Below are 209,216 nucleotides of genomic sequence, written 5' to 3'. Positions count from 1 at the left end.
GGTCCTGCTTTTTTATCCAGTCTGAAACCCTGCGCCTTTTGATGGGGTCATTAAGCCCGTTCACGTTCAGAGTTACTATTGAAAGATATGAGTTTAGTGTCACCATGATATCTATTCAGTCCTTGTTTTTGTGGATTGTTCCATTGAACTTCTTCTTAAAGGGGAATTTTAAGAGTCCCCCTTAAAATTTCTTGCAGAGCTGGTTTGGAGGTCACATATTCTTTCAGTTCCTGCCTGTCTTGGAAGCTCTTTATCTCTCCTTCTATCCTGAATGAGAGCCTTGCTGGATAATGTATTCTTGGTTGCATGTTCTTCTCATTTAGGACCCTGAATATATCCTGCCAGCCCTTTCTGGCCTGCCAGGTCTCTGTGGAGAGGTCTGCTGTTACCCTAATACTCCTCCCCATAAAAGTCAGGGATTTCTTGTCTCTTGCTGCTTTAAGGATCTTCTCTTTATCTTTGGAATTTGCAAGCTTAACTATTAAATGTCGAGGTGTTGAACGGTTTTTATTGATTTTAGGGGGGGATCTCTCTATTTTCTGGATCTGAATGCCTGTTTCCCTTCCCAGATTAGGAAAGCTTTCAGCTATGATTTGTTCAAATACATATTCTGGCCCTCTGTCCCATTCGGCGCCCTCTGGAACCCCAATTAAACGTAGGTTTTGCTTCCTCAGGCTGTCGTTTATTTCCCTTAATCTATCTCCATGGTCTTTTAATTGTTTGTCTCTTTTTTCCTCAGTTTCCCTCTTTGTCATCAACTTGTCTTCTATGTCACTCACTCGTTCTTCCACCTCGTTAACCCTCGTCGTTAGGACTTCTAGTTTGGATTGCATCTCATTCAATTGATTTTTAATTTCTGCCTGATTGGATCTAAATTCTGCAGTCATGAAGTCTCTTGAGTCCTTTATGCTTTTTTCTAGAGCCACCAGTAGCTGTATAATAGTGCTTCTGAATTGGCTTTCAGACATTGAATTGTAATCCAGATTTTGTAACTCTGTGGGAGAGAGGACTGTTTCTGATTCTTTCTTTTGAGGTGAGGTTTTCCTTCTAGTCATTTTGCTCAGTGCAGAGTGGCTAAAAACAAGTTGTATTGGGAAAAGGAGACAGAGGAGAGAAAGAAGGAAAGAAAAGAGAAAAAGAAAAAAGAAATCAAAAAGAAAAAAAAAAAACCACAGGGGAGTATCTTCTGATTCTGTATACTTTAAGTCTCTTGACTTCCCCTGGAACTTGTCCGTCTAGCTGGTCTTCTGGGGGAGGGGCCTGTTGTGCTGATTTTCAGGTGTGAGCACTTGGGGGAGCTGCCCTGCCCCCTGCCTGGTGCAGGGCTCAGTGGGGGTTGTTTACCCCGTGAGGCTGCAGGAGGAACAACCCCAGTGGCGGGGCCAGCTCTGGAGCCCTGGAGTCAGCCCCTGCAGTAACCCCGGAGCTCTCTGTCCGCAGGGCCTGGAGGCTCCAGGGCGGGGCCGCTGATCTGCTCAGCTCGGGGCAGGAGCGTCCTTGCTGTCCTGGGCCCTCCCGGCCTCTGCCTGTCCCGGGGGAGGCCGGATCCTGGGCTGTGTCTTGGCGCCTTGTGCTCCGGGGCCTGCGCTATGGGATTCACGCTCCCTCCCCGCAGCCCCCTCCGCGGAGCCGCCCCGGAGCCCCTCCGAGCTGCTCCGGGTCCCGCCGTGCGCGCTGCAGCCCTTAGGGAGCTCGGCGCACTCTCCCGGGGCGCAAGTGCCTGTTAGTGTCCCCGGGAGCCCAAGGGCATCCCCGCCCTCCTGGGTCCTGCTCCAACTCCCTGCGGGCCCCTTTCCGCCCGGGAAGGTTGGTGCAGCTCCTGCTTCTCCGGGACGGGGCTCTCCTGTCCTGGGGACACTCGCCCCGGCCTCCCCAAATGGCAAGATTTCATTCTTCTATATAGTTGGGTAATATTCCTGTGTATAATATGCTGCATCTTCTTTATCCATTCATCTATTGATGGGCACTTGGACTGCTTCCATAATTTGGCTATTGTAAATAATGCTGCAATAAACATAGGGGTGCATATATCTTTTGGAATTCGCACTTTTGTATTCCTTGGGTAAACACCTAGCAGTGGAATTACTGGATCATATGGTACTTCTGATTTTAATTTTTAGAGAAATCCATGCCGTTTTCTATAGTGGCCTCACCAGTTTGCATTCCCACCAGCAGTACACAAGGGTTCCTTTTTATCTACCTCTTCGCCAACACTTGTTTCTTGTGTTTTGAATTCTAGCCATTCTGACAGGTGTGAGGAGATATCTCATTGTGGTTTTGATTTGCACTTCCCTGATGATTAGTGATGATGAGCATCTTTTCGTGTGTCTGTTGGCCGTCTGCATGTTTTCTTTGAAGAAACATCTGTTCATGTCTACTGCCCATTTTCTTTTTTTTTTTTTTAATTTTTTTTTAATTTTTATTTATTTATGCTAGTCACACACACAGAGAGAGAGAGAGGCAGAGACACAGGCAGAGGGAGAAGCAGGCTCCATGCACCGGGAGCCCGACGTGGGATTCGATCCCGGGTCTCCAGGATCGCGCCCTGGGCCAAAGGCAGGCGTGAAACCGCTGCGCCACCCAGGGATCCCTACTGCCCATTTTCAATCAGGTTATTTTTTTTATTTTTTTATTTTTTGGTGTTGAGTTGTATAAGTTCCTTATATATTTTGGATACTAACCCTTTATGGGATATGTCATGTGCAAATATCTTCTCCCATTCTGTTCGGTGTCTGACCACCAATATTGATTTACCAACTTAAATGTTATCTATTCATTTCTTGCTATGACTATTACAGATCTAGCTTTCTGGCACTGTTGCAACTCTCACAGCACATTTAACCTTTCATTTCTTGTTCCATGCAATAGAGTGGTCCCTCCACTCCCCAATTCATGTTATGAATATTAGCCACCCAGCTCTTTTCTCTCTGTCTCGACCTTCATCAGCTGAAATTTGGTATTTGTTTTAAAATATCAAAGTTGGTTACATTTATAGCTTGCTTTGCAACCATAATAAACTTTTCTGCTATTTTCTACAAGTTGATTCTAAATATTAAAAATAATTAACATATCCATTATTATGACTATAAATATTGTTTACTCAACAGTCAAATAGTGTCTATGAACACAGTGCTTTCTGACTAGTACATATAAGCACCCAAATGAGAATGGTCCTAACATAAAATTTAATCAGGCCACATTTCAGTTTGCCTTTTATTTGGAAAACCTCTTTCTTATACTTTGTTCTTATATAATTGAGTTTCTAATTACCCTTTCATTGTTGTAAGAAGGAACTCAAGGATTAACGGATGTCTTCTTGACCTTCTCCCTACTCTCTTCTAGATTCTTATTCATATTATCCATTGCTTGGAAACTATTCCATTTTTCTTTTTTAAGTTCCAGTGTTTTTCTTATTTAGATTGTGGTTTTTCATACCGAGTTTTGTTTTGCCTGGAGTTTCTGGTTGCCTTTTGGATCCAACACCTTTATTATATCTTCATTTAATTTTTCTGAGTGCACAATCATTCTATTTGACCTCAGTGAAAGGTCATACCATTTATCTCTCAGGAACCTCCCTTCCAGGACTCCCAGGCCCTGATCTGGACCTGGCCATATTCTGGAAGTGTCACTTTGCTGTCATCATGGCATGATCCTTCATGACTCTCCTGGCTCACACCCACGCGGTGCTAGATACTACTCTTCAGTTATGAGGAAACTTTCCTAAGGGTTTCTAGTAAGGGTATGCATACAAAGTAAATTTTGCATGGACTTGCCTGTCTTTGCCATCATTCTGGTGGAATAAGTGTCTTATAGATTTGTCCCTTCCTGTTTTGTTCTCATGAGGCTTTTAGAAATTTTTCTTTTTAAATCTCTGGGGTTGGGCAGCCCGGGTGGCTCAGCGGTTTAGCACCTGCCTTTGGCCCAGGGCGTGATACTGGAGACCCGGGATCGAGTCCCATGTCGGGCTCCCTGCATGGAGCCTGCTTCTCCCTCTGCCTATGTCTCTGCCTCTCTCTCTCTCTCTATGTCTCTCATGAATAAATAAATACATAAAATCTTTAAAATAAAAAAAGAAATCTCTGGGGTTCTCAAATTTCACAGTGAAATTTCTGGGTGTGGCTCTTTTCTTCACTTATCTTTCTGGACATCTTTGTATCTCTCTTGCTACAGCTTCTAGAACTTTTTTTTTTTTTTTAAATAAACTTATCCCTTCTGTTTTCTTTGTTCTCTGTTTTTGGAATTCTTATTAATTGTATATTGAACCTCCTAGATTAAGCTTCCATGTCTCTTGTTTTTTAGTTCAGTTTTCTGTATGTATGTCATTTTTGTCTACTTCTGAGAGATTTCTTTGATTTTATCTTCTTGACCTTCTATTGAATTTATTTCAGCCATATTTTTAAAATTTTATTTGCAAGAGCTCTTTCCAATTTTCCTACTATTTCTTTGTCACAGCATTCTATCCTTGTTTCATGGACATATTATTTTATTTCTGTGTGGTCCTAATTATATTATTTAAAATGCTATCTTCTGTTTCATTAATTTGTTCTGTCTCTTCTGGGGACAGTTTTTCTCTTTGTTGTTCTTTCCCTTCCATTTCGCAGGTTTGACTCAAACATCTGATAAACTGTGGGTGTGGGCTTATATTTGAAAATCAAGAAGTTCAAAGTCTAACTGGGAGTACAGGGGACAGTGGCGGGGTTTTCATCTGAACACATTTCGCTTTAGACTCGGCAGGTAGGCTGGGAGGAGGCACCATTCCACATGATGCTGAAAAAAGCGAGTTTTACTTGGAATACTGCTCTAACTGCTGTGGTTCTTCCTAGAGAGTTCTTTTGATGTCTTCCAAAGAAGACATGTTTGTTTGGGGGCTGAGCAGCTGGCTACGAGATACATAGGGAAGTGGGAGAGGAAGAGGGGGAAGGATATGTGTCTATAATCTTCAGCAGATCCCCTGTGTTCAGCCCCACTTCATTCCTGCCATGGATGTCCCAAGGCACTGTCGTATTGGTTCCCACTCACTCTCAATACCTGCAGTACAGTCCCTCTTAATAATCTAGGTTTCCTAGGGCCTACTTCATCGTGAGCCACTTCTGTGCATTTTTTGTTTTGCAGAAATTTGTTGAGCTCCATTGTTTGTTGATGGCACATGCTTCTATTTTCTTTATTGTCAGAGTTTTTAAGATGTTATTTATTAGCATTTTAATGCAGAGTGTATATGTTTATGTACTCAGCCTGCCATCTGAGACTGAAAATCTCCTATTTCCTTTAGTAATCAAGACATAACTTCATTATTTCTTCTCAGGAAGAAATGGGAAGGATGTTTCTGAATTGCAAGCAATTCTGATGGCTTAGAATGACAGGAGTTTAGGGGAAATTCATCAAAGATGAAAAAAAATGATTTTCTTCTGCCGCACCCCAACACAACCCACTAAAGCACCAGGGCAGGCAGAGCTACTGACTCCCCCCCAGACTGCTTTAGATGCATTTGGTTTCTTTTCTCCCACATATATGTAGACCTGAATTTGGAATTAATATTTTCTTTAACGAATGTTCACTATGTACAGTGTATAAGGCACATATCATTTTATTTAATCCTAGCCACCCTACAAATTAGAGATTTTTTTAAATTTACTTATTTATGAGAGACACACAGAGAAAGGCAGAGACACAGGCAGAGGGAGAAGCAGGCTCCTTGTGGGGATCCTGATGTGGGACTCATTCCTAACTCCAGGATCATGCCCTGAGCCGAAGGCAGACGCTCAACTATTGAGCCACCCAGGTGCCCCCTACCCTACAAATTAGATATTATCTTTATTTTATAGTTGACTAAATGGGGACTGAATGCATTTAAGTATTGTATCCAAGCTCACGAAGCTTCTAAGTGAAAGGACAAGACATTTAGCCAAAACTGTTTCCCGCCCTCTTTCACTGTCCGCTGTAATGGGAAAAAGCATATTCATGGATAAGTATTCACCTCCTCTTCTCGCCCCCCTCTACCCTACTCTCAAAGTCTGAGGTATAGTAGAAAATGTACCAATTTAGTAGTCAGAGAATTTAGATTTTAGTTTTGCCTCTACCACATTTGGTAACATTGCTTTGGCTCCATCACTAGCCTTCTCTGACCCTGTGTCTCCTCATCTATATGGAAAAGCATCAGAGTGCCTAGCTGGCCCAGGGGGTAGAGCGTGTGACTTGATCTTGAGGTGGTGAGTTTGAGCCTCACATTGCACACAGAGCTACTTAAAAAAGAAAAGAATAGAAAGCATAATAAAATCAGCTCTGGCTCCACTACAGATTGCAGGAGGATCACATAAGAGCATACATATTAAAAGTCCCTGCAGGCAGGGGTGCGTGGGTGGCGCAGTCAGTTAAGCATTAAACATTGGATTCTTGGTTCTGGCTCAGGTCCTGATCTCAAGGTCCTGAGATGGAGCGCTCTGTGGGGCCCTGCATTCAGCACAGAGTCTGCTTGAATTTCCTTCTCCCTATGCTCCTTCTCCCACCACCCCCACCCTTGCTCTATCTCTTAAAAAAAAAAAAAAAAAAAAAAAAAAGAACACAGGTAATCACAACAGCTCACACCTGTACAATACTTTATACTTTGCAAAGTACAATATTGCAAAATAAATCCTGTTTTACAGATCAAAATTGCAGCTGAGTGCTTTGATAAAATATAGTTCACACTTTGCAAAATCAGAATTGAAACCTCATTCTTATTATTCCAAATTCCATGATTTTTCCCCTTCATATTGCTACCATCTTATTTACAAGAGGGTTCTTTAATTATTAAGCAGTTAACAATAGAATTTCTTTGCAGAGCCCAGTAATTTAATAAAATTCTCTTCTTTCTACTCATAATTTTATTTACATGCTACTTTTCTGGAGCTCACCTATTGCATTAAGTAGAGTGCAGTTATATTAATTATTCATTATTCATTTATCACTTTAATATACTAAATTGTGTCATAATGGCTTCAAAGTATGAAGCAATTCTTTAAAGGCACTTAAGACCAGTAGCCTGATGGAACATGGCACGTACCATAATCCCTGGCAAAACTGAATACCATTTCTAATAGTTGGATGATATTTTCAATAAAATAAAGAGCTAGCCTGTATCTTAAGTAGCTTTAAAAAAAACATTCTAGCAAGTAATATAATGTTTACATGGTTCTTTGGCTTTAGAATACATCCCTGCCAAATGAGCATAAATCCTCCAACTTAATCTCTGGGAAATCTTGTTGGAGAAGACCACACAGACATTCCAATCAGAGAGTCTGTTTGTCTAGATTGTGTCTGGGCCTCAATGCCATCTCCTCATGGATTAATGAGAAAACAAGCCATTAAGCTTTAGGACAAAGGGTATAAAAGGAGGCACAACAGACCAGGGCCGAGAAAGAACAAGAGGAGAGGCAGAGGGAGAAAGAAAAGTTAGAAAACTAGGGGCAAACAAGAAAAAGAACTTTGTGTATTCTCAGCATTGGCATCGCCCTGAGATGGGTAGATATACAGGAAAGAAAAAAAGGGTGCTAATTAATATTCAGGTTACAGATGCCAAAAGGAACAGTTTCTAAGAATAGAGGTAATTCAATCTCTGCACATACTAAAGAGAAGCTAACAAGCACTTATTGGCCATCCACTTCGTTGGCCTGGTGAGCTTCATGCCTTTAAGATGACAAGTTCTCCATAGGCTCCATCCCTGCAAAGAAGTGGCCGATGCCTGGCCTGACTGTCCTACTTCTCTGGGCCAGGCCGCTCTGCCCACTGGCTGAGGCAGCAGTGATGCCATCGACCAGCTGGACCCACTAATTAGTTTCACAGCAGAAACCAATTTCAGCTTTAAGGTTCACAATTCCATTGCACCTCTATCTACAACAAATCCTAAATTCAGCAAAAATTCAAACTGAGAATGTAGTTGGGGAAATGGTGAGTTATGCAAGTACAACCTCATTGTACAGATTTTTTTATAAGATTTTATTTATTTATTCATGAGAGAGAGAGAGAGAGAGAAGCAGAGGCACAGGCAGAGGGAGAAGCAGGCTCCATGCAAGGAGCCTGATGTGGGACTGGATCCTCCAGACTCCAGGATCACACCATGAGCAGAAGGCAGGTGCTAAACCTCTGAGCCACCCAGGGATCCCTTCATTGTACAGATTTTGAAAAATTGTCCATACTCCCATAAACTCAGAGTAGTTGCATTCTTTGAAGAGTAATTTATGTATAAGTAGGCTCTAAATTTTCATAATAGTCATACGAAAGAGAACTGTCTGAACCTCCAAATGCTGCCAAGACTTTACCTTCTTAGGATAATGACTCCATTCTTAAATTTCAATGTATCTTTTTTTTTAAAGATTTTATTTTATTTTTTTAATTTATTTATTATAGTCAGAGAGAGAGAGAGAGAGAGGCAGAGACACAGGCAGAGGGAGAAGCAGGCTCCATGCACCACCGGGAGCCTGATGTGGGATTCGATCCTGGGTCTCCAGGATCGCGCCCTGGGCCAAAGGCAGGCGCTAAACCGCTGCGCCACCCAGGGATCCCTAAAGATTTTATTTTTTAGTCATCTCTACACCCAACATGGGGCTCGAACTTTACAACTCTGAGATCGAGTCTCATGCTCTTCTGACTGAGACAGCCAGGTGCCCATCTTTTTTTTTTTTTTTTTTTAATGTAATGCTTTTAATATTTAGACTCCAGAGTTCTGAACAACATTATGTAGAATAAAAAAATCATATACAAAATATTGCATGGGAAAAAAAGACTATGAATATTAAATATGCTATATTTAATTCCAGATTCACTTCTGACCTTTATGAAACGTACTCTGTCATTCTTATATGGCAGTTGCCTGCATCTGTGTACTATTTTGCATTCTGCTTTACTCACTGTATGTCATTTTATATATACATGCCCCTCATCTCTTTTGCTAAACTACCACTCCCCTCCCTCACTCTGATCTAAATTCATGCTGCCATCAGGGTTTTTTTGTTTTTTTTTAAAGATTTTATTTGTTTATTTATTTATTTGTTTGTTTATTTATTTATTTGAGAGAGAGAGAGAGAGAGAGGCAGACACACAGGCAGAGGGAGAAGCAGGCTCCATGCAGGGAGCCTGACGTGGGACTCGATCCTGGGTCTCCAGGATCAGGCCCTGGGCTGAAGGTGGCACTAAACCATTGAGCCACCCGGGCTTCCCTGCCATCAGTTTTGTCACTGGCCTTCTTAGGCTCTTCTTTTGAGCCTCCGTTATCTTTAGAATCAAAACCAAACTCATGACACAGAAAACTCTTCCAAGCTGTTATCTCTACATCATCCTGCTCCTCCTTTGCCGGATGCAGGGTATTAAAGCAGACTCTGATAAGCACTGTGAGAGTGCTCCCCAGGATAGACACACTAATAATGCACCTGTCCCAGAGCCCATAGCCCCACAGCCCACACTATCTAGCTTCTGATTTTGCCAGTCAAATTGGTGCAAAACGATTGTGGGTGAATGATACTTGGTGCTTTTGGTTTTCTCCTCTGGTGATGGCTTGTTCACAATGTTTCCTCATCATTTGTTTTCATACTGATTTGCCATAGGTCTTTGTCAGTTTTAGATCTCACAAAAATCTTCTCTTGGATCTGTCAAGATACATCAAGATAATGATAAATTATCAATTTTGACGTAAGTTAACTAATATTTTTTGCTTGCCTATACTTTGTGAGTTTTACTGCTCATTCTTCAAGACTGCTACTATAATTTCCTCTGTACAATTAGTCATCACCTCCTCTAGGATCTTGAAAGACTTTTTTCATACTTGCTTCATCTTACTCTCTTTAAATAATTTTTCTAGATGTCCTGTCTTGTTTTCTGAAGTCTGATCTCTTCCGGGACATGGACTGGGCATTATTCATCCTTGAATCCCTAGCAGTCTGACTCATGGTTAGTTCAGCGTTGGTGGACCACATGAGTGACCCCTCTTAGTGGCCATGTCATTGTTTGTGTCAAGTTGTAGTAAAGTCATTTCCTCCCACTTGTACAATGCCTCAGTAGAGAGCCTTCCATTCTCATGGTCTCTTTTGCCCATAGTTACTTGGAATTGGGGATAGAATGAGTCCTTTAACATCAGATGCTGGCCACAAGAGATCTGGAGGCAGAGGTCAGCCATTCAGGGGCATGTATACAGATCAGCAAGTAGTGGAAGGTGGTCTACAGAGAGAAGAGAGCAAGAATCCATGGGAATGACAGGAGAGAGACCAAGCTTTCATTTGTTCTGACAAGTTTTCTTCTTCTGATCCCTCATAAGACACCTGTACATTCCCTTACCAAGGGAAATATTTTTTAAGGTTTTATTTTATTTTAAAGATCTTATTTTATCTCTGTGTCTGTCTCTGTGTCTGTGTCTGTCTGTCTCTCTCTTTCTTTCTTGTGCACACACATGTGCCCACTTTTTATTCTTAAATGGGTACTACCATTTTTACTGTGGCTAAAATCATGAGGCCTCATTATGGTTGGAATTCATCTTTTTGAATTAACAATGTTGATTACGTGTATTGCCATGCAAGCTCTGTTACTAAGATGACAGTAATTGAACAAATATAATTAATGTAATTTATATTTACAGCTGTTGGCATCTGAAATCTTTTACATGAAAATGGAAAACTCAGATAACAATTGATGCATTGGGGGAAGGACCCAAGAAAAAGGTCGGATTCAAGATTACTTATTTACTTATGTACTAATTCTATTTAATGTGTTTTAAAAATATAATAAAACCTCTCTAAACCAGTCCTTTAGGATTTCACCTTTGTAGTAGGTTCATACAGTAACTGGGTTGAGTTGATTTTTTTATTAGAAATTTTTTTGTATGATAAAACACATGCACCAAAATCTACACAAGTATATAGCCCAATGAGTAATTGCAAGGCAGACACATCCTTATAATTACCACCCAGGCCAAGAAATAGAACTTTGCCATCCACACTGAAAGCCACTCCCTGTGCCCTATCACAATCACAACTCCCTCGAGATTAATTTTTAAATATATAAATGACAAAATGATTACATAACCAATAGTGCAAATAATTTCAAAGAGAATGTTTATCTGTATCAGACTAATTTTTTGTATTTAAAATAATTGTTAAATCCTACTCGTAAAAAATGTATGATAATATTGGCATACTCATGACTCTCTATGGTTTATTGTGTGTTCTCTATAGGTCATTGATAGCTAGGTAGGTAGATAGACATTAATATAGTTTAATATATTATTCTCACTATAGCTTGCAATGTGTTATTTTAACAGATGAAGAAGCCAAAGATCAAAGATAAAGAAATTTGCTCATGGGTCAAAGCTAGGATTGAAATCAAGTAGATCTAACATTCCTTTCCAGTATATCCTGATACAATAATTCCAAGCGGTTCCTATTTGTTCATTAAAACAGGTTTGCCTGTTCATTTATGCATGTAGTTCTGTTACTGTATGCTATTGAAAATAAGAAACCTCATTATTGGGATACCTGAGTGGCTCAGTGGTTGAGTGTCTGCCTTTGGCTCAGGTCGTGATCCCAGGGTCCTGGGATCAAGTCCCACGTCGGGCTCCCTGCAGGGAGCCTGCTTCTCCCTCTGCCTGTGTCTCAGCCTCTTTCTGTGTGTCTCTCATGAATAAATAAATAAAATCTTTAAAAAAAGAAACCTTATTATTTTTTAAATTATGTAATACAAATATTTTCTCCCAAGATGGTCTTTTCTTTTGGTTCATTCTCATAAATGCTTCACCTTATTTTTAGCCTAACTTATATAGCCTGGCTCAAAGTGGGTAAACAACAACAACAACAACTCTTACAGAATACATATTGTCAGACACCATGCTGAGCAGTTAACACTGGAAATTTCATTTAACCCTGAAAATGACTCTTTGAGATGGGAGTTATTATCTCCGCCTTAGAGATGAGGGCACAGGGTACTGCAGATAAGAAGAGCTAAAGGTAAACCTAGGTCTTTCATTGGCCACAGCTCACAGCACTGGCCATTCCAATGCATGCCCACTCTTCATTACACACCTCTTGCCTTCCGTGATCACCAGGTCTCTGTTGGCATCTGAACTATGGGTCTTTTTTTCTTTTTTTAACTTGAATATTTTTGAGTAACTCAATTGAACCTAGAGCAAATAAAAGAGATACTAGGTGAAGCAAATGAACCCAAAGTCCTATCTGTGCTCCTAAGACTGTCTCTTGGCTTTCTTTCCCTTATTTACAACATTTCTGGGTAAGTGCTTTGAAGGAGAAGATAGACTTCATCCAGCCATCAATAGAAAGCTCTGGTGGCTGCAGTTTCCATGACTTACAAAAAAGATACACAAGAGAAGAGGTACTGAAAACTTCCTTTCCTGCTTATTAATTGCCATGGATATTTTTAAAAACATTAGACTGTTATGGCAGAGTGGCAACGAAAGAATAACTTTTTCAATATGAACTGAAGTTATTTTGGATTTAGTTTGTGCAGCAACTTATATAAACCTGCCTATCACTGTAAAAGAGCTTGTCTTCTTTGTTTTCAAAGTCATAATTTAAATGACAACCAAATATGTTAAGTGGCTTTGTAAACTTGCTACAATCTTTGCATGCCCAGACTTGTCTGGTACAAAGTGTACAAAACAGACATGTGATTTATAAACTATGGGGTACTCAAATGAATACAAAGAAAAAGAAAACAATTCTCTATATTTGAGTGTTTGGAAGCGATACTTTAAAAAATATTGTAAGAAAAACTTATTTTCTGCCATTTATCTCAAACAGATTTGAATAAGGCGATAAATTAGGCATGCTAATTATTCCCTATCAATAATATCTGGAAATAATGCTTGAACCTTCAAACTGTTTTGTTTCTATTGTGAGGATCACAGAAACAGAGAGTGGAAAGGATCTCAAGAAAGAACAAAATTCTGGTTTTTGACATTGGGTTTCTCCCCTAACTTCTCTGCACCCATATTTCCTTCTGAAAAAATGGAGACATTATCATTACCTGAAGGATGACACAGAGACTAAAGGATGTAGTCAAAGTGAATGATAGCCTCGCTGCATGTTCAGAAATGACAATTTGGTTTAGATTACTTGACTTATGTACTTTATAAGTTTTCATTGGCTAACTGCCTTCCTGGTATTACACAGAAAGCTAAAGAATACAAACTCTATTGCATGCCTGGGTGGCTCAGTTGGTTGAGCCTCTGGCTCAGATCATCTTGGGATGGTGAGGTCTACCCCTCCACTGGGCTCAGGGTGGAGTCTGCTCAAGATTCCTCTCTCTCCTTCTCCTTTTGCCCCTCCCCCTGCTCATACCTGCACACGTATACTCTCTCTTTCTCAAATAAATAAATAAAATCTTAAAAAAAAAACCAACCATACTCTAGTGGCCTGGAGGCAATAGGAGTTCCATTCTTGTCTGATTTTGATCTTCAAACTTTTAAATATATAAAGTAGTTACACAGTAAAAGAATATTGAACAACGACAATGCCATGGATCATTACATTTCCTTCCAACGGGCTCAGGTATCATATCATTAAGATACGACCACCCCTGGGGTAAAGGCAGTCTTATTCCCGTTAAGAAACGAACAAATTGGGGCACTTGGGTGGCTCAGTTGGTTAAGCACCTGTCTTTGGCTTGGGTTGTGGTCCCAGTGTCCTGGGATCAAGCCACACATTAGGCTCCCTGCTCTGTGGGGGTACTGCTTCTCCCTCTCCCTCTGCCTGCTACTCCCCCTGCTTGTGTTCTCTCCCTCTGTCAAATAAAATATTTTTTTAAAAAATGAACAAATTGAGGCCTAGTAAGGTTAATGATATGCTCAAATTCAAATAAATACAGCCCAGAGCAAAACAAGGCTGGAACTCAGGTTTCAAATTCTGTATTTTATTAACTAAGCTGTTACGGAGTTCATTTTTTATCTCTACTGGTGTTTTTAAAGCTGTCTGGAAACAAAAAAATGTAGAATTGCCTTTGTATTAAGTGAGACTTTATACAAGCTAAATCAAATTCAAATTTTATTGTAACTTCTTGGGTGAAAGATGAACTGGATTCTTTTGATTGGTCCAAAATGACTAGTTATAATAGAGTTCAAAAGGAAAAAAGATTATTTGGACCACAAAGTGACTTCACTCCATTCAGAATTGTTTCAAACTAAATTTACACTCAGCTTGAAAAAGCCTATGTGAAGCTTCAGTTGGAACTGCTGGCTAGCAGAACAGTGTCTACATTTGTCATATGTTGGTTAACATACTCAACTGAAATTTCTCCACAGCTCCAACTATGGACTCCGGTTTCTAAAAACTGTTTAATCGTTTTAAAGCAGATGAGATTTGCCAGGGTCCTTTTTTGATAAACAAAGAAAGGGCATGTTTTATAAGCATTAAGTTAACATAAGAATTGTTATTAATTCTCTTTCACCATGGCAATGGACCACAAGCCATTAAGCAAGGCACCCTTAAGTGAGATTAGAATGCAAGTAAATAAGCAAATGTTGAGTAAATAAGTTTCCAACCAATTTTATTCATTTATAATTTATAGATAAATAAAAACTTGCCCTTGGAACTGGCGTTTCTAAAACCCAATCTCCAGTGTGTTGCAGAAAACATTACAGGTGTTGAAGCTGAAAAGAGAAGCCAAACTCTGATGATCAAAGTCTCAAGGAAGAAAGGGAGCAATTGTTTTTCCAAAAAGGTTTTTTGGTAAGAGCCTTGATAGCCCAAAAAGAGTGCTTAACATGTTTGTCTGCAATTAGAACCCCTCCTATGTTCTGGACTGTTGAGTCTATGCTCTGGATATTTCCTCCCTCATAATTGATTTCCAATCAATGATATTTTCTTTATTGATGTTTTGCTGATATATAAGACAGAAACCACATGTTTAGTTTTGCTTAAGAACTGGATGGAGGATGGTGACAATTAAATTCAAGATGTGCTGCTGCTGTAATTTGCTAGATCTGAATATAACAAGAGAAGAAATTAATTTGTAAAAACAATATCATACACCAGATCTACGCTTTCAAAAAAGAGAATTGATCCTCTCAAGAGTGTCTGAATACCAACTGGCAAATTTGTAGATTAGCTGTAACCTTGTCCCAGTCCCAGGCTAGTGCCTTTCCTTTGGAATTCAGATAGCTATGCACTTGCCGGTCATTATCATTAGGTATAATGAGTTTATGAGGTTGGAAACCAATTAAAGTACTGATACAGCAAAACTAATTTGGAAAGGCAAATGTATAACAAGCAAAAAAAAGTCAATATTTTTGAATTTTTTTTTAATTTTCCAGCTAATCACTTTCAACAGTGTAATGAATTGAGATTTAATTGCTGAAAAAAAATTTTTTAATAATTATTTATTTATTTGAGAGAGAGAGTGGGAGAGAGTGTGTGTGAGCAGCGAAGAGGCAGAGGAAGAGGGAGACAAGGAGACTCCCTATGCATGGGAAGTCCAACATGGAGCTCAATCCCAGGACCACTGAGGTCATGACGTGAGCCCAAGTCAAGATTCAGATGCCCACCTAACTGAGCCACGTAGGGACTCTTTGAAAAGTAATTATGTATTTTTAAGAAATTGTAATGCCTTAAGGATATAGGGTATATCATGTTCTGGAATATTGTAGAGAAAAAAATCCATCCTCCTTTTTCGCTTTATGGAGGGTATTAATATATACAGCTCACATGGCAGAGCACTGAGGTCTCCTGCCAATAGCCATGTGAGGGAGCCGTCTTAGGAACAGCGTCCACACCCTCAGCTGAATGCAGCCCCATCCTCATTGCAACTTCATGAGGGACCCACAGCCACCCAACTACACTACTCTTGATTTCTTCAGCTGTGGAATCATGTTGGTCGCTTTAAGCCACTAAAAGGAAAAAAAACTGATAAAATATGATGAGCTGTTGGGATTTAACCACTTTCACAAAGTATCCTGGACTTCTAGAAAGAGCTGCAAGAGTGGTAGAATCACTGTTGCTCTCTGTTACACTGGAAAATTTTTTTTAAACTTTCAAAACAGTGTTATTTCAAAGGTCTGAGTCCTTTCTGGAAAGCACAACACTGGGTTCAACCTCATCTAATTAAGCAAATATTTGTTAAACATCTCATATTTGTAAGGCACTTTAGGAGATTACCAAAAAAAAAAAAAAAAAAAAGTTGAAACCAAAGGAAAGGAAATCAGTCAGTGATTACTTGTATGTATGCTTTAAAAAAAAAAAAAAAGTCCTACATCTAAAAAGTATTAATAAACACAGTATGTTTGTCAGAAATTCCCTTGCCCTTTTACATACCTGCCTTCATACCTCTCCTGTTTGCCCCTGGAGGTATTCTTCCCACCTAAGCTTTACATCTCTCAAAATTGCAAGGGTCCAGGACGGGGAGAATCATTTGCATTGTTCATGTTTACTCCTTGTAAGACAGTACTCAAAAGATCATTATCTGTTATCTGTCTTGCTACCTCACAGAGGAGACAATAAAGCAGAGTTGACTATCCTTGTTTTGACAGATACAATTTTTGGGGAAGGAGTTCCAATGCATTTAATCATTTTGACGGGGAAAGGGTGACCTTCTGATTGCTAAACTAAGATGATGAAGGAGGGCAGAACTGGAAATAGTAGCCAAATGAATAGGGGGAGTTGAGCTAAGTGCTCACATGATATGATTTCAGTGGCCATAAAGCCTTTTAGCCCTAAAAATTACCACTGCTCTGTAATGTCTGAAATCTTCATCTCTCTCCAGTTGAAGGCTCTCTTAAAATGCAAAACAAATGCCCTGTGAGAAGTAACATTTTAATTGTGATCATTTATTCCTTTGTGAAAATGTGTATTAGATTGTTTCTTAGCAGTAGATTTTGATCGAGAACATTGAATGCTACTGTAGGATGAGGTAGAGAGTTCTAGGTATCTCAACTATTGGACTAGGAAATACCTTCTGGCAAAAACCCCATTTAAACACAAATCTCAACCAATGCAGTCTTTTTCTTTCAAGTGTCCTTTTCCTTCTGGTTTGTCTGCTTACAGTTACCTTCAAATAGTTGTTTTTTATGTTTGTTGTGAACTCATAATCATTATCTGTAACAGCCTTATACAGTTATTCTTCTATTACCAGAAGCAGAATACATTTTAAAAACCTAAAAATTAATACATCAATTCTACAAATTGTTACAAGTAAACTAATTAGATACCTGGGCGGCTTAGTGGTTGAACATCTGCCTTCGGCTCAGGGTGTGATCCCAGGTCTGGGGGTCGAGTCCCGCATCGGGCTCCCTGCGAGCAGCCTGTTTCTCCCTCTGCCTATGTCTCTGCTTCTCTCTCTGTGTCTCTCACGAATGAGTAGGTAAAATCTTAAAAAAAAAAAAAAAAAAAAAAAGATTGTAGTCCACTATAAATGGGCCTGGTTTTTAAAATATCAAAATAAAATGTTATCGAGATACATGCAATCACTTCCCCCCAAATGAATACACTAAATGTATATGTACTTGTTCTGTCATAGATACTTTACCCTTATAGGGTGCATTTAAAAAAAATCCTCAGAGGCCAGAAGCATTTGCAGTTAAGTTTAACAACACCAACAGCTGGTTGCAGTTAAAAACCTCCCCGTTTTCATCTTATTTTATTTTTCCTTCCCTTCCCCTATGTTCATCTGTTTCATTTCTTAAATTCTATACATGAGTGAAATCTTATGGTATTGTCTTTTTCTGACTGATTTCACCTAGCTCTATCCATGTCATTGCAAATGACAAGATTTCATTCTTTTTGATGACTAAAGTAATATTCCATTATAATATATATGTATATTATATATATATATGGAGAGATAAGTATTCCATTATATTATATATATATATATATATATATATATATATATATATATGGACAGTCATCTGGGCTCTTTCCATAGTTTGGCTATTGTGGACATTGCTGCTATAAACATTGGGATACAGGTGTCCCTTTGAATCCCTATCTGTATGCTTTGGATAAATACCCCAGTAGTGCAATTGCTGGGTCATAAGTAAGCTCTCTCTCTCTCTCTCTCTCTCTCTCTCTCTCTCTCTTTTTTTAAAGATTTTATTTATTTAGTCATGAGAGGCAGAGAGAGGCAGAGACACAGGCAGAGAGAGAATCAGGATCCCTGCAAGGAGCCCAATATAGGACTCGATCCCGGATCCAGGGATCATGCCCTGAGCTGAAGGCAGACGCTCAACCACTGAGCCACACAAGCATCCCAGGGAGGCTCTCTTTTTAACTTCTTGAGGAAGCTCCATGCTGTTTTCTGGAGTGGCTGCACCAGTTTGCATTCCCACCAGCAGTGTAAGAGGGTTTCCCTTTCTCCACATTCTCACCATCTGTTATTTCCTGACTTGTTCATTTTAGCCATTCAGACCATGTGAGGTGATATCTCATTGTGATTTTAATTTGTAGACAAACCATAAGAGACTCTTAACTCTAGGAAACAGAGAGTTGCTGGAGGTGAGGTAGGTGGGGGGGTGGGGATGGGGTAACTGGGTGATGGGCATTAAGGAGGGCACTTCATGGAATGAGCACCAGGTGTTATATGCAACTGATGTATCACCAAATTCTACCCCTTGAAGCTAGGAAACAAGACAAAACCCAACTTTCTTCAGCTAGTTTGAAATGCATCAAATGTTTTTTCATAAACATCCCTGCAATGGAGCCACTCCTTCCTCATGGTGAAACCCCTGTAGTTTCTCTATTTGGAAGAGAAGACACTGGGGAACTAGAAATATCCAAATAAAAGTGAACCACACAGTGGGCCCTCAGCATCAAACCAGGGTCTAAACTACTACCAATAAGTCTGGACAGTGAGCAGCCAGCCCCCTCTTGGATTTCTCTCCCCTTCCTATCTAGAATGGGGCATGTTCCTAATCTCCATAATTGGCTTTTGTTTTTTACTATATCTGAATAAAATAAAGGTGGATAATGCATCGGTATGAAATCCAGTGCTAAATGCCATTCATTTACTTTGGGGTGAGAGGTCAAGGACAGAAGAGAAGCTGGGTTTCCATATGTGCCTCAGGACTGAGTAGGGTTTAATCACCTTGGTTCTGGAGCCTCTGGCCTCATCCTTATTCTCACATCCTCATGTAAGACTGTGCCACGCACAGACTTACGGGGGGCTGAAGAGGGACAAGAAGAAGGGATGGAATTTTTTTTGCTTTGTATAGTTTTGTATAAGATTGGCTTTGGCTTTAGTGGGGGCTCCAGGGGGAAACTTTAAGCTCGAGTTCCTACTCTGTGATCCTCACAATTTTGCATACAGGTTGGAGGTGAGCCAAGTGTCCTTTCTATTTCCATTTAGTTTTTCAGCCCCTATTCCTGTTCTGATTCTGTTCGTAGACTAGAATAGCCTCTAGATCACATACAGCCAGCCTAGAGTCTATACTCCACAACTATTTGTTGAATGAAGTACTTGGCTCCATGTAATATACTTTTGTCCCTTCTTTCTTTAATTATATTTTCTAAGTTAAATTTATTCTTATCTTAATAACAGAAATTTTTTATTATGATGCTTTTACCTTTGATTTTTTTCTACTGCATACTTGAGATAGTTGACATTATAGCAATTCTATGATAAACTCTGTATTTCATTTATCAATCATAAATAACTCCACCTGAATAGGTCAAGAGCAAACATCTATACTCTCTGGAGGCGAACTTCTTCCTTTAGTGCAGCTGGCTGGCATTAGCTAAACATCCAATGATTTACCACAATGCAGCTGTGTACCAATAGAGGCTGCCCAGTGCTTACCACTGAAGATCTCATGCACTAAAAGATAGAAGAAATGAGGAAAAGAACACAAGTGCTGGTTAGCAGTTTATTAGTCATTTCACTTTTCTTCCAAAGAAAATAGTTCCACTGAATCCATGGATGGTGCTGGTGTGGTGGGCAGAAGCAGGATAATCAGCTGGCGTGGCTTTGAAGTGTGGTGGCAGGGCTTCCACCCCTTTCCCAGCTCAGCTGTTGAAGCAGAGAGAAACTTCAAAGGCAGACTTGCTGTTGTTACTGCTGGTGGGGGGTTGTGATTCCCTTCAATTGGCTTTAGAGAAAAAATGAGGAGGAATTCATCCTCTTCCTTTCCAAGGTTTAATGCTCACCAAACGATATACAGCTTTTAGTTATGACTATCTCTATCTAACGGATGCAAATAAAAAACAACCACAGTCAATTTCATTGTGATGTACATTTATTTAGGGACAATATTTTTATAAATCATCTGAGATAGCCAGTTTCTGTAATTCGCCCAGATTGTGCAACACGTCAGTGATGCAAGTAAACTCCTCCTAATTACATTTTCTGCTCACAGAAATATATGGTGGTTTTCCTAAGAGCAAAGCAAAGTGTAAGATCGGCCCCATGCTGTTATATACCCTGCCTGTAATTATGACTGTTTACAATCCTGTAGTCAGTTTTTCATTCTATTATCTGCAGTACATTCAAACTCTTCTGTGAGTCAAAAAAGAATTATTCCATTAGTCAGCAATTCACCTTGTACAAGAGAGACATTTTTGAATAATATAATTAAAATTTAAAAGCAAATGCAATTTCCCTCAATAATTTCATTTGGTCTAAACCTTTCCGTTTAAAATTTATGTTCTTTACTTCATAATTATAAAGGGAAAAGGAAACAATGCTTGAAATATTAACTCTAACTCTTAAAATTAGGAATGGCTTTGATTCAAAAACTTCTTGGACAGGGATGTGGACAGGGAAATTCCCTTGCCACTACCTCCCACCAACTTTTATCTAAAGAAATATGAAAAATTAGATAAAAACATTTCAGCGTAAGGTACAAGATATGAGAGTCTTCAGTGAAGCTTATTATGCTAAAAAAGTGTAAGTAACCAGACAGTTATATTAAACTTGAGAGTTACATGATCAAAAAAGCAAGTTGCCAACACCAATATAGACGTGTCCATTTATTCAGCAGCATGGCTCCAGTATGGTCCAAACAAGACTGTTCTGGTGGGAATAGAACTATGGGATTGAAAAAAAAAAAGAAAAAAGCAAACAAACTCTTGGGAACACAATGAAGGGAAAACATTCCAATCACAAAAAGCTTCCACAATTAGCAGATAGGAATGCTTCATGACAAGAGTAGAAAAGGCAGTCTCCTGTGCGAGTTCATTTGGAAGAAGCAAAGATCATTAATTCAATTAAAGTGTGGTAACAACAGCAGTAAGAACACAAATTCATCCATTATCCATATGACATTTATCACAGAATACAACTGAAAAGGATGATATTCTTCCAATGACTGGATTTTTACTTTGTAATTTTGCAAAAACGTTTAAATTAAAGTGGCATAAGCTCCTGATTCTCACTTCCAAAGATGTATTTTTATTTCTGATTGTATCCTGAAGAAATGAAAGGTCCTAAGTATGTGCAGATGGCCTGCGTCCAGGTCTTTTGACCCTCCCCCCCACCTTTTTGGTATAACAAATAACGTGGTGATGCAATTTTAAAAAGCAAAATAACATACAAGGGAAAAAATGACAAGTAAAATGGTTCTATGAAGATAGGGTTTTAAAAGAAATGCTGTTCATGACTTAGTATATTTAGGAGCTTACTACCAGACTGTTGAACAATTACTTAGGTTGTTTGTTCATTTTCTGTGATTTCATTCCAACGAGAGTTGCACACTGTCAGCTTGGTTTTGTGGCTGCTGATAGTCATACTTCCTTGCTATTAAAAAACAAAACACAACAACAAAAAATAAAATTAATAAAAATAGCAAATAATTATTAGCTAACATCATTAAGTCACAGTCAAGTCATGATTCTCAGTAAAGAATTAGCTTAGAATTAAGTAATGTTTTTCATTAAAGGAAATGTATTATACTTTGTGATCCTCTAATTTCTCAACACTGTTGATATCCATTTTTATATATTTACTATTATTATTTGTATATCAGGCTTATTCAGAGCTTTAAAATAGAAGGTAAACATTAAGCTATTAAAGTTAAGAATTTTTTTTAAAAGATTTTTATTTATTTATTTGAGAGAAGAGTGCATGTGCATAAGGGGAGGGGAGCAGAGAGAGAAGGACGAGCGGACTCTGCTCTGAGCACAGAGCCCATACAGGGCTCGACCTCATGACCCTGAGATCATGACCTGAGCTGAAATCAAGAGTCAGATGCTTAACCACCTGAGCCACCAAGTGCCCCAAGTTAAATTAACATTTTATCATTTCCTTCTTTCTTATTTCCCACTTCCACCTTAAGTAAATAGTAATGCTTTTGTTCATAGCATAAGGAATCTGTATTTCTACTTTTCAGTCTAAGAGACCTATTATTGAACGTTGTCTTTGATATAAACTAGAAGAAAAGACCAATATGCATTCTCTATTTTTTTTGTACTTCTCAGAAATGTTTATTGAAGAAGCATGGTTTTAACCTGCAACTAGAGAAAGTACATGGTTAAAATCTTTGTGAAAGTGATTCACTACCTAGAGTTAAAACTTTCACTCTCTTCCTTAAGTTTTCACTGGCCAAGAAAGAGATACTATTTATTTATGCTACTCAGGGTGCATCCACAAATTTTTGTGGACTAAAGTTTATACAATTTTGGGAGTCCTCTTTAAGAAAAAGAACTTTGTTTGCTATTTCCTCTTGAACCACCAGATTGTCAGGACTACCTAGGTCACAAAACACTAAGAGTGATCCAATGTGATGGGAGTCATTAAATGCGCAATTCCACACATATAGTATTTATAAGAAAAATGGCTTTTTAAAAAAGATTTTATTTATTTATTCATGAGAGACACAGACAGAGAGAGAGAGAGAGAGAGAGAGAGAGGCAGAGGGAGAAGCAGGATCCACACAGGGAGCCCAATGTGGGACTCGATCCCGGGTCTCCAGGATCCCGCCCCGGGCTGAAGGCAGCACTAAGTCGCTGAGCCACCCAGGCTGCCCAGAAAAACGGCTTCTAAAGATGTTTGCATCCTAACCCCCAAAATCTGTGACTACATTATTTCATAGGACAAACAGGACTTTGAGATGTGATTAAGGTAAAGACATTTCGAGTGGGAGATTAGCTTGTACTATCTAGCCCAACCTAATCACATGGGCCTTAAAAATTAGAGAACCTTTCCTGAGTTCAGAGAAAAGACTAAGAAATAAAAAAGGAAGAATGATCTGAAAGATTAAATGCTGCTGGCTCCCAAGATGCAGACCATAAACAGAGGAATGGGGGTGGCCTCTGGCAGCTGGAAAAGGCAAAGTCACAGGCTCTCTTCTAGAACCTCCAGAAAAGGAACGTCTGGATGGTTCAGTCAGTTAAGCATCTGCCTTCAGTTCAGATCATGATTTCGGGGTCCTGGAATCGAGTCCTGAGTAGGGCTCCCTGCTCAGCAGAGAGTCTGTACAGCTCCCTGCTCAGCAGAGGGTCTGCTTCTCCCTCTGCCTTTCCTCCCCGTCCCTTCGTGGTCACTCCCTCACATACTCTCCAGCTCTGTCTCCCTTAAATAGATAGATAGATAAAAATCTTAAAAAAAGAACAAACTTCCAGACCTTCAGAAAGAAAAAGTACGCTGCTGACACCTTGGTTTCAGCCCTGTAAGGCTGTTCTAGGACTTTTATGCTATGAAATTGTAAGATCATACATTTGTTTTAAGCCACAGGATTTGTAGTAATTTGTTATAGCAGCAGTAGAAAACTGACATGCCTTACAAACACAGGAATTCTGATAAATTATATTTTATGGCATTCCCATCAAAGAAAAAACCTGTGCACTTGGATTATATGTTTATATGATATGTTACTGAGTGTATTACTGATAGGAAATAGCTTTGTTTTGGCTAGGCATCAATGGAAACTTGATTCTTCATAATTTTCCATATAGAGCTTGTAGCTTTGCACTTTTGTTGTTTAGTATTTATATTTTTTAAAGAATTTTTTATTGTAGTAAAACCAAGTGCCCCAACTCCATACCCATTAAACAATAATTCCCCACTCCCTCCTCCTCAGGCCCCTGGCAACCACCATTCTATTTTCTATCTCTATGAATTTGCCTCCTATAAGTAAAATATTTGTTCTTTTGTGATTGGTGTATCTCCCTTCATAGTAAGAATAATTATGAGACATAAGGTCCTCGGGTTCATCTGTGCTGTATACCATGTGTCAGAATTTCCTTCCTCTTAAAGATTGACTAACATCCTATTGTATTTCTATACCACATTTTGTGTATCTGTCAGGGACACTAGGGTTGTTTCCGCCTTTTGGCTATTGTGAACAATGCTGCTGTGTTAAATTTTACTTCTTATTGGGAACTGGTAACATATGCAAAAGGTACAAGGAGGAAACAGTAAAAAGCGTATCTTCCTCCTACCTGATCAATCCTGCAGCTACCCAATTCCTTCTCCTAAAGGAAGAGGTTCTTAGGAGAAAACTTATGCTTAAGACTTTAGAGGTTCTTGTAAAAAAAAAAAAAAAAAAAAGACTTTAGAGGTTCTACTTGTGTTTATTCATGTATATATATGTGTGTGTGTGTATATACATAGGTGTATATACATACACATACATTTTTCTATTTTTAACCTGAAATTCTATTCTACCCAAGACATATACTAGTGATATCTTGCCAATCATTCTTTCTTGCTTTTTTCTATGCACGCACACATGTATACACACACTTAAGTTTTTACTGTAGGCATTCTTTAAAAAATGTCCAGTATTTTCCCCTTAAATCCCACACAGTCCCATCAATTTAAGGAATGTTAATAATCTGATGCATAACTTTCCAAGCCCTCCTCCATGCTTACATAATTACATAAAACATTATATTACACATAGATTAAACAAGGGATACTTCGGTCATTTGATTTTAAAAGAATAGCATCCTGGTATATATACTATTTTATCTTATTCTTCTCATTTAATAATACACCTTGGAAACCACAACTCATTCTTTTACATGACCAGTGCTCTAACCCCTGAGCAATGGAGCCAACCACTACTCACTCTTTTAAATGGTGGCATAAAAGGCTGTGACTTAGATGTACAATTCATTCTGGCTCCATACATTTTAAACTTTATTTCTTCTCCCTGACGTACATACTCATAGTGTTCGGTACTATATGACATATGAATATTGAGACATGACCTCTGGCTTGTACATTGATATCACATGCCATATTCCTGAAAGCCATTTTTTCTTTCTATTTTTTTTTTTTAAAGTAGGCTCCATGCCTAGTGTAGAGCTCAATGTGAGGCTTGAACTCACAATCCTGAGGTCAAGACCTGAACTGAGATCAAGAGTTGAATGCTTATCAGTCTGAGCCACCTAGGTGCCCCTGGAAGCCATTCTTTTTTTTTTTTTTTATGATAGTCACACAGAGAGAGAGAGAGGCAGAGACACAGGCAGAGGGAGAAGCAGGCTCCATGCACTGGGAGCCCGACGTGGGATTCGATCCTGGGTTTCCAGGATTGTGCCCTGGGCCAAAGGCAGGCGCCAAACCGCTGCACCACCCAGGGATCCCCCTGGAAGCCATTCTTATATTGTTTTTGCTTACAGTAATTTAATTATACTAGAAATGACTGCAAACCCCATAAATACAAGATTCAAACCCAAACTAAAGGCAGCTCCAACCCAGCTACCCCTCAGCCAGATCCCCAAATGCTTTTGGTCACTTCAATGCTACTCCACATGAGGGGATGTGTAGAGGAGGGCAAATTAGAGCAAAAAGAGATAGCAGTCTTAACTGATGGTTAAAATAGCTAATTTTTGCAAAATTTATAAAAGTATCATCATATGAACACTTTGCCAGGCTGTATAAGCAGAGAGGGTCTTGAAGCTTCAACTTCACGGCAGATCTACTTTTTGCTAATGCTGTGCTAAGTATCTAAAAAAGGCATTAAGTTTTCATTACCAATTATTTCTGATAACCTTTTGCTAATTGAACTCAATTCCAAAAAAATCTATTTTAAATATGACTATATTCAACACAAAACATACTTACAAATGGAGTACATTTCCAGTTGCTGTCTTAAACGAATTTTGCTTATTGTATCATAAAAGCTGCTCTCTGATAAAGTTTCTGCTGTTGGTGGCACACTGAATATTCTCATAATTTTCCTTTTATTCCTTAGACACAAAACCAATAGGGAAGAGAGATTTACATTAATATCTATAGGACTGTTAATGGACTTGTGACTATAGTAATCAGAAGCTACATTAAAAGGATGTAAGTAACAATGAGCTTATCTCTTTTGTCTCTGTGAGATGCTTTCTTGGCTCAAGTGTTCTTGCTTTCACTACAAAGTATGACGCTGTACATGTATGGCCACAGGGCTCAAAGAAAGAAAAGAAAGCTGAATACAGCCACTTAATACAACCACATGAAGTACCTCTGTCATGCTTTCACTCCTATCCCCCATCAAAAGCCAAGTATTATACAGAAAAATGCACAAACAAGAAAACATCTTATTTTTCTCCTCCCTCTGGTGTCATCCAAATAAAGCCAAATTACTGGGTTAGAGAATAAACAGAATGTGAGGAGATCTTAATTTTGGAAAATAATGAATCATCACATTTCTTAAATACAATAGCATGGCCTTAGTGGGCCCGTCTACTTAAAATTAACAACAGTGTGTCTCTGTTTTTAAAACAGGAGGGTGGAGAGGAGGTGGTGGCTATTTTTGGAGAAAAGCTGTTACCTGCAAGTGGATGGGGGATGATATATGGAGCCCTCTCTCAGCCACCCCTGAGTCCAGGCTGCCAGTGGGCCAGCTGTTCCAGGGGTCACACGGCCTGGAAGGGGAAACCTGCTTGTCTGATGGCAGGTGCTCCCCAAGCCAAACATCAGTTATTTTTCAATTACTAATTACTTTGAACTAATGCTTTTTTAACCTTGGTAGAGAATACCAAGAAGCACATGGCTATAAGGAGAAGCAGTTCAGTCCAACTAATACTGCTTTTCCCCTCTCTCTCTCTCTTTGGAAAAGAATAGTTAAACTATGCTACAACATTTGGAATTAAAGCAGGAAATACTTATTGAGGATTTACATGATGTGACACAGCAGGGACACAAAGGTTAAAGGTTAAAGTCCTTGTTCTGAAGGAACTAAGGTTTTTGTGGGATGGACAAATAGTCAGATAATACCATTATTATTCAATAAGGGCTATGATATGGTCGTGTATAAGAATCAGAAAGGAAAACTTAAATGTGTGAAGAGGGAATTGCTAAATACATAGGAATTGGTGTTTCTGCATTTCACAGACATGGGCCAAAAAAATATGTTCATCCAAGAGTGACAGTGAACTCAGGCTGGATGATAAAATTGAGCTATACTAGAAATGATAGGAAGGGGGTTACCTGGGTGACTCAGTGGCTTAAGTATCTGCCTTTGGCTCAGGTGGTAATCCCAGGGTCCTGGAATGGAGTCCCACATTGGGTTCCCCACTCAGTGGGGAGTCTGCTTCTCCTTGTATCCCTATGCCCTGCTTGTGATCTCTTGCTCTCTCTCTCTCAAATATATATAATCTTAGAAAAGAAAAGAAAAGAAAAGAAAAGAAAAGAAAAGAAAAGAAAAGAAAAGAAATAATAGAATGAAAAGGCAAAACCAGTCAGAGTGCCCAGAACTGCACTTAAATCTCCAACTTTTTTTTTTTTAAGATTTTATTTATTTATGATAGACATAGAGAGAGAGAGAGGCAGAAACACAGGCAGAGGGAGAAGCAGGCTCCATGCCGGGAGCCTGACATGGGACTCGATCCCAGGACTCCAGGATTGCGCCCTGGGCCAAAGGCAGGCGCTAAACCGGTGAGCCACCCAGGGATCCCCTAAATCTCCAACTCTTAAAACAACAGTCTCTTCAAAGCCAAATGGTGTCCAGAGCTCCAGAACAGACCCAAGTAGACAGTGCTTTCATAGCAGAAACAAAAATGCTGATGAAATTATTTTTGTGCATTTAATTCGGAACAAACAAAAATGTGACCTTTTTAAAAGCCCAGTTTCTTATCAATCCCAAAATACTAAAAACTTTACCTCTTGGCGTACATGAAGAGAACAAAGCTAACAAGAATCACTACCAAGTAAACATTGGTGGCTTCATTCCAGGCCTCATGAACACTGTAATCCATAGAGCCATCGTCACCCATCACCCCGTAACCTCCAGGCATGGGGCTGGAAGAAAGAAAAGAGAGCAGGGGTTTTCTTAGTTAGGGGTGGTACCACTGTCTGAAGAGAAGGGCTGGCAAACATATGGCCTTCTGGCCAACTCTAGCATGCTACCTGTTTTTGGATGGCCCAGGAGCTAGGAATGGTTTTACATTTATAAACAGATACATTTTGAGTGATTTTAAGACCTGTATAATATCCTTGATTTTTGCTTCCAGCTCTCAAAGCCTAAAATATTTACAATCTGGCCCTTTAAGAAAAAGTTTGCCAACTCTGGCTTAGATAACTAGGGCGTGTAACATATTTCCCCTTACTTTTGATTTTGAAACATTTTACCTTCTCCATGAAGGTGAAAACTAGAGTTTAAAGATAATATTACAAAAGGGATATATGGTTGAAATGTTTTGTACAGTTTCTAAACTGTAACTATCACCCAGATGAAAGCACCCAAGTATTTTAAAACACATATCCAGACAACTGGCTATGATGTTAAAAAAATCATGTCGTGCTCACGACAGCAGCTTAGAAAAGATGAGACCGGCATCGCAATGTTTCTCCCACTGGCCTCCCATGCAAGTGGAAAATGTCTGGAGCTTTATCTAGTTTTGGCCTCCTAGCCAAATGTGGTTGAGAGAAGGTATGGGATAAAAAGTTACTTTTTGCTATTTACACAGCTGTGACTTCAAGGAAATGCATTCTTTGAACATTCCCACAGAAAATAAGAGTAGTAAGAGCAAGTGTTATCAAATAGCAAGTAAAAGAGTAATGGTGTCCTCTCTGTATTTGAGAGGTAGTTGAATTTCTCCTTAAAGAGAAAGTTACCTCTTGTGTTGGATATAAAAATTAAGTCTATGGGATCCCTGGGTGGCTCAGTGGTTTGGAGCCTGCCTTTGGCCCAGGGCACGATCCTGGAGTCCCGGGATCGAGTCCCACATCAGGCTCCAGGCATGGAGTCTGCTTCTCCCCCCTCCTGTGTTTCTGCCTCTCTCTCTCTCTCTGTCTATCATAAATAAATAAATAAATCTTTTTTAAAAAAAAGGTAAATCTAATAAGTCAAATGACCTAATATGAGAAAGAAAACCAAAAGCATTGTTTTAGACATTCTATAAGAGGGAGAAAAACTGAACAAGTGATAGGTGATAAATGTACTGTAGTTTCTAGGAATAAGGCAGTCATTTTTTAACTCCAAGAAAAAGAGTATCTGAAATTGTCCAAGAAATTATTTTGCAATTTTTCTCTAGACATCCTAGAACAATGAAGGCCTAAGAGATATTCTTGCACTAAAATATCTTCCAACCTCCTGTGAGCCTCCAAAATATTCTGTAATGTAGATCTGGCTTAGTAATAAGTAAACTTATTAAACTTAAAATAAAAATAAGTTTAATAAAACTTACTAAATTTTATTTTACCTCTGCATGAAAATGAAATGTTCCCATAACTTTACTCCTAAGCCAGGTGGCATGTTTTCCCTGTTCTGACTCGGAAGTTTTTGTCAGATGTAGAGGACATGTCGTATTTCATTTACAACAAAGTGAGTATCATGAATGATCATGATACTTAACTTTAGACACTGAGGTCAAGAGTGAGCTCTTTAAAAAGATCTATTAGTATCTAAGGAATATAAAGACTGGTCTTGTAAAATTAGCCAACTAGTAATAAAAACAGAACTTACTTAAAATCATAAAAATTTATAGATGCAAGATCTAAATATTATTTAAACATTATACCATATCCAATTCCTTGATATTAAAGACTGGCTATGGATTTTTTTTTAAGTGAGTAGGAGACACAGGGAGATTTTTCATTGTTATTTAATTCTTATTTCTTAAAACTGAACTCCAGAGTTTCTCTGAAAGTAACATTATGATTCATAGTAAGTAATCAGCCTATTTTAGAAATGGAAACTTTTGAAAGACAACAGACTATAATTGTCTTTATGATTTATGGAATCTAGAATTTTGCTGGTGCTGAAAAAGTAACAACGAATGTGTTTTTGGCAAAAAGAGATGACTTCAGGTGTCTGATTTGAGATGCTGTAGAAGACCATGGACAATCATGCCACAGGGTGGTAGGTTTCAGGATTGGGAGCTATTAAGACTTTGAGAAGAAACAGGGAACATACAGCAATAGCCACTAGAACATTTTGCAGGTATCCTTTTCCTGACAAATTACAGAAGTGTTTCCTACCTGTTTTCTAATACCTGAATGGATCTGAGCCAGGTTAATTTCTTGCTTTGATTTCTCACAAAATTCATGGGCCACTTGATAAGTGGTATATTCCTACCAAGCTTGTCTTCATCCTGCCACAAATATGCCAGTCTTTAATTGTATCTAGAGAAGGATTTTGTCATTACTACTGACCCAGAGTGTTAAAATTTTAACGTGTATTAAATAACATGTATTATACAACATCATTGGTATGCAATGAGACTACCATTCCAGTTTCAGGGACACGCACTTGAGTTATTTTTAGTACTGTAGTTGTGAAAGATTTGCACCACGGGTAGGCCTTTCCTGCTCAGTTCTCCACCATGGCCAATGGTGTGACTTTGCAAGACTGCCAGGAATAAGAAATGGCCTTGTCCAGAGTCATAGCACAGACCCATGGCCCACATGTGGCATGAACTATGACCGTCACCTCCCAGCACGCTAGTCTAACCAAGCCTACACACATACCAGTTACTTCATACCACACTGCCGTCTACAGCGAAATGCCCAGGGGAGTTACAATGTTTCTTTTTCTTTTTTCTTTTTTTTTAAGATTTTATTTATTTATTCATAGACACAGAGAGAGAGGGGCAGAGACACAGGCAGAGGGAGAAGCAGGCTCCACGCAGGGAGCCCGATGTGGGACTCGATCCTGGGTCTTCAGGATCACACCCCAGGCTGCAGGCGGCGCCAAACCGCTGTGCCACCTGGCAAGTTAATATTTCAGCAAGATCACCAATGTAGCTGGCCACATGCTTGGATCCTCACTCAGGGCTCTTTTAAGAAAATTTTTTTTTTTTTTTTTTTTTTACATATTTCTCCTGGAGGCGAATGCTTAAACAATTTTGGTGAGGAGATTCTAGGATGAGCTTAATTAAGTCCCAAGTAAAACATTATTATCCAGAGACAGAGTTCCCAAAATATGGCAACTAGAGTTTGGTTTTAGTTTGATGAAGTTTTAAGTTGAGAACTAGGAGAGGTTTTCCAGGGATCAAGTGACTACATTATACGTTTCAAAATTAGTTTCCTGATTTTAGGTTCCTGATACCATGTCTAAAATTGAGTATCGCTTGTCATTATGCCTCCAAGGTTATCATATTTGTCTCTTAGAGCTTTGCTATCTTGACACAAATTCAGGGTAGAATCACCCACCAGGGACCCCTGGGGGGCTCAGTGATTGAGCATCTATGTGCCTTTGGCTCAGGTCATGATCCTGGGTTCCTGGGAGTCCTTCATCAGGCTCCCCGCAGGGAGCCTGCTTCTCCCTCTCCCTGTCTCTGCCTCTGTCTCTCATGAATAAATAAATAAAAATCTTTAAAAAAAATCACTCATACAGTTCCTTACAACACGATTCACAGCATTCTTGTGATTTCCTTTTTCTGTCCTCTGAAACACTGGAGGTTTGGGTTCCTAAAGCGGAAAGGTTCTAAGCAACAGGCCTTCCACCGAGAGGAAGGCAGTCTGAGGACTCATGATGGGCAGCGCACACGCTGCATTTCTGCACCCCGCCTGCTGGGAGGCACCGAAGTTCCATTTCACGGAAGGAACCGGGAAGGTGGTGGTAGTTACGTAACGCGGCCGAAGTAGCGCGGGCTCGGGAGGGGGCGGCCGCACCGCTGTCCGTGCACCTGACGCCCAAACCCGCGCCCCTCCCGTGGGGACGCCGGGGCCGTGACCCCGGCCCTCCGGTCGCGCGGGTATGAAGTACACCCCCCTCCCCGCCCCCCCCCGGCCCCGGGAGTGGCCACCGGCAGCCTCCCGACCGCCGGCACACCTGCCTCCCCGCCGCCCGCAGGCTGTGGCGTCTGGAACCCCTCGCCCCGCGCCGCCTCTCCCCTCCTGCGCCCGCGCGGCCCACACGGCGGCTCCGGGGCTCTATCCTCGTGACCCCGAAGGGCTCGAAGCGGCGCAGGCGTGCGGGAGCCGCGGGGGCCGGGGGCCGGGGGGCGGGGCGGCCCCTTCCCCTCTCTCCCCTCCCCGGAGGGGCCCGGCGGGGCGGGGCGGGGCGGGGCGGGGCGGGGCGGGGCGGCGCCCAGGCCGAGGGGGGCGGGGCCGGGTGACGCGGTCCCGCCCCGGGCCCGGGAGGCGCGGAGACGCGGGGCCACTCACGCTGCTGGCTCCCGAGGCGGCGCGCGGCCAGGCTGCTCCGCGCGGGGCGCTTTCCCCCCGAGTCGGGGCCGCACGCGAGGGACCCGGTCACCGAACGGACCTGCACGACCTCGGCCTTCGTCATTTCCTGCCGGCCCGCCGGTTTCCGGATGGAACGAGGAGCCAGGTCTTTCCCCCCGCCCCCGTCCCCCTTTCAGTCTGGGAACGCGAGCGACGCTGCGAAGGCCCCGGTGCCGCCCCCGGCGCGTGAGTGCAGCCGGGCTCCCTCCCCCCGCGCCCGCCCGCCGCCCGCCGCCCGCCGCCCTCCGCGCGCCCCCGGCCCCGGCCCCGCGGGAGGGTCCCGCCGCCCCGCCGGCCCGTCCTCGCGGGCGTCGCCGCGGTGCGCCCGGACCGGCGGCAGCAGCGGGGACCGGTCGTTCCCGGAGCCGTGCTCGTCCCGCCCCGCGTCTGCGCGCCCGGCCGTGACTCAGAGCGCGGGAGGGGGTGCGCATAGTCCCACGCGCCGGGAGGGAGCTGGAGACACCAGCGTGTCTGCTGTCATGACGAGGACGTAGACCGACTTTAATAATTACTCTGGTAACTCCTTAGGAAGGCGTAGGCTCTCCGAATGGTCTTTCCAGTCCCACCGGCATCACGCAATCAAGTGATGCGTGGCCGGGGCTGTTGAGGTGTCCTAAAAACGGAATGTGCCCAGGATGCTGCAGAATTGTCCGTTGAAGTGATTTTTGTGTATCTTTAAAAAAACATCGTGTATAGGGACTTGAACAGTATCTTTTCTAGCAGGAGACAGATAATGAACTTATGCAGGGTTTCAGCATCAGTGTGGACGTCCTGAGATTTCACTGGTTGGTAGCAGCCTTGAGAATAAATGATCCCTTGTCCACGTGCTTGAGGTCTTAACTGTTTATGTCGAACTAGTTCCCTAGGGTCAGCTGGCTGTTCATTGTAATTCATACTAGACCTGGTAGAAGTTGTATTCTTTTTTTGTTTTTGTTTTTGTTTTTGCATCGGGCCGCTTTATTTAAGGGCTGGTGACTGACAGCTATCCCCGGCCCCGCCCCTTCCTCCTCTAAAAAGCAACTACACGTGAAAGGGGCTGTTCGCCAGGGCCCAAGGGGACTGTGGGATTATTCTTAATTAATAGGCAGAGGTAAGACCTACCGTTTAACCCAAAGCCCTTAGCAAGTTTTCCCTGCCTTTTTTCATGGCTCTGTTCTGTTACAATTAAGCTCACGTTTGTCTGAAGAGACTTACTTAGTACAATAAGGTACTAACTTTACTTACAGTATTAGTTTCTTACGTATTATAGATACATAATCACGACCATACTTTATAACCTTATAGTTTTGACTCTGAAGTTGGAAAATTAGAAACAATGATAAGGTTGATGTTGAGTACTGTTTGCCAGGCGTGTGCCCAGTGGTACCTGGTTTATTTCATTTAATCTCCTGGGATAGCTTTCACATAGGCATAGGTTGCTCAGAAATTTTTGAATAGATGGGTTTGATTTGAATGTCTTAAATGTGGAGTATGTACATTAATTACTTCTGTTTCTACTTTTGTGAAAAAGAGTGTTGGCAATATAAAATGACTCAGTAAATTAAAGTGTTTTTCAAGCCTGAAGATGTCTCTAAAATTGCATACAACAGCAATTGGTCCCTTTATTTGGGTGTTCAGTAGTTTCTAAAGCACTGTGTCTCATTTATCCAAGTTCCCATAACACGTCATCATCACCCGATGAGCAGGCTATTGGACCTTGAAAGAAGAGAAATGTTGGGGAAGTCGTAATGACCGTTCTGCAGGGCCCCCTCTTACCATATTTTTCTAAGTGACATTCCTGATTAGGTTGACAAATGACAGTGAAACAGGAAGAGTAATTTTTCAATACCGAACCAAGGAAATACAAATCAGTGGGTTGGTTATTACTTTGTTGATAAGTCTAACATTCATGGGTATATGAATGTTAAGAATGTTGGGTTATCTGTATTGTAGGGTCTCTACCTAATTTTTCAGTTTGCCTTTAAATATCGTAAGCACTTTGTGCTTTATGCATTAAGCACATAAATCTAGTACTTTGTGCATTAAGAAGTTAGCATTTTTGATTGAGTAGTACTCAATTAAACTGAGTAGCTTGACTTCCTTAGTCAAGAAGTTTCTTTTGACAGTGTTTCCAAAAATGCAATGTAGAGATTTGTAGAGACATAACAGTGATGAGATTGATAGTGAAGTCTAACAATTTGCATCTTGTGAGAGTAGAAGTAGTTGAAAAGGATGGGAGAGGACAGCAGAGGGGCTTGGAAATGTGTCTTAGTTTGTGATGAAAGTATATTGGACTTAACCTGTCTCCTGATCCTAGTGGTCCATCGTTGGAGAGACAGAGATTGGGATGGGGGAGATTGGGAGAGGAAGAGATTAGGGGCCGGGCCACTCCAGCTTTGACTTCTCCACAGAATCTGCAGCCCACAATAAGCCCTTTGAATGTTAGCTGCTTATGTGACACAATTTGGCATTTAATCCTTTATGGCCTTATACTGTTGCATAAGCATTTCTGTGTTTTGTCTTGGTTTGTGATGAAAGTATATTGGACTTAACCTGTCTCCTGATCCTAGTGGTCCATCGTTGGAGAGGAAGAGATTAGGAATGCTTTGCCAGTCAGTATTTATAAGAAGGTTCCTTTAACTCCAGGCCTTTTCTTTGGGGGAGGGGATGAGTGGAGAGTTGTCTTCAATGGAAGGATAGAAGAAAAAAATGCACACATTTTCTTTTGGAGTTAATACTTCCACCCATCATGACTAATTGATTCGTGTCATCTTGTTACCACATGCATCTTCAGGCATTTTCACGGTAGATATTTGATATTTGTGGGCAGCTGCTAGTAGATCGAGTAAAGAAAGGGAAAAGAGTGGATTGAGGTAGAGACAGAGCACAAGGGTATATGCAGCAAAACATTAATAGGCTTTTCATTTGGGGAAAATGGAAACTGGGGCTCTGGTGGCCTCTTATGAAAAATCATTCCAATAGTATTAACTTTGTGTGTTTAAAATCTCTTATATGTTATTTGTATCCAGAAATATGGAGAATATCCCTTTGATGTGTTTTATAAACAACAGAACATTTAGAACGCAGTACATGAGAGTTACTGAATTTTTCATGGCAGCCGTTTCTGTATGTTTGTCATCATTAGAAAGTCAGAGCAACTATGATGCCAGCATTGGCTCCTATGTGTAAGGCATTTAATCATTTTGGAAAACAAGTTCTTCTCATTCCTTACTTCAAAATGTGGCTCTCACATGGAGTGCCCTAAAGCTCCAGAGTGCAGAGATCTTTTCTATCACTCATTGCCATATTTCCAGAGCCTAGAACAGGACCTGGCATATGGAAGGTACTCAGTGACTATTTGTGGAATAAACAAAAATACATTGGAATCCTCTTTTCTTTCCACTGCTGAAGATCCTACTTAACTTTAGGGAAGTTTTAGCATTTTTTATTGGATTTAATTGAGTAGTTTTGACTTCCTTAATCAGGAAGTTTCTTATGACAGTGTTTCCAAAAATGCAATGTAGAGATTTGTAGAGACATAACAGTGATGAGATTGATAGTGAAGTCTAACAATTTGCATCTTGTGAGAGTAGAAGTAGTTGAAAAGGATGGGAGAGGACAGCAGAGGGGCTTGGAAATGTGTCTTAGTTTGTGATGAAAGTATATTGGACTTAACCTGTCTCCTGATCCTAGTGGTCCATCGTTGGAGAGACAGAGATTGGGATGGGGGAGATTGGGAGAGGAAGAGATTAGGGGCCGGGCCACTCCAGCTTTGACTTCTCCACAGAATCTGCAGCCCACAATAAGCCCTTTGAATGTTAGCTGCTTATGTGACACAATTTGGCATTTAATCCTTTATGGCCTTATACTATTACATAAGCATTTCCGTGTTTTGTTTCTCCACCTAAAATAGAGGCTGCTTGAGGGCAGAGAATATGTATTTATAAGGTACTATGTTTCCTTGTTTATCCAGTATGATAATAAATGCAGAGTAGGTTTATGTATATTTATTTGAGTTGATGTTAGATACCATAGGGGAAATGTCAGAGATACCGAAAATGTGGTTCCAATCTTCAAGTAGATAATATTTTAGTGGGGCAAATGTATACAGTAGGAGAATTTGTAGCTAAATAAAATAAAAATGATAGCTAACATTTATGTAGTGCTTAAAATGTGCAGATACACATGTGCAGATACACTCCTGTTCCAGGAGCCTTTGGCTGTTAATTTATTATGAATCTCTCATAACAGTCTTTTGAAGTAGTTGGTACGGTTAGAATCCCATTTTTAAGGTGAGGAAATTGAGGCACAGTAGGGTAATTAAGTCACTTGCCCCAGGAATGCCACAATGCAAATAGTGAGGGAGACTGGATATGAACTCAGGTAGTCTATCCCCCAAGTTAGGGTCAATTTCTGTGGGGAATTTACTTCAAAGAGGAGAGATCTAAAATTGACACTATTTTTTTCAAGTGTAAAAGGCTCTCTTTCTCAGATTTCAAAGTAGCATAAAAGATTGCAGTGATTGCGCTACAGAAACAGGGGTACTGTGTTTTGAAATGACCAAAGGCAAGGGGAGAGAAACTGAATTTTGAGTCTCAGAGCTGAATGAGGATTATAACTCTTTATAGGTATTGAATCCTAGTACAGTGATTCACTGGGACATAGGACAATAACTGTTTATTAATTTAGTGTCAAAAAACTTACAAAATATAATATTTTTTTTTTACAAAATATAATATTGAATGATACTTGATGTCTTACTGCTTTTCTTTTTTAAACAGTTACTAGATTTAATCCCTAATGATAACAATTTACCAGGAAGTGAGTGTTACTGGACATTTCCTGTGTACTTCTATCCATTTGCTTTGTCCTTACGTGGAACACTGTTGGGGCCAGGAGGAAACCAAGAAATACTTCTTTGGTGGAAAAAAATGTAAAATGGTGCTGTTGGTTGGGTGACAGACCTGCAGTGAAGTTGTTTTGAAACTGTGTGGAATTAGATGAGGGACTGCAAACAAAATCCAGCAAGATGAAGAAAAATGGGATTCTTCAAAAACCCACTCTTGTGTCCCTTTTGTCAGGAGCTGACACTATTATTTTGGGGGTGTTGGGCATCAACAGAGTCACTGAATCTAAACGACTGCAGAGATAGGCGAGTACATACATCAACATACCCACTGTCCAGGAATCAGAGGAGGAAGTGCCCTTGAATGAAGCATGGGCCACAAACCTGGTTAGCAGCCAGGGAGGACACACACGCTACAGGTATAGTATTCTGTGTTATAGATTGTTTCTGCTGGGCAGGTGGTCATGTCTGTCGTTTGTCTTGGGGGTAGCCGTATAATTTGAGTCAGTAGGTCATCGATGACCTACTAACGTCATTTTAATATCAGCACATACTTGGAGATGGCCTGTCAGAGAAGCAGCTTATAACTACAGATACTGGCATACCCTTGCATTCTTTTTAAACATCCCAGAAAATAATTGGAGTTAAAATAATCTATGTTGAAGTGTTTATACAATTGTCACATTAGCTTTAATCTTAATTTCAGGTTCTTCTCTGAATGGGAGGTTTTAGGGAAAGAGAAAATGAAGCACAGATTTATTTAGTTCTGTGCTTTTATTTTAGTTCTATCAGTATGGGATAATTTCATGAAATCTGTACTGACCCATTTAATGAATTTTAGGGTTGCACAGCTGAATCCTCAACGTGATCTAGTGTGATAGTTCTTTATGTAGGAGTGTTCATCAGAATGACCCAGGGTTTTTTAATGAAAGTAACAGCTTAGCCTAACCCTAGAGATTCAAATTCTTTAGACCTGGGCCTGGGCATCTGCATTTTAAACTATCCTCAAGTGCCCTCCTCCCCCTGTAAGTACCAGCTTTGTGCTTTATAGATAAGAAAATTAGGGCAAAGTTAGATGACTTGCCTAGAGCTGGTTCAGTGGTACCAAGATTGTATCATCAGATAACATGTAATTTCAGAATTTTATGGATGAAAGAAATTTTCCAAGTCAACTCAGTAGTTCATTTTACAGCTTAACGTAAACCATACTTGTTCATAGAATTTCCAAGTAATATATGAATGCAGAAAAATTATGTTTTCTCAGGGACTGTCTTTTATCCTGGCCATGGTAAAGATTAAAGTGTCAATCACCAGAATTCCTTTGCAATTTTAACAGATGTTTTTGTATTAATTTCAGGAGCTGCCCATTATTTGCAGTATTTTTATTGTGTACTTTGTGATACTGTTAAAGTTTTTTGAGAATAGAGTATGTATATTTAAAACTGAAGTGAAAGTTAATATTTTTTTATTTGAATTATTTTTCAATCTTAGATAAGATGTAGTATTGTGTGAGAATGTGTGCTGCTTTATTAGAGTTTTGTGTTTTTAAAACTTGGTTGATTTTTAACTTAAAAAAATTTTTTTTTTTAAGGCGTCTTGTTTTGGAAACAGCACAGTTTGGCTTCCATGTCATCTCTGAGTATGAGAGAGAATCGTAGTTTGAACATGTCCTCAAAAGAGATCAAAGAACCAGGTTTGTTCCTTCAAGAAGTCTCCTAAAGCCTGTGGAGCAGCATCTGTTTCCAGAAGTCGATAATGATGTGTTCGTGATGCCTGTGAATGGACTATATGGCCAAGCGACTCATTAAGATATTCATGGAAGAATGGTAAAAAAAAAAAAAAAAAGAGAGAGAGAGAGAGAGAGAGAAGAAAAGGCAAATTTCAAGAAGCAACCCAAATATCATTTAGGATTTTTGAGGAATTGAAAGAAGATAGTTCTGAAAATACGAGTGACAAGACTCTAACACATGTCTTTACATGTTTCTTACAAGACTTCTGTTCACCCAGCTTATTTTGTATATAATTTGAGTTATTTTCCTCTACTACAATAGCTGGTAGTCCCCTCACAATCAGAGTTTTATTTTGGTTGGATAGAGCTACAGTAGGAGAAATGGGAACGGTTCATTGGGATGTTGGCCCCAGAAACCAGCTCTGGCTAGATAATTACTAAAGTGATAGGACGTTGGTGAATTGCTTCTTCATAATGTACTACTGCTTGTTCACAGCGTTTGTGGCTTTAGATTCATCTTCTTTTATGTACTCTCAGCCTCTCTATGTGCCCCTTTTTTCTTGTACAATTTTTTAGCCTGAAGATATAATGACCATATTTTTTCCATTTAAAAAGTAAGAATTATTATCTTCATAAATAGACCTTTGGTATAGTTCTCTCCTACCCTAAGTTATTTTCTAAGATCAAGAATAGAATATTTCCATTCATTTTCACATTTGCTTTCCTTTATTACTTTTATATTCTTGCTCAGAGTTTCATTTCCCTCTATTCTTTTTGGGTGGAGATGAAGGATGATCTCTGTATTGTGCTTTTAATTATCTAGGAGACCAGAATAACATAGGTCATAGAAATTTATAGGAAATTTACAACATCCTTTAACCATTACTGTTTTCAACTTGTTTTAAACCTCCATCACACTTCTTTTAAGCAATGTTGATGGAGATGTGACCTTCTTACTCTGCTCTTTCCTTTTTGGGGGAAGCAGTGAGAAGCAGGGATTTCTCCAAATGCTGATAAGTGCAGAAAGAAAGAGAGAGAGAAAGCTTTTGTACCTAACAAATGAAGCATTTGGTCATTAATGTGTATATATACACATTGTCAGTATAAAAATTAGTTTGTGGCTTAGAACTAAGATTGTTAAGTAATAGTAAATTTTATTGTTTTCAACTCTTTTTACTTTGGTGACTGAGTCAGTTGACCTGATCCATAATTTTCTTCTTTGTACATTAAGGACAACTCTGTTCTTACGAATCAATTTGTACTCAACAAAGAGAAATATAAGCAAAAGAGCAGCTTTTAAATTTTAATTTAATAAAATGAAATTCCAGAAACCATTTTTTATAAGTATTTCCTTCCTTAGTAGGCTGTTTACTTCACCCTTTTATCTCCTTTTTACCCTGTCTTCTTATCACCTAGTGTCAGTTCTACATTTTTTTTCATCTCTCCAGAAGTTCTTGCTTAGTACCTGTGTTTTGCCTACTGTCTTTTCCGTGATTCAGCCTTCCATTAAAAGTGATTTCTGGGGCAGCCCGGGTGGCTCAGCGGTTTAGGGCCGCCTTCAGGCCAGGGCGTGATCCTGGAGACCCAGGATCGAGTCCCACATTGGGCTCCCTGCATGGAGCCTGCTTCTCCCTCTGCCTGTGTCTCTGCCTCTCTCTTTCTCTGTGTCTCTCATGGATAAATAAATAAAATCTTAAAAAAATAAATAAATAAAAGTAATTTCTGTTCTCCTTACCATCTATTTCCTTGGGTGAGCCTCCTTCCTAGTCACTGCCTCCAGTGTTCTGTTGTTATATCTCTTGTAATTCAACTCCTATGATCTCTAGCTCCTGCCTGTGTTACCCCTTATCTCGTCTATCTCACTTCCTGTCCACTTGCATCCCACTGTCATCTCCCAGCAGTGGTGATCTCGTCACTTCCACTGCCTCGGTCTGTCTATATGTAAGAAGCTTACTGATCTATTGTGTTTCGTGCAACTCTGATCCCTTCTCATCTCTTAATTGCTGATGTTTTCTTTCTGTTCTCTATGGTCATTGTGTATTTGCCCTGTGAGCTCTTTTTCTATTTTTTTTGTCACAGGGTGATAGGTACTACTAGATGGATTTGTTGTCAGTATTTGCATAGAACACAGATCTTTGCTGTGTATTTCCTGGGTAGCCAAGATGAATCAATTATTATTAACTTTTCTCGGAACATCGAGCTTCCTGTGTCTTCTGCCTCTCAGAATTAGATTGGTATTCTAGAAGACTAATATTACTTTAGAGAGAGTCAGGATAGTCATGTGATGCTATCACTTTAACTCTTTATTCCAGAGTTCATGACATTTGAAGTCACTCCCTTGTTTTGAAAGGTTAAAGAAGATATCTAAACCAGATTTGGAGTAGGAGTAGGTAGAAGGAGGGAAGAGAAAGATAAATACCAGAAAAGGATTCATAGTCAATTTCTAGAACTGGAAAGAAAACTGAAAACACCACATGCTTTAACATTTATTAAGTAAAAGATCCCCTAACAGACTGAAAAATATAAGTAATTCTGTCATCTGTATATTTACATTTCCATTTAAGTTCTAATACCTTTATTTAATGTTTAACAAAAACTTGATCTTGTAGATACTCATTTTATTTTGAGAGACTTGATGTCACCTTAAATATTAACCTGTGTCATTTTATAATTAGACTGTAACATTCTCAAAATGCCATTAACATCTGACTGTTAGTTTCTTGTGGGGGGAAAGCATATAAATTGGATGGTTTTCCACCTCTGGACTCTGTAGTCATGTTGTAATGAAAAGGTAGCTTATTGGCAAACTTTTATTTTATGCTGTTGATGATTTATGTTGTTTTATGTTTTCCTGTAATTCTTGTATATACTATGAATATGGAGTGATCCTGTAATTGAAGTTTTCTATGTGCACAAGCTACTGGAAGTAGACTAATAATGTAAGTGTAGATACAGCTTTATGAAACTTAAAAATGAAGAGCTTTCTACTGCATATAAGGTAGTGCTTCAGATTTTAAGAATAACCATACAAACTAGGGTTGATCACATTGAACATTCTTTCTGCCTGAGCCTTCTCTGATTGTGGCGGTGGTTGTTGGGCATCTTGAAGCCAAAGGAATGGCTAATGGTCCAATGTTTCTGTAATGTTCACCACCTGTGAGCAGCTAATAAAAATAACATCAGAACCCTAGATAAGCTACTAAGAAGAAATTTATGTAGATGTACTAAGTACAGGACTGTGTTCTGGGATGACAGAGATGAATATAGTCCGTTCTCTCTGGAAGCTCATAATTGAGTAGGGAAAATTGGTAAGTAAACAGTTGCATTACAGTGTGGCAAATGCTAAAGTACACATATGTAGCAGCTATTATAGGAACAGGCTAATTATGTAAGTCAAAAACCTAAAAAAGCTATAATACATATATAATTGTGTGTGTATATATATATCATATAAAAATTCTGACTGTGATGTAATTGCTGGTGTATTCCTTATTACCTGGGCAGTTTACTTAAATCACTCACACTCAGAATCTTCCCCTTAAAATGGTGATAATTATCTAGGATTGTTACATGGATTAAATGAGATAATATATAGGAGATACTAGTATGGTCCCTTATTTCAAGTATTTAGAATTTGGAGAACATGATCTAGGATTATACTCTCATTGCATAGATAGTATAGCTACTCACAATGCTTGGAATTCATATTTTAAAATTGCTTTCAATAGTTTTTAAGAAAACTAAACTTCTTTAAAACCTTGTAGTCAGTCTCCCTTTTCTTAAGCCAAAAGAGGTTTATTTTATCTGTCTGCCAGTTGTAGTTCTCAGTGATGGTTGTGTATTCCCATAAATCCAGTCTATTCTCAGAGAATTTAAAATTTGCTACAATTAAACCTATTTGATGAAAGTGTGCCACAGGCCTCTAAAGTATTTAGGAAGGTGACAATATCATTGGAATAGGTCTTTGTAATGACTGCTTTCGGGAAAGTTGGGATAAGACTTATTAGAGAGGGCAGCCCCAGTGGCGCAGCGGTTTAGCGCCGCCTGCAGCCCCGGGTGTGATCCTGGAGAACCAGGATCGAGTCCCATGTCGGGCTCCCTGCATGGAGCCTGCTTCTCTCTCTGCCTGTGTCTCTGCCTCTCTTTCGCTCTCTCTGAATAAATAAATAAATAAATAAATCTTAAAAAAAAAAAAAAGACTTATTAGAGAGAAAAGCTTTTGAATATGTTATAAAATCAGGCTTTGTAGCCCTACTGGATTATAATATATATAATATAATCCCACACTGGATTATATACACCAACCTGAATATATTTCCTGAATTGTATCTATGTTTTTGTTATTTAAAAAGGTGTTTAACTTCTTTTAACAGTACCAAACTGAACAATCTGCATTTTCTTATGTAGCAGAAGAAATTGGCACAGTAATTTGATATTATTTTGTTAGTGGTTGATTAATTTCCTCCTAAATTAACAGTTCTTTAAAGGTCTGTGTCCTAGACTGTATGATAAATCAGGTCGGGTAAACTTTTCACTTGATGAAACAAATTGATTCTTTGGTTCTGGGTCATTTGGCCTTGTTATAAAAGTCCCATTAGGTTATAGCATGATTAGACTTGTCTATCATTGTGATTTAAAGATGCCGGTATTGAGATAACACAACCAGCCAAGAATTTTGTTACAGATCAAAATATATGTCTTTGTTTAGAGCTTCTTTATTAAAGCTCATTATTTACAATCAAGAGATTTTTCTTTAAGATTTATTTAAATTTTTATTTATTTGAGAGAGTGAGCAAGGGAGCAAGAGAGAGTGAGAGTGAATGCATAAGCACAGAGGGAGAGGGAGAAGCAGACTCCCCACTGAGCAGGGAGTCCGACATGGGACTCGAGCCCAGGATCCTGGGATCATGACCTGAGCTGAAGGCAGACACTTTACCGACTGAGCCCCCCAGGGGCTCAATCAAGAGATTTAAATCAAGAGATTTAAATAAGTTTAGTTTGTATCTTACAGCTGGTATTTCTTTTTATTGACATTACAGTCATGGATAGGAAAACTGTTTCCATAGAAAGGGAAACTTGATGTATTAATATTTCAAAGCTTAGTTTAAGCTGGTTATGATTAGAAAAATGACTTTCACTTGTATTCTCTGGAAGATTCTCAGGTCTATGGGCATGTTACCAATGACATTTTTAACGCCCGTAATAAATATTTAGTTAGCAGAAATGTTTGGGGAATTGCTGCAGATGACATAGAATGAGCTAAGGTATGGTTTTGTCTTTTACTGTTTTGTCCCTGTTATGTTCTTAGAGAAACAAAATTTTTCTAATAGTATTTTATTTCTTTCTTGGCTTTTTATTTATCATTACCAATAAGAATAATGGCTGCCATTATGGATCCTCAGTAGGGCCAGACTCTTGACATACATTGAACTCTTTGCTACTATTAATGTAATTCTTTCTAATAAGATTTGATATCATGAAATACATTTTATATAAGAACTATATGTTCTTATATAGTATATAATTTGTGATTATATTGATAAGTAGATAAGCGTTAGGGCAGTTCTGCAGAAAGTAGGTTTATTAAAAAAAAAAAAAAGTAGGTTTATTGTGTTAACATATTTCCCACCGTAAAATGAGAACATTAAGAGTTATTGAACTGCCCAAGAGTGAAACCAGGAATATGAGTGAAGTCCAGTTAAATCTCATGCTTTCATTCTTCTACACTGACTTTTAAATTATTTCCCCTTGGGGCACCTGGGTGACTCAGTCACTTAAGGATAGACACTTGAGACTCTTTGTTTCGACTCAGATCATGATCTCAGGGTCCTGGGAAAGAGCCTCAAGTAGGCTCCATGGTCAGTGGGAAGTCAGCTTATCTTCCTCTCTCTCTCTTTCTCTCTCCCCACCTCCCCCTGCTCATGCGTATGCTCTATCTCTCTCAAATCTTTAAAAAATAAAATATTTCCCCTTGGAAAAGTAAAATTTATTCTTTTATAAGTGCATGTTATTTTGGACTAAGGAGCACTTAATTCTGTACTGTATGCCGAATTTTTTCCTAAAATCAAAGAACTTTGTTTATAGTTTATAAACAAGGAAGGCTCAATATTCAAAGTAATCAATGCTTAGTGGAAAGAACAAAGTGAGATAATACAGAAAAGTATAAAGGGGGTGGTGAAAGTCACTGCTGATTCTACCACCCAGAGGCGTTAACGTTTTGATGTATCATCATGCAGACATTTTGGTAATAAAATACATATATGTATATTTTTATTTTTTTTTAAGATTTTATTTATTTATTCATGAGAGACACAGAGAGAGGCAGAGACACAGGCAGAGGGAGAAGCAGGCTCCATGCAGGAAGCCCGATGTGGGACTCGATCCTAGGATTTCAGGATCACGCCCTGAGCCAAAGACAGAGCTTCAACCACTGAGCCACCCAGGGACCCCATATATGTATATTTTTAAAACAAAAATAGGTTAATAGCATGGATATTGTCTAGTAATATTTTTGTTTATTATATATCAACCATCCACATCATTGTAAGTTTGTATCTTACTAAATTTTTTTTCATTTTTTAAAGATAATCTTTTTATTTTAGCACAGTTTGGATCTATAGAGAAATTGCAAAGATGATAGAGTTCCCAAATTCCCTATTATGAACCTCTTGCATTAGTGTCGTGCATTTGTTTCAGTTAATGAACCAAACCTGATTCTGAAGTTCTTGCTTTATTGAGATTTCCCTAGTGTTTACCTCATGACTTTTTCTGTTTCAGGGTCTCATCCACAATTCTACACTACATTCAGTCGTCATATCTCCTTAGGTTCTCTGTGGCTGTAATAGTTTTTCAGACTTCCCTTGTTTTATATGCCTTGACAGTTTTGAGGACTGATCAGATATCGTAGAATGCCTCTTGGCTGGGTTTGTTTGATATTTTTTCTCATGGTTAGAATGGGGTTATGTGGGGTTAGACTGGAGGAGTCCACAGAGGCAAAATGCTATTTTTATCACATTGTTTCAAGGGTGCATCCTATCTGTGTGACTTTACTGTTGATACTGACCTTGGTGTCCTGGCCAAGGTAGTGTTTGTCAAGTGTCTCTGTTGTGAAGTTACTTTTTTTTCCCTACATTTTCCATCTTGTGCTCTCTGGGGGAAAGGCAGTCCACGCTTCAGGAGCGGGAGTTATGTTCCACCTTAGGAAGGGCAGAAGCAGAGTTTCTGCATATGTTCTTTGGAATACTTCTGCACAAGAGATTTATCTACCCTCTCCCATTTAACTGTTGAATCATTTATTTGTATCAGTGTGGACTAGTGGATATTGATACTTTGAGTTAAATCCAGTATAACTTTATTGCTCTAATTTTTCTAGCTGTGGCCACTGGGAGTCTTTCAGTTGGTTCCTGTACCCCTTTTCCGTACTCCTATCATTGTGGGGTAGTATCTTCATATTTTGCATAGCTGCATGGTATTCCATTTTAAGATGTACAATGATACATTTCACTAAAATCTGACTGATGGTAATCTGTGTATCAGATGTTTCACTGGTATCATCAATACTGGGATGAGAAGTCTTCAAAATCTATTTACAAAAGTAATATTTGATAATTACTCAGGAAAAATTGCTGTATTAAAGTGACTGCCACTTATAGCCTTATCTGAGGCAAATTTCTGAAGTATGAGCATTTTCACCTGGCCTATGGAGAACAGTGCTATACTTATTGTGATTGCCTCCCTGTTTTTTTTTTTTTTTAAGATTTTATTTATATCGAGAGAGAGAGAGAGAGGGAGAGCACAAATGGGGTGGGGGGTAGGCACACAGAGAGAAGCAGACTCCCCACTGAGCAGGGAATCTGATGTGGGGCTCGATCTCAGGACCCTGGGGTCATGCCCTGAGCTGAAGGCAGATGCATAACTAACTAAGCCTCTCAAGTGCCCTGATGGCAGGGGTGGCACCTCTGGTCCTAAAGAGCTGCTCTGAGATCACATCTTGTCTTCAGACACCTGTGCCTTCTCAGTGTAGAATCAGTTACTGCGACAATTAGCAAGATGAATCTAAACTCTGTTCAGAAGAACAGAACAACATTCTCAGAGAGTAAAAAACTTAAGAACTAGAAGCAACCTTAGAAATAATGTTCCATCTCTGCATTTTAGAAATTGGGAACTGTAGTAACATGGAGTGAGGTGGTTTGTCTGGGATTTTGCCATAACAGAAGAGTCCAAGAACCTGAATTTCTGGGGCGCCTGGGTGACTCAGGTGGTTAGGTGTCCAAGTCTCAGTTTCAGCTCAGGTCATGATCTCAGGGTTGTGAGATCTGTACTGGGCATGGAATCAGCTTAAGACTCTTTTCCTTTCCCCTGCACATCTTCTCCACCCCCCACCTGCATTCTCTCTCCCTCTCTCAAAAAATTAACAACAAAAGAACCTGAATTTCTGCTTAGAATTCCTTGTTACATGAGTGTATTTTATATCCTATTGCAAGGATATACACAGTTTTTATGTTGGAAAATTTCAAACATGTACCAAAGAAAAGATAGAATAATTCATCCCCATATCCCCATATCTCAGCTTTACTTGCCAGTTTGTGGCCAGTGTTGTTTAAACTCCCATCCACTGCCCCCACCTCCCTATTATTTTAAAGCATATCTCAGGGGCAGCCCTGGTGGTGCAGCAGTTTAGTGCTGCCTTCAGCCCAGGGCATTATCCTGGAGTCCCGGGATCGAGTCCCACGTCAGGCTCCCTGCCTAGAGCCTGCTTCTCCCTCTGCTTGTGTCTCTGCCTCTCTCTCTCTCTCTCTCTGTCTGTCTCTCATGAATGAATAAATAAAATCTTAAAAAAAAATAAAGCATATCTCAGATATTATTCATCTGTAAACATTTCAATATGTTCAAGAAATCTTTTTCAAAACACAATGGCAATACCATTATCATACCTTAAAAATGTTTCTATTGAAGGATATTTAGTTGTAAGAACTTAAAAATTTTATATTCACCATGGATTAGAATCTGGCATTACTGAAAATAGGTTTCCTTGGTATGATCCCCCAAAATTAAAGTGAGATTTTTTTTTAAAAAGATTTATTTATTTTAGAGAGAACACACAAGCATGTGCAAGCATGGGGAGAGGCAGAGGGAGAGGGAAAAGTGGGCTCCCCGTTGAGCATGAAGCCCAATGTGGGTCTCAGTCCCACAACCCCAAGATAATGACCTGAACCAAAATCAAGAGTGGGATGCTTAACTGGTGCCCCTAGAGAGATTTTAATGTATGTCTGTACACCCTACAAAATGGCCTAGGTTATGACTTTTATAAAAAACGTAGTAGGGTTTAACTGGAAAAAATAAGTTACTCTCTCATGAGATTTCTTTAGAGCCCAGAAATCCATAAAGAATGTATGATAGATATCCCCCAATTGTACACATTTGCTTTTTGGCCCTTCTTTACTCTTTATCTGTGCATGGGAAAGAAATGCCAAGGATAAAATCTTTTTCAGATTTTATCATATTAACTGAAGCCATGGATAAGAATATAGTGGTATGGCCATTCTGTTCCACATCTGCTGTAGAGAGATTTTTGAATGTCGAGTAAAATTCCTGTGTATTACTTCCTGAATTAGGAGTTTACAAAGCTTCTAAGAGAACCACCGTGTTGACATCATCACTGCACTTTCACTTGCTTTTAAGAAGGTAATTTAAGAGGAAAGAGAACCTTTTATATTAGAGATGATCCTACAGGCAGAACCAACTGCAATCATCTATTTACTTTGAGCAGCACACTAAGTGGAATTACTTGACTGTCTACAATTTAAAAAGATGGCTAATACTCCCAATATTTTATTTTTTATTTTTTTCCAATATTTTAAATACCATATTTTCTTGGGGTTTCACTGATTTTTAAAATTAAAATTGCAGTGTTATTTTCCTCTAGAAAGACAGCCCTGTCTCAGAGGCTTTACAACCGGAATAGGAAACTTCCTCTTAAATACCCATTTACTTGCATTGAATTTATCCTAGAATGGCTTCTGAATTTGATGTGCTGTGAAAATATGCAGTGTTCTAAATTGAAGATGGAATGAAAAAGAGGGCTGAAATTTTCCTTCTGCTTTTTCTAAGCCAGACTGAAACCAATCCTAACAGCATAATTTTATTTAAAACTATTTTATTGGTAATAAATACTCATGTTGCTAGCCCATATTGTTCATTATATGCAGATTCATATTTTATTCTAACCTAATTTAAACTTTTCTGCCTTGCATTTGACAGTGTTATAGCCTTTGCATTTTCTTTCGTGAACAGGCTTTGTTATAGTCAATCCGTTTAATTTTCTTTCCATTTTGAGTGCTCTATTTGTCTTACTTCTGAATTTTGGCCTACTTTATCTACTTGTTTTCATTCCGTGCACATTTTTAAAGAAGAGAAAGCATTGTTACTTTTCTTCTCATTTCTAAGCAAAAGTTGAAAGATTAATAAAAAATAACCAGTTTCAAATACATCTGGTCAAATGCATGATTCAGTTTTCCTAGGCTAATGTGTGTTACAGAATTTAAGTTCTTGGAGGACATAGTAGTCAGCATCCTGTGCTGTGGTTTACCATAGCATTTTATCTACTCTGTCTGTTTTAAGCTACTTAATAAATCTCTTCTTGATACATAAAGGATATTTTTTTCTTAAAATCCTCTTTGCTTTGAAATGGTCTTTTCTTGACATCTTTGCTACTTGTCAGCATGTGATCTTAAATGGATTTCTTATCTTCCGGTTTTCTCATCTGAGAAGTGAGGATATTAATCAGCAGTTACCTCATTGGATTGTTGAGTTAAATGAGATAAGCTGTGGTGCCTGGCACATAATAAATACTCCAAAGTTACTATTTAAGCCATCCTTTTCTTTCCAGCCATCCTTATTATATCTTTCTCCCTTATTTGTTTATGTCTTCACTTCGATTAGGGAAAATGGTGTACATATCTTAAATAAGTGACCACCTTTACATTTTCCTTGAACTTTTACTCTTTTCCTCAAACTTGTAAGAAAGCTTTTAGTTTCGAATGATTACAGATTGATAGGAAATTGCAAAAATACAGAGAGGTACCATTTTCCCCCAAAGGTAGCTCTAGTACAAGATCAAAACCAGAAAATTGACACTGGTGCCTCCAGGTCTTATATTTATTTAGGTTTCTGCAGTTTTACATGCACTCATTTTTGTGTGTGTGGTGTGTATAGTTTTGTGCAGTTCACATGTGTGTTAGTGTAACCACCATCATAATCAAGAAACAGGAGATTGTATCCCTGACCCATCAAACAACCCTTGGTTTCCTCTTGCTCTCCTTTAGAATTTCCTTAAACCCTTGGAGTCATGCTACATGTGATCTTTAGAGATTGGCTTGTTTTACTCAGCCAAATGCTTGTGAGAGCCATTCAAGTTATTGTGTTGTGTTTTATTGCTGAGTTCTGTTCCATGGTGAGGATGCACCACAGTTTAATGATTTGTCCAGTAGAAGGAAATTTGGGTTGTTTACAGTTCTGGGTTATTACGAATAAAGCTGCTGTGAACATTTGTCTACAGGTGTTCTGTATAGATGTAAGTTTTCATTTCACTGGGATAAATGGTTAGGAGTATAGTTCCTGGATCAGAACTTTTTCAATGGACCACTGTAAACTTCTTTGAAAATATATACTAATGTCACATGCAGATATAGAAAAGCAGTTATTTCGTATGCCAGCCATTATAAATAATATACAGTGTCCTTTGTTTTAAAATATGTTTCTGTAAAATTTGCAGCATCAGTCCAAAGTATTGAATCCTGTCTTTTTGTACTGTAATATATTTTTTAATTTTAATTTTTTAATTTAAACTCCTCAGTTAATTAACATACAGTGTATTATTAGTTTGGGGTCTTTTTGTACTGTAAAACAATATGTACTAAATAAATATTTCATTTTGTTAATGAATCCCCTTTCATATTGTATTGACATTTTTCTTTGGTATATTACTGTTTTCAGATACTAAGTTCGAGTGGGGGAGATACTTCAAGTAACATTTTTTCTCTTTATCAATTCTTTGCAATGCGGTAGATGTTGAAATTTTGAAATACTTGTAAAGGCGAGCATGAAATTTCAAGAAGTCCATTAATTAATATCCAGAAATATTTCAAATAGTAATGTTGGACTTTCATTTACCAACATAATGTTTAAAGTCTAAAGATGTTTTGTAAATTCATTGTCTCCAAGGTTAGTAATAAACGATGTCATTACTAAGGCGAAGAAGCTACAAATACTGTTGATATGTGAAGAGCTCCTAATGAGAATACATTATTGAAGTTGGGCATCAAAAGTCAGCAGAAGGACAATATAAATTATGTGTGGTGGATAGATATTAACTGGTTGATCAGTTTTGGCTTTCCCAAATAGATCTAATAGCCTTAAAATAACTGAGAAAGGGAAAGCTCTGTAAAACTTGATAGAAGGAAAGAAAATGAAATGTAGAAAACAGTGATTCTCAACTCTGCTCATTAGAATAATCTAGAAAACCTTTAAAGTGAAACAAGCACCTTTCCCTGAGCCAGTTAAATAGACTCTGGAAGTGGTGCCAGGCATTGGTATTTTTAAAATGTTTCCAGGTAGTTTTAATGTTTAGCCAATGTTGAGAACCACTAATCCAACAGGAATGGCTTCCGTGCTCATATTTCTTTACCTTAAAATTTGATAGTGTTTGTGCTGCAAGCATCCCTCTCTTATGTATTGGACTAATGTGGGTGCCACATACCTTTTTTATGGCTCTGTGGAGATACCAGTTTTCCTAAGGAGGGGGACCACACTTGTGAATTGTGGACACACTGAAACTGTAACACAACTTTAACATATGTAAGAGAAGGGTGCCTATGTTTGGAATGAAATACCCCAAACAGTGAGTCATTGAGAAGTTGAAAGGAAACTAGGTTTCATCTGGGGGCGTATTATGGGTGGGACACTTGTGGGGAAATTGGGCATTTAGAAAATCTGCATGGGATGTTGGGGTGAGAGGTCTGTTTTTATTGATAGATCCTATTGTCAAGCCTTATTTAGATTTTCTTTTTTTCTTTTAATCTTTACTTGGCAAAAGTAATATTTACTTGTAGAAAGTGAGAGTGTGCAAAGATGAATACAGGTAAGAAGAATCAATCCTCCACCAATGTTCACAGCCCAGTGTGAATTCTTCTATACCTTTCTCTATATTTGTAAAAGTATGTTTAACAACAGGTTTATGAGTTTTTTGCTTTTAAAACAGGGTCATACTCTATACATTATTATGAAGTATTTCTTCCTTAAAATATCACGGATGTTTCTTTAGCTCAATATAGATCTAACTCTTGTTTTCAAAAAAATGAATGACATTTTCAGCATGCCATAATTTATTGAGCAAATCCATTTGCCTGTGAATGGACATTCAGAATGTTCTCTCTCTCTCTTAATTTACCACAAACAAGGGTGTGTCTTTGCGTATATAAGCTTAGATACTGTTGTTTTTGTTTTTAAAGTATTCTTATAATCCATGGTTTGGTTTCGGTCAGATTTCTTAGTTTCTGGATACTTACTTTGATACTGAGAAATAGCTAATAATGTCAATTGGTTTCCAGTTAATTGGTTCCTGGGTATTAAGTTGGGCATTAGATAGGACAGTGGATCAGAAATTTTATTTTAGAAATGAATATTAGTAAACCTAGTGACCAGAAATGTTTTTCATAGGTCCTAGAATCCCTCAGGTAGAGCTCCGTAATGGGAGGTCAACAGATGGGCTTCACAGGGGTCCATGAACCATCTGATATTGATTGAAAAATTGTGTATAAACTGTACATTTTATAGTTATATCATATTTTCAAGGGTTCTTTATTGCCCCTCAGAATGTTAAAAATTGGTATTAACAGGTGTCAGAGAGTAGTACATAGTCTACAGAATCTGTAAAGTACTGAGTTGCCCTTGAGAGCTCATTTTTAATCACAGTGTCTTCTTAAAGATCTAGATTGAAATAAGTTTCTAATTTTCAGATGACATAAGCCTAGGAGAGATGGCTCATGCCATAGCTAGCGGGACTCCAGACTCAGAATAACACAAATAGTTCATAATAACCTTCTAAAATCAGCAAGATGAAAGATAATAAGGATAAACATCAGGAGCCAAGGAACGCTCAGGCATGGAGGGCAATCTCCGATGTACCTAAGATGAGAAAGAGCTGCTCGTTGATTTGCCTTCAGGCTGGTGTGAGCTGTCTCCGCCATGGGGCTCTTGCAAATATGAGCAAGTCAGACCACTTTTGATGCGTCCTGTTTGCATCTGAAAACGACATTTGAGGTGGGATGCAAACAAAGAAGGGAGACAAGTATAGTAGTGGATTGAGTCACGTGAGGAACCACTGCCAGAGGAGTTTGGTTGTTGGATCTGAAGGAAAAGGTATAAAAGAACAATGGTGGCAACCCTTGTAGGTTAAGGAACCGGAAGACAAGAGAATATGCCCAGTAAATGTTTGAATGAATGAATGGATGGATGAATGAATGAAAATTACAGGCAGAGGATTCTGACTTGACCTAAGCTCTGGTACAAGTTATCCAGTAGTGGTCTGGGCTACTTTAGAAAGCAGTGAGTTCCACGCGGAGCCCTTCAGTCCCAGTGGTGGTTGGCTGGGGTCGGGCCATAAAAGGTGTCCTGGTTCTTCATGACAGACTGTAGAACAGGACTTCAAAACTCTGTTAATTGGAATTTTATATTTCTCTTAGGTACTTTAATTCTAAAACAAGAGCCAATTTCCAGGTAATATTGTAGGCTCTTTAAAAGTACTTTTATAGAAGGAGTGTTTTTGACTCAGACTCCATGATTGTCCATATAGGTGCTGCCATGTTGAACTCTGATAGGTTTTTATCTGAAACCATGACATAGGAGTTACTCTGTTGTTAAGCCTGAAGCAGCTAGTCTAGAGTTGTAGAGGGAGTGTAGTTGAAGATTTTATTTTTGTGACTTTAAAGAGAAGAAAAACCACATTCTTTTCAAACTTCAAAAAGAGTAAAAAAATAAAAAGGAAATTTCACCACTTCCCGTGACCTCAGGAAACAGGCACAGTATCTCCATTAGACTAATTGTCTGAATTCTGACTCAGATAATAGTAACACACCAGAGAATTGGTGTCCTGCTATATCATTTACATAGGTTTGCTCCTCAGTGTGTATATTGCCCTGCGAAAATGGATCTCTATTATTTTGTTTAAGTGGATTAATACAGAGATATCTCTTATTACCCCTCAAATAGTCAATATAAAAGACGTTTAGGTTATAGAAATGGATAAATATCATCCACATTTTATTTTATTTTTTTAATTTTTTAAAAAGATTTTATTTATTCATGAGAAACACACAGACACAGGCAGAGGGAGAAGCAGGCTCCATGCAGGGAGCCTGATGTGGGACTCGATCCTGGGTCTCCAGGATCAGGCCCTGGGCCAAAGGCGGTGCTAAACCACTGAGCCACCTGGGCTGCCCCACATTTTTTTTCTACAAAGCTTTTTAAAATAAATAAACCCTGTGTATCCCACTAGCAATTTTAAAAGAGGTTGGAGGCTACTGCCATGTAGGACACCATGGTTTACACTTATTTTTATAGGCCCTAGAAATTTAGGTCAGGGGTTAAGGTGGGCTCCACCATTCAGTGGCTGTGGGGCCTCGACTTCCATGTCTGCTTCCCACTCGCAAAGGATAGATACTGATGGTGCTTAGAGCATCATGACAAGCATGGTTCTGGGTGCATCAGGAAAACTTCGTACCCGTTCTGTTCCTGTCTCTTCTGCTCTCACCTCGTGATCTCCTTTCTGTTTTTCCCAATTCAGCAGATACTGTCATCTGTATGTCTTGTACTGTCTTGACATAGCACATCTAAAATTTATTCTTTTGTATCCCTACTCCACCCCTTCCTCTTCTCAGGCTACAGGATAACGGACGGACTTGTGAGCATGACCCTTCAGGCCTCAGCCACCCTGTGCTCATCCGCCTTGCCAGCCTGGTCTTCTGCCTTCTGTCCTATTCGTAGCCCATCCTACTCTATCCTCCTGTCTCTCTTTCATCCATGGGTATCACTTACCAGAAGTAGCACTGAAGGAGGCTAACACCGCAAGCTCTGGAGTCCTATTGTCTTGGATTAAATTCCAGCTCTACCACTATTGCCATGTGGCGTTGGACAAGTACTTATTTCCTGTCTCTGAATCTGTTTCTTCAATTAGAAAATCAATACGGTAGCAATCTGCCTTAGAGAATAGGGAAAATTCCTTGAGATGCATACATGTTAGTACTCAGGATGATTGCTGATGGGTGAGTGCACAATATGCATTTCTTATTTATAACTCAGACTAGAAGTGGTGATGTCATCCTTAATTCTTCTTCTCTTCCCTCACCTAAGTGTCCGACCTCAGGAGTCTTTCCTCTTTCTCATCACTGGTTTTAGGTCAGGGTTTTTAATTTGAATTTAGCGTACTTAAAGAAGTTCATAATCCCTTGAAATTACATGTACATCTTTTGACATATGTGTGCTTTCCCCAAGGAGAGGGCCTTTAGCCTTTATCATTGACTTTCACATAGGTCAGTGACCCACAAAAATTACTAACTACTGACTTCAATTCTTATCTCTAGCTTGTATCCAGCAGCATATACACTGACATTCGTCCTCTAGTCTCTGTGCCTGTAATCTCTTCACACTGATGCCCAGTTAACTTTTTTTTTTTTTTAACGATTTTACATCACCATCCTGCTTACACGGTTGTGTTGACTCCCTGTTGCCCACAGCAGTGGTTCTCCCCACAGACCACATACAAGAATCACATGGGAAGCTTTTAAAAATTACCCAGAACCCATCCTAGATCAGTTCATTGAAACTGACAAATACCTGGCATCAATATTTTGTTTTAAAGCTTCCCAGGAGATTTTAATGTGCAGCCAGACTTAAGAGCTTCAGGCTACAGGATAATGGACGGACTTGTGAGCATGGCCCTTCAGGCCCCAGCCACCCCATGCTCATCCGCCTTGCCGGCCTGGTCTTCTGCCTTCTCTCCTGTTCGTAGCCCATCACTGGCTCTCTGGATATGTACTACTGCTTTTCCCAGAACAGCCTTTGTGGTTTCCTCCCCCTGGGCTTTTGCCTGTACTGCTCACTCTGCCTCAGATAACTTTCACCCTTGCTCTGCCGGGTCATTTTAATCATAAGACCTTCCCCCTACCCTCAAAGAGAATTGCAGTCCTACTTTCGTACAAACTTCTATTATAGGGCTTAAACTGTATTATAATTACTTGTCTATCCATCTTCCATGTTACACTGAATTCCTAGAAGGTAGGGTCCTTTTTTATTTCATTTCTCTAGTGTTGACATAGGTTTAAGAAACTCCCTGAAAGTCTAGTGAATGAGCAAATGAGTGAACAAACAGCAGCCTGCTTGGGAACCTGGAAATCCGTGCATTTGGGGAAAGGAAGTAAATATGGTATGCTAGCTGTGGTAAGGAATGCTCAGCAGAACTTTTATTCTCTACTGTTGCTCTTCCATGCCCTTTATAAGAATGAAAGATTCAAATCTTCCATTTGAAAGATTTCAATGAAATCTATATATGGTGTTTGTCATCTAGGACTTGGATAGTTGAGACCAGCTTTCAAAATATCTCCAAACACTATTGAACATTATCAAATGTAATAGCTTAAAGTTGTATCATGTTTGTCTCCTGAGACTCTCTAGGGATTTCTGAATGAGAGATGGAGAATCAACCATAATTATGATCATGGCAACTTTATTTTTCCCAGTGGATTATCCTAACTTAGTTACTGATTTAAAGATACCCTTATAAGGACACTTCTTCAGACATTATATGTTTCTAATTTTGATCTCACCCATGGCCTTTATGTTTATTGACTGCCTAGTCCTTCTGTTGGCTATTTTTAATACTTTTTTTCTCTGTGTGTCTCAGAATTGTCCAATACATTTTAAAGGACAGTAACTTAAACGTGATTTATTCTTCCTGTTTCTTCAGTGCCCAGGATTAATTTAATGGTGATTTCGGAAGAGATTACTTTAGTAAAAGATCAGAGACAGATTCTTTTGGATGTTTTTTGGAGAATGTCTTGGGTTGTTTATTTGCCTTTTATCTTAATTATTTTTCCTGAACACTGACCCACCACTACACTCATAGAAGAAGAGATGGCTTATTTAACACTTACACAAAGAACAGTGAGTACTAGTCTGATGTCATGAATTGGGTGTACATCGTTCTGATATGCTGTGTATAAACAACTAGAATACCCTTTGTCTAACTGGCTTCTTATTATTTTATAATCTTAACAGGCTTGAATAATAAGGACGAGATTGTTCTTATTCAAGATCAGAATGTCAGTTGGAATGAATTAAAATGCCCTTTTATGCTTCCATTCATCTTATTTAAAAAATATTTTCAAAAGCCTTAAAGAAATGTGGATCAAGAGCCCTTCTTTTAAATATGTTCACATAAAAGAATCTCAATCTGTGAAACTAAAAAGAGTAATTTTTAGTCATTTTTAAGAGCATTTTTAGGAAGAGATGTGAGTCAAAGAATTGGGAAATTCACCCTTTCCTGGCAACTGGAAAGACAGGAAAATATAATGTCAAGAAAAAGAAGAAGCCAACCCTTACAATGACCACATTAAGGTCTAAAATGGATAATTGTCTATTATTTTACAGTCTACAATCAACCACAGATATCCTGGTACTGTTTGCCCACTCTTTTTTTGGTGAGCCAGGGCCTACAGAGGGGAGCTAGTCTCTGGTGTTTCTGAGAATGGCTTCTTGGATTATTATAATTACTAGGCTATTATAATTCTTAGAGCTGAGTTGTTAATCCTCTGGTTTTTTGCTGCTTTGAAAAGTGAGCACTCATTGGAGCACTGTTTTAAATGAACTATTTAGTGCTTAAAAGATATAATTATGTATGTCTGTCATTAAGAGACTTCCCCTGCCAGGGAAGAAACTAGCCACCTACTGGGTTCTTACAGCCGAGTGAAATTAGAATCTCTTATGAATATATCAACAAACCATATCCATTGACAGCAGAGCTATCAAAAGTTAGAGAATATATTTTTGATTTCCCAAGTCTCTTGGTAAATTGGTACCAAGTGTTGTGTCCTACCACACACTTGAGCATTTTCCCTTCAAACAAACCTTACAAATGCTCAGATACCCATGAAAACATATTTGAAATTATTAATAATAAAACAGTGGCCTGGGACTGTTACTATGAGGATCCTTTCATTCTTATCCTGCAAGTTCCCTGTTCATCCGAAATAAAATAGAGAGGGAACTTCAAAATCCAGAACCTCAACATATAAGTGATTTAACCTGGAATTCCCCTTCATTGTTACTTTATATACCTAAAAAATATATATATATAAATTATATATAAACATATTTTACATATATAAATCTGTGCTGTGTACTATTCTGAGTGCTGTATGTGCATTAACTCATTTTCTCAACAATCCTTGGAAGTGGATTCTTGTCCTCATCTCACAGGTGGGTGGAGAGAATTCTGTTAGGTAACTTACCAATGGTCGCAAAGCTAGTAAACTTTGATTTGGATGATCTTAGCAATACAGCTCTGTGAAGTGGGTTCCTTACAAAGTCTTAAATCTCAAGTCAGAAAGTGGAGTAGCTCTTACTCTAAAACGATTCTTACATGCTTTTGAAGTCAGCTTGGTTGCCATGAAGCAGTATGAAATGGAATAACAAAAATTAATATTTTTTGCTAATGTTCCAATAGCTTTTGGAGGTCAGTAGCTTGTTGCCTGATTCTTAATAGTTTTCTTATAATTGGACTAAATAAATGGAGAAGTGGGTGTTTATGATCAAGTTCAGCACAGCGCATTAATTCACATGGTGGTCACCAACACTAGAGTGGCAACAAAGTGTGATTTCTGATGGGTGAAATTTGCCTGCAAATTATCTGTGAGAAAGAGGTTTCTAAACAAATAAGTAGTATGAGATTGCAGAACATTTTTACTTATTTTGACATAGACTATTCTCAAGTACTTTTAGCAGTAATTTTTTTAGTATGTTTAACTATCTTTAGTACTTTCACCTTAAAAATGAACTCAGTTTAACATTTTGTTAATAGATTCAAGGAGTAAGACTGTGTAAAGTATTTTCAATGTGGATATATGCCTACCTTGAAGCCAAATTAGAGTAGTATTAGTAAGATTTTGTTAAATCTTTTTAACAAAGATTTTGTTAAAATCTTTGAAATACCTGTAGCTTTAAATCTAATGTTGTTTTTCCTAAGATCTCAAATTACAGTACATTTGTTTGCTGTTTTAGGTTAGCCTGAATACTACAAATTTTACAAATTTTAGAAGTTCAGATTGTGCTTAATAAGCTTATGCTTATTTTTTTCATTTAAGGTGTATAAAGTAAGATTTGTTCAAATTTGGCAGCTGGGCTGTTTCTGTGTAGCACTTTCAAGCAGAGCATCTTCTATCAGCAAGCGCGGAAGTGCTGCCCCAAGAGAAAGGAGGAAACTCCTAGTTTCGAAGTAGAGGAGGGAGGGTCTCTGTTCTTTTAACTGAATGGAGGTTAATATTGGGGCACATGAAAACATGTCTGACCCTGTGCTCTGGAGTGATTCTTCATGTCCATACAAAGGGAAAACAAAAGTATATTTAGTGCCTACTACATACCAGGTTACTCTTGTTAATGGAACAGCTATATCTTATATTCATGCACATTTGTCTATCTTCCTTGCTGTGTATGCATAAATACGTGAACTTATTCAATAAAATATGAAGCTCCAGTGTTTTTATGTGCTTTACAAACATAAACTTGTTTAATCTTCATAATAACCATATGAAGTGTGTATTACTATCCCCATTTTAAATATGGTGAAACTAAGGCACTGTTGCCCAAGGTCAATGACTACTGATGATAAAGCCAGAATTTGCACCCAGACGTATAGAGATGAATTCTGAATCCAGTCTATTCCCCAGATACACATCGTAGCTTCCATTTTTCTTTATTTATTTAGGTCATTGTTTCTGTGTAGTGTTCTTTCAACTCCTTTTGCTCTTAAAAGCTCACCAGCGTGCAAAGGCTCAATTCAGATGTCACTTCCTCCAAGATGCCTTTTTCGATTAACCCAACTGGAAGCCTCTAATTAGATTCCTAATGGAATGAAATTTTACCCGAGACACTTACTGATTACTCTCTTCTGTGGTAGAAAAACTTATATTTATTGTCATGTCTTATACCAGATGATAAGACTCTTGAAGGCAGAATTGTCACTCACACTATTTTCTGGCTAGCAGAAATTTTCTGGCTAGCCAGAAAATAGTATGGGCATCCTGACATTCATATAAATGTTGCAGATGCTTGGGAGTTTCGTGATGGCAGGAACCAGCTGTTCAACAAATGTTTGTTAAATGAATGACCATTAAGAATGTATGCAGAGGGTAAAATTACCCTGTGTTATTCTAAGATACTTTAAAAAATCAACTATGTTAAAAATAAGTATTCAAATAACAGCAGTAATAATACTGCTTTTAAGTTCACAGTCCTGATGTAAATTATGTTACAAAATCATGCTGAATAGGGCTGTCTGGTTGGCTTAGTCTGTTCAGCATCTGACTCTTGATTTCGGCTTAGGTTATGATTTCAGGGTCTTGAGATTGAGCCCTGCTTCAGGCTCTGTGCTTGGTGGGGAGTCTACCTGAGGATTCCCTCCCTCTGCACCCCCACCTCGGCTTGTGCTTGCATGCTCTGTTTCTCAAATAAATAAATCTTAAAAAAAATAAAACCATGCTGAATTAACCACATACCAAGGTTTTAAAAAGAACTGTCTTTAAGAGTTTGCTACTATGTATGTCCTTTTTTGTTTGTTTGTTTAGCTTACAAAAAAATAAATACTGAAGAGAAAATTTTTTTTCTTTTGAAGTTAGATTTTTCTGTTCATGTGTGGGTAAATTGGTACTCTAATCCATTTCTGAAGTATTAAGACAGATTGAATAGCTATGAACTATGCCAATATAATCACTCATAAACTTAGGATGAAAGAATCATCTCTTTAGCATGTATGTGTAGTTGTAGCGTTGAAGCCCACATCTATTTGTTTCAAATTATAGGATGGAATAAATAGAGAACTTCGCATTTTAGCAGTTTTATAATCAGACCATATCACTGTTTGTTTTTAGTTCGATTAACATAATAGTTGCTATGACAAAGTAAATATAGTAATCAGAATTAGGAATTTTAAGAATAACACATCAATTAGTCTTAAAAGGTTTAATTTGGAGATATAGGGATGGAAGTTTACAGACTTTTTGAAGATATGTATATTAGTAAGATTTTGCTGTGTAACTAATCACCTAATACTAGTGACTTAGCAAAATGAGCATATTTATGTCTTACAATTCCATAGGTCACCTAGGTGGTTCTTTTGGTTTGGGCTGGCCTGGCTGGTCTCTGCAATCAGCTGGCAGCTTGGCTGGGGCCACATGGTCTAGCATGGCCTCCCTCACATATAGGTGGTTTTCATGCTGGCTGGTGTGGAGGCCTTGGCAGCAGATGGTGCATCGTTGTTCCATATGGTCTTCTTATCCTCAGTAGGCTAGCCAGGGCCTCTTCATGTAGTGTTCCAGGGGTTCCACGGTACAGCAAGAGAGGGCAAGCCCCAGTGGGTCAGCACTTTTCAAGTTTGCTCTTGTCCTGCTGGCCAAACCAGAGTCAGTGTGGAAAGGGACTACCCAAGGGTAGATACAGGGAAGCAAGAACAAATAGGGGGTCATTACTATAACAGGTTGCCAAGATGCAGAATTCATATGTACTTAGTATCCTTAAGCTCTGATGTGACTTTAGGCCAGCAGCATGAGGTGATCGGATAGAGAGCACACAAGCAGGCTGTCAAAGCTGCAGTTTTCAGAGAGAAAATTTATAGACTGTAGGTTCCCCTGAAATACTTAATAATCATTTGAGGCCCCTTTCAGCTTTTTATTCTTTGAAACTTTGAGCTATAAAAGTGGGGAGCGTCATCCTCCCTCAGTAAATATCTCAAACTGAGGTTCAGCAAGGGCCACACTGCTGGTAGAAGCAGTACGATTGTGATGGCTACAGTCCCATAGAGCTCCTGGGTGCTGGTGCGTGTGGCACCTCGCAGAGCTCTAAAACTGGCCCTTGAGGTAGGCCTTGTTTGTCACAGGTGAGGAAGCAGACCTGCAGAGGTCAGCTGCCTGAAGTCATACGACTGGTACATGGGAAGCTACATTTTGAACCTGGGTCTTTCTCACTCTGCAGCTACTTCTAAAGAATAATTGGATTATTAGTGGGTTGATCATGGGTTTTTCTTTTCCAGCCTGAAGGCTTTGAGTATTTTATGTCATTCCTGAAAAACTGGGAACTCTGGAGAAACAGGAGGGGTTCTTTTTCCCCCCTTTCTACTCTTTCTCTACTCTGCAACCTTCATTTGTTGGACCAAATACCCAGTTTAATTTGAAGATGATAAAAAGCTTAGAATGGAAATTTTACTGCTGGCTCCAAATGTAATTTTTAAATATTTCATGTCACCATGACTCTTCTAAGTTTCCAAAGTAAAATTCAGAATCCTGAGATATTCTAGAACATATATTTAAAATTTCATTAGAAAATAACCTTCATTTAAAAAACCAGCTGCCCCTCTCTCCTACCCTACCCCCATGTGTGCTCTCAGAACACCGTGCATACAACCATGTCTTCATACTTACCAGAATGTTGTTTGCGTAGGTGAGTCTGTTTTCCTCACCAGAATATGAGCTTCTTAAATGTAGAGCCCTGTCTGTCCTCTCTGTATCAGCAGCACCTAATCCTGAATGGGAGCATTCCAATATCTGCTGTGTGAATTTATAACTGAATTCCATGCCTGGGGAGGAATTATTTTCTTCTCCCTCCTTCAGGTTTGTTTGTCCTCCTTTGCTCCTGTCTTTCTTCTTTCTAGAGTTTTCCTTCTCTTTCAAGCTGCCTCTGTCTTCAGCTTTTCTCAGCTTCCTGTTTCTCCCACTAGCTCATTAGTCATTATTATATTCATTTCATGTTGAAATGATAGTATGTTGGGTATATTGAGTTCAATAAAACATTATTAAAATTAATTCCCCCTGTTATTTTTACTTTTTTAACCTTACTATGAGAAAGTTTAAAACCATAAATCTGGCTACTCTAGAGGGTTGATATAGCCAGGTGAATTCATTACAGCAAGTTCATAAAAACAGTTGTTTTGGGTTTTGTTTCAAGTGGATGGCTCTGTTGCACTAAAGATCCCATAGGTCACTGTCTTCCACTCACATAGTGCTGTTTCTGCTTCCTCCTCTACCACCAAAAATTCATGAGAACATATGGAGAGAATTTACCTTGCTTTTTACGATGCACACAGACTTTTCTCTACTGTCTTAAGTATGCCTGGAACAAAAGTACACTTGACTCTTAAATTATTTTCACTAATGAAAAGGAAGCAGCAGAGTGACTAATGTAAATTGGAGGATACACTATTTTCTTTGGAATGTTCTGGTTCTTCCATTTTAGAACAGGTGTGGCCACAGTTGAAAGACACAGTGGAGTCATGCTCAGCGTATTTGATACGTGAGGAACTGGAAAACTGCTCAGCGTTTGGTGCCTTCCATATAATTGATGTAGGATTCATCGTATTGTTCCTCTGTGGTGCAAACTCCAGTGCCTAAGTAAAGTTGGTATATTTGCTTTTTTCTTTCTGGTTTAAGGAAGAAATAATGGTCTAGCTTAGCAACTCTTCCTTGGATCTGTGACATAATTGGATAATTGTGTCAAAAATAGCCTTACAACATCCTCTTTGGGCATTAAGAATTCCAGAATTGCTGTGGGTCACTAAGAATTCATTATTTTGATCAGAGGTTAGTCATCTTTGATTAGTGGCAACTTCTTTCCTTTTGGCATGGAGTGGGCAATTACCAACCTCCTCCAGGGACTTTGGGTTGGGGTGGTGGTGAGTGCACCATCAGCTACCATCTTGTGAGGCTGAAGCAAGTGCTGCTTACAGTTGGGCAGTGGGGGTGGAATCCTGGTTTAGCAGCTTAGCAGTTTTTGTAAACAACCGGTGGAGGAGGTGGGGGGGGATTGTGCTGGTAGGTTACCAGCTCATGCCTGTGGGAATCAACCTGTTTACCTTTGGGTATTTGTGCCATTGTGGATAGTGCTTCATAAGATCCATATTGTAGGATGCCTGCCTATTATAGAGAGTCAAGGAGCCAGCCTCTAGAGCACAGCCTTGGGATTTGGGAGTTGAGTAGAAAAAAAAAAATCTCTTGAATTCTAAACTGACACATTTTAAAATCAGGGAAACAAACAGCTCTGAAAAGATCTATACAATAATAGGTAAATGGTCGATATGGAAGATGTGTCCTAGAGAGGTTAGGAGGGGGATGCGATAATCCAGCATTGATTTGGAGTGAAACTTTGGACAAGTTATTGAATTTCCCTGTTTTACCCATCTCTTTAAAAAAAGGCAGGGAGGGGGATAATATCTCCCAGAGGTGTTTGGAGATTTGATTGATGTGTATAATATGTTTTGATATCTTTTAGAAAATGACCAGTCAGACCAGAGTATGTCATCAGAACTCATATGTCTAAGACAAACTAATCTGAACCATCTTGAGTAGATGTTAAGCAGATAAAAGTTGTACGTATTAAGGAAGTGTTATCAAAGGAAAAGTTATCAAAGGAAAAGTTATCAAAGTGGCTTTGATAAAAGTTGTACGTATTAAGGAAGTGTGTATATATTGGAAAGAAAGTTCTGTGTTCCTTCGAATTTTCTTGTGAATATCAGGTGTGTGCTTGGGGTCTTTAGCTGTTAACTTGAGTTTCAACATGCTTTGTAGATGGCCAGCCACCTAGAGAGGACAACTTACCAGTTCCAGCCACCCAGGCAGTTAAATGCACTTCAAAGTGCCTCTCGCCAAGGACGATGCCTTTTGCAAATATTTGAGATGTTTGTTCTCATTTGTAATTTATTAATGAACCTGTACCCTCATGGCAACTCCTTGGGAGGTGGAAAAGACAAAGCCAGAAAGCAAGTAAATGATGTTAGTTCATTATATATCAAGAAAAAAGCTTTCATTGAAGGGAACTTGTTGGCAGACTTATTTGTATGTATATTTGATGCCTATTTAATTTAACATCGTACCACATCTAATCACACGATTGTAAAGAATCAGACAGAATGTCCTTTTACTTTGCCTTTTCTTGTGAGGAGTATACAGCACTGCCACCTTGTTGTCCAAGTTCTGTCTGATTTGAATGTGCTTAAATATCAAGAGAATGCCTGTTGTGAAAAAGAGCTTACTCTTCTCTTTGTCAGTACTTGCAAAAACAACTTAAAAGAAGTTAGTATTATTGGGCTGAATTCAGTAATTAGCATAATCATGATGCTATGTATTGTTCAGCAGAGCACGCCCCTTGGCCGAATTTCCCATTAAGAGGACACCAATGTTGTCCTAGTGAATAAATCCCGGCACACATGATGCAAATCAGCGAGTTCCTGCCTGCTGTGCCGGTGCGGTTAATTTTAGCCAGCGTTTGTTCTATGAGTTGTAAAACTGTTTACCCAAGTAGAAGTTAGTAAGCTGAAATGTGACTTCTCGGCCTAATGTGATAGGATATCTATTTTAGACTTCAGATTGTGTTTATGGTCCGGAGAGCGGTCTCCAGAAGAATTGCGGCTCAGATTTCCTTTGAAAGTGCTTGTAAGTAGTGGGTGGATTTTTAAGATTTCTCTTTGTTCTTTTCTCCTTAAATCTTCCTATAGTAATTTTTTAATCTCTTGGGGAAACTGGAAACTTTGAGGTGGGAGCTTCAGAGGATTCTAAGAATGGTGGCATAGGTTTTTCTTTACGTGTATCCTACTGCAAGGAACCTGTCTTACTTGGTTTTTCCAAGAGAGAGTGCTTGATTCTTACTGTTTTATCTTTGCAAAAGCAGTCTGTAGATTATCCCTTATTTTTATCTATTAGAATATTTGATTAATGGAATGGTTGTCTCATTGAGCTTTATTTCTTTTTTTATTTTTATTTTACTTATTTTTTTGAGCTTTATTTCTATGGTACCCTAACTCTTAGGGGAAAAAAAGTTGAAAGATTCCTGTTATACTTACTGTGTGACCTACAAGTTTATATAGAGAAATAATGGGAGTGTCATATAACTTTGTAAAATGTATAGATGGACAGTTTTAATTTTTTAGAGGATTATATGTTTAAAAATAGACCCATATACCCCTAAAGAGAAGCACTTAAAAAATTAATTTAGGAAGAAGGTTCTCCAAAGTAATTGAAAGCATCCTCTGGAAGATAGTTACCAAAAAAAACCAAAGGTCATGAAATTTTTAAAATCTTAACTGCTCTTAATTTAACAGGTCATTGTCAACTTAAATGTAGACTGAAGAAAACTAAAGATTAATTAAACTTGAAGCAACCTTCTTAGTTTGAGATGTGTTTTAATTCTGAGTACACTGACTTCATGCTAAACAACATGCTTATAACAGAACTAGACAGGACATTTTTTAAATCAGTTAACACATAAATCACATCCCCTGTAGGAATATTGGTTTTACTGAAACAATTCTAATAAGTTGGGTGGTAGCTGCTCCCCAGGCATCCACGTCCAGATCAACTCTGTGAGCAGAGGGAGGCATTCCCTCAAATACCACTTTCCCATTTTGCAGGCTTTATTCAAAGACTTCTTTGTTATTATGTATAGTCTGATTTTTAAATCCAAATGACCTAAGGTGTCAACAATGAAAGGAAATGTTTCAGTGGTACATTTAGTAGGAAAAGAATGTAAGAAGGGAAAACAGAACTGAGTACTTGAGCTATTTTTAGAAAGAAACTCCTATTAAAACAAGTTTTTTTGTTGAGCAGAAGAGAAATTTGCAGTCCAGATTCATTGTAATTATAACAGAAAAGTCTATAATAATCGTCCTTAGCAGTAAAAGGGACTTTGTTCCAGTACTGGCTTCATAATACATACTTTCCTCCAAAGAAAGAAAAGAACCCGGGTCTTATTCTTACTTTTGATTGTCAGTGAGGCGCCATCAGCATCTCAGTGGAGTGTTTGTAAAGGTACACCCTTGCTAGTACTAGATGGTTTGCAAGCTGTTCTTCATTCCCTCCCTTGGAGTTTAGTCCTGTGGAAAAGAAGGGCTGTTCAAAACATAACCATTTTTAAATTTTGACAGAAAGAAGTTTCCATAGGTATTTTTACTAGAGGAAGCGTGTGTTCTAGGAGGAGTTGCTAAAATGCCATAAACAATTTCTGAGTGTTGGTTTTCGTGATTTATGTGCTGTGAGAATGTGATATAGGTGAATGGAAGAGATCATTCTAATGATGTAAGCGCCAGTGTGGGAATTTCTTGTGTTTGCTGGGGCATTGATTCCCTTTACTCCTTATCTTGTGTGCCTGGTAAAGTGATACTGGTTATGGTTCCCTCATTAGTAGAGTCCCTGTGACTAGTTAGGACGTTGGTGTGACACATCACAGTGAGCTCAGCTCAGGGTCAAGAGGAGGTGTCCAGGTGCTGAGCAGCAGGGGCAGCTGTGGGGCTGCAGGAAGGGCCAAGCAGCCCATGGCCCCACACGTGTGCTGGGTACACCTGCAGTTGACTTTGTGTTTCTGTTCTTCAGTCCTGTTTAAGCTGTTTTCCCTGGGCCTGCCCTTGCCTCCTAGCCCTTTGCCTCTTAAAATAGAGACCCAGAGGCTCTGACAGATCCAGAGGGTCCTGATTGCAGCTGATTTATTTTACGGTTTCTCTGTTCTTAGAGAATTAGCCTTCTGCTCTGAAGCTTTAAGAGATTTTCAGGGAAGCAAAGAATCTTCTTTTTTGGGGGATCCCTTTCATTCACATGAAGTTTTTTTTTTTTTAAGATTTTATTTATTTATTCATGACAGACACGGTGTGTGTGGGGGGGGGCGGGGCGTTGGGCAGAGACACAGGCAGAGGGAGAAGCAGGCTCCATGCAGGGAACCCGATATGGGATTCGATCTCCGGTCTCCAGGATCACACCCCGGGCTGAAGGCGGCGCTAAACCACTGAGCCACCGGGGCTGCCCCACATGAAGTTTTTAATATGTAGCTGGACTGACTGGTTATATGGGAACTTACATTATCTGACAGGTTGCCTTTTGGTTTGGAGCTGAACACAAGTGCACCGTGAGTACATCCCTAGAATGTTCTCTTTCAAAAGGAAATTTTGTAGGCTTAGGCTTTGTTATATTGAATTTCAACTCTTTTATCTAAAGCGAAAGGGACAGTGTGCAGAGGGATGCCTTGAGTTCTGCCTGCCTTGGACACAAGTAGATGGTAATAGGATTGGACCCTCTGCTGGAATTGTGATTTCTCCTGGAAATACTGGCACTCCTGTTATTGTTTAGCCTGTGTTAAGCATCCCCAGAGCACGTACAATGCACAAAGACAGCATAGTTCCTACTCATGAGGGACTCAACATGCTGATATTAGGCAGTGCACAGAAACTGGGCCCCCGACATAACACACTAAGTAAACTGGCAGAAAACAGTATGATAGGGAAGAAAAGGAAAACAAAATGGAGTGTGGGGAGGATGGAGGGTAGTTCGTGGGGTAGCTTTCAGATTGCCTGGGCTTCTGCCAAACAGTATAGACTGCAGAGCTCCCAGGATGCTCCTTCCCTTTCTTTTCCAGCAGCCATGGAAGTGGTGGAGATGGATGAGAGTGACCCCAGCAAGCACCTCCCCAACACCAGTTCCCTCTTAGAAGTCCCCACAAAAGGGAGGAGATTCACTAGTTTCCCTGTTCCTGGAATGCTTTCTATATGGAGGAGGTAAACTTAGTGTCTTATAAAGTCCAATAAATATAAGAAGCATCTTTCCCAATGTCATATATTTGGCTAGAAATCTGAATTTGTATTCCATGTTTTTCTTCTGAACTTATATGCACTCAAACTAGTTCCTGAGCCCTGTGCTGGGTTAGGATGTTGAGTCACCTGTTGAATTAGAGGAGTGCTTTGAGCTTCTCCACAGAAAGACATTACGAAGGTCACCTAGGCATTATTGCAGCTCATAAAGGAGTCAGAAGGACATGAATCAGAAGGGAGCTAATAAGACAAGCTTCGGGTATTGAAGATTAATAAATAGGAATATACTGTGTGAATCTGTGAGTCATTTTTCCCTTTATACACAGCCTCAGCCAGTCTCTGATTAAGGTTCTGGGTCTTATTCATGGCTCTACAACCAAGAGTCTTGGAGAAGACTCCACAAAGAACCTCACAAAAAGATTAAAGGGTTGAAAAATGATATCTATAATAAGATGTTAGGAAACTTCTATTATTTAGCCTGGAGGGAAAAAATGACCAGGAGACTCTTGAGTTGTTAGGCAAGTAAGTATATGCCTCAGAACCAAGGAATGATGACCAACTGGTGTCTATTTCCATTGAACATACAAAGTTCAATCCAGCAAAGGTTAGGTCAGCACCGTGGTACTCACAGTGCAGTGCTGGCATCCTCAGCATCAGCACCACCTGGAAACTTGTGAGAAATGCACCTTCTTAGGCCTTGCCCCAGATCTGTCCATTTGGCAGTGGGGCCCAGCAGCCTGTGTTGACAAGCCCTGCAAGTGATTCTGATGCACACTAATGTTGGAGGATGAGATAGAATGCAGGGTTTTATAAAACGGAGAGGTTGAATACTGGAAAATGTAAACCTTTTTCTGGAAGTTATCTAAAAATGGGTTTATATTTGTTTATGATGTTTTTAGTATTCTCTGTGAAGTCTAGAGATAAATGACCTCTCAAAGTCCCCTCGAGCCCTGACTTTGCTCTGGATTTCCTCTGTCACTTAGAGAAGATTAATAATTAACCAGGAAAATTTTGCAATTACTTTTCTGAACTCAGTAGTTAAGACTGCCCATTTCAAATGAGAATCAAATGAGAAAATGTGATGGTAATGTTGTGTTTTCAGATAATATCACAGTGTTATTCAGTAGACTCCCTCCTTCCAGTGTGACTTTTTTACAGCCACCCAAAGGGAAATTTAGGCAGAGGTCAAAACAAGGGGCCTTAGCTGGTGATCATTTTGTGTCACAGCCTGCTGGCTAGATTGGTCACTTCATGAAGCCCATGTCAGAATATAGGTGACTGTACCCCAGTTTTCCAACTCTGGGACTTCTACAGGAGGAGAACTTTATTGGTGAGCTGCTGTATCACCTGCAGGAATGCCATTCCTCATCCCTGCCACAGGGAATTACATCTGTCAGCCTAGATGTAGGGGCGAGGTGAGAGGACCTAAAGACAATGCAAGCACAGGATAATGGTACCAGCTTGGAGGGGCTCTGCTAGAGGTGAAGGATGGTAACCTATTTGATCTTGATGTTTTTATAGCTCTTGCAGTCAATAGTACACATGCTGGGCACTTAATGCAATTAAATGATTACTTAGTTGAAATGTTCAAGGCCACAGGTGTTTTGCCCTCTCCTGTGTAATAAATTATCTAGAGTTAGGAAGGTAGCAGTCCTTACCCTTCCCAATCAAAATAGTTACTCCTCCTACCAGTCCCTCTACTCAACCCTGCCCCCACTGCTTTGTGCTTTTGCCTGGAATTGTCCTGGGTTGAAAACACAAACTACTGAGAATGTGTCTATTTGTTATAACTTGTATAACATTTCATACAGTAAAAGCTTTCTGTGGTCATAGCAAAGGGTACTCTGCAGACGTGTTTGGCCAGTGCTGCTTAAAAAGCGGCACACGAGTAGCACACTGCTGTCTCCAAAGAAGACACACTCTGTCTTGGCCAGGGTATGGTGCCTCTAATATTTTAGCACTTAAAAATGGGATAGGTAGAATGCTTGACTTTTATAGCTATAGTTAATTACACATTTGCAGAGTATTAAAAGTTCCTTGAAGTGAGGAAAGTGAGAGCAGTCTGGCTCAAACTCCAGTTTGCCTTGTAATGGGAGACAGAGGGGTAAAGGTGGCAAGTGTCTATACCAGTGTTGCACAATCTTCACACTGGGTTGTATTTGGAAAAACTGATCTCCCAGGCATTAAGCCGCATTCGCTGTTACCTTTATATCTCTATTTACAGAGTGTATGAAGTCCGGTGAATCCTGGTTGGGCACTGATAAGATAATTATATCTCACCAATCCATAGGGTAGACAGAGCTGATTTTTAACACCCTGAATTAGTCTGAATATAAAATGCTCTCTTTAAAACCAACAAACTCTCAATAACTATAAATCCAATAGAAAATTCAAATGTTTGGCCAGTTTGGTTCTTACTGATAGCAGGCAACAGGCTATTTTCATTTCTACACAAAAAGAAATGACTCATCATCCCCTTTGGTATTTCACCTTGGTAAAAATAATTTTGTTTTTAGAATCAAGCTTTTACCTAGTCCATATATGTTTCATTAAAAATGAGATTGGGGGGCAGCCTGGGTGGCTCAGCAATTTAGGCTCCCTGCATGGAGCCTGCTTCTCCCTCTGCCTGTGTCTCTGTCTCTCTCTCTCTCTCTCTCTTTCTCTCTCTCTCTCTGTGTCTCATGAATAAATAAATAAAATATTTTTTAAAAATGAGATTGGGTAAGTGGCTTGGGCTAAGCCTTTTTTCATTATAGTTATTCAGTCCAAAAAAATTAAACTTGAAGAGAAAGAAGGGGGGAAAGCTCCTTTGCTTATTATTATTAGACTACTGAAGAATTACTGACCTAATGATTCAATAAAACATCCCCAGAAACAACCTAATAAGGTACTAGTTAAATAATTGATGGTGCTGCCACATAATGCAACATTATGCGGCCATTTAAAATGATGCTCCATCTGTAGCCTTACAGATTACAGGTTACAAAATATATATTACAACCACTTTCTCAATGGAAGACATTTTTTTAATGGTTTAATGGCTTCATTTTCTTTTTCAAAAGGAAGGTACTTAAATATACATGAAAAAAGAATGCTGTGCACCAAATGTAAGCAGTGGTTATCTCAAGGAGGTGAGCTGATGTATGATGTTTTACCCTCTTTTTTGGCTATCTGTATGTTAGATTTTTTTCAGTGAGCTGTATTATGTAGTAATGAAAAACTTTCTTTTCAAAACATGCTATTATAATTCATTTTGATTTTGACTTTTATATTTTATTTAATTTGGCAGTGGCCTCGCAGTGGCTTACATAAGTATCATGTACTCCAATAGGTAAAACTAGTACACCAAAATTGACACAAAACAATTATTATTTTTCAGTGATGAGCTAGCAGCATTTTTCCTTGTTTTCCTTTCTTGTGTGTTTATCAGATTTTTTAATATGAATTTGTATTATCCTTATAATGAGAAAATTTGACTTATTTTTAAGACAGACTTGAGACCTTGGCTCTTGGGAAGAGGCCCATACAAATGGATGCGTGGCTGTTATTGACAAAGGGTAATTTTGTGAATTCTGCAGCGTAAAAGGTATTCAGCAAGAATCTGCTTTCACTACTTACAGCTGTGGATGTTCAAGGAACTCTAATATCCCAAATTGAATAAGCTCTCAGGTTCAATATTATATAAAGAAAGGGAGCTGGGGAATCCAGCATTTGTTAAGTCATTAAAATAATACTTTGTATTAGGATTATCCATTTAAACTTTGTAAGGGACCATCATTCTTGAGCTTAGATATAAAGTAGTGAATGGTGGAACCATATGTTACAGACCTCAGATGATATTTTTGAGTGACAGTGATGAGGGATGATGGAAAGAACAAGTCACCTAGCTAGTATTTCCAAAGCACTTCTCTTTGTAGTATCAGAGTGTATCTCACCAGTGTTTATTAAAAGTGATAGCACTTAAGAGAGTACTGGCTCCCTCAATTATTTCTGCCAAATGCTGCTAGGATGTTCTTGTGGCCTTACTCAGAAGGTTATTTGGGGTAACTATTTGGTACTGGTGGCAGTTGATTTAAGAAAATCATGAGCAAAAACAACAGGCCTCCCTTTCAATCCATTTTGTGTGGTAACCTGTGAGAGTAAGTACTTTTTCGCAGTTAAAGGGACTCTCTTTGAAGTGTCTTCCTATGTTTGGGCCTAAATGAGTAGAAATCTGTCACCAGGTTTACTAGGCTTAGATTGAAACTGAATGGAATCCACCATCAACAGGACTGATACCTTAAACTTAATTTAGAGCCAGGATGCCTTGAGAAGCCAAAAGAAATCTAGTAGCATATATGAACTCCCATGTTTTGGCATAGCCTTTTTGTTTCAGGACCTTTGTTACTCATAGAAGGGTATTTCCTGGAATACTTGGAACTAAGAAAGCTGGTTTTCAAGTTTCCTTCTTACCAGTTTTGATCCTTATAAGGAATGCTCTTCATTTCATCTTCTCCTTTGTTTCTTTATCATCTTCTCTCTCTCTCTCCTGTACTTACAAGATAAGGAATAATCGTGTAATTCCTCTCTGCACTGTTGCCTCTTTGGGGAAGTAAAGACACATCCTACATGGGTTTATCTTCATTTCTTCTGGTTGGAAGAGGGGAGAAAGAGATGTTGATGAACTGTTTAACCCCAATAGTTATAGTTAGATATGCAATGGATAGAGTACAATCGATCGCCGTATCAGTGTGTCCACACCGGCAGATGAGTACCAGCCCTCCCCACACAGCATCAGCACAACTGTGTGAAATGCCACATGCCCTATCAAGGTAGAATAAAATGGTTGGTTACGGTTTGATTGATCAAATGCTTTGCAGGTTGAGTGGCTCAAAGGAAAAATGAGAACATCTTTTTAAAAGCAATAGAACAGATAAAAATATATCTAGACTATATTCTGAGATTCTGAGACTATAAACTTAAGTTAGAAATGGCAGAAAATGGGGATCCCTGGGTGGCTCAGTGGTTTAGCGACTGGCCAAAGGCAGGGCATGATCCAAGGTCCCGGGATAGAGTCCTGCATCGGGCTCCCTGCATGGAGCCTGCTTCTCCCCCTGCCTGTGTCTCTGCCTCTGTCTCTCTCTCTCTGTGTGTCTCTCGTGAATAAATAAAATCTTTAAAAAAAAAAACAAAAAGAAAGTAATGGCAGAAAAACTCTGTAGTTGCTGTCAAGAGAAAGGGTGGCTTTTGGAAGAGCAAGAGGAGACTAGATCTTAGCTTAAAGATTTGGCCTGAGTTTTTATTTTCTTTTTATTTTTTCATTTGTTCATTTATTTCTTGGTTTTGTTGGGTTTTGCCTTTACCTTACAGATTAAAAGCAAAAGTAGGAGGATAGGAATGTGTTCAGCATACTGAGGTAGTTGGGAGTTACAGATGAGCTTATCTATTATTATAAAGGTTTTAAAAAGAGACTTGAGTCTTGAGACTCAAACTGCTTGAGACTTGACTTGAAATTAAAGTGGTGGCTGGAGCAAGAAGAAAGAACTGCTGGGATGTCCCTACTGTGCAGAGTTCAGTGCCCTTTGGGACCTGGAGGGTAGAGCATCCAGCCCAGAGCATCTTTCTGTCAAACCTGGTTTTTGCCATCTCTCTTTTTGTTTACATTTTTTGGTTTTTCCTTGATCTTTAAATCATGGTGTCTTCAGCCTCTGTCAGACTTGTCAGTAACAATTAAATAATCTAGAATTTTTATTTGAAGAAGAAATGACCTAAAGCTTAATCCAGAAGAAACTTCTTCTGATCAGGTATAAAAACTTGACATTGCTATACGAATTATTAAGTATTACAATGATAAGTCTTTTAAGTTTTAATTTTTATTTTTATTCTGTTCTAAGAGGAAATAACCCTCAATTGGCAATAATATAATGAGAAAGATTTTGTTTTCTATGTCCTCATTAAACATTAAGTAGTGAACTTCTAAGAACTCAAATGATCCAATTGGATCCAACTATGGAAGAGCAATATAGGTGAAGAAGTATCTTTTTCTAAAGGCAACTCATGGCCACCTCCAACAATAATTACATATCTTAAAATTCACTTTTTCTAGTGACACTGTGGTTCCATGAGTTTTTACACATAGGGTTTTGTGACCACCAGCACAGACACGATAAATAATAATTAAAACTTCCCAGAGGTTACCCTCGTGCTGATACCTTGCATTCAGACCTTCCCTCCATCCTTTACTCCCCAGACTATGAAAAGTAGTCTCTAAGTTCTGTATGCAGCCATGGTGAAGGGTGAAAATCTAATTAATTAAGGGGGCTTATGCACTACTTTGACCACTTAAGTGGCTTATGGGTGATTCTTAGGAAGCCAGACTAAAATGTAAAAATAGGGTGGGGGGGATGTGAGGAGAGACACCAACAGCTGTGCACTATGTGGAAAATTTACTTCACAGAATTAGATCAAATAAACAAATACCAACAACAAAACCTCTGGGGGCTAGGAATATCAGTAACCAGAGTTGCTGTGTTATGTAAAATGTCCAGTTTTCAACAAAAAATTATGGGACAAGTAAAAAAGTTGGAAATTGTGACACATACACAGGAGAAATAAACAATAGAGACTGCTTTTGAGGGGGCCTATAGATTGAACAAAGCAGACAAAGACTTTATTTTTTTATTTTTTAAAAAGATTTTATTTATTCATGAAAGAGATAGACAGAGACCTGGGCAGAGGGAGAAGCAGGCTCCCTGCGGGGAGCCTGATGTGGATCTTGATTCCGGGACCCTGGGACCACAACCTGAGCCAAAGGCAGATGCTCAACCACTGAGTCACTCAGGCACCCCCAGACAAAGACTTTAAAGCAGCTATTATAAATATGTTCAAAGATGAAAAGAAACCATTCCTAGGGCAACCCCGGTGGCGCAGCAGTTTGGCACCGCCTGCAGCCTGGGGTGTGATCCTGGAAACCCCGGGTTGAGTCCCACGTCGGGCTCCCTGCGTGGAGCCTGCTTCTCCCTCTGCCTGTGTCTCTGCCTCTCTCTCTCTGTGTCTATGAATAAATAAATAAAATCTTAAAAAAAAAAGAAAAGAAAGGAAAGAAACCATTCCTAAAGAATTAAAGGAAGGTGTAGTGGCAGTGAATCATCAAATAGAGACTATTTTTAAAGAGATGGAAAAGATAAAAAATAAAACAAAACACCCAAATGCAGATGTGGAACCAAAAGCACAAACAACAGAAGTAAAAATAGATAAATTGGAGTACATCAACATTAAAAGCTCTGCACAACAAAGGACACAATCAATAGAATGAAAAGACAACCTTTGGAAAGGGAGAATATGTTTATAAATCATTTATCTAGTAAGAGGTTAGTATCCAGAATATATAAAGAACTCCTACCACTCAACAGCCAAGAGCAACTCAATTTAAAAATGGATAGAGAACTTGAATAGACATTTATCCAAGGAAGACATACAAATGGCCAATAAGCCCATGGAAGGCTGTTCTATCACTAATCATTATGGAAATGCAAGTCAAAACCACTGTGAGATATCACCTGACACCCATTAGAATGGCTACTGTTAAAAAACAAAACAAAACAGAAAATAACAAGTGTTGGTGAGGATGCGGAGAAATTGGAACCTTTGTCCATTGTTGGTAGGAATATAAAATGGTGTGCATGCTGTGCAGGACAGTACAGTAGTTTCTCAAAAAATTAAAAACAAAATTACCACATGACCCAGCAATTCCACTTCTGCATATACACCCAAAAAAGAACTGAAAGCAGCAGAGACATGGACAGATATTTGGACACCCATTAAATTTAAATTAATCTATTTTTAGAGAGGGAGAGAAAGGGGGAAGGGGCGGAGGGAAAGGAAGAGAGAGAATCTTAAGCAGACTCCTCTCCCAGCATGGAGCCTGACGAGGGTCTTGGTCTCAAACCCTGAGATCATGATCTGAGTCTAAATGAAGAGTTGGATACTTAACTGACTGAGCAGCCAAGGTGCCCCTGTACACCCATTTTAATAACCTTATTCACAGTAGCCAAAAAGCAGAAGCAACCCAAGTGTGTATCAATGGATGAGTAAACAAAATGTGTTATATCTGTACAATGGAATATTATTCAGCCTGGAAAAGGCAGGAAATTCTGACACATGCTACAATGTGGATGAACTTTGAAGACATTTATGCCAAGTATAATAAGGCAGTCACAAAAACACCCTCATCTCACTCATATGGATGTACTTAAAGCAGTCAAACTCATAGGGACGGAGGGTAGAATGGTTGCCAGGGATTGGGGTGAAAAGGAATGGGAAATTACTTTTTAATGAGTACAGAGTTTCAGTTCTGTAAGGTGAAGTGTATTGCAGATGGATAGTGGTGATGTTTGCATAACAACACAAATGTACATAATGCCACTGTACACTTAAAAGTAGTTAAATGGTAATTTTATGTTTATTTTACCATAGTTAAAAAAATTGAACATGGAAATTCTGGAATTGAAAACTATAACAAAATAAAAAACTCATTAGAGGGATCAACAGTAGATTTGGATTATCAGAAGAAAGAATCCGGGATCCCTGGGTGGTGCAGTGGTTTAGCGCCTGCCTTTGGCCCAGGGCGTGATCCTGGAGACCCGGGATCAGATCCCACGTCGGGCTCCCGGTGCATGGAGCCTGCTTCTCCCTCTGCCTGTGTCTCTGCCTCTCTCTCTCTGTGTGTGACTATCATAAATAAATAAAAAATTAAAAAAAAAAATTTTTTTTAAAAAAAGAAGAAAGAATCCATAAACTTGAAGAGAGAGCAGAGCCATGGAGATAATGCAGTCTGAAGAACAGAAAGAATGACAAAGACATGTAGTCAAAATTTTGAAAGACAAAAAAAAAAGATGTGGAAAGAGGCAAGAGAGAACTGACTCAATTCTAGAGGAACTACAGTAAAATTAACACCTGACTTCTCATGAGGAACAGTGGGGGCCAGACTGCAGTGAGAGGCAATGTTCAAGTGCGGAGAGCATCTTCTGCCTTACAAAACAGTCTTTTTAAATGAAGGCAAAATAAAAACATTGTCAAGTAAATGAAAACAATCCATTGCTAGCAGATTTGCTTTACAAGAAATACTAAAAGAGGTTCACTAGGCTGAAAGCAAACACTAGACAGTAATTGAAATACACACACATACACACACATGAGCTCCAGTAGAGGTAGTTCAGTAGGTAATGACAAGACTGTATAATTACATATTTCTTCTTTCTTCTCATAACTGATTTCAAACATTACTAAAGAGCAGCTTCTATCTAGTTACTTTCTAGTGATTATAATAAAGCTCATTATGTTCACATCAAGGCATCCCCCCTACTTCCTAGTTTTCTAAAGGAAAAACAGCCAAAGGGAGCCAGCCAGTGGCTTGCCCAAGAAAGTTCATCTCAATCATTCATAAGGAATTAAGTACCAGGAGGAGCACTCTCAGAATCGGGAAATAATATTCAAAGAAATCTTAAAAACATGCCTCTCTGATATTTTTAAACTGCTATTTTCATCATTCTTTGAAGGTGATATCAAGTAAATGTTTATGGTTTCTTAATTTAGTAAACAGATTTCAATTTCAGTTGTCTCAGCAATAGGAAAAAGTGCTAAATTTTCACCTGACTTCCTGACCAGATGAACAGTTTTTTGGACTTATTGCCATGTTTAGACTGTTCATATCACTAATTTGGGTGGAATTGAATCATGTTTGCAGACTTCTGATGAAGCACTTCAGAGACTTGAACCAACTTTCCTCCACTGCATAGAGGAAAGGTCTCACTGAATCAATTTAGTAATTTGTTCCTTCTTGCTTTTTTCTACTGCCTAAGAACTATTATTACTTAAGAACCTTTGGAATGAGAATAAGAACTATGGAGCTGTAAGTTGAGCATGGAAAATAGTTAAGATAATGACCTCCACCTATCGACTCTTCTATTTATATTAAAGTCCTATTAATAGAAAGGATATGTAGTAATATCAGGAATCTGTGTTTTTATAAGTATCGTTCATATTTCTATTGAGCTTCTACTGGAATCAGAACAAAATCAGCAAATAAATATGTAAGAACCAAGGTATCTATTTACATACATAGTTCCATTTTAAACTGTGGCTGAAGAGAAAGCATTTCCCTAATATAGCTCTTGGAGCTTAGCCAAACAGTCCAGCGCTTCAAGGATGCAGAATCAGAACAAGTGCTTCTGGGTTTACCATGTGATGGAAGTGATGTTAAGTGATTTGCTCGTGAAAACGAATCTATTTTTGGTTATGACTGAGAAAAAAAATTATGTAGAATATTGGAGGGGATATCTGTAGTGTACACAGAAAGGGAAAAATGTTTAGAAGCTATTTCTGTTGTAGAGGGGGAATAAATGTATAAAGCCCATCTCTTCTTGTCCCATGCCTTCAAGCAGTGTTGTACCTACAACACTCTAGCAAGGTGGTCATAATCATGAAAAAAAATCTCTATGCAGGCTAATTCCACATTTTTTAAAAAGATTTTATTTATTTATTTATTTATTTATTTATTTATTTATTTATTTATTTATTTATTTATTTGAGACAAAGAGAGAGAGAGGCAGAGACACAGGCAGAAGGAGAAGCAGGCTCCATGCAGGGAGCCTGATGTGGGATCCCAGGTCTCCAGGATCACACCCCGGGCTGAAGGTGGTGCTAAACCGCTGAGCCACCTGGGGATTGCCCCTAATTCCACATTTCTAATGGGAGTGCATTGCAGTGTGCAGTAAGCCGTTCAGCTATAAATTTTTTCTTCCCTTCCAAGTGCAGTCTTAGTACAATGAAAGGCTATTTGCTACATCTCCAAAGTTGATGAAGAGTGGCCAACATGTATTTCCTTATAGTAATTTTTTCATGATATCATCAAAATATAAAATTGAAATAGAAGTGACAGGGGTACTTGTCTGGCTTAGTTGAAAGAGCAGTGACTCTTGATCTTGGGGTTGTAGGACAGCCCCACATTGGGTATAGAGATTACTTCAAAATAAAACCTTCAGGAGCACCTGGGTGGCTCAAGTGGTTAAGTGCCTGACTCTTGATTTCAGCTCAGGTCATGATCTCAGGATTGTGAGATCAAGGCCCACATTGAGTTCTGCGCTTAGTGCAGAGCCTGCTTGTCCCTCCCCCCAAATAAAATCTTTTTTAAAATACATAAAATCTTTTAAAAATAAGTAAATAAAATAAAAAGATAGAAACAACAAATTAAAGTTTCTGAAAATAATTGCTCATACAGTCATTTAGATTCCATTTGAACATCTCCAAGGAAATGGCATTTCCATATCCTGATGCAGTCTTTCAGTTTTTTTTTTTTTAAGATTGTATTTATTTATTCATGAGAGACACAAAGAGAGAGAGGCAGAGACATACGCAGAGGGAGAAGGAGGCTCCCTGCAGGGAGCCCGATGTAGGACTTGATCCCAGGACCCCTGGATCACACCTTGAGCCGAAAGTAGATGTTCAACTGCTGAGCCACCCAGGCATCCCAGTCTTTCAGTTTTTAAAAACTGGTTTTTTTTTGTTTTTTTTTGTTTTTTTTTTTTTAGAAAAAAAAACAAGCTATTTTTCACTTAGGTTCTGTAGGGCCTTCTTCATCTTCTCTCTTCAAATTGTCATGATTCCTTTAACTTTATCTCCTTTTCATTATTGTTGCTCTTTCTTTCTTTATCCTTTTAAAAACATATTTACTTAATAGATTCATACAATGCCTTCCCAAAAGCAAAAGGCTACTGGAAGACCTCTAAATAACACACATGCTTTATGAGCCAAAAAAGAAACTTAAATGTCAGAATGACAAAAATGCAGAAGAGAGAGTGAATACAACAGGAATGAGGCCTGGAAAAGAAATAGGGTCCAGAGGGGCTGAGCCCAGGGTCTGCAGTGGAAACTTTACATAGAGGACTAAAATGAGTTTGTGCAATGTTCCAAAATTCATGAAGATCGTTGACTGCATTGTTCTAGAAAGGATCAGGAATTTCCACCTCCTCTCCCCACAGCACAATCCTGTGGTTCACAGTTGTAGACTACACTGCTCCGTCTTAGTCCTGTGGTCTCTGGTTGATACAGAATAATTGAGCTGGACAGGACTGGAAGATATCTGATTCTGAACATTTCCAAGGACCGCAGCTCTGTGGCCTTTGAAACCCACTCTCTTTTTCACCCTTTCCTTTTTCCCTGTTCCCTGTTTCCTGTTTCCCTGTTGTCCCTGCCTCCCCATCCCCAACATAGGCCAGGACCCCAGAGAATCTCAGCTCCCCAAATAGGAGCTGGTATCATTAAGATGGCCTGGTGAATGCCAACCAGGAACACCACTCACATTGCTTCATTTGAGCATCTTCCGTACAGTAAGTTGATAACACTTGTAGGGAATAATCATCTCACCTCTACTTTCAGTTATGGCTGTCACATCTTCAAAATGATCAAAATTGGACCGGATGACTTCTTGGGTCTTTTCAAACCCTGATGTTGTCTGATTCTCTAATTCTGTGAACCAAAATAGGAATAAGAGACCAATCATAGGTTGTTTCTTGTAAGCATTAACCTCAAATACTGTTTCAGTAAAAAGGCTTGCAGGGTACTTGGTACCATCAGGACATTTTCTTGCTCTCTGGGTAACGTCTGGTTCTGATGGCCAGTCCTTAAGAAAAGCTTACAAAAGACAAAGAATTCTAAAGCAGGAACAGATGTGACTGAGGATGCACTTTAGAAACCTGTACATGGGAATATGATAGAAGGCTCCAAACCATGCAGCAACTTGTTCACCCAGTGCTCAGACACCAGACAAAGGGATGTTCTTGAAAGTGAAAAATAAAGATAAGATAAAAAGTATAGCAGATATATTTATATCTTAAATTGTGGGTCATAAGTAAGTTTGAAGGAAGAATTGTCTGAGAGGCCTGGGCTGAAAACAGACTCATGATAAATTCATTTTATCAGCAAAAGCGAAGATATTTTGGTGGTACATTCCTAACTTCTCAAAAAAGTGTACTTTCCTTGGTAGTGTTTGGAAAGGTTTTTCCGATGCTAAAAGTAGTAATTGCTTATGGTGGGAAGTTTTGGCTAATAGAAAAAAAAATGTCAAGAGCACCTAGAGACAGCCACTTTTAACTTTGGGTATATTTCTTTAAAGTCTCATTGCTGGTGCATTCTCAAACATAGTTGAGAACATATGGCACACACCATTTGCATGCTGATTTTTCCCTTTGCAGGTTATGTTCCAGTGCCATGAATAACTCAAATAACATCATTTTAAAATTTTATTTTATTTTATTTTATTTTATTTTTTATTTGAGAGAGCATGAGCATGTGTGTGCATGAGCAGAGGGAAAGGCAGAGGGAGAAGCAGGCTGCTCACTGAGCAGGGAGCCCAACACGGGGCTCTGTCCCAGGCCCCTGGGTTCATGACCTGAGCTGAAGGCAGATGCTTAGCTGACTGAGCCACCCAGGCGCCCTTCAAGTTATATCATTTTAGCGACTATATAATAATTCTCTTTAGATGTCACAAAATTTCCTTGGCCTTTCCTCCTGTCAGGGACAGTTAAACGGTTTCCCTTTTTTCATGATCATAATAAATGACATCTTTGTACATCTGTATTTGTTCACATTTCAAATTATTTCCTTATTTTCTTGAACTTGTGAGGTTAATGTCATAAAGACACCCATATCTTCCCTGAGTACTTCTTGTTCAAGACAGAGTACTGGGACTGCCATGCATCTGACCCAGCCTGGCACATTAACAAGCACCATTTCCCATAGGAAAAATAAATGCTCCTACTTAGAACTGTTTAAATCATTTCCAGCTGTACTTAGGAGAGAAAACATTTCAGAACTGATTTTAAAGTCAGTATTGGAGTAGTAGAACAAGGTGACACTTTTATTTATAGTTTGCTTATACTCTAACTTATTTTAATTGACCTCCTTGAAGCTTTTGGTATGTGAAGTGTCCACAAGTCCAAAGTTAAACTGTCTTTAATCTGTGGGCCTCCATAGGAGTGATATTCAGCTGAAGTGTTTATATTTGCCCTAAACCTGAAATCTAATGAATGGGTTTCCACCCTTTAGATCCTGGAAAAGCGAGGTTGAAGACTTGTCTCCACAGGAACGCCCTGCTTTTCTTTTTCTGTGGAAATAGTATGGGCCTGGTTGGAAGAAAGGTCACTAGCTTGTCCCCATAGGCCTTCCGCTTTCATCTCTGGCCTGGAGAAAGTTGTGTCTGAGTCCCTTTCTATGAACTTAGAATTGGCAGTTCTAAGCCACCCACCTCCTCTCATTGATCTGTGTTTGTTCTTTGCTTCTTGACGCCATTGTTTTAGACAAGGTGTGGCACTTTGTCCCCGAGGCCTCCCTCAAGTGGTCAGACTGGCTGCTTTTGCTGTGTCTGAGTGGAATGTGCCTTCTGTCATTGAATAAGGGAGCTACTCTTCCTTTCTTTCTTTTCTTTTTAACTAACTTTTATAACTTATCCTAGGGGGCTTGAGAGTGGGGGAAGGCAATGCTGGCAATATAGGACGGGAAAAACAGAAAGTGAATATTACCTTTTATAACCAGTATTGTACTGGTTTTTTACCTCAGCTTTACTGAGGTATAATTGACCAACAAAATTGTCAGATATCTGAAGTGCACACCGTGATGATTTTATATACATATATATTACAAAAGGTTTCCTCCCATCTAGTTAATGAATACATCCATCACTTCACATATTTATATATTCCAGTGTTATTTATAGTCAGTTTTATTGAGGTATAATTTATATAGAATAAAATTAACCAATTGCAAGTGTACAGTTTCATGAATTCTGACACACATGTCCAGTAGTATAGCCACCACCATACTCAGAATATAGAATAAAAAGTTCCCTGTGTAGACATATGTTTTCATTTCTCTTGGGTGAATATGCCTCAGAATGGGACTGCTGATTTATGTGATGAGCATGTTTTATAGGAAACCACCAACCTCTTGTCCACAATGGCTTTACCATTTTGCATAATATTTTATTCTTAGCACTTTTTAGAGATATCTTCATTTCCCTCTTCACCTCCCTCTGCCCCTCAAAACTGTTCTTGCGCTTCACACTGTACACTGATCTTTAATCAAAGACAAGGCCAGAGTCTGTTCATTGAGGAAGAAGAGCAGGATTAGAGGGAGGGGGGGCTATGGGAGGAGAAAGATCCTTCTAGAAGGATTCTGGAGCCTCAAGTGTTGTTCCTGTGTCGGTAGTGGTACTGATTGCTTCAGGTTGCTTGAGGCTAACTGCAAGTATAGAACACGCATACTTTAGGTTTGATGTCAAGTACATGTGGTACTACTATCCCCGTTTTACAGGTGAAACGGGACTCAGAAGGTGTACCTGCCTTACCCAAGGTCACACTGCTAGTTAATAACAGAGCCAGGATCGGGCCCTGGGTTCTACCTGCTAACAATGATAACAGTCATCATGCAGTGCTCCCTGGCCCTGAGCTAGGGCCTTTACACCAACACCACATGGTGTATCCTGATTCCCACTTCCTGGATGCGTCATTTAAATGACTTGCCCCCAAAAATAAATAAATGACTTGCCCAGTTGTGTAGCCAGTGGCCAATTGAACTGGAATGGACCTGGAACCCCTGATCACAGGTCCTGTGCTCTTTTCCTTTCTTCATGCAGAAGGAACCAATGTTCCTTTTTTAACAAGAGAAAAGGAGAAGGTGAAGAACATGCAGTGCCAGGAACAGGCCACAGGGTGTTAGTAAATGTCCTTGCCATTTATTTCCAGTTTACATCAGTTTTAAATCTACAGCTTGTTCACTTTGAATGTCTTTAATAAAGATTATCAGGCTTTACACTCATGCTCTTTGTCCCCATTGAGTAAACCTGCTACTTCTTGCTTCTGTTATCTATGTCCCCGTGTTCCGAGCTGGGTCTAGCATTTGGCTTGATTGTCTTGCCTTCCCTTTGCATGTTTTCCCCCTTCTCCCTCCCTCTTTCTCTCTCTCCCCTTTCCCTCTTCTCTACCCCTTCCTTTCTTGCTTCTGCTTCAGTCACAGTGTCATCTGCCTTTCTTCAGTTTCCTGTGCTCCCATAGACTGCTTTGCATATTTGTAAATATGCCATTTAAAAGTAGTTAAAGCAAGTTTCGGAGCCGTTCTTATCACTTTTCCATTTTTTATCATTAGTGTGAAAATAGGAAACTCAGTTGCTTTTTTTAATCATGAATATGATATTTTTAAAGTAATTTTAAGATTTGGGATCCCTGGGTGGCGCAGCGGTTTGGCGCCTGCCTTTGACCCAGGGTGCGATCCTGGAGACCCGGGATCGAATCCCATGTCGGGCTTCCGGTGCATGGAGCCTGCTTCTCCCTCTGCCTATGTCTCTGCCTCTCCTTCTCTCTCTCAGACTATCATAAATAAGTAAAAATTTTTTAAAAAGTAATTTTAAGATTTAAGAGTGTAAAGTAGATGTTTTCATGAGCTATTCAAAAATGATGGTGTTGATAAAAACTCCATATGAAAAAAAAAAAAGAAACTCCATATGACAAGACCTACATCCTGAGTGTTGAAAAGAAAAACTGCTTCTGCTGTTCTATTCTGTAAGTAAGATTTCAAAAAGGAATCTTCCATTTTATTTAAATATTATCAGGAAAAGCGAGTCGTTTTTATGGCTGAGTAGTCAAGTTTACCCACAAGTAGCAGAGAGTCATTAGATTTTGTCAACCATTGAAAAGATTATCTGTCTTCAAATTTCTACCTAAGTGTCAAAATTCAAGATTCAACCCCAGCTTCCAAGAATGTTTTATGTTTTTAGAGGGTGGGTATGAGGCACTTTGGGTCTTAGTGGAAGTGTTGGAAAATGACTTGAGAGTATCAGAGTCCTCTGCATGGGGGACCTGGCTCCTTCCCTTTACCTGTTGGAGGGAGAACTTGGCCTGGCTGCAGTCTGTGAAATCTCTGGGGAAAGCTCAGCATAGACCAGAAGCAAACACAAGGAAGGGAGACTGGCTGTGGGCCAGGCCTTTAAAACCACACGGTTCCAGGGAGGGAGTCATAAGTAAGCCACAGTCCACTACAGATCTGACTGTCTGGTATGGGCCATGCCAGCTGAGGAGCTGATGAGAGAGGAGGGCAGATGGAGGGCTAGAACAGGCATCCCCTCAGTGCATTTGCTTGGGAAGGCCTGGGGTCATCGTGGATGTTACCTTTAGCTACATTTCAGAACAGGGAGCCTACCACCCAAGCTTTTTTCCCCATTGATGTCTATTAAGTGCTATAGCACAGCCGCATTCCTATTTTTAAACAGTGTAAAGTTCATCTAGAAATATTCTGAGAATGTTTGTTTCCACTTTTCCTTCAACATACAGATTTCTAGTGTAGATAAGTGAGTATGAGGTAGAGCTGAAGCAGATGCTCACAGAGGAAATTCTAGAGAGAGAATCTATAAACACTTGGGAGTCCTGCCAGTTTGTTCACTGGACCTGGTGAAGGAAGCAGGGCTGGTTCAGAGGTTAAGGGACAGAAGTGATGGTGGGCGGGACTCAGAGTTGAGAAGCTTGCTCAGAAGACATGGAGGGCACCAAGAAAAGAGAGTAAGGATTTTGTTAACATCACAGGTTTGGGAGGTAGAACTTACGAAACCCCTCAGTACCTCCTCCAATGATTCAAAACATTCTAAGATACTCTGTTCCTCAAACGAAGGGGTCGGTGGCATTTGAAAATTGGACAATGTTTTGGAACGTTCAGTCCTGTAAATCACAGCCATATGGGGGCTTTCATACTAGGGGAAGGAAGAGAGCGTTAGGAAGCTTGTTCTGACCCTCCTTCACATTCCGACCCTTTTCAGAAAAGCCTTCACAGGAGAGAGAAGAGAACCAAGGCATTAGCTGGAAGTTCTAAATGCTGTTGCTGAGGAGGAGAGGGGGTATTGCCATGCGATGTCTCCCCACATCAGGCCTCTCCGTCTCCCAGCTACATGATTTCTATGAACGCAAATGAGCTGATGATTCTTCAGTATTAGGTCCAGGCTCCCCCATCCCAATATTAAGTATATATTCACCTGTGCTTTTCTTATTTTCTTCAGGTTTTAGTTTTTACATTTCTGTCTTCAATTTATTTTGGCTTGAGGGAGGGATGTAATGTTTTTCTTCCTTCCAGATAGTTCTCTCTCTCATAATTTTTTTTTTTTTATTAAAATAAAAGCTTCCCCAAGCCACATCGGGCTGAGGACATACCTGCTTTGATGCTCCTGTTCTTTACCTCTGTGCTCAGCCTGTTCCGGAGTGAACCTGAGGGCAAACCTCGCCCTAACGTATAAAAACAAAATGAGAGGGGCACACGGGTGGCTCAGTCGGTTAAGCGTCTGCCTTCGGCTGAGGTCATGATCCCAGGTCCCGGGGTCAATCCTTGCATTGGGCTCCCTGCTCAGTGGGTCTGCTTCTCCCTCTCTGCCTGCCATGTGCTCTCTCTCTCTCTTTCTTTCTTCCTGCCAAATAAATAAATAAAATAATAAAACTAGAAACTGTGCAAAAGAGAAAACATTAAAATCCTACTCGGCTGTTTTTCAGCCCAGTTCTGTGAGTCAGTGACCATCTGTGTCTTTCAGTCCCCGCACCCAGGACTTGAGCCACTGACGCCTCTGTAAGTGTCCTTTCTCCTCCATGGGTGCCAGGCCAGGCCTCGCTGGGGCCTCCATGGGTCATGCCCAAGCTCTGCGGCAGCCTGGCCTCTGTCACAGCGCACTCTGCTCATGTTCTGCCCATTCTGCATCTGGTGGCTGGGGGACCTGTCCAGGGTGGAGGTCTGATCGTGTGGGCATCCACCTGTCTGTGGCTAGGGGACTTGTCCAGGGTGGAGGTCTGATCGTGTGGGCACCCACCTGTCTGTGACTGGGGGACTTGTCCAGGGTGGAGATCTGATCATGTGGGCACCTTCCTGTCCATGGCCGGGGAACCTGTCCAGGATGGAGGTCTGACCGTGTGGGCACCCACCTGTCTACCTGCCCAGGGTAGAGGTCTGATCTTGTGGGCACCCGCCTGTCCACGGGGTGGCCACGACCTGCAGCAGGGACCACCTCAGCTCACGGACCTGTCTGTCCACCCATGCCACCCCTTCCCACATGGACACTGCCTCGATGTAACCCCCATCCCACAGGTGGCCCTGCCAGGCCCCACCTGGCCCTGTCCTGGCCCTGACACCTTCTGCCACAGCTGAGTCTTATCCATTTGTGAGTTTCTGTGATCAGCATCTGTTGTCCTTATGGAACAGCAGGCCCCACATCCATTTCCACTGTGGTCCTGTTCCCAGTGACTGACACAAGGGAGCTTCTCGGTAAATACTCGTTGAATGTCCTTGTTTGTCCTGTTGGCAGGCTTACCTCACAAACAAGATTTCATCAAGAAGTCTATTTTAGGATTAGATAATATAAATCCTAAATATTCCTAGTTTGTATTTTCACTTCTAGTTTTAATGTGTCCATGATGTTAATAAAATACTCTTTTTAGTCGAATATTCTCCTTTGGTTCTAGGATGGTCTTTTCATTTGTCTCAGATGGTATCTAAATCTCCAGAATTATATAGGCTTCAAATCTTAATACATGGTAAAATCTATCAGCATATGTTTACTGTTTCATTATATGCCTATAGCATTGCATGTATAGATGGCTCTCAGTATGTGCTTATGGATTTATTATATACTATTTTGATTTGAAAAGCAGGCAACCCAGTTTACAGTTTTTGGTAGAAAGAAAGTTTTTGGTAGAAAGGCATCGCATGGCAATGCCCCCTCTCCTCCTCAGCAACGGCATTTAGAACTTCCAGCTAATGCCTTGGTTCTCTTCTCTATCCTGTGAAGGCTTTTCTGAAAAGGGTCAGAATGTGAAGGAGGGTCAGAACAAGCTTCCTATCTCTAGAAAGATAGAAAGTATCTATAATACTACCACTCAAACTTAGCCATTTTTCTGATCTTAGTGTATTACTTGCCCCTCTTTTTATATGTAATTTAACATCACCATAATCACAAGGTACATAAAATTTGGTGTCCTGTTTTTCCCCCTGAATATTCTTAATGTCGATTGATCATTATATGGTCTCTGACATGGCTTATGAGCCTAATTTATCCAGTTTAAGTCACTAAACATCTATGAAGAACCACACTGTGTTGGCACCATTCTCTATGCCTAATACCATTCAAAGAAAATATAGACTTGGTACCTTGACTATATAATAATAGAATACCACAGTTCCAAAGCTTCTAGTGACATTTTTACTTCATGGATATATTAATTTTATGACATCACTTCTTTAGTTTGGCAGACTTTTCTACATGTTTAATAGCTTTTCTTCTCGTGTATTCATCAAATTGATTAGGGCTTCCCACATGCCAGGCACTATTCTATATCCTACAGATAGAGCAGTGAATCCAACAACGTCCCTGTGCCCTCCTGAAAGGAGACAGACAAGAATGAATGAATGAATGCAGTGACAAGTAGAACGGACATAAAGTAGCGTGAGAAGGATGGATAATGGCATAGGAGAAGGGGCTGCTCTTTCACGAGGTCAGGGAAGGCCTCTCTGATGGTGACATTTGAGCAGAGCCCTAAATAGCATAAGGAGTAGCTACACAGCTGTCGGGGAGATTTTCTCTGGCATAAGGATCAGCAGGTGCAAAGGCCCAGAGGTGAGAGCTCTTGGTGTTTTCAAGGAATAGCAGGAGCCTATGAAGGAAGGAGGAATAAGAGCTGAGGACAGTGGGCTGGGGCATAGCCCTCAGGGGACCTTGGAGGGTCTTCCCAGCCTGGTGAGCCTCTAGCCTTCCCTCTGAGTGAGGTATGGGTAGTCATGGAAGAGTGACATGATCCGAATTATGTTTCAATAGAATGTGGCAGCTTTCCGTGTTCCTTCTATGTGGGCCTTCAGTTTCCACCTTTGTCACCCTCTGGATAAGTCACTTTACACTAGAATCAATAAGCTTTCTTTCAGACACCTGCATGGTGTGCTCCTAAAGTGTACATTCTTTATCTGTAAATGTGCAGGTGGATCATTAGCCATACTCTATGGTGTCACAGAATCATATTTGGTCATCACTGGTCCAAGAAATTAAGGAACTTCCACATATTTGAAAAAAGTCTGTAACTGAATTTCTCATTTCTTTACTTTTGCCCATTTGAAGCATTTTTTTTTCTATCTGAAAATAATGGCCAAGTGTATTTTTCAGATTGCATAAAGTCATATCCTATTAAGGCTTGTTGTCAGCCTGTAATTATAAAGCCTACTTCAACTTCTGATATTCTAGAGACCAGCTTTTTTTGGTGGGGGTGGGGGTGGGTGGGAAGTTAACCTAATTATAATCTTCCTAGAGTTGCTTTATGGTTAGATCTGTCACATGCCAAAGTTAGATCCCATTAGTAGGCTTAAAACATTTATTTCTGAAAGAACAAACTGTTACAGGTTGCTTAGGATAATTGATTTCTTTTGTTTTCTTTTCTGTTATAGGAGGAGACATCACAGCTTTCCCAGATTGGGAGGAAAAATATGGAATGTGTTTTCCCGCTGACTGAACACAACCAAATGAACTGTACTGACAGTATGAAAACCAGCAGTTAGCAGTTTGTTCAGGCTCTAACATTGTCCAGCACTTTCCAGAGCAAACTCACTGTTTACAAGAACTCTCGGCCTTACGACGTTTATCACCTCAAGCTTTGTTTATTTAAACTATTTCTGCAAAAGAAAAGTACCCAGAGCCCACTTTCCAAAATGGCCATGGACGAGTATTTGTGGATGGTCATTTTGGGTTTTATCATAGCTTTTATCTTGGCGTTTTCTGTTGGTGCAAATGATGTTGCCAATTCATTCGGTACTGCTGTGGGCTCTGGCGTAGTGACCTTGAGGCAGGCCTGCATTTTGGCTTCAATATTTGAAACTACCGGTTCAGTGTTATTGGGAGCCAAAGTAGGAGAAACTATTCGAAAAGGTATCATTGATGTGAACCTATACAACGAGACAGTAGAAACACTCATGGCTGGGGAAGTTAGTGCAATGGTTGGTAAGTAACATTATTCTTTCCATCAATGGGAAATGTGTCCATTGGCCTACTTCCCTACAATACTTCTGTCATGTCCATAAGTGTGACTTTTGCTTTAACTTCAAACTGGCTTGATGTTTCATATTTACTACATTTTATTTTTGCTTTCTGCATTTTAATTTTATTTTTTTTCTAGCATCCAAATATCAAGCAAACACTTTCTCAAATTTTTGGCAAACTTTGGTGTTAAAATTGATTTGGCTAAGAGTACTTTTTATAAAGTACAGACAAAGGTACTTATATAATAACTGCCATTTTAAAGTGGTTTGAGAGTTATTAAAGAAATAACGGGTCTCAGTGAACGTGTTTGTAAGGTTGACTTATAAGATATCCTCGATAGTTGATTTCTATTTTTCTGTAGATTTTTCATCAGTTAGGATGCAATGTTTTGAAAATGTAGGTGCCAAAAACCAGTATTTATTGAAAAGTTTTATATTCTCAGTTTAAGTTTTTCAGCAGTTACCAAATGAATTTCAAGTGCTTGTGTTTCAGGAAATCTAGTCTTCTATGTTATTTGTAATCCTTTTGTTGGCTTTTGTTTTGATTTTCTGATTCTACCTCTGGGAGCCCCACTTGGGTTGTTTGTTTTGTTCTCTGGCCAGAAAACCATTTGTGTATCACTAACGTGTTTAGAGTATGACCTTATATTGGTAGTTTCAAGTTGTCTAGATGAGAGAGAAATGTTGAGAGCAGTGAAATTTGTTAATAAGCAGACTGTCCAGACAGTGTGATTTCTCCATTGGCCAAGGTGACCATCAACATGAAGGCACTTCCCTTACTGCCCTTGCTGCTGCTGGAAACAAGATCCGGGCAAGGACGCTTAAGTGCTGCTGACTGGACTCTTTCTCTGCTTGCCTCTAGGTAGACCTGATGTTCCAGCAGACAGCTGATCTCTATGGATAATGTGGTTAGGGAGAAGAGGGTTAGAGAGGAATCCTACCACCTTCTGCTCTCAATAGGACTTATCCTTTGTAGGAAGAGTCCTGCGTTGGGAGGTAAGATGCTGGTGTATCAGGAACACAGCCACATTCCAAGGCCCCTAGTTATTTACTATTACTGGTATTGCTGAAGCACCCAGAATGTGGACATTGTTTGCCAAGTGTAAGATGGTGACCGCAAGTTAGAGAAGTTGTTGAGGTGTTTGATGCATATCCAGTACCGATGTTCTAAGGTATTAAATACTGAGCCCAGTATGCTGGTGATACATGCTCAGGAGTTCCTGTTTCTCAACATTTTCTGTTTTAAAGATGTAAGGTTCACAATTGCTTTAATTTCAACAGCTCTTACAGTGATTGAATTTGACTTTGCTTCATGGGATACCTGTTTCTCATCATAGTCCAGTAAAAGTGAAATTTCCCTTAGAAAAATTACAATTATTTGTAAAAATCACCTTTGGTTGTCGTGATAGGTGTCTAAGATTTAATCATACTGAGCTGAAATTAAGATTTCTCCAGTCAGAACGATATGGGCAAAAAATATTGAGGTAGGGGAGAGATAAAGAAAAGCACTTAGAAAATTAAATCTTCATAGCAACTTCTCCTTTCATTGGATCAAACTTCTGAGGAATGGTTGTGGGTTTTTTTTTTAAATATGTGTGTGTGTGTGTGTGTGTGTGTATACACATATGTATATATATATACACACACATATATTTATATATTAATTAATTAGAGTGTGAGTGAGAAAGAGAGCACAAGCTGGGGGAGAGAGGCTGAGGGAGAAGCAGGCTCCCTGCTAAGCAGGGAACCTGATGTGTGTGGGACTCGATCCCAGGACCCTGAGATCCTGACTTGAGCTAAAGGCAGATGCTTAACCAGCTGAGCCACCCAGGCACCCCAGAATGGTTGTGTTTATCAAAGAGATTTGTTAGTGAGGCCACACAGAGGCCCCAGCTTAGGCAGAAAGCCTTGTGAGTTGAGAGCTTCATGTCACTCCTCACTTTTTGTGTGGGCAGTCTGACTTGTCCAGTTTTTCAGTTCTCCCACTCCTGGCCTTTGGCTCTTCACTGAAAGAATGAAAAATACTTACCTCAACTAGAATTTAGGTTAACCAAAGCAATTTGAGGTTTCACTTGAATAACTTGATTTTGTTTGCTTTGGTTTCTTTCTTTTAGTCTTTCTTTTTTTTCTTTCTTTCTCTTTTGATGTGTGGGTAGATGAATCTCAAAGCCAGTTTTGTTGGGAATTTGTGTACGTTACCTAGATTTTTAAAATTGGGATCCCTGGAGATGAGAGCTTTGTTAATTTAAGATTATGGTATAATTATTATTGGCCAGAACCAAAGCTGATTCTTTTCCGATGCCTGAGTGTCCCCTTCTCCCTCTTCTAAATTCAATATCCATTTCTTCTATTTTTCTCCGCCTGTCCCTTTATTCTATTCTGGTTTTTCTTTTCTTTAGAAATGTCTCCCCAAGCCCTTGGATCTCTGTGCTTTGATGGAGTTGTGGTAGCATTGGGTTGGTTGGGTGGAAGAAATTATTTATGCCAGCTAACCTTCCAGAACAAGTTCCCTTTTGAAAACTAAGCTCAGCCCTAAAGGAATAGCCAGTCCACTTAGTAAGAAACCACCAGTGATTCAAAAAATCTACTGAGAATTCAGAACTCACCATCTTCTCACAGCAATACCCACAATAGTGTGAACAAGCCATCTCCTTGAACCAAACTACAAAGCGCCCCTAACTGCCGAGCCTTCTCTGCACTGAGAGCCCACATACTGCCCCTCTGCTTCCAGGAGGCCCCTGCACCTGTGTCCTGCCAGGCTCCCATCTTCCCAGGATTATTGCCTCAGAGATGCCCACCTTCCCCCTATTTTCCCTAGGTTTTGTCTTACACCCTTATTCCATACTTAATCCCTTCCTCTTTATAAGATATCATTACCTTAAGTTAAAATATCTCTATCTTTTTTCTCACTGTTTTTCTTAACATTAACGTAATCCCATTGGCCTTCAGAAATTCCCAAGGCTTAGGAGGCCTCACCGCACTCTGACTTTGCCAGGCACCCTGCAAATACCTGCCTCCTCCTTCTCCTCCTTTCCTCTGCCCCTCCCCTTTTGCCCACTGGCCCCCTTCCTGGCCTGGCAGCCCTGTCCTCCCGACCTTTCCTTACAAACCCTGCTGCTCCAGGGCATATGTTATAAAGTCTGCCAGAGAAGGGATAGCAGCTTTCAGGAAGGAAAAGCTCATGGTCTGAATTCATGTGGGTGAATTTATACTATTCTGTTAACATCATTAGATTATTTTAATTTTGTAAGAATAGAAATCATAAAGCTTGTTTTTCAAGTTACAGTTCTGTGCCATGTAACATGCTCCAAACTCTGGCTCTATTTTTAAAACGAGCTAGTCAGTCACTCAGGAGCTCAGGGCTTAGATGTGAAGGCTTAAGGAATTGTCCAGGGGGAGGCCTGGCTGCTGCCACAAAGCCTGTCACCAGTTTGGCAGCAAGAGGCTGGCCCCTCCTCCCAGCACATACTTGCAGAGAGACACACACAGGGTCCGAGCCTCATTTGGCTCACGGGTGGGCATGCCCAGCTCTCACGGAGCAGTTGTCAGCATTCCTGTACAAACTAGGGCCTCTACAGCTAGTAATGATCCTCTGTAACTCAGATGTTTTTGAAGAAAATGCCAGGGATCTGCTTAAAAGTGCTGCTGCCAAGCAACGAGATTCCCAGAATTAACATTTGGGATTAATAACGTGCCCTGCTTATCAGCCAAGCCCTTTGTTCCCTTACAGTTCTATATAAGCTTGTCAACAACTGTTTCTGAAAGTGATCTCGCCCAGCTGATGCTTTTAATACGCCCTGCAAAATTTGATCTGCTTATGAAAATATCTGGAGTGAACTGTAGCCTAGAAAAACAGTAAGCCTGGAAAAGGAGGTGAAATTGAGGTAAAAGGACACAAAGCCAAAGCTAAGGATCTTCTTAACTGGTAAGAATTAGAAGACTCAAGGAAGCATACAAAGGAAATGCCTGGCATTCTGGCCAGGGCCTGAGAGCAGATGCCCACCTGTGGGTTCAGTTTCATTGTGATTTATCCTAGGAGAGGCAGAAATACAAAAAGCAATGTGGAATTACACACTCTCTCTTTCTATCAAGGTGTAGTTGGCATGTGACACTCTGTTAGTTTCAGGAGTACAATGTAATTATTCACTGCTTGTATATTGCAGTCTCTCTTATAGACTAATAGGACATGGCCAGTGTCTAGCCCTGCTCGTTCTGTGACTATAGGCATAACGACAGGGAAATCTCCAGTACACAGCCTTTCTTACTTCTTTGTGTTCACTAGAGTCTGTAATCTCTTGCTGGGCCTTGGCCACACTTCACATCAGAACAAGTTCATCGTCAAGCACCCATACTTAAATGTGACAAAGGCAGTTAATAACTGGCGTCAATAGACTTTTCTTTAAACACTTTCAAGAAGTCATCTTTATCCTTTCAGTGTTGAAGAATGTTCCTTTGACTAAAGTTAAGTGAGTGACTTTTTGTCAGGACTTTAGCACTCTGTAAAGAAATAATCCATAAAAAAATCAACCCTAGGTAGATATTGTTACGGAAAACAGAAATTTGAATTTCTTCCCTTTGTGGCTGTTTGACATACTGTATTCTATATCTGACCTTTTTTTTCCCCCCTAATCTTTCAACCTGTAGGTTCAGCTGTTTGGCAGCTGATTGCATCCTTCCTGAGACTTCCAATTTCAGGAACTCATTGCATTGTTGGTTCTACTATAGGATTCTCACTTGTTGCGATTGGTACACAAGGTGTGCAGTGGATGGAACTCGTCAAGATTGGTAATTGCCATTTTCTTTTACCTGTCAGAAGCAAAGTTTACATTCTCTAGAGTAAGTCTTATTAAAAAATCACCATTATAATGTATTTTTCCCTTCAGATGTTAAGGTTTAAAAAACAAGATCTATGTTGGTAACACATTTTCCCCTCAGATTTCTGCCAAAGGAGATTGTGAACTTCTGTGTGTTAGTTTCTTAACACTACTCTTTTCAGATGTCATCTGGCTTTGAAAAGTAGTATCTACCTGTTGTTCCCAGACAGAAAAGAAATTTATTGATTGAAATCAGTCCGTAGTCAGAAAAACTAGGTAGACTGTGGTGAAGAAGATACCTTCTGTGTCCAGGAAGCAGAGTTGGTGGTCATGGGGAAACCTTGGAGCATGCCCAGGCTTACTTACCTCATTGCATTCAAGAGGTCTCCTGAGTCTGCCCCCTCATAGGAGACACTCTAGCCCTAAGTTGTAGGTTGCACCCAAGGACTAGTCTGACTGGTCTAAACATCTGTCTCCTGGCTCTGGCTTTTAGCAAGAGGGAAATCCATTCAGCCCCCTATGTACAGACCCACCCATTCTGAATAGCATTCTCTCACCCCATCTCCATCCTCTGGGCTCCTCATCCATATAAGAATCACAATGACCTCAGGAGCTCTAGGTGAAACATGTCCCTGCATCCCTGACCTACCAAGCCAGGGACACAGATGGCCAGGAAAATCACTTTAGATCCCAGGAGGCTTCTAAAATAATGTCTCTCAATTCTGGAGCAGCAATTTAAAAATATCAATGCCCAAAACCAAACCTCTTAAATCAGAATTCTGGGGTTAGAACCAGAGCATAACTGGTGTTTGAAAACTCCCCCAGATATTTCCAGTATGCAGCCAGAGATGGGAACTGGGCCATAGGAGGGTAGTACCAGGCTGACCTAGGAAAATGAAATGGAAAGTGGCTCACCTTTTAAATAACCTTTACTGTTGGAGCAAGGACCAGCTCTCTATATGGATGGGTAAGAACGACAGACAGAATGGGCGCTATGGCATTCACAAGAGTCTGTCTTCTGAGACCAGGCCCAGGGATCCCTTACTTGACTGTGTGCTGGGAGTGTGCTCACTGGAAGTCTGTGTTTGTGTGTGAAGGTCAGCCCTGCCAGGGAAGTAGGGTTTATTAGGTTCTGAGTTAAGGTGAATAATTCCAGGAATATTTATTAATGTATGTACTGTATGTGGGCTATCATTATATTGTATAACTATGACTTGAGTTATTTAGAATTTTAACATTCATTAGATTTTTTTTTAATTATTCAGTTGCTTCTTGGTTTATATCTCCACTGTTGTCTGGTTTCATGTCTGGCGTGCTGTTTGTACTGATCAGAATTTTCATCTTAAAGAAGGTAAGTGAGGCTCTTAGGTTTTTATTAAGTTTTAAAACTGATTTTAGTTATATCCAATAGAAATTAGTAGGGAGTCAGAGGAATGATAGTATTTTTACATTAAGGCATGGCACCCTGCAGTCGAATTAGACTTTATTTTAAAGTAGGCAGAAAGGGGTGCTTGTCCAGCTCAGTCCATAGAACGTGTGATGCTTTATGTTGAGGTTATGGGTTTGAGCCCCACGTTTGGTGTAGAGATTACTTAAGAGTAAATTCTTATTTAAAAAAAATAATGAAGCAGGTCCAATGAGTTGAGGTAGAGTACCCAGGGGCTCCCTCAGGAAGCAGCATTGTAAATAGTATTTCATGCCCTGTGATCTCCTTAGTCAGCTCTCCCAGGCATTGCACACAGACCTGAAAAAAGGAAGAGTAATTATTTCCTGAATGTTCAACAGAACACAATGTGATAGTGTAAGGATTTTGAAGTAGACTTTCATGAAACACAACTGGAAAACTTCTTTTCCCAAATATAAAGTGTTTTCTATATTTGAATGGAGAAAGCAAACTTGAAATACTGACTTTCTCTCCTGAGGAAAGGATAAAAAGAAGAAAACATACCTATTGGGGGTACATTTTATCAAAAATGAAATGAGATTGAAATTAGAAATTACTGAAATCCCTATTCTAGGGAAAAAACCTGATTGTATTTTTCTGACCCTTAAGGGTTTGTCTCAGTATCTCCTGCACCCTAAAGCATGCCCTGATGGCTGTGTCCTGGCACACACTGAGCTTCTGGGGGACAGGCCTTCCTCCAACTGGATCCTCTTGTGGAGTTACCGCTGTTTACCCTTGGCACTGCCTCGCAGTCTGTTGGAGGGCTCCTTCTCTTGGATTTGTACAAAGCTACATTCCTTCTCTTGGGATTTCTCCATACTAATATTTATTTACATCTTGGAAGGTGCCACCCTCTCTTGCCTGCTTGACTTCACTTTCCTGACTTTTTTGCCTGGAACCCATCCTTGCACGGCAAACTCTTGCTCTACTCAGCCTTCACAGGCCACTTCCTTGAAAGCCTTTCTTTTTCCACACGATTCTGGTTGCTTTACTTCTCTCATGCTTCTGCAATGGTCAGTGCTTTCTCACCAGGGCACTGTTGTGCTGTGTGGCGTTTTATTTCTTGCATGGTGGCCTGGTTGCCATCCAACTATAAGATATGTAAGAGCAGAACCATGACTGTCCTGTGTACTTTGGTATTCCAGTGATCAGCATTGTGCTTGGGAAGACACTTGTGGAGCATCTAAGAGGGAATAATGGATGCTTAGATAGGTGGCAGATGACGGATGGAGGGAGGGTGGGAGGGAAGGAAGGAAGAAGGCAGATGATGGATGGATGGATCAATGGATGGAGGGAGGGAGGGAAGGGAGAGAGGGAAAGAAGGAGGTAGTAGAGGGAGACAGGAGGGAGGAGAGAAGTCAGGTCTTGAGACAATTGGCATTTGAGTTTTAAGAAGTTATTTGGGGGACACCTGGGTGGCTTAGTTGGTTAAGCATCTGCCTTTGGCTGAGGCTGTGATCCTGGGGTTCTGGAATCAAGCCCCACGTCAGGCTCCCTGCTCAGTAGGGAGTCTGCTTCTCCGTTTGCCTCTGCCCCTCCCCTACCCCTATTCATGCTCTCTCACTCATTCTCTCTCAAATAAAATATATTTTTAAAAGATTTTATTTATTTATTCATGAGAGACACAGAGAGAGAGGCAGAGACATAGGCAGAGGGAGAAGCAGGCTCCCTATGGGGAGCCTGATGCGAGACTCGATCCTGGGACCTTGGGATCACACCCTGAGCCAAAGGCAGATATTCAACCACTGAGCCACCCAGGTGCCCAATAAAATATATATATTTTTTTAAAAGAATAAGTTATTTGAGAAAACATAAGGTGATTCAATGAAAAAAACCCCATAAACTTAGCACTTGTACACCTTTAGAAGTTGCTGGGTGGGACTCTTTCTTTAGTAACTCTTGTCCTGAGAAAACATTTTGGAAACCAGGGGCCATAGACATTTGAGCACCTGTAAGTGTTTCATTTGTCTTGGGGCCTAGGTTCTTGTCATGTGGTATGTGACAGGTTAGAAGACCACTGTGTCTCATCCGCAGCTCCTGCCCTGGATCCTGGCTTCTTTGTGTTTCTTTGTCTTTCTGCTCTTCTTTCTGCTCTTCTTTCTGCTCTTCTTCTTCCCCACTGGTCTGGCTATGACTTTCCTGCAGTTGAATCACTTACTCACCTGCTCTTACTGGCCCTTATACCTCATTATGTTCTACACTGGCCCTTACATCTCATTACTTTCAACTAAAGCCTCTTAACAAGTGCCAAGTGCCAATGGCTACTTAAGACATTCTAGAATAGGTTCTTAATGGGTTGTATTGTTCTGCTAACACACTTGATTTCCATACGTGTTTGCATTTGACAGTAGGAATCTTTGACAGTCTCTGTTTATCCTTACTCCTTAGCCCAAGCAACCTTTAAATTTCATTCTCCCATGGGTAGGTGGCAGACTCATCTACATGTACCAGTGTCTTAACATGCTTATTAGAAATTAGTCCCTTTTTTTAATTATTCAAGTGACATCTTTGTGTTGGTGCTGTATTGAGGAATTCCCAGTCCATATTTTTCTTAAGAATCTTCTGTAGATCTGCCTAAAACTCTCAATTTCAAATATTCTCTCAGCTGTTAGTTAGTGTAAAACATATGTGGTACCATTCTTGTTGAAGTATTAGGTTTAGGGAATGTGCCAGAAGCCTAAAGTCGTAAATAAATGGTTTTCTTATTTAAAGATTTTATGTATTCATTTGACAGAGAGAGAGAGAAAGAGAGAGAGAGAGAGAGAGAGAGAGAGAAAGATAAAACAAGCAGGGGGAGGGGCAGAGGGAGAGGGAGAAGCAGGCTCCCTGCTGAACGGGGAGAGGGATGCTGGACGCTGGATGCTGGCTCTATCCCAGGACCCTGAGATCATGAGCTGAGCCACAGGCAGACACTTAACCGACTGAGTCACCTAGGCACCCCTAAATATTTTATTAGACAAAGGACCCACAGTTCTTTTAACTTTCAGTTGTTGAAGGTTAAATACTATGCCTTATGAAAAGATCTTAAAAATCAGCACATGGTAATATATTTGCTTTATACATTTTAATAGAGCTAAAATGTATTATGTAATAGAGCAAAGTAAAATCTCATAGTAATGCAGTGGTATTGAAGTAACTTGGCTGTCTTAAAGTGTTCTCTGTGGGCCAAGTTCCAAAATACTGGTTGCAAGTGGATTTTCAGGGCCAAGCCTGAACTTAGCAGGAGTAGCAAGCACCACCGGTTTTGAGGTAGATGCTGAGCTCTGGGCTCCAGTCCCCAGGGACTGGCCTAAACTCACATTTCTTCTCTTTCTACACTTGATCTTAGCCAAAAGGCCGAGAAGCGATTTCTTCTCTATTTCTAAATTTGACAGCAGCTCATGTGATTCTAGCATTTCAACGTGTCTGCCGGCCATAATAGTGCTCTTTGAAATAGTGTTTGTGTAGGAAACACGGCCTACACTGATGTGCAACAGATCACATGGCAGTGGCACGGCCCGCCCTTTGGTCCACACTGCTGTTTGAAAGGCTGTCTCTGACAGTGTTTTATAGCATTTTGCCTGTGTTGGCTCCAGATGCTTTCTGAATTCTGACCTTCCTCTTTATCTCATTACCATACAGGAGGACCCTGTTCCCAATGGCCTCCGGGCACTCCCAGTGTTCTATGCTGCTACAATAGCAATAAACGTGTTTTCCATCATGTACACAGGAGCGCCAGGTAAGAAGCCATTGGAAGCTTCAATCCAGCAGGCAAGGTGTATCCTCACAGCATTGGTTAGTGGTACCAGCACTGCAGTAGGCGGACAGTCAGAAGCCTTATCTATGTCCATTATGGAGTAGTACAAAGAGTAGTAATGCAGGGGGAGCACAAAGGCAACAAATAAACTTTCAAGTGAAAAAAAGAAATTTGAAATTCTCGTTCTGCTTTTTGCCTCACTGTGTAGCCGTAGCAGCCTTCTTGTGCTGAGTCTCAGAACAGGATCTAACACCGGGTGCCCCCCTGAGCTGCAGAGGAGTCTGGGGAGGGACATGGGGGCCCCCAGACCAGCAGCCTCCACACATCTGTGCCATGCAGGGGAGGCTCTCACGTGGCTGGTGGCACTAATGCCAAACTCTTTGGCATTTTCAGACCAAAAGGTCTAGTGAGTAGAAGCTACCCTCCACCTTTTTAAGATACTGAAACCAGTGGTGATTTTATTTTCAGAATTCTTCTTCCCATTCTGGTGGCTTTTGTTCTTTCTTATAAGGTTTTAGAGGCTTGGGGTTTTAGGGTTAAAAGTTGTTTTCTTTTGTATTTTGGATGGCTAAAGAAAAACAAATATGGTATTCCTGTTGCAAACATTTTGGTATTAGTGAGCATTCTCATTAAATACTTCTATACATGTTTGGGTAGAGAGGATTCCTCCTGTTTCTCCTTGTAGTGGCCTACAGTGAGATCCTGAATATACCCATTATTGTGCAGATATCTGCAGTCAGCAGATACGTTACATTGTATTCGTTTGTATTTTTCTTCTTGTTAATGTTCTTTATGGATTAAGATTCAGTTACAGGCCTGACAAAAATCTCCCTTTTTGTTCAAAAGAGAAATGGCATATCACGTGACCATTGAGACATGCCCTCTTCCCAAATGAGGAAATGGCCTTATTAATTCCTCAAACTAGGTGTCAAGGCCATGTCTCTCAGATTTTATTAGACTTATCTAATTGTGTTTGTGTACAGAGTACTGCAAATAAAAAAACCTACTTCTGAATGAATGGTAACATTATGTAACTTTCTGCTTTGGCATCTCTGCAGCTTTCAAAATGTTGATCTTCAGGGTTTAAATTCCCATGGTCAGGACTCCCAGGCTTTGGGTGGGAGCCCTGGGGTAGAGCATCTTGCTGCCTTCAGTTCCATGGAAAGCACAAAGCCAACAGTCACCTGATGGTCACATGGACAAGGAGAGCCAGAGAGGGATGGCAACGGTAGGCTCAGCAGCCTGGTAGCCCTGAAGGTTGTGTCATTCGTGGACTGGGGAGTGTTTGTCACAGGCTGTCTCCTCAATACATACGACAGTTGGAGGCAGGGAGCGCACAGCTCCACCCCACAAAGTTAACCCACTACCCTGAATGTCCCAAAGCATCCACCGAGTGCTGGGCAGGCCCCAGAGCTCCAGGATGGCAGAGAGCTGCTGTGGGGCCGCTGTGTGTCTCCTGTCTCCCTGCTCCTCCAAAGTCTTGTTCGTAATTACATGCTGGCTCCCAAAGCATAAGGTAATCGAACAAAAAGCTCAGCCAGTGTCAGCAGCCGCCTCTTGGCTTAGTAATTTCAGGGACTGGACAAGGAGGCTGGGGGTATCTTAGTCATACCAAGTCCTAGAAATAAGAATCAGTATAAATAAGGATGATTTATTTTTATTTCTCCATTTTGTTTTTTTCTACCCTCTATTCTTCTTGCTCTTAGTGGTCCTTCTGAATGTCAGAAGTCAGCTGTGGGATATTTATTAAAATTTGCCCTTTTCCTGCACTTGGCCTCATGTTTTCCATCTCTTCTTTATTGTTTCCACATCATTTGCTGCAGTTTTACTGCAGATTTGCCGAAAGAATCATCAGACTGGAGGAGCAAATATTCTAGAGAAAATTAAACTATACTTCATAGAGAGGTTGTAAGAAATAAATGATATAAATTAATGCTAAGTCATAGTGAGCTGAGTTACACATGAATTAATCCTTTTGGTTTCCTGAGCTCCTCTGAGAAAGTGGCCATGCTGAGTCTCCAAGGGCATTTTACCTAGGAAGGTGGAGAATCCTAGTCCAGCCCCACTGCAGGGTGCCAATAGTGACACATGACAGCACGGGTGAGACACACTTGGTATACAGTACCTGGCCCCTCATGTCACCATTAATGACAGTCCATGCTGCACATGGAGCCTACTTAAAAAAAGAAAATACACCAACCTTAATACATCCTTTCCCTTCTTTTCACTCTCTTTGCAAATGGGTTCTAATAGGGGCACCTGAGTGGCTCAGTTGGTTAAGCATCTGACTCTTGATTTCGACTCAGGTCATAATCTCAGTGCCATGAGATCAAGCTTCTCGGTGGCCTCTTTACTGGGCGTGGAGCCTGCTCAGAATTCTCTCCCTCCCCCAGCTCATACACATGAGCGTTCTCTCTCAATCTCTCAAAAAAAACCAAAAAAACAAAAAAAAAAAAACAAAAAAAAACCCCCACAAAAACAAAAAAAACAACTTCTAATACATTTAAAAACGTGGTTCTATGTTTTTTGTATACATTTAGTATGTAGGTAGTGTAAAGAGGGTAGCTACCTCTTTAATTAGGGATATTTAAAAATCTGTACAAGAATCTTGAAGATATCCCTCATTTGAACGCACAGACAGCATTTTTTTTTTGTATATTTTTGTATTGTAGTTTGATTTGCCAACATACAGTATAACACCCAGTGTTCATCCCGTCCAGTGCCCCCCTCAATGCCCGGCATCCAGTGACCCCATCAGACAGCATTCCCAGTGCTGGAGTTAATGTTAAGGACTTTGGTTGGGGAGCTGTGCTGTCAGGAATGTCACGTCTCACCTCTCTGAGCCTCTGTGCATCATGATAAAGTAAGGACAGGAGGAGGACTTCTGTGGAGGGGCCACCACATTATGTGAGATAGTGCTGAACACAGTGCCTGGCCCGCAGTAACTCCCAGTGCATCTTAGGGCCTCTTTTATTACCATCCATCTATCATAAGTAGTCTCATCTTTTCCGCCTTACGTTGCCAGCATGTCCTGAGTCATCCTATCTTTTTATTTTTTCCACACATGTTGGTTTGGAAAGCTTCTTACTTGAAGTTTTCCGGAGGGGGCAGGGGCTTGCCTACAGGAGAAGGAAAGAGAAGGTTGTTTTGTTTCCCCACTAGGTCAGAAAAGGACTTTACTAATATTTTGGTTCCTGGGGCACACTTCTAGAATATCCAGTAGGTGCGTCCAGGTCTTCTGTTTATTTAAACAAAAGTTAACTTTTGCCCTTCAAACCAGGATTGCATTGCCTACTCCCTCCCGTGGGGGCTCTTGGCCTGAGGGCGCTGCTGTCATGTTTGGTGAGACTGAGCTGAGGAGGGTCCCTTCAGCCTTGATTCCATTAACTTCCCCTCAAAGTACGTCTGCTTCCTGCTGGTCTGGAACTTACTCCTCCTGCATCCCTTTCCTCCTTTGAACATGTCCGTTCAGTAAATAGGTGCCTCAGAGGTAGAAGGAAGGAGTGAAATTCTCTAGCAGAAATGAGTGGCAGCATTAATCTTACCCTGTTTTCAGCTGTAAGAGCTTTTGATAAATAGCATTTTCTACACACGGTCTTCAGTGGGACTGGTTGGCTGTTGAGCTCCAGTGCTGTGTTTTGATTTCATCTGCTCCTCCTTTCTAAATTATTTTGAAGTTGTTTATGTCTTAGGCTGCATCTGATTTGTTTTACTTTGCATTGACTTGACTTTTCTCAAATAAAAGTCATTCTTCCACTTCAAAGACTGAGTACTTTTAAAAATTGTCTCTGTGTGTTTTACTTGTACTTAAAAAAATAATTTGCAAGAGGCAAAAAATAACTTTAGGAAATAAAGTGCTCACTTGGGTTGGATACAAGCCTGAGGTTTATTTGTAATGAAAAAGTCCTCAGTTGTGAGGGACTTGGTTTTGTTCAGTTTTGAAAGAATGAGTGCTGAAATTCATTGCCTGCTGCTTTGAGCTGCCAGGGCTCATAGCCTGAGCACGCCTCTGGTGGTTGGTCAGACTTCTGAGTCAAAGTGTGGTCCCAAGCCCAGCAGCACCAGCACCTGCAGATGAGCTAAAGGGGTGTGTGTGTGTCTGTGAAAAGATGTCCACAATATGATGTATGGGGAAAATGAAATCACAGGACAGTATATACAGTATGATTCTATGTCTGTTCTTTTTTTAAAAAAAAGATTTTATTTTATTTATTTTCGTGAGCCACAGAGAGAGAGTCAGAGACATAGGCTGAGGGAGAAGCAGGCTCCCTGCAGGGAGCCCAATGTGGGACTTGATCCCAGAACCCCAGGATACGCCACTGAGCCACCCAGGTGCCCCTGTTAATTTTTTTTTAAAGGAAGAAAAAGATTCTCACAAACATTCTACACTGTATGTTTATATTTAGAAAATACTTGGAAAGAAGCTCGAAATAATTAACAGTTTCTCTAGAAAGGTTCACTAGGGAAGAGTATGAGGAAGTTTCATATTTGTGCATCATATATACTGATATTTTCACAGTAAGCAGGTATTATTTATAAAATTAAAGCAGCAGCAGAAGAAAGGCTATAGAGAAAAGCTGAGGAGTGGGGGTATAAGGGAAGTAATATAGTTAATGTCCCATTGGTTTTATAGGAGCTGTATTTATTCTATAGATGCTTATAATGACTGTCAGGTGAAAAACGAGAGGCTGTTCTTTTGCTGCCCTGTTACATTACTAAATTGCTGGAATAATTTGTTCAGATCCAAATTCTGTCCTCATTCTATTCCACTTTGCTCTCATTATCAATGACTTTTCACCATTTTCCTGCATTCCTTTGTTTTTTTATTTTCCTTGATTTTTTACTCTCTCTTCTCTGCTTCCACCCTCAGTGATGTGTTTATCCTCTACTCTCCCTTCCAGTTTCTTGTGACTTAGGAGGGTGACTTCAGAGCTTTCTGGCCACTTCCCAGGCCAAACTGATGGCAGAGGAGGTTGTGATGATAGAGCTACAAGGGGCAGGTGGTATTGTGGCTTATTGTCTCTGCCAAAGATCAAGAGAGTCTTGTAACCAACCTCAGTTTTTCTCTTATGAATGTTGGTCCTGACACCTGCAGAATCCTATGGGACTTGAACAGAATGCATGGAGATGGACTTGGAAGGAATACATAAAGCAGCCCTTCTCTGCTTTTGTTGTAGGCTGTGCTCAGCATGGATGGGAAAAAATAGTACCTGAGAGCAAATGTGTTCACTCATTAAAAATAGATAGATGGATAGATTATAGATAGATATATATAAAATCTATGAAGATATCTATATAAATCTATATATCTATATATCTATATATATCTCCAAATTGTTTCTCTCTTGCCACAGTATCCAGAGCCTGCCTCTCTTAGATCAGATTAACACATGAAGCTAAAAGCAGCACAGTTAACAATTTTATCATCAGCTAAACCAGAAGGCATGAAGGAAACCTCTTCAGAAACTAAATACTTTTAAGCTATAAGAGTGATGGGTATTGATGTCACTTGATCAATTTGATGTTGCTAATTAACAGTCACTACTCAGTTTGGCAAGAAACAGCTTTGGTGTGATCTTTTATCACATGTATTAAGACACTGACGTGAAGTGGTAAAGTAGAAGCCAGGAAGCCTGGCCATAGGCACAGCCTAGTAAGGTGAGCCTGAGTGGTTTTACGAGTGTCAGATTGAGGGGCAGAAACAGAGCTGGAGCCGAGCTGTCAGCTAACGGGGCCCAGCCCCACCTGAGTCCACAGCTTTCTGATGTCAGAGCAAGTAGTGGGAATCGTCTGGCCCTAAGTGTCTGCACTCCCACTGGTGACACCTTAGCTATAATTAAGCTAGGGGATTCTGGTTTTTTGTTTTTCCTATTTACATATGCTAATACTGGCTCTCACTTATAGTACTACCTACCTATTCTACCTCTTAGAGTTACCAAAATGTTTAATAATACCTTAGTTGAGGGACGCCTGGGTGGCTTAGCGGTTGAGCATCTGCCTTCAGCCCAGGCGTGATCCTGGAGTCCGGGATGGAGTCCCACATCGGGCTCCCTGCATGGAGCCTGCTTCTCCCTCTGCCTGTGTCTCTGCCTCTCTCTCTGTGTCTCTCATGAATAAATAAATAAAATCTTTAAACAAAAAATAATAATACCTTAGTTGAATAACTTTGAGTGGGTTTGTATGTATAAAATCGTTAACAGGGTAACAAAGTCTGCATCATTAAAGATTTATTTAATCCAAGAGCAAAGGGCAGAGTTTTAAGTAGTTCATTCCTTTAAAACTTTTTTTTTTTTTTTTTTTTTTTTTTTTTTTTTTTTTATTTATTTATGATAGTCACAGAGAGACAGAGAAAGAGGCAGAGACACAGGCAGAGGGAGAAGCAGGCTCCATGCACCGCGAGCCCGATGTGGGATTCGATCCCAGGTCTCCAGGATCACGCCCTGGGCCAAAGGCAGGCGCCAAACCGCTGCGCCACCCAGGGATCCCCTTTAAAACTTTTAAAACATGTTTAACAATTTACAAAAGTCACATGCTTATTATGTGTTTTCCAAGTCAACAGTACAAAAATATATGTAGCGAGAAGTGAGAGCCCTTCCAATTTCCTGTCTCTCTACAGAGGTAGCCATTGTATCATTCCAGAGCTTTTTCATACATTTGTGTGTATGGTAGGAGTTTTATTTTTTATATGGGGTTTTATTTTTTAACATAAATTGGATTGTGGTACACATCCAGGCAGCCTTTCTTACTTACTAGATCGTGGGCCTCTTCCCTTATCTATAGATGTAGATCTGCCTCATTTTTATGACTCTGTCCTATAATTATTTCACATCTTCATCATGACGCACATACTCATCCTGCACATTCTCACTGTTACAAGTAATGCCATGGGAGTATTCTCGTACATGCCTGTTCCTTCCTGTGCAAGCATGCTTGTGTAAGCTGCGAACCTGTGAGTGCAGGTTAAGCGTTGCCTGTTGCCACCCATGACAACCCGTGATGTACAAAATGCAGAGTGATGAGTTCTGGAGACAGTACAGTGCCAGGAAAATGTGATGTTCCTAAGCCGCGTGCGCTTCTGTCCTATCGGCTAATGTAATTGCAACCTAGTGTGCATTATTGAATTTTAATGAAAAGGTCTCCTCTGTTGTGATACCACAAGTTAACACTTCAAAGAAGAGCGGAGTTTGAAGGTTACATGTCCTTTTAGAAGACTTTTGTTTCCATGCAGACTTTAAAAAGGAGCATGTGTGTGGTCAGAGTGTCACGGCCACTTAAAGCAGGGCTGCTGACCCCTGAGACGGCCAGACGGGCAGCAGGCAGCAGTGTGCGGTGAGGGCTGAGGGGCTGGCGGCAGGCAGCAGGTGGCAGAGTCCTCTCTGTGCGTCCACTCCTGCATCTTGATGTTGAGACGATGGGTGAATGGGTTTATTCCAACGTAATACGCTGTTGGTGCCACATTGGAGAAATGGGACTAGTTGGCTCACTATTCAGTTTAACCACATAGCGACAAGGTGTAGGAAGTCTTGAACACACAGCTTCCCACCCCCAAAAACTGTAGCACTTTTTTTGGTTGAGACTTTTATTAAATACAAAATCCAGGTGATTTTTTTGGATTTAGGAAATGTAAAGTATGTTGGCATGAGGCTTGACCTTTCAGAACATATCCACTGACACCACCGCTGTCCTTTCTCCCCAGTGCTTGGTCTGGTCCTTCCCATATGGGCAATAGCACTCATCTCGTTTGGTGTCGCGCTGCTGTTTGCCCTTTTTGTATGGCTCTTTGTGTGTCCATGGATGCGGAGGAAAATAGCAGGTAAGGGCTTTTTTATTCTCCTGATTTACAAAATCCCTCATTCCTGGGGGCTTCAGGTATAATCCACAGGTACCTTTACTAACACGGGAAACTGGAACATAGCACGGAGTTACTTGCCCCATCCTCCTCTCTCGGCTCCTGACTGCTTTCCAGCTCAGACTTTTCTTAGTAGCTTGTGACTTGGGTCAGCAATACAGTCCTGGTTGCCTCGGATAATTGGAACTTAACTATTCAGTCAGGTTCTACCAGCCCGATGAAAAACAGTAGTCTTCAGGGAAATGCAAATTCACACCAGAATGAGTGCCATTTCATACCCACACAAATGGCCGAAAGTATGGAGACTAGTATTTCAAAGCATTGATGAATAAGTGGAGTAACTAGAATTTTCATGCATTTATGGTGAAATGGAAAATGGTACAACCACTCCAGAAATGAGAAATTTCCTGTAAAGTTAAGCATATCTTTACCACATGACCCAGTAATTTCAAGAAAAATGAAAACACACATTCATAAAAAGAGTTGTATGCAGCCATTCTAACAACTAGAAACAATCCAAATGTTCCTAAATAGGCGAAAAGGTAACCAAATTGTGGTATATTCATACAGTAGAAGCCTGCTTAGCACTAAAGAGAATGAACTGCCCATAATATAAAGAATTTCACAGACATTATTTTGAGCAAAAGAAGCCAGATTACAAAAGAGTATGCACCAGGTCAGAAAGCTGCCAGAGTTGTTTTTCTGTCATTAACAACATAATTCCAGGGCTTGAGGCCACATGTTTTTAATAAGGGCTCTCAAAAGAAAAGAAGTATTTACTTTTGGCCTCAGCGTGTGCCTTACAGTGTGTTTAGTGTGGACATATCTGAATTTGAAAACCCACATTTCAAAGCAGAGCAAAACAAATGAGACCCCGTATAGTTATGATGCCAGTTCTTACCAGATTACTTTCTAGACTTAACACAATATAAATTAAAAATTCCAGCAAGATATTTTGTAGATTTAGACAAGCTGCTTTTAAAATCTGTATGGAGGGACGCCTGGGTGGCTCAGTGGTTGAGCATCTGCCTTTGGTTCAGGGCGTGATCCTGGGGTCCTGGGATCAAGTCCCACATCGGGCTCCCCACAGGGAGCCTGCTTCTCCCTCTGCCTGTGTGTCTCTGCCTCTTTCTTTGAGTTTCTCATGAATAAATAAATAAAATCTTTAAAAATAATAATAAATTTTAATTTAAAAAATAAAACCTATATGGAAAAGTAAAGGAACTAGGATAGCCAGAAACAATTCTGAAGAAGAGCAAGTGGGATGATTCATACTACTCAACTCAGGCTTAATATAAAGCCACCAGACTGTGTGGTATCAATGAAGAGATAGAAGCCCACGTTACTAGAACAGACGAGTCCAGAAACAGGCCCGCACAAATACGGCACACTGATTCTCACCAAAGTCAGAGGCACTGCAGTGGAGAAAGTTGTCTTTCAACAAATGGCATTAGAACATTTGGACATCTGGATACGAGAAAAAGAACCTTAACTTAAGCCTCACACCTGTAAAAAACAGTTAAAGCACATCATAGATTTAAATGAAAATAGATTTAAAAAATAGTAGTAAGAGTTTTAGGGAAAAAAAATAAAATGTATAATATTTGTCCATATTTTTTGAGCCACTCAAATTGGTGTATTTTGTTATCTCGTGATTTTATTTATTTTTTTAAATATTTTATTCATAGAGATGTAGAGAGAGAGAGAGAGAGAGAGAGGCAGAGACACAGGTAGAGGGAGAAGCAGGCTCCATGCAGGGAGCCCAATGTGGGACTCGGTCCAGGGTCTCCAGGATCACGCCCTGGGCTGCAGGCAGTGCTAAACCACTGCACCACTGGGGCTGCCCATATCTCATAATTTTAATGTACACTTCTGTGATGACCAGAGACATGGAGTACCTTTCCATGGACTTATTTGCCATTTGTATAGCTTACTGATGGAGTAGGTGTTCAGGTTTTTTGCTCATTTTATAACCACTCTTTTCAGAGATTTCTCTTTATGTTCTGAATACAAGTCCTTTGTCAGGGGATTTGCAAATACTTCCTCCCAATCTTAGCTTGTCTTTTCATTCCCTTTATAGTTTTTCTCACAGAGCAAAATGCTGTTAAGTTTTTAATCTTGATGAAGCACAGTCTATCAACTTCTTTTTTTGTAAATTGTATTTTGGGTATCACATCTAAAAACTCTTTGTTTCACTCACAAAAGTTTTTTCCCTTTTTAAAATTTTTATAAAAATTATAAATGTTATAGTTTCACTTATATGACATTCTGAACAAGACCACACTACAGGTACAGAGACCAGGTCTGTGGCTCCCAAGGAGCTGGGCAGGGGATCTCACTACATGGGCAGCTTTGGGAGGTGATAGAACCTCTTTGTATCCTGATCCAAGTAGGGGTTGCACAGGTATAAACATGTCTGAGGATCAGGACGGACAAGCATATGCACATAGTCAACTTACTATGTGTAAATTTAAAAGTTAATAGTAGGGCAGCCCAGGTGGCTCAGTGGTTTAGTGCCGCCTTCAGCCCAGGGTATGATCCTGGAGACCCCAGATCAAGTCCCGCGTCAGGCTCCCTGCACGGAGCCTGCTTCTCCCTCTGCCTGTGTCTCTGCCTCTCTCTCGCTCTCTCTCTCTCTCTCTCTCTGTGTATTCTCATGAATAAATAAAAAAAATCTTTTTTAAAAAAAGTTAATAGTAAAGAGATCCACATTAATGCATACTACTTCAGACTGGATAGTAAAGCCACATCAATAATGGATTGAAAACTAGCTGCGGGCTTCCCTCAAGTTAACCCCGCCCCCTGCTCTCTGCTGAGAATAAATATCACCTCCTCCATTCAGACAGAGTAACAGCCTAAGGCGAGCCCCTTAAAACATACGCTTGTCTGATTTAACCACATACTTAAATGCTTTGACTTTTAAAGGCTTTTCCTAATAACAGAACATTCCCATCAAAGACAAGATAAAAATCTTTGCATTCCAGCTTCAGGCTATACTGTGACAGGAAAACTAATATTGTTCCCCATTCTGGCTTCCCAAGAGTTTTTTAGTTTTTAGTTTTTTTCAATCAATGCCATATTTTGATATTTCAGTATATATTTCTTGTTTGGTTATTTCAAGTACACATTAGTGATTAAGGACACAGACCATAAGCTAACCTGCCTGCATTTTACCCCCTTGGTGACTCTGGGCAAATGACTTCATCTGTCTGTACCTCAATGTGCCCATTAATAAAAAGCAGAAAATAATGAAACCTGTCTCTTGTAAGTGTTAACATTTTTTGCTTATTTATTATTGTATCTTTATAAATATTATCTTCTCTCATTTTGATTATAAGCACCTTGTGGTCAGAGATCTGTGTGTACCTTTTTTTTTCCTGTAGTGCATAACAGAAATGTAGAGTTAGAAGGTCTGTATTTCTGAGAGAGAGAGAGAGAGAGAGAGAGAGAGGTGTGATAGAGATTCTGTGAATGTATCCAGCAGAAGAACTGAGAAGATAGTGCACTTTAGTTCTATACATGAGAGCTTAGAAATTTGCCCAGGAGAATTTACAAGCAGCGAGATCATTAAATTAGCCGTACCATATCTCAGATCTGATTTAAAAGAATACTGTAGATCTTTAAAGCAGCTTTAAAAAAAAAGTCTCTTCTCTTTGAAAGTAAAGGATTTTCAAAAGTGAGTAGAATCTCTCTGTTCCTTTTTGGAAAATGATTTACTTGTTTTCTAATATTTGGTGACCTGAAGAAGTCAGAGATCAATAATTTATTGAATGGAAGAAAACCAAAGATTATAACTAATATCTCTGAAGATAAAAAAGGATAAATATTTCAGTGATTTTGAGGTTAGTTTAAGAAAATAGAAGACCAGTCCAGATGGTTGTAGGATTACAGAATGTTAGCCCTGGAAGGGACCATGGGGACTGGATCTAGCTCTCTCTGTTGGTTTTGGAGGAGATAGCTGAGGCCTGAGCCCCACTCTTGTCCTCAGTAGCTGAATTTTCTGGCTTGCATTTCCCAGATAATTGAACTCTACAGTTTATTTTTTCTATCTAGCTATAACTATTTTTTTCATTTCCAAAGTAAGTACTAAAGATAAATATTCATTTTTATTTTAAAACTTGCAGTTATGACTATATTTTCTTTAGGCAAATTACAAAAAGAAGCTGCTTTATCACGAGTGTCTGATGAAAGCCTCAATAAAATTCAGGAAGTGGAGTCCCCAGTATTTAAAGAGCTACCAGGTGCCAAGGCCAATGATGACAGCACCGTCCCTCTCACAGGGCTGGCTGAGGAGCCGGCTGGGACCTCGGAAGGCACAACAGTGGGAAACCACCCCCGGGCCTCCTACGGTAAGATGTTTGCAGAGGACCTGGGTTTGCATGGTGGCAGAGAGCAGGTCCTAGGGGCTGCTGGCGGGGAGGAGCTGGCAGGGGGTGGGGTCCTGCCTCCAGATAGCTAGGTTTTAATGCACAAAAGCGTTCCCCAGTTTTGTTTTGGGAGAACCCAGGGCCTAAAGAAGTGTCAGGAGACCATGCAGTCAACAGAACAGGCTCACTCTGGTCCTGTGCTTTTCTTCCAAGACCTCTGTGTAGTCTCATCAGTGGCACCAGGGGCCTGTGCACCACCCTGCACACTGCCCCACGCACCTCCTGGGTTGCAGGCACCCAGCTGCTGGAGGTTGGCCCTTCCAGTTTGCTAATAAGCTTGCCTCCCTCCTGGAAGACACAAGGAGAAACTGAAATTGAACCAAGGAGGTCGTCCTGCTGTAGAATCACAGACACCTCAGGAAACATCTACTATTGTCCTGCAGGTTGAGGGGGAGAAGGGGGTCTTTCATCTTCTAACATTTGTGGATACCGATTGGCGAGTGCCAGCCTCTGCCAGGCCTGTCTGGGCCTGCCCACTTCCCTGCAAGATGGGGACCTGGCACCTACTTCCGCTTCCCGTAGGTGTGGTCTCACACTTGGCCCAAAGAAAGCAGATGAATTTTGCCCCACTGAACTTAATTAGCCTTTAAGGAGCACCTAGAGTATCTGTCTCACAGTGAACTGGATTTTGCCCCTCATTTATGAAGTTTGCCCAAAATAAGTTCCTTCTAAGGATTCTCCCTTTGTTGGGCACTAGAACCAGGAAAAAAGGGCTGTGGTCATTTTTGGAAGATACTTTTTAGGAGAAAAATCACATCATTTTCAAAAGCCATATTATTCCTACGTTACCAAGTTTCCTTTATTTCAACCATATTACATGTCCTTTATAGTTAATTTGGAAAAGAAAGCATGTGAAAAAATTGAGAGTGCCCCATAACCCACATCTCCAGAGATAACCAACACCACAAGGAGGGAGGAGTGATTCCTCCCGGAAGCGGGGTATATTTGGAAGGCGAGACAGGCAGCCTCTCATTAACCTTCCAGGCCGGGCGCTGTCCATGACCCACGGCTCCGCACGCTCGCCCATCTCCAACGGCACCTTTGGCTTCGACGGGCACGCGAGGGGCGACGCGCACGTGTACCACACGGTCCACAAGGACTCGGGGCTCTACAAGGACTTGCTGCACAGGATGCATGCGGACAGGGGCCCCGAGGAGAGGCCCACCCAGGAGAGCAGCGCCCGGCTGCTGCGCCGCAACAACAGCTACACCTGCTACACCGCCGCCATCTGTGGGCTGCCCGTGCACGCCACCTTCAAGGCCGCCGAGTCGTCCTCGGCTGCAGAGGACAGCGAGAAGCTGGTGGGTGACGCCGTGTCCTACTCGAAGAAGAGGCTTCGCTACGACAGCTACTCGAGCTACTGCAACGCCGTAGCGGAGGCCGAGATCGAGGCGGATGAGGGAGGCGTGGAAATGAAGCTGGCGTCCGAGCTGGCGGATCCCGACCAGCCCCGAGAGGACCCTGCGGAGGACGAGAAGGAGGAGAAGGACACAGCCGAGGTCCACCTCCTGTTCCACTTCCTGCAGGTCCTCACCGCCTGCTTCGGGTCCTTCGCGCACGGTGGCAATGATGTAAGGTAGGTCCGCCTGTGGCTCCGCAGCGTGTGCCAGGTGCCGTCCTGGGTGTCGGGGTGCCGAGCCCGCCCCGGAAGTGCGCAGGTAGGGAGTAGGTGGGGGTGCCGGGCCGGGTCAGCGTGGGCATCTGTGGGAGCATGGGCCGAGGACAACTGTGCACAGGCCGGAGGCAGGAGGGAGACAGCATGGACAGTAAAGGCAGCGGGTCATAGGGGACTGAAATATGTAGTCTCTGTTCTCTTCGTACAGGCCGAGAAGCCCTAGTCAGGTCATTTGTTTTCTGAAAACCTCTGTATCCCAATCTGTAAAACGGGAGTAAAACTACTACTGGCCTCAGGTAGTTTCTATGGGGATTAAGTGAGATGCTTTATTTAATGTGCTTACCACAGTGCTCCTCCCATGGTCAGGATCCACGTATTTTCTTCATTACTATTACTCTTACTATGATTATCATCAGGCCTCATGTTTCTGTCCAAATCAGGAAAATGTGCTGTTGTTGTATTTCTTATTGCCTAGATACAAGAGTCTCCATTTAATAGCTGTGGGTTTCCATGCACTGCCTAGCCACGTGCAGTTCAATTTCTATTCTTCTTAAAAGAAGTTGTCCTACCAGACAAGAGGCACCGACATCTTAGGTGCCACTCACTGTTACATAGGTGTTGCCATATTACTGTATTTGACGCATTGTATTCTGTCCTTTGTTTTTCGACTGCCCCCACACACACCTAGCACCACCGCATTTCCTCCTCCTGATCTAAAATTCTTCATTGGGGGGCGCCTGGGGGGCTCCATCAGTGAAGCATCTGCCTTTGACTTGGATCTTGATCCCCAGGGTCCTGGGATCGAGTCCCTCATCAGGCTCCTTGCTCAGTGGGGAGCCTGCTTCTCCCTCTCCCACTGCCTGCTGCTCCCCCTGCTTGTGCTTGCTCTCTCTTTCTCTCTCCCCTCCCTCTTCCTCTCCCTCTCCCTAGAGCAATGTAGACACCAACCCATAGGTCCAGGAAGCTCAGAGTAGCAAGTAGGATAAATGCCCCCAAGAAACTATACCTAAGCATATCATTTTCAAACTAGAGTATCAGATTGGAACACTTGGGTGGCTCAGTGGTTGAGCATCTGCCTTTGGCTCTGGGCGTGATCCTGGAGTCCTGGGATCAAGTCCCACATTGGGCTCCCTGCAGGGAGCCTGCTTCTCCTTCTGCCTATGTCTCTGCCTCTCTGTGTGTATCTCTTGTGAATGGATAAATAAAATCTTTAAAGAAAAAAAAAGAAGGAAGGAAAATGAAAGATAAATTCCTGTAAGAAGCCAGAGGAAAAAAAACTTACAGAGGAACAAAGATAAGAATTACATCCATCTTCTCCTCAAAACCATGCAGTTGAGAATAGGGGGAAATATTCAAAGTGTTGAGGGAAAAAAAATCCACCAACCTAGAATTACATACCCTGTGAAATTGTTCTTCAGAAGTGAAGGAAAAAAAGACCTTCTAAAGTGAGCAAAAACTAAGGGAGTTTGTTGCCAGAGAAATATCTTGCCTTGCAAGAAATGCTCGGAGAAATTCTTCAGAGAAAAGAAAAATAATATAGCTCAGAAACTCAGATTTACATAAAGATAGGAAGAACATCACGGAAGGATTAAGTTAAAGGCAAAAATAAGTGTTTTTCTTATTCCTAATTGGTCTAAAAGATAACATTTCAAAATGATTCTAACAGTGTATCAATTATTCAGTTATGTATGCTAATATGTATTATGTATACAGTTACCTAAATATAGTTTAATATATAAACATACCTCAACAAATTAAAAAGAAGAGAAATAATACAATGTCTGCTCTCAGACCACAATTGAATAAACTATACACACACACACACATCCATACATACATACACACAACTGTATATGTATATATGTACCTACATAGATAACTATATATGTATGTATGTATATATAATTGATCTTCGAACAACATGAGTTTGAACTGTTCAAGAGGAGAGAAAATGAAATCATACAAAATGCTCAATTAAAGGGCAAAAAAAATTGGAAGACAAAAATAGGAAACAATAAATAGAACAACAAATAGAAAAGAGTAACAGATTTGGTAGATATTGATCCTCCTACATCAGTAATCATTTTGAATGTCAGTCGTCTAAATGCATCTATTAAAAGACAGAAATTGTTGGACTGTGTCAAAAAACAAGACCCAAATATATGTTGCCATAAGAAATCCACTTTAAATATAAAGACACATTCTGGGGATCCCAGGTGGCTCAGCAGTTTAGCGCCTGCCTTCAGCCCAGGGCATGATCCTAGAGTCCCGGGATTGAGTCCCACATCAGGCTCCTTGCATGGAGCCTGCTCCTCCCTCTACCTGTGTCTCTGCTTCTCTCTCTGTGTGTGTCTCTCATGAGTAAATGAATAAAATCTTAATATATATATATATATATATATATATATATATATATATATATATATATATATAAAGACACATTCAGTTTAAAAGAAAATGGAAGGAGGAAAATGTACCATGCTAACACTAATCAAAGGAAAACAGAAGTTACTATATTAATTTCAGACAGAACAGACACAGAAAATTAGTAAGGATATAGTTGAATTCAATAAACTCATCAAATCAACTGGATATAACTGACATCTGTGGACTACTACTTCACCTAACAAAGCAGAATTCACATTCTTTTTAAGCTTATATGGAACATTCAGCAAGATAGGCTATATTTTGGACCATAAAACACACCTGAACCCATTTAAAAGAACAGAGCTAATACAGTGTCTGCTCTCAGAGTACAATGGAATTAAACTAGAAATCCATAACAGAAAGATAATTGGAAGATCCCAGAATACAAGAAGAGGAGGTAACACACTTCTAAATAATACATGGATCAGAGGAGAAATTTTTAAATATTTTAAACTAAATTAAAATGAAAACACATCAAAATTGGTGGGATGCAGCAAAAACAGTGGTTAGAAATTTATAGCATTGGATGTATATATTAGAAAAGAACAAATATATAAAATCAGTAGTCTAAATTCCTATCTAAGGAACCTAGAAAAAGAGGAGAAAATTAAATCCAAAGTAAGCAGAGGAAATAATTAGAAATCAGTGAGATTGCAATCAGGAAATCAAAAGAGAAAATAAGTGAAACCATAGGCTAATTCTTTGAATAGATTAATAAAGTTGATAAGCCTCTAGCCAGGCTAAGACAAAAAGAGAGAGGATACAAATTACTAATATCAGAAATGAAAAAGCAGACTTCAGTAATGAGCCACTCTGCCCCATTAATTTGATAGTCTAGATGAAAAAGACTAATTCCTTGAATGACACCATTTGTCAGAACTCACGAAAGAAGAAACAGACTATCTGAAAAGGCCTGTATCTATTAAAGAACTTAAATAAATCGTATAATAACTTTCCAAAACAGAAAGCTCCACGCCAAATGAAAAAATAAAAAATTAAATAAATATATAAAAATAAAAAATAAAAAAATTAAATTAAGAAAAAAAAAAGCTCCGTGCCCAGATGGGTTCACTGGTGAATTCTGCCAAACATTTAAGGAAGAAATTATGCCAATTCTCTACAGTCTACTTCAGAATATAGAAGGAGAGGGAGTACTTCCTAACTTATTCTATAAGGCCAGTATTACCTTATTACCAAAGCCAGAAAAGACATTGACATAAGAGAAAACTACAGACTAGTGTCTGTCACAAACATGGATGTACAAATCCTCAACAAAATATTAGCAAACTGAATCCGGCAGTGTATAAAAAGAATTAAATGCCATGACCAAATGCTGTTTATCTCAGGTATGCAAGTCTGGTTCACCATTCAGAAATCAGTTAATGTAATCCATCACATCAATAGGCTAAAAAGGAAAAATCACATGATCATATCAATAGATGCAGAAAAATCATTTAACAAAATTCACCACTTATTCATGGTAAAAACTCTCAGTAAGAATAAAGGGGAACTTCCTCAACTTGATAAAGAATATCCACAGAAGACCTACAGCCCACATTATAATTAATGACGACAAACTGAAAGCTTTCCCACTAAGATCAGGAGCAAGGCAAGGATGTCTCCTTTCACCGCTCCTTTTCAACATGTACTCTAAGTTCTAGATGATGCAATAAGAGATGAAAAGGTATACATACAAGGATTACAGACCGGGAAGAAAGAAAATGGTCTTTGTTTGCTGATGACATAATTATGTAAAAAAATGGAAAAGAATCAACAGACTCCTGAAATGTATAAGCAGTTATAGCAAGGTTGCAGGACACAAGGTTAATAGACAAAAGTCAGTTGCTTTCCAACATTCCAGGAATGAACAGGTGGCATTTGAAATTAAAAACAGAGTACTGGATGCACCTGGGTGGCTCAGTCAAGTAAGTGCCTGCCGTTGGCTCAGGTCATGATCCCAGGGTCCCAGGATTGAGCCCGGCATCAGGCTCCCCATGAGACGAGTGAGGAGTCTGCTTCTCCCTCTGACCTTCCCCTCTCTCATGCTCTCTTTCTCACTCTCTGTCTCTCTCAAGTAAATAAAACCTTAACAGCAACAACAAAATCAAGAATACTGTTTATATAATGAAATGCTCAGGTATAAATCTAACAAAATATGTATAAGATCTAGATGCAGAAAACTACAAACCTAATGAATAAAATCAAAGAATTAAATGGGGAGATTTTCCACATTTAAGGATAGAAAGGTGTTAAGGTGTCAGTTCTTCCCATCTTGATCTATAAATTCATTACAATCCCAGCAAGTTATTTTGTGGATATCAACAAACAGTAAAGTTTATAAGGAAAGGCAATAGACACGCCGCACGCCCCTGCAGCATGAGGCACTGCTCTGGATGGACCAGCTCTGCACCCTTTCTTAGCGACATGACCCACATCCTCTGAGGGCACCTTTACTGTCCACAGCAGGTCCTAACCCCTCCTGTTCCACCCACACTGGGCTCCAGTCCAGGGCGGGCAATAAAAGTGGTCTCCCCCTTGCTCCTGAAAAAAAAAAAAAAAGGCAATAGACTCTGATTAGCCAACACCTTACTGAAGGAATGGGACAGAGTTGAAGGACCAATACTACCCAACATCAAGACTTATTAGAATATAGCTACAGTAATCAAGACTGTGTGGTATTTTTTAAAAAGATTTATTTATTTATTCATGATAGAGAGACAGAAAGAGGCAGAGTCGCAGGCAGAAGGAGAAGCAGGCTCCATGCCGGGAGCCCGACGTGGAACTCGGTCCCGGGACTCCAGGATCGCGCCCTGGGCTAAAGGCAGGCGCTAAACCGCTGAGCCACCCAGGGATCCCCAATTGTATGGTATTGGTAAAAAGAATAGTTAGTTAAATCAGTGAAACAGAATAGAGCTCAGAAATAGGCCCCCATAAATATAGTCAGTTGATTTTTAATAAAGGAAGAGCAAAGGAGATAGAGTGGAGCAAAGAGAGTCTTTTCAACAAACGGTGCTGGAACAACTAGACATCCATGTGCAAAAAAAAACCTATCTGGACATAAACCTTACAGCCTTGAGAAAAAGTAACTCAAAATGGATCACAAGCCTAAACGTAAAGTGAAAAACTATAAAACTCCTAGTAAGATAACACAGGAGAAGACATAGATGACTGTGGGTATGGAGATGACTCTTTAGATAAAACACCAGTGGCACAGTCAATAAAAGAAATACTAGATAAACTGGGCTTTATTAAAATTGGAAACTTGTGTGTTGTGGAAGACGACATCAAGAGAATAAGAACCTGAAAGAAAACATTTACAAAAGACATGTCTGCTAGAATAGTAATATACAAAGAACTCTTAAAACTCCACAATAAGGGCACCTGGGTGGCTCAGTCTGTTCAGTGTGCCTGCAGCTCAGGTCCTGGGATTGAGCCCCATGTCCGGCCCCCTGCTCAGTGGGAGTCTGCTTCTCCCTCTCCCTCTGCAGCTCCCCTTGCTTGTGTTCTCTGTCAAATAAATAAAATAAATAAAATTTTTTAAAAAACCCACAACAATAAGAAAACAAACAACCCAATTAAAAAATGGGCCAAACACCTTACCAGACACCTCACCAAAGAATGCAGTACCCGAGTGGCTTGGTCAGCTAAGCATCCAACTCTTGGTCTCAGCTCAGGTGTTGATCTCAGGGACATGAGCTGAAGCCCCTAGTTGGGCTCCACACTGGGCGTGGAGCCTACTTTAAAAAAAACAAAACTGTGGCATCCCCCAAAACAGTCCACGTGTGCCTGCTAAGGGCCTGAGTGACAGTGGGTTGAGAGGAAAGAACATGAGCACCTGAGTCCTGCCTCGCTACTGACAAGACTTTGGCATCCATTTGCTCCAGTAAAATGGAAGCAACAATACCTAGTTGCAGGGTGGGTTAGAGAGTTGCATGGTTAGAGATGGTGTTTGCAGTCCATCGCATGGGTGCTGACACAGCTGCCCAACTGGTAGCCAGTATTAGTAGCAATGCTGGTAATGACAATGGAAATAGAGGAAAAATGGAAGAGAAAAAAGAACTGAGTTTTTGTATCCACTTGTGCTATTTCAGTACTTTAAAAAATTAGTAAGTCACACACCCAGGAAGGGGGCTACTGTAAAAAAAAAAACAATGACAAGTGTTGGCGAGGATATGGAGACACTGGAGGTCTCGTGCCCTGTTGGTGGGTGTGTAAATCGGTGCAGCTGCTGTGGTAAACAGTCTGGAGCTTCCTCAAAATATGAAAAGTAGAACCACTGAAAGATCCAGCAAGCTTACTTCTGAGTATGTCCCCAGAAGAACTACAGGCAGGGTCTTGAGGAGGTATCGGCACCCCCGGGTCCATGCGGCATCATTCACAGTAACCAAGGGGTGGGAGTGAGCCAGGTGTGCGTGGCAGGTGACACTGCACAAGATGCCGCTGTACATCCAGTGAGTGTTTGGCCTTGAAAGGGGACTTGTGCTACCACATGGATGAGCTCTGAGGACATCATCAGAGTGAAATAAGCCTGTCACCAAAAGGCACGTACTGAACCCTTCTACTTCTGTGGGGTACCGAGAGTAGTCTGGCCCCTAGAAACAGAAAGGTGGTGGTGAGCCGCCAGGGGAAGGGGCCAAGGGACCAGCTGTTCTGTGGGTGCCAGATTCTAGATTTGCAAGGTGAGGGGGTCCTAGAGATCCACTGCACAATGGTGTGCACTGCTTACCATGACTCCACTGTGCACTTAAAAATGGTTAAAGTAGTAAGTCCAGGGTTTTTTTCACCATAATAAAAAAGTTAATAAACCATTTCAGTCAGCACTAGGTTGCCTGGGCGGTGCACAGACACAGTCAGATGGACTTTCCTCCAGCCCGACAGCCACCATGTGTCATGCACAGGGCCTTGTGCGCCGCCACATGTGTGTCACTCGTCTCTTTTTTCCCTCCCAGTAATGCCATTGGTCCCCTGGTGGCTTTGTGGCTGATATACGAGCAAGGCGCAGTCCTGCAAGAGGCAGTTACCCCTGTTTGGCTGCTGTTTTATGGAGGAGTTGGCATCTGTACAGGCCTGTGGGTCTGGGGCAGAAGAGTGATCCAGACCATGGGCAAGGACCTCACGCCCATCACGCCCTCCAGGTAAGCTGAGGGCTGGCAGGATGGCAGGGCCACCGTCCTGTCTGAGGCCCCAGGCCGAGGTCCCAGTGAGGCAAGGGCTCAGCACCGTGATCACCCCGGCTGCACCGCACACCCCCTCCGTCCACAGGGGCAGGTCAGGGAGAGAGTGCGAGGTGGGGAGAGCAGGAGGGAGAGCCTTTGGGGAGCAGAAGGGAAGGGGTAGAGAAGCCCCAGGCCTGGCCCAGGCCAGGCTCCCCTCCGGTGTCACCCCTTGGGAGGGGGAGGCCATGGGGATGCACACTGCCCTGTGCCCAGGGTCTGCATTTCCTGAAAGTTCCCTGCCACGCCAGCTTCACGTGCAGGATGGAAGCAGCTCAGAGCCCCGGAGGGCACACACACAGGACAACTTGGAGAATACAGTGAAACTTGGAACTACCTGTCCTAAGAAGTCTTTTCCCCTTTGAAATCCACTGTAATGAAAGACTCTTTTTAAGATTGATTTGAAGAAAAATGAGCTGAGAACAAAATTCCCTTTTTTGCAATAAGTACACATTGAAAAAATGGGAGGACATTTTTTTTCTCTACCGCTTTAGAAATGACTAATTTAGCATTTTGTACACAGCAGGGATTTCTGACCCAGTTACTACAGTGTGTGCTTTTTGAAAACCTATCAGAAAAAGGCGGCTTTTTAGGGCTGTAAACAGTATACTGCACAGTTTTAGTGTGAATTGTTGCCCTGATGCAGCAGTTCCTTTTCTGTTAATGTCATCTGGCCCAGTCAGCAGCCAACAGTCATCCCAAAGAATGTTCTGGTGAGACTCTGGCCCTGGGGTGTCAGTGGGGCTGATACAGAGAGTGCCTGTGACTGTGATGTGTCTCTTGTGCCCCTCCCGCAGCGGCTTCACCATCGAGCTGGCCTCTGCCTTCACAGTCGTGATCGCCTCCAACGTCGGGCTTCCCGTCAGCACCACGCACTGCAAGGTAGGTGTGTCCGTCGGGCTGCTGGGGCTGGTACACAGTCGCCCAGCAGATCTGAGAAGATCTGGAGGTGCCTGGTGTAGGGTTGGTTGTGCAAATGCAGGATGGAATTCCTTAGAATGGGGGGTGTTGGAGCTGCAAGGAACTCAAAATATTAAGGAAGAGGAAACGGTTTTGGTACCATTTCTGGGATTTATCTGAGGTCACCCAGGAAGGAGCCAGGACTAGAACTCAGGTCTGCCCAGTATCTGGAGAGAATGGTCATACATACCCAGTGGGCCTCCTACATACAAAAATATTCACTAACTTCAACAAAGCAAAAGGCACTTCCAGATTTTTCCTAGGTTCATTTGTTCATGTCATTCGTACCTGCTCTGTGTGAGGCACTATGGTAGGTACTGCAGTGACCTAGACAGAGACAGCCATCTGCATTCACACACAGTTTAAAAATGCCAACCAATTTTATTATATTATTATAATAAACCATGTTTATTATAAACAAATACCATGAAATGTGAAAGGCTTGGTGCTTCAAATATTAAAATGTCAGGTGGTGTTTATGGGGATATTTTAAGCGGGCCAGCTGACAAATCTGGAGCCTGTTGCATGGAGAATCAGCCTCATTGAAAAGAGGCTTTTTGTTTCCGTGTTTTTTCCTTTTTTGCTAACAGTGTATAGAAAATCCTCAATTTCCACAAATTTTCATTATGAAAATCACCAGCACTTACTGAGTGCTTGGGATATGCCAAGCACTGTGTTTAGGGCTTCCTACATGTGCAATAAATACATCATTTAATCCCACAGCAACCCTATGAGATTGGTAGTCATTACCAATTTACAGATGAGAAAACTGAGGCCTCCCGAGTTAGGTCACTCTCCCAAGATCATGCATTTAGTGTATGCTCGAGCCAGGATTCAGACCTTGACCTCATGCTCTGTGCCTCCTAGTTGTCACAGTGATCTTGGTAACGGTGACCAAGCACAGCTAGGACATGTGGGGTGGGTGCTGTTTTAAGTGCCCTGTGAATATTAACTTGTTTAATCCTCCCAAGAACCTTTTGAGGTGAGTGCTAACATGACCTCAGTTTCACCAATGAGGAAACTGAAGACAAGTGACGTCCCCAAGATCGAACAAGCAGGGAGGGGCCCAGACTGCGGTCCTGACCTGGCAGGGTGGCCCCCACCATGCTCTCCAGCAGCCTGCCCTGCACACCTGTCAAGTACAAAGAAGGAAGGCAGGAAAAGTGTGGTGTGCTCCTCCCCTCCCGCCACTGTGGCTGTTCTGATTTCAGTTATTGAAAAGTTAGTTGTAAGAAGCACATGTTCGATGAAATATCTCAAACAATACAAAACTCTGGAATGAAAAGTGATCATCTTCCGCCTTATTCGACATCAACTTCAATCCACTGGTGCATGGGAGCATAGAGGAAATGCCCCTTAAAAATATATTTTTCTCCCAAAGAAATAGGCTATGAACTTTTCTGCAGGTGTGAAGAGTCTTTGGGGCTGCTTTTAAATCAATGTTACTGTCTTTTTAATCATTAACCCTGCATGTCAGCAAGCCTAGTGAGGGCCACCTCTTTCACACCAGTTGAAAGATCTCTTGAAAACCCAAGTTTGGTTTCCCTGGACCGTTACCTATCAGCAGTCTAACCTATATGAATGTATAAAGTGTTATAACTGACAATACTTCTCTTGCTAAAACACTAAACTTAAAAAAAAAACACTAAACTTTATAATAAATTTATAGAAATAGATGAAAAGTATAATGAGCCCATAAAAACCTATACTCTCTGTTTTTACCTTTGTCATTCCCCCAATATTTATATTTATACTATAATGAGGAGATGCTCCTAAGGGATTTATATTCAGTTTGTCCAGGACCTTAATGAATAAATGCATATGTCATCATTATCCTAAAATATCTACATAAATCACATGATAGGTTTTGTTTCCTAAGAGTTGATGGTAAGTTGAGTTAGGATAGTTGGTTGGCACTTAAAATGAAGTCTCCTTGACATGAGACCACAGTTGATGTCAGCTGTCAAGTAGACAGGAGCCAGACCTCAACTTGGATCCTGACCAGTCTCACTACTGTCACCTGTCATGGACTGGCGGACAAAGCACAGAGCTAGGCGCCACAGTAGCTTGACTAAAGTCAGGGTCTTAGCTCTCCAGACCTCACCACAGATGGGAGCCTGAAGCCCAGGTGGTGAGACGCTGAGAAGGGCTTGGGGCTGCCCTCAAGGGGAGTACCCGGCCTCCTGGGAGCACTCGGCCCCCCCACAGAACACCCGGCCTTCCAGGATCACCGGGCCTCCCGCAGAGTGGCCTCCCGGGATCACTTGGCTCCCCACCCCTGGGATCACCCCCACCCCCATCACCAGGCCTCCCACAGAGCACCCGATCTCCTGCAGCACCAGCTCAGCCCTCCCTAAGCCCCACGCAGCAGGTGCAGGGGGGAATATGAGCGATACGGCGTGGCGCTAGGAACAAGGCTTGTGTGTGCGACACCGTGATTCTGGAAACATCCAGAGGGCGCTGACCTCCACGTAAAGTCTCGACTGAAAGCCGTTGTGTTTTCAGGGAATAATCACACCACGTGTTGGATTTTTCCAGCTTCCTGCTTCCTCTCCTAGCTGCGTGTTAGGTTTTTTGCCTAGAGCCACCTTCTGCAGAAGGGGGGCAAACATTAAGAACTTGGCAGGAAAAAAGATGGAAACCATTGCTGAAAATAAGCTTTTGAATGTATCTGAGTGCATTTTAATTCATTCTTGTTTTTTCCTAAGTGTACTACATAGCTAAGAGCATAGTTTAAACTTTTATTTTCCCCCTTTTAAAACATTTATAAACCTCCACTAAGTGATACAGATGTTAGTCAAATGTTTCATTTGGAAAAGATAATTAGAAAAGTCTTGTTATCCAGAAAAATGTAATAGTATAATATATTTCAGAAGGCACAGGTAAGACGAGTTTTGCTCTCTATAAATTTCTCGGTGTCATACCTTTCTGCATTTTACATCAGAGAGTTCAGTTCACTAGATATTTTCCTGGGACAGTACCCCAGGTTGAAGTTAAAAGCCTTAGTTAAAAAAAATAGAAACAACTCTTGAAAATAAAAGTATCCATAGATGTATGTTTCTGTACGTGTTCATTGCTCTTCCCTTTGGTGAGCCTTGATCAGCTTTGGTCTTCAGCCCTGGCTACAGCAGACAGCAGCCACTGTTGAACACATTTGTGAGCTTTTTTTTTTCTTTAAAGATTTTATTTATTTATTTATTTGGCCGGCGGGGCAGGGGAGGGGGGATGTACAAGTGGGTGAAGGGGCAGAGGAAGAAGCAGACTGCCCACTGTACAGGGAACGGGACATGGGGCTCAATCCCAGGACCTGAGTTGAAGGCAAGCACTTAACCGACTGAGCCACCCAAGTGCTCCATTTGTGAGCTTTTTTTTTTTTTAAAGATTTTATTTATTTATTCATGGGAGACACAGAGAGAGAGAGAGAAAGAGAGAGAGAGAGGCAGAGACACAGGCAGAGGGAGAAGCAGGCTCCATGCAGGGAGCCCAATGTGGGACCCAATCCCGGGACTCCAGGATCACACCCTGGGCCAAAGGCAGGCACCAAACTGCTGAGCCACCCAGGAATCCCCCGCATTTGTGAGCTTTTTAACAGTGATTCAGAGTGGTGTTATCCAAAAAATGTCTTAATTCCATGGGAGGTGGTTTGGGATTATTCTTTTCTGTGAATTAACCACATTGTTCATTTATATTGATGACATAAATAATTACTTAGCCAGCCTTTGGACAGGAATTGCTTTTAGGAAACACTACTGATTTTAACAATATTATAATTTCTAATCTAATTTTCTAATTCTTACTCTTTGGTTTCCCTGCTCCTCAATAATTCTATTGCTCCTGGTGCCAATGATGGCCTTAAGCTGGAAACACATTTGATGAAATTCAGCATGTATCTCTAAAACACTGCTAGAAATCTGTAAAGATGACCAAACCCACCATAAAAATACAGAACTATAGAGCTTGTCTGTCAGCAATAGCTAGCACAAAAATGTAATAAGAACAAGAACACCTCCAGAATTGCAGCAAAAAGGTATTTCTGAATAATCCTAATAAATGTGAGTGGATATATGAAAAAAAGACACGAAACTTTGGAAAGAAGACTTGCAGATGAGACAAGCAAGCTAAATGGGAAAACTAAGTTTATTGGATGGAAAAACTAAATTTTATAAAGATAGGAGTTCCCTGCAGGGCACCTGCTAGCTCAGTCCGAAGAGCATGTGGCTCTTGATTTCAGGATCATGAATTCAAGCCCCACGTTGGCTGTACGGATTACTTAAAAAAATATAAATAAAAAATAAAAATTTATGTTCCCCGCAAACACAACCCCAACCAAATTTTTCTTCTAATTTTACAAAAGGAGACCAAAGTGAATTTGGTAGGTTAAATTAGCAAGAACATAAAGTGACCTAAAAACATAGTGAGGAAGGACTAACCTAACCAGAGAGAAAGTTGAAAGTACATGGAGGCAGGGTAACAGTGTGGATGAGAACAGTTTGATTTGGGGAAGATGACAAAGTTCTAAAGATGGACGGTGCTGATGGTTGCAAAACAATGTGAAAATATGCCACTCAGTTGTACACTTAAAGATGGCTAAAATGATAAATGTTATTTTATATGTATTTTATCACAATGAAAATATTTGATATTTCTATAAAAACAGTAGATAGTCCAGAGATAGAACCTATTATATAGAAGCATATAGTTTGATGATGTTGGGTAAATGATGTTGGGTAGCTGGCTGTCAATCTAGAAAAACAAAGTTGGAAACACAACTCTCAAAATATGTATCTGATGGCATAGATAGCATTTTTAAAACATTTTAAAATTTAGAATAAAACAATCTTATTTTAGAAAATTTACAGTAAAATGGAATTAAATATTTATCAAATATTCAAGGATAGATCACAAGACAAAAGTGCAGCATACTTTGTCGTATGGAATTAGAAACTTGAAACAAAGCAAAATAGTGATTGAGAAAATATTTGCATTAAATAAGAATTAATATTATCATTCAATAAAGACCCCACATAATTAAGGGGACACATTTAGATTCCAGTTGGTCAAAATACATGGAGAGATAATTTTATATACAGTAAAGTGTACAATTGGTGTACAATTGGAAAAATAAAAGTTCAGCCTAGGAGTAATTAGAGATGCAAATTAAAGTAACAGTAACACGTTTTTGTTGATTGGTTAGCAAAACAGAACAATTTGCAGGATTATTACAGTGTGCTGAAATTCACAAATTATGAATGACCTTGTACATTTACAACTGTTTCTAAAACTGTTTGGCAATATGTAATAAGATCCTGTTGTTCCTCTAAGCAGCACTCCATCTGATACATGGCAGGGAATTGGCAAATTACCATTTTGCAACCATCGTAGTAAAGACAGGAATTGCTGAGTCTTTGGCAGAGGTGGGGAGGGAGGTTGAGGAGGAACAGGGTATTTTAATAGTATGAAAATGTTTCTTCATAGATTGTGACAGAAGGTTAAAAACTGAATTTGGGTAAAGGGTATATGGAGTTGCTACAACTTTCCTCCAAGTTTCAAATTATTTCAAAGCTAATTTCCAAATGCACCCTTTAAGTTGTTGAATCACTCTATTATACACCTAAAATTAATATAACTGTGTATGCTAACTATGTTGGAATTAAAATAATAAAAACTAAATAAAAGCCCCCTTTATTTTTTTTTTTAATTTTTATTTATTTATGATAGTCACACAGAGAGAGAGAGAGAGAGGCAGAGACATACGCAGAGGGAGAAGCAGGCTCCATGCACCGGGAGCCCGACGTGGGATTCGATCCCGGGTCTCCAGGATCGCGCCCTGGGCCAAAGGCAGGCGCCAAACCGCTGCGCCACCCAGGGATCCCTAAAAGCCCCCTTTAATAATCCACTTCAGGGAATATTATTTTTTAAGCCCAAATATAAGCTATATGAATGAATACATTGATCATGGAACCATTTTCTAATAGAGAAAAATTGGAAGCAAATGAGAAGTGGTTGAATTAAGGTATATCCATCTAAAGGGCATGCTGCTTTTTGTGATAATCATAAAGACTGTGAACACTATGGGAAGGTGCCTGTAATATAATGTTAATTTTTAAAAATTTTTATTTATTCATTCATGAGAGACAGAGAGAGAGAGAGGCAGAGACACAGGCAGAGGGAGAAGCAGGCTCCATGCAGGGAGCCCGACGTGGGACTCGTTCCTGGGTCTCCAGGATCATGCCCTGGGCTGAAGGCGGTACTAAACCGCTGAGCCACCCAGGCTGCCCTAATGTTAATTTTTTTAATAAAAGAAATAATGTGCTCTATTATTTACAAATAAAAGTATATTGATAAAGAAATACAAGAAAGGAATATATAAATAGGACAATAAGTGTCTGGGGATCTGGATAATTGTCCATTCCTCCTAGTACATAAACTTGCTATATTATTATTCTAACTTTATGCTTTTTAAAAAAGCATTGTAAGAAAGGAAGAGGGAAGAGATAACATGGAAACTTGAGCGTGTCCTCCCTAAGGGAGTCCAGAACAACCAGAGGGGCACTAAAACCTGCTCCCGGGAGACAATGCTGCATAACAGCAGCTGGTGCCTGTGGACTTGACCGTGTTAGGGGACCAGCAGGAACCAGCTGATCCCTTAGGCAGCAGAAAAACCTCGGTTGTCTCTCATGCTGTAGGAACTGCTAAGCCGGATTATCAGGTTCAGACAGGGTACTGGTTAGCACCAAAGACTCTTAATACAGTAATCACTTTGAAGGCCCCTCCTGCATGTTAGTTACTGTCCTGGATGTGTTGTTGGCTTATCATGGCTTGGGTCGGCACATGTCAGATTAACTGCCTTTCAATATACTGCTGGTTTTGGTGTTGTAGTTTGCATCCATAAACAATCTAAAGTGTTGGATTTTGTTTTTTCTGGTGGTTAGACCTGGTTGCTCTTTGAACCTTATTGGCCACTGAGGACTCTGGAGTATTTGAAGATCCATAGAAACAAAGCCTGTTCTATGGAGATATTAAAAATGCAGCCCACAGAAAGGCATTCTGTTGAACTCTGAGCCCCACCAGAGCCTAAGTGAGGCATGAGATGTTACAGGCATTATACTTTCTTACAATTTTCATTTTTACGGATACTTAAAGTTGAGTCTTTTTTACTTTTTAAACTTTCAACAAACTGTAAAATGAATGGTGAATGTTTAGGAAAAGATTTGAATCAGTATTAACATTGTGATTTTCAAGTATCTATACCTGTCATTTCGTGACACATGAGTTCAGATCCAACAATATTTGTGCTCCATTTTATTTTATTTTACTTTGCTTTTTACTTTTTTAATACACTTGACACTAGCAAAAGTACAAAGATGGCCAGGCAGTTTGCGAGAGAGGACAAAACAAGTTTAAAATCAAAAGGCCAGGGATGCCTGGGTGGCTTGGCGGTTGAGTGTCTGCCTTTGGCCCAGGGCATGATCCTGGAGTCCTGGGATCGAGTCCCACATCGGGCTCCCTGCATGGAGTCTGCTTCTCCCTCTGCCTGTGTCTCTGCCTCTCTCTCCCTCTGTGTTTCTTATGAATAAATAAATAAAATCTTAAAAAAAAAAAAAAATGAAGAGCCCACGGGCATCTGGGTGGCTCAGTTGAGCATCTGCTTTCAGCTCAGGTCATGATCCTGGGTCTGGGATCCAGCCCTACATCTGGCTCCCTGCTCAGCAGAATCTGCTTCTCCCTTTCCCTCTGCCACACCTGCCCCCACTTTTGCTCTCTCGCTGTCAAATAAGTAAATAAAATATTAAAAAAAAAAAAAAAAAAAGAAATCAAGAGGCCTGAGTTCTACTTTTCAGTCTGCTGTGATTTATAGGACCTGCTCATGCCCCTGAATCATCTCGGGATCTGTTTTATCCTCTGAAGAATGAATGATGTGGGTTGGATATTCTCAAAGGTCTTCTCCAGCTCCAACATTTACGATGATGTTATAAGGGTACATTATTGTCGTTCCATCATGTAATTAAAGCAGTTTTATACATTGTGGTAAGCGGTATCCTCACTGTGGAATATTTAGAACAAGAACATTTAGTTTAGGGCAGCCCGGGTGGCTCAGCGGTTTAGCGCCGCCTTCAGCCCGGGGCCTGAACCTGGAGACCCGGGATCGAGTCCCACATCGGGCTCCCTGCATGGAGCCTGCTTCTCCCTCTGTCTGTGTCTCTGCCTCTCTCTCTCTGTGTCTCTCATGAATAAATAAATAAAAGCTTTAAAAAATTTAGTTTATAAGCCGTGGAGAGAAGAGAATTGTGTAATTGGCTGATGTTCCACTTAAATAGAGCAGAATATAGGTGGGAAGCCATTTGGGAACTATATGTTGAGGAGAATAATCCTAAGGTAATTATACATAAAATCGAAATTATTTTAAAACTTTTTAACAAATTGAGGGGAAAGAATTGGTGACTTTATTAAACTCAGTTTCCTTCTGAGATCAGCCAGTTTACATTGGTTGAATATAGATCGTGTGTCTCACTTTTAAACTTGCGGCATCTGTTCTTACACTGCAATGTCTGTGCTCCCACAGGTGGGCTCAGTGGTGGCCGTGGGCTGGATCCGCTCCCGGAAGGCTGTGGACTGGCGCCTCTTCCGGAACATCTTCGTGGCCTGGTTTGTGACTGTGCCTGTGGCTGGGTTGTTCAGTGCTGCTATCATGGCTCTCCTCATGTACGGGATCCTTCCATACGTGTGATCTGTTGTCTTCCACCCAGTGCACAAGGGGTAGTCTGGTGAGGGGACGAGTGGGTGGCATTGACACACGCCCTGCCCGTGCACGGGCTGCCTCCCCGCCAGCCTCTCCATGTCCCTTTCATATGGTTCCAGGCCACACTGCTCACCTGCACTGTAGAGAGTCATCCTCCAGAGCTAACTTAACTACTGTACATAATGATGTGCATTAAACTGGTATTGTGGTGACATAACGTGGTGCAGTTACTTATATGTTAAATATATATGTATACATAGCATAGCTAGCATTATTTCAAACATACTCAAAATGGGAGTGGAGATGTATTGCCTAGAATTCAATATTCAACAAATCTTTGTACATAATGATTTCAGTGGCAAATCGTAAGAACCTTTTAAAAGGAGAGTATAGATTGGAAAGTGATACTTTTCCCATTGAACATACTAGAACTGAGAATTGGGATGGATGGTGCCCATTTGGGAAGGTGTACGTCGTAGGTGTGCTCTTGAATAATATGTGGCAGGAGTTCACAAGTGCTTTCACTGAGGAATCTGTTCATAAACTGTGTATCGATTATGTAATATATCAGAATTGCTTCTGTAAATACTTAAAGCTATAATTTTTTAATGGCGTGCTTCCCTTACACTTTTTTGATCAGAGAATTTTTGGAAAGTACCAAAGAAGCAGGGGAATAGTTTGCCAGTATTATATTTTCATATCGTCTGTCTCCCCTTCTCATTAACCCTGCCGCTAATCTGTGCCACAGCGACACGGCCGGGTCCCTGAGCACCAGCGCCTGGTCACGGTGTGTCCCACTCTGGGGCCCGTGCGCCACGCCAGACACCGACAAGCCCTGTGTGGCCGTCCGTGGCCATCCGTGCAGAGGATGTACGTGCGTGACGTGTCATCAGGCACCACATATCAAGTCCAGTTTAAATTCTCACCCCTGTACTCCCCCAGCAGCCTGAAGAACAGAATTCTTGTCTCAAACACTAAGGCGAGTGATGGGACAGTCTAGGAATTCAGGAGCAGGGAGAGTTGAAATATTAGACAATACACTGGATTTGAGGATTTCCTTGAGGCCTTTACTAAGCTGAACATCTTGATGCTCTACTGTAGTCCCATTGGATTCTTTTTTGATAGCGGGAGGAAGTATGACTAATGTTAGAGCCTGAAACTATGGAAATGCTGCTAAAATTTTTATATTGACAAACGTTTTCTTGGTACTTCATTGTGATTTTTCATTAATCAACCATATTAAATTTATAATAAAAAATGCCCCTCAAAAGTTTGCCTCTGAAGTATTTTTCTAAGTATCTTTATCGTGGTTTGTTCAAGTTCCACAAAAATAAAAGCCACATAATTTGTTGACTTCGATTTTTCAAATAACTTTCTTATTTTACCACTTTTACATGTTTGTGCACAGGATACACGTGAGCAAGAGAAGGAAGGAATGAGGGACACAGCCCAGCATCCTGAAATCCCCTGTTAGCACACACACTGATTCTTCCGCAAAGAACTGACAGGAGAGGGTTCGCCCCAGGATGGGATTTCTGTTAAAGGACGTATCCCACTCCAGTGCTCAGCCTTTCCCACCTGACTCTGAACCTGCCCCCTCGAGGGCAGTGGGGGGCCGCGGGTCCACATGTCCAGGACTAAGGGCCTAGCAGAAAAATGCACGTCCTCCTTCTTCATGGCTCAAGCAGCTCCAAAGCACACACACACCTACTTGGAGCTTCAGAAGCGAACTTCCCCAGCCTCTGCAGCAGAGGGTGCAGCCTCCGTTTCCTTCTGGAGCCTGGAGGGTGACAGAATGAGGGATGACCAGGGATGAAAAGGTCTTCATCTCCACAAAGACATTTGCTCTCTCTGATTTTTAAAGTGGCATTCCCCACTTCTGATAAAACCATAGATTCAAGAAGTTTGATTTCCTCCTAAATTTGTTATAAGAACAATGACAGTTGGACAGCCCTAGTGGCTCAGCGGTTTAGCGCCGCCTTCAGCCAAGGGTGTGATCCTGCAGACCCGGATCGAGTCCCACATCGGGCTCCCTGCAGGGAGCCTGCTTCTCCCTCTGCCTGTGTCTCTGCCTCTCTCTCGTGTGTGTCTCTCATGAATAAATTTAAAAAAAAAAAACAGTGACAGCTAACGGGTGTCAGCTGACAAGCTGTGGGGGCCACCGCTTCTGCCCAAGTGTGGCCCTGGCAGCCGGGCTGCAGCCAGGCTGCAGGGGACAGAGGCCCAGGGGACAGTGGACAAAGGTCACACACACACTGAGCCTTCGAGTGACTAAGCAGCCGCATCACCGGGGAATGGGGCTAGAGGCCTTGCCCAGGGCACCCCTCCCAGGCCTGTCCCACAGAGAAGCTCCCACCCCTGCCCTGCCCCAGCCTTTCCCCCAAGGGCGGGTTGGTGAGCTCCAGCAGAGGATGGGTCACCTGGGGGGGTGAGCTCATCATCGTCAGCCACCTCCTCGAAAGCTACAAATACCCCTCAGACCAGGGTGACTGACGACGCAGGTACCCTAACTGGGTCGGGTCACATGGCCCTGCGCAGGGGGCAGCCAGGCTGAGGAGCTCGCCGGAGACCTTCCATGCCGGCAGCAGAGGCAGCCAGAGGCCAGCACCCAAGTTGCTCCTGGGACCACGTGCTTTGACTTCACTTTTCGCCTTTCCAAAAGGACTGAGCTTTTGAGCAAATCTGGAAACACGTTTAAGATAATTCTTTGAGGTGAGGCCTCCTGTCTCCTCAGAATCAGCTGCAGAATAAAAACCCATCCCATCCTTCAGAGAATGGTGGGACGTATGGCTCTGGGGCATCGGTGAGCTCAGTTCCGCAGTGGGTGGGGAAGGGGGCCTGGGCGGTCGTGTTCGGAGGGGGGGGGCCTCACCCCCACCCCGTGGGAGGCTGCCTTTGCCCACCGCCCTCAAGTGCTCCCACGGGAGAGGCTCCTGGAGCGGGGGGCGGAGGGGGAGCGCCCTTCCCCCGTCAGCTGGGGTCCTGGCCCAGGACCGGGGCCTCCCACGGGGCTGAGGGGGATTCCAGGGACGGGGTCGCAGAGGGGCCGCTCTGGGCCTGGCCCAGAGTAGGGCTCCAGACGCTAATGTTCTGGGAACTTTCTGTGGATGTTTCCCATCAAGCGGACTGCTCGGAGGAAAACATTCAATTAGATGATGGAGAAAAGGAATAGAAAATAAGCCACAGTTAGCTGAACAAGACAAAACAGCCAGAGACTCAGAGAAACTGGAGGAAGAATGATTGGTGAGACCTGGAGAATCCAGTTAAATTCTCATGAAGGGGAAATGTAGCCCTGTCCTTAGATTGTCAGCCTTTTATTTTATTTTATTTTTTTATTTATTTATGATAGTCACACACAGAGAGAGAGAGAGAGTAAGAGACATAGGCAGAGGGAGAAGCAGGCTCCATGCAGGGAGCCCGACGTGGGACTCGATCCCGGGTCTCCAGGATCGTGCCCTGGGCCAAAGGCAGGCGCCAAACCGCTGTGCCACCCAGGGATCCCGATTGTCAGCCTTTTAAATATTCTCCTAGCACTTCATCCTTTACTATTGAAGAGACAACGAAACAACCCTGAAGCATATTATGAAAAAAAGGGAAAAGTCACCTACACACCATCATCCCCCCACACTGAGACACCAGTCTTCGGAATGCCTGGAGCTGGCCCGGCACTGGGGAAACTAAGGCACAAATGGTCAGGCTTCCCGACCTCTCAGCCTCTCCCTCTGAGCAGCTGTCAGGCTGTGTCCACAACTATGGTCTCCAGAGAAAGGACTGTGCCTGAGGCCCGGGATGAGGGTGCCAGAAGGAACACTGGTAGGGGATTAAGAACGTGGAAGCCCTGCATGGAATGGAGCCTGCTACTCCCTCTGCCCGTCTGTCTGTCTGTCTCTCTCTCTGTCTTTCATGAATAAATAAATTAAATCTTAAAAAAAAAAAACCTGGAAGTCTCGGGAGAAAGGGTGAGAGGTTTCTTCTGTTTTTATAAAGGAAATGTGTGAATGCCATCTGATTTAAAGTAACGAGTTTCAGACTCAGCAAAGGTAGCCAGCTCTTCTCTGATCTCTACCAACCGGAACAAATTGAGGACCTAACAGAGAGAAAGGGATTTGGGCTACAGCAGGATGGACCATTCCTTGCCTTTCCCTGAGGCTTGACGTGTGGAGGTTCAAACAAACCCCGAATGTAGACATTCCTGACAGGCGTCGGTAGATATTGGGGAAGGGAGTGAGGTCAAAGGGAAGCCTGCCTGGCCTGCGGGCCAGAAGGCATGGACTCCACAGCAAGGCCATCTTATTCTCTTGGCAGTGACAACAGCGACATCCCGTGGGGTCAAGTGCAATTGCAATCGTGACTATCTTCCCAGAACCTTTTTAAAACTCCAGCTGTGAAGTCACCTCCCAGAATAATTACTCATAACTCAGAGAGTTGCTAGAAATGTCAATTGTTTCTTTGATGGCCACAGGAAAATATGAGGACTTGCCAAAGGAGAACCTGTCGGTATGCAGAAAGCCCCACGACTGGGAAGCCAAACCAGGCCCACCTGCCTGATGGCTCATTTGCATCATTCAGGAAACACCTATTGGGTCCAAGTGTTGGCTTGGCCACTGGACATAGGAAGACATACAGGCCCCTAGGAGGTCACAGGCAGGAGGGGAGGTGGGTAAGCAAAAGTGCAATACCATGTGATTGCTGCCACCCCGAGAATGTTTGCACAGAGCGGATGAGCCTTGGGGAAACTTTCACGGAAGAGGCAGAGATTTGGCTGAAACTTCAAGTGCCGAGTGGACAGTGAGAGCATAGGTTCAGTGTAGGAACTGGAGTTTTAGATGCAGGCAGACTAGGCAAGAAGAGGGTCTGGCAGGCAGCCTGCAGGAAAAGCTGGAGGTCAGGAGGGCCAACTTAGACGGCGCTAAGCATTGGAACAGCTTGCAGAGGCAGCTGTCAGGAAGACAAGAACAGGCATGTTCGAGGGCCAAGTGCAGTGGGTCTGTGGGGATCCCCAAGGGGCTGCACCGAAGCACATACTCCCTCACCCCAGCACCTCGAGGTCAGCATACATTTCCTCAGTGGACAAACCCAATCTCTGGGAGGGGGTGAGGGTTGATCATGGTTAAAAGCACACACGCTATGAACGCTGTATTCTGTTCTTAAGGTTGGTCTCTGTCCACATGACAGGCCCACCATCAGCATCACACTCTAGCCTCTCCTTACCCAGAGCCAAGGAGTACATATGAACAGGACCTCTGGGAAAACTGAACTGGGAATGTTGGAGTTAGTTCCTCCCATCCTCCTTTTGGAAGCACTCGAAATCTCCCTTCTCCACTCCACCCAAACTTGTGCCAGAGAGAGGCCTGCCTTGGCCCAACACTGCTGTCACTCACTCTAAGCGAGTATGAAGCAGCCTTCATCAAAAGATGCAGCTTTCGGCTTCTATCCACTGACACCGTGTCCTAATTTACAATTTGTTTAAAACCTGAGTGAAGAAGAATGGTGCTATTATCTGACCACCTTTATTCCCAGAAGGCCTGTGAGGCTATCAGAATCTCCGAGGGCAGACACGTCATCTGAAAAAGCTACTCACACCAACATAACACCTGGGTGTAGAATTAGAGAAGGCTGGGGTTAGAATCTCCCCATTTGAGTGAGGGCAAAAGAAAAGAGGAATTTGATTCTTAAAGGGAAACAGGCAGAGGGAGCAGACCCAGAGTGCCCAAAGCATGCACAATCAGAGGCTATCGTCTCAAAGGGAGGAGGTCCTCACGTGCAGAACACACAGCAACCCTCGTGAGTGTAGACGAGCATGGCAGGGCAGCCCAGGAACGGCCTCCACTGTCCTAGAGCTCCTCCTTCCAAGGTTCTAGAACCTGAGGCTTGGCCATGTTACTGGTGAGCTTCCAAGGTACAGACACTTAGTGACTGAACGAAACTTTGGGCTGTTTCATCCTCCTCTGTTCCTTAAGCAGTGATGCTCAGAATGTGCTGATGCATTAGCAATGCACTGCGCTGTCTTCCTGACCTCTTGAACAACTAATATTTAAAATATGACGTATAAACTTTAATCTCTCAAAATCTGATAAAAAAAATCTCATGCCTATTAGTTTTTTATCACAAGAAACACCAGTACTTTGGTCTATTTAGGTAACTGTCCTAAGGGCGGCAGGAGCCCCTAGTGTTTCCTGCCTTGGCCAATGCCTTGTGCTCACTGTGCCCGGAGACAAGGGGACGCTTCATCTGCTGAGCTGCACACACACAGACCATCCATGAGACGCGCTACATCTGATGATTTAAAATCAATTTAAAATTTAAATAAATAAAACCAAATCAATGATTGCCCTAGGAGTAATAGGCTAATTGAGGGGAAAGCAGAGAGGACCAGGAAAAATGAGAAAGCTGGAGGGTGAAGGGGAGAGAGGGAGAAAGCACAACGGACTGCTCTAGCCTAAGACATCTCTCAGGGCTTTCTTTCCCAGACTACTGGACTCCAAGTATCTGCAGTTACTGTTCCAAGGATTAAGATGATGTCACACATGGTGACCACTACAGTACCTGGCACATAAGCTCAAGAAGTGTGCCCTCCTTTCTGCTACAAGTTATGGCTTCCACAATGATAAGAGTACTTAGAAGAGCCCAGGCAGCCACAGGATTCAATACAACTACTGAATAAAGGCTGAATTTAAGCCACCTCTGTTCATATCTGGATTAATCGACCAACACCAAATTTGGCTCCTTAGCTTTGCAATAATGAATAATTTAAAAGGGAAAGATAGCACAAGAAGGGAAAACAACCTTCAGCAATCCCCTTCCCACCTAATTCATCAGATAAATAACTAAAGAATTAGAGGTGCATCTCATAGGTATTTCCTTGAATCTCCTTATGCCCCTAACCCCCCATTTCCTCACCCACCCTTAGCACTAGACTGAAAGGAAATTCCCAGGAGCTACACTAACACTCAGCAGTTAGCTCCCGCCCTGCTCCGCTCCATAACACAGAGGAGCTCCACCTGCAGCCCACCTTGGGGCCCCACCAGTGCTCACATTCAGCAGCTGGAACAGATTCATTGTGTACTCTCCACTCCCTTTCCTGTGGTACTTTATCTCCTGTAATGGTGGCTCAACCCACAAAGATAATGAGAAAATCAAATTACATTATGTGTTGGTATCACAGATATTTTCCAACATAAGGAGTGCTGGTTGGAATTTGGGTGCAAGTAAAGATGATCTCTGGTGATGGCAGGGAAAAATATCTTGCAGCACTAACATTTTTCAAAAAGCAACCGTGTCTAGTTGTTTTTAAGATGACTCATTTGTAAACTGAGCAAGGAATCTGAACAGGCAAATCAGAGAATTATAAATGATCAGTAAACACATGAAAACTCACTGACAATTAGGGAAATACAAATTAAAATAAGATACCATTTTTCATTTCTAAACCTGGTAAAAATTTTGAAGTTTAATTCAATGCTATGGAGAAAGTGGAAAATGGACACTCTTGACCACCAGTGGTAGAAAATTAACTTGGTAAGAGTTAATGGTGTAGTGCTTATTAAATGTACATGCCCTATGATTTAGCAATCTCTTAAATTTAGTTAAAATGAAATAGAATTAAAAATTAAGTGCTTGAATCAAAACCACAATGAGATGCCACCTCACACTATCAGAATGGCTAAAACTAACCATTCTGATTAAGTCAGGAAACCACAGACGTTGGTGAGGATGTGGAGAAAAGCAAACCATCTTACACTGTTAGTGGGAATGCAAGCTGGTGCAGCCACTCTGGAAAACAGTATGGAGGTTCCTCAGAAAGTTGAAAATAGAGCTGCCCTATGACCTAGCAATTGCACTACTGGATATTTACCCCAAAGATACAGATGTAGTGATCCGAAGGGGTACCTGCACCCCAATGTTCACAGCAGCAATGTCCACAATGGCCAAACTGTGGGAAGAGCCCAGATGTCCTTCAACAGATGAAGGGATAAAGAAGATATGGTTTATAGATAGAATGAAATATTACTCGGCCATCAAAAAAATCTTGCCATTTGCAATGACATGGATGGAACTAGAGGATATTATGTTAAGTGAAATAAGTCAGTCAGAGAAAGACAATTATATGATCTCAGTCATGTGGAATTTAAGAAACAAAACAGGATCATAGGGGAAGGGAAGGAAAAAATAAAACAAAGACAAAATCAGAGAGGGAGACACACTACAAGAAACTCTTAATTATAGAAAACCAACTGAGGGTTGCTCCTGGGTGACGGACATGAAGGAGGGCACGTGATATAATGAGCACTGGGTGTTATACAAGACAGATGAATCACTGACTCTACCTATGAAACCAGTAATATATGTTTAACTGAACTTAAATAAAATTTCTTAAAAGTGGAGTTCTTCCTGTCTCAGTCGATAGAGCATGTGACTCTTGATCTTGGGGTTCTGAGTTCAAGCCTATGCTGGGTGCAGAGATTACTTAAAAAAATTTTTTTTGAGTTTTTCCACTGACCTAGTTACATTTCAAGTGCTCAACAGCCACATGTGTCTACTGGCTACCATATGACACAATAAAGACAGATCATTTTCATCATTAAAGAAAGATCTACTGGGCAGTGCTGCTATGGAAATATTTACAGAAGATGACAAAGATAATCAATGCAGCATTGTTTATAAAGCAAAAAATTCAATACAGTAGAAAGGAGAAAGTTAATATCACATTTATAGTCAAGTAGAATAAAAAAAGGTGAGGCAGATCTATATGAACAAACAGAAAGACGACCCTGATATGTTAAATTTAAACATACATTGCAGGATGCCTGGCTGGCTCAGGCAGTTGGAGCATGCCACTCTTGATCTTGGGGTTTTAAGTTCAAACCTCATGTTGGGTATAGAAATCACTTAAAAATAAAATCTTTAATAAATAAAAATATATAGCAAAACAAGATGTGCTTTTTCACATTCTATATATAAAAAGATACTTCTCTAATCTCTAAAGACACTGAAAAATCTCTGCAAGGATATACATCAAACTGCTGGAGGTGGCAGAAAGGAGGACTGGAGAGAGAAATGGGAATTTTCACTCACTTTTTTTAATGTCTGACTGAATTTGTTGCAACCAGCATATATTGTTTTTAGATGAAGACTTCAAAGAATTCTACTTTTAGAAAGGAAGATGTTTACCAGTAAGCCCTGAAGGTATTACAGCCTACTCATTTCTTTTCTAAGCTAGTATCTCCATTCTTTAGTTATCTTTTCTCTAGATCCCAGTACTCGAAAGCACTTTCCCGAGGTCCTGAGGGGAGCCACAGCTGGGCCTCCTCCAGCACTGGCCTCCTCCTACCAATCTTTTCCCACAGTATTTCCCCAATTATACTCTTCCCTTTGCCCATCTTTCTGCCCACTTACCCCCCCACACACAGACGCTCTCTCAGCCACTTGCACAACTACCCGCATGATCCTGCTCTACCACAGAGCAAGCACCCAGACAAATGTGCTTCTGCCCAGTGGAGCAAAACTCATGGTTTCACTCCACGGCCTGAGAGCAGAAGAGCAGTCAGAATGACAAGAGAGGAAGGGATGGGCACAGGTATTTCTTTCTTTCTTTCTTTTTTTTTTTTTTGGCACAGGTATTTCAGACATACCATTTTAGATCCCATCCATCACCTACGAGAATATTTTTCAAAACAAAACCTATCATGCCAAGTGTAAGAAAACCACCACTAGCAAATCAGATAAGCGATTATGTTCCAAATGTGATGGGTTTATTTTATTTTCCTCTGATGCAAAACCAAAGATTTCCACTACAGCACAGAGACCAATATACTATTAAAAGGTCATGAAAAAGTGGTGTGGGACATGCAGGACGTGATGTACAAACTGGAGGGTTGGGTCATTTCCTTTGTAACGTGACACTACATTGTCGCTGAGGAACACATTTAAAATAACACTGCGGAACTCAACTGAAATGTGGCACAAACATGACAACTTCCAGGCATGCCTTCAAGTACTTCCCTCAGGATGCACTTGCGATCTCTAGACTTCATTGTGGGGAGGATTACAATTCTTTGGAAGAATAAAAAGTTCACACTTTTGAAATTTCACAGAAGAATTTTAAGGCCAAAACATAGTGGGTTCTCTTCACCTCCGGGGACAAATCGGATGCTTTACTCAAAACCACATTAAGCTTCTAGTTCAAATCCCAACCCAACCTTGTGACCTCCTGCATTGAAGTTCTTTCCGTCGATTAAAGCTGATAGGGTCAGTTTGACTCCTAGGAAGAAGAAGACACCACAATCTTACTCATAACAAGTATTACAATCAGATCTTCGTTTTCAAGAAACAATGGATAGAGTCAAGGGCATGGATTACAGCTGAGTATAAGAGTTACAAGCGTTCAGGTACGACTAAGTCAACACAGGGTTATCTAGAATCATCTGATCTGCAATGAGCAAAGCATAATCACAGCAAACTTCCATTTGGAGTTCAGGGTTAAGAATAATGAGTGACCAAATAAACTTACTAGCCAGAGTGACCAAATTATAGTTAGAAACCTATAAATACTTTTTAAGCAAAAGCACCTGATCTGCTTTGCTTTAACCAACTGTGAATGGTCTGAATCGACCTGCTGTTGACTGTAGGTTTTATAGGTTTATTTTCAGTATTCCTCCATCACCTCCTACCCATGCCCATTGTTATTAATTCCTTTACTCACCTGGTCGAAGAGTCTGAGTATAACCCAGTCCAATCAGGCTGGCATTGTTTACTTTAGCCTAAGATTAGGAGAGGAAATAGAAATAGTTAGAAAAAAATCAATTTCATAATATGTAAGTTCAGTACAACCACTATTTCATGCATCAGCTTTCCAAAACTAAAGCAACTGCAGGCCAATCTAGAACTACCAAAACTGCAAATTTAATTAACACAAAGGTAAGTCTCTTCAGTTAAGAGGACTGGTACGGATAGCAGAGTACTCAAAAATGCATTCTTAAAGGCCTCAAACAAAGTTTTTAAAATACTGTGCAGCCAAACACCCCTGGTGAACTAAACTCTTTGAGATGCCAGTTTACAACTTCTGACAGTGGTTAGAACATGAATTCTTAGTGAGAGAAGATCTGGATTCAAATTTTGACACTGCCACTTATTTTGTGACTTCGGGCAAATTACCTGACCTCTCCAAGTCTCAGTTCCCTCATCCATAAAATGGGCATGAGGATACTACTCACACCACATGGAGTATTTGGGAGGATTAAATGAGATATTACACATTAAGCCCTTAGCACAGTACCTGAAATTTAAGAGCTCAATTAGTGTCATTATTGATAAGAATTACTAATAGCAACAGGAATAGTAATCAAATCCCACGAATTTACAGATAAGCAAATTCTGAGGCCAAAGAGATAAAATGACTCCAGAAGGTCAACAGCCAATTAGAAGAGGAACTAGGACTAGAATTCACATTCTCGGACTTGAGGTATAATACTCTTTTCACTATACAATGACCAGCTCACTAAAGTTAATAAAGAACATGCACACAACAACCAAATCACAACATTCATTTACAACTTAGCTGAAACCCTAAGAGTAGATCCAATCTTACAGATAGAGAAGTTCTACAATCCAGCTTGTATTTAGCAGCGATGCCAAAACGGGTATTGTTACTGCCGGCTGTCCAAGCAAGGTTTATTGATGTTTCAATCTTCTCATTAACCTTCTGGTAGATAGACCCTCCAAATTCAGTGCCATCATTCCTATTTTCATAGTATAAGAAAAAGTCATAAATATCTAGTTTGTGCAATTCTTATGATATGGAAACCAAATTCTAAGACTGTCTAGACAAGGATCTTATTTTGCAACTACCTATTTCAACAAACTTCTAGTATAAATGACTACCAAACAAGGAATTACATCCAGTTATGTAATTTATTAGTAGCTAATTAAAATGTAGTTAACATGTGATTCATGTACTCAGCTCTTCCATAATGTAAATCTCTTAGACATAATTATGCACAAAGGGCATCAATGGTATGCCTCAGGTAAATATGATCTATACGTCTTTGAGATGCTCAGAGAATTTAGAAACTTAGAAGTAAAGATAAATATTCTGCAAAACAAAAAAACCCAGCAGCACAAGTACAGGAATAAATCCAATTCTGGATTTCATTTTAAACAACCCTAGAGTCAGAAAGCACTACCCCACAATACCTAGGGTGTCCTGCTCTAGAGAAGTGCCTACATTATTGCTTAAAAGCATCCCAGAACTTAGTCCTTGAATTTTCATGGTTTTCCTGATCATTCTGTTTCATTAATTTTAATGCCACTGTCTATACCACTGCTTGACTTTATTTCACACATCATAGTGAACTGGAATAGCTAGTGAAGAGCAATCTCTAACACTTCAAAAACACGTAGTTCACCCTGTGCTTTTTCTTCCTGGTATAGTAACAGTGCCCAGTAGGTCAAGACATAAAATACAATTTAACAGTTCAAATACAGTTAACCAATAGAATGCAGCCTACAGAACTGAATCCAGGATTGCTTTGAGGACTTTTGCTTCTTCTGAATGCAACATGGGTGGTTAGGTTTCAACCAAGGGTACCTGAAAACCTCCACAGAATTACTGGGGATGTTCAGATCAATTAGGTGGTTGATCCTCATGATCCAGACCTGCTTCCAGATACTGCCAAACTGACTAAGGCACCAGAGGAAGCAGAAATATCTTCAAAGGATCCCTTTTATCAGGAAGTAACCTATGCCCAGGCTCTCTCCCTCCCAGCGGTTCTTGTACAGATTCTAGATCTTCCTAAAGTTTGGGGTACAGGCTGAGAGGCCAGTAACTACCAGTAGCACAGTACAATGCCCCAAGTACACTAACCTCTGGCAATGTTTTGCTAACTAGGAAAATAGTACAGTGAGGCTGGATGTCCACCAAAACATATTAAATGCAAGTACCATCATTTCTAACCTGCTAATAGCTACCAACATGCTAACAGCTACCATCTTTTTGGGCGACTGCACTAGTACTAAAGGAGGAATGAATTATAAACACTCACACATGAGTGTGCAGCTGGAAGTCTGCAGCCTTGTAACCCAGGGCGAAATTATTCTGTGACAGTTTGGATTTGGCTGTGTCAAAACTCATCTGATAGCCAGCAAGCCAACCTTCAAAGGCTAACACAGCCCAGCCATAGATGGTTGGTCCAGAAAAATCTATATCAACATTACTGCCAACACTGAAACAATCTCGTTTATAGGAAGCCTTCAATTTTCCACTCTTCTTTCTGTAAGAAATAAAACAACACAATGAAAACAACATGAGTTTCTACTACTGCCCAGAAATCTCTTAAGTTAAGATTCCCTCTCTCCCAATGTGAATATTATTTTGGTAGATGGCATACATAAAGTTTCAAACGACAGCTCTACACATATAACATTATTAGGATTAGAAATGCATATACTGGGGCCTGCGTAGTTCGGTCAGTTAAGCGTCTGCCATCAGCTCAGGTCATGATCCTGGAGTCCTGAGACCAAGCCTCATGTTGGGCTCCCTGCTCAGTGGGGAGTCTGCTTCTCCCTCTCTCCCGGGCCCTCCCCCACTGCTGGTGCTCTGTCTCATGCTCTCCCTTATAAAGAAAATCTAAAAAAAAAAAAAAAAATGCATATACTATTTTTTGCCTATTCTTCACTATAGTTCAAATGACAGGATATTTCATGATTAATATCATGAAGGCATGGGATCCCTGGGTGGCGCAGCGGTTTGGCGCCTGCCTTTGGCCCAGGGCACGATCCTGGAGACCAGGGATCGAGTCCCACGTCGGGCTCCCGGTGCATGGAGCCTGCTTCTCCCTCTGCCTGTGTCTCTGCCTCTCTCTCTCTCTCTATGTCTATCATAAATAAATAAATATTAAAAAAAAAAAATATCATGAAGGCATGACAAAAGTATAAAAAGGAGTGTACTTCAGTGCCAAATTAATAATCTGAATATGTACGTATTCATGAGAACCCAAAAAATTTTTAAAGATTTTATTTATTTATTCATGAGAGACATAGTGAGAGAGGCAGAGACATAGGCAGAGGGAGAAGCAGGCTCCCTGTGGGGAGCCCAATACAGGACTCAATCCCAGGACCCTGGGATCACAACCTGAGCCAAAGTCAGATTCTCAACCACTGAGTCACTCAAATATCCCCCAAATTTCTTTAAATGTTTTTAAATGCCCAAATGCTACAAAACGTTAACACCTGACACACTGCACACTTCTAAGTTATTAATCTATCATGAAGAGAAGAGTATTTTTTTTAAAGGATACAGTCCTTTAGTAAACATATTTATTTTCTTTAGGGTGTTTTCTCCCTGGACATTAGATGAATGGAAGACAAGTGTACACTTTTCAAGGACAATACTGAGAACATGAAATTGGTTCTTAATAATCCTTGTCCTATTTAATTAGGGTTCTTCTGAAAATATTTGTCTGGAAGAAAACTAAGTGTGTGGCAAGAATGACATACACAGCAAAGAAAAATTCCACTTTGCCTTTTTCTAGCACTGCCCGTGTGAGGCAGATAAGAAACAACATGATCTCCATTTTTTAGATGAAGAAACTGAAGCAGAGAGGTTGGGGGATTTTTAAAAGCTAAGAAAACACATCAGTAGCAGAACTACTGCTTATAGTGTTCCACAGTCAAGAGATTACACTGTTTTCTTATGAAATTAACTTCTCAGCAAAATACCACAACCATGTAAGAACAGTTTAAGAATAAGAAATACCTAGTCTCGGGACCCCTGGCTGGCTTGGAGTGTGTGACTCTTGGTCTCAGGGTTGTGAGTTCGAACACCACGATGGATATAGAGATTACTTAAAAATAAAATCTTAGGAAAAGAAAAAGAAATATCTAGTCTCAAACCTTTCTAGCTCCTAAACTTTTCCTCTTACATGCCTCTTTGGACTAGCTTTTTTTTTTTTTTTTTAAGATTTTATTTATTTATTCATAAAAAACAGAGAGAGAGGCAGAGACACAGGCAGAGGAAGAAGCAGTCTCCACACAGGGAGCCCGACATGGGACTTGATCCCAGGTCTCCAGAATCACACCCTGGGCTAAAGGTGGCACTAAACCGCTGAGCCACCCGGGCTGTCCATGGACTAGCTTCATATTTTTGTTCATCTGTTCAATTTTCAAATCAAAAGTTTAACCTGCTTCAAGGAGTCCTCCTTTCTCTTTACTACATATACAAGATCTCCGGTATTCCTAACAGCAACCTCCTAAGTTCTCCCTGCACCTAAATTTTTATTTGCAATTCCCTAGTCTAAAGCTCTCTATCCCTACAAGCAACAAAAACATTTCAGAAAATGGGGTTTGGATAATTACCCTGTGTTCGGTACAAATATGGTATCAAGAGTCAGTTTCAACCCTTCAGCCAACTGAAAAACAAAGATTTAAAATAAACAGTTAGTAATTTTCTATTTTTTTGACCCAAAAACCAATTCTAAAGTTTTTTCTAACTGCCTAACAACAACAACAAAAGAAAGGGGAGTCATTAAAGAAAGCCAAATATTAAGTTACTTACTAAATTACATCTTTATCCTCCCTTATCCCAGGTTTCATCAGACTCTCTCACCAAAAACCAGGTTTAAATGTGTAGGTGAAATTCTATCACAGCCAATAATATTAATTACAGTAAAAAAACAATAAAATTCCAATACAACCAAGTAATCTTGATATTCTCTTGAAATTACTGTAATGAGATACCCTGACATTTAACAAGCCAACCGAAAGAATTTACTCAGCTACACATATATGTTATCTATCTATGGTAATGTGCATGTAGACATGCCTCAAAAAAACAGTGCCCTGTACATAGCAGATACTTCACAAATACCTGCTGATCATTTTTCCCTTTGAAGACATTATAGAATTTAGAAACATTTTTCTATGGAGCCAGTTTTGCAACGATTACAAACTAAAATCAAACTACCTCACTGTAAACAGCTTGGTTTACCTAGGAAAGGCTCAGTTCACAAGCAGAACTGGTCAGAACAAAGATATAAGGTGATAATCATGGACTCATAAAGCTTTACTTTCTAGAAATGTAAGACATATCAAGAAGGCCACATGCAGAGAAAAACTATGGCTACTATAGAGGTTCTAAGATCTCATTCACATTGTAGTTGGGGTTTACAGATAATTTTATCTGCAAGATAAATTTAACCCACACATAACTTCTAATCCTTTCTCTTACCTTATTCTCCAAAGAGATTTCTGTTCCAAGAGTATTGTCTGTGTTCCATTTCTGGGTGAAAGTAAGTCCATAGTTACAGACCTTATATTTGGTCTCTAGGTTGCCTGACGCTTTCCCTGTATCAGTGTAAGCATGACCAGAAGTAGAAAATTCCTGATAAGCAAGAAAAATATTGACTTTAAAATCACCTCATCAAACAGAAAATACTCATTTCAGAAAGTAATGTTCAATGCATCAGAAACCAATACAGTTTACTTTTTACCACAACCTATTTCCTGCTTTCTTATTTCTAAAGTTTAACCAGTTTCAAATCTTTCCATTATTCCATCTCTCTCATTGATACTTCTGGTTCCGTGTACTCTCTTACTAAAATGGGAATCTTAAATTCTCTCCTTTAAAAGAGAAATATCTTTACTTAAAATAAATGCCTGTACTAAAAACACAAAAATATTGAATCTTAAACATTTTACTTTCATGACCTGAAAAAGATTATTCATTCTCTATCATATCTTTCAAACTATTAGTTAATTTTAAGATCTTTAAAATCCCCAAACACTAGAAAGGACTACGTTACCCTCTTTTTTTTTTTTTTTTTTTTTAAAGATTTTATTTATTTGAAGCGGGGGGAGAGAGGGAAAGAAGCAGACTCCTTGGTGAGCAGGTGCCCAATGTGGGGCTCAATCCCAGAACTCAGGGATCATGACCTGAGTCTAAGGCAGACACTTAACCAATTAAGTCACCCAGCCCTATCCTCTTTTAATAAAACTTCAGTGCATCAAAAAAATTTTTTTATTTTTATTGTGGTAAAATACACCTAACAAAATTTACAATTTTTAAGTGTGCAGTTCAACTGCACTAAGTACAGTTACACTGTCATGAAAACTTTATTGCTTTAGTCCACAAAACTGTCTGTAGAACTTTAGGTATACACAATATTTGGAACTATGTACCCATTTTTCACAACAAAATGGAATGTTATACTTGCCCCTTTCTCCCTTCTCCCCATCTACCTTTTAAAGTGCTTTCTATCAAATAGTTACTATGAACACCTTAAAATATATCCTTCTTAGGTAGGTGTCCCTTCAGTCATATGACAATGAGCAATAGGAAACAGATCTCCCTCTAAAAGGAAGCAAACAGTCAACACCTGTCACTGACAATCTATGAACTGTCAAGGAAAAAACCTTCTGATTGGCCCCGTTTTTAGGGAACATTTCTAGAACACTGCCAACAGTCATTAAGTGCTGCCAGGCCTAAGCAATTCTGTTTCACTGCCCGCAATATGAACCCTCCCTTTACCAAACAGCCTGCTCCCTACCTCTAGTTCTACAGGCTGATGAAACAACTGGGAAACTATGATCTGTTTATCAACACCATGCAAGAAGTTTTCCAAGAGAGTATCATGCTGCACATTTTAGGGCAAGGCCTCAGTACAAAATGACAGAATGCTAGTCGTGTTTAACAGTCCACACAATTATTTAATGAGAGCATCGCTTTCTTTTAGTAGATCAAACTATCCAGTGTTTTATTTTTTACATATACCTCTCATAAACTTGGAAGTATAACATAGATAAACCTCAATTTTAGTGTCAGGAAAATTTCACACACAAAATTAAGGTAAAAGTGTATTTAGTCTACACTTTTTCCTTGTTACCATCATTTCTTACTTTGAAGCTCTTCCAAAAGTCTAAAATACCAGAGGTATAAAGCTAAAAGAAAAGCCCAGAATATTCTCTAAGTTAAAAAATCAGGGATGCCTGGGTGGCTCAGCAGTTTAGCACCTGCCTTCAGCCCAGGGTGTGATCCTGGAGTCCCAGGATCGAGTCCCACACTGGGCTCCCTGCATGGAGTTTGCTTCTCCCCCTGCCTATGTCTCTGCCTCTCTCTCTGTGTGTGTGTGTGTGTGTGTCTCTCATGAATAAATAAATAAAATCTTCAAAAAATAAAATAATAAAAAATTAGAACTAGCTCACAATTGCTTCAGTTTTTCTCTAATTTCATCATTAGATCAAATAGTGCAAAATACATTTATAACATGCATATAACATCTACAGCTTTACAATGAATGCTAGTAAGCAACAAAACCACCATAAATATGTTAAATAGATGGCATATGGTAAAAATATTAAGTGCAATCTAAGAACTGCTTGGAGCAATATATGAAATTTATCCTAAGTTAATACCAGAGACCAAAAGCAGCCATAAAAAGACGCACACAAATATGCTCTGTTTTTCTTACCATCTGAATGAATAGCCCCACACCACAGCAGCATGGAAGGGAGATAAAATTTTAGTCGATTTTTGCAACACAAACCTAACTTGAACAAATTCTGAAACCCTACTGAAAGTTAGTATAATTTTTCTATTTTAACAGAACATATAACAATATGCCCACCCTAGTAGGTAGCTGCATATATGTTTATTTACCATTAGAAAACCCAGGGAAAAATGATAGTGACAAACCAGGATTACGTGGCATATGAAACAAAGACAAAGTATCATACGAATTCCACATTCCTTTAGACCTTCTAATTAAATTATTATATCTGGAAATAAAATTTGCATTGGTTTGGATAGGTAGATACCAAAAAGATATGCTCCCAATGAGTAGAAATAAGAGAATAAGGTGAATGTAAAGTTACTCTATCTGCCAGATTTAGTGAATAAAAGTCCTGATTAATGACACTTTCAAAATATGCTTATATCCTTTACTATATTAACTTTCAATAAAAAAAGACATTATGAACATCAATAAAAACTTTAGATTAATCTTTTACATGTATTTTTATTTCTACATTTGTTTTGATCAATGCTGAAGGGATAGAGACTAAAATTAATTTGTTTTTTGTAAGGGCAATAAAACTTACATGAACCCATTATAACAGAACTAAAGTTTTTAGTACCCATATATGTATTCATGAAAGCATAAAGATATATACTGGTCAAAAATATATGTGTATTTTATATATCCTGAGAGTAAGACTCAGTATATTCTTTTATGAAAGACACAAGGTTCTCCACCAAAATTTAACTGCATTGTCTAGGGCTAACAGGAAGAGGCTCACTGAAATCTAAGAGTATGACAAAGCTAGGGAAGATAGCATAGTGCCAAATGTACGCTGACTCACATAACTAGACAAAACAATTTTAACAGGTTCCTTTAAGTTAATTATGCTACATCTCTTAAAAATATATTGGGTACTCACCACTCCACTACAAGACTTGGTTCTCAGGTCTATTTTGACCATGCCGAATCCTAGATAAAAATAAAAACAATGCACAAAATGTGACATTCACTCCAGTTTTTCCAACTTAGAGATTATGAAAGCAGTCCACACTATCTTCCATATGGAAATTACAGAGTATCCTGATTAGGTAAGAGTTCCACTAAAAACTGAATTATAATGAAATAAATATAATTTTTAAGCTCTCAAAGAACAAAAATTATCAGAAAACATGCTTATATAACTATAAACTTAAGTAATTATACAGTTAATAAGAAAATTCAAATGTATATAACACAAAAATTAAAATTTAAAAACTAAAAAATGACCATTCGGGATCAAGAATATGTTACTCCAAAGAAGTCAAAAGTTGTGTCTCATGAAAACACTGTCATTATTTGGAGGAGGAAAAAACGTACCACCCACTTTAACTGTCTCTAGGGCTAGCCAGAGGAGACGTAAGTACTACAGATTTATATTGCTTCATCTTAGAGATAACATTAAATATGTATATGTATGTACGTATGTATATAATTGCTTTTAATGCTTGTAAGGCATTCTACCTCTAAAGAGCCAATTCTAATAACCTGTTGACAGTTATCCCCTTAAATCTTGTGAAGTAGATTAACATTAACCTCATTATACTAGCACAGCATCTACATATAGTAAGCATTCAAGACTAACCCTACCCAAATTGGAAATGTACAATAGCATACTTACCATATCCTTTATTGAAGACATCCTTGGCAGCCTTTCCTAGGTCACAGTAAGTCGGTGTGTTACACATCTCTTATAAAGACAAAGGAATAAAAACAGCCATTTAATATTTATTTACCCACAGTCCCAGTATTTAGTTCAGTAAGAAGAGGTAGACAGTTTTCTCTTCCTTTGCATCCTTTATACCCTAATGCAAGCAAAGTTAGGAGAAGGCGTTCTGTTTCTTTACAAAGAACTTTCCAGAACACTGGATAATAAAAGGGTTTTTTTTTTTTTCACGAGATTCAGAGATCATCTTTCTGAATACATTTCAAAGAAAAGAAATTTCTGGGCAGCCTGGGTGGCTCAGGGGTTTAGCACCTACCTTTGGCCCACAGCATGCTCCTGGAGTTCCGGGATCGAGTCCCACATCAGGCTCCCTGCATGGAGCCTGCTTCTCCCTCTGCCTGTGTCTCTGCCTCTCTGTGTCTCTCATGAATAAATAAATAAAATCTTTTAAAAATAAAATAAAATTATATAATCTTACCCATTAACCACACACAGGATAAATTCTACCTGCAGTAATTCTGCTTACCAAAAATTGGTGAATACTCTAAAGTTAAAGCCTTCAAAACCCAAAGGTGCCTTCACTTTTCATTCTTTTTTTTTTTTTTTAAAGATTTTATTTATTTATTTATGAGAGACAGAGAGAGGCAGAGACACAGGCAGAGGGAGAAGCAGGCTCCATGCAGGAAGCCTGATGTGGGACTTGATCCCAGGACTCCAGGATCATGCCCTGCACGGAAGGCAGGTGCTAAACCACTGAGCCACCCAGGGATTCCCCTCACTTTTCATTCTTGCCTACTTGGTATTCACACAGTTTTTCTACTGCTGATACAGTCCTCACATTAAAGTTCTCAGGAGCTCTAACATCATGAATAAACATACCACTCTTCTGCCCTCTTTGTATAATGGGAAACCTCTTCCTGCAGCAGCTTCAATGGCCATGTCTAACCAACTATAGAACCATCTCAAGCAGTCTCATTAGCCAATTAATATACCAGAAAAACCCAGAGCACCAGCTAGCCCATGCAATAACTATGCCTGAACTATCCACACCATCAAACTAGTATCTACTTCTATTTAGCCTGGCTCTTAACCTGGCCTTCTACTAAGTTTCTGCCTATACCATAATATCTGAAACAACACACGCTTATGATGCACTTTTTAACTGTAAACTCATTTAAAATTTGTTCCTTAGTGTAAACCTATCAAATATGACAGACATTATATGTTAAGAGGGCAGCGTATAATATAAAAATATATATAAAGAGAAAAGAGTAGAGGTGAAAGTATAAACGTCGACTCATACCACAATAAAACTGTTCTCAGCCATAGGGTGTCAGAGTTCACTTCCAGGGCCATTATTTTACAATTCAATTCCCTACATTCAAATGATCAATTCTAGACCATTTACACACTGCCAACTGCAATTTGATATTACTGTTTATTATTTCAACCAATGCTGGTATCTGTTGAAATTCTGCCAGAAGTCTCAATGTGGGGAGGTTAATATAAAAATGCAGGAACACTATATTCCAAGAGAAACGTTCAGCCTTTACCGTCTGGGTTTTCATCTGCTGACAAGAGAAAAGATATACTTAAATGTTCAGAAACATCCATCTACTAAGTCTTTTAGCATTCTGCTTTATTTTTCAAAACCACTGCTAGACACTGCCAAAGTGCAGCCGGTTGAGTTTACTACCTGATCTCAATTCTGCCTAGTTCAAGCTTCCTTTCTCAGGCCCACGGTTCTGATGGGTATGATCAAGCAAAAACTAAAGACGACCAGAGACTTCAGGTCACTCGAGAGTAAAGCTATCATCATACATTTCTGTCGGCTCTACAAATGCACTTGTTTGTTGGCATGCAAGACGCCCGAGGTGGCTTCAGATGCGAGGGCGAAGGGGGAGCGTTAATTGGGTTAATACTGCTTGACACAGTTACTAACTTGACAGTCAAGGCCCCCTTTGTCCCTCGCCTCGCCTTTTTCAGGTGCACCTACAGCTTCCTCCCCTCGGCGGCGAGGAGTGCTAGGAGCGCCCCGATACTGGACAATTCCAGAGAGGAAGCTGGGGGCGGGGGGTGGGGTGGGTTTGGGGTTCGAGGGTCCAACTTCCCTCGAAACCAACCTCCTTCTGGCCCGACGCCTAGCAGGACAGTCCAGTGGGGCCTCAGGAAGGGAGCGGCCACGGGCGGGCGCCCCGAGCGCTGCCCCCAGGCCGGCGCCGCGGCTCCATCCCCGGAGGTGCCAGGAGAGCAGGGTCCCGTGTCGTCCGCGCCACCCCCCCTCGGGCCCGCGCCCCGTTACGCTGCTCTCACCCTGCCGAGCCCTCCGTTAGGCCCGCCTCCCGCGGGACCCCCGCTCAGGGGCCGACCGCCACCCACCCCGGCTCGGCGCGGCCCCCGCCGCCCGGCCCCTGCCCCGGCTCACCTCGCCTCCAACCAGAGGGCCTGTCTCCGCTCCGCCAGGGCAACGCTGAAGGTCTTCTTCAAACCAACGCCGTCCGCGCCTGCGCGGCCTCACTGCCCCCGCGGCGCCTGCGCGCCCCTACCCGCCCCCCGCGCACGACGTTTGCGCCGTAGAGACGCGCCGGGGTCGCGCGCCGCGGGTCTCAGTGCGGACAGGAACAGCTGGAGCGAACCCAACTGCCTGGCTCGGAGTGCGCGCGTGCGCGGGACGGCCCAGCCAGCAGGGGGCGGGGGCGGGGGCGGGGGCGGGGGCGGGGGCGGGGGCGGGGGCGGGGGCGGGGGCGGGGCTTGACGTGGGCGGAGAGGCCTACGGACCGCACCATCGTGCCTGGAGGGGTCCTCTCGCGAGAACGCCCGGAGCTTACTAGTTACTGTTGCTATGGGAGGGGCCGCGGGTGAGGCTGGAGGGAGAGGACCCGGGACGCAGCTGATGGATGCTGTGGCGTAGCACGTCAGACCTATTCGTCCCGTTCCGGTGCCCAGCAGATCTTTAAGGGAACTTCGTTCCCGACCCAGACAGTTCAGGAATGTGTCCTTAGGTCATCCCATCTTCAGGATGAGTAAACGTGGGTTCCCAGAGGTGAGTGACGTGCTATTCGGGATCACACAGGTAGCAATAGATTTAGGAGATGGAGCAGAGAAAACTCTTCTTTAGAGGACAATACCAACGAATAAATATAGAAGAAATTATAGAAATATAGATAGATAGATCCACCGATTTCAGGCGAAAATTATCAATAGATGCTAGACATTTGAAGATAGTCATACAGTTCCAAAGTACCAGCCCACAGATTCCTTATTAAGTAGAAGAGTACCTTCCCATCAAAGAGTCATCCTTACCCAAGTGTCAAACTTAACATCACCAGGGATGGTACAGACCCACGTCATGTGCTCCTCTATGTGATGCAGAGGACACAAAGGTCATATTCTTACTAAAGATGCATCTCTATTCATGAGGAAACAATCAGACAAATCCAAATTGATGAACATTTTGTGAAACCACTCCTAGGTCTCTTCTAAAATGTAAGTGTCATGAAAGATTAAGAAAAAGGCTAATGAATTGTTCTAGATTAAAAGAGACAAAGGAAAGTTTTGGCACCACAAAGCAATGTGACCCTAAACTGAACCCTGGGTCAGAAAAACAAGAAACCACTGTTGAGAAACATTATTGGCATAATTGAGGAAATTTGACTTTGTTATATTAGTATTAGTATTGCAACAATGTATGATTTTCTGGTGTTGATAATTGTTTCTTGGTGATGCAGAAATGGCCTTCTTTGTAGGAGAGGTATGCTTAAGTACTTAGGAGTGAAAAAGGATGTATCTGCAACTAACTCTCAAATGGTTAAGGAAAAAAAAGACAAAAACATACCATGTACAAAACACTAACAGTTGGTAAAGATAAATGGTTGTTCGTTACATTATTCCTGAAACTTTCCTGCAAGTTTTAAATTTTTCAAAATAAAAAGTTGGGGAGAAAAAAGCCCCACAGAGTTATTGACGTTCAGTCTACAAGTTGCTTCTTGAATCAATAGGCAGATATCATTATTTGCCTGATGTGTTTAAGGCATTTCAGGCTAATAAGAGATGAGTAAGGTGAATGTTCCCAAAGGACTCATAATGTAGGACTTGGAAAATACCTGCCAAATGAAGCAGAATATGATAAATATCATAAGCAAAGCAGTATAACTTAGTAGGCTAAATAAAATGAGCTTGAGAATCCAAAGAGGCTGAGTTTCTATCCCAGATCTGCCAAGACTTTGGTCTTAGGCAAGCAACTTACCCTCACCATGCCTCAGTCCCTCCCTCTGTGAAATATAAATAAATAGTATCTACTTCAGAGGATTGAGTGGATAGTAAACAAAATAATGTCTCTTTAGCACATAACAATCTACCTGGCATATAGAAAATGTTCATTAGTTAGTAACATGAAAATAAATATGCTCTAAGAGTTTAACAGTTATACAGATATTTTATACACACACACATATATATACATCTATGCATACATACATATATTAGAGCCACACTTCACCCTGTACTTTGGCACAGACCTGACCTTTCTCAAATACAGCAGGCCATTAAAGACTATTATAAAGAGCACTTGAATGGGAATTTGGCAACATTTCTTCCCCCAGTTTCTGTTATTCAAAGATCTTTCTTCTGAAAGGACCTAACAATACCAGTCCTAGGTCATGCAGAGAGACTTTGTCAGGAAGGTGATGAAGGAAAGTGTTAGGAAAACAGCTGCCACCAAAGAAAACCTTCCTTTGCTTCATGTCCCTCTGGCCCTGTCAACTCATCTGGATCCAGGTTCATGCTCAATGTCCATAGCAAGACCCTGACCTTGACCACCTTGAAACTACAGCGAGTTTCCATTCCCCTACTCACACTGGGTTCTAAACCCTTGGGACCTTTTCAATCCAAATGCTAGTAACGTGACATTATTCTATAAAATCTCTAGAAACAGGATTTCAGAGCAGGGAAGGGATTTTAAATTCCTTCATTTGTAAGACATTTGCTAAGTTCTCGCTCTGTGCAGGGCACCATGCTCAGAGCTGATGTCAGAGGAAACAGCCCCATGTGTCAATGCTCTCTGGGTCCGGAGGCCCATGTCACATCAAGAGCAGTTTCCCAGCACAACTCACTTGCTCTAGTCAAGACAGCCTGATAATCTGCCTCAGCTTCCTTATTGATAGAAGAATCTCTGAAGGTTAGTAATAGTTTTACTCTTAGAAATGAAAAACTGAGGGTAGAGGCCCCACTGTGAAGATTTAGTTGCTCAATTATGCTAAATGTAAAAAATATTCTGAAGCCAGCAGTATTATTTCATTCCCTGTTTATTTTTATTAAGGCAAAAGGGATCACTTGTTTATTTTCAAGGACTTCAAAATTCTGATGAGGAGTGAAGATTCCCTAGTTACTGAGCTGCTGAAGGCATCTTTGAAGAGGAGGAGGTGCAAACTTCATCCCTCGGCCTAGTTCAACACAGAGGCTGCAGAGCACAGGAGGACCCAGTGGTGAGAGGGCCTCAGTGAGCCAGGGGAGGAGGCTGAAGGCTGCTCCAAGGAAATGATGTCTCAGAATGGCTCAGGCTTCCAGCACAGAGGGACAGAGTGATCAAAGCCGTCAATACACGAAATTCCATGTCTAGGGGCTCATCTCAGGGAAACAATCATAGATGTGTCCAAAGACGTCTCTTAAACAACTTGAATGATTTAGAATAGCAAAAATGTAAAAACAATCTAAATAATCAACATTTAGAGGATTCATTAAATGAACTATAATACATTCATATTCTGGGTTATGGTACAGCCCGCTGTTCTGATTAATATTTGATGATCTGAGGAAGAGGTTCAGCAAAAAAGAGGAGTAAGCAAAAGTAAAAACAATGTAATCCCAAGTTGTGTTGTAATTTTATTTTAAGAAGAAGTAGTGGAATGATAACCATAAACATCAGTGCTGGGAGGCAGACAGGGAGACTGGCTAGGAGAGGTGCATGTGGAGAGGTGTAGACATTAGTAATGCTAGTTAACTACTGTGAGCTCTGGAGCTGGTAATAGATTAACTATATTGTATATTAAATAAACGCTTATATGTATGTGTGTATATGTAGCTGCATAGAAAGAAATTGAGAGAATTTATAAAAATTTGGTAGTGACTGTCTCTGCTGGGTCAAAGTATATGTGACGTTTTTTCTTTTTTTTTTTTTTTTTTTGTATTTTGCAAAATTTTTTTATTTGGAAATGTGCTTTTCGGCTATAATTAGAATAGCTAAGGTCACTTTCATAAGGTGGAGAAGTATAGAGGTTTATGAGAAGGGGAGTACTGCTCCATGAGGAATTTCCACCAAAAACTGGGAAATGCCTCTGGAATGGAGTACGGGAATTGACAGGGGGCTTTCTGAGCGCGCACATCACTCTTGACCATAAGAGGGCGCAAGGAATCAAAGTAAAAGCAAAGCTAAACCTGCTAGTGTGCACTAGACTTGGGTTGATGATGGTGATGATGAGGGTGATGAACCCTGCACTCTTCTCGCTCCCTAGGGCTTCATCCAAATTCTTCACAAGGATTGAACACAGTTATGAATCCTAGAGGATTGGATGGTGTGTCTGGGAGCTTCCCTATGAAAGTTAGGGACATTTGCCTCAAATGTCAAAAGGTCACCCTTAAATCTTTGCAAGTTGTCTTTATGAGGAAACCAGTTTTGTCAGTGTGCCACATGTAGATTAGGGCCTGGTTGACACAAACTGAAAGTTATTAATAAATAAAAATCTTTAATTAAAAAAAGCACCTGTGTGGCTCATCCAGTTTAGCATCTGCCTTTGGCTCAGGTGTGATCCCAGGATCCTGGGATCGTGTCAGCTTCAGGCTCCCTGGTCAACAGGGAGTCTAGCTTTTCTCTCTGTCCCTCCCCTGCTTGTACTCTCTCTCCCTTTCTCTGTCTCTCTCTCAAATAAATAGAAATCTTAAAAAAAAAAAAAAACCCTGCAAGTTATTTAATCTTAACCACTGTAATCACATTTCCATAAAGGATAATTTAGGGGAAAGGTAACATAATCCTACAGTTGTATGTAACCCAAATATGGCAACTGGCAGTGTTTCCTGTGATTTTATTTCTCAGTGAATATACAGCAACATTTCAAGTGATTTGATGTTTGGACTTAAGGTACCAAATAATGTAGTGTGGTGTAGAGGAAAAATTAAACTTTAGAACCAGAAAACTAATGTTCAAATCCTACATCTCTCTGCAATCCACAAGCCATGTGACTTTGGGTAAATTACTTGACCTCTCTGAACCTCAGTGTCTTCATTTTTAACATGGAGACTGCCAGGAGTAGATCCCCCAAGGCATCTGCCAGGAGTAGACCCTCTCTGAGGGGGTCAAGTAGGACCCCCCAGAGGGCTCCAGCCACAGATGGCTTTCCCCGGCCAAAGTTGTGAGGAGGATTGGACCACCTCCAAGGTTCATCCAGGGTGGGAGCCTGGCCAGACGAGGCTAGATCACAGCCTGTGAATCATATATGTCACGACACCCAGGGAGATGAAGTCACCAGATGAAGACTTCCCCTGGAAGGGTGACTCCAATGGGGAAGGGTACTAGAACTAGGTGGGCCCCCTGGAGAACATCCCAGGGAAATTCAAGGCAAGCAGCTTCTCCCCTCCACTAGGGGATTCCAGAGCCTATGTATGCAGAGCTCATGGGTTGGCATTCCTTCTTTTTCTAGTGTCTCTAAAATATAATTGACGCGTAACATGGTGTACGTTTAGGAGTACAATGTGATGATTTGGTACTCTTATATATAGCAGATGTCTACCACAATAAGGTTAGTTAACATACCCTTTATCTCACATAATTATCATCCTGTTGTTATGGTAGGAACATTAAAGCTCTACTGTCATAGCAACTTCCAAGGACACAGCACAGTATTGTTAGCTATAGTCATGATAGCCACTCATTCTTCACAACATGCTTCTTCGGAATTGGGACTCCAGACAGGTTTGGGGTACCCCATCACCACGGGAGTCACCCCCTACTTTTGAGGGCAAAGAATCAGACCCAGTCTGGTCTGCATCCTAGGGTCTAGATCAAAAGATGGCAGAACCTATTTTGTCCTGGGAAGAGGCTGCAGGCCACCAAAAGGCTGAAAGGGCCTCAAGAAGTCAGTGGTGAACTAGAAACATAAATATTCAGTTAAAAAAAAAAAAAAGAACCCACCAAAATTTTACACATGCTCAGTAGACTACTGCTGGAGAACGCAGTGGCATGCATGAAAGGACATCACCCTCACAGAGCCCGAACAGCCCTGCCACAGCTCGCCCAATATGCCCACGTCCTAGCTCCCCAACTCCTGCGCTGGTCCATGAAAGCCACTGTGACATTTTCCAACTAATATGTATCGAGACATGGTCAGCTCTTTCATTTTTTCTTGCCTTTTCATAGTAGTATCTGTTGTCACCCTGCCCTGCCCCCACCTCATCCCCACCCCCATGTTTTGCACGGCCTGATACGTCTGTGCTGTGGTCTGACTGCCTGTGCTCCAAATTCCTCTGTTGAAATCCTAATGCCTGATGGGATAGTTTTAGGAGGGTTTCGGAGGTGCCGGGTCAAGAGGGTGAAGCCCTCAGGAATGGGATTCCCATCCTTGAATAAGAAAGAGATGGCAGAGAGCTTCCCCTCTCCTTCTGCCACATGAGGAGATGGCCATTTAGGAGGCCAGGAACCAGGCCTGAACCTGGCCATCGGGGCATCCTGATTTTGGACTCCCAGGCTCCAGAACTGGGAGAAATAAACTTCTGTTGTTTCTCAGCACCCCCAGTCTGTGGTATTTTTGTGGTAGCAGGCTGAATGGACTAACACAGGTATGGAATGTGCCCGGGGAACAAGATAGGGTGCACAGCATCTGGGTTGATGAAGTCACACACAACCTCATCTACTTTGTTTAAATAAAAAAGAAGGCAGCGCATATCCTTGAAGAAGGAAGCACGCGGACTCCCTGAGCTGCTCCTGACTAGACACCTGCCACAGGGTCAGAGGAGCTCTGAGGCTGTCGCCGCTGGAAACGGACGTCCCAGTACCATCGTGCAGGGTGGCTCTGGAAGGGGCACTTCCCACAGAAGAGGTCGAACGGTGTCTCCTGGGGCTGAGTGACACGGTGTCCAGGATCCGCAGCGCACTCCCAGAATGCTGGGCTGTAAGATGAGGCCCTAGGCCGAGAGGCCATGCGACCCAGCCAAGGCCACACGGTCAGGGAAGAGCCCAGAAGGCTGTCTCCCGGCCTCACTGCTCCCTTGGGTGCTGCCCCACGCTCAGCTCCCGACATCTGACAGGACCCTCCTCAGCCTTACCTCCTGACCTCCCGGAACCAAACCCTACAGTTTGCAGCAGCTCCGTGATGACACCCTGCAGTCGCCGTCTCCCCTCGACGTGCCCCTCTCATCTTTCATTTTATTGAATGTTTCCTCTGAGATTCTGCCAAAGACCCACTTGTTTCAGCCACTTTGATTTTCTTTTAAAGAAAGCAAAATTTATGGACATCAAACTGGTTTTGACACAGGAGCCATAACAAATAGAAATTTCCATTCCCGAGCGCATATAAATCACAGGCGCTGACAGCCGGCCTTTGACTGCAGCTAGAGCAGCTGTCACCGGGGAGGATGCAGGTGTCGGCCCTCACCCGCCAGCCTGCGGTGCTCCCGGGGAGCGCTGTGAGTCACCTGCCACCGAGCAGAGGGCTGCAGACCCACAGAGCTGAAGCGGGGTCTTGGGCATCGCTGGGGGGCATTTCTTCTGAGCTCGCCTGTGGTGCTCCATCTGGATCGTGTTCCTTTGGCCCAGATGCTCCCTGTGGAAGTGAGAGGACCAGCCTGAGATTTCCAGGGAACCCCTAATCCTTGCCAGGGGCATCAGGACGGCAGCAGCTGGGCCAACCTGCCGAGAGGGTTGCTCCATGGCCTGGCCCTTGGAGCTCCTGGGGTCTGCTTGGCTCCTGGGGCTGCTCAGCGGGGCACATCCGGTGCCTTTGCAAGAACGGGTCCTCCGCACCTGCCTTTGTGAGGTTGGGGCCCTGATGCAGGAGAGAGGAAGGGCCTTTGATGCAGAAACATTTGTAGAGCTGTCCTCTCCCTCGTCGCCTCTCCCGGCCATCCTCCTCCCCTGGCTCATCATCTCTAATCCCCAAATAATTGAGCTGCAGCTTCATGGTCCAGGCTGCCAAAGGGCATCTCATTTCAGTAGCTGGCATCTCAGCGGAGGAATGCCGCAATTATTCATTAGCCAGCAGCCTTGGCAGATTTGAAAATATACCAAAAGCCATTTTCTAGGGAGACTTCACATTCTTTTCTCTTTTTAAAATTTAAATTCATTTAATGAACACATAGTGTATTATTCGTTTCAAAGGTAGAATTCAGTGATTAGTCAGTTGCATAGAACACCCAGTACTCGTTCCATCACATGCCCTCCTTAACACTCACCCCCCCGCCCCGTTACCCCATTCCCCTACCCCCTCCCCTCCAGCGACCCTCAGTTTATTTCCTAGAGTTAAGAGTCTCTTATGGTTTGCCTTCCTCTCTGATTTCATCTCATTTTATTTTTCCCTCCCTTCCCCTCTGCTCCTCTGTTTTGTTTCTTTTTTTTTTTTTTTCCTTTTTTTTTTTTTAAGAGAGAGGCGCAGAGACACAGGCAGAGGGAGAAGCAGGCTCCATGCACCGGGAGCCTGATGTGGGATTCGATCCCGGGTCTCCAGGATCACGCCCTGGGCCAAAGGCAGGCGCCAAACCGCTGCGCCACCCAGGGATCCCCTCTGTTTTGTTTCTTAAATTCCACATGACACTTCACATTCTTACTTTCCTCACAATTGCTCTGGCTTTTTAGGAGACCTAGAAATAGCAGACCTGTTGCCAAAAAGCCCCTAGGTTAAGGGAGATTTTTCCTTGGTGAACTGGATCGAACAAAGATCTACGGAGCACCTGCCATGGAAGGGCCATGTGTGTTATCTGCCAGGTACCGAAGTTTATGTGACAATGAAAAGTTCTGGCCCATAAAATAAGTAAAGACACTCGTTTAGTGTTATGAGCACCAGCCATTGTACCAGGCCCTACACATGTAGTACCATGTACATTGAACATGAACGTACATTGAACGCTCAAAATGTAGTCATTATAGAAGAGATGGTGCCAGCTTCCAGTTGGGGAGGTTGTGGCCTGGAACAGGGAAGTAACTTGCCCAATGCCACAAAGTTACTACATTTATTTGTGCATCCATCTATCACATACTGAGAGCCAGGCTCTCAACGCATGACGTCATCAAGATGAATCAGTGATGGCCCTGCTTCACAGAGTTTATCATCTAGCTGTACAGACAAATAAGAAGACAATTACCATAAAGCTTTGCAAGGGCCATGACAAGTAGGTGGATGCATGGGGGAGATGGGTTTTGTGGGGTCATAGGAGAGGCCAGCCCTGTGATCAAAACAAATTGGCCTGACCCCAAATCCTGTCCTCTCTCAGTGCAGAGGCAGAGAAAACTGCTTTTCCATCCTGTTCCATGCCCTATTTGTAACCCTCCGGGGTCTGGTGTGTGCATCCTCTCCTCCCCTCTGTCTGTGGGAGGCAAGATGGAGGGCATTGCTCATGGAAAGTATCTCAATATTAGATATCCAGCAAAAACTTGATGAGCTGGATAGCTTTTCTCATGGCCAACAGCCACCCTGACTCCCTGACCTGCTTGTCACCCTGAATTCTCTGCTTTAGAGACACCATTGTCCACCCAGGGTGTGAAATTAGAAATGGCAAAGTTCTCTCAGCAACCCCTTCCCACTCACTCTCCACCTTCTACATCAAATGATGCGGGTTCGACTTCAAAATCCCACCCTTTGCACAGTTCTCATTACCACTGTGCCACTGTTTCATATTGGACCACCTCCTCATCACCTGGGTGGTTGCAACTGAGACCTAAGTGATGGCTCAGCACCCCCTTTCACCCTCCACAACCCTTGCTCTACATTGTGGCCAGTACTGCTTTCTTGCTTTCTTTTTTAAAAGATTATTTATTTATTTACTTACTTACTTACTTACTTATTTGAGAGACAGAGCACAGGCAAAGGGAGAAGCAGACTCCCTGTGGAGCAGGGAGCCAGATGCAGGACTCCATCCGAAGACCCCAGGATCATGCCCTCTACCACTGAGCCACCCAGGTGTCCAGAGGTCATGCCATTTTCAAACCTCAATGTCTCTGATTTACATTGCATGTAGAATAAAATCCAGTTTCCTTGGATGGTATATCAGGTGTCTTCATAGTCTAGCCTCAGCTTGTCTCTCCACCACCTGCGCCCGCCACACAGAATCTCTCCCTAGCATTGAAGTGCATCCCCCTGTCCCTCCGCATGCTTCACCCTCTGAGCCTGGGCTGAGACCATTCCCTACTTCTGGACCCAGGAAACGCCACAAAACCCAGCTCAAATACTATCTCCTTTGTAGATGCATTTCTTTATTTCTCCGGAAGGTCTAGATATGCCCTCCTCAGTGAGCCTCCAGCTCTGCATTGATGCCTTTATCTTAGTGCTTGTTATATTATGGAATCATCCCTAGATATTTATGTGTCTTCTGACCAGACACTAGCTCCTCACAGCCAAGGACTGTTTTGTTATTTCCAACATTTAACCATAAGTTCTGCTACATATGAAGTGCTCAGTGCTCGATGAGTGTTTCTGCTGTTACAGGATTTCCCATCAGTCCTTTTGTCTGTGTTAATTGCCAGAGGCCTTTGGTGCCCTGAAACTCTCTCTTCAGTTAGGTAACAGGAAGCAAAGATCCCCAGCAGAGAAGGAACCCTGGGGGTTCTCTCCTTTATCCTTGGTCATAATTGTCCAACTTCAAAAAAAATCCTGTAACACACCTAGTCACCAGGCTTATCATACTATCAAAGAGTGTTTGATGTTTTTCAGTTGAAGCAGAAAAAAAAAAAAAAAAAAGGAGTACTAGCAGAAGTAGTTCCCATGAACCATTTGGGTGGTGGACAAGCAGCCCCAACCCAAGACAGAACCAAGAGAAGGAAGCCTCAGTTCAGGGGCTGCTAAACTAATCAGGAATTAAATGGGAATGCTCCCATTGCATGGAGTGTTGAGATACATTTCAATGTGTTGATGTTCTGGAGTAATACCCAGACTGCCATTATGGCTTAGATACTGCATTTTTAGATTTTGCTGTTTTTGTTGCTAAAGACTTCAATTTTTTTTAATTTTTATTTATTTATGATAGTCACACAGAGAGAGAGAGGCAGAGACATAGGCAGAGGGAGAAGCAGGCTCCATGCCCCGGGAGCCCGACGTGGGATTCGATCCCAGGTCTCCAGGATCGCGCCCTGGGCCAAAGGCAGGCGCTAAACCGCTGCGCCACCCAGGGATCCCAAAGATTTCAATTTTAAGTAATCTCTATACCCAGTGTGGGATTCAAACCCACAACTCCAAGATCAAGAGTCACATGCTCCACCAACTGAGCCAGCCAGGGATCTCTGCATTTTTAGATTTTATGTTCTTATCTATGTAAGTAGTCTACACCCAACATGAGGCTCAACTCATCACCCGAAGATCAAGAGTCGCATGCCCTTCCTTTTTTTTTTTTTTTTTTAAGATTTTATTTATTTATTTATTCATAGAGATGCAGAGAGAGAGAGAAAAAGGCAGAGACACAGGCAGAAGGAGAAGCAGGGTCCATGCAGGGAGCCCGATGTGGGACTCGATCCAGGGTCTCCAGATCATGCCCTGGGCTGCAGGCGGCGCTAAACCGCCGCGCCACCGGGGCTGCCCTTGCATGCCCTTCCAAGCCAGCCAGCTAGACACACTGCCCACCACCGTGTATTTTTATATTTTAAACAGCCCTCTACACCTGAGACACCGGGATGAATCTACACTGAAGACAATGAAAACAAAGAGTCAAAAAAGGGAAATATTCTGACCCAGATCTAGATTGTTCTACTGCAAAAATACTTAGGCAATGATAAGCATGGGTCTAAATGATCTGACTTCTCCAACAGTCTGGCAGACCAAAAAAAAAAAAAAAAAGAGAGAGAGAGAGAGAGAGAGAGACAAAAAGGGATGAAGCAGATATTTTTAAAAATTCAAATTAGGAACATTGAAAATGAATGAAATCCCACCTGAAATCAGCTAGAGACTTGGAGGATTGTTCTGCTCAAGTCCATTTAACACAATGCAATGCAAATTAAATGCATTGCACATAAAATGCATCTGACGCTTCCTATTGAATTGTATGAATCTGCATAAAATGGACTTGCTGAGATTATCCCCACCATCAAGAAAAGAAGGGGGTGCACTATTATAAATCTCACTAATTTCCTAATTAAATAACCTTGGCTTCAAGTAGTTCAATTTGCAGTTTAAGAAGGATTATTTTCCAATTAACACTGAATTGGAACAGGTGCTATTATGTTCACAGCTTTTAAGCTATTGGAGTTTTTACATCTGGATGCCAGAGCTAATCAGAAGGCATTTTCTCTCCTTTCTATCTGTCTTCACTATCTGAAGCAGAGTTTAAAGCTTCTTGGGACATTTTGTAGCTCATTACTTTTTGGCATCCTCTGTAGCCACATTGGCCAATATGATTCATTCTTTCTTTGAGCACAATTAACTGCGAAAACAGATCTTAGAACAGACTCCCTCCACCCGCAAAGGATTACTGAAGGTAGGAAGTGCAGGTGATTATCAGAGTTTGCCTTTGATACAGACATCCTGCTCCTCTGCTAACCCTTTGAACTAACTTTGATATGCAATAATTAAGAGGGATTCAACCCCTGGAGGAGAAGCTGCCTTGGCCCTGCCCCTTCTCTCCGTCTATCGAGTCTTTGTTTTGAACTATTGATCAAACAGATTTAAAGGGATTTGTTGAAGCCTGTGTGGGGCAAAGGAGGAAGGAAATGGAGGAGGGGCGGCGGGGGGGAAAGCAGAGGGGCACATCTGGTATAAATAGGATCCTGCTCATCCTAGTTCACATACCTTACGCAGAGAAAGATTTGCTTCTCCTCCAGGAAAAGCAGTTCCAGACGACCTGTCAAGTTTCCATTTGCCCTCTTGTGGGTTTAAAGCGGCCCCGTTTGGAGGTTGTCGAGAGGTCTGAGAAGGTCAAGGGGATTAAAGGATGGTGGTGGTGGTCTTGCTGGGGCTCAGCTGGTTCTGCGCCCCCCTGGGAGCTCTGGTTCTGGACTTCAACAACATCAAGAGCTATGCTGAAGGGGCTCGTAAGGTAAAGTGCAGCTCAGGGGGCAGGGGGTAGTGCCCTGGGGGAAGGCTCACCGAGGGGCTGGCTGGCAGGGGGACGCAGAGGTTGCTGTGGCTCACTAGACTTAAAATGCCAAATCCGAATGGCACAAACACTAGCCTTACACTTACTGAAAGGGTAGCACAACTTCTAGGGGTAATAGGTCTGAATCAAAAATCTCATTCATGGGAAGATGTTTTCTTCCACTTTCACCAAGGGCACAAGGAAATTAAATCCTGAGTGTTAAAAGTAGGACAATTTTTCGAAAACAACCTTTGCAGCACACAGGTTTCTTCACTGGAGATTTGATCTGCCATTTGTGGGAGAAAACCAATTATAGTGAAAAATTAAGGTGCCACTGAAGGTCTGTCACTGCATTCGAAGTGCCATTATGATTTTGCTTCCTTCACCTCCCACTTGGAATGAAAAGTCATCTTACATCTTGTTGGATTCCCCAGCTCCGTGACGAGTTTTTCCTAACAGGGTCCACAGTGCCTGTCTGACAAGGACTGCAGTTCTAGAAAATTCTGCCTCAAACCTCAAGACGAGAAGCCATTCTGTGCTACGTGTCGTGGGTTACAGAGGAGGTGCCAACGTAGTGCCATGTGCTGCCCTGGAATGCTCTGCTTGAATGGTGAGCTACCACAAACACTTGCAGGACTGCTGTGCCCCTGTGAACAGTGGCTTTAAACTGAAGACTGCATCCAAGTCTCATAGGCTAGAATGATCCATGATAGGCCCTCTCTGAAGGTTTCCTGGATTCATGCTTGAAGTAGTTTATGCAGCTGCCTTTTCTCAATGCAACAAAATAGTTTTTTCCTGGCCACCATTTTTGTCAACAACTTAGAGATGATTTTAAAAGAAGGGTTCAAGTTGGAATCTTTCAAATTCTTTCATTTTCACTTGGATTCCACTAATTACTTAACTGCTTTCTCTGCCATATGTACATGTAAATATTTAGTGCATATGTCCCAGAAATCATGAAAACTCAAGGCAGAGGTAGGGCTAAACTATGTAACAGTGTAATAATTAGCATGTCTGTGGTTCTAATCCTTGAAGCTAGTAACTCTAACCACACCTGGTTGTCTCAGATGCTTGTACGATGATAGAAGATAGAATGCCAATATTGGAAAGACAGATCGATGACCAAGATGATGTGGACACAAAAGGAACAACTGAGCATCCAATTCAGGAAAACAAACCCAAAAGGAAGCCAAATATTAAATCACAAGGCAGTAGGGGTAAGAGAAACATTCTGAACACTTTTGTGTTTTGTTTTGTTTTTTTTAAAGAGCATTTCCTGGGGCGCCTGGGTGGTCAGTTGGTTGTGTCTGCCTTCAGCTCAGGTCATGATATCAGGGTCCTGGGATTTAGCCCCACGCGGGGCTCCCTGCTTCATGAGGAGTCTGCTTCTCCCTCTGCCCCTCCCCCTGCTTGTGCGCTCTGTCTCTCTCTCTCTCTCTCTCAAATAAATAAATAATATCTTAAAAAATAAAGAAGAAAAACATTTCTTCCTCCTAGGCTTTTAGGGATAGGCTGAACCCAACTCCCCAATCCAGAAACACAGTTTCTAATCTGTCTCTATCCACAGCTCCGGAGACCACATAGGGAGTAGCATAAGGCAGTCAGCCAGTCCAGAAGGCAGGGGACTAGCCATAATAATGAACTAGTGAGCAAAAAAATCTTTAAGTGAATTTTAACACATACATCTTTTTATAGTAATTTAACAAATGCAGATTTCCCTTTCTAGCTCCTCAGTATGCAAAATAAAAATGAAAGTAGATGCATTTTTTATTCTTTTTAAGATTTTATTTATTCATGAGAGACACAGAGAGAAGAGGAGAAACACACACACAGGCAGAGGGAGAAGCAGGCTCTCCGCAGGGAGCCCAATGTGGGACTCAATCCTGGGATTCCAGGATCACACCCTGAGCCAAAGGCAGATGCTCAACCACTGAGCCACCCAGGCATCCCTCATTTTGTCTATTTTTAGTGTAAGATCTAGCTCTGGGAGACCTGCTTGCTGCTTATATTTGTACTTTGTAGCCTTCAGCTCTAGATCCTACATCTCATCCCAGTAACAATGCCCCCATTTGCCATCTTCCCCATTTGTGGTAACAGCCCATATGAATCTTGTTACAGGGCAAGAGGGAGAAAGATGTCTTAGGACTTCTGACTGCAGAGCTGGACTTTGCTGTGCTCGTCATTTTTGGACTAAAATTTGTAAGCCAGTCCTCTTGGAGGGACAGGTCTGCTCTAGGAGAGGGCAGAAAGATACTGCTCAAGCTCCAGAAATCTTCCAGCGCTGTGACTGTGGTCCTGGACTGTTATGTCGAAATCAAGTGACTGGCAACCGACAAATTGCGCGGTTAAGAGTATGCCAAAAAATCTAAAAAGCTGTAAATACTTCAAAATAAAGACAACTCCTTATTGTATTCAAACAGAAATCTCAGACATTAATTTAAAAATCTTTTATACAAATATCTCTATAAATCAAATCTGGTAGCAACTGAGATAGACCCAGAGCACTGTGAGATGCTGCCTTGTGAGGAGGGAAAACTGGCGTGGGCTTTTTGTCTATTTCTGCAGAAAAGTCATGGGATTCTACAGAAAAGTTTCGTTTGACTTAGTGACTCAAATAAATCTTTACATAATTTCTGGTGAAATTTTAGTACCTGACAGTAGCTTATGGGGAAAATAAGTGATGGTCTCTGCAGTTAATTCTTATCTTACCAGTGAAAATTATCACAGTAAAGAAAAAAAATTTTTCCTTAAAATCCCTCTTATTGTCTTTCATTTCTTGTAAGGGTAATGCCCTTCACTACAAAATAATTTGGTTAATAAAGAAATGAAATTCAAAAGGCAGTATTTTATGTGTGTATAGTCCTTTGCAAGTTACAAAGCATTTGCACATACTTTGTTTTTGATAGCTTCACTTAATCATTTGATAACTTTTTACATTTTATATTTATATAACTTTTAATTATACAAATTAATCATTTATATTACATATTTATATTATATAAATTACATGTAATTTTACATTATGTAATTTATATTACATTGAATTATTTTATTAAATTATAACATTAAATTATATTATAACCTAGTTATATTAATTATGTAGATTACATTATTTCAAAGCTAGGGCCTTCAAGGAGTGTTTTTACTTTCAATAGCTTTACTTAATCATTTGATAACTTTATATTTTATATTTATATAATGTTAAATATGTAAAAATTCTATATAAAACAAATTACATGGTTTATAAAACCAAATACATGGTTTATATGAAAATATATTAACTTAATCATATTAATTTAATTATACACATTACATTTATATAATTTCAAAAGTAGAGCTTTCAAGGAACATTTCAATTTATATACTTGACCATTTAAACTTAAACGTTGCCTTGGAGGAAAACGGGTGAATAAGTAAAATTTTTGTTGAAGCTGAAGAGGCCATATTTTGTACATGTGGGCGTATATTAGAAGTGGTTTTGCTTAGGGAAGCTCTCTCTGATGAATTATAACAATTTTAGATTGCATTTAAGAAATAAAGCACATATCTGCTCTTAGGTTTTAAGTATATAGGAAGTATATAGGAAGGTTTTAAGTATATAGGAAGTATATAGGACAAAATTGAATATGGGGGCCAAACCAACCAAAGAAAAAAATTAAATTTATGAAGGTCCCTAATGTCTAAAGCATACTGAACCATCTTCCAGTGCCTGGTCTCTGATTAATCTGTAAATTAATAAATAGGAGGAAAGGTAATAGGGTAATGTGGTTTTTAACAGAAGAGCAGAAAAGGAGAAAATAAAAATTCCCATTGAACACTGCTAACATCTCTTCTCTCCACTAAAACCTTAGTAAAGTGTGATTGTGAAGATACATATTTGCTAATAAAATAAGAACATCTGATAATAGTACTAGAGGCTTTCTTTATTGACTACAGTGCAAGCTAAAGCATGAAGAAGAAACAATCATTTAAAAACACCAAAGACCCTTACATAGCAAAGGTTAAGAAATAAATTAAGACTCCAACTGAGCTGGGCTAGCCTGAGAAGAATGGCCTCATTCACTCCGATCCTTGGGTTCTCGGTATTTCCACTGGATGTAGTCAAAGATGTCTTTCTCACTATCCACTGGCAGAGGCTCTCCAGCAACTCCTACAAGTACAGAGAAAAGAAACTTACTTACAAACCAGTTTTGGAATTTAGTTATGAGGGTTTAGGGATGATAGCCACATGGAACTCACTTTCAGAAGGAAGAGAAAATGGTAACCAAACCACTAAAACATGATATTGACCTCCCCCATCCTCCCACATGAGCCTTTGTTCCAGCTTTGTCACATATATTACTAGTGCTACAAAAGGAACCTGAGTATCCCAACTAGGGCCATTTATGTGATCCTAATCCATGATTCTCCTCTCTGCTGGATCTTCACTGTAGCCACCGTGGATCATATGAAATACTCTAGTTAGTTTCCTTTGCAACTCAAAATGTGGTCCCTGGGCTAGTAGTAAGGGCATTACCTGGAAATCTACTAGAAATGCAGAATATGGGGTCCCCTCCAATTAGAATCTGCATTTAATGAGGTCCCCATGTAGCCTGTAGACACATTTACATTCGAGAAGCACTGCTTTCATCTACCAGGGAAGAAAGCCCTGTTTTATACTTCAAGGACAAAATGACAAAATCTTCATTTTCCTAGTAGAGAATTAATAAACTACACAGGACACTGTGAAATGTTAACATAGATTAAACAATTCTTACTCTTTAAAAAAATTTTTTTTTCAATTCTTACTCTTTAAACTTTTTTTATTTTAAAAAATTATTTTTTTAAAAGATTTTATTATTTATTCATGATAGACACACACAGAGAGACAGAGAGGCAGAGACACAGGCAGAGGAAGAAGCAGGCTCCATGCCGGGAGCCTGATGCGGGACTCGATCCTGGGACTCCAGGGTCACACCCTGGGCCAAAGGCAGGCGCTGAACCGCCGAGCCACCCAGGGAACCTTAAAAAAATTTTTTTAAGTAAGCTCTATACCCAAAAAGGGGCTTGAACTCACACCCTGAAATCAAGAGTTGCATGCTCTACCAACTAAGCCAGCCAGGCACTCCCACTCTTTAAACTTTATTATGTTTTGTTTTGTTTTGTTTTGAACTCTTTAAACTTTAGAAAGCATGTGGCCAAAGCTACCAGTTTTGTTCTGGCACTAAAAGCAATGATACCTAGTATCTTCAGAAGTCTTGGAGGTACATGAAAAACAAACAAAAAAACCCACTTTAGATCTATGAGATTTTTTCTATTGACCATCATTAATTCATTCTAATAGAGCTAGAAATAACTCTTGCCATCAAGGCCTTCAATTGAGGGCTTGAGCACCTATGGATTTAAAGACCCTTTTGTTGCCTGAGGGACTCATAATACAAAGAAACTACAATTAACTGGCAAAACTACTCAAAGGCTTTTTAGAGAAACCAAAACTGCTAAAGCATCTTTGAAAATAACTATTCTCTCCAGATGACCAGGATTATCTCTAATGCAGACACAAATACCCACCAGTAACTCCCAAGGGACGGATTGTGTACTCATTGATTGTGAAGCCTTTTTCTAGGGCATGAGCTCTCATATTCTTATTGAAAATATCACTCCCAGTGAAATAGAGAACACCACAGTAATACTGATCCTTGGGTATCAACCTAAAATAGATAGATAAATACATCTTTCACCAAAAATTTCAAATTTGGCAAAAATAGGGCTCTTATCAAAAAGGCACAAACACCTACAATAAGTCTATGTGGTTTAATAACCTAAGGAGGAGACTATGATTAGGTAGACTGTTGAAATTGCTCCAAGCTTGCAGTTAGTCTAGGTTTCAGTAAACTAAACTGTGCAAGGTGTGGAGAAACAAGAGCAGTATCAGCGGTATCACGTATTACAACCAACTTTCCCCAGGCAGGAAACTACTTCTGAGCTGTGGAAGGTATCATGATGAGACGCAAATTCTGAGAAAATAGATAAAAATTCTGTGCACAGTCATTACTCTACATATTTTCAGGCTAAGTGGTGTCTATAGCATGAACACATGGCAGTTCACAATGAAAGGGGGTTTGAGACATTTATGTGAATCCCAAGATACACAGAGGACAAAGGAAAGAGAAAAGGGAAAAATTAATAGGTCAGCAACAAATTTTAAGTAATACCTTATATCAATTCTCCTGTGTGGATACTCCTTTTCATCATTTTTACTGGGAAGCTGGCAAACACCCTAAAATGGATATTTCAAAGAATGCTTAAAGACGTTTTTAAACTTCAGGCTTAACTTTAATCAAATGTTAAGTGTGAGGCTTTTGCTTTAAATGCAGGCAGTTTTATAATCCCCAGCATTTTTAACTTTAGTGGCTTTTCTATGCACTATATATTGTCATCACCTTCCTCTTATACTTTGTGGTAATTGAAGAACTACAGGAAACAGAAGGCAAGGATCTGGCCTTTGTGTGCTTCTAAATAAGAGCCAATTAGGGAAAGCATCAAACATGAAAGACACAGACCAAAACAGAAAAACAATTTGAAAGAAACAATTACAATTCAGGGAGAATACAGAAGAGCCAATAGTAATATTCTCAGATAACAGAAAACATTCCATACATGAAGGGCAGAATGCTATAGGAAAAGAACTAAGGAAAAGGTTTAAATCAAAATTAAAAATACAATAGCATAAGTAGAAGAGTTTAAAACTGAGGAAATCTCCCAGAAATTAGAAAAGACAGAGAAGTGAAAAATGAGAAAATTTTAATTAATTAATTAATTTATTTATTTATTTAAAGATTTTATTAACTTATTCATGAGAGACACAGAGAGAGAAAGGCAGAGAAATAAGCAGAAGGAGGAGATGCAGGCTCCATGCAGGAAGCCTGATATGGGATTCAATCCCAAGATCCTGTGATCAAGACCTGAGCCGAAGGCAGATGCTTAATGGCTGAGCAACCCAGGCATCCCAAGAAAAATTTAAAAGATAAGAAAATTAGAGGATCATTTTCTTCTCTACAAGTAAGTCTTTATTATCATTCTTCAGTTTCCAAACAAAAGTTATCACAGTCTATTTAGTCATCTTTTCCTTTTCTAGAAAAATAGGCCAAAATAATGGACTGGGGAGCAACCCATAAATATGTAAAAAGAGCCACAGATATTAGAAATTTCTAATTAAAAGTTTCAAATGTCATTCAAAGAAAGTACACATGCGACAGGCTGCTGGTCCTAAAGAACAGTCGACTCACTACCCGTGTCACTAAAAAGTATACTTTTTCACTTAACAACATAGAAAAATTAAAAACTAGAATCTAAAATGGGTATTTCCTTTAGCTGTTGCTATGGCTGAAAGATGAAATGAAACCTGTTTGTCTTAAAAATAGGAAACCAACCTTCTTAGGTATTAACAAGTTCCAACTCAACCTTCAAATGGATCAGAAATGCTTTCCATCTGGAATTACCATGAGGTATTACCTTGCGGATATGGAGGATATGGATGTTTGAGTGCCACAGGCAATGATCTTGCTGTTTGTCACATCAGTAATAGGATTTGTCTAATGGCTTTGTTCCTTTCCTAAAGGCTCATTTTATTTCCTGCACTCCTTCTGAAGTGCTTATGTTAAAGAATTTCTCTGTATTATTGTAAATTCTTTATTAGGTTGAGTGGATTAGTTTTGTTTGGCATTTCAATTGGGTAGCTTCATGCTGAGCGTCTGAAATAAAGCCTCTTTCATTGCCTCAGGGTAGTCAAGGGATCTTCTATTGTCCCTTGGATCCTTACTGTAGATATTTCACAGAAATCATCCCAGGCCAAACTTGTACAAAATGCTAATATGCAAGGTACTCATCATATATAAAGCAAACAGGTAACTAAATGCAGAAGAATTTTTTTTTCTTCCAAATGCTATTTTATTCACAGGAAGAAAAACTCAATTACCTGAAGATCATGGCTTTACAAGAAGATCTGGAATATTAACCTTGGCTTTCCTAAGGTTTGGTGACTATTAGTTTGAAGGAATTCATGTTTTGAGGAGTACTTCAACAACACATGAATGGTCATATGTTTAACACAGCAGTCGGTGGTTACAGCAACAAGAGGTTTTGAAATCAAGTGGATGTGGAATGAAAATGGTTGATTCCACTTTGATGTTTTGTTTTTTTATAATCTCTAGGCCCAACATTCGGCTCAAAGTCACAACCCTGAGATCAAGAGTCACATGCTCCACTGAGCCAGCAAGGTGCCCAGCTCTATTCCACTTTGTAAGTGGAATTCATTTCGCTGCCAATTTCTTTCAGAAACAGATCTCATCTTTTTTGGCTATTTCTGCTAAATGCCCACGCCCCCTCCTCACTGCTCTGGCTCCAGCCCTGCTCTCTGGCTAGCTCCCTTACCTCAAGCCCTCCCCAAGACTCCTCCCCTCACACTGGCTGCTTTGGATCATCCTATTCAATGATATAAGAATATCTAGTTTCTTTGCAACTAGAAACAAATCACCTCTTAATGCTTCCACAATAAATTGATTTGAAAGCTAAACTGGATTGCTCCTTATCCTAACATATACTAATTATAAATGTCAAAACAGGCTCAAACATGGCATTTTTTAAGCTTCAGAGAATATGAGACACATGTACAGTATCCAAACTTCATACACAAGCTATTCACTAAGATGGATTCCTATGACACAACATAAAGGCCTTAGTTTTCTCGACTTTAAAAACAAACAAAAAACCCACTTGCTTATTTTTTTTAACCTGTTTCCTTCTGGAAATCGATTTGAGGTATTCTCTTTCTGGCAATAGCTGTAGATGTGCTGTTAGGAGTATGATTGAGAGATTGGAAAGGCCAGCCAGAGCAAAGGTTTCCACAAGTCCAGCCCTGGCCTAGGATCGGTCAGTTGGCCTTAGTCTTTCAAGTATCACATGTATGATAAGATCTGAACCAAAGTGGTTTGCAGAAGTCACTGGAATTGGGCTGCTAGACAAAAGTCTTCTCTTCTACGGCTGAGCAGCTACCCAAGTCCACCACTGCCAGCAACTCTTCATGTTCACATCTTTGTGGCTACCCACCTTTCCTTTCCACCTTATACCCAGCCTACCAACTTGTTTCTTTGTATTCTTACTAGCTGGATTACTAGCTTCTGCTAATGTTTCCTCTGGATCTCCCTCTGAGCAAAGAAGAAAACTGTTCAGACTGCAAAGAAGTGCGTCTGCTACTGCATTGCATAAACACCTTCTTGGTCGCTCTCAAAAGAGCTGATGTGCTTCTCCAGTAAAAGTCTAGGGCCTTTCACAGAGATGCCCAGGCATACCAGGACACTTTCCTGACTGAAAAAAAAAAAAAATTCAACTTGTCTAGCACATGCTATTTTCAGGATTTTATCTGATTGAATTGTTCTTTAAATGTAAGATTTGTGCACATTCATTTTGAATGAATTAAAATCAATCTCAATTTAAAAGTGATATTCCTAGAGCATATATAAACCCTATTTTTAATAACATCTCATGTGTCTATAATCCTGGGCCTAGAGTAAAAGCTCCAAATCTGATAGATCTGGGAGAAGAGCTCATAGATTTAACTTCCAAACACTGACTAGAATTTTTACCTTTCCCAACATTCTTTTGAAAACACTATAAAATATGACCAACTTTGGCAATACAGTTTCATACCCCATTAAAATCACCACGTTGAATTTAATGACATGATTTTTTGTGGTCTGATGAAATATACACTACATAAAGTTTGCCATTTTAACCATTTTTAAGTGTGCAGTTCTATACCATTAAGTATATTCACATTGTTGTGCAACTACCACCACCATCACCTCCCAAACGTTTCCTCCTCCCCAACTGAAATTCTGTATCTGCTACATAGTAATTCCCTATACCACTTCCCTATAGGCCCCTGGCAAGCACCATTCTACTTTCTGAATGACAGGATATTTCAATGATCTATCTCAACTATCTTCTACTGTTGGTTTAAACCACTGTCAAATCTATGCAGTGAGACTCTTGCTAATATTAACATGTCCATTCTCCAAAAGCACATTCTCTTTCCATTTCAGGCATATAACTTGGGAAAAGGGGGATTAAAAGTACAAATTTAAGTGAGCACTTTTTATTACCTTAGTCCTAGATTGCTATTTGCCTTCCTGTTGGTTTTTATGCAGGGACTTTTTTTTTTTTTTTTTAAGATTTTATTTATTTATTCATGAGAGACACAGAGAGAGACAGAGAGAGAGAGAGAGAGAGAGAGAGAGAGAGAGAGGCAGAGACACAGGCAGAGGGAGAAGCAGGCTCCATGCAGGGAGCCCGATGTGGGACTTGATCCCAGAACTCCAGGATCACGCCCTGAGCCGAAGGCCAGCGCTAAACCACTGAGCCACCCAGGGATCCCCAATGCAGGGACACTTATTAACCTCTTTTTTAACTCATTTGCCATCTGTCTTGAATCTTCAAAGCTTAATTCCCTAAGAAGATTACAGGATTTTAACAGTTCGTCATGATGTCACTGTGAAAATCTTTGCAAGTGTCTCTCTGTTAACTCCTCTGCTTATCAAGCCACATAATTTGTTTTTATCACATACTCTAATTTCTTCTCTTTGGTGTTGTAACAGATTTTTTTTTTTTTTTTTTGGTGTTGTAACAGATTAATATTCTTCAAAAAATTCTTCTCACTTACTGAAGTTGAGTCAGAGAATATGAGAATATTTGCTATTTTAAGGAAAAACTTAGATGTGTCAAAGTCATTTATAGATATCTTTTAAAAAGAGCAGATTACGCCTAATTATGTATTCCAATGGCACAGATTATTTACAAATAGGGAACTTAAAATTCTTTACTAAAATATTCTGGGAGTAGTATCCTGCTAATTTTCTGTATATTTTCATGGATATCCTATTTATTGACTGTAATACTAAGATGCACTGAGGTCACATACTCAGAATGGTTACTGAACAGTTTTCCAAGGTATTTTTTCAGAAGTGTTACCTCCAATGAGTACTTACCATGAACTTTGTTTCTCCTTTTGACAGAGTATCTGTAATAAAATGGACCTTCTGTAACTGTTCCACAACACGATGTAACAGTTTTGGCTGTGGAAACATAAATAGGAAATAAGAAGATTAATAAGATTAATAAAAAAACATTTTTAACATAAATTTTCTGATTATCTATGGAGAAATGCCTAGTATTCCTCTGTTCTAAGTACTTTTTTCTTCTAGCACAAAATTCATTTATCAAATGAAACATATTTTTAGGAGCCACCATTCTTCACCAATATCATGATACCCCCAAACAGACATCATTTGTGTTTATCTGCTTCATTAAATCAAAAAGTTAGCTGCTTCATCTTTAAAAGGTATATATTCTAAAATCACAAATGTTTTGCTTTCATGGGTTTTCTAATAGGAATAAAGTTTCTTAATATAATATTGCTTAATAGAAAAATATTACCTTCATGAAAACCTCAATATTATACTGGATATTTTAGAAATATCCATGATAGATAATAAATAATTCTGGAAATGTTTACTAAATTTTTTTCTTTTTCAAAAATCAGACTGTCCCTAATTCCCTGCAGAAAAACACCACTATGTATTCCCTTGCTTTTTTTTTTTTTTTTTTAAATGTATCCCTTTCAACCACTTACTCTGCCTTTCACAGAATTCAATCAGTACAAAGTACAACTGACTTTTCAGAAAGATTAAAACAAAAATTCATTCCGGGATATCCAACTGCCATGTAGAAAATGATATTCACTGTTGCATAAGACTTAGCACATTTGATTATAAATAAATCCTGTGATACCTGTTTGGCTGATTCAGAGGTAAAGCTTGGATGGGTCAAAAGAACATCCATGTCACCACTGGACTCTGCACCTATGATAATAAAAATATGTATGGAATTCTCGATGTAAATCTATCAATTAGGCAAACGCAGAAACCAAAGTGATGTCACATGTATGAGCTTACTTCTTCCAGCCTAACTTTCTTTTTCACTACACTTCATACTCAGTTACAAGATTTCAATTTTCTGTTCAGCTATTCACATAGGCTGATGTAAATGGAAGAATCTGGAGTAACAACAGTAACTGGCATTAGATATGTATTACGCACAGTTGGCTACATGTATTAAAAATGCACCTAAATAACTACTCAATAATGAATAAAAACAACATTCTTACAAAGAAGACATTCAGATGGCCAAAAGACACACCAAAAGATGCCCATCATCTGGGAAATGCAAATCAAAACCACAATGAGATACCACTTCAAACCTGTCAGAATGGCTAACATTAACAACACTAGAAACAACAGGTGTTGGCGAGGACATGGAACAAGGGGAACCCTCTTGCACTGTTGGTGGGAGTGCAAACTAATGCAGCCACTCTGGAACACAGTATAGAGGTTCTCCCAAAAATTAAAAATAAAATTGCCAATAAATTAATTAATTAATAAAATAAAATAAAATAAAATAAAATAAAATAACCATATGATCCAGTAGTTCTACTGCTAGGTAGTTACCCAACAAAAAACACTAATTCATAAAGATAACATGCACTCCTATGTTTACTGAAACATTATTTACAAAAGCCAAGAATCGGAAGCAACCAAGTTTCCATCAATAGATGACCAAGCAGTCCATCGACAGATGAATGAAGATATGGTAAATACACACAATAGAATATTACTTAGCCATAAAAAAACCCACGAATCTTGCCATTTGCAACAACATGGATGGATGCAGAGGATATTATGCTAAGTGAAGTAAATCAGTCATAGAAAGACAATTACCATATGATTTCACTCTTATATGGAATTTAAAAAACAAAACAGACAGTGACACCCGGGTGGCTCAGTGGTTGAGTGTCTGCCTTCATCTCAGGGCATGATCCCAGGGTCCCAGGACCGAGTCCCGCATCGGGCTCCCTGCATGGAGCCTGCTTCTCCCTCTATGTCTCTGCCTCTCTCTCTGCATATCTCATGAATAAATAAATAAAATCTTATAAACAAACAAACAAACAAACAAACAAATAAATAAATAAATAAATAAAATATTAAAAAAAATAAAAAACAGACTCTTCAAATAGAGAATGGTAGTTGCCAGAGAGAATGTAGGCAGGCAGGATGGGTGAAATAGGTCAAGGGAATTAAGAGTACATTTATCATGATAAGCACTAGTAATGTACAGAATTGTTGAATCATTGTATCGTACACCTGAAAATAACTACATGTTAATTATACTTGAATTTTTTTTAAAAGTTAAAAATATAAATTTAAAAAAATTTAAAAGGATAAAGCACTATCTAAAAAAAAAAAAAGCTTTAAAATATACCTATGGGGGATCCCTGGGTGGCTCAGCGGTTTAGCACCTGCCTTTGGCTCAGGGCGCGATCCCGGAGTCCCGGGATCGAGTCCCGCCTCAGGCTCCCCATGTGGAGCCTGCTTCTCCCTCTGCCTGTGTCTCTGCCTCTCTCTCCTCTCTCTGTGACTATCATGAATAAATAAATAAAAAATCTTTAAAAAAATAAAATAATAAAATAAAATAAACCTATGAACACTACATATCTGAAAACCTCAAATTATTTTTTTTTAAGATTTTATTTATTTATTGATGAGAGGCATAGAGAGAGAGGCACAGACACAGGCAGAAGCAGGCTCCATGCAGGGAGCCCGACATAGGACTCGATTCTGGGTTGCCAGGATCACACTCTGGGCCAAAGGCAGCGGTAAACTGCTGAGCCACCCGGGCTGCCCTGAAAACCTCAAATTAAACAATATGTCCTATTAGTTAGAAAATCCATTTCAATTCTTATGACTGAATTCATTTAATGAATATTGGCAAAAATTACTATTAAGGCATCATGGGTAAGAATATGTCATTTTAGGGGTGCTTGGGTGGCTCAGTCAGTCAAGCATCTGCCTTTGGCTCAGGTCATGATCTCAGGATCCTGGGATGGAGCCCTGCATTGGGCTCCCTGCTCAGCGGGGAGTCTGCCTCTCCCTCTGCTCCTCCCTCCCTCAGCTCCTGCTCTATCTCAAATAAATAAAATCTTAAAAAAAAAAAAAAAAAAAAGAATATAGCATTTTATAAAGACTTAGATTTTTGTTTTGATCCTCACTCTACAACCACATAACTTTAGGAAGATTATATGTAAAGTTGTTTATACTTTCTTTTATTATAACACTATGAAGTTTTGTCTCCATTTAAGTGGATTTTTTTACTTAAAAATTTTTTTAAATCAATATTACAAATGAAGACTATATATTAATCTAGACTTCAGTTTCTCTGTCTATAAACTACTAAAAACTACTCTATAGTTTTGTGCAACTAAGAACATATGTAAAAGCATCCAGGATAGGCCTGCCACAAAGTTGGCATAAAATAATGCTGCTTATTCCCTTTTTTGTTATTTTTATAAGTATAATATATATAAAACAATTTTTTTCTTCCCAGATTTTATTTAAATTCAAGTTAGTTAACAATTACCATAGCATTATTAGTTTCAGGAGTAGAATTTAATGATTCATCATTTACATATATGTAAAACATATTTTTGATCACTGAAGATATGGGAGTGTCTCTGGACCACCATTTTTAGACATCAACAATGTTTAACCAGATATTTAAACACAAAGAAGACTCGACTGAATGTGTGCTGATCCCAGGATATTCATGGAAGCTATTTTAAGAAAGAAAATTTTGTCTTTTCATTTCTTTATCCTAAAAGTTAAGGGTCTTTTACCACCTATCACCAAAAAAAATGTATTACTCTATCCATTTAAAAAGCAAAACAATTACTTTAGCAAAAAAGAAAAAACAATCCAAGAATCTATTAACAAAGGACCAGATAAATAAAGTATGGAACATCCACATAGCCAAATGTTATGCAGCTGTAAAAAAGAATAAGGATGCTTTCTATATACTGATGTGGAAAGATTTCCAAGATGTATTTTTAAGTGAAAGAAGGTACATACTGTGTATATATTATGCTACTTTCGTGAAAGAAAGGGGGGAAAAGGACACCAAGAACACATATTTGCTGGATAAAGATGTGGTATAAATATACAATGGAATATTACTCAGCCACAAAAAATGAGATCTTGTCATTTATGACAACATGGATGGGCCTAGAGGGTATTTATTATGCTAGGTGAAATAAGTCTGACTGAGAAACACAAATACCACCTGATTCACTTTTGTGTGGAACCTAAAAAACAAAACAAATATAAACAAAACAGAAACAGGTTTCTAAGTACAGAGAACTGGTGGTTGCCAGAGGTGGGGGTAGGTAGGGAATGGATAAAATAGGTGAAGGGGATTAGGAAATACAAATTTCCAGTCATAAAGTAAGTTAAGTCATGGGAATGAAAAGTACAACATAATTAATGCAGTCAATATTGTATTAACATTGTACAGTGATGGATAGTAACTACTTATTGTAGGTGAGCACCATGTAGTGTATAGAACTGCTGTCACTATGTTGCACACCTGAAACTACTCTAACACTATTTCAACTATATTTCAATAGTAAAAATTTTTTAAATAAATAAAAATAAAAAATAAAATGGGAAAAAACAATGTACATTCACATTTATTTATAGTTACATGTAAAACCATTGAAAGAACACGCAAGAAAGTGATCATTAGTGAGACAGTGGAGGTGAGTGGAGGGAGAGCAATTAACAGGATAGAAGGGACATTTCTTAGTGTATGCCTTTTTTATTTTAAAGCATGCAACTATATAACCTACTTAGTAATAAAAATAAAATAGAAATACTGAAATCCAGAAAGACTGTCATTTTCAAGTGAGCATGTATTTGGCTTACTGTGTATCCAAGTCCACTCTGAAAATTCAGATTCCAAGGCCCCATCTAAGAAGATTCTTACTTAGCAGGTTTGTAGCAGGGTACACCAATGTGTGTTTTTTGTAACTTTCTAGGTATTTATGGCGCACAGAAATATTCGACAACTGGTCAACTTTAATCCTCTCACTTAGCAAATATGGGAACTAGGATATGGAGAGACAGACTTTAATCGTATATCAACAATAGATTTGCCCTCAGGACCCGTTCTTTAGGCCCCAAGCCAATGTTCTTTCTACTCATCACCAATTAGATTCAGCAGGGTCCTCTCCCTAACTCCAGATTCTTACAGCAGCTACCTTGGAGAATTTGTGATAGCTCATCATCTACTGCCTAAGGCAAAACTCCAAAAGTGGCCAGATTCAGATATCTATTCCAGAAGTCTTTTTTTTTTATTTTAATTTTTATATTTTTTATTTAAATTCAACTTGCCACCATATATTCCAGAAGTCTTAAATCAAGTTTTTGTATTCTGATTTTTAAAGTTAATATTTAGAAATTTATGTTACCCTTCCAAATTTTGAGCCAGTAAGAAACCAGGATTCTCTTGGTTCTCACTTTGCTCACATTCACATAGGAGGAGATCTTCTGAAGGACCTGGCTATTGTGAGAATTGGTTTAGAACTAGTACTTCAGTGACACTATTTTTAGAACCATAAGAGTAAACTTAGAAAATAAAAGAAAGTTTAAAAGAGCAACAACCCACCACCTACCCACAGCTTCCCTAGCATCTAGTCAGGAAATCACTCTTAGGATTTTAATAGACGTAAAATTATTCTACAAGATTTATTAAAACTAGTCATTAAAATATCCTATAATAAAATCAGGATGAATTTCCTCTCATTTTTAATGCATATTCCTATTTATAAACAAAGGTAGCTAATACTCTACTGGATCTTAGTAAATCTATGAAGTAACACAAATTACATCTTTTTAATCCATTTCTGGCTATACATTAGGCAATTTTAACATCAAGGCATGAATAACCTAAGATTAGGAAGTATGTTACCTCTTCTGAAACTGCCACAGACTGTAGCAATGTATTCAGAATCCACTTTTTTAACTTCATTTAGTACAATATCCTAATAGAAAAAAAATTAAGTCAGTATTCTAAAAATGGCTTTTTACCAGGTGACATTCTCAATTCTAATCAAAGAATACAATTCAGCACACTCTTACTTGCATTTGTAACATCTCTTCACGAGGAATTCTTTTCTCAAAGTCCTCAAAATATCTATAAAGACAGAATAAGTAGACAAAAGATTTTAGTGAAATTTAAATCTTCTTACAAAGTAAGTTGCCTACCATATCAAGTGTCCTTTACCAGAAGATCATTTAAAAATCAAGACTAAAGTTCAATAAGGTAACAGTAAAATTGGGGGGTAAGGATAGGCATATTTCTCAACTTAGACCAAAATTTTAGTCTCATCCTTTATGATATTCCAGATACTCCATCTAAACTTATTTTAAATAAACTTCACATTTACATGCCCAGAGTAAACAAATATATTTAAGTTAGTATGTTTCCAAATTAGACTGCTCCTTACTGGCAAGTCAAGGGGTTAGAGTTTATTGCTCTTAAATCCTGCAAAATTATATTTTAAAACATTATCCAGGTAACAAGACGCTAAGTGAAAGAAGCCAGTCACAAAAGACTACATAGTGCATGATTTCATTTATATGAAATGTCCAGAATAGACAAATCTATATTGACACAAAGTACATTAGTGGTTGTCAGAAGCAGGCAGGGAGGGAGGGGCAGCTGGTGAGAAATAGGGAATGAAGGCCAATAGGTACGGATTCTTTTTGGGATATAACAAAGATGTTCTAAAACCAACTGCAGTGATGGTTGTACAACTCTATGAATATACTAAAAACCACTCAACTTACTTTAAATGGGTGAACCATATGATACATGAATTACGTTTCAATAAGGCTGTTACAAAAATATCTCAGTATGAAATAACATCTAAAAATGATAAAGCACCTGTTCAAAACCGATTCTCACAACAACCAAGCTCTTCAGAAGGTCTCTGTTATGTAAATGCAAGGAAAGTGAAAACATCCCAGTCTCCTACTGCTCAAAGTCTTGGAAGAACAGTGTAAATTTAAGGTATTATGGTAAGGCATCAATGGGAAAGTTCAGGGGGTTATTAGGACTGGATTGCCAACAAGACTACATAAGACAGGAGGAGAGACATGCTGACATACTATGCATTAGAAAGAAAAATCGGGCAGCCCGGGTGGCTCAGCGGTTTAGCGCCGCCTTCAGCCTAGGGCGTGATCCTGGAGACCCAGGATTGAGTCCCACATCCGGTTCCCTGTGAGGAGCCTGCTTCTCCTGCCTGTATCTCTGCCTCTCTTTCTCTCTGTAGCTCCCATGAATAAATAAACAAAATCTTAAAAAAAAAAAAAAAAAAAGAAAAAGAAAAAGAAAAAAATCTATTAGATAAGGGGTTCTAGTATCCAGCACACGAAATAATTATTGATGTTGATATATAACACTCTTACCAGTTATTCCTACACTGTTATTTCAGTGTTTGGGTTTTTTTCTTTTTCTATTTTTAATTTAGCATTCCATGTTCATGTCCTAGCTTCTCGGGTAGACTCTGAACTTAAGAGCTTTCCTGACCTTGTTTATATCTTTAACCCAGACCTAATGTAGTGCTTTCTTTCAAGCACCAAAGAAATACCCGCTGACTGATGTACTCAATCCTTTATGTTTTAAGAGGAAGTTCCTCACTAAAGTTAAGAGAATGAGGAAAAATACTCAAAATAAGAAAACTAGGTGGCATTAACAAAACATGAAAACATGCATGTTCTCTACAAAAGTCTGCAACAAATCTTAGCATTCATTCATTGTATTTAGCTAGGTCTGAAGAATTATTACATGTATGGAAGAACAGCTATAAGAAATTTTACTTTTACATCTAAATGTCCAAAGAAAATTTGCTATCTTACTTCAACCCAATTCGCTGATGATGGTTCAACTTATCTTCATTTTTTCTGAGATCTGTATGGAAGACATATAAAGTTGAGGTGCTAATTTAAACATTTTTGGAAAAAAGTTGCAAAATTCAGTGATCCCTTTTACAAAGAACTGCTAGGAAAATACACTGAAATGACTTTGAAAGGATAAAAAAAAATTCAGATATTAAGGTTCTTAATATTCAGATATCAAGGTAAGAGTTTCTTCAAACCAATGTAGCAAAATGTAACAGTTGATTTCATGATTATTTTTACTTCTGAATCAAAATTTCAATTATTGTTATACAGAGTAATAGATGAAGCATACTAGGATCATACCATACTTCATTGACTATAGCAAAAGGCAGCATTATAAGAACCTACATTGCTAACTTAAGGTAATAGCAGCAGTAGTAACCACAACTTTTGAATGTTTTATGAATATTTATATTATCCATTATTATTATTATTATTATTCATTCACTCCTTCATTCAATTAGTATTAATTAATAACTTGTGCGGGCACTGTGCTTGAAAATCTGTTGAGACATATTATTTTCATTATTTAAATTTAAAAACTGTCATTACACCGTATCTTAAATCTTTTTTTTCTAAAGATTTTATTTATTTATTTTTATTTATTTATTTATTTTTTTATTTATTCATGAGAGGGAGAGAGGCGCAGAGACACAGGCAGAAGGAGAAGCAGGCTCCACACAGGCAGCTCAATGTTGGACTTGATCCTGGGTCTCCAGGATCATGCCCTGAGCTAAAGACAGACCCTCAACCGCTGAGCCACCCAGGTGTCCCTACCATATCTTAAATCTATAAGAGACTCAGGGGCACCTGGGTGGCTCAGTCAATTAAGCATCTGACTCTTGATTGCAGCTCAGGTCATGATCTCAGGGTCATGAGACAGAGCCACAAGGTGTTCTGTGCTCAGTGGGGAGTCTGCTTCTCTCCCTCTCTGTCTGCCCCTTCTCCATTTGTGAGCACTCACTCACTCTCATTATCTCTCAAATAAATAAATAAATAAATAAATAAATCTTTTAAATAAGTGACTTGATTTCACTTACTTTACTGCATATGAGTACAGAAGTAAGCCTTATTAAAGAAAGAGCAAGATAAGTATGCTCCCAAAGCAATTCGTGTAGTCACCCTTATATATTCACAAACATAAATTCTCTCTGAAGATTTAAATGGAGAGAAATGAGCATTTTATGATACATGGTACTAATTAATCATGCCTCTTATTTGTAAGTACATAGTAGGTACTAAGCACCGTGTGCTAAGTGCTTTTCATATATTACTGCATTAAATCATAGAAAGCAGAAATTATGATAGCATTTTGTAGCTAAGAAACCAAAGCATTATAGTCATCCATTCTAATCAAGTGGTGGGGATCAGATTCAAACCCAGGCCACTCCTCAGAACCTGTCCACCTAACCATCTGTGTACAAATACCTGAATCCACAAATATTAAACACCAAATGCCACACATATATTGCAACAAATCTCTATCTCTATAATCTCCATCTATAGTACATATGCTCATGAAGAAATAAATTATATTGAAAAGATTGCTATCCTAGGTTTAAGGAAAATGTCTTTTAATTGCTTGACTTAGGCTCTATTTTTATCACTTTGAAAGCAAAAATTCCTTCAGTAAGTATTGTAAGCCTCTTACAGAATCTTTCTCAATGTATATCACTTGGTCTTTAGGCTGAATGTGTAGGACTCTACTGTCCAAAATTTTACTGGAGAAATAAAGGCAATTTAAATCTATAAATCTGGGCAGCCCGGATGGCTCAGCGGTTTAGTGCCTGCCTTCAGCACAGGGCCTGATCCTTGGAGACCCGGGATCAAGTCCCACATCAGGCTTCCTGCATGGAGCCTGCTTCTCCCTCTGCCTGTGTCTCTGCCTCTCTCTCTCTCTCTGTGTTTCTCATGAATAAATAAATAAAATCTTTTAAAAAAAGATTTTCTTCTAAGTTACAAAACTAAGCATGTTTAACATAAGAATAAAACCTATACTTTATACCTATTCTTCTCTACTATAGAGTTAAAAAGAAAATCTTACCATTCCTTTTTACTAATTGAGAAAAGTTCTAGTCAGCTAGAGCATTAACCACTCTTAAAGAGCATATCTGACTTGGGATTGATGACCTATTGTACATACTCACCTTCTAATGTTTTAATTCCTTCATCTACAAACTTCCTTGCAGCAGATGGACTATAACGGGAAAAAAAAGCATTATCTCAATATCAAGTGAAACTCAGGACTATAATAACAAATAACCAACTATATCTGCTCTTCTGAAACAGTTATTATGGAGCTAAAAAAGACTTGCTAAAATGTTGTGGTTATTTTGGTGATTTTATTCAAGGATAAGCTGTTATAATGCACACATATTGGTGCGCCTGGATGGCTCAGTGGTTGAGCATCTGCCTTTGGCTCAGGGCGTGATCCCAGGGTCCTGGGATCAAGTCCTGTCTTGGGCTCCCCACAGGAAGCCTGCTTGTCCCTCTGCCTATGTCTCTGCCTCTCTCTGTGTGTCTCATGAATAAATAAATAAAATCTTAAAAAAAAAATACTGCACATGTACTTTATTCATAAAACAGACACACAAACAGGAAAACAGTTCATCCATTCAAATGAGATGAACTGAGGGCCTATTACATGCAAGATACTCTTCTAGGTGTTGAAAATACAGCAGGAATAAGACAAGTAAGTGCCTTGGTCTTACCTACTTACAACTCAGTGAGTAGAGAAAGAAAATAAGTAAGTATATAAACAAACAAAATCAGGTAAATGAATTAAAATAGGGGAAAGTGACAGAGTGGATGGGTCCTATTTTACATTGGGTAGCAAGGGAAGTCCTCTGAAATGGTATTTAAACTGAAATTTTAATGGCAAAGAGTCTATACAGAAATTGTGTGATACGGAAACAGATATTCATGGCAGAAAGGCAATGTGGCACATAAGAAGGACTGAACTGGCAGTCAGCAAACACGGGTTCTAATTCTGACTTTGCCAGTTATCCCACTTTCTGTATTCAGTGTTCTTGCCTAGAAAAAGAGTAAAGAACAAAGATGCTAAGACAAGTGCTAACATTTTAGAACAGCTTTAAGTCCCTAAGTTCATTTTCAGTACACTAAGTTTAAGAATTTAATATGTTTTAGAATAACTTTCATCAAAATGCTACCATTTAAATGAACAATCATCATATATCTAAAAGAATGCCTCATTCCATAAAGATGAAACTTAAGCAAAGCATTACAGCCTTAATGTTTTTGTTTTTCTAAGATTTTATTTTTTAAGTACCTCTATACCCAGTGTAGGACTCAAAGTCACAACCCTGAGATCAAGAGTCACATGCCAGGTGCCCCACAGCCTTGAATGTTAATCTTTATGTAGTCAAAAGTCAAAGAAGCCCCCTTTGGTATTAACTCAAATTTTAATATAAAGATTCTTTCTTTATAAGAATTGGGATGCCTGGGTGGCTGAGCAGTTGAGCATCTGCCTTCGGCTCAGGGCATGTCGGGAATGAATCCCACTTTGGGCTCCCCTTAAAGAGCCTGCCTCTCCCTCTGCCTATGTCTCAGTGCCTTTCTCTCTGTGTCTTTCATGAATAAATAAATAAAATCTTTAAAAAAAAAAGATTCTTTCATCAAAAAAATGCTTGGGTGCTTGTTCCAAATTTATAAGGTACTATGTTAGCTGCTATGGAAAAAAACTTTAAATGCTTAAGATAAGTATTGTGCTCAGAGAGGCAAAAGAGGCATAATCTGGAAGGAGTGATAAGATATACATATATCAAGTGTTAGCGGAGTTTAGAAGAAGATTATTTCTGGCTAGAGAATCAAACTGGTTCTATGAAGAAGGTAACATTTGCCTTGGATGGGCTTTTAAAGTAGAAGTATCACCTGAAGAACCACTCAGACATGTAAGATATGGAAGAGTGAGCCATAATGTCCAAGATACAGAGATGAAAAGGTACAGGTTTTGAAGGAGAAAACAAAATGTACTTATTTTGGCTCACATAAAAAATAAAACCAACCCTAGTACTGTGTCTGCTTAAAAAATATTTCTTACCCAATGCCACTAACTCGAGTCAGAAAATTGATAGATGAACTCGTGTCATCCTGCCGAATCTTTAAGAAAAAAAAAAAAAAGTCTAATGATGTAGGAATGCTTTGAGGATCTTACTGGAAATATACTAGTCTCCTAACAGACCTGAAAAGCCATTTACATTTGCCTGGAAAAACCTGGGTGGTTATAGATAAGTAACAAAGCAGATGAAGATGTTTCATCTCTAACTTATCCAATACTTTAAAAAGGCTTATTTAAATAAATAAATAAATAAATAAGCACCAAACAAATAAATAAATAAATAGGCTTATTCATAAAAGACTGTAAGTAGTATAATTACTACCAGGGTGAAATAAAACTATAAAAATGCTTCTGAGAATTTAAGAACAGAAGTTCTAAAATATAACAATCTTTTATCAAAGTGTATAATCTACCTTCTGAATGATGCTGAATATAAGGAGCTAATTCTATCACATATGTTAACAGTCTCCAAAATGCCACATAAAATATGTGAATATTTTACAGGAACAATATTCAAATTTTAAAAATAGAACACTGAAAGCCATAAACTCCACTTTTCTTTTCCTTCTTAGTTTCACTAGGTAAATGACATCAGTTACCCTGCAATGATGCTTCATGATAGTTGCTATAAAGGCAGACACTATAATCAAATAATCAAACAAGTTAGAATTTTACCTTTTCCAGTTTACGTAATTTTCCAGTTGCTAAAAATTCATCAATCTTTTCAGCAATTTTTGTTCCTACTCCAGGCTAATAGAAAATTAAAAAAAAATCATGTAAATATAATGCTTACCAAATCACTCAAAGCTAAAGTAAAAAATAGGAAATGAAAAAAAAAATGATCATAATGACTAGTTTTAAAACAAAGGACATAGAAAATTGAGCTGTGGTGAAAATTTATATTCTCCCAACAAAATCCTTATGTGATTGACAAAAGAGAAGCTCTAAATAAAACAATTCTATTTTTTTTAATAGAAAACCTAGATTTATTTGTTAAACTATTACAAAGGCAAAACAATTATCATTGAAGTACCATGAGGTGAGGACTTCATCCCAATCACGTTTTATGGAAACTGGCCTAAGAGGTTAGAAATTAAAGACTATAACCTAAGAGGTTATAACAAAACAGACTGGTGAAACATGGTAAAAGAAGTAAAAGCTAGTCAGAAGCATCCATATTAGTGGTATTTCATGTGGCTAGGATATTTCCCAAGAGGCTCTCTAAAGACGCCTAAATGAATTAATTGGATCCCAAATTAGTAAAAAGACCCTAATACCTGTGAAGAACAAGCAGTGGCCGATTTCTCTGAGATCTCTTTGTCCTTCTTTTTAAGGGGTAAGGGAATCCTTAGGCTCTAAAGGATATATCTTAGATTCAGCCTCCCTCCTTCCCATCCAGTCTACCTATGTCTTCAAGCACCTGCGCATTCTTACCACGTAGGCCTGCCAAGTTACAGAGGATGCATATAGTGAAAGCAGGAACTATAGGCCTACTCAGAGGGTACCTGGTACCTATACACAAAAGTTTTGGGTAGATGATAACTACAAATACCCTCTTGGTTAAGTTAATTCACCTTTGTTAATAAAGGTCATAGTTTCTTCTGCTGGTGACAACTTTTTGACTCAGTATATAGGGTCTCAAAAAAAGAACTGGTTCAGGTAAATTTTGGAGAAGGAAAAAGACTTTCATCAACACCCACTCCACAGTAGAAGAGGCACCAAATTCTTTAGTTCTTTCCTAGTTATGAGCAGAATCCCATAGCAGCATAAATCACCTTCAGTGATCAACATCTGCATCCTCAAACTGTCCAGCAACTGTTCGTGTAGTGTTTACCTCCATCCCATCTTCATAATCTCTGACTGAATCTTCTGTCCGGACTCCAGCCATGTTATATTGGCTGCTCACAGACTGAGAAAGCATTCCTTCTAATCTCTCCAAGGTGGCTTGGCCTTCTGCTATTAAATGGGATAATCCTCCTTCATAGGTATAAAATGTAGGGAGGTCTCCCTGCCCTTGTTCGTGTGCTTCCACATCATATTCTTCTCCATCGTAATCATCTGAATCTTCATCCTCAGGATCAGGATGCAAAGCCTGGCATTCACACATTGCCATGAACATTGCCTCCAATGCTGATTTATCACTAGACACAAATCTAAATTCAGCAATAGGTTCAACATCATCATCACTGTCTTCTTCTTCAGCAACAGATTCTTTTGATTCTTCTCCAAATTTACCATTCACCATAATATACAAATGCTCTCGTGGATAGGCATTTAGGTCCCTGGACACTGCATGCAAGCTAATGGTGGGGTATTACAGTGAGAATCTTAATCCAGAGCCATCTAACCAAGACAGGCGGCTCTCAGTGATGTAGAGCATGCTGGTGCCGAGGGCCCTTGCGGTTCAGCACAGCCTGGGTTTCTGGCTGCTGCTGCCGAAGCCCCTTGGCTGAGCCAGGTGGTGGAAAACTTTTGAGGAAGCTCATTGCAGCAGGGAGCGGAGACACAGCTAACAAAACAATTCTAAATGACTTACTTTTTTAAAACTAATTTTTATTGTAGAAAAGTTAGAAGAAATAGTCGCATAATGAAAAAATATATAAATCACTTGTTAATTTCATCACCCTGACAATGAAAATAAACTGTAATCTTATCACCTAATATCTGATAGACTTTTCTGCTTATATACATAAGCAGAATTATATGTGCATGTACAGGGATCCCTGGGTGGCGCAGCGGTTTGGCGCCTGCCTTTGGCCCAGGGCGCGATCCTGGAGACCCGGGATCGAATCCCACATCGGGCTCTCGGTGCATGGAGCCTGCTTCTCCCTCTGCCTGTGTCTCTGCCTCTCTCTCTCTCTCTCTGTGTGACTATCATAAATAAATAAAAATTAAAAAAAAAAAATTTTATATGTGCATGTACATATATACGTATATATGTATACACATATTTTTCTTACAAAAACAGAATCACTCTGCTTTGTACTTTAACTTAAAAACTTATCATGAACAAATTTCCTATCAATATATGAATACAACTTCAATATACTTAATAGCTGCATGGTAAGTCATTGTATGACTTTTTCATAATTTATTTAACAAATACCCTACAGGTGACATTTGGATAGTTTACGAATTCTGAGATAACAATGTCATGAACTTTAGAGCAGAGGTCCTTACGCTTTTGCATCATCATCACCTTGGGGACATGTTAAAACACAGAATGCCAAGTCGCAACCTAAAGTTTCTGACTTAACAGGTTGTCTGTCTGTCTTTTTTTTTTTTTTTTTTTTTAAGTAAACTCTACACGCAACATGGAGCTTGAACTCACGACCCTGAAACCAAGAGTAGCATGCTCAACTGACTGAGTTAGCCAGGTGCCTCAAAAGGTTACATTTCTAACAAGTTCAGGTGCTGCTGCTGCTGGTCGAGGTACTGCAATTTGAGAACCACTGCTCTAGAACTGCACAAACATGATAGTCACCAGCCACATGTGACATTATAAGTTTACATTATTAAAATTTTAAAAATTCAATTCCTTAGGGCAGCCCAGGTGGCTCAGCGGTTTAGCGCTGCCTTCAGCCCAGGATGTGATCCTGGAGACCGGGGATGGTGTCCCACGTCGGGCTCTCTGCATGGAGCCTGCTTCTCCCTCTGCCTGTGTCTCTGCCTCTCTCTCTCTCTGTCTCTCTCATGAATAAATAAATAAATAATTAAAAAAAAAATTTCAATTCCTTGGTCACATTAGCCACACTTTAAGAGCTCACCAGCCAAATGTAGCTCATGGTTACTGTAATGAACAGTACTGCTCTAGAATATAAGTCCTATGAGAGCAAAGATCCTGTTTCCTCTCCTTTACCTTGAACATGTGGATAAATACCTGGCCTATAGGTGCTCAAAATTATGAACTAATGAATCCTTGTATACATATATCTATCTCTACCGGTTTCCTCAAGATAAATTCCTCAAAGTGGAATTGCTGGGACAAAGGATATATATTTTGCCAACATTCTGCCAAATCATCCTTCAGAAAAGCTGGAAATCACCAAGATTTCCATCATTAGTAACTGAATGTCTTTTTCTACATCTCTATCCATACTGTATACTATATTTGATAGTTTGATAGCACCATACAGCATCTTGTTTTAATTTGCAACTCTGTTTATTAGTGAGCTGATCTTTTTCATGTTTTTGATCCTTTTTATTTTCACTTTTCCCCTTTAAATAAGGGCTTTTATAGAGTAGTTACAGGTCACAGCAAAACTGATCACAAAGTAGAGTTCCCATAGGCCCCCAGCCCCCATACATGCACAGCCTCCTCAATCATCAACATCGCCCACCACAGTGCTACATTTGTCATAGCTGATAAACATACACTGAAGTATCATCATCAAAGTTTACATTCCGGTTCATTCTTGGCAGTGTTGGTCCTTTTTAGTTAAATGTTCAAATGCATCAACATCTGTGCCAGTCATTTCCTACTGTCTCTTGGCCCTAAGTTCACCCTTCTATATTCTTGATTTATTTAATGATTAAGTGTTCCAAGACTACTGAATGCATATTCAAGTTCTGAAAATAGCAATTACCCGATAGAAGGGAACAAGATATAGGAAATAAACTAGAAAACGGAAACTGCTCAGGTTTCTTATTTCCTAGGTCAGAAGATTCATCCTGACCTAAAGTAATTTAGGCCCTGGCTACTTTCTATACCTAACGTTAAAGATTAAGAGGCAAACACTCACTCTGGAAACATCAGATTTCTAGAATTTTTGAGAAGCACTCATATGTGCCGAACAGTAGGTCTGTGATTTTTAATACAATACTGGAAAGGAATAATGATGAGATTGTCATATTAAGTCCAGTCTCATGCAAAAGGAATTTTGCATTTTTGTGTTCTTTTTACGGATATACCATAAGCTCAGATTTGGGATAAAGTGTATCAGAGCTTGTCTAAAATTTAAATCTAATAAATGAGTAGGCTACATACAGTTAACATAGAAAAAGAAATTCTTTTTTTTTTTTTAAGATTTTATTTATTTATTCATAGAGACAGAGAGAGAGAGAGAGGCAGAGAAAGAAGCAGGCATCATACAGAGCCTGATGTGGGACTCGATCCAGGGTCTCCAGGATCACGCTCTGGGCTGCAGGTGGCGCTAAACCACTGTGCCACCGGGTCTGCCCGAAAAAGAAATTCAATAGTGATATAAGGCAAACAGAATGGAAGCAGAAGTACCTCCTGAAGTTAATAATGCGGGAGTTCACCAACAGAAAAACTCAGAATCAAAATCCAATGTATTTATAACTTTCTTGGCTAGCCTATTTGGGGAGGATATACTGACACTGAGAATTGTTTATAGCACAAAGAATTTAAAACCTGTACACCAAGGCATGGTCAGTATTGAGTAATAAATTCAAGATGAAGATGTAAAACATGATTAATACAGAAAATCTGTCAATCATAAAATGTACAAGATTTATGGTAATTTTGTGACCCTGAAGGTGAAAATAATAGGACAGTTATGGTTCATACTCTGAAGGCTCTCATGAGAAAATTAAAGACAATCAAATGTTGCTACCTAAATTCTAGAGTGCTTTTGTCAACAGAAGAAGGTGAACTGTGAGGACCTAGACTAATCAGAAGCCATGTCAGTTTGACATCTTTAACAAAAGACAAATAAGATTCAGTCCTCAAGTTTGAGGAACTTAGAATCTTTTAGTGAGATTTAGATGAAAGAGAACAATCTACCAATAGGTAGACTTTCCTAGGATATTCATAGCAATATAATTGTATTAATGTAAAGTTACTAAGACATGACCCTCTAGGAACTATGACACATACTGTGACACAGCATACAGGGCTTTAAGGAAAATACAGAGAAGAGGGCTAAAGGAAATAGTACACAAAGGGGCTTAATTATGTGATTAGTAGGTAAGATTTCCTTGGGAACACTAACTCATTAACTCACATAAGTTCCTATACCTGGGGATCAGACAAAGATAGCTGGGATCAAAACAAGCCAATACCATTCTGTCACTATACTGTTCTTGAGAGCTGACACTCAAGCTGAAATTTAATGTAAGTACATATATATATAGGGCAGGGTATAGAAAAAATTTAATTACATATATATAAAGCAAAATTTCAATCCACACTCCCCAGTAAAAACAGGAGCAGTAAAATCTGCCAGTGTGGATGAAGGCAGCTTCAAAGAGGCAAATTTAGTTTTCTGGGAATCCACCAAATTTATATACATGTGTGAACTCTTCAATTCAGCTTGCTCACTAAACTTACCAATTTTTTAGCTTCTGCTCCACTCTTTATTTTGTGTGGGTACTTTGCTATCACAGATGCTGCTTTTCTGAGAAGAAAAAAAAAAGAAATTCAGTTAGAAATCCAGTGAAGTCTTAATTTTTCTTAAATTAGAATACACACACAAATATGCAGCTTCAACTTTTATGACAGTAACTAATTTTCCACATTTGTGTCAAACTTAAAATAACTCGAGTAAGCTGACAGACCACCTGCATAATTTTCAGAAGTATCTTGAAAATCCTCCCATTTGAGGATAATTTTACCTATATATTTATAATTACGGAGATTCATCACACCAGTAGCTTTTCCTTTTAGGGATTAAGCTAGTTTTTAGAAGTTGTTCGTAACTCTCATAAAAAATGTGCCACCTAGTGGTATTTGGAATACTAGATACCAAAGTGGCTTATGGATGGCTATGGGGTTTTTGTTGTTGTTGTTGTTTTTAATATTTTATTTATTCATGAGACACACACACACAGAGAGGCAGAGACATAGGCAGACTCCCTTCAGGGAGCCTGATGCAAAACTCAATCCCAGCACCCTGGAATCAAAGGCAGACAGACGTTCAACCACTGAGCCACCCAGGGGTCCCTTGCTATGGGCTTTTTTTAAAAAAAAGATTTATTTATTTTAGAGAGGGGAGAGAGAATGATAATAAGAATGAAAATGAGAGAAAGAGAGCATGCATGTGTGGGGGAGGGGCAGGGAAGGAGAGGGAGGGGGAGAGGGAGAGGGGATAGGGGAGTGGCAGAGATGGAGAGAGGGGGAGGGAGAGAATCCCAAACCGACTCCACTCCAAGCACAGAGCCTTACACAGGGTTTGATCCCAATACCCTCAACAGAAACCAAGAGTCGGACACTCAGACTGCGTCACCCAGGCGACCCTGGATGGCTATTTTTACTTATTTTTTAAAAGATTGATTGATTGATTGATTCATGAGAGACACAGAGGGGCAGAGACACAGGCAGAGGGAGAAGCAGGCTCCCCATAGGGAGCCTAACGTGGGACTCGATCCCGGGAGTGGTGCCCCTAGATGGCTAGTTTTAAATTCAGAGCTTAAAACTACAACTGCATTCCCCTATGTCCTTATACATATTTTCTTTTTCTTCATTGCTCATTTCAGTTCCACATAAAGCACTGGCCTATGATTCTTGCCCATCTCCACGCACATTCAGCTCAATAATCTGGTGACACACTGGACACACCCTGGAGTATTTGATGGTCTCTGGTGTATAATTTCAATGCTAAATGCAGTTTAGCAGAGAGGCTGATAAAAGCAGAGTACATCTAAGTCTAAAGCATAAGTATTGGGTAGTCTTTGCTGCCTTGGTTTTTCATATTATTCTCGTACATATAAGCTTTTAGATTTGGATTTGAACTTCTCTATTACTGAGGATGAGTCTGGAAAAGTAGGTTGAGGGCAGTTTACTGAGGGAATTGTTTCAGTAAAGAAAAGCAGTTCCAGACAACTTGGCATTATGGGGCCTGAAAGGAAGAATTAAAGCATGAAAGGCTTTTTGTATGCCACCACAATGCATTTGAGCTTTATCAAGGTAAAGAGGAAATATTTAATTATCTGATATGGAAGAATGACAGGATCAGATAACTATTTTCAAAGGAATACTTTGGCCACAATCAAGAGAAATGTTTCATCAGGGTAGGGAAGTGCGTGCAGGCATCACCTGCTTTTCCAGACTTACTTCCCACTCAGGCCATACTCCATAAACAAAGTGAATTACTGACGTCTGGGAAAATGTTATACTCCTTCAGGTCTCAGTGCCTTGGCACATTTTGTTTCCTTTCTCTAGACTGTTCTTCCTTTCACTTATCCCCTGACAGGCTCCTTAAAAACTAAACACCTCCTCTCTGAAGCCTGCTGTGACTTACACAGAATATAATGTTGTGGGACTCCTGGTGGCTCAGTGGTTGAGTATCTGCCTTTGGCTCAGGGAATCATCCTGGAGTCATCCCGGATCCAGTCCCACATCAGGCTCCTGCATGGAGCCTGCTTCTCCCTCTGCCTGTGTCTCTGCCTCTCTCTCTGTGTCTTTCATGAATAGACAGAAAAAATATTTTTTTTAAAAGAATATAATGTTGAATATGTCTCTGATTTTTAAATCACCAAGTGATGATAGTACAATTACTTTAAACAGGAAGTTAAGAGGGATAAGGAAAGGAGCATAATCCGTTTTTAATTATGTTGAATGGGAAGGGAAGTATTGAGCTGAACTCAACTTTGAAAGGATGAAGATAAAGGTAACAGAAACCTAAGAATCTGGAGAAAAGCCCAATGAGATACAGATTTGGAGCCAATTGACATAACCAGTATCCAAAGCCAAGAATGGTAAGATTGCCAAGGAAATTATAAAAGTGCGAAAAAAAGACTAAGGGCAGACCTCCAGGAACTACTGTCATTGAAAGGAAGATATAAGAGGTGAAAGAACAGACAGGAGTGCCATCCTAGAATTCAAGGGTAAGACTTAAATGGAATGAGCTAATGGTGAATGCCAATGAGAGCCCAATAAGGTGGGATGCAGGTGAGAGCACCTTCAGAGAAATGGTGGGATGGAAATTATACCACAATGAGATAATGAATGATGAGGACTGAGGAAGTCCAAGCAAGAAACACAGATTATTCAAGAAGTTTAACTGTAAAGTGGAGAAGAGAGACAGCACCTACCTAAAGGGTAAAGGGAAGACAAGACTGCTTTGTTTTTGCTTTTAAGAGCTGAGGGACTTGGACATGTTTGTAGGCTGAGGGGCACAAATAACTGGATGTGGGATTATCGGCTGCCATAAAGGCTCTGGTGAGATGGACAAGGATGAGAGCCAAGGATCAGCCAAACACTAACCAGAATAACATTTCACAGCACAGACCTAATCCACTGTCTTTCATTATGGCTTAAAATCAAACTCCATTTTCATCAATTCATATTTGATGACGGGAAAAATACATTATCAGCTACACCTGTTTTCAATTAGAATTGGGAACTCGTCAGAAACGATCCTTACAGAGTTCTGCCCAAGTTACCCCAGAACGATCGCAGTTAGGTACCACCACAGAGCCAATACCCTCAGTTCTTGCTTTATTCGCCTCTCATATGGTCCAAATATCTACTGGCCCCTCGGCCCTGTTAACTGCCACACATCCCAGGACGCACGCTACCAGAGAAAGCTGCACGGGCCCACCTGTAAGCATTGTACTTGTGGATTGCCTGGTTCACGTTCTTCTCAAAGTTTGCGAGTTCTGCAAAGGCAACAAGAGGCTCGGGTGAATAAGAACCACGAGTAAACAAACGAGAACTGAGCTTTCCAGAGGGGGTGTAATAGCGTCTTAAGGGGGAGTGACACCCCCCCCCCCTTGTACGCGGGCCAGGTCAACCACAGCCCCAGCGGTGACACGGGGGTCCCCAGCAGGACTGACATTCAGCCACCAGCAATGGGCGGCGGAGGAAGATCCGCACGGAAGACGACCCGCTGCAAGGGGCTGGCCCCATCCACAGGGCTGTGGGGACCGCAGAGAAGGAAGGGAAGGCTACGAGACCAGAAGAAAGAAGAAAGCCAGCAGCGCCCGGCCCGGTGCTAACCTGTGAGCATGTCGGTGATTCCCCCGTTGAGCGTCTCCTGCGGTGCCTTCCGTTTGCTCATGGTGGCCTGCACCCGAGGACCGCAGAGTGCTCAGAGTCGGGGCTGGCCCCCTCTCCCAGCTTCAGGGAGAGGCCGGGACTTGGAGAGAGGGGCAGGACCAATTCAGCCCCGGCACAACCAGCGAGACCCACTGAACAATGGCCGCCTCTGACAGGAGGCGCGGCGCACGGCGCGCGTCATGGCGTCACGCGCCGGGGGCGTGTCGAGAAGGGGCGGGGCTCGGGGCGGGGCTCGGGGCGGGGCTCGGGGCGGGGCTCGAGCGCGGTGCCGGAGAGCTAGGCTGGGATCGCGGGACCGAAGCTCGTGTTTGCTAACTGCGTTCCTGGAAGAAGACCTGCATTCCTAGAAGACATTATGTCTCTATTCCCAGTACACTTCTCTCCCCAGAAGGGGAAAAGAAGGCATCGACTTTGTAAAGTCAAAACGTCAGGTGGTGGGTGGGAGATAGCATACCAAAGACTCCTCTTGTGCATGTATCATATGTGCACAGAAATAGTTATTGAATGCATGACTTATTATACGTGGTAAGAAACGAACATCTGCATCATATTTACTGTCCACATTTTCTGTAAGAATGTAGTGCCAGTGAACAGTGCAGTGGAGTTTCCTATCTCGGGTGCAGGCAGGAGCCTGGAACGAAATATGCCAATTACAGGAAAGCCTCCTATACTAACATATTTAGTGGATATGCCAATCAATGTCAAAGGTATTTCATTTTTTTATTCCCCTGCCTTTTGCAGTGGGGGCTAAAGAGGGGGGCGGGGGAACAGTGGAAGAGGAAAAGTGCTTAACCTACATAATAATAAACAATGAAACTGTCGTTAAAGCATGATGACCTGGGTGCCTGGCTGGCTCAGTCCCCGACTGTGAGCGTGCCACTCTTGAGCTGGGGGTTGTAAGTTTAAGCCTCATGTTGGATGTAGAGATTACTTGTACTATAAATACAATTTATAGGAGCACCTGGTTTGAGCATCTGCCATTGGCTCCGGTGGTGATCCCAGGGTCCTGGAATGAGTCCCTGCCGCGAGCCTACTTCTCCCTCTGCCTATGTCTCTGCCTCTGTCTCTCATGAATAAATAAATAAAATCTTTTAAAAATAATAAAATTTAGGGACCCCTGGGTGGCTCAGCGGTTGAGCGCCTGCCTTCAGCCCAGGGCATGATCCTGGAGTCCCGGGATGGAGCCCACATCAGGCTCCCGGCATGGAGCCTGCTTCTCCCTCTGCCTATGTCTCTCTCTCTCTCTCTCTCTCTCTCTCATGAATAAATAAATAAAATCTTTTTTAAAATAATAATAATAATAAAATTGATAAAATGGAAATGTGACATCAGCAATGTTTTATTTTACAAGTGTGTCTCCTGGGTTCATACTGAACTGCCAATTCCAGGCAATCGCTTTGTATGGAAATAAAACTAAAAGCTTATTGCAAAATAATACACGACTATTGTAGAAATATTTGAAAAATGTACAAATGGGGGCAGCTGGCTGGCTCAGTTGATTTAGCATCTGCCTTTGGCTCAGGTCATGATCCCGGGATCCTGGGATGGAGCCCTGCATGGGGCTCCCTACTCAGTGGGGAGCCTGCTTCTCCCTCTGCCTATGTCTCTGCCTCTCTCTCTCTCTCTCAAATAAATAAAAGTTAAAAAAAATTTTTTTTCAACAATGGAATAATGCTTTAGATACAAGCGATTTCTTTGATTAACAAGGTTGCGGTTGGTTGTTTTTTCATAACATCATTGTATATCTTAAGTTATGCTTATTGGATATTTGTGTTTCTTCCTTTGTGAATTTTCTGTGTATCTTTTGTTCATTTTTCTCTTAGGGATAGTTGTCTGCTTTAATTTGTTAGCTCTTTTATATATAAATACTAATCCTTTATGTATATTGTATTTGTATGTTTTTTGCAAATATTTGTATTTCTCCAACTTGTACTTTGCCTATTTATTTACTTTTTTATTTGGTTGTCAAATCATCCTTTTTTGAAATATTTTCCTTTGTAGTTAACTAGCTAGACATTCCATCGCACTACTATTGATGTCATCTGTGATGTCCTGAGGGTGGCAGCCTCAACATTGTAGCCCACAGCTGGGCAGTCGCAAGACATCTTTAAAGGTTCTAGAGAATTCTCTGGCTAAAGATCACTGAAGCATCTGTCGGGCAATATTGGCAATCTCAGCAAAAGTTACATTTCCACTGTGCTTAATGTTTTTCTGCTTCTTTCTGTTTCTTGGTGGTTCCTTAAGGGCTTTGATAATCAGGACAGAGGCAGAGGGTAACAGTTCAATCTGGGCCTGTCTATTCTGAATGGTCAGTTTCACTGTAATCTGCAAACCCTCCCAATCACTGGTTGCCTTGGTGATGTCATCACTTTTTTTTGGAGACAGACCCAGGGGGCTGATCTTCAGGGCCAGGGCAGACTTGGCACCAGCCTCACTGCTGGTGCATCTCAGGTACACGACTTTGATCTCGTTGGGGTTGAACTTAGGCAGCATGGAGGAGGCGGCTGGTGTTGGTGTCGGATGAACAGAAGACAGTTACACCTTTGCCCTCTTTGAGTCAAAAGCTGAAAAGGTACCTTGCCTTTTTAACACAGATACTTAATGCCTTAATTCCCATCTTTGTTTAGATATATGAATTGTCTTAGTATTTTTCTCAGTTCAGCTTTTTTCCTACTCAATCTTTATTCCAGGCCATATTCATATTATTTTGTTCGGAAGAATGATCATCCCTCATTAAATTAAGAAAGTTTTTATTCAGAAGCGCATGAGTGGCTCAGGTAGTTGAGCATTGACTCTTAATTTTGACTCAGATTGTGATCTTGGGATTGTGGGGTGGGTTCCAACCCCGAAGTCAAGCTCTGCCCTGGGTGAGTGAGGAGCCTGCCTGGGGACACTCTCTGCCCCTCCCCTGCTCATGCTCTCTCTAAAAAAAAAAAAAAAAAAGAAAAGTAAAGTAAAAAGTTTTTATTCACCTTTGAAAAATGAAAGTTACAACTTTAGGGAACTCTGGGATTGTTTTTTATATAAGTATTGTGTTCTATATGAGTATTATGCCATTTTTATAGGAGTATAAAATACTCATTGTATGTGGGTAGTATATATGAGGATTATACTTTTTAAAAATCAGTGCCGGGCAGCCCAGGTGGCTCAGTGGTTTAGCGCCACCTTCAGCCCAGGGTGTGATGATTCTGGAGACCCAGGATGAAGTCCCACGTCAGGCTCCCAGCATGGAGCCTGCTTCTCCCTCTGCCTGTGTCTTTGCCTCTCTCTGTGTATCTCTCATGAATAAATGAATAAAATCTTTAAAAATAAAAGAAATATTTTTCTTTTATTGAGGGTGAGGAAGATAGTGTTGATGGTACAGAGTGAGCAAGGATGAGAATGGCAGATCATGGTACCAAGGATCGTGTAGCATGCTCAGTGGACACAGAGGTGGCCAGAGTGGTGGTAGCAAAGTGAGAGCAGAAAGTGCCGCTGAAGAAAATTGTAAGTATTCCGGATCTGGATATATTTTGAAGGTTGAACCAACAGGATTCATTGGATAAATTGGGTGTGGGGTATGAAAAAAAAAGAGTAGTCAGGGTGAATCCATGGCCATTGAACTAAGTAACTGGAAGAACAGAGCTGTCATGTAAGGAGATAGAAGACTGTGAAGAACAAGTTTGGAAGGGAAAAATCAAGACTTGAGTATGGAATGTGAGATGTATACCTAGCCTGACAATGCTGAAGGGACAGTGGGATATATTATCCTGGAGAGATATCCAGGAGAGATATCCAAGATATTCAGGAGAGATATCCAAGCTGGAGGTATAATTTTGAAACCATCAGCATCTGTATGGTATTTAAAACCATGAGGCAGGAATAAATTGCTTTGGGAATATGGCTACATTAGAGAACTTCCTTGTGTGTGTCTAGAATTTTAGAGGTCAGGGCAAGGTCACAGAATCAGCCAAAAAACAGGAAGAGCCACTGGTGAGGATGAACAGGATTAGAGTAGGTAAGGCATGTAAAAACACTTTCAGAGAGAAGAAACAGTATGGTGTATATGAGGAAAATAGAGTATTGGACAGAAGTTGGTGGAGTACGAGGTTAGGAATCAAGATGAGTGTCATTGTAAGCCGGGATGTGGAGACTAGACATTGGTCTTTGGCGCTGTAGAGTCACAGAGGGTTTCAAGCAGCCAAGTGACATTTTCCAATTTTAACTCTAACAGCACTATAGAGGATGAATTTTTGTTAAATGGGAGATGTTAGACACATGATCTTAGCCAAAAGGCCGAGAAATAAACAGGAGATGTTAGAACCAGGAAGACTATTTAAGAGCCTAAGACAGGAGAGCATAAGAGAGGAAAATGTTTTTAAATGTAAGAGGTGAAAAATAGGCAGGTCTTGGAAGAGAGGAGTGGGGAAGAGTCTAGCATGATCACTAATCTCTGCCTCACAGGACTTAGTTGATGGCAATGTCATTACTTGAGATCACAGATATACAAATAATAGGTTTGGTAAAGGGGGAGAGAATAAATTCAGTATTTTTGAGGTACTTAGGTATGTTTATGTTTACCACATAGGTAAATATACATATTTGAAGTTTAGGGATATAAATGTACCATCAACATAAAAGTGATAAGGAGGCCACGAGCATGGAAAAATTCAACATTTCATTTCAGTTTCATAGAATATGCATTCTATTTTGAATCCCCATGAGAAAAGTATAGGCCCATTTAAAATATAAAAATAAATGTAAACATCTGAAATAAAATATTAAGCAACTGAATTTTTTAATTTTTTAATTTAATTTTATTTCATTTCATTTTAGAGCAAGAGAACATGCTGGGGGTGGGGGGGGAGGACAGAGGGAGAGAGAGAATCTTAAGCAGGCTCCACACCCAATATGGAGCCCGACTCAGGGCTCTGTCTCAGGACCCTGATCATGACCTGAGCCAAAATCAAGAGTCACAAGCTTAACCGACTGAACTACCCAGGCACCCTTAAGTGACTGAATTTAAAAACCAACAATTAGAGAGCAATGAAACTATTCTGTATGATACGATAATGGTGGATACATGTCATTATAAATTTGTCCAAGCCCATGGAATGTACAACACAAAGGGTGAACTCTAATGTAAACTATGGACTCTGGATGATAATGATGTGTTAGTGTAGGTTCATCAACTGTAACAAACGTACCATTCTGGTGAAGGATGTAGATGACAGGAGAGGCTATGACTTGTGAGTGCACAGGGTATATGGGAAATCTCTGTACCTTCTACTCACTTTTACTGTGAATCTAAAATTGCTTTTAAAAAATTAAGTCTTTTGGGGCACCTGGGTGGCACAGTCGGTTAAGTGTCTGCCTTCAGCTCAGGTAACGATCTCAGGGTCCTGGGATCGAGCCCCATGTCAGGTTTCTTGCTCAATGGAGAATCTGCTTCCCCCTCTCCATCTGTCCCTCACCCTGGCTCATTCTCTCTCTTGCCTCTCAAGTAAATAAATAAATCTTTAAAAAATAAAATCTGGGATCCCTGGGTGGCGCAGCGGTTTGGCGCCTGCCTTTGGCCCAGGGCGCGATCCTGGAGACCCAGGATCGAATCCCACATCGGGCTCCCGGTGCATGGAGCCTGCTTCTCCCTCTGCTTGTGTCTCTGCCTCTCTCTCTCTCTGTGACTATCATGAATAAATAAATAAAATCTTTAAAAAAATAAAAAAAATTAAAAAATAAAAAATAAAATCTATTTTAAAAATTGTGGGCATGTAGAGTCTATTCTATCAGTGCAAGAATAGTTTAACATCAGAGAAGTCTAGAACGATTTCTCACAGTAATAGGAGAGGAAAAAATACATCACATGATTATTTCAGTATACAAATAAAAAGCATTTGATAAAGTTCAAACCAATATGTGATTTGATTTGATTTGATTTTTTTAAAAGTAATCTCTACACCCAACATGGGGCTGGAATTCATGACCTGGAGATCCAGAGTCACATGCTCTTCCAACTGACCCAGCCAGGTGACCCCAATTTGTGATTTTGAAAGTGCTCAGAAAACTGAGACAGTAGAAAATATACTTTACTTGATAAAGACTGCCAGAAGCCCACAGTAAACATAATTTTTGACAGAGAGGGGTGCCTGGGTGGTTCAGTCTATTAAGTGTCTGACTTCGGCTCAGGTCATAATTTCAGGGTTCTGGGATCCAGCCCCACCTTGGGCTCCTTGCTCAGCAAGGAGTCTGCTTGTCTCTCTCCCTCTGCACCCCACCCCTGTTCATGTTCCCTCTGTCTCTCTCTCAAATAAATAAAATGTTTAAAAACATTTTTTTGACAGAGAAACTTTAGTCTCAAAAGAGAGCAAGGATGTCCACTATTTTTTTTAGATTTTATTTATTTATTCACGAGAGACAGAGAGAGGCAGAGACACAGGCAGAGGGAGAAGCAGGCTCCCTGCAGGAAGCCCGATGTGGGACTCGATCCTGGGACTCCAGGATCGCATCCTGAGCCAAAGGCAGACGCTCTACCACTGAGCCACCCAGGCGTCCCAAAAATCCACTATTACAATTGTGTAAACAGTAAAGGCATTAGTATTAGAAGACAAAACCATAATTATGCACAGCTAAGAGTAACTCTTATACAAGATAACACAATAGAATTAAGATAAACTATTGGAACTAACAAAAGTTCAGTAAGGTTCCCAGATACATGATTGACTTAAAAACATGAATTCTTCTCTACCAGTAACAACCAATGAAGAAGAAACTGTAGAAATAAAACATACTGAAAGAATGACTTAAATGACAGTATAGGAAGTGCAAAGAGGCAAACGATCTATGGTGATAGAGGTCAGAAGACTTGTCCTCTTTGGTCATAAGGGTAATCGGAAGGAAGATCCAAAAGGTGTGAGTGAATTGCATGAGGTAGTTCATGAAGTAGCTCAGACTCCTTCAACACTGTCTGATGTTGCTCTGTGTCCTCTCTCTCAATCCATGTCTGTGGCATGCTGAGGATGTTCTGTACAGCAAGTTAACTAAAGAAGAAAAGCTGCAGTCTGGTTAACAGATGGCCCCACGTGACACGCAGGTACCCCCTAAAAGTAAACCCACTCGGGTAGCTCTGAAGCACGGCAGTGAAGGACAACCCTATTGGTGGGCAGAATTTTGAACAGTACAATTTTTGTCCACTTTGTCTGGAATAAGAGATGACCGAAGTATGAGTCTACACTGATTCCATGGGCTGTTACTCAGGGATTGTCTGGGTGATCAGGAACTTGTAGAGAATAGGATTGAAAACTGTTGACAAGGAAGTCCAGAGAAGAGGCATGTGGATAAACCTCTCAGAATCGATGCAGACTGAAGTTATTCGTGTCTCATGTGAATGCCCACCAGAGGACATCACTGTACAGGAGGCTCTTGATAATAAGCCTGGCAAAAGTATATCGTGAGTAGATGTCAGTCTTTCTGCCCCATCATCTCATTATTTTTTCTGTAGGCTACGAACACAGTGGCCATGGTGACAGGAATGGAGGCTATGCACAGGCTCAACAAGGCTGACCTGGATGATGCTACCATTAACCTGCCAACAGAGACCAACGCTAGCCCCAGTATAGCACAAGGGCCCCGGTAAACAGGGCAGTCAAATAATGGCAATTTGATTATATCAGAAGGAGCAGATGCTCATCTTTACCATCATTGCTCGCTGGAAAAGACACATTTTCTGGACATGGATTTGCTTTCCCTGTCTGCTTCTGCTCGCACCACCATCTGTGGACTCACAGAGCTGCAATCCCTAAAACACTGCTTCCATCAAAGAATTCATTCATAGCTGAGGAAGTGATTGCTGACTCATATGGTATCTAGTTTTGTTTGTTTTAAAGATTTTGTTTATTATCTTAGAGAGACAGAGCAGGAGCAGAGGGAGGGGCAGGAGGGAGAGAGACTCATATGCAGACTCTACTTGGAGCTCAGAGACTGGAGCCTGACATGGGGCTTGATCCCACCCCCCAGAGATCATGATCTGAGCTGAGATCATGATCTGAGCTGAAATCAAGAGTCACAGGTTCAACTGACTGAGCTATCCAGGCAACCCAGTGTTTTTTTGTTTGTTTGTTTGTTTGTTTGTTTGTTTGTTTGTTTGTTTTAAGAAACTGCCCATCTGATCCCTGGGTGGCGCAGCGGTTTAGCGCCTGCCTTTGGCCCAGGGCGCGATCCTGGAGACCCGGGATTGAATCCCACATCGGGCTCCCGGTGCATGAAGCCTGCTTCTCCCTCTGCCTATGTCTCTGCCCCTCTCTCTCTCTCTCTCTGTGACTATCATAAATAAATTTAAAAAAATAAAAATTAAAAAAAAAAGAAAAGAAAAGAAACTGCCCATCTATTCCCGACTATCACTTTATATTCCCACAGTGATGTATGAGAGATCCTGCTTCCCCGCAGGTTCACTTGCACTTGATATTGCTGCCACTTTTTTTTAAGGGGGGGCGGCAGAAGAACAGAGAATCTTAAGCAGAAGCAACCAGCATAGAGCCCAACGTGGGGCTCCATCTCACAACCCAAGATCATAACCTGAACCAAAATCAAGAGTCAGACGCTTAACCAACTGA

At 40.5% G+C, this 209,216-nt stretch overlaps 5 protein-coding genes, 1 long non-coding RNA gene and 2 pseudogenes across 22 annotated transcripts; 3 read left to right on the top strand and 5 right to left on the bottom strand.

Moving 5' to 3' along the window:
- Window positions 1-20,176: 20,176 nt before the first annotated feature.
- Window positions 20,177-32,696, bottom strand: SMIM19 (small integral membrane protein 19). 5 transcript variants are annotated; one of them, XR_013353081.1, is made up of 5 exons: window positions 32,443-32,672; window positions 27,994-28,131; window positions 25,966-26,090; window positions 24,336-24,419; window positions 20,177-21,693 (listed from the first exon to the last, which is right to left on the bottom strand). XR_013353081.1 is itself a non-coding variant. In XM_077849378.1 (4 exons), exons 2-4 carry the CDS (start codon window positions 28,125-28,127, stop codon window positions 21,629-21,631), a joined length of 324 nt encoding a protein of 107 aa, XP_077705504.1. In that variant the 5' UTR covers window positions 28,128-28,131; window positions 32,543-32,696; the 3' UTR covers window positions 20,177-21,628. The 5 variants fall into 5 exon arrangements, 4 of the variants coding, with proteins under 4 accessions (XP_077705504.1, XP_077705503.1, XP_077705505.1 ...); XM_077849378.1 differs by lacking the exon at window positions 24,336-24,419 and having other exon boundaries at window positions 32,543-32,696; XM_077849377.1 differs by lacking the exon at window positions 24,336-24,419 and having other exon boundaries at window positions 32,443-32,660.
- Window positions 31,911-133,503, top strand: SLC20A2 (solute carrier family 20 member 2). Of its 10 annotated transcripts, XM_077849364.1 has the most exons (13): window positions 32,414-32,608; window positions 37,563-37,746; window positions 38,919-39,020; window positions 90,421-90,970; window positions 95,653-95,793; window positions 97,088-97,173; window positions 100,888-100,984; window positions 108,699-108,815; window positions 112,997-113,200; window positions 114,263-114,854; window positions 122,270-122,455; window positions 123,331-123,415; window positions 132,057-133,503. In XM_077849364.1, exons 4-13 carry the CDS (start codon window positions 90,682-90,684, stop codon window positions 132,219-132,221), a joined length of 1,962 nt encoding a protein of 653 aa, XP_077705490.1. In that variant the 5' UTR covers window positions 32,414-32,608; window positions 37,563-37,746; window positions 38,919-39,020; window positions 90,421-90,681; the 3' UTR covers window positions 132,222-133,503. The 10 variants fall into 10 exon arrangements, with proteins under 10 accessions (XP_077705495.1, XP_077705490.1, XP_077705492.1 ...); XM_077849366.1 differs by lacking the exon at window positions 37,563-37,746; XM_077849368.1 differs by lacking the exons at window positions 32,414-32,608; window positions 37,563-37,746; window positions 38,919-39,020 and adding exons at window positions 65,558-65,800; window positions 68,766-68,904.
- Window positions 133,504-141,956: 8,453 nt separating this feature from the next.
- Window positions 141,957-155,031, bottom strand: VDAC3 (voltage dependent anion channel 3). Of its 3 annotated transcripts, none has more exons than XM_077849376.1 (9): window positions 154,870-155,031; window positions 152,400-152,468; window positions 151,662-151,711; window positions 148,456-148,608; window positions 147,585-147,637; window positions 145,274-145,501; window positions 143,821-143,971; window positions 142,932-142,993; window positions 141,957-142,494 (listed from the first exon to the last, which is right to left on the bottom strand). In XM_077849376.1, exons 2-9 carry the CDS (start codon window positions 152,464-152,466, stop codon window positions 142,416-142,418), a joined length of 843 nt encoding a protein of 280 aa, XP_077705502.1. In that variant the 5' UTR covers window positions 152,467-152,468; window positions 154,870-155,031; the 3' UTR covers window positions 141,957-142,415. The 3 variants fall into 3 exon arrangements, with proteins under 3 accessions (XP_077705502.1, XP_077705500.1, XP_077705501.1); XM_077849374.1 differs by having other exon boundaries at window positions 142,936-142,993; XM_077849375.1 differs by lacking the exons at window positions 151,662-151,711; window positions 152,400-152,468; window positions 154,870-155,031 and adding an exon at window positions 150,695-150,712 and having other exon boundaries at window positions 142,936-142,993.
- A 165-nt stretch (window positions 155,032-155,196) lies between these two features.
- Window positions 155,197-159,393, top strand: LOC144284618 (uncharacterized). The gene is made up of 2 exons (XR_013353080.1): window positions 155,197-155,487; window positions 157,762-159,393. It is a non-coding gene; the product is annotated as an uncharacterized LOC144284618 (long non-coding RNA).
- Window positions 159,394-167,376: 7,983 nt separating this feature from the next.
- DKK4 (dickkopf Wnt signaling pathway inhibitor 4) lies at window positions 167,377-170,480 on the top strand. The gene is made up of 4 exons (XM_077849361.1): window positions 167,377-167,663; window positions 168,162-168,312; window positions 168,770-168,919; window positions 169,821-170,480. The coding sequence occupies exons 1-4, from the start codon at window positions 167,559-167,561 to the stop codon at window positions 170,069-170,071; spliced, it is 657 nt and encodes a 218-aa protein (XP_077705487.1). The 5' UTR covers window positions 167,377-167,558; the 3' UTR covers window positions 170,072-170,480.
- Window positions 170,481-171,604: 1,124 nt separating this feature from the next.
- On the bottom strand, window positions 171,605-200,797 carry POLB (DNA polymerase beta). 2 transcript variants are annotated; one of them, XM_077849359.1, is made up of 14 exons: window positions 200,569-200,794; window positions 200,171-200,228; window positions 196,960-197,026; window positions 191,343-191,417; window positions 190,650-190,708; window positions 188,737-188,786; window positions 186,548-186,599; window positions 184,766-184,820; window positions 184,596-184,668; window positions 179,529-179,599; window positions 178,727-178,813; window positions 173,897-173,961; window positions 173,253-173,392; window positions 171,605-171,852 (listed from the first exon to the last, which is right to left on the bottom strand). In XM_077849359.1, exons 1-14 carry the CDS (start codon window positions 200,627-200,629, stop codon window positions 171,758-171,760), a joined length of 1,008 nt encoding a protein of 335 aa, XP_077705485.1. In that variant the 5' UTR covers window positions 200,630-200,794; the 3' UTR covers window positions 171,605-171,757. The 2 variants fall into 2 exon arrangements, with proteins under 2 accessions (XP_077705485.1, XP_077705486.1); XM_077849360.1 differs by lacking the exons at window positions 173,253-173,392; window positions 173,897-173,961 and having other exon boundaries at window positions 200,569-200,797.
- LOC144284020 (methylosome subunit pICln pseudogene) lies at window positions 191,731-193,361 on the bottom strand (annotated as a pseudogene).
- A 1,832-nt stretch (window positions 200,798-202,629) lies between the features above and the next one.
- LOC144284019 (large ribosomal subunit protein uL11 pseudogene) lies at window positions 202,630-203,306 on the bottom strand (annotated as a pseudogene).
- Between the last annotated feature and the right edge of the window lie 5,910 nt (window positions 203,307-209,216).

Source organism: Canis aureus, chromosome 15, assembly GCF_053574225.1.
Source record: "Canis aureus isolate CA01 chromosome 15, VMU_Caureus_v.1.0, whole genome shotgun sequence".
Classification (NCBI taxonomy): domain Eukaryota; kingdom Metazoa; phylum Chordata; class Mammalia; order Carnivora; family Canidae; genus Canis; species Canis aureus.
This window is presented reverse-complemented; position numbering and strand designations above follow the sequence as displayed.

What these genes read in the sequence shown, in the direction of transcription:
- SMIM19 (XM_077849378.1), bottom strand. Translation starts at nt 28,127, where the DNA reads ATGCCTGGAGGTTACGGGGTGATGGGTGACGATGGCTCTATGGATTAC. An exon ending in CTCTTCATGTACGCCAAGAG is followed by an intron (nt 26,091 to 27,993) that starts GTAAAGTTTTTA and finishes TTTGTGTCTAAG; the next exon opens with GAATAAAAGGAAAATTATGA. An exon ending in ACTGGAAATGTACTCCATTT is followed by an intron (nt 21,694 to 25,965) that starts GTAAGTATGTTT and finishes GTTTTTTAATAG; the next exon opens with CAAGGAAGTATGACTATCAG.
- SLC20A2 (XM_077849369.1), top strand. Translation starts at nt 90,682, where the DNA reads ATGGCCATGGACGAGTATTTGTGGATGGTCATTTTGGGTTTTATCATA. An exon ending in CCACCCCCGGGCCTCCTACG is followed by an intron (nt 113,201 to 114,262) that starts GTAAGATGTTTG and finishes TTAACCTTCCAG; the next exon opens with GCCGGGCGCTGTCCATGACC. An exon ending in CACGGTGGCAATGATGTAAG is followed by an intron (nt 114,855 to 122,269) that starts GTAGGTCCGCCT and finishes TTTCCCTCCCAG; the next exon opens with TAATGCCATTGGTCCCCTGG.
- VDAC3 (XM_077849374.1), bottom strand. Translation starts at nt 152,466, where the DNA reads ATGTGTAACACACCGACTTACTGTGACCTAGGAAAGGCTGCCAAGGAT. An exon ending in CCAAGTCTTGTAGTGGAGTG is followed by an intron (nt 148,609 to 151,661) that starts GTGAGTACCCAA and finishes CTTGCTTATCAG; the next exon opens with GAATTTTCTACTTCTGGTCA. An exon ending in ATTGTAGAACTTCTCTATCT is followed by an intron (nt 142,994 to 143,820) that starts GTAAGATTGGAT and finishes TCCTAATCTTAG; the next exon opens with GCTAAAGTAAACAATGCCAG.
- DKK4 (XM_077849361.1), top strand. Translation starts at nt 167,559, where the DNA reads ATGGTGGTGGTGGTCTTGCTGGGGCTCAGCTGGTTCTGCGCCCCCCTG. An exon ending in TGGAATGCTCTGCTTGAATG is followed by an intron (nt 168,313 to 168,769) that starts GTGAGCTACCAC and finishes TGGTTGTCTCAG; the next exon opens with ATGCTTGTACGATGATAGAA. An exon ending in TAAATCACAAGGCAGTAGGG is followed by an intron (nt 168,920 to 169,820) that starts GTAAGAGAAACA and finishes ATCTTGTTACAG; the next exon opens with GGCAAGAGGGAGAAAGATGT.
- POLB (XM_077849359.1), bottom strand. Translation starts at nt 200,629, where the DNA reads ATGAGCAAACGGAAGGCACCGCAGGAGACGCTCAACGGGGGAATCACC. An exon ending in GAGCAGAAGCTAAAAAATTG is followed by an intron (nt 191,418 to 196,959) that starts GTAAGTTTAGTG and finishes ATTTTCTATTAG; the next exon opens with CCTGGAGTAGGAACAAAAAT. An exon ending in CATCAGCGAATTGGGTTGAA is followed by an intron (nt 184,821 to 186,547) that starts GTAAGATAGCAA and finishes CTGTCTTTATAG; the next exon opens with ATATTTTGAGGACTTTGAGA.